We start from the raw sequence: 288,358 nt of genomic DNA on the forward strand, positions 1-288,358 counted from the left end.
TACACAGAAACATAACAAAAAAGAGGATTAATAAGAAATATAGTACAAAGGACTACTATGTATAATATCTACTATGTTCAAAGAATGAAAAAAATATAAATAAAAAGCCTTTTATTTTTTGCATAAAAAATACAAATTTATATTACAAATTGTCATTATAATTTATATTTATAAACGGATTATTGTTTGAATAAATATATATATATATATATATATATATATAATGCAAAATAAAAAATGGTTAATAAAATAAATGGATCATAAGTTATGAGTCGTAGCGCGGCTACGGCGTAGCAGCGCTACGGGGTCCGGGCATCATTTGGTACCATAATATGACTCGGAGACTGCGCGGGTCTCAGTGCTACGCGGGTTACGTTTGTGAGCGGACGTGTGACGTGTGTTAGAGCAGAATACGCGCTTAAATAGTTCCTAACCGTACGCCCGATCGCTAGAAGCGGCGAAGCGAAGCAAATGTGATTTTAAAATAAACGGTGAGTGAAGTGCATTTTTTCTTTGTAATTTTTTAAGTGTGTGAAAAGTGATCATGCTTCGTCTGAAATATTTTTTGTTGTATAAGAATGGTGTTATCTCCGGCGGAAGGCGGCGAGGGTGAAATTTATATGTTTGTTTGGTAGTTCGGCCGTGATAATAGGATTTTATGATACCGAATTTCTTCATACATTACCTACTATATTAATCGAATCGTTTGGCCTTTTACGACAGTGGTTTAGTTAACTGTTATGGAACGGTTATACTCGTATTCCCGACGGAATTGTTCCGATACGAAATTTTGTAATGCGGTTAATAATTATGCTTTAGCTTTGTTATTTGGGAGCTGAAAAGCAATATATACATAATCTCCCCTTCAATAGATTGTTATTTTGTACGAACTTTATGTAATTTCTTTGTTTAAACTTAGGATACTTGGACCATGTATAAAGTATATTTTAATGCAGTTTTCGTGTTTCACAAAACTACAATACAATGCAATAAAGAAATAATAAAACATATTACAATACTAAATATGAACTTATATTTTAATCATTTAAATATACGAATAGTTTAAATTATTTTTTATGAAAAACCATTTGAAGATAAATATTCTTATAACAAGAGAAACTGAGCCATAATGGCTTCTAATCAACCTAGATATGGAATTCCATAAGTACAACAAATAGTTGTTATGTTAGCAGCAGCCCTTCTGGCTTGAAATAAGTAACAAGCAATTTTTTATATAAAAGGAACATCTTACATTATGTATAATGACACTGTACGCTACAAAAATTTAACTTAAAATTTTCGTATCTATGAATAAAATATTTATGATTTGTGATATGATAAATATTTATGATATGATTATGATAAAAGAATTTATTCAAACTATAATTTATTTTTGAACGTCTTAAGTTTTTTTTAGATTAAAATTCTTGTCTACTAGTATTTTATGTCTACCGCCTACAGGCAGTATGGATGAGGATCCTTGAGTACTTATTAGACGCAACTAATGTATTGACACCTGAACATAACTGCAACAATTATGTAAGGTGATCTAGTCAAGCGTCAGTAAAAAACCCTTAATATACAAAATATTATTTGAATATACCAGTTCCATAATCCCAAATGTTAGTTTATTTTCTGACTAGGTGGTGGCGTTAATGCGTAATACTGAATACTCGGATCAGTATTATATCAAAGGTTATCTACAACTAATCTTCTCTTTGATGTTATAAGCAAACGTAGTGTAAGCGTGATATAGCATACATATTTATTAATTAATCGTCGGAAAAAACATATAGAATAAAAATAATTCCTGAAAATCTTATCCGTTTATATTCTACTTGTGTTTTATTGTAAACGTTTTTACGAAATTTAGTTGATAGTAGTCTTATCTCCAGCAACACTGACTACAACCTTTTTATTTGAGCTTTTTTGCCCTATTTCTGGACGCAAGCCTCTTTCCACAAAAGTTAGAGATTTATAGTGTAGTCCACCACGATTCTCCAATACGGGTTAGTGGATGAAAATTGGTTAAATAGAAGAAGAAAAAGAGGACAATGTCCTTATTTATGTTATGAAAATATAATATTTTACGATTTATATATATATTTTTTATATATGTTTACTAATGTAGAAAAACATTATGCGCCGGATTATTATATGTACCATTGTACGATATCATGTGTTTATTTTTATGGAAATATCGGGTTATTCAAATACTCTATCTATTTCTATGTTATAATCATATGAGATATACTACTTTCTACGTGTATAATTTATTGTAGTCTTCCTTAAAATAACATACATTTTATAAACGTGGTAAAGAAAGTTAGTATAATTATAATAAAAAGCATAATTTATTTAATGTGCAACTAACATTTCAGTAGAGTCGGTCTTTCTAAAGGCTTTGATATTCCAAGTTACATTACATATACGCATTGAGACATCGTTAAATCCTTCCTATTTAGTTCACCACTCAGTTTCTAGAACTCTCCGTCGTATAGAATTAATTAAAAAACCCGTAGAGCTGAGAGCGTGTCATTATGTAGAGTCGGCATTTGGCCAACTTTAATTACAAGTTGCTAACAGTCTGTCACGCTGGAAGCTGACGTATTAAATATTTGATGAAGGTTCTACGTCGATCAAAGTATGAAAATAGGTGTAATTTACAAAATGATATATTATTATTTATTTTAATAGACATAAAATAATATTAATACTTAATTAACGATGAAAAGGTATTGTTAAAGAAATTGACGTTGCTAATTGGCTTGCAATATATCTGATGGTAAATAAACACTGATCCTTATTGGTAATTCAAATCAGATCCAAAACAGAATTCTTGTCAATAACAAAATAAATACATGATCACTTAGAACACTCTTCGCACTAGAACACAGCAGCATTACTTCTGTTTTAAAAGCCTTTAGTCTTTTAGAACCCTTTATGGTTCCAGTCTGGAGGCATTATTGTCACTCCTGTTTTGACTCAAAACAGCAGTGCTAAACGCTGTTGTGTTTTGGTATGAAGGGTGTGGCGAGGAAGACATTTTTTTGCATGGTATTCCGGCTTAGTCTACAGGGCGGCACATTAGTGACCGAACACAGGTATATAATCTTATCTGGGGTTGACTACAGATGTCCCTAAGCGGCAGTAGCTACTTACCATCAGGTGGACTGCATGCTTGTTTGTTCCTTCTATACATAGATTAGTAAATATTACTTACTTCTAACAAGAAAATGTAACCAGTTTTGACAATTTAAATTGTCACAGTTAGCTATTTTCGAGTTTGAAAAATATTAAAAAAAATTACGAATGAAACGACATTTCTTCACACTTTTTCTTCGATTTCGTGTTGTTTTTGTACCACTTTATTGCACATGTCGGCATTGTTCCGCGTAAATAACACCATGACAGTCGGAGACGTAATGGGCAAATGGCTGACTGCTGGTCAGCCATTTTGCCATTTGTGGCTTCCTTCAAATACAAGGCGGTGAGATATCTATACTAATCTATGCTTCAATATTACAAAAAAGTCGTACTTGATACCGATACCTGTCGTAATATTTGCCAAAAGCTCCGAACGCTACAAATTTCTATAAGCCCGTACTAACTTTATATAGCTTATGGAGCTTTAAGCTTTCAGCTTATTAACTATGTTCGCTTTCATAGTTAAACCAAGTGATAATTAATTTATAATGCATATGACAGATAACGGAGCCTGCCTCGTATTCGATACTGAATTTCCGGAATTTGTATCAGATATTATTATCACTATCTTTTTACTGCTAATATTGTGTATAAATATTTTTTGCAACTGAAGATGCGTCATTCCTCGGTTGTTTATATGAAAAATTGAGCGACGTCAAACGCAGTCGAGAGTTGGATGGGTGACCGCGAATGGAAGCTTTATGTGTACTGCCGTGGTTCTTAGGGTGCATTAAACCACCAATTCCTGTGGTATGCCCGTTAATAATGAAAAATCCATTCAATTTTTATGCACGCTAGATCGAAATTTGACAATGGCTGTATAAAAAAATTGTAAAATGTTGATCTTTACATTATCGTTAAACATTGGATCGATTGAATATTAATAACGCATCCCCGTCACCCCGTCGGCGATATTTCCGGTAGTTAAAAGACATCCGACAAGATTTGACATTGACTTTAAACATACTTGCTCTAAGCCTTTTCCAGTACTCCAGAAAACATCCGAACCTAACACTGGCCGTACCCTTTAGAAGCGTTACAGTAAATAAATAAATTACTTATTCGTCATGAACCCTTACTATATAGTTCTAACATACAAAAGTTTGTTATAAGCCTGCAATTTTGTGTTCTAGTCTTTTAGAATCCTAGTGTCAGTCTATTTCTACCAAATATCAGAAGTGTTAAGCGTTGCTGTGTTCTGGTTTGAAGAGTATGGTAAGGGGGAAACTTTCCCGATGCGTTCCAGCTTAGTCCTCAATGGTAGCGGCGCATCTGAAGTCGACCTCAGTTAGGAATCTAATCTTATCTGGGGTGGATTTGTGGACAGTAGGCATTTACTATCAGGCGGACTGCGTGCTCGTCTGGTCCTATATTATAAGAAAGGCATTAAGTGCAAAAAGCGTAATTTTTAATAAACTAAAGCGTAAAGTGTAATAAGGTCAGTACAACTGTGATACGATGAGTGCAAAACGGGACTACTCACTATAGAGCGCCGGCATTTCGCCAACTTCAATTACAAATTTCCACAATGTATTGGAACGGTGTCCAACGTTCCCTACAGTGACTTGACAATAACAATGTAATAGATGAGATTTGGTAATAACATTACAGTATTAAAATACAATGCAATATCAAACTATACAAAGTAGTGTTATTATTAGTAGGTATTAGATTGTAGCCTTTATACGCATTTGGTAAATAAAATTGAGCATACTGATAAATTTTATCAACAACAACGAAGACGACGACAACAATATAATACAACAACAACAACGACAACAACAATACAACACAATAACAAGACCCTGGTTGAACAAGTACAGTTGTACCAGGGCGATATCAACGCCATAACTAATTCTAGTACGAAGTAGTTCTGCGTTTCGGTGGAAGGGTTTGGATGTGGGTTATGAAGGTAGTGTGATCGACTCCGGCGGCACCACCGCCACACCTATTTCATCCTAATAGCAGCAGTGTTAAGCGCTGCTGTGTTCCGTTTAGAAGGGTGTGGTAAGAGAGACATACTTTTCCGAGGTGTTCCAGCTTAATTCTCAGGGGAGTGGCGCGTCTGTGGCCGACCTCAGACAGGAATATCTAATCCTGTCTGGGATTGATTACAGATGTCCATGGGCGGCAGTAGCCACTTACCATCAGGTGGACTGCATGCTCGTCTGCTACTCCTATACTATATAAAAATATGGACGTGACCAATTACCACCAGATGAACTGCAATGTCATATGTTACTTATACATCTAGATCTACTTATGCCCATCAGTATAAATTAACTTAACTAATTTGTGCCAACCAAAGTAAAGACTTATTTACTAAACGATACATTCATTAATATGTTCGTCTGTAATGTATATGCGATATAGACCTCTGTATTTAATTATAATTTTGTGTATTTGTTTATATTGTCTGAAATAAATGATTATAAATATAAATAAAATTTATAATTCGACATGTATCGCCTAAGAAAATTGATCTTCGGTAGTCAAAAATTAAGTAAAATTGAGCATTAGTCCTCAAGGTTCGTGTGCTGACCAGGCAGACATCAAAATTACAAATTTAGATTTACATTTTGGGTCTAGCTATTTAATTATTCGTCTTTATGTGTGTAGAATAATTTATTCGGGCTCTTGTACTGAGTTATTCGGTATAACGTAAGGGTAGTAGGATGCTTCGTGGCTGATATTGCGAAGGCACCATCATTACATCTATGTTACCTAATGTTACAATTACTTCATAGACTTACAGGTTACATACAGACTTACATGTCGGATACCTTACTACAAAGCACAGACCTGTTCCCGTAGTATGAAGTTTTACGTTTTTAAAAAAAATACTGTTTTTGTATTTTGTATTGGGTACTGTATCGAAGCAAAACAAATACAGATCTCTGCTACAAAGACATTTTATTTTAATATCATTATAGTAGCAAACGATCATAATCCAGATGGTAAGTGATCACTGCTGTTCGTGAACGTCTGTAACAAACTCCATGTAGAACTAGGGTTCTACTTAATGCCGATATCAGTTGCATTGACATTTCCGAGGAGTTAAATGCTTGCCCCATAAATGTAAATCAGCGCGCATCCATAATCTTCCGTCGAAATGCTATTAAACAACTGATTTATGCTAGAATAGGTTTAACATTGCAATCGGCCTGAATGAACCATATTGATTCTACCACCTTTGAAAAGCTCACATTGAATGTATGTGATGTGTGTCATGTGTCATTTATAGAAATTCAATCATTATCATATATCATTAAATGAATTACAAGTTAGCTTGTTGCTTCAATTTAATGAAAAAGTATTTCTGATATTTTTAATGACGTGCAAAAGTTATCAGAGCCTAACAAAACGAAACTTTTAGTTACTTATTTGTCGGCTTCTGTATAATAAATCATGTCTCTATCATTACTTAAAGACTTGTAATTAAAGTTACTTATAATGAGAGTGTCTCGACGCTCTTTGGGCTCTTAGAAGCATAAACGATTCACTCAGAGATTTTTTAATTAGATTTATACTTTTTCTACGAAGAAATGATGAATATGAGAATTTTACATATCTATTTTCTTATACTGGAGTAAATATAGTCCTGCGGTTTGTGGTAAATGTCCTGTCGGAACCGATCTACAAAGTTAAGCAATTGTGGTTGTTATAGTGGTTATTGACCAAATTTACGAGGGCACGTTAAAGTGCCAGGTTACGTTGTTATTATTTATTTATATAATTATGTACAATATGTATTTTACGCACTGAATTAAAATATTACACGTACTTAGGAATACTCTCAATATGCTATTTAGTAGACAATATTTGTCAATATCGATATCGGTATCTTATCGTTGTTTTGAAAACATTCAACACGAGTTGGGCACTAGCCTGTACTTTTCAGCAAATACGCATTGGAGCAGCATGCTTGACACTGAAGGCTCCGCTCTCTCTGTCATAGGGAGAGAAACATGTTTTGTCAGTGGAACATTAATAGAGTTGCAGATTATTATAGATTATTTTAAACACGTTATTTTATTAACTAATATGAATTCGTTCAGGACAATAGATAAGTTAACCACGCTTAACATTAAAGACTTTCGACATAATGAGAAACGACCTCATGGGTAAGAAACACAATATGTTATACATTATAACGGTTGACTATTACGCAAATTAGTGCTTAACGTACATGTTAAGAAGCCTTTTTTTATTTTCTTTTCATTTGAAAACATAGTGAAAACTTAGTGACAACACAAATTGAGTCGTTAAAAACCATTCAACGAATGATATTAAAATAATAGTATGTTTAATCCCATACCTTGTACAATGTTGTAATTCATTGTACACGATATAGTCATAACATTTAATACTTTAAATTTGTTTACAATTATTTGTTAAATTGGCTGTGCAATTAATAATTATTCCATTTCATTTCATAATTTATTTTAATTATTTATAAAGCTTATTACCAGATTTTTACCGAATTCACTTAACTAACTTTCTGATATACTGTTTGTGATATAGTGTCGATCTCTGATTCAATGGACAAATAAATAAAACGAGTCTGTAAACACAAGAGCGACTGAATAGTCGTATATCGACGACCGTCGCGAAGGGTCTGTTATAGAAGAATGTTTTGGGGATATCTTTCCTACTATTTTTTAAAATAAAACTTGATTGGCACAAGAAGGCTATTTCAGTGCACTACAGGTACACTGTAGATTTTTATAGAATAACATGTACACACGAGTATGGCTCATACTGGCTCCAAGTTAAGATAATTGAAACCAAAAAATTGTGCAAATATGCAAAATCTATTGAATAGGGTTTGTAAGACATCACTGGCGCCTTGCGGCCAAAGTTGATCGTGGTAGCAATGGGCTATACCCGTCAGCCGCGTAACCTGTAGCGCATATGTTAGCTCCCTTATTGATAATAATCAATCTTTTGATATACCGAAATAATAAAAAAAAATATAGTGAGAATGACGTCAATCATTCTTCATTGATGGCTCGTTTGTTCAATCATTGATGGCCAAAACGTTATACGGGATAGATTGATTATTAATAATTATCGTTAGTCCCAATCTGTCAATTTGTTGAACATGAGGTTAGTTGGACCTCAGGTGGCTTTATAAGAGGCTCCTTCGCCTAACAAAGTGACATAGGCCGGAATATAATTATCGGGGACACTTAATGCAATTAGCTTCCCGGCTTGTGTACGTTTCTCCTAATCGGAAAAATAACCAAAGCCTCTTACTGAGAAGTTACGTTTACTGACATTAATTAATTAATACTTATGTATGACAGATTGCAAATTAACTTACGATGTATACTTTAGATGTAGTATAAATTGATTATTTGTGTGTATTTAGTGATTTTCCCTATAAATTTTCTATGCAAATTTGCTCGTTAACATAAATAATATTACGGGTATAAAGTACTAAGGCGGTCCTCCACGGTTCGGTTTGCACGAACGTTCTTGCCGCGGACGTGTAAGATGTGGAATGAACTTCCTCCTGAGGTATTCCCGGAGCGCTATGATACGGGGCTCTTCAAAAAAGGTGCAAAAAGAGCTCTCATACAAAGCCGGCGATGCATTGGCGACTCCTCTGGTGTTGGAAATGTCAATAGGCGGCGTTGACTACTTTCCATCAGGTTCCGTCTGCCTAATCGTTAGGTTATAGGATAAAAAAAAAAAAACTAAAATAGTAATGAAAATGCCAAAGTTTTTATTTATTTTTAAATGTAATACAAGACAATTATATATATTATGATTAATAATTATTATAGTATGAGAATAATAACCTAAATCCTTAACAGGATGCGATTCCTACACGAGGTCGATAGGAGTGTGCTACGCGCAATTAATATATTGTTACGTAATTAGAGCCAGTCGCTCGCAACCTACTTGTACCCTTAGTATGAGTTTTTACAAGAATTACTGTTTTGGTATTTGTTTACTTATTTGCCCATACACTTCCAATCAGCGCCCCTAGCGGATTGTATCAGAACTGATTGGATATATGTGGGAAATACGTAAACAAAAACAAAGTTCGCACTATTAGCTGTATTCATTAAAAGTCTTCAGTAGCATTACCATGAGTTGGCATAGAAACGCCACTATAGAAATGGTAAATAGAAAACTATTGTAATTTTGCTAGTGAATAACATAACTACTATCGTTACGGTATTTCTTGACAACGTCTGTCAAATTAATGACTCATGGGACCGAATTTGTATGGCAATAGATCATAATGACATTCGCTAGCGATTTGATTTCGATAGGTTTTTTACGTATCGAGTTACGTCACTACGGATTTTAGTTCTACGAGTAACCACCAGAGGCGCTGTAAAATTTTTCATACATTTATTTTACGCAGTCGCTAGCAAGTACTTTTGTAAACTTATGGTAGTGCTACTGATCATCTACATACCAAAAAGCAGCTATACACACGATTTCTATTAAAAATATAATCAGTTTATCGGAAATAGGCTTATCTGAGGTCGATGGGATTTCTATCGACAAATCAGATCTGGGATAACTGAGTATCTCATTATATTGATGTTCAAGTGTGTTTGCGAGATAAAAGGTCTTGAGATTATAGATTGTAAGGACGTAAAACATAACTTTGTATACCCAGTATTTTTGTGCATAGTATATACATACATTGCTATAAATGTTCCTACATATATACACGATGACCAGCTTGTCGGAACGGTTAATGTGGTCACCTAATTCACAGAGGGTTCCGGGTATATCGGATACCCGACCAGACAGATATCTAAATTTTAGATTTATTTTTTGTGTCTGCGTGTTTGTGTATTTGTCTTTCTGTCTCACTCACCACACTTTCAAAGCGAAACAGCAGCGTTATAAGACAGAAATAGGTGTAGCGATGGTGTCCACAATCTTCCACTTTCAAATTTCATTTACATTTATTTTGAAACTACAAACAAAAATATAACTTGTTTAAAGCAATTCATAATACTACAAAAGTCAGTTAACCCGCTAAATAAGTAGGACTTAACCAACGTTGGATTTATTGAAACGAAACCATGTCAAGTGTAAAGTTTTCATATTTTCCGTATATTTAATACTTTGTAGTTTCCATCTGTCTGTTTGTTCCATTGTGAGTATTATGCGGGAATTGAACGTGAATAGTTTTACAAGAACCAAGCCACATAATTTTGCTGAGTAAATGTCTTTTGAGGTCAGTGAGTGAAAGTGAAAAATTTTCTTAACATTTTATGACCCGCAGCCATAGATTAGTAAAGATTACTCGCTCCTAACAAGTAAATGTAACCTTTTGACAATTGTCACTGTCATCTATTTTCGTGTTTGAAAAATATTAAAAAAATATAGTTTTTAGATCATTTACGAATAAAACGATATTTCTTCGCAATTTTTCTTCGATTTCGTGTCTTAACTGCGCATGTCGGCATTATTCCGCGTAAATTACACCATGACAGCTATTAAACGGCTGACAGAAATGTCAACCCTTTAAGTCATTTAATACCTTCCTTCAATTACAAGGCGGTGAGATGGGATTATAACGATCATTATCTATGTCTATGAATATAATTGCACTTTATCTAATTCAACTGCAGACTTAAGATATCTATTCCTACTTCTATTTACTGTATAGAAAGGCGGCAGAACGACCGAGGGCTCATCGAGGTGGTTGATACCACTGTGACGGTGACCAGATTTCTAACATAAAGCAATTTTTGCGCTTGTGTAAAAGGGTGTAAATGCCGACTGACTTTTTATAATATAGGTGTAGTAGACGAGCATACAGTCCACCTGATGGTAAGTGGCTACTGCCGCCCATGGACATCTGCAATCAACCCCAGATAGGATTAGATAATCCTACCTGAGGTCGGCCACAGATGCGCCACTACCCCTGAGGACTAAGCTGGAACGCCTCGGAAAAGTCTGTCTCCCTTACCACACCCCTCAAACCGGAACACAGCCGCGCCTAACACTGCTGTTATAAGGTAGAAATAGGTGTAGCGGTGGTGCCGCCGGTGTCGAACCACAAAGGGTTCTACCACCTTCAAAAACATATAAAGTATAATATTTTAGTTCTCAGGAGTGGCAACGTATCTCTGATTGGTACTCATTGGTACTCTCCTTTTGTACGAACTAGTCACTGATGTTTATAGGCGACAGTGACCACTTATCATCTGATTGACTGCATGCTCGTTTGAGACCTACATCCTGTGGAAACTCCAACCTAAATATTTTAATATATTTATAATATTTTTATTTTGGTGTACAATGTACAGGAGGGAAATTGTAACATATTTGTCACGTCATCTATGATACGTTTCACGTAAAAGTCATTTCGATCTAAATCGAATCCCGGATTCATCGTGCAAGACAACAGGCGTCGGGATAGATCGTGTCTTGTTTGAATTTAAAAGCGGTGAAATCTTTCGTGGTTCGACTGCAGAGGTACTATTGACCTATTTTTTTATTTATTTTTAATATAGGAGTAGCAGACGAGCATGCAGTCCACCTGATGGTAAGTGGCTACTGCCGCCCATGGACATCTGTAATCAACCCCTGATAAGAAACGGAACACAGCAGCGCCTAACACTGCTGCTGTTAGGCGGAAATAGGTGTGGCGGCGGAGCCCTCGGAGTCGAACCACAAAGGGTTCTACCACTTTCAGAAGATTTTTTAAAAGAAGTGTTTTTTTATAATATAGAAGTAGCAAACAAGTATGCAATCTATCTGATGGTAAATTATCTCTGTCGCTTATGAACATTTGCAATATATCTTATCATAATAATCAACCCTGATAGTCAGTACTGAGTTGAAACCCCTCGGATAAATATATCTCCCTTTGAACAAAAACAAAGCGTTTAACACTGCTGTTCTAAGCAGTAATAGGTACCTATTATATTCTCTTTTATAGGGAACTAGGGCCTAGAGGAACTCGGTCTCTCAATTCGGGTTTTGAACCCTAGGCACGCACCTAATTTTTCAAAGTTAAGGTGAACGGAAGCATCGAAGACGTCTGTGAGTCATTTAATGAATAAAATTGTGTGAAGTCTACTGATACTCACTTGGCCAGCGCGGTAGACTATGGCCTATACCGCTTTTACTCTAAGAGTAGTCCGGTGCCCAGCAGTGGGAGAATAATGGATCGACGACGACGAAAGAGACATGATAAAGTCCAAGAATGACCTACAAGCATATAGCTTCACAAGCCATAATTCCTCAACTTTATACCTTCAACCCTTATCCATTTTTATTAAGGCGGATATTCGATTTTCTCTATACCCAAAATATATCACCACAGAGAAGAATCAATTACTAGAAGTGTTTTTATCCGTTGAATAAACTAGTTTGTTTACGAAGGGATTTCTAGGCTCGCGTTGGTTTACTCATATTATCATTTCATATTATTCTTGGTTATGCCACTTTGTAGAATGCTGTTTTAGGTCGGTTCGGTAGAAATTATATATTCGCATCGGTTTTGAGGGAAATATATTCGTAGGGGGAAATCGGCTAGATACAAATTTTGGGTGGGTGGTTAATAAATATTGGTGCTGTATTTTTATTTAACTTGTAAGTAAGGGTAGATGACATTTTATTGTATTCTCAACGAAGTAGGTAATTATATAACTCAGTACCCGGCTAAAGTTCCTGTTGAATACTTGTTGTCTTTGAGTAACTTGAGCTTCGAAATACAAAAAATACTGGTATTTACGGGTTTCGTCATGTTACGTCCTTTTCACAGTGACTAAGAAATAGTAGTAAATTCATTCTTTCTAGATTATTTGCTTGTAAACTTCATTTGCTGTTTAATAACCAACACAAATTGCCTTCATTATAAAATTATATTGTTTGGGAATTTCAATGAAACATTAAACGTGAAAACAAATACTTTGTATAATGTAAGAGGTCATAACGTTCGAAGTCCATTTTTTAATTAATAAAAGAGCGGAAACATTCCAAACTATAATGAGTTTTTCCCACACAATGTAAACAAGACGACCTCCCATTAAAGAGGGTATTATATTTGTTCGGTCCTTTTGGGTCATGTTCAAACTATGTTGAAACTTAGAACAATACACATGAGGACGAATGTTCCGAAACGGAAATCAACCGGATGCTTTAGTGAAAACACCGGTGCATAATGTGAATAAGAATTGTAAGTGTACTTGAAAAGCAATTTGAAATTTAGTGTGAAAAGGAAATGTGTTTGCTATACTCTAATATTAAGATTAGTACTTGGATGGCCGAGCTTTGCTCAGTGTTTTTTAACCGACTTCAAAGAAGGAGGAGGTTTCTCAATTCGAACGTATATGTTTTTTTAAACGACATGTTCTAATAATAAAACCTAGCTAGATCGATTTATCGCTCCCGAAACCCCTGTAAATACAAAATTTCGAGAAAATTGTTGGAGCCATTTCCGAGATCGTTGATATAAATATATATACAAGAATTAGATTTTTTGTGACGTGAATCCTTGTTTCTATAATCCAGCTACGAGTACCACTAGGTAGGAGATCTGAAGTTATTCTATAGGTATAAAGCTTTTAAGTCTACTACTAAGTAGTCTTTACTATATATAGACATTTGTAATGTCCGATTAAATAAGTTTTCCTTATAAGCACGATCACAGATTTACTATAAACTTAGAAGCCAAGATAAAATACCTTAAATGAATATGTCCATCGTCCACCGTAGCACACCCTTCAAAATAGAAGAAAAAAAATTAACACCGCTGATATGAGGAAAAATAGTCGTGACAGTTCCCTTATTTGATTTAAAGAGATATAACATTTTTAAGTATAAATTTGTATTTTTATTAATAGTAGTCATGAGATAATAAGAAAAGAAAAGAAACAATTTACGCGAAAGAGTAAGTACAGTATGAATAAGCATTTTATTCAAGCAATAATTCGCTATATTGCCAGAACGTTAATTACTGCGCAAAATACATAAACTAGTAGCGAAAACCCAATAAATAAGATCCAACAACAGGAACAACATCGGTAAATAATTACTCACATCCGTAACACACGCACGCAACAATTTACTAATGGTCGGTTCGGTCGCGAATCAAAACAGAGGTGATAAAACATCGGTCGCGGAATACTCCGTGGACCAAACAGCAACTCGGAATCAACGGACCTCATAAATGAGGTCACGAATTACGTATCAAATTGTTTTAACGGTTACTCGTTATGATCTTTCAGTACTCTTCGAGGTAATTGTGATGCGATGATTAAAACTTGCAGAAAAAGACCTCATTAATGAGGTCATGAATAATGCTTCTCAATTTTTTTTTGTCAATCTATACGTGTTTTTATAATGTTTAGTCGCAAACCAAATCTGTATTTATAAATCCCAGTCATAAGGTGACTAGTCAATAGTTCACCTATTTCTAAAAATAACAACACAATCATTTTATTTCTTAGTTTTCATGGAATTTCAATAATAAAAATCCGTTTGCGAAACTAAATTGACGTAGTAAAATATCAGTTACGAAATATCAAATTAAATTAAATGTAAAAGCTTCTCTATTTTAATGTCAATACCCTATTTTTTATTCGCAAAACAAGCCTGGTGAATAAATTTTAAGAAATTATAGACCTATTTTTTAACAAAGACGCTTTCTATACTCAGTCCCACACTAGGATTCGTGTAGTGAGTGCCATGGACATACACATAGACAAATATAAGAACTCCCAGACCCAGAAATATAAATCTATGTAAATTCATCATTTAGATTTCTGTCTGGCCGGGGATGGAACCCGGGACCCTTTTGGCGTTAGACCATTAGGGTGACCGCTCCGCCTTGCGGATCGTCATTAGTGACGTCACATATAGTAAGCACAAAAATATTTTATTCGCTACTCTTCATAGTATTTCAATGAGAACAATTCGCTTGCGACAAAAATTGATGTTTTAAGATATCAGTTGCGGAGTATCAAATTAAATCAAATTTAAATATTATTCTCTTTAAACACCAATCCTGTACCAATATTTATAACGATACGATGTAAATTTATAGATTTTGAAAATAAAATACAGGGTGAATCTCCATAATGTGCACATATTGAAACAGGTAAAATTAAACCGCATTTTGTCGACAAAAAAATGTAAAAAAAATAAAAAAAATTTTTTTGGGTTTTACGACCTTTTGAAATTATTTTTGGGAATTGTGCACCTGAAGTAAATAAATCGCTATAACTTTTACACTAAGAGGGTTATCAGGTTCAAACAAAAATAACAATGATTGCCAATGATAGGCCGTACTGATCCATAAAAAAAAAAACAAAAAGAAAATCGTCTTCCCAGGAAAAAAATGTCAGATTAGTGCAAAAAAGCACTTTTTTTAGGTAAAATTTTCAGTAATCATCAATTTCCTCAAAATAATCTAGGCATTTTATTTTTTATTATTATTTAATGCAATTCTACGTCGTATTAGCTTTCAAACACTAAAAAAATCACGCCTCTAACTCAAGTATAAAGTTTCCTACGAGCGCTTAAAGCGCTCTTTTAGTTCAAAAGTTATAGCGATTTATTTACTTTAGGTGCACAATTCCCAAAAAAAAACTTCAAAAGGTCGTAAAACCCAAAAAAAAAAATATTATTTTTTTTAATTTTTTTGTCGACAAAATGCGGTTTAATTTTACCTGTTTCAATATGTGCACATTATGGAGATTCACCCTGTATAATCCATTGCGAGTTATTTTTGGTTACTAGTAACAGTATTGTACTTATAGTCCAGTTGCTTGCTAACAAAACAGAGGTGATAAAACATTGGTCGCAGAATACCCCGAGGAACAGACAGCAACTCGGAAACAACGGACCTCATAAATTAGGTCAGGAATTACGTATTGAATTGTTTCATTCGTTATTGTTTACAGTCTTTCAATAGTCATCGAGGCGTTCGCCTATTTGTGATTTAATTTTTTACAAAGACCTCATTAACAACGTCATATATATGAGGTTATTGGATTTTTTTATTTTATCGAGTAGAACAACCCAGTGACTAAACATTTATGAAATTATAAACCCTATTGTTACCCTATTTATTCCATTTCATTGTATTTTAATAATAACATACAGCTTGCGTAACAAAATTGATGTTGTAAAGTATCAGTTGCGGAGTATCAAATTAAGTCAATGCAAATAATTTTCTATTTCAAAGTCAGTAGTCTACCGATACCTACTCTAATTTTGCAAGGTTGTGAAATGTATTGACTCAAAATATGATACACTAAAGTGACTTATGTTTGGTTAAATATTCTTATAATATATATAGAAAAATCGTTAAAAAGCCATTATTATAATACAAATACTCCATTTTTAACAGAGTTCATAATCTTACAGTAACTTGCTTAGGATATAGAAAATATTTCAAGGCACACAATCTTGCCTTTAATACGAAACATAGTAGCGTAAATTTTATATAATAAATCACACATGTGTAACATAAAATATTTAATTCGTATAATATCACAAAAGCTGACCATATTTAAATTCTATTACTGTAAAGCAGGCTAAATTCGGCAGACTTTTTGAGCAAAACAAAACGTGGCATACCTCCAAATATACGGAGCCAAGGCTATGCAACGAAATATGCTGTAACGAGGTCTACGGATTTTTACCATTCATTAGTTTCAATTATATCTTCAGTAAAATCGAGTATAGAATGGATGTCAATGGCATGTTCCAAAAAGATTATAAAATCAATTAAGATTATTGCAATAGACAATTGAGGTAATAAGAAGAGAATAATTATCACACAAAAACACCCCTGCGTCGTTTTAAATTTTACCAAATTAATTGCTAGCTTTTAAATTAATTGATTTCATGAGCGTAATCAGATTTATGGTCTTATTATTTACTCGTACATTGAATATACAAATTAATATCTTAAAAGCAGAATAGGTAAATCTCCAAAATTACTTAGCAAGATCAACTTTGGATGAACTTGGATGAATGAACGTGGCTAAGTAGGAACGTCTTGTGTAAGTATATGTGCTTTCACACAAGAACTAGAACATAACAGCGCTTACCATTACTGTTAGAAGGCAGAAATAGGTACCTATAGTGATAATACTTCGAACCGTGAAAGCTCCACCACCGTCCTACTACACCATTGACACCGAATATCAAATACAAGCAACTATATAAGGAGTCCTACCATATTTCATTACTAATTCCACGCTTAATTTTAAAAATATTATACCTACGCATTAATTAACAACTTCGTTAAAATTTTGTAACAGCATGTCGCGTCCCAATTCTGAACAGTTGACAGGATTCACCCCATAAAGGAGGTCACGCCGAGAAATGCATGGCATGACGCCAAAACGTGCGTGCCGCGCAAATTGCCATCCGTTAAGACTGACCACCGAAATGTGTCGTTAAAACTTAGGCTACTTACATAGTATCATTTTATTAATTAATGAAGTACTTAATATTGTATGTTGTACGGAGATTACCATGCTAATGACACTTTCTTTGGATAGCCTTGTAATTACTAAAACCTTATCGGAAGACTCATGGGGGTTTTGTACACCTGAATGAACAATCTGATTTAGATAACACACTAACTTGTTCCGTTCACAGCCAATTTATATTAAAAAGCATGGTATATTATGCTACATTCCTATGTTAGTTTCCCGGAGATCCGTGCCCAGCGGTGGGATATAAAAGGATTACAACTATCTAATAAATACTTATTTTATCAAATAATTATGACTATTCACGTATTAATTTTCAACAGCGGGCAGAGAATCCTATCTAACTCACGAAGTAGGTCGCGATGCATGGCATGACGCCAAACGTGCGTGCGGCGCAAATTGACGTCCGTCAAGGCTGACCGATGAAATATGCCGTACGTCTTTTGATTTTTAGGGTTCCGTACCCAAAATGTCTCCATACAATAAACCAGTATTTTTCGACATTTTTCGAACTAACTGTTAAACCGTACTAGGAAGACAGTTGAAATTTTTGTAATCTGTTAACATAGATAAGTAAAGATACTTCGCTGGCTTGAAATTGAATGAAGCCACAAACGGCTTATTAGTCAGTTCTTTTTTTTAATTCTTGACAAATAAAGACATTTTTAGAGAAAATTTACGAATAAATAACTAAGACTGCGTAATTTACATAATACATAAATAATTATTTCAAATATTTTAGGGACATTTTAGCACGGAGTCGTGGTAAAACTTTTTTTACGTTTCTTGTTAGGAGTAAGTAATCTTTACTAACCTATGTCTGTTAACTACGATACTTGTTATTATAATAAATAAAAATAAGAACAAAAAATATATTTTAATGTAGTAATTTTAATTTTATTTGTTGTTTTTTCGTTGTTTCATACTACGTATTGTGACGACTATTTCTTTTAATACCAAGTAATATTATTGTAACAATAATAAATTTAGGATTCTAACTACATTATCGCCATAAATATAAAAAATAATGAACATTTCATGGTACGGAAGCCTCCATGTGAGAGTTCCACTCGTACTTGGCCGATTATTTATTTCCTTACATTTTTGGGCTTGACCGTGGTTCATAGCCACAATATAAGTTGGTTCAATTGATATAAAACTGATATATCGTGATATCCGCTACGTAATAATAATAAAATGTATCCAATCCGCGATTAACTCCTCAGATAGATTTTTTTCCAGAAAATAACTGCTATTTTCTGTATTTCTACTAAAACTGAAAACTTAGATTTAATTTTAAATGTAAGTAACCGGAACTAAGCCACAACATTTCATACTACTAATTTTAATATTTTGAAACTTATTTTTATATTTTTCTCTTTCTTTTTAACATTGGGAGTATTAGGGTTACTTGTAAGTTGGAGATATTTTTAAAAATTATAAGAGGATGGAAACGAGTGCTCGAGCACATTAGTACATAAGCGCATTAGAGCTTTAGCGTTAGTATTAAAGCTATTTTTAAATTACGAAGTTTGTGAGAAATACGAGAACTGAATTATTTTAAAGAGAATCATGTTGAGATTTAATTCGACAAATTTCGATTATAAGAGAGATATTTTTTTCTACGAGTTGAAGAACATCATACACTATAATAGAAAATAATAATGACATAGAAATATACATGAAGTAATTAAAATTACAGAATAATGAGAACGCAATTGTACACTATAACAACAAAAATGTTATAACATAATATGTATGCACAAAAATACTGCTATCGACTACTGTTTACTTATTCGAAACTCATTAAAAAAATTGTAAACTCGCTTGTAAAATAAGCGACTAATTTGAAACAAATTTATTTAAATAATGGAGGGATGAATTGTCGTAAAATTGAATACCTCTAACAGAATGATGACCTATTTTGGTATAATCCAAATTTATCGTATAGAAATATTACATAAAAGCTACCATGCGAACGAATTGGCAAAGCGTCGATGAAAGAACCCACAACAATGGTTGTAAAAGCTCTCTAATGGACTTTTTCCATTCGTGGTCATGTACGAGTACTTTTAACTGTGCATGAAGTACATTTTGATCCATAAAAGTACCCAAATAAAATTGAAATGTCTCTTCGTATTTCCAAAACTGCAATCTTATATTAAATATGTAATATTACTTTAACCCTAAATACTATTAGTTTTACGCTGCTATTTAGTAACAAATTAGTAGAAATAAAATCCTATAGGACTGAAAATATTTTTAGTATGATTCGAGGAATGTTAGCTCAATGGCTTAAAATCTACCGCAACTCTGTAAGTGTAAGGTTCTTAATAGGGATTTATTTTCATTTATAAGTTAAAGAAAAAATTCGAGATGAAATCTACGCTACTAAAAATTTTATAATATTTTTAAAGTTTTCTGATGACTATCAATCCCACTAACCAGTGTGATGGAATATGGTAATCACGCTTTACAGTCTCAAAGGAGATGCATACACAAATGTTGTGCAATAATAGTTATATTGTGGCATGTATCAACCCCGACTTGGTCGTCATAGTGGACTATCAACTCAACCTATTATCATTAAAATAAGTAGGTAAGTCGCTTTGAATTTGGTCTACCACTACTTTTTGTGGTTTGACTCCAGTGGCACCACCGCCACACCTACATATTTCTGCCTATTAGCAGCAGTGTTGAGCGCTGCTGTGTTCCATTTTGAAGGGTGTGGTAAGGGAGACAGACGTTTCTGAGGCGTTCCAGCTTAGTCCAGGTAGTGGCGCATCTGTAGACGACCTCAAGTAGGAATATGTAATCCTATATGGGGTTGATTACAATGTCCATGGGCGGCAGTAGCCACTTAGCATCAGGTGGACTACATGCTCGTCAGGTACTCCTACATTTGTTAATTTATTTATTTATAACTTTATATACATTGCTTAGGCAAACATAACAGAATTTATCTAATTCGTTTGTCAAGCTTCGCGAGAAATTCCCCTGACGTCCTGCGAAATACGGCAACTGGTGTAAAAAAAAAACCCCGACTTGATCTTCACAGTAGACTATGAACTCATTCTACACCAACCATATAATACGTCAGTGCCCAACAATGGGACAGTACATTTAGTTACATACAATACTATCCAAGCTTTTCAGTGGTTGGTATAACTTAAATACGACACAGCGCTCCGGTTCAGATTTATTCGGTAATCCCCAGGGTCCGTTGTACGATATGTCACTGCCTTGTTCGGGGTGAACTCTACTTGGAATTAAACCCATCTGTCGAACGCTACATGCTAACTCTACGGTTCACCAATCCAACCTGTTTCAAGCTCTACCAAGCAAGTTCTAAAGCTTATCTATTGATAGTAAATATATGCAAATAACAATGTGGCTGACGCTATTAACAATTCACAAATAGATGTCTACACCGATTTATGAATTCTACCAACATTGTTTTATGTTTTGTTCTATTGTCAAAGGTAGTATGACCACAAGGTATTCCAAATTAGTCTTTAGGCATTCTACCGAGGCTAACCTCAGTTAGGACTTGAATCCTATTAATGCATTTACGTAAGTAAAACCAACCATTCTTTTTTTTGCTGTTAACTTGAAATATTAGTAAAATTCAATTAATATTGTAGAAATTTATATTCTACCTAAACGAATATAGATAACTAGAATTATATCGATTATAAATAATCGATTCCATATTCAGTATGTTGCAATTTGAGTACGACCAAAGCAATCTGTCAGACGTAAACTAATATATTGGACGGCACTCAATTCACTCTGTCGGTAATTCAGTAAGGCTGTCGCTTAGCTTGAATACGGAAAAGCGAAACAATAATAACTAGGTTATGTCTCCGAGTTCATCTGAATGGACTATATAATAATTTTGAATTGAAAACTTCTTTAGCGGTGTAGTGCACTTTTTGTGATAGGTAAAAAATGTTAAACTCGCATCAGGTAGACGTGTCCTGATCGAAAATTCGTAAGATGGCAAAGGAAACTGAAAAAGTCAAGATGTCATCCGGTGTCGGCATAGAAAAAATATGTCAAGTTGTGTGTTTTATATTTCATATTTCAGATTAGGTTTCGAAAGTTTTCACTTCTGCTGGCCCTCCCAGAGTGCAATCCGTTGATTTTTTTATTTAAGATTGAAGTATCAAATGTAAATACAGTCCTGGTGGTAGGTGGTTAATGCCGCAAATAGACATTGGTAACGAACTCCATATATATAGAATGAGGTTTTTGCCTTAAGCTGATAACAGATAAGTTGCTACTGCTAACAGTAGGCTTGACTTATTACACAAAACGTATTCTGACAAAACTTGATAAAAAATTTATTGAAAATGAGAAATATGTAAAATTCTTCAAAATCTCAGATACGAGCGAATAGTTTGTAGCTTATTATGAACTTTATGAAAGCTCGACTTCCGAGTACACTAAGCGAAAGAAGATTAAGTGAGAATATTGTATAAATTTAATTGTTTGCTGAAAGTTTATGAAAGATTATAACCGCTAAAGTTGCAAGCACGGCATACAATAATAAAACTAAATCGATATAAAGCAAAATAATCGATTTAATACAATTTTACAACGAGAAGTATTGTTGGATTCGTCTAAATTGCGGAAGTAACAGGGGTTACATTACTTCTGTTTACAATTACTTATTTTTAAGCAGCCTGATTTTATGCTTTTATAAGATTACAGGTTAATTGTAGCATCTTAATTATAGAATATATCATTTTATAACCCATTTCTGGTAAATATTGTCACATTCGGTATTCTCATTTAAAAGTTATAACGAGAGAAAGAAATTTATAGGATACGTTTCTCTTTAGTCATCAATAGCAATACATTGTTCTATTGAAAATATGAATTTGTCTGCGACGTCCCGTATCTGACACGTTCTTTGACTGAAGTATCATAATCTTGTACAAACTGTGAGTTTAACCCCAACTGAAACACAAAGTTTACCGTCAGATCAAAGATCAAAACTCACAAGAAATATTGATTTACAATAAATTGCTTATCTCACTCGGGAAAGTTGAGTTACATGATAAATAATGCATGTTGCATGACGTCATATTGCTTAAGTTACACACGAAATATACAAGATAATATATACATAAGTTGTATGTAAGCTGCTTGCATAATGGAACAAGTTCTGAGAGCTTGTACGGATAATCAGATTAGCAAACGGATTCTTGTGTTTTCGACGTTGACATCCGATAGTATTTGTGGCAATGTTTCGGGAATGATAACCTAGTGGAACGGATTTCGGTAAGTTTATAGTTATGATCTATTGAAAGACTTTTATTGTTGGTAAAATCTTCGTGCTTATACCGTGTTGTGTGCAGGCATGATCACGATTACTGTTATCTAAATCAGATAAATTACATGGTAATTTTCTATTGGTGTATAGGTTTGAGTATTTATGTAGGTTTTTTTTTATAATTATACCTAACGATAAGGCAGACGGGCTACCTGGTGGAAAGCAGTTACCTTCGCCTATGGACATTTGCAACACCAGAGGAGTCGCCAATTCATCGCCGGCTTTGAAGAACTCTTTTTATTTATTATGTTATACATTTTTTTTGTGTCGCACTGCGAAACAAGGATCTCTCCTTATAATTTCTGGTTGCTACGATGTGGGTTGATTTGAAGGTACACGTTATTGGATGTTATCTAAACCCGTATACCCTCAAATATGGGTAACCAACTGCTATGCAATATATTAGACAGACAGCTCAATTTGTTCTCCAAAGTATGGAAGAACATTTGAAATTTAGCCACAAGCGATTATCCAGATATATTGTCTGGATAATCGCTGGATAATCTTTTATGTTATTTCAATGCTCCTGACTTAATTAATTTTAAAATTAATTTTAAAATATATAAGATCTACATCTACATTGCAAATACGCGTAAGTAATGTATCTAATCGAGCGACCACTTAAAATGGACTGTGACCATCAACTAATTCTACTGCACACGGTGTCATTCATAAGTGGCCACATCACTAATGAATTTATGCTATAAGAAGCAGCAAGTTACAAAAACTCACTTGACCCGGCGCACTGAGCGTGCCAGCTTCGTAATGAGCACCAATTGGGTCATTGCAACAGGCCATGAGCGAACAGAAATGAGCCATGGTTAAGTACAAATGAGTATCAGTGTGCAGCTGAACAATGATATTAATTAATTTGACTTACTGGATTATGTTAAAAAGTTTTTTTTATTTACTCAAGCATTAAATATTTTTCAGTGAGGAATATTTTCGTCGTAATACAAACATTCATTGAAGTTGAGTGGTGTTACTATAGATTTAAATACGTATTTAATAATTTTATATAAAAATACAATTTTATTTTCGACGGCTCGCATCTGCAACTTACTTAACCTTTACATATTTTTCAGTGAGAGGTATTCCTCATTTCTGTTATTCTATATATATATATATATATATATATATATATATATATATATATATGTATATAATTGAGGTATTCTGTATTTATGTCATAATATAAACATTCATTGAAGTTGATTATTGGTGTTACAATTATTAAATAGATATTTAATAATTTTATATGAAAATATTATTTTATTTTCGACGACCCGTATTTGAAACGTAGTTTGTACATATACGGAGTCTGCGAAGGTTGTACAACCCTTTGTGGTTCGACTCCGGCGGCACCATCGCCACACCTATTTCTACCTAATAACATCAGTGTTCCGTTTTGAAGGGTGTTGTAGTAAGTGTGACTTTTCAAAGGCGTTCCGAGGCTTAGTCCTCAGGGGTAGCGGCGCATCTGTGGCCGACCTCAAGTAGTAATATCTAATCCTATCTGGGGTTGATTACGGATGTCCATGGGCGGCAGTAGCCACATACCATCAGATGGACTGCATGCTCGTCTGCTACTCCTAAATAATAAACAGAAAGTCTAGTGGACAATCCGTATTAATTGTTTTCAAACTTCCCAAAAGATCTATTGCATATTGACCCACCAAGCATGGCAGTCATAATGCGCCAAGCACTATTTTTATAGAATAAACATATTACAATAAGTCTTATTGTTTTTATTTGTATTTTTTATTTTAATAGTAGTTATAGTTGTAAACGGATTCTAAAAATTTCAACCGTCTTTCTAGTACGATTTAACATTTAGATCGAAAATTACCGGTTTGTTGTATGGAGACCCGCATTAATTATTTATTTTATTTTATTTTTACTTGTTATAGCGGCCACCGTTATGCATTATCTGTAAAAATTTCATGCGTCTATCTATTACGGTTCCAGAGATAGAGCCCTGTGACAGACAGTCGACGGACAGCGAAGTCTTAGTAATAGGGTTCCGTTTTTACCGTGTGGGTACGGAGCCCTAATAATGTATGAAATTGAAACTAGAACACAGTAGTACAATTGTAGATACTACCACCACAATTCACTGCATTCCTCTTATAAGGTCTTGAACCACAAAAGATGCTCCCTATCCTTGACTCCGATTAACGAGCATGCCTTTGAAAAGGCAATACTCAATAGTAGACTCTATGTGAGGATATAGTCCGCGTAAAACGGCTAGTCCGCTCTGAACATAGAATTGAATCGCGTCACCATAGTAAATTGTATGACTACACCTGCTCGCAACAACTTCAGAGCGGACTTGCAGTTTAGGGCAGACTATATCTATGTATAGTCAATGGGAAAAGCCTTAAACGTGCAGAATATAAATAAATGACCGTTGATTAAGAAACGGGTACACAGCGGATGAAAGACGAAAGTAATTGGAGCGTATAATTCGCAATCTATGCACATCGGAATAATTCCCGGATCCCCTTTAATGAGAAATGATGGAAATTGTATGGAAGAACATATTATTAGTGGTCTTTCTTACGTTTCTTTTCCGTGACGCTTAATCTAATTTCATGAGAATATGTACGGAAAGACTCGAATTACACGTGGGTGTAATTATCGTGGAATTGCGTTCGTGTAGTAGGAAAGTATATTTATGTATGAATGTTATTAATGAAGCTCTTGTTACATTTGTAAATAATATTGTTAGTAAAATAAAAACGCGCTAAGATTTTAATATGGTAAAATGACAAAGAGTTCGACTCCAGAAGCACACCGCCACACCCATTCCTATGTTAGGTGGTGATGTATTCCGGTTTAGAGGGTGTGATAACATTCTAGTGGTGACATACTTATTTGAGGCATTCGAACGTAGTCATCTGTGACCAAAGCTAGGATATCCATTTCATCTGAGGATGGTTACAGTACCCTTACCATGAGTTTTTACGTTTCGACAAATATGACTGTTTTGGTATTTGTTTAAGTATTTGCCCATACAAGTTCCAATCAGCGCCCCTAGCGGATTGTATCAGAACTATAGTGTCAGTAACGTAACATTAAATGTCTACTGATAAAATGGCGCTATATGTTTTGTCTCTCTTTTTTTTTGCGAACATGTAAAGCAGAAAAAAAGACTTGAGAACTTACTTATTGTTACGTTTACTCAGTCTACTATAGCAAACCGAACAGAATAATGGATTGAGTAAACGAAACGTAAAATTGTGGGATGTTTTTGAAAACTCATGGTAAGAAATTACACATATACCTATAATCACGTTTGCTACTTCTATCCTATAAAAAGAGTTGATTAACCAATAACTTACCTTTAGCCTTCTACAAAAAAATATTCGGGTTTAAATTATTCCTAGGTTAGAATTGTGGAGCTGTGCTAACTTGTGGAGGAGAGTGTGTGTAAGCAGCGTTAAGCAGGACTATGTTCTGGCTTGAAGAATAAGGTAAAGTAGTAACATATAGCAGGAGTTTTACCTCAATACTGAAGGGTAACAACGCCCTCGGAATCTTAGAGTCAGGCGTTACTTTGTGGAAACCCACGCTATAAGGTTTAATGTTTACCCGTCATAGAGTCAAGTTACTATAATGATGCCTCGTATGGCGAAAAGTAGTTGGTGTAATTTTAATGTTTGCATATGCGTATATCGTGTTGGGGAAGAGTATAATATATGCAACTCAATACATCTTTATAGCATGTAGTAATGTACTTAGTATGTAGTAATAGTCAATATATTTGTCGCCTTATTATGAATATAAGCTTAATCACTTAATGATCAATAGGGTACTTGTTTTAAAGTAAAATTAATTAATGGCAATAATTAAACGCTTAAATAGAATGTTACCATAAGTATTGCATGATAAGTAAACTATGTTTATATTTTTAGCAAGTTTTAAAAATGAAAATAATCGTATATTGTATCGATTATATTCATAAAAATATTCTACTGCGTATTTTACTTAATAATATTTTTTGAATGAAAATATTATAATTTTGGAACGATTTTAAAATGCAAAGATAACGTACTTGTTCTGTGTATCTTGAATCAAATTTTAAAAGAATTTAAATTTTCCGACAGTAAGGTTTTGTTTTTGGTCCATTAATAAATCTTTAAAATTCAGAATAAAATTAAAATTTGTATATTTAATTTCGAAGTCTTAGTTTTATCAATTATCTGTCTATTTTAAGACATCAAGTAAATTGTAAATTAAAATATTAAATAATATTCCTCTGTCACCAAGTCTTAAAATTTAATTCACCCTTCAGACCTCACAAAGATGAAACATCTCAAAGGAATTTCTTATGCATTCTTAAAAGAATACAAATTCAAACACAGAAGCCTTTAGTAAAACAGTTTAGAGTAAAGAGATTCATCCTTTGATATCTGTTTCAAAGAAATGTCGCGTTTATATAGGTTTCTGTGCAACTTCGCCTCTTTAAGTCCAACTAGTTTGTGATTGTAGATATTTCAATTTCCTTTGGTGCCTAGAGATGCAAATTTGAAATTATTTTCCACTCAATATCAGTTTTATTTACGAAGTGGTTAAGTAACTATGATTATCATAACCAACAGATTTTCTATAATACTTAACGAAAGTAGCTGAAAGTAAGTTGGGACACTTACCAGACCTTTGAGTACACTATAAAAATCTCCAGCATAAAGACTTCAAATATTTTTCTTGACTTCAAATCATATAAAAAGTATCAACAAACTCTCCCCGTCAAGAAACTTCAAGATAATGTACTGTGAATAATAATGTTATTTTACGTGAAGTTTTTTTTTTTTTTTTTTTTTTTATAATATAAGAGAAGCAGATGAGCATGCAGTCCACCTGATGGTAAGTGGCTACTGCCGCCCATGGACATCTGTAATCAACCCCAGATAGGATTAGATATTCCTACCTGAGGTCGGCCACAGATGCGCCGCTACCCCTGAGGACTAAGCTGGAACGCCTCGGAAAAGCCTGTCTCCCTTATCACACCCTTCAAACCGGAACACAGCAGCGCTTAACACTGCTGTTATTAGGTAGAAATAGGTGTGGCGGTGGTGCCGCCGGAGTCGAACCACAAAGGGTTCTACCACCTTCAAGTTATATGAAAACTTATGAAATTAAACAACGTAACTACGAGACTATCACGACTTATTCAGAATTTTAGTAGGGTCGAAAATATGAATCTCGATATTAGGTCGATTTTTAAGCAGCCCTTTGTTTTTGATAGTTTACTGTGTATTGATAAATCTTATATATACAATTCTCGTGTCACAATGTTAGTTACCGTACTCCTCCGAAACGGCTTGACCGATTTCCACCAAATTTTATATGCATATTTAGTAGGTCTGAGAATCAGCTACTATCTAATTTTCATACTCCTAAGTGATAAGAGTTTTCATCCTTAACATTTTTTTTATTTACATGGCAACACAACATTTGCCGGGTCAGCTAGTTATAATTATAAAAATAATAAATAAAAAAGCCCTCTTAACCTAAATTATAACACCAATGTACAGACTAACCTAGTGAAAGTATTTTCTAAATTTTCCTAAAGGTTGGTTAGCCTGACCGCAACATTTTACGTTGACCTAAATTTTTCTTACAATAAAAGAAAACCCAACGATAATGATGTCGACAGAAACACTATTCTAAAATAGATTTCACATTAGAATTTATCACTCAATCAGAAACAGAGCCCGGCGCCCCCACGTCAAGTTAAAGTTACATTATAATGATCGGTTTCAGGAAGTTCGGGCGCCCACATCGCGGTGATTGTGCACGCCCCAGTTGCGGTCCTTTATTTAATTTGAAATAAAAGGTCTGAATCAATACCGTTCCATTACTTACCGGTAATGTCACAGAAGTGCTTTGTCTACAAAGGAATAGATCATTTTGAGAATGACGACTTTTTATATATAATTTACGTATTCACATTTGTAAGAATTTAACTAAGGCTGATCTGAAATCAAAGTCAAAAATTTAAGTTTGTACTGATAATTTTATTTACCCTGCATTAATTTAAATTACATTGACATGAAACAATTAAAATGAATTGGCATGAGATTCATAAAATATTCATTAAAGTGGACCCATGTTTTAATTTTTTTATTGAATATAAGTCATATACGAATGAACCGTAAAAGTAATGAGATGAATTAGCACAGTCCATGAGTTTAATGAACATCCGCATGTTATTATAAACGGATTTTTTTCCCAAATAGAACTAAAACGGCAAAATAATCCTGTAGAATCACGTATAATCCTTCAATCATACATCATACTAAGCTTCAATACTTCTGGGCTTATTATTTCTTTTTCTTCTTTTGTACCTACCCATTTAACCTATCTATCTTTTATAATATTCTTTTGTTGAGTTTAGACTTATGTATACACATATATTATGTATATTTTTAACTGGTTTTCGACAATATAAATGTTACTTTGTTTCAGTAAACATTTATTATTAGAAATTAGAATGTAATTAGAAATAGAGCCCGGTTGTACATTACAAATTAAATCTCATGTACTCGTAGTTCCGTTTTCACGGCGTCTGGCGCCCACATCATCGTGAATGTAAACGCCCTAGTTGCGATTCCTTTATGTAGTTTGAAATAAAAGGCTTAATCAATACTAGCTGATAGATTCCGTTGTTACAGAATCAGATTAACTTGTGAGACCCCATTTGTATCTACAGAAAATTGACGTGTCAGATAAGGATCGTTTAAGCATATTTAAGTGTATAATTATATGTTAGGGTAAATGTGGATAGTGCGGTTATTATGTATAATTACCAGTGCTCGTGGTAAAGATTATAAAAACTTTCGAATTAATCACATTTACCGGCAATTATATAAAATTACCATACCCCTTTAGTAAATGTAGTAAATAATGATATCAAACATCGGAATCAAATGTTTATTAAAATAAAACTCAAAATAGCCTTACTACTTCCTTATTATTACTTCGTTACTTATATTATTCATTATATTAATGATGAATTATGTTGTACCTTGGTTGTTTGTATTACAGTAACTATGAATCATACAGTTTAGGTCCAAATTATCGTAAATTGCACTTAACCACTCGCAGGGCGCTACCGCGCCCTGCTCGCTTAGTTTTCCATTTTCTTATATGTTCCAACCTAACCTAACCAATACCAAACCGATATGAAATTCTTTAGGATTGGTTAGGTTAGGTTGGAACATAAAAGAAATAATAAAACTAAGCGAACAGGGCGCGGCAGCGCCCTGCGTGGCTGGGTCCAAATCATGTAAAGTCAATAATGTACTTAAAATATTTATAAGCGAACAGAGATAATAGTTATTGCCCCGCCCGCGCCGTTCGCTCTCCATTCCAAAGCTTATGTCAATATTTACCACGGTCGCGCGGAAGTTTTATATAATTACCGGTAAATGTGGATAATTCGCTACATTTACCATGTGCGTTGGTAATTATCTATAATTACCGGTAATTATAGATAACAAGTAATTAATTTAAAAAATCAAAAACCCGACTGCACCAAAAAGGCTGAAGTAGAATTTCCAAAAGCAGTGAAATAGGCATTTCATTATTTTTATCCAGAAAGCCAAATACAAAGTTTCATAGTAGGTGTCTGCTTCAAAAACAAAAGATGTTCAAACAATATTATCCTATTTTATCCTCGTAGTTGTTCATTTACGCTATATAAAGAACCTATGTGTAAAATTCCAGCACTCTTAAGTTCAGCGGTTTCCCTTTGCGTTGATTTCTGGCACAGCAACTCACTCATTTAGTCAGACAGTCATCTCGATGTGTATATACGAGTATATATGTACTAGCTGACCCGGCAAACGTTGTGTTACCATATAAATAAAAAAATGTTAAGGATGAACAACCCTTATCACTTAGGTGTAAAAAAAAATAGATAGTGGCCGATTCTCAGACCTACTGAATATGTATATAAAATTTGGTGAAAACCGGTGAAGCCGTTTCGGAGGAGTACGGTAACTAACACGAGAATTTTATATATAAGATATATTATATAACGTATGTGTAATCTCCTCTTAATTTCCTTTATTTTGACACCCTACTCGATAGGTTTGGTTAACTTTTTTATAACGTGTTACTATTTCGCGAAAAAATTCACCATTTACGGTCTATAAAATATATAACTTCAGTAAATCAACGTTTCGGTCATTATTTTACCTCGTTAGAGGTAGCATTTAATTATTTTTATCCAACAAGCCTGATACAAAATGTCATAGTGTTTGCTTCAAAATTGACGATTGTTCAAATGAACTTTTAACCCTTATTTTACCCTCTATGGGGTTGATTTTTCGGAGGGGGATAAATAAGTGCGTCCTTGTTCCTATCCAGAAAGCCAAATACAAAATTTTATAGTAGTTGCTTCAAAATTAAAGGATTTCAAAAAAACTGTTTTTCCCCTATTTTACCCTCTTAAGGGTAGAATTTCCAAAAGGCCTTTCTTAGTACTTATTCCAGCTATATAGAGAACCTGTGTGCAAAATTTCAGAACTGTAAGGTCCTTGGTTTAGGCTGTACACTGATTTCTGAAAAATGAAAAAGTCATTTAGTTAGTCAGTCAGTCAGTCACCTTACTGTTTTATATATATACAAATATGTTTTTATAATCTCCGTTTAATTTCCTTCCATTTGATACTTTACTCGATAGGTTCGGTTAACTTTTTTTTTAAATGTGTTACTATTTCGCGCCAAAAATCCGCCATTTTGATTTTTTTTTACTAACACCTATCTAAGGACACTCGGGTCATTGAGACAAATATAATGACACTTTAACTGTTGAAATTCATCCAGCCGTTTGTTAGATCGGATCAAATAAAGAAAGACAAACATACAAGATACGCGCGAAAAACATAACCCTTCCTTGGCAGTCGGGTAATTACCGATTGCTTACATTTGCCGTAATATGTATATGTACACGGCCGTGTTTGTTATATTACGAGTATTATCATTGTCGACCCATTACTGTCCCACAACTGGAAAGAGTCTCCTTTTAGAATGAGAATGAATAGAGAAGAAATAGAATAGATGAATAGTATACCGCGCTGGTCGAACGGGGATTTTGCTTCATCACGTGCAATGATTGTAGATATAGATTAACCTTAAATTAGTGATTAACGAGTGTCAAACTTGTATTAAATATTACGTAAAGAGTAAAAGTATATCTTACTAAAATGCACACGTAAATGTATTTTGGAATTCTCGTAAATTCACAATTATTGCTATAAAAAATTAAAAGTACCATTTGAAATAATAACTTTTAAAACTGCTTCCTTACATTTATATCTATCTTCATCCCTCCAAAAGTATTTTTTTAGTAGTTTAATTATATTTATTCCCAAATTTAATCTAAAAATTACTTCCCAATCATTATCATTAGTAAAGTTAATCAATTTGCAAGTTTCCTCCATTAAGTATTAACTTTAGTGTTCGTAAGATCAAGTTTTCGTCATTTAATTTTAATCAAGACAAGTAGCAATCCCTGAAATTTTGGATGACAAACTTCTATTTTCTTTCATCCTTATCTTATCTTAGTATATTTTTTAATTATTATGTATGCAATTATTTTTTCTTACTCTAACGCATTAGGTACCTGTAATCTTAGCTGAAAATATGATTTATAATAAATGAATAAATATTTAAATTATGTATCATTATATCCGTTCGCGCTCATTTTTAACACCACATAACCACCTTATTTAAATAAAACAGTTAATTGAAGGCGTACGGTTCCATTTTGAAAGTTAGTACACGTGTAGTTCCGATAGGTGGTGCTATGTAATATCGAAACCTTTTTTCTTTGTGGTAGAAAATTGGCTTGATACCACTTGTACTGATAAAGGTGTTGACTTTCTGAGTATCACGCAAAACTACTGAACTGATTTTTATTATTCTTATTACTTTTAAAATCTAAACTTAAAACGGGTATATATATATTTTTTATATTGTTACGAGAGCTGAATATAATAGCGATAACGAAGGTGGGTTGGCTGGCAAATCTATGATGCAGCAGATATTAAAATAATTTAAAAAATAGACTACTTAAAATAACACTGTTATTTAGAACCAGAAGTAAGACTATGAAAAAAATACTTGAGTTTCAAATTATTTTTTTCATCTCGTACGCTGCTATAATATTGTAGTGTCAGATATAAGCCGCTATTCAGACGATGTCGTGGGCATAGAGGCGTGGGTAGTTTACAGTTAAAATGCTTTTAATAAAATGGTAACAGCATTTGCTTCATTATTGAACAAATCACAAATTCCTGAAAGCATCTTTATTGTTAAAATTCTTAAAACCCATAAAGGGATCAAAGGATATCCCAAAAGGGGAGCCCGACCGTTGGACCCATTTTAGGTGCAGGAAATACATTGAATTTAAATTTCAACATTCGAATATTTTATTAAATTAATTTAATTATATTATCCCCACAAAATTTTAGATTTTAGGTACATTTTTCATGCTTAAATCTATATTATAGTAATGGTCATGATAATTTGTATAATGGTCATGGTAATATTGTATTCCATTTTCTAACATGAATTATTTGTTAATTTAGTGTAATGTGTTTAATATAATGTAGATTAATACTTAGCATCTAACCTTGAACTTAAAATTGCATACCTTACCCGGTAAAATATGTTTGAACTTTATAAATTGTACAACATCCTATGTAATAAATTAATCAACATTGTAACATACATATAAATAAACATGTAAATAATCATTTTATTTTCTGTTATCTAAATAGCTAACTTAATACTTAATCTTGCCTAAGGGGTACCCAAGTGCCTAACACCAACACAATATTAATTATAAGGGTATAATAATTCTAATTGTGTGTATATTTTCACTTTACTGTTATAAGGGTTTCCTAATGGTGTTTACTTCATATGAGGGTGTGAAACAAAATAAAACAAATGTCGGTACCTATATAAAGTTTCTTAGAAACTCATTAGTACGCGACCCATACAAATGTACGGGTAAGTGTAAATGGTGCTAACGTCATCAAGTTTTCTATATAGTGGATTATATCTTAATAAACTCTTCTGTAAAGATAGATATTTGCGAGACTAGGTAGTGACCATAATTTGTAAGTAAGATGTCTAGAAAACTTCGTTACCATGATTCAGGATCGTGTCATGGCATGTCTTGTTAGAATGTGGAATCGGTAATTCCGTGTCACTCTTACATCACGGCTCAAAAAGCATTTAATCTGTCATCTATTAACGCGCTTAATTTATAATAAAAATTGTGCACTAACACATTATGCTAAGCACGTTTATACGTACGTTCTAATCGATTATTCCATATTTTACTCCAAAAAATCTAATACTACATCTAATATCGGATTCATAATAACAGAGGGTTCCGGGTTTTATCTATAACTATGGATCTAGGTACGTTTGTCAAGATTGGAACGAAATTCTTTGTTTAATCTTCGTCTAGGTTCTCGTAGATATTTAGATGTTAAGTCTTGTGTTATCTGTACTGGATTTTAGTATATGTGTTATCTACTATTTTTCCCTGAATCCATATCAAAATCAATCCAAGAAATCTTAGTGGGTGTTGACATTATACATTCGGTCCTAAATTAATTTGCTTGTTTCCGATATTCTGATACGTCGCACAGAATAGAAGGGGCGTATAGCGAAATAGATTAATTCAAAAATTTAAAGCGAAACTGGAGAACTTGTCCCAGAATCTGCAACCTGGCGTCAACGACAGTTTACGCTTAAAAGAGTTTTTGATTTTCTTCGTATATATTTAAAAGTTTCGCTCAAATCGAATCTCGGAGACGGGGCGCTTGGAATATATTAAACATTAGTTTTTACTCGCCACGCTTCCAGTTTTGCGCTTTTTATAACATTTTCTTATAAGCCGATTTAAATTTCGCATTCGTTTCGTCGTCCCATTAGCGTCCCACTGCTGGGCACGGCGAGGGGATTGGGAGAAGGATTTAATTTCTATTTCACCGCGCTCACAAAGAGTGAATTGAAAAACGTTATAATAATGATAATAACACACGCCATTAACTGTTATACTAAGTGAAAATTTTGTCTGTAATACACATTAAAATATTTGCTTGGAAAGCTATTTTAAAGTCTAGATTTGATAGACATAATAATATAATACATGTTTTGGGCTTTCCGGATTTAACTGCATACATATGTGTGACGGTATAACAGTCAGTGTGCGCGCTCCAGTCCAAACTTTTAATGAGGCCACTCCACCTGGAGTCAATACACAATATGTCATTGACAACAGCTCAGTAGGTAAAATTATTCTCTAATGACACACTCTTTCACTCATTCGGCTCACTCGAATGCAGTCTTTAGAAAATCTAATGAGTGAGTTTGGAGCGACTATGGAGCGACACTTGCGTGGAAACAATTGTGTGAAAAGCTGAATACTGCGATTGTCTCCATAGAGGTATCATTTTTAAACAAAGGCGTTGGTATCTGCGAGCTAGTCGGTTTATTTGGCTGTAACCTATTTAGGAACGCCCAGCATATACGGAGAAGATACCTTACGTTACCTGTATTTAACTCTAAATTTTAATAGCCCAAATAATGTATCAAAAATCACATCATTAAAACATAGTCTTTCCTTATGAAGACTATATTACTGCTTATAGTAGGTACTTATGGAGACTACAAAGTATTTTTGATTACTTCAGAATTTATTTCTATGTAACTTTTATATACATGTTCAGATCGCTTCCTACAAAACATGAGGACATTTTATTTTTATTTCATTGTCGTATTTATAAGCAATTCTATCAATGCATTGATACAGACACTTTTAAAATAACCAATACTTATAATTGAATTTTATTAGAGAAAAGATTGAGAAATGAATTGATACAACATAATATATATTATTATATGTTATCTATTTAGCGTTCCAGTAGTAATAAAATATGCACCTATTATTTCAGGAGCTGTTTAAAAAAAGTTTTGCACCTACCGATTTCATAGCAGCATTTTAGCTCTCTTTGAGTCTTACTTACACCAAAACATCTCGTGCTCGTAACAAAAAAAACATAAAAACAATTGGGGTTGCGTTATTTCAAGCTAATTTAATTCAGCTTTTGATTCGAAAAAACATAAATTAAAGCGTTCCAGGCACAAAACTTAACTTCCTTATTTAATTTCCAGCACAAAAGCGTCTAAAAGTTAAGCTAGATGAATTACAGTTAAGCCCCAACAGTAACTTAACAAAGGAAATGGTTTAATTCGTTCCATCTGTACGTTTTGCTTTCAGTTTGTTAACCCTACCAATCTTGATAGAAATCTCTGTTGTCCCAAGTTAATCTGCGTCAACCCGAAGGATTAAACCGGTAAGCCTTTTCTAACCTATGTAACTATGAGCATTCTCATTACATCTAGATTTATATCGAAAATTGTATGAACTTTCTATTAATTTAATCATGAAGTTTATAAGTTTGCTGCCCACATGAAAGGCAATAGTAGCAGTAGAGTTTGGCCGCGGAGGTACCATTGCTACACTTATCATTAGGTTTATTTTTACTGGAAAGGTCTGGATGCCGACTTACTTACATATAGGACGATCTTAGCCCTCATATGTGAGTAAGTCAAGTAGTGAAGTGAAAGTTAGTTTATTATATCAATGTATTAAAAATATTTCTCATCTGTAACTAAAATAAGGTAATACTTCAATTCAAAGTTAATTCTATATATACTTAGATAGCAGTGACCACATATCATAAGGCGGGCTGCTTGTATGCTGCTTCATTGTCGTAAAACAAAAATATACGTTAGAGATTGCGTTTGTTGCATTACCGCATAGAACTACAACGATTTAACTTTAATTAGGGTGCTTCCTTGACAACAAATTAGTATTTATAGGTGTAGCTTGTTTTAATAACGGCTGGAATTAAAAATGGCAGAATTTCACCAACCACTTTTACCTCTCACTTTTTTTTTTAATGAGTGAACTAGAGGCCAGCCGACAAAAGCCGTTATCTTGAAATTACTTATATCTGTGCTCTCTATGTAATATGCCTTTTCTTACCTCCTGTTAGTAACGCACTCTTAACTAGATTAAATTCTAAATTTACATCAGGCTTAGATGCCAGGAAGAGTCCATTATCGCAGTACCTGCCACTTACAGGAAATGCGTCCTCATTTTCTGCTCCATATACTAGAAACGAATTTAACAAATTACCTATTTTGAACTTTTTTGGGTCCCAGTGACATATCTAAATCGTGGAAAATATTCCATCATGCTGCTCAAATGCAGATTAGTAAATACGTATAGGTTTGTGGATTATATGTGATATTTTCATTGTGTACTCAGTACCCTTACCATAAGTTTTCAAAACATCCCACAATTTTACGTTACGTTTACTCAATCCATTATTCTGTTCCGTTTGCTTCAGTAGACTGAGTAAACATAGCAATAAGTAAGTGCTCAAGTCGTTTTGTCTGCCTCACATGTTCGCAAAAAAGAGAAACAAAACATAACGCGCCATCTTGTCAATTTAGACATTTAATGTTACGTTACTGATACTATATTTCTGATACAATCCGCTAGGGGCGCTGATTGGAATTTGTATGGGCAAATACGTAAACAAATACCAAAACATATTTGTCAAAACGTAAAAACTCATGGTAAGGGTACAGGTCTTTATATGAGCTTAATACTTAAAACCTCATTTATACATTCGACAGACATTGAACGAAGTAATTAGGAGTATTAGGTATGGGAAGGCAGATAAAACAATAATTTCCTATAAAATGTGTATTAACGTAGTGAAACACAATCGTGCAGACACCGGCCGTGCCTCTTAGAATATTGTATTTGAAAATATTATTGGCTGTTTATTTGGCTGTAACCTATTTAGGAACGCCCAGCATATACGGAGAAGATACCTTACGTTACCTGTATTTAACTCTAAATTTTAATAGCCCAAATAATGTATCAAAAATCACATCATTAAAACATAGTCTTTCCTTATGAAGACTATATTACTGCTTATAGTAGGTACTTATGGAGACTACAAAGTATTTTTGATTACTTCAGAATTTATTTCTATGTAACTTTTATATACATGTTCAGATCGCTTCCTACAAAACATGAGGACATTTTATTTTTATTTCATTGTCGTATTTATAAGCAATTCTATCAATGCATTGATACAGACACTTTTAAAATAACCAATACTTATAATTGAATTTTATTAGAGAAAAGATTGAGAAATGAATTGATACAACATAATATATATTATTATATGTTATCTATTTAGCGTTCCAGTAGTAATAAAATATGCACCTATTATTTCAGGAGCTGTTTAAAAAAAGTTTTGCACCTACCGATTTCATAGCAGCATTTTAGCTCTCTTTGAGTCTTACTTACACCAAAACATCTCGTGCTCGTAACAAAAAAAACATAAAAACAATTGGGGTTGCGTTATTTCAAGCTAATTTAATTCAGCTTTTGATTCGAAAAAACATAAATTAAAGCGTTCCAGGCACAAAACTTAACTTCCTTATTTAATTTCCAGCACAAAAGCGTCTAAAAGTTAAGCTAGATGAATTACAGTTAAGCCCCAACAGTAACTTAACAAAGGAAATGGTTTAATTCGTTCCATCTGTACGTTTTGCTTTCAGTTTGTTAACCCTACCAATCTTGATAGAAATCTCTGTTGTCCCAAGTTAATCTGCGTCAACCCGAAGGATTAAACCGGTAAGCCTTTTCTAACCTATGTAACTATGAGCATTCTCATTACATCTAGATTTATATCGAAAATTGTATGAACTTTCTATTAATTTAATCATGAAGTTTATAAGTTTGCTGCCCACATGAAAGGCAATAGTAGCAGTAGAGTTTGGCCGCGGAGGTACCATTGCTACACTTATCATTAGGTTTATTTTTACTGGAAAGGTCTGGATGCCGACTTACTTACATATAGGACGATCTTAGCCCTCATATGTGAGTAAGTCAAGTAGTGAAGTGAAAGTTAGTTTATTATATCAATGTATTAAAAATATTTCTCATCTGTAACTAAAATAAGGTAATACTTCAATTCAAAGTTAATTCTATATATACTTAGATAGCAGTGACCACATATCATAAGGCGGGCTGCTTGTATGCTGCTTCATTGTCGTAAAACAAAAATATACGTTAGAGATTGCGTTTGTTGCATTACCGCATAGAACTACAACGATTTAACTTTAATTAGGGTGCTTCCTTGACAACAAATTAGTATTTATAGGTGTAGCTTGTTTTAATAACGGCTGGAATTAAAAATGGCAGAATTTCACCAACCACTTTTACCTCTCACTTTTTTTTTAATGAGTGAACTAGAGGCCAGCCGACAAAAGCCGTTATCTTGAAATTACTTATATCTGTGCTCTCTATGTAATATGCCTTTTCTTACCTCCTGTTAGTAACGCACTCTTAACTAGATTAAATTCTAAATTTACATCAGGCTTAGATGCCAGGAAGAGTCCATTATCGCAGTACCTGCCACTTACAGGAAATGCGTCCTCATTTTCTGCTCCATATACTAGAAACGAATTTAACAAATTACCTATTTTGAACTTTTTTGGGTCCCAGTGACATATCTAAATCGTGGAAAATATTCCATCATGCTGCTCAAATGCAGATTAGTAAATACGTATAGGTTTGTGGATTATATGTGATATTTTCATTGTGTACTCAGTACCCTTACCATAAGTTTTCAAAACATCCCACAATTTTACGTTACGTTTACTCAATCCATTATTCTGTTCCGTTTGCTTCAGTAGACTGAGTAAACATAGCAATAAGTAAGTGCTCAAGTCGTTTTGTCTGCCTCACATGTTCGCAAAAAAGAGAAACAAAACATAACGCGCCATCTTGTCAATTTAGACATTTAATGTTACGTTACTGATACTATATTTCTGATACAATCCGCTAGGGGCGCTGATTGGAATTTGTATGGGCAAATACGTAAACAAATACCAAAACATATTTGTCAAAACGTAAAAACTCATGGTAAGGGTACAGGTCTTTATATGAGCTTAATACTTAAAACCTCATTTATACATTCGACAGACATTGAACGAAGTAATTAGGAGTATTAGGTATGGGAAGGCAGATAAAACAATAATTTCCTATAAAATGTGTATTAACGTAGTGAAACACAATCGTGCAGACACCGGCCGTGCCTCTTAGAATATTGTATTTGAAAATATTATGTTTTAGTTTGCTACGGCCTATCTGGCTTTCTGTAAATCTGTTGATATCTATATAAATAAATCTAATTGATTCAATAATAGTAACTGAGACCTTATGCTTTACATACACTTCTAAGCATGAAAAGCTCATGAAAAGCCACTAGTGGTGACCACTTATCATCTAACTCCCGATTATGCTCGATGTTGCCTGAAGGTGATAGAACCCTTTGTGGTTCGACTCCGGCGGCACCACCACCACACCTATTTCTACCTAATAACAGCAATGTTAGGCGCTGCTGTGTTCCGGTTTGAAGGGTGTAGTAAGGGAGACAGACTTATCCGAGGCGTTCCAGCTTAGTCCTCAGGGGTAGCGGCGCATCTGTGGCCGACCTCAGGTAGGAATATCTAATCCTATCTGGGATTGATTACAGATATCCATGGGCGGAAGTAGCCACTTACCATCAGGTGGACTGCATGCTCGTCTGTTACTCTTATATTATAAAAAAAAAATTGTAAATGAGTTACCATCTACGCAACTAGCTGGTTTATATTTAAATCATGTGGGTTAAGTTTAAATTAATAATAATAGTTGAAGATTTCTACTCTACTCATACACACACACACAGCGTCACTTAACGATTAACCGTCGTAGAGTCAACTTACCCTGATGATGCTCCGTTTTAGAGCGAAACACGCGTTGGTGGTGGTATGTATGGTGGGATAAATTTTTATTTTTTTGCATCTGCACGTATCCTTTGAGGGAGGGAAGGTGGTATATACTTCATGGTTTTAAATATATACCATCTTACATATTTGTAGCTGATTGTTGCGAAGTAGTTTTAATCTTAACTTAACAGCATGGATGTCCGCTTAGTAGTATATAAACATTAGTCTATAAACATTACCTTCCACAGTCAGCTAACAAAATATGATAATCTAAACAAGGTAAACACAATTTCAAACGACAAACAAACCTATCTCCATCATAAACAGAAACAAGATATTAAAAGGAAATTAGCAAAATGAAATGCAACGAGAATATAACGACTCGCTAGTTCCACTGATGAAGGAATCATATACGAAGACCAACTACACTTCACGCAAGTATAAGCTGTATTACATGAGCCATAAATATTAGAACAGCGTGCATACGGTCAGCTACACGGCGTATAAATAAAATTCCTTTGTAGTTAGTTACTTTGTGTACTAGAGGACCGGACTATGAAGGTAATGTTATTTTTAGCTAAATATGCTGAATCTAGGTCAATTGCTGGTGTTCTGTAAATATATACCAAAAATAATTATACATGGTAATAAGAAACACTTGAAAAGTATTAGGACTTTTCATGGTTTGACTTTATAGACATCATTCATACACTTTCATATCATAATATCACATAAATAAGATTCGCCGTTACCACGATCCGTATAATTTGATTGAAATGGTATGCAGACTCGGGAATAGAATATGGCTACGGTATCCTCTGCCTGTCGTAAGAGGCGACTAAAAGGGGGCTTCCGGGGTTGCGGGCGGCAAGAGTGGGAGCTCGAACCGTCCAGCAAGCAACCCCGGGAAGGACGACGGTATATGTGGTCGCATACCGTCGTAAACACCAGATGGTGTGGGAGGAGCCAAAAGTGCTCCCCCAGGGCAGAGCCCGATAGGGGCATCGCGCTCGGAGGACTCCGTTTGTGTTCGGAGATTCCGGAGTTCTCCAACAAGCGTTTTAGTGCGGTAAAAACCTTAAGATTTTTTAGGTATCATAAAAGCTTATTCATTAAATCTTACAAATCAATTTTTATTATTTAAAATCAAAGTATCTTTCAAATGTATTCTATTGTTTTATCCAGACATTCTCTAGCATCGCTTTTGTTATTATATTTCTGTTACTATGAAATTCTAGTTTGAGTAGTTTTACCAATTTTTAATTGGGTCACCCATTTTCTAGTAACGATTTTATAAGATACTTTTTCGCTTTTGAAATGTTCTGATTTATGTTCTTGTAAAATTGGTGATGATACTGTAAAAATGCAAACTTTACAAGTAGGTAAATGTGAGGATATGTAGGTATAGAGCAAAAACTGATTTGACTGTCACCATTTAACATTCAAAATAAGTAAAACACTAACAAAATAACTAGAGAAGATTATGCAATATCTTGCTATATTGAGAAGAATCATGCCGGGAGGTTGCACAGCCGCACTCATTTCTAGCACAAAACGGATCTTGCATTTAGATGGAATAGTTTGAATGCAGGCGGCTTACATATGAAGCAGTCATCTTAGTCATCAGGAATAATAACACATGTGTGGTTAGATTCATGTAGCATCCCTTTCTATATGGACAGAACTTTATGAGCGAAAGCGACTCCGTACAATCAGGTGGACTGCATGCTTCTTTGCACGTACCTAATACAATACCAGTACCCTTAGTATAAGTTTTTACGTTTGCTCGAAAACCTTCAACGTTTACGAATTCGCTCATACAGCGTCCCAGTGCATCGTCAGAACTAAAATTTTGCATTAAGAGTTTTAAAAAACTGAATAGTCAATTGTAACATTTAATTTTACAAATTTAGATAGAATGCATTTATTTTTACATTTTTAATTAAATTATGATAGCGTTAGAGTTCCATTTTTAAAACTTATGCTGTGGAATTTTAGTTCAGATACGGTCCACAGAGGCGTTGTATGCGCGAATTCATAAACGTTGGACGTTTCCGCGCAAACGTCAAAACTCGTACTAAGGGCACTGAAATCTATTAAAATGTTCGTTGCGAATGAATTCAAATTTAAATTAACGTAATTTAGTTTCACATTCATCGGTTAGGTAATAAATGAGATTAATGTATGTATGGAATCATATTAAACTTTAATTTGAAAGTTGACCGGAATAGAACGGCTATAATCAGACCGGCTGAATTAATCCTCATTATCCGGATTTAATGAAATAGTGGGAAGAATTTATGAATTTTAATACAAATTGCAATTTATCATGATGAATTCATCAGCAACACATTACTGTCCCATTGCTGGGCACAGGTCTCCCAGAACGAGAAGGATTAGGCCATAGTCCATAGCGCTGGCCATTGTCTGGGATTTGAACATCGGACCCCTCAATCAAGAGGCCGAGTTTCTTAAATATATTATTGTGTACTTTATCAAAAGAAGGATTAAAGTTGTAACCGAGGACGGCTACAAAAAAAATGTCTCGTGCTTCTTGTGGTGTCTATATTCATATTCCCACACTAGATTTCCTAAGTCTTGGGTGCCTTAGATCGATTTCGGTTGAAAGATAGAGCCCTGTAACTGACAGATAGGCGGATATTGGAGAACTAGCGACAGAGTTCCGTTTTTACTTTGTGGATACGGAACCCTGGAAATGAATACAAAAACATCGAAACCCAAACAGAAATAGAAATATTTCAATTACAATTCTGCCAAACCGGAGAGAGAATCCTAGATTCTGCGTCAATTGATATGTCTGTCACCTTCATAAACCATTTTTGTTTTATTATTAGAACCGATCTGGACTGATAGATTTTCTTTATTATTTTTCTCAATCACCTGACCGTTAATCAACTAGTATTAATATCAAAGATATCAAATATCTTACAGAAGCGTTACCACAATCAAATACGTCATTGACTTTCCTTTTATTCTATTCACGGAATATTTTCGTACGTAACAGTTTTTATAAGAGCCGTTTTGATGCCTACAATAACTTCTATTTCAAAGGTCATGTAAATTTTCTTAGACATATTAATGAACGGAGAACTTTCGTTTATTCCTCCAAATTCGATAAGAAATGATTTCATAAGAATCATTTTTTGATCTTTAAGAGGAAATGGATCAATTTAATCGTATAGCAGATACACGGAGATACACATTATATACGAAGTAAATATATGCTAAAACTTCTTTAGGTTCTATCTATGTGTCTCTCACATGTCTCATACTTGATCAACTCTCAAGTGCATCTCGAAATAGCTTATTAGCATTATTTTGTAATGATCATCATATAATTACGATATTCTTACCTAAATGAAAAGTAAAGAAATAAAATTAGGTAATATACCTAAAAGTATATCGGAAAGTTGGCAACCCTATTTCCACCCGATGAGCACCGCATCCACGGTCCAGTCCAGTTTAGCAAAGTTGCACAAGTTCAATCGGATTTGGTGTCTGCTATGACGTTGTAGAGTTTAACGCTAATCTTGTGGCGAATATGATTTCCGTTATGTTTTGACGATAATAGTATCATATGAGACAGACGATGATAGTCTATATGACTTACATTTGTAAAGTAATTTTTTAATTTGACCATAATATAATTATAATTATCACGTGAGTCGCAAAAAATCGAGGTCTTTAGGAGCTGCCTTGGCGTACGCGAAATTGTTGTTGGAATTGTTTGTAGATATATTTAATTTGGAAGCTATTAAAGACAAAATAATCAGGCATAAACTACTACTAACTTGAACACTTTCTTATAATGTATATTAACATCAAATGAAGTCCGTTTATGACTTTTAGTATTTAAAGTAGATTAACTTTGGAGTTTAGGCTATATACCACCGCGCTGGCCACGTGTGGTTGGGGGTTCACATTTTTGTGATTTTTTTCAAGAATTCTTCGAAGATATAAACCTAACACACAGTTTAAATATTGTATGGTACTATAGATCTAATATGAAATACCAATACTTAAAAAACTTTCAGCTGACAACCCTAGCGAGGCTCGGGCTGCCACTGTGACAGTTACTGGGCTCTGTCGACTCAAGTTTCCGTTCGCGCTATCTTGCAGTTAAATAACTTTAGTCGGATTGGCCGACCACTATCGGCGTACGGGATTTAGGTTTGGATTTCGTGTAAAGTATATTCTTTAGAGAGGTTTGCTTCTTTTTTGTATGACGTAAGAAAATAAATGTATTGTGAAAACTCTTATTATAAAAATCGTGTTCGATTTTTTCTCTTTTTTAGTATGTTGGTCATATAAATTCTTAGGTCTAGGTTCAAGTCTCCCCTAAGCAATTTATAAACCCGCTTCTGAGTCCGGTCGTTATTTGTATTTTTCATATTTATTTCAGAAATGTTATTTTAATAATATAATTGAGATTTGAATTTTAATATTTTACACAAAACTATGTTTTTGACAACCCTATAAAACAACTATTAATTCCCCGTCACAGGCACTAAGCGTTAAGTTTTACAAAGTTACACTTCAGTTCAGTCGTATTTGTTGACCGCGCTCTACTCTACTCTACTTACGTAGAGCCAACGAAGAGTGGAACTCTCCTAATCCCATTCGAGTAATCTCTACATTTGCGGCACTAACCTTATAAGAACGGTGCTTGATTTGTAAATGTAGATAAAATGGGAAGCACGATATATGTAGGTTTCTTTGAAAATTCTAACTTTAAATTCAGTTCTTGAATAAAAAGACGCATAAAAGACGAACTTCTATTTCTGCTCCGGGTCTAGCTAGTCTTTTTGTGTGGCGCTATGAGTGTAGAACGCGGTAATTTGATTAAAATTATATTTGTATCTAGTTTCTAGAATTGTGATGTACTAAAAATGTTTGCAGAAAAACATTAACAAGTGAACCAGATATTTAACCAGAGTAAAGTTTGATGTTCTGATTGACTTGTTTAGTAATAAAGAAACCGCGGAATCCAAAATCCAAGCACAACTTTACCTAAAAACCAACAAGGTGACTTCATAAGTACAGAAAAAACTTTGATCAAAATCAATCAAGTGGTGAAATAAGAGAATTACAATAATAAATAAAAATTTACGTGAGTTAAATCTAAAAGGTATATTAATAAATAAAAAAACATCAATACATACATAATCACCAAGAATAATGGAGCAATCATTATATTTCTTTACGATGATTATATACTACTTTAGGAGGATAGCTTGGTTTGATTTCCGGGCAAGTGGCAATCATAATGACTACAACTGATCCCCGACGTACAGAGCGTAGAGCTGCCCTAATCCTGTGCAAGTAATCCCCACATTTGAGTTACCCGTATAAGAACAATTCTTGTGCTGAACAGATAAAAACTAACATCACGTACTTTTAAAATACTTTTCTTTTGTTAAAGTATATTTTAAGGTAATGAAGAATTATAAAAGCGATGTAAGAAAGTTTATCTGGTTACATATCAACAAAGGACTTTTAATAACAACGTTTTATTAAAGAAACACAAAATAAAATAATAATAATATTTTGCTTAATGAGATTTGCCGTGGGTAAAGGAATTTGCTTCGAACGGTTATGCCGTATTCACCGTCTTGGTATGATAAATTAGATGAACAGAATTATTTAGTCGCCTTAAATGGGATGCAAGAAAAAAATAAAATTGTAGTAGGTATTTGGAACTTAATCACACCATAAATACGCTAATAAAAACATTATTCTTTTTTTTTGTTGTATTTTGGTAAAAAATTATGACACATATAGGAACCACTATTATTTTAATATTTAGTTGTAAAAGATAATATTCTATTTTCGTATTTTACAAATTACGAAGCGACGAAATACACTTGCAATACTATAACATACAGAAACAGAGCACGTTTACTAATCTCCAAGATTTTGTGTCATGTAAGCTTAAGCAGACTGGACTCTGGAGACAGTGGTTATTTGCTACTCGAGATAGGATTTAAATGGAATATTCCAACAAATTATACTATTATGTTTCAGACTTAACATGTCGTATCTTATTTTGATAAATTAACAAATAATTTAAAACATACTTAAATCTTATCAAACATCAGGACGCATCACGTATCCTGATACGTCACGGTCTTCAAGCCAATACGGTCCCATAGTTTTGAAGGTGGTAGAACCCTTTGTGGTTCAACTCCGGCGGCACCACCGCCACACCTATTTGTACCTAATAACAGCAGTGTTAGGCGCTGCTGTGTTCCGTTTTGAAGGGTATGGTAAGGCAAACAAACTTTTCCGAGGCGTTCCAGCTTAGTCCTCAGGGGTAGCGGCGCATCTGTGGCCTACCTCAGTACGTAGTTGGACACGGATCTCGTGAGTGAGTCGGAGTGCGAGAGGTTTATGCCTCAGTCCACCACACTGGACAATAGGAAGGACTTTTGAGAACTTTTAATACGATTCTACCTCAGTAAAACAATAATGGAGAAAAAAGTGGTGGTAGTGAACTTTGTGGTTTGATTTCGGAGGCACCATCGCTACACCTAATATTGCCTAATAACGTCAGTGTTTAGCGATACTGTGTTCAGAGGCGAATTAGTTTTTGGATAACAATATATTTTTGGCCAACCTTAGATAGGAACTTGATCTGCGGTTGAATATAGATGAGCTGCATGCTCATTTGCTACTTCAATATTATAAATAATTGGCCAAGCACGAGTCGAACTCGTACATGGAGGGTTCCATACCACCAACATTTTTTTGTCTTAGTACTTGTTATTATAGCAGCCACTGAAGTAAATACATTGTGAAAATTTTAATTGTCTACCTATTACGATTCCATCGATAAAGCGAAAAACTTCGAGGAATAACGGTTTCAGGTATGGCGACCCCCATTTATTTTCAACTTTTTTTTATTTGTTGGTACCGGCCGTCATTAAAAATTTAAAAAAAATCCTATCTAAAAATTTCAAGTGTCTACCGATTACGGTTCCAGAAATAGAGCCCTGTGACAGACGGACAGACAGCGAAGTCTTACTAATAGGGTTCCGTTTTTACCCTTTGGGTACGGAACCCTAAAAAAGTATCTACACATTCGTTAGAAAAAGCTGAATAAGAAAAGTTTGCCTTTTACATTCTTAACGAAATTATTTGTTGTTTTCTATAAAAGTGTACAAGACTTTAAGAGCTATTGTGAAAATGGAGCAAAGAAATAGCACAGCCTGTTATGGAGACGCATCGTTTTACGTTAGTTGTTTATACACGGAGTAACAAATGAATATTATTACCATTATCTCCCCAAGATATACGAAACGGAATAACATCGTACGTAATGCCAAGATATGTTTTAGTGCTATTTTTATGCCGTTTTTGTGGGTCAGCTACGAGTATAACATTGTTTGTAGTGTTAGCTTTAAAAATACCTGATTAATTGTGACTTGATTTTAGTAGTAGGTTTTTAATCAATTTTTGCTATTTTGCTACACAGGGAATCTTAGGCTGTGAGTGTTGAAAGCATAATTTAAGATTCAGAAAGACTACTACGTAATCTTATAATTGTCTGCAATATTTCAAATCAGTTCAAAAGTAAAGACATAGTTACCATATAAATCACTAATAAATTTCATTTTTCGGAGGAGTTTAAAGTCATACAGAATAAGTTTCAGTTGTCAAGTGGCTCATTCATTCTTGGTAAGGTTCGTCCGAAACAGACATCCGTAAGTTATTAGGAGTGGGAAATGACTGAAACTTCGCTGGAAACTATGAATCTCGCATGTATACTAGACATTCAAGTTTGTCCAAGAAACCAAATATAGGCACTTTACTGAATTATAACGGTGACTTATTTAGTGTAGGTTTTCGTCTCCCTTTATTAGAAGTCTAGTCCTAGTTGAATGTACAGATGTCATAAATGGAGATTTTTTCGGAATGGACCTATTTCTTACAAAACAAAAAAGGTTCAAGGGTCATAGAACCAGTGTGCCTCTAGCGGTGAAGAACCACTGTCACGCCTATTTCTAGTGTAAAGTAATACGGTATTTCGATGAAATTATCTGGGTACCTCTAATTCCACGTGGGACTGGTTATAGATGTCCAACCATACGATCCATTTCATAAAAAAGAGCCATTTGATACAGAGACAAATTTTCAATATAAAATCTCTCATAGATCTATCAAAAACGTCATATTTCACATGTCTACCAAGAAAAATGTCTATTCACAAATAATTTAAGTAGCCAACATTAATAAATGAAATATTCATTAGGAAATCGTTTATATATCATCTTGTCAATGGCAAGATGGTATGTGGGATCAGCTAACAATATATTAGGGTGATATTGCTTCGATACTGAAAATAAAACAGTCACGTTTGTTCCTCATGAATAAGAAAATTGAATCCATAATCGGTTTCGTATTTATGTGAGTGTTCGCAGTTGTTTTAAGGGTGACTTTTGGTGGCAATGGAATGGATATATTACGTTTATAATTTGTAGCGTTGAAACGAAGGCAAGATGGGCAAGCAGGGTAATAAAATGTCACTTTGTACACCATCGCGATCGTATAAACAAAAATGCTGTATTATAGATACCATAGATACCTACAAAATAATATAGAGACGAATAATTGGGTGTGGGTAATTTTGGGTGTGAATCTTAATATAACAAAAAATGATGTTCTAAATTATTTGTAAAATATTGACTTGCTAGGGTTGGAACCTAAGACCATCTGCGTACTAAACCATTATGGTGACAACTGTAGCACATGAGTCGACTGCGACACTCTACAAAACACTCTACGCTTAAGATGTAACTAATGTTTTAGATCTTTTTGGGTGCTGCTGCATCACAGAGACTCCAATTTCTGCAAAAATCTTAAAAGCTGCGTTCTGGTTTAAGTAGTCCGAAGGCAGAAAGAACCACACACGATTGATTGGGTGCATGCTCATTTGCTGTTTCGCCAAAAGATCACTTTACGCAGATGAACTGCCAGTTTCCTACTAACATCGCATAAAAGTAGAACGTATGTCATAATTACAACATTTTGACATTAAAGTGAATTTTTAAAAATCTTACCTCAAAAACTCTGGAATAAATTAAACTCTACATTAAACGTACGCTAAAAACGTGCTGCTTGCGAATTAACTTTTTCAAATTATACTAGAATTTTCAAAATTTGCAAGATTTCTAAGAGATGGTTGGCAAACCACCAACCCTGACTGAATACAGCTCTACAGCACTGACGTAGCTGTCCGGAGGCCGCGACCCGTGGTTGACGACTGTCATGCATACGTGACATGCATGCTATTAAACTGTCTAGTTGGAACATCTTGGATAGGCAGAATTTATTAGGGCAGTTCACATAGACTAAAGGTAACCTGCCGACAATGATGTGTAACTTTTGTTTTACCGTCTTTGTAATGTTACTATTTTTTGCCCGCGGCTTCGCCCGCGTTTAAAAGAAAATAAAAATTAACATAAAACTAAAAATTCGTACCTTAACTTTGCTAAAGATTATCACTTGATCAAATGCATAGTTTACGATTCAATCCTTACTAATATCGATTAAAATAATCGATGTTTTGGGTACAAAAGATCGATTCTCCGATTAATCGATCTTAGATCGCCATCCCTAGTTCCCGTGGGATTAAACTATCCTATACGGACGGGATAAAAACTATCCTATGTCCTTTCTCGGGTCTCAGACTATCTTTGTACAAAATTTCATTAAAATCGGTTCAGTGGTTTGGCCGTGAAAAAGAGACAACTAGACAGACAGACAGACAGAGTTACTTTCGGATTTATAATATTAGTAAGGATTTTCTTGAGATAGAATAAGAGATAAATAATAGATAGTAAGCATGGCCATTGCCACCTATTTACCTATAATCAATCTTAGATATGAGTATGATTCTACGTAAGATAGATCATCGGTGCATTGCTATCTACGAATAATAAATGGGAATGCATTTCTTTATCAAACTTTTAAAGGAAAGCACAACGCTGAACCCTTTATTCATTATTTAAATATCCGAATCGGGATTCGGAACCGAACCTAATTCTACTCTATAGAAAATCCGTAATTCCATTCCAATTGTTGGACTCCGACACCGGAATACTTTCGGATATCTTTCAGATTTGATTAGTAAAGTAGTAACTTGATAGCTAAACCCAATAGGATAGGTACTAGGTCATGCGAAGTGCACTTGAATGTAAAACTCTGCAAAAAAATAACTGTCTCACAAAATAGCTATGTCGAAATTACTTTTGAGGGGAACCAAAATTACTTTAACAGATCCAAAATATATCTTCAGAAATCTTTTGTATCGTAAATTTCTTAATCTACATTGCAATTATATACATGTGACATTTTAACCTTAGTTCATAGATAAGTAAAGATTACTCGCTCCTAATAAGAAAATGTAACCTTTTGACAATGCCAATTATTTTCATATTTGAAAAATATTAAAAAATGTAGTTTTAATGGCTGACAGAATTGTCAGCTGTTTAAGCCATTCAATGGTTTCCTTCAATTACAAGGCGGTGAGATATCTACTGAGATATCTATGTGACATTTTAACCTTAGTTAATATTTAGTCGTAGGAGTTAAATACTTCTCAAAGAGCCGCCCGAGGTGTTAAATATAATTATTGTATTGCCTTAATACCACATTTTATAGACACGTAAAGGCACAAAATTGCCGCAATTAGCTCATAACTTCTTCAACGTGAACGTAGTCGTAAACTTTAAAAGCAGACAGTTAATTCGAGACACTCCTAACAAATCTTCATAATTTCTGTCATATAATTTCTATATCTTTATGAAAGCTTTTAATAATACGGCGCGAGATATTTTGATTGCATAGAATGCGATATTACCTTTGTAATAAATTGTAAATGAATGGAATACGAACTCTTTTCTTTGTGCCTGTAATTTAAACTGCAAAAAAGAATTGTCGCTTTTATGTTTCTATTATTTATAAGACATAAGATACATAAAAACAAAACCGTATTAAATAGCTGAATTTCATTTAAATTACAAAATTGAAAGCAAATAGATTTAAGAGCAATCGCGTTAGGTGTATTATTTTAGGACAGAATTCATTAAGGGCAATTAGCTGGACATATAGCGTTTTAACGTGGGTTTGTGTTCATTATTAATATTACGGAAGCGAGATTTTATTAACAAATATGCTTGTAATAAGTGGTAACTGCTGCCCATAGCCATCTACGGCCAACTTCAAAACAAACAGATTTACCTGAAGCCGAACACAAATGCTTTGACATTCCTGATAACTTAGTTCACCTCAAATGTAAGTCAGCGGGAACCACGCCCATCCATCGAAATGCAGGACAAAGTTTTTTTATTATTAAATTGTAACTAGAACTGCTTTATGCCAGAAACCATATGGCACCTTCTCGGTCGAACCATACTAGCTACCACCTTTATCGACTTACATACATTTACCATATACATCTTAATATTTACAAAGTTAAGCAATGTCTAGCGCAATCGTTAGATGGATGACCGATAATGACTAGACAAGCACGTCTCTCTGCTCCCGCTGTAACTCCCCTATGCTATCGGAAGATTAGTTTCAAAATCCTTTACGCGTCGAAGTGTATGGTAATTTGTCGTATATCTATGCCACTCAAAGACCCTGTAGCCTAACTTTAACTATTAATATAAATAATTTATAAGCATAATTCAATGATATTAATAAAATACAATGTGGACACTGCTGTTTAATCAAAAATGTGGTCCTACAATTTCTTGTACATCCAAAGATTTATTAAATTGACAGAATTAGTTCTAACGTTACACCGAAATTATAATTCTTATTATCATCTCAATTGAACATAAATTTATTACCATCATGAATAACTTGAGGGCATAATGAAAAAACGTATTTCGAGGGTACATGTACATAGCGCTGTGAATAAAAATGATTTCTTTAGAAACGGCACGATATGCCTCCGTCCCTAATTTATGGAAATTAAAAAGAGATTTGTATGCGAAAATTCTGCCCGTGACAGTTGTCGACATGATGTGCGGAGCGGTCAAGTGCGCTCTATATGTTTGTTGGTCTATGGCTACATATCTATGTGTGTATAGCATAATATGTGTCATGTCTGTGTGGGAAAGGACGAAAAGAATTTACATGAAAAGGACGTTTTTGGGTTATGTCTGGATTTATTAAATGAAATGGAACGGTTACAAAAAATGTAAATGAATCTCAATTATTGAGTAGCTTTTGGGCCTTGAAAGCTTAGTATCGTGGTGCCGATGAAAGCGAATGTCATATGTACCACCTATTGAACCTGTCTCAGTGTAAAAAGGCTTGAAAATTATGAAAGTGGTAGAACCCCGCGTGGTTAGACTCCAGCGGCACCACCGCCACACCTATTTCAGCCTAACTGTTTTCTACTGTTTTCTGGTTTGAAGGGTGTGGTAAGGGAGACATACTTTTCTGAGCCATATGATGTAAACATCTTAAACATTAAGAATGGCAATGTATCTGTAATCGGCTTGAGGTAGTACCACTCTTTTAATTGGAGTTGGTTACAGTTGTCAATGGGCGTCGGAGACCCTTACACTCAGATGGACTGCACGTTTGTTTGCTACTCCAATATTATAAAAACATAGAAACAATATACTTAGGATTATAAACTTTGGTTTTAATAATCGTTTAACCCGTATTTCGCTGAGTGAAATCTCTAGTATTATAATATTTAACATAAATGACCTACTGATGCAAAATGAAACCGTTGAAATTACGCTTCTATATTTTTTAAACAACAATTTTCCCAAAACAATTAGGCTTAAGTACACAACGGCTTCTAGAGAACCTTATGATATTCCAGGGATAATTACATTCTATCCCGAATAACGTCCCTACACACAATTACGGTGAAACGGGAATGTTTTCATTTAAATTACACTATTTGCATAGTAATATTCGAACTAACCAACGTTATGTGGAATAAATTTGTTTGCGTTCATCCAAAAACTAATGAAAATTAAATTTGATGCGTGATTTGTTAATATTTGTTAATCCCGTAATCAAATATCGATGTGCGGTCGATTAGTATGAAACAACTTCACTCGATTTACATGACAATAAATTAAAGTCCAATCAAAAAGTTAATCAATCAAACACACATTTGCATGAAGCGGTTTCAGCGCTGTATTTGCGAAATAAATTGTTTCGCCGTGAAAGAGCAGTAAAAATAACTTTAAATTTAAATCATTTCGAGTCAGTAGCGACCTTTCCGCTTTATATTTAAATTTGGAGGCGTAGGAACAGCGAACGTAAGTAAACTACGCACACGGTACGAGAAATTCGGAATTTTAAAATGGAAGAATAAAGTCGTTTCACGGGAAAGTTAAATTTAAATTTCGATTGTTCTAGAACATGGAGCGTTTATCAAAAGGACTTTTGCATTCGTTCGTACTCCGCAATGCGTCAGACCCGTAAGAGTTAAGTCACACGATGAGTTAATTCATTCATAGTTAATTATGACTAGTGGCTGAAAGAGCTTTGCTTGGAATTATATTTTTTTAGTTAATAGGTGATGATGCGTAGGTTGTACTGAGGCAATTGGGACAAAAAATGTATGTATCTTATTAATTTATCTCCCAAAGACGACTGTGCCCTTAAAACGTCCAAACTAAAAGAACTGCAAATTCATGCAAAAAAAATCCCTGCTAAATTAAAAATATATATATTGATTTGCTCATATTCTTTACCGCTACAAATTGAGTATACAATAACAAGTTCCAAATAGACCTTTAATACTATATTTTGAAAAATTAAAACTTTCTTGAGAATATACTCGTACCTTAGAACTCTCATAAATCATACCTCAAAAATCACAACTTGAAATATTCTAAGCATAATAGTTGCCGAGTTATTCATTAAATTTCCAAATTCAAATTAGCAGCAACATTTCCAAATTCAAATCCTAAATTCATCAAACACGACAAATAAGGCAACAGATGGCGTTACGAGTAATAATAAATGTCGTATTCAAATTCCCTTACAATTATTTCGGCAATCGCGATTAATTGCGTGCGTTTCTCGCTCATTTGAATCATTTGCATTTTGACTACAGTTTCGACGTAACAGCTTGTTGGTTCACAACTGGTTGATAAGGAACAAGGAGCCTCGAAAATAAGTTTGTATTTTAGCGTATGTTCCCTAACTAGATATTTGTATGTCGAATGTAGATACGTATAATTTGTTTGGAATTCCCTACAAATTTAAATAACAGATATACTATATGGAACTCTATGTAATTCTTATATACGTAACAGATAATATGATCATTTTTATACTGTACAGAAGTAGATAGCAAACGAGCATGCAGTTCACCTGATGGCAAGTGGTGCCGCCCATCGACATTTGTAACCAACTCCACATACAACAAGGGTTCTAGCTGAGTCTGGAACTACTATTACAGATGTTTCGATACTCTCACAGCACTGCTCGGTTATACCTATACGTGGTCTACCTTATTGTTAGAAGGTCTAAAAGCATGAAATTTGAAAGGCTAGAACGACGAATTCTTAAAATCCACTTCTCTAATTACTCTACTGCGAGCCTCTATACTAGTTAGTATATTGCATTTACAAATTTAAGATAAATTTTCAGTATATTACACTACTGAATGTATTCACTGTATTTTTCTATCCTCACTTTTTGGTATATTAATCGTGTCAATTAATCAGTAATATAACACAGCAATATTTACGTAAACCCGCCATTCTTCTTAAAAAAAATTAAATCATAATATTTTTATTTGTATGTTGCGTGAACTCAAATGTAGGGCGGTAATGGGGTGATGTTAATTTAGTGGAATTACCAACATTCGACTCCTGAGGGAATGCGAACGGTATATTACAAAGGTGTGCCAACCTGAGTGAATGGGTTCAAAATATTAGTGATGTGAAGCTTTTGAAAAGGGAAATGTGAAAAATACTTTCTTGAAGTTTTATTTGAGTTTCATATCCGGGGAAGAAAGAGTAATGTTGAAAATTTTGTGAATTAGTTTAAAATATTATACGAATGATTCTTAACTTTAAAAATAATATAATAAAATGCAATTTGTACTTAAGTTGGTCATTACATAAATAAATTGTAAACAAAACTACAAATTACTGTCCTTAGGATGAGTTCCAATATTGGCAACATTACATTTGGTAGCTAGGCTAATTAGCTGGCTGAGGTATGTGCCAGCTTTCTGGTCAGTCCTTGACTATGTACAACGTTTGGACAGATGCTTTAAGAATGAAGCATATAGTTTCTATGCCAAAAACATAAATGTATAATATAGACAAAATTGTTACAATTAGAAGTATTCATAACTTTCATATGTTCTAAAGGTAGAGCCTTCTGTGGTTGGACACCGGAGGCGCCACGATATACCATTTTTTCTTATAAGAGCAGCATAGTGATAAGAGAGAGACACGAGTACCTATCAGAGGCATTTCAAGTTAGTTTTCAGGGGTACCAATTTATCTGTGACCGACCTCCGATAGGACTACGCTTAGTTGGGCATTATTACAACCAGGCTGCATCCTTATTATCTACTTCTTTATTATAAAAATATATATATACACCTTAATTAAATTACTTAGTTTAGTTTATAATACAATACGAGTAATACAGGTCCAACTTCACTAAGTGGGGGTCGCATGCGGAATTCCAGTTTATAACCCTTTACCGGCCGACAGGTTGCCACATTGGTCTTTCTGAATGAGAAGGGTTAAAACCGTAGTTCACTTCCCTAGAAATGCATGTTAGTATATTCACACACCTTTGAGAATATTATGGTAGTGGTTAGATACGAGTATTAACGAGTACGAATGAAATTCCGAATATTGAAACAAATTAAAGGAAATTCATATCAATTATAATTCAAAACGACTTTTCCATTTCTTTTTGCTTATTATTATTATGTGCGCGAGAAGTGTACAAAAAACTATTTTGGATATCACTCTTTACTGAAATTAATTACACAGGTTTACAGGTCCACTCCTACTCTGATATAAACTAGTCATAATACAACTCGTTATGTACTTCCTTTCATAAACATTCGTCATTACGGCCAACATTTACACCGAGTAGTCACCGGGCTCATAAATACTTAAAAATGCATTCCCTCTCTTTTATGTCCCGCAAAGGAGAACATTAACAATTCTATTTGAACCCAAAAGCAGCAAAGTTCCGCACAAAAATGGCGCAGCGATTTCAACTTCATTGCGCCAACTTTTTTACTGAACTCCAACTTTAAACCAACAAGAGCCGTGCGGAGGCGCTCGACTGTGAAAAGTTAGCAAATTGTTTACGAGAATTGAAGCACAACGCGCGATGCACCGGCAGTGTGTTGCCGCTGTGAAATGGCCGGGAATAAAGTGGGTACAAAATAGCGTGAAATAATAAAATGGCGAAAATATCCGAACATATCCATGAACCCCGTTGGTTAAAATTGCCTTCAAATTCCAAATGATATAAAACAAAATGGAATTCTTAAAGAAAATGTAATTAAAAATTAAATTAAATAACAATTGTGTATTTTTGCATAGTGACATACATAATTCATTTTCAATTATTTAATCAGAATGAAATGTGTTTTTATTACAAATTTCATTACTTATGTGACCTTCCAGCAAAAGTATATGCCTACGTATTATAGTGATAAATATCTACATACTCGTAAATATATGAATATATCGAAAAGTTCAATGTTCAACACCTATTATTATAAAACGCAGAAGCAGTCAACAATAATGTTTAGAAGCTCTAGATCACAGAAAATGATCGACGAAAGGACGAAGCGATTTTAACTCCACTGAAGCAAGTTTTTTATTTAACGCCTAAAGTTTGAGCCGACAAGAGGCACCTTCGCGCTCCACTGTGAAAAGTTACCAAACTTTCTGAAAAAATAATGCACAGCACTTTTGTGGGTTGCACCGAAAACTATGGGACTCTTTACACCTACAAGTACGGGATCGTCTTATACTGGTTCGAAGGGTGATATGTCTCAGACGTTACTTATACTTTAATGTTGTAAATAAATATAGCAGTCCTGAATAGTGTGGTTTTCTGATTGTGACAGAATTTTCATGATCGGTTCACAAAAACAAACAAACATTGAAAGTTACAAACTTTACCTCTTTGTAATATTATTAAATTTATTAACAATAGATTGATTTAAGAAACTCCACTGTCTCACCGAGCCAAACTTATACTTTTTTTTTTTTTTTTTTTTTTTTTTTTTTTTTTTTTTTTTTTTTTTTTTTTTTTTTTTTTTTTTTTGTTGACGAGGGGGAAACCTTCAAAAGGTACCCTATGCCGTGGGAGCGACACGGGGTTATGTGGGATTCTTACCGCACTAAAACCCCCCCGGTGGCCGTCCTCGGCGCTGCGTAGAGGACTCCGGGATCTCCAACGGAACGCAACCGGAGTCCACTTGGCGCGTTGCCCCGTCGGGCTCCGCCCAGGTGAGCTTGAAACTCACCACACCATCTGGTGTTCACGACGGTATGCGACCACACATACCGCCGTCCATCCCGGGGTTGCTGGCCGGGCGGTTCGAGCTCCCACTCTTGCCGTCCGCAACCCCGGAAGCCCCCTTTTAGTCGCCTCTTACGACAGGCAGGGGATACCGTAGCCCTATTCTGGTCCCGGAACTACAGGGACACCGCGCCGGTGGGCGTTACCTACGCCTGCGGCGACTCCTTCTTCGAGCGGGTTCAGCGCGCTCCCTTGCTCGCTCGGCGTCTTCCTTCGCGGACATGACTATGTCGCAGAAGGTGATCATGCCATCCCAGGCTTCGCTGCGCTGAACCATCGCCCCAACGATGGCCGATGGAGAGAGATCCGGTCCCACTTTTTCGACGAGGGTCCGCCGCTGTGAGTCCCACGCGGGACAGTACTGCAGCGTATGCTGTGCGGAATCCTCGTCATGCCCACAATGATGACATTGGGCCGTCTCTTCCCTCCCTATTCTATTCAGATACTCACCGAAACAGCCATGTCCGGTGAGTATCTGAGTTAGGCGGTAGGTTACTCGACCCCTACTTCTGAGCCAGGCTCGAAAGTTCGGCAAGATAGCGTCAACCACCCTTTGGCGTATGTTTCGAGGCTCCTGAAGTCGATCGCGCCAGCACCTCAGAGCGCGCCATCTGGCTCTCCTTCGAAGCGCTACGACCGTCTCTTCGCTGAAGGGTTCAGCCCTCTGACGGAGGACGCGAATCTTATGGAAGATCCATGCGTCCATATCCGCCAGAATGTCCAGGGGCGGAAGCCTTCCCAGGACTGTCGCCGCCTCATACGATATGGTACGATAACCACGGGCGACTCTGATTCCGATCATACGTTGCGCGGAATTCAGTTTCCGCGCACGACGCCGGCTGGCAGACAATCTGTCCGACCATACCGGCGCGCCGTAGAGCGCAACCGAGCGTATCACACCCGCGTAGAGGCGGCGGACTTCTTCCCTTGGTCCCCCGAGATTCGGCAGCAGTCTGTGCATAGCACCCGCTATCTTATGAATCCGGGGGATGAGACGGTCGAAGTGCTCGTCGAAGCACCAACGGCCATCCAGTGTTAGGCCAAGGTACTTCATATACCTGCCTATCCGGATGTCCGTTTCACCGACGCGCACTGAGGTTTCAGCTGACTCGATTATCGGCCTGCGGCCGTGGAGCCAAATCGCCTCCGTCTTCTGGGACGCTATCTGTAGGCCCAACCTGCGGATCTTCGCTATGACGCGTGCCAACCCGATCTCTGCTAGCCGAACCGCTCTCGTATAAGACACCCCTTCGGTTAGAACAAGGGTGTCATCGGCGTAGCAGACGATGCTCACTCCATCCGGGAGCACCGTTCTCAAGACCGCGTCATATGCGATATTCCACAGTAGTGGGCCCAGTACCGAACCTTGCGGCACCCCGCGCACGACGTTCCTCCCGCGAACGCTCCCATAGCGACCTGGGAAGCGGATACGCCTGTCCGACAAGTAGGCCTTCAAAACCGCAATTAAATAAGACGGCACTTGATGAACGGACAGACCCTCCAAGATCGCTCTCCAGGGTAGAGAGTTAAAAGCATTGACAATGTCAAGGCTTACTGCCAAGACTACTCTACCCTGGGATATGGCCTGCTCTGAGAGCGTTCGGACTCGGAGGATGGCGTCCACCGTCGAACGCTGCTGCCGAAAGCCGAACTGGTTTTCGGAGAGGTCCGGGCCATGACACGCTAAGTGTTGGCTAATTCGAGAAGATATGATCCTCTCGAATAGCTTGCCCGCCTCATCCAACAGGCAGATGGGTCTGTACGCTGATGGGGAGTCCCGAGGCTTGCCCCACTTGTGCAACAGCACCAACCTCGCCTGCCTCCACACCGAAGGAAATCGTCCATAGCGGAAGCAGGCGGTGAATAGGTTTTGTAGCCTCCCCCCCAGCACTGTCAGCGCCAAGGAGCCAAACTTATACTAGTAACCACTTAACTCTCACACAATAAAATGATTTATGTTAAAATAAGAACTTACATTATTTTGTCGTCTTAGTTTGTCGAAGAACCCTCGAAATAATTAATAATAATAATAATAAATAATAATCAACCAATTTACATACATTACATTTTTCTAAAAGCTAGTATTGTATGCAATTATATAAATGCATTGAAATCCAAATCCAAAACAAAATGCAACTGTACAGAATAACTCGGTAGTCGTTAAAACCATCGAATTTTGTTCAAGTTCCAATGGATTTGTTATTTCAAATCCTAAAAGCGAAACAGTAAATACGCAGATTGATGTTCCGAGTAGTTTGAAGAGCCACTGGTTATATATAACTAAACTCTTTCGAAAAAATCAAATTTAGTTTGCATATTTCTTTGTAGTACTTTCTATTGTTTAAAGGTGCGTTCAAGTTTGAAGTGAGAATCGTTCACAGTAAATCATTTCCATAACATGTTCGGCTTGTAGTGTTGTAAAATAATTCGCTTATAAGCTATTGAATTACTTATATATTTTAAATAGTCAATTATAGTAATAAATTAATAATGTATGTCCAACAATTTATCTTCACGAATAGTGAAATAGGAATACCTACTTATCAGTAGCAACCCATCGTAAGGACCATCATCGTAAGCAACGTATTTATGAAGGGGTTATCTTAGAGTACTTCCTCTTCAGAGTTTATTACAGATATAGTACGATTATATCGATTGCAATAACCGTTTCACATCAGGATTTTAAAACAAACGCTAAAAATAGCATACTATAAATATTATATCAGTTGTATATCCTAAATAGGAAATATGTATACACAGATATTTCTTATTGAGCATTAACATTGTGTCTGAAAATAGTTACACACTTTTTACATCTTTCATTCATTATTTTTACAATATTTTATCAGGTTAAGTATACGAGATCAAAATTGACAGTAAATTAAATTCGAGAAATGGTTGAAGACTATAATTGGTTGAAGATGTCATAACCCTGAAATGAATTTCAAAAACTCATGAGCGGCAGCAGCCACTTACCATCAGATGGACTGCATGCTCGTCGGCTACTGCTATATTACAAAAAAGTCTCCGACATGGCTTAGCCAATCACATATTTTCCAATCAACCAACCCACATTGGAACAGCTAGTAGCGCAAACCTTGCCCAGTGTTCGGAACAGACCGAACAATAAAACTTAAACGTAGAAATAATTTATTACCTACCCATTATCCAAAATCCTTCTAAGCTTAAAGTAGGCATGAATTACATCGAATTTAAAGGAACTGGAAACATTTAAAATTGTTTCAAAACAGTCGCGAGTTTAGGGCTTTGTTGAAACAGAGAATGAAGGGTTTTATAGCACGTAAAACAATTTAAGTTCCTGTTAACTTCGCAAAAGTGGTTAACAACCGAATAATAGCAAGTTTAGCGCTAAGCTTTGAATGATTTAGCTGAATATATACATAGAATGAATGTTTAGAATGATATCTTTGATAAATAACTTTTAAAATGATTAAATGATGAATTAAAAATTATTAATGAAACCTGAAATTTTCTAGTGAAATATAAAGAGATTTCCACTATCACTTTTATTTCTGTGTATTATATTTTTGGAGTCTAGGGGCGTAGAACTTTGCACATATATATGAAATGAACCTAAAGTACAATAGCTGCGTAATATCTACGAGGATAATATGTGTGTATGTCTTAGTATTTGGCACGCCCTGTGGCCTAAACGTCTTGGTGGATTTTAACATACGAGATAACGTTGGTGGGATGGCGGGTTTTAATGCCTATTTCTTGTGCACAATGGAACTAGGTGTGCGAAATAGAGAGAGCGTGAACAAAGAAGAATTGAGTAGCTGTCCCTATGGAATAACGCACGTACCTGTGGTCTTGTAGATGACCTGTGCACTAATTTTAGGCGGGTATGCGGTTTGCGGTGCGCAATAAGAGAAGCGGAAAATGCAGAAATTTAGAGCCACGTGGTCGCGAAAAAGAGTACGCATTTGCGGCGCGGTGCTTAAGGTTACGTAGCTCAAGGCCCACTAGTCCGTCCTTGGGACTAGTGGCCAATGTGCATACGGGATTGGATGATTGAGGATGGGACTGTATGCACAAGCGAATAAGCGTTGCGGCGTAACCAGTTAGATTCAACTAAATTGTAGAAGCAACATATATTTTTATAAAGATAAATAAGAGGTTCATTGTTACAAATACATAAACTCAATTAAAACAACATAACTCATTCGAACAGAATCCATTTCAGCTCCACGACTAAAGAAAACAGATCCATGTAAATAACTTATCCAATCCTGTCTAACGTCGACAAGACTTGTTCAAGTAAAGCCGCTGGTAAAGTTTGGAATCCGAACATGTTATAATTAGTAGTTATGACCCTCTGGAGGATAAGATCACTCTCTTGAATTACACAACTATTATACTGTTGCTATTTTCGATAAGATTTAAAAAGTTTATAATTAACTGTTTGAAGTTCGACTGGTTTATCGATAAGTACCAATTTCCTTAATTCATTGTTACAATCAAAAATTTTTAACAAAAAAATACAACCGACTTCTATGTCACTACAAAGTAAAAAATAATTGAAATAAATGTTGGTTTAGTACATATTTCTGAAGTCGGCGCTCAGTATATTTCGTTGGATAACGATGTACACAGCGTGTCTAATATGAACGCCGACTTCAGAAATATGTACTAAACCAACATTTATTTCAATTATTTTTTACTTTGTAGTGACATAGAAGTCGGTTGAATTTTTTTGTTAAAAATTTTTTTTCACCCTTTTTAGTGATGACATACTAACATTTATATTAATACACTATAAAATTGTATAAACGTAATCATGAATGAAGGTAAGGTCTGAGTTTACATTGATTGGAACCGCCCGCTCGCAGGGCGCTGCCGCGCCCTGCTCGCTTAGTTTTATATTGTCTTATATGTTCCAACCTAACCTAACTAAGTAGTCAATGATGAACTGACTTCGCAATTTCATTAGAACCTACACCAAATATCTTCAAACACAACTCAATTATTCCCATCGGTTGAGGAGTTACATATTTTGTCTCCGAGCCACATTATTAGACCCCTAAATAGTCAATGATGAACTGGTTTTGTAATTTTATTAGAACCTACACCACATATCTTCAAACACAACTCAATTATTCCCATCGGTTGAGGAGTTACATATTTTGTCTCCAGAACCCACTCTGATCCTCATCATATTTAAATGGGATCAACTTCCAGCTAGTCTCTACACAATAAAAAAAGAATTATTAAAATCGGTCCACTAACGGCGGAGTAATTCGTGTACATACATAAAAAAAAAAGATACCGACCGATTTGATAACCACCTCCTTTTTGAAATCGGTTAAAAATAGGTGTTGCATGGTTACGTTTAGGTTAGCCATATAAATAAGCATTTCCGAAACTGAATTTCCCATAAAATAATTTGAAGTTTTAGGTCTTCACATCACGCTTACAGTCACATTTGTGTTTGCGATTATTGATTGTTACTGTAAATTTTTTAAAATATTTATTAACTAATTTATTCTATAGTATAGAAATTTTTGCGCTAGGAGAGTGTAGATGCTGGCTGACTTACCTATCTATTATTGCTGCGACGTTAACCCTCAGAAGTGGCACCACAACTGTGATCGGCTTTCAGGTAGAACCTGAAGCGGCGTGGCGGAGACCGCTCACAATTTGGACTGTAAAATAGTTTGCCTCTCCAAACTTCTGGAAAAAAAAAAACGTCATAAAACCTACCAGGGCAGCAGAATATCACAAGCAATTACCTTCTAGTTCCATGACCCGAAACCGTTTAAAACGCGGTTGACTGGGCGCCACTTTGTTAGATACATTCAATGTGATTTTTGAAGCAGAAATATCAATTTTTAAAAGTCCGTGTAGTGTTTTAACAAAAAGTCAAACGTGATAAGGTCCATGATTACAACGAATTTCAGGAAATAATCTGGTAAAAGATCTAAATAAATTCAAAAGGTACCAGGCGAGCAGAATGTCACAAGCGATTATTTACTAGTTGAGTGATCTAACCCGTTGAAGCTCTGGCACTTGCCTGATTGAGTTGGGCTCATTTGCGTGTGGTTGCGCGTTGTTAGGAAGTTGCGAGGAAACGCCAATTTTTCAACAACCACCAGCTGCTCGGTAGCGCAACGGAAATGACTGCTTAGTTACCGGTGATTTGTTTGAAATGCCTTCAAACTTGGCTTTCACGCTACATTTTAAGTAAATGTAGGCACTTAACACATCCCCTGTAATTCCCTGTAGTATCTCCTGCCTGTCGTAAGAGGCGACTAAAAGGGGCTTCCGGGGTTGCGGGTCGTAAGAGTGGGAGCTCGAACCGCCCGGACAGCGACCCCGGGAAGGACGGCGGTATGTGTGGTCGCATACCGTTGTGCACACCAGACGGTGTGGCGAGCGTCACGCTCACCTGGGAGGAGCCCGATGGGGCAACGCGCTAAGAGGACTCCGGTTGCGTTCCTCTGGAGATCCCGGAGTCCTCTACGCAGCGCAGAGGACGGCCACCGGGGGGGTTTTAGTGCGGTAAGAATCCCACATAACCCCGTGCCGCTCCCACGGCACAGGGTACCTTTTGAAGGTTTCCCCCTCGTAACAAAAAAAAAAAAAAAAAAAAAGGCACTTAACATGAAAAGCGCTACGAATTCTTATAAAATTGATGTAGGTAATAAGCGTATATAAGCATATATATAGAAGCAGTGATAGCCTAGTGGTTAAGAAACTCGGCCTCTTGATCGATGGGTCCGAAGTTCAAATCCCAGGCACGCACCTCTGATTTTTCAAAGTTATGTGCGTATTAGAAATTAATTATCACTTGCTTAAACGGTGAAGGAAAACTTTGCGAGGAAACCTGTATACCTGAGAAATCTTAAAAAAAAGTTTTCAAAGGTATGTGAAGTCTGCCAATTCGCACTTGGCCAGCGCGGTGTTCTATGGCCTAATTCTTCTCATTCTGATAGGAAACCCCTGCCCAGCAGTGGGACATTAATGGGTTGATGATGAATAAGCATATTAAATGTTTACTTCCATGAATATTGTGTAAATAGGCTTAAAGCCATGAGTCGCTACCCCATAACTTAGTTAAGATTTAACATCCCGTCTCGTGAAAATAACTACAACCATACCCGCTAAACTGGATTATGACATAGTTTGATAATGATCTTATAGCACAGAAACAAGTGTATGATTGGCGTAGAAGTTCAATCACAAAAGTTTTACTGTTCTAGTAGTAAGTGGCAAAACCCCCATTCTACAATAGAAATAATATTGTAAATAATAACACTTATGAAGTATGAAATCAAATATTGAACGTACAATATTACGAAATTTATAACAATATTACGAGATCGCTGGATACGTAAGAACAAACAAAACTTCCGCGTCGGAATGTACAATAAGTAACGAAATAGCAATAATGTTTGAAATTCGGTAAACAAACGGCTGTCGTTGTTCTAATTAATTTGTAATATGCGAACTACAGTTTAATAAGGAATATCAAGGTTCCCTACCCGACATATTTACTTACTCTTATCAAATTGTGCTCATAAGATACGGAGGCTGTTTTCACAAAGTTTGAAGGTGGGTATGTAATGTTATTTATTACTTAGGCAAGTTCGTGCGTATATCTTGATGAAGGCATTCTTGTCTGAACAATATTTGCGGTGTTTTTCTTTGGTGTGACTTTTTTGACGTGACGGGAAATAAAGGGATGAATTATCGTGTATTGACTGACACCACGTCTTGTTTATTTTGCGTTAGGCGTATTAAGGCGTTTTTGTAGTAAAAGAGCATGTAATATATTTTAGTAAAAGGTTTATAATAAAGTCTTTGTCATGAACATCGTTAAACTATACCACTATTTTTCGCCTTTCAAATATCGGCCATACATTGCTTAATTTTATTCTGGAATTTGATATACAATGACAAAATAATGTGTAGAGTTAATTAGGGCTGGATTCTGTTCAATTACGTACGAAAGTATAAATTGTATCATTACTGATTGTTTTATTTACGAAAATGTAAATAATGAAGATTTCCAACTTACACCTTTGATCTTAACCAATTTTTACCCACTACTTTTAAAGTTTTCCTAATTTACGTAAGCAAAAATCATCAAAATTCTAATTTTAGTGGACAAAAACTTGAAACAGTTTATTAATATCGGACTTTGCAAAGTATTTCAGTTACATTTCATCCAAAACATCGAAATACGTAGTCTAGTATAAGTATAAAAGACGTATTTATTTATAGTTGCAAACAAACTTCTGTTTGCGCATATAAATCTTGCTTGCAAAGGAACCCAGAAATCGTTACGACCACCTGCAGAGCTAAATGCGACATTTCTACTAAATAGTAGCAATTTATTACGACCGCATCTAGCATCGATTACGTTTAAGTTTAGATAGAACATATATATATTCTACGAACAGCTAGGTTTAAAGGCGGATCAAATCGCATCTTCGTATTTTCTTTTAAGTAAAATTATATTGGGCAATAAAGTTAGTCACAATTTCAACACGAACATTAAGACGATTTGAGTAATTAATGCTTTTATTAAAAACTCATACGTCAAAAGGTTAAAGTTATCATTTGTAATACAAATTTGAAATTAGCAAGGAAAAAAACTTATATTACTTTTTTATAATATAGGAATAGCAGACGAGCATGCAGTCCACCGTATATTTCTTATGTGCGTGTGTATGTCATTGTCTAAATTGTCTAAACGACTGGACTGATTTTGATGAAATTTGTTGTATGTGTTCAAGGGCACTCGAGAATGGTTTAGATTCACAATTTAGTCCGTGTGAAAAGTTTTTTTGAATTATTTTTTTATTCGTAAGTAGTTGGTTATTTTGGAATGTTTCACATTGGATTCGACAGACTTCGCGACCATCGCAGTTTCGCATGATCTTTAGCAAAGTTATTGTCCAAGAGCTTACGAAGGTTTGGGAACAGGTAAGACCAATTTTCGACAGATGGCGCCACTGAATGTCTGATGTCATTCCAATGAAGTTTATAAATTTTCTGTTTTATGTATGTCATATTATTTCTTCAAAATGCGGGCGTAGCCGCGGGGCACCACTAGTCTTATTATAATTTACAACTAACTTATAAATCATGTCCGACTGCGGATCGCAAGACATTTACTGGCCGTAACGAGCACCTGCAGTGAATGCTACATCGCCACTAAATACCGGCGATTTACTGCAACCGCATGTAGCATCGATTACGGTACGGCGTGGATAGAAAATGTTTTCTGTTTTTGCTTGACTTGGAAATGGTGACACGTCTTCATGTTAGTTTCGTTTATTTCTGACATTGCAGTGGTATGGGACTGTAATGGGCTGTCTTCGTGATGTTATAAAAAAGAAAATATACGTTTTTTTTTTATTTTGCTTCATATTATAATATTTTTAAAGATTTTTACACATAATAGATGAATCTTTCCAGTGTGAACACTGGAACTCCTTCTTAAGTGTTATAGAAACACAAAAAAATGAGAACAAAACATTGAGAGCCAGAAATGAATTAAGATGTTAGAACCTTTAGTTTCCTCTCGGTATGCACCACCGTCACACCTTTTTCTGCTTAATAACAACAAATAACAGCTGTTTTAAGCCCTGGTGTATTCTGTTCCAACTTAGTACTCAGAGATAGTAACATAGTATATTAATATCCAGACCTAAAACGAAAATCAAAATACATGGTTTCAATTTCAGTTACGCTTTGATTTACATTTCAGTTACATTTTGACACATGTTTATTTATGCGGTGAAAATATTAATTCAGAAGGCATTTTATGAAAAGTTCTAAAACGGTTATTTAGAAAGCTGAAGCGAAATCCTTTTGTATAAAAAAATTAAAGTATTAAAGCTACAAATTGCAAATAAGATTTATACCTAGACTCTAAGAAAAGATTAGATAAACATATTTTTGGAAAAATAAGCCCAGACTTTATTGAATGCCTAAAGTTTGGTCTGTATCTAGAAGGGATCTCTTGTAAGTATATTCTTGAAAAGCTTTTAGGTTTACTTCTATTTTATTATATTTGTGTTTTTGTGCCGAAAATAAAAAGAGATCAAGTTTTAGCCTCTACAAGTGTAATCTAGGGTTATAAAACAATAAAGGGGACGACAAATACGACATAAGCAAAACAAGAATTCTTAAAGGACTTGTCTTACAGATAACGAGAGAGAGTTGTGCAAGAAAATCATAAACAAGGACGATAATACTAATACGTTAGAACCGTGTAAAGCCATGCGATTATGCAGATAACAAATATATAATGTCCAATACAAAGGAAAATGATGTAATTGTTTGGGAACATGAGTGTGTAAAACGTCAGTTTAATTTCGAAGCTACGTCGAGTCGCGTATAATTTTCAATTGACTTTTACAGAAATGACTAAATGTTATCGCCTATCGTTAACCTGCAGTTGGTCTAACAAATGGTTATAGTTGGTAAAATAAAGTAATAATAAAGTTTATTATAGATGTACTGTAAAAGTGTGAATATAATAGTATTGTGATAAATAAAGAAGCCATTGCATTGAAACTTTATTTTTATTAATTTTCCGATATATTTTATTACCAGTGTATGCTTAAAACATTTTTAATATCAATAGGTAGCCATTGTGAGGTATTTAAATAAAAACTTTATTTCAAAACATTTTCAAAGCCAGGAATTATAATATTTTCATAGAGTCACAAGTATTATTTTCTCATGTGATGTCAGTGCCGCAGTTACATTGACCTTATGGACTAAATTGGAACACATTATGTAAGTAAATATCTTTATCACAAACTATAAATCAGAACGTAACACAGCTAAAACAGTGATTTTAACTATATGCATGGTGCTGCTACTACGCATTACATGGTTCTACTATGAAAGTATTTTTTTATTTTATTTTCTGTCTATAAACATAAAATTGTTTTTCAAATCTAATCAAAAGTATCTACTATAGTAGTAAAAGTATCTAGTATAGTAAAGTTATCTAGGTCACATTTAGATGAAATATAGTGTGTAGAAAAAACTATTCGACAGACATTATTTCCATATGACCTTATTGATATTTGACTTACAAAGTACTAAACATTATTATCCGAGTATGAGTCATACTTATCCCTGACAAAAGACATACGCATTGCAACCTTTTTCAAAGATAAAAACGAGCTTGAATCTTATGTAGTCACTGGCACCCATGGACATTTGGAACCAACTCCATATTATTATTGATAAAATTAGGCAATGGAAATTGGTTTACTATTTTATTCCATAAGAAAAACAACAATACAATATGCATGGCGGTGTTCACGGAGTAGAGCATAAAACTATAAACACATTATAGAAGGCCATTTTTTATTTTTACAGATAAAATAATAATTATATATCAGTTCTATCTGAAATCGATCACTGACGCGTTGGTACTTAAATATCCCACCCCCAACTTCAAACTATTAGTTTAAAAATGCTGCACTCTCTGCAGTCCGCAGACCAGAGTAGTTCTTGGGTATCCCCCGCGTGTTCTAAGAGGCGACTTAAAGAGACTTGGTTCGTGGGCGTCAAGAATAGGAGTTCGAACCGCCCAGCCAGCGACCCCTCGAACGACGGCGATACGTGTGGCCGCATATGGTAAGCTGCTTTAAGAGGCGCTTAAAATGCTGTTGAGTTGAGCCCACCAGGGATATTCTCATTGTAGTCCGGTTTTATTTTTTTTGGAGATTCAGGAGTCCTGTATACAACGCTGAGGAACGCCACACCCGGTTTTAGTGTGGTAAAAATCTCACCTAACCAAGTCATTTTCACGGCTCAAGGTACCCTCAAAGATTCCCCCTCGTCTCAAAAAATGATCTATATACTATTTCGACAAAGTCATAAGTACATCTAGTATTATACTACCATATAATTAACTCCCAAATAAACCCTTACTTTATTACGCGGGATAGCAATATCGAGAGACATCACGTACAGAACCATTGTCCCACGTTTTGAGTTATGGGTGCTAGGGTCCTTTATAGTAAGCGGCAATTAAAAAATAACAAATTTATTGCAGTCCTTGCTTTTAATATCTTGTAAATTAGTTAATTAGGTACCAGGCATTTTTTACAGGTTATCTGCTAAATATAATTAATTGAAAAAACTTTTGTGGCGCAACTCCAGCGGCACCACCGCCACACCTATTTCGGCCTCATAACAGCACTGTTAAACACTGCTGTGTTCTGGTTTGAAGGGCGTGGTAAGGGATACATACTTTTCCGAGGCGTTCCAGCTTAGTCCTTAGGGGTAGCGGCATATCTGTGGCCGACCTCAGGTAGGAATATCTAATCCTAACTGGGGTTGATTACAGGTGTCCATGGGTGGCAGTAGCCACGTACCATCAGGTGGACTGCATGCTCGTCTGCTACTCCTATATTATTTAAAAAAATGTATCCTACGCTCCCATAATTTAGATGAATCCAACGACATCTAATTTGTTAAAATCCGTCAAGTCGTTCAGACTGTAGTGCGCGCCAAACAATGAGACACACATAAGCTCGAAATCATTACCGATATACAATAAGAATTACCGCTATACATTAAGAAATAAGTTGAAACAATTTCTCGTAATCAGAACAATAACCAAATTATATAAGAAGCTTTCATACTTTTCCTCTAAATATATTTAATAACGTTACTATAATACCGTTGTCCCGTCCGTTTGTCACGTGCCGGGCCATTGTCGCACGCCCTGAGTTATTGCCATTAGGGAACGCTATTTTTATACACTTTCAGCCTTTTTAGTCAGAAAAACAATAGCAATTGAGTTTATTGCGTTAGTTACTTTGTCAAGGAAATGAAATTGTTTTCCTAATGCCGTAACGTGAGAAAATTTCGTGACATTGAAAGGAAATTTTGAAATGAGCGTAATAGGTTAATGTTATTATAGGATTTTGTTTGTTGTCCCTGTAGTTCCGGGACCAGAATAGGGCGACTAAAAGGGGGGCTTCCTGTTGCGGACGGCAAGAGTGGGAGCTCGAAACACCCGGTCAGCAACCCCGAGATGGACGGCGGTATGTGTGGTCGCATACCGTCGTGAACACCAGGTGGTGTGGTGAGTTACAAGCTCACCTGAACGGAGCCCGACGAGGCAACGCGCCAAGTGCACTCCGGTTGCGTTCCGTTAGAGATCCTGGAGTTCTCTACGCAACGCCGGGGACGGCCACCTGCCACCGGCCACCGGGGGTGTTTTAGTGCAGTAAAAATCCCACATAACCCTGTGTCGCTCCCACGGCACTGGGTACCTTTTGAAGGTTTCCCCCTCGTTAAAAAAAAGGATTTTATTTGTATGCTAGTGTTATTTTGTAAAGAGTTGAACCGTACCTTTAGTATGAGTTTTTACATTTTTACAAAAATTATTATTTTTGTATTTGTTTACGTATTTACCCATATATTTCCAAACAGCACCCCTAACGATCTGTATCAAAACTGATGGGAAATATATGGGAAATACGTAAACAAATACAAAAACAGTCATTTTTGTAAAAACGTAAAAACTCACTAAGGGTACTGATTGTAAAAGTATTTTTAAAGTTAAGTTAAAGGTAGAATCTCGATAGGGAGGCCTAATTTCAACCAGAACGCTATATAATATTGCATAACTAAAGACGAAGATTGATTATTTCGCAAAATACGCAAGAAATTATAATAATAATAATAATACAAAATCCCGAGGCACACTAGTGTTAATAAATAACAAATTTTATGAAAGGTACTTAATATGTCATTCATGTGCCATTTGTACGGATGATCAATTATTCGGATGATTGATCACGAATTAAATTTGTACAATACGTTTAAATTTTCTGGTACTATAAAAGGAACAGTAATGCATCTACATATCATACAATATCCATATAAAAAAAATGTTATCTTGCAATAAATTAGTTTATTTTGCATTATAGAGTGCTAACTGAATTTTATACTTGAGTAGTGAGTTGGTGCAACGAAACTAGTCGAATCCAACTTTAATAAAAACCTTAAAATCCTCCAATTCCTTCCATTTTAAGGTTTTTATAACTCAATTCAAAAACAAAATTTAGACCAATTAAAACGTACAAAAAATAAATGCTAAAAATAAAAAACAAATGAAAATTTGGTGGTACGGAACCCTCCGTATGCGAGTTCAACTCACACTTGGCCAATTATTTGTTAGTTAAAAATTATAGGAGGATTAGTTGTAGCTCGTTAACGCCGACATCATAATTACATTTTAGCAGGCAGTATGCGATATAATGTACCTATAACGTCACTCATAATTAATTAACTGACTGTTAATGATGTCATTGTGTTAATGTTATAACCGGAAACAATGACGCCGGTGCGATTAATTGAGCTTGAAGAACTTATTTAATAAAGGAAAAATATTTTCGGTAAATAGTACTTTAAGTGAAAAAACTGCATACATTTACGGGATTGTAATCAAATTGACATTTTAAATACATGTAATGCATTACAATTACATAGACGACCTGCGCGTCTGAGCGGTCATCACGCCGGTCTGACGCGCAAAGGGTCCCGGGTTCGAACCCCGGCCAGACAGATTTCTAAATGATTAATTTAGATTTCTGATTCTGGGTCTGGGTGTTTGTGTATTCGTCTTTGTGTGTGTCCATGGCACCCACACCACAACGAATCCTAGTGTGGGGCTGTGAGTGTAGAAAGCGTTTAAAGCGTTTAAATGTAATTGAGCGAATTCAATAAATAAGTCTTGGAGCATTATGGACGTTTGGTACGAGTTGGAGTTGGTTGGAGCATTATGACTTCTAGGCTTTATTGGAGTATACTCCTCCAATAAAGCCTAGAAGGCTAATCTTATTGTGAGAGTATCGCCTATGAAACACCTATGAAATTAAATTAAATTAAATATAGTTATCTTGTTTAGGCACTTACCAATTGTCCGTCACAATATTTTTTTCTTATGCTACTACCAGATTTGAACATGCTTCGGAAATATGCATTAATGGGACGGTAAAATGACTTAAATGACCATTACAAAATTAGACAAACGTCTAAATATGCAGAGTTTATAACTACCTTTTATATTATCTCTCTCTTCAGCTGCTCTCTCAGTGCTCGGGCTGGTTTCTCCTTTGCCTGAATAGTTCAATTAAGATTGGGCATGGTCTGAACAGATTTTTTACCCGACTGCCAAGGAAGGGTTATGTTTTTCGCGCGTATCTTGTATGTTTGTCTTTCTTTATTTGATCCGATCTAACAAACGGCTGGATGAATTTCAACAGTTAAGGTGTCATTATATTTGTCTCAATGACCCGAGTGTCCTTAGATAGGTGTTAGTAATAAAAAAACAAAATGGCGGATTTTTGGCGCGAAATAGTAACACATTTAAAAAAAAAAGTTACCGAACCTATCGAGTAGGGTATCAAATGAAAGGAAATTAAACGGAGATTATAAAAGCATATTTGTATATATATAAAACAGTAAGGTGACTGACTGACTGACTAACTAAATGACTTTTTCATTTTTCAGAAATCAACGTACAGCCTAAACCAAGGACCTTACACTTCTGAAATTTTGCACATAGGTTCTCTATATAGCGTGAATAAGTACTAAGAATGGCCTTTTGGAAATTCTACCCTAAAGAGGGTAAAATAGGGTAAAACAGTTTTTTTGAGATCCTTTAATTTTGAAGCAACTACTATAAAATTTTGTATTTGGCTTTCTGGATAGGAACAAGGACGCACTTATTATTCGCCCTCCGAAAAATCAACCCCGTATAGGGTAAAATAAGGGTTTAAAGTTCATTTGAACAATCGTCAATTTTGAAGCAAACACTATGAAATTTTGCATCAGGCTTGTTAGATAAAAATAATGAAATTCTACCTCTAACGAGGTAAAATAATGAACGAAGCTTTAATTTACTGAAGTTATATATTTTATAGCCATAAATGGTTATACCGTAAATGGTGGATTTTTTCGCGAAATACGAGTAGTAACACGTTTTAAAAAAAGTTAACCAAACCTATCGAGTAGGGTGTCAAAATACAGGAAATTAAGAGGAGATTACACATACGTTATATAATATATCTTATATAAAATTCTCGTGTTAGTTACCGTACTCCTCCGTAACGGCTTCACCGATTTTCACCTAATTTTATATACATATTCAGTAGGTCTGAGAATCGGCCACTATCTATATTTTTTTACCCCTAAGTGATAAGGGTAAGTAATGTTCACCCTTAATTTTTTTTTATTTATTTGGCAACACAACGTTTGCAGGGTCAGCTAATACATATATACTCGTATATACACATCAAGTTGCTGTACCAGAGATCGACGCAAAGGGAAACCGATGAACTTAAGCGTGCTGGAATTTTACACATTTTTTAGGTTCTTTATATAGCGTAAATGAGCACTACGAGGATAAAAGAGGATAATATTGTTTGAACATCTTTTGTTTTTGAAGCAGACATCTACAATGAAACTTTGTATGTGGCTTTCTGGATAAAAATAACGAAATGCCTATTTCACTGCTTTTGGAAATTCTACTTCAGCCTTTTTGATGCAGTCGGGTTTTTGATTTTTTTAATTAATTACTTGTTTAATTAACAATTACGTTTTTGTAATTCGTTTATGTAGGTTAAAGCCATGATAGAATTTGCTTCAATCATAAAAAAAAAAACCTATAACCAGCCACTGCTGGTAAATACAGTGATTTATTGTAGAACTGCACTCAAAACTTAAACTAACTAACACATACAACAAAACAGACAACATTTTTATCTTGTTTCGTATAATACTGATATTCCTAGTATAACTAGTGAGTTACCGGCTACGGAGAGACCCTAGTTAACACATGTTATACACTAATTCTTGTCTCTACATCTTAGCGTATATTACGTATGCAATTAAGGCCAGGTAGACCCGACACGATTAACGTTGTCTACCCGCAATAAATTTAATCAGTGAGGCATGGGTTGTGATAAAACATTCCCGGGACAACGGGAACGTAGGATGGAGTAGGAATTGTTATATTAGTAACGAGACCGACGTGTGTGACGCTATACTTGAAGCAGGGTTCAGGGTTCGGTCCCCGGTTGAGTTATAAGTGTTTTTATGCATGTGCTCATGTGATTCAGGATATAGGGAATACTAGTGTGCGGCTATTAACTTAAAAAGAGTATGACAATATAAAAAGAGATAAGCAGGTGTCGGACCACACAGTAATGATATGTGTAGAGATATGTAATTAACCGCGGTGATCCATTGCCAAAATGAATATATTTTAATGCGATGGAAAAATAAGTTTGAATTTAATAATTTTAACAGCGACAGTATAGATATGGTTCTATTATAAGAGCCGTACCTGTTATTTTATCATTTAAAGGTCCTGTTTTTGATATTTGGCTTTGAAGCTGTAAATGTAAGAACGTAACGTATTTAAGAGAAATTAATATTAAATTTTATCTTAAAGTTGTAACGTAAGTATTTTAAATATCCAGTTCCTATATGCTACTATGAGTACTTCCTTTAAATACTAAAAAAAGCCTTTACAAGCAATCCAGTGCAGGTAGAATTCCTGTTTTATTGAGCTAGTTTCAGATTTCCAAAAGCCATAGTGATCACTTACCATCTGCCCGTTTGCTACTTTGAACCTTATGTAAAGCGAAAACGGTAACAATTATCATAACTTTTTCTATAACAGTTACAACCCAAAATTGCGGAATTTGTCTTTCGTTTCTTGTTTATAATTTGAATTTATTGAAAGAACTCAAACGTTATGAGAACCAAGCAGGAAACGGAAAATGAATTTGGGAAATCTCATAACAAACACATAACTCTAAGATGGGAAAAGTTAAATGAAGATGACGTCGAAGTGAATAACTTGGAACGCGCAAAAGCTTAACGTTTCATATAGGGAAATAACAGGGTCATGTTTTGAAAATAATAAGGAAATGGTACTATAACATATTATAGGATACACAATGCGCTAATTATTATTGCAAGTATTGGTGAAGATCACCATCAATCCATTATTGTCATGCTTCTGGGCGGAGGACTCCTGTCAAAGTAAGAGGAGCTTCAGGCCAATACAAGAAGCTAAATAGATTTTTTCAGGAGAGCGCATAGATTAGTAAAGATTACTCACTCCTAACTAGAAAATGTGCCCACTTTTGAGAATTGAAATACTTGCGTAAAAAAGTTTTGCCACGTCTCCGTGCTAAAATATCCCTAAAATATTTGAAATAATTATTTATTTATTATGTAAATTCATGTAAATTACGCAGTATTAGTTATTTATTCGTAAATTTTCTCTAATAATGTTTTTATTTGTCAAGAATTCAAAAAAAGAACTTACGATAATAAGCCATTTGTGGCTTCATTCAATTTCAAGGCGGAGAAGTATCTTTACTAATCTATGGGAGAGCGAGGTTTATTTTGAAAATCATTCCCCGCGAGGCTACAAGCTGAGATAAAAAGTTTACGCTTATATTGCTTTGATAAGGAATAGAAAAATACTTCACCTCCTTGAAATTGAATGAAGCCATAAAGTCAATAACTAATACTACATAAGTTACGTAATAAATAAATATATATTTCAAACATTTTAGGGATATTTTTGAAACAGAGACGTGGCAACACTTTATTTACAACATTTTCTGAAAACTGTTTACACTTTCTTGTTTGGAGTGATCAATCTATGTATTTTACTCATCTAAGTTGTAGTCCAACAGTATGTATTATTGTAAGATAGACTCCGTCTGACCGATTATCATCTAACTTGCCATATGTAAATGCTTTTTCGAGAAGAAAGGTATACAATCAATTTTATTTTAAATGAACTTATACGACTTACTTAACTACAAATCTAACTCACAAGAACGAAGTCGCGGGCAGAAACTCGTAAATACAACGTATGTATCCTTGAACCCTTTTTCTAAATTTATTGTTCTTTTTCAGGTGAGTTGCTGTTACGACGACAGTTATTGGTCAGTTATAAAAGAATGTGAGTAAAAAGATAGTGTAAGAATTTCTGAATCTGAAGGTCCTAAAGTAACTTTTACTTCTTGTTCATTCGTAATATAGATAATTATGTCCTCACGTATAATGTGTGCGTGAAAAGATAAATAAATGTCATTAAGATCGAAAGTGCTATATCTTCGGTGACCGGGCAGCTACGGTGCATTATCCTTAGGGATTTGATCAGCAATATCTTATATATGAACCGTCTGCGTTGATTAAGTGTTCGAATGAATGACTTTTGTGTGTAGTGACCGAAAAATTAACCGTCGTTTTTTTATACCTTTTTAAATAATTACTTAGAAGTAGTAAGCAAGTATTATGTTTTTTTTATAATATAGAAGAAGCAGACGAGCATGCAGTCCACCCAATGGTAAGTGGCTACTGCCGCCCATGGACATCTGTAATCAACCCCAGACAGGATTAGATATTCCTACGTGAGGTCGGCCACAGATGCGCCGCTACCCCTGAGGACTAAGCTGGAACGCCTCGGAAAAGTCTGTCTCCCTTACCATACCCTTCAAAACGGAACACAGCAGCGCTTAACACTGTTGTTGTTAGGTAGAAATAGGTGTGGCGGTGGTGCTGCTGGAGTCGAACCACAAAGGGTTCTACCATCTTCATGCGGCAATTATCCACAGCTTCCCACGGATCAACTCCAGATGTAACCTACCTGAAGTCGGTTTCAGATTCTTTGCTACCTCTAAAAATAAATGGAAACATCTCAAGTAAGTCTCATTCTTATCACGCCCTTTAAATAGCAGGACATAGCAACGCTTAACACTGCTTTCAAAAGACAAAAGTATAAGATCGAAATCAACCCACAAAGGGTCCGACCACCTTTTTATTTCTAAGTATTTCGGTCACTCGAAATAAACAGGTAAGTACTTCCAAGACCTTTTATGTTTGTTACCAAGGACAAACAATATCATTTGAAGTAACTACGGCCATCTTGTCAAACATTTTGGCAAGCCCTAATTGGTAACAACTTTGTTCGTAACCCAGAAAACAAGATACACGCTACATAACTTGACCTCTGTGTATCTTGTTTCTTGTACAAACCCTTTACTATATAATTAGGATGATAGTTTGTACGCATATTGAATTTAGTCGATAGGTAACTGAATTTACGTAATTAAGTAGCAGAAACAGTAACACGGTTGTATTGTGTACTGTATTTGAAGGGTACTTATACAATGAATTATGAAAAATACATAGCGATATTACAATAAAAAATGTACGTATAAATACGTATGTTATAATAATATATAAGACGATAGAAGACGTACAATTGACAATGGCGCCGCCTATAAAATTTAAAGAAATCGGTTGGTCCGCTAAGGGTTGTCCAGACTAAATACAATCGCGGACTAATTAAAATCGCTGTTGGCATTAACACGTTTTTAATGTCGTCCTTATAGGACGGTATATAAGTCGGTAACAAAAATGATAAAATTTCAAATAGTCTCTCATATTATTTATTGGCGAACGTCGTCCAAGAAAAAAAATCCTCCCTAAACTCCAGCCGACTCAGCTTATTGATCAATCCGTAATAAATATACTTTTTATTTACAACTTCTTTAACCGTCATCCACGTGGACTGTTACGAAGTAATTTAATCAAAACTTCCAGAAAAGATGTGTGTCATGGAGTTTTCACCGCTCCTTTACGAACGAAACAACTTGCGAAGCGTAAGTAATATTGACGTTAAAAATAATTCCGGAAAGATTTTACTTTTGGACTTTTTGAAATTTTGAAAATGAGGACAAGATGCTAGAGGTAATTAGGTCAATGTGACTACTGGTACAATCACTAGTGTGGTAGTTATTTTGTTGAATTCCGGCCGGTGGGTAGTAATTAGGGGAAATATACCGGCTGGGGATTTCATTACTTGCTCCATAATTATGTCGAAGTTAAACAAGTTCACGAATTTAATTAAAGGTTTTTATTGCTGTGCCAGGGTTAGGGCAGTGGTATTAATTTTGATATCCTACACTGGAAGCCTGAAATTTGGATTACATGCACCATATTTTTATTTTTTTAGTTATTAATTTGGTCACTTTCTCTGATAGTGAAGAAATTAATTACCATGGAGAAAGTTTCCTGCACTTTCTCCAAATAGGTGAAATCTCCATTCCCTATTTGACCAATACGGTAGCCTAGGCTTAGAAGCCATCTCAATTTAAAAGGAGGCCCGTGTCCAGCTGTAGGTTATGGTCATTTAAATGATTAAAATAATTAACATAATAACTAACGCATATCTAAATATATATAACTTAAAGGTGACTGACATAGTGATCTATCAACGCACAGCCCAAACCACTGAATGGATCGGGCTGAAATTTGGCATGCAGATAGATGTTATGACATCCGCTAAGAAAGGATTTTGATCAATTCTACCCTCAAGGGGATAAAATAGGGGATGAAAATATTACTTCGTAACGCGAGCGAAGCCGCGGACAAAAGCTTGTTATTAATAAAATCGAACTATCCTATGTTTTGTCTACTAAAGACTAATATTTGATAACATCTCCATGTAAGACATTGTGAAATTACGATCTTTAGTAGGTATAAATTGGATAGATTTTTTGGAGATAAAGAAAATTAATTAATAAAATATTTATTAAATACCAACCCCTTCCAGTGATTCCTAGAATTATTTGCGCGTGTAAACAATATATTGAATTGAAATTACAGTTTGATTTCAATTGATCATAATTACTTTCACAGTATTTTCCAAAATTCATTAAGTATGTTGTTGTTATAAAATATTTATTTATAGAATAAATGTCAACAACAACTTTAGAGCTTTAGAAATGAAAGTTAATTAGACATAATTCAAGGTATAATTATTCTGTCTAGTATTACATCAGAAATAATTTTTATGTACTCATCTGTAAAGGCACGTGTACGATTATTAATAGATCAAACTCGAGCTCCCTTTCCATGGATATCATTAGCAGTCGACGCTTCCATTTTCGGATTCTCTTTTATTATAAAATTATACTTAATGTTATGACATAGTAATAACCATAATACAATTAACTTTAGTATGATATCTTAACTAAGCTAGGATAGTTCTATTTAGATAGCACACAACGTTCGTTGCGTTCTTAACTGTAACAGCTGTTAAGGATAAAAAATATTCTCGTTTTAGCAGTTGCTAAAAGGGCTCTTCTACGAAGCCGGCGATGCTGGCAACTGTTATGATTTTGCCAGTATCTATAGCATGGTGGTTACGTTCTAGTATATTTATCTACTTTATCTTTAGGTTTATTTAGTTACAGAATAGTCAATTAGCGTTGCCATCGCCCTCGCATGTCGCAACGAAATTACAGTCTTGTCCTACGTTGCTTGCCCAGATAATAAACATGTGTTACAATAGCCAACGGTTTATTATGCTCTCCGAGGCATGAAAGTTGATATTCATTTTAACTCCTAGTTTGCCATGCGACTCTAAGCCGTACTTATTTTTATAGATCATTACGATTTACTAACCTAAGTTACACTCTTGGTAAAAATGGTCAGGATGACCATTCAGATACTGGTATTTACTATTCACAATATCGTATTAATTGTAAGCCGTATTCTCAGTATTATTATTTAACAACTATTAACTTCTTATACAATTAAAACGCGAGTAAGCTGCGCCGCTATGCATATAGAAATCTTTTAAATCCAGCATGAAAGGTTTTTGTAAATTGCTTAGATTTATCTAATTTATTCGCCGTCCATACGTGAGTCACGTAGGAACTATTGGACGGATCCCGATTGAATTCCAGAAGAGACAGTTGACACTAGATAAATGATCTAACAGCCTTGATGTGCGGGAAACGTTTACTTTTTACTATACGGATGAAAAGAAAATGATTGTAAGAACTTAGAAATATAAAATGTTTTATATATTGACAGAGAGGTAAGGTCCATCATACTAGTCAAGAGGGGTAAGAGTTAATTTTGATAACATCAAGGAGATGTCTTAAACATGTAGAATATTTGCGATGCCTTATATAATGGAGGAGTGTGTTTTTTATTTGCGATACTTATGGTAGTCGGTCCACTTTATTAGACGATGCCCTGTTCTCATTTAATCCACACAAACATTTTTAATAAAAGATATGTTGTTATTTATATTATCCCACGCAACCTTATTTTTAATACGCTTACAAAGTCACTTGAAATTTTATACAAATTTATGATCGACGCAGAATTAAAAATTAAGATTAACGCTAACGAATGATCAAAGACATTATCAAATTCCCGAAAATTATATCCTCGGCGTAATGCCGAAGAAGGAAAATGTTTTTTCCCATTTTATGAGGGAACGCTGTTTCGGAATGTTAAACTTGCTTTTAACAATTCTGACGCATCGTTTTATGGAATAATTTATTTCTACAGAAACGTTTTATGGCATACTTTTAAGTATAAGGAAATAATATGTTGAAATGATTGGTGATTTTTTATTCAGTAACAGCGTGCGTTCCATTAGTATTTGGCAAAGTTAAATGTCTAGAGATTTTCCGATAAACCTTCGAATTCTTAGTGGTCGGGCCGTGGCAGCGCCGTTTCCAGTTTAATAGGCGTATTTTTAACAAAAAATCTTTTACAAATTCTTGCATATGAACAAAACACCTTCACAGTGCAGGTAAATACATAATAATTTACCAATTACGAGTCGAACTCGCACATAGAGGGTTCCGTGCCACCAACATTTCCATATTTATTTTTTTATTTTTAGTATTTGTTATTATAACAGCCATTGGAAAAAATTTGAACTGTCTACCTATTACGGTTCAATAGATAAAGCGAAAAACTTCGAGAAGTAGCGGTTTCTCGTATGGAGATCCCATTTATTTTCAACATTTTTTATTTTTTATTATTTAAAAATGAAAAATACCTATTTAATGAGAATATACGATTTTGATTTTGATAGGTTGTAAATGAAAAGTTATTTTTAACAATTTTGTTATTTAATTTTCCGAGAAAACAAATATTGTTTATTGAACTCGCATGTTATAGTTCCACGTAAAAATATCTTCCATAAAATTAAACAGACATACAATATAGACATACAACGTAAGTGATTCGGAAACAACATAGCGAACATTTCACGTTCCTCGCTCTAATATTTGGCTCGGCTCGCAAAACATTTGTGTTCCAGCGAAATTATAATATTGTCTTTGAGTCACTTACGAAACGCTTTGTACATAGCGAATCTAGGTATGTTGCCCATTTACTTGTTTAGGAACATATGAATTTCGGGCTCAGTTCAAAGTTCAAATAGTAAGAATATTTCATTCATACGAAATGAGATACCTTTAGTGTTAGCGTCCTGAACTAAGGTTCATACAGAAAGTGTATTAAGAAACCAAACTGAGAGTAAGAAAATTAACTCGATATTAAGAAGTAGTCAACACTCTCTTTAAATTACTCTTAAAGCCCCCTCAAAATAAGTATAACGTTGCAAAGATTAGCAAAGAAAACAAACATAATGACTATATTTTTAAAAGTGCTTAAGTATTGGAGCAGTCAAAATATATTACCATATGCCCATCTGGATCGGTAAAGTGATATAGTTTTCCTCAGTTGTCAAAAAAAATGTCTTTAGGAGTGAGATATAAAAAGTTAAGCAGCCAAAACACTATGGAATTATAAGACGCCTTCGATTCTTTCATTGTATTTAAATGCCGCAATGTATGTTATGTTATTTTGTCATCAAAATTATGACCCACTGAATAACCCATACAGGTTTTATGAGATCCCATACGTGGCTCTTTACGATCCACGCATACGTACAAACAAAGGGTAGAACCCTTTAGAGAAACCTTCAGAGAAATCGGCGTTGGAAGTCAAAGACGCCTATTACTTTCTTTTGTACAGGAGTTTTTATCCCAATTATTCCATCTTCAATTTTGCTTTGAGCAAAACTAAACAAGTGCCTGGTAAAATTCCGTGGAAATTACTTTGAAATCCTCCTCAAAATCATCTTAATTAATTTGACATCTTTGAATGATCGTACGTTCCATTTATTAAGTTGTAAGAATGAATCATTATGTTTTATCGATACTTCATAATCTGAAGTAATAACTGGTATCTAGTATAAATTCTTTGAAAATCTGATTTGGGTAAAAATTAAAAATAAAAATCGATATATTTATAATTTATGAGCTATGAATAATATGGGTATGTTAATGGAACCATCTAAATAAGATAGAAGTCCGTATAACAAAATAGTATAACAGCAGTGTCTCTAATAATAGGTTGGCAACTATACCTACCATGCCTACCATTTCATTTTCATCTGAAAATAAATCTTAATTAACTTGAACGAGAAAAGATCCATAAATTACTGGATTAGAAACAAAAATTAGATAATACCTACGCCAAATGTTTAAATAAAAAAGCGGCAACTTAGCTGTCAACCTATTTTAAGAATGTTACAGGGATATGCTCACCGTAATTCATACATTACAGTTTGAATATTGAGTGATGTAGAGACATTATGTATTATGTGACCTTAATATCATCTTGCGAACTCCATGTAGCGCGTTTGGGATCCTTAATCAATGACCTAGGACGAGACTGATGTTCGGTTACGAACATTAGTCTCGAACAACCTTTTGTTGCGAAAACTCTTTTACTGATACAATGTTAATGGTGTGTAGTCTTCCTTAGCTTGCTTATGATAACTTTTTAATGACATAAAGAAATGTGGTTGCCGCAAAATGTTTTTATATATGCTTTTGTGCAGAAAAAGAATTAAGTAGTCTCTTCTTAAAAGAGCCAGTACCAACATTTCATCTTTAAAATTGGCCTCGTACCTATGTCTGCCTAATAACAGCAGTTTTAAACGCTGCTGTGTTCCACTTTGAGGAATGTGGAAAAGAAGACATATTCACTTAATTAATTGTAAAAAAATCCAGAATTCTTGGCATGATACTCAAACGTCTAAATCCACAGTGTGCTTACATGGTGACTTAAGACCATAATTAATATTTCTTGAGCAGTAAAAAATAACTTTTATCGTTACAATCAAATTCATGATTATAATCAATATCATTTTAATCAAAGTCATGATACAAAAATCGTAAAATTCACTTTGAACTTTAATACAACTCTATCTCTATAAAAACCGTTGGCTGTCTTAAAAAGTAGCCTTACATACATACATAAATACATATATTAGAATAAATGCCTTAGTAGTGGGATTTAGAGGGTCGAGGTTTACTCTCCCATAAAAGACGGGTGAAACGGGATTGGGGTGATTAAGTGTAAGAATAAGGGTAACAAAATACACGTAGAAACGTGCAAAATATGTAATTATGCGTATGTATTATGTACTTTAAATTTATAAGTGTATTCTTTGTCAAATAAAGAAAAACTATTATTATATCATTAATCATTACTGAGAATGGGTTTTGACCAAAGGTGATGGACCTTTGACAACTTGTTTTAGATATCTCTGCATTTACATGCCTGCATATAGATTACGACGTGATATTTTAATGTAATTAATTTCTTAAATTAAAAAAATTAAAAGTACGCATTGTGTAGAAATCATATCTGCGATACAAAGTTTGGTGCCTGTCGCCAGCGACCGTCCGCGACAGGCACCAAAATGAACTGAAGCTCATATTATTCACAGTAATCTGTGTATTCATCATCACCCATTAGTATCCCACTTCTGGGCACGAGTCTCCTCTCAGAATGAGAAGGATAAGGCCATAGTCTAACGCGCAGGCCAAATGCTAATTGGTAGAACCTTTGAAAACGTCTTTAAGATATCTCAGGTACGCAGGTTTCCTCGCGATATTTTCCTTCACCGTTTAAGTGATAATTTCTAATACATAACTTTGAAAAGTCAGAGTTGCATGCCTTGGATTTGAACCTCGGACCCCTCGATCAAGATGCAGGGTTTCTTAAGCACTAAGCTATCACTGATATTGCCCTTGTGTTAAATCAGCCCTAAAGTGAGGTTAGGGCTAAACTTCAATCCGCTAGACTTTGACTATTTCTAATAGATATCACAGAATATTATTGTGTAAGTTTATCCCTCCCACAACCCATATCACGATCATTACAGCTCACTCCCCGTAGAGAATATTAGTGTAGTAGCACAATCTATATTTTTCAGTCTGCTGAACACGGGGTGTACCGGTGGGGGTACGATAAATTATTACAGATAAAGTACATGTTATAGAGAAAGGGTTGATAGAGCTCAAGGGAATTGAGAAGACAATCGAAAAATATATGTATAAAGGGTTTGAAGGGTGTGGTAAGTAAGAGGGTGGTAAGTGTCTCTTATATGAGTTATTTTAAATTAGTGGTCAGGTGTAATAAGTCATTTGGACTAAACTCTGGCAGTGTTGCCTGGAATAGATCACTGATGTCTATGGGCAGCAGCGGCTATTTATCAGATGGATAAAATGCTGCTTCCGTTTTCCTACATTAAAAATATTACATATTTTTAAGCAACTCGAACTTTATAGGATTTTACACCCTTGGTTGAGGGATCGAAATTAAGCAGATCTTTTCTGACGATAATAATAAATATGTTATAAATTCACATAGTACATAGGTAGTAGTTTATAGGTAAGTATATAAATCACTTTATCGCAAAAATAGAAACTTTACCCGTATTTTTGACGTAAAACTGATCACTGAACGTAAACTGAGCAGCGAGTAAAAATGTGGGTTAAAATCAAATCAGATATTAAGTCCGCATATGCACTCGTAGCATGCTAGATACGTATCTCGGTCATACGATATTTGTAGGTCAAATCGAATAGGCCACTGCGAACAACCGTGTAATGCGAGTAATACACGAACAATTTTAGGTTCCTATGGAATTCATATCATATTTCACAAAATTACCTACGTACTGTTTTCATTTTTTTAGCTTAATGAGTTTACTATTAAATAATGTGAAAAACATTGTTATATATACACGCATGAATAATTAAATCTATGTATTGAGTAGAGAGACAGTTTTAACTATATACTAATTTAACTACTAGGTGAAACGCGTAGAGATGGGCAGAGGGTTTAAACCCAATGGGTGGATACGGGTTTAAACCGGGTATTTTGGGTGAAATAGGGTTTAAACCCAAATAAACACCCAAACAGCGGGTGTAAACTATTGTCATTCATATTTTTATTTTGTTCGTGTAATATCATTTTTAAAATAATATTGTAAACAATTCACTAAATATGCGCTCTAAAAGCACATATTTCATTTAACTACGCTGTTATAGTCATGTTATAGTCCATTCGGATGTGTTACATTTGGGTTGCAATTTTCGAAGACCCAATTTTATTTTATAGATGTCAATGATTAGTGTAAAGGGCTTAGTGTACAGTTAAATCCTAATTTGTGGAGTCCCAACTGTTGTCCCTCGACCGCCATCTTGAAAAAAGGGGCACAAAGCGTTTTTACGCTCTACCAGGCAAACTATTTGTCGCACAGAAATTTAGTAAAAACAATTATGGTTTCAAATTGATTTATCTATAATTTTAGTTCTATAACTTTTTGTCGTTAAACCAAAAATAACAAAGATAATAACAATAATAGATTAAACTTTGGGAAGACTTTTTTAACTTTTTTCTACTTAATTTACAGAAAATGACATCGAAACATTTTGATAGAGGAGTTTTTATAGTCCGGTCAATTTAGACATAAAAATAGTAATCAAATAACATAAAGCTAAATTTCCGTAGAGACCTTGGGTTTACCATCACAAGTAAAGTTCCAAAAGTCCTCATCGATGTGTGTGTCGGCACTTATTCGGGGTCAAACGTCAAAATTTTCGGGTTTCTGGATTTTTCTCGAAAACGGTAAATTTTATCGAAAAGTACCTTGGACCAAAGTTGTAGCACTTAAAATGTTCTATAAAATAATGTTTATATATTTTTTTCTTAAAGCTATAATTATTAAGATATTACGTAAGAATTACATTTTACATTATATGCCCATATTCCCACACCACCTGTGCAATAGTATACGAGAGGTATATTTATTTGTTTTAGTTGTGCGCTATTTGTTTCGTCAAACAAATAATAATTAAAAATGTAATAAAAATAGATGAACCCCTAAAAATGTAATATTTAAAAATGTAAAAACACTAGAAATACAGTAAAAACCTATAGTATATCTATTAAATAAACATTTGAACTATTTTAAAAGCTTTGTGTAGATTTTATTAACTCATTTTATAAACACCCAGATAAATACCCAGTGGGAGGAAATAAACGGGTATTTATTGGGTTTAAACCCTGCACAGGGTTTAAACCGGGTTCTTTGCCCATCTCTAGAAACGCGTGGCTTGTATAGATAGTAACTGTGTTTCAAAATTAAGCAATCACAGATACCGTCACGAGTTGGATGGGTGGCCGTTGGTAGCTACATTCCATGCGCCCTTTCTTGCCTGAGGGCATACTATTATGACTTTTATTTAATAGTCATAATAGTCACACTGTTATGACTATTTATTAAAAGTCATATATTCACCCAACGATAAATATTTGTCACCATCAATTTTGTAATTCACTTCTAATCACTGCTATTTTAATATTTTTATTGCATACACAAAAGTGCTAAAATATATTTTTACGCATTTTTGTTCCACCTCAATCGCCTGTCTCTTAGACCGGTTCAAAAGCAAAATGTGATTGCCGCTGAGAGGGGACTCATGTTTCAGCATTGTAGGGCCGTGAGGGATAGCTGGGGTTTGAATTAATAGCCTTTCAAGGGCTTTGAAAGGAATCCTTTGTACAAACGTGTCCGATTAATGTGGGTCACACCTTCGCAATCGCTTAGCACGTGGACGGCAATTGTGATTGTTTTGGGATTCATTGTCTTCTACGCATATGGTGGGAATTATTGTTCTTGGGATATGAATAAGCATATTTATTCTTTGACTGTATATAAAGTGGAAGGAATATACTTTTATGGTTCGACTCCGGAGGTATCACCGCCACACCTTTTCAATCCAATAACCGCAGGGTTAAGAGCGGCAGTGTTCTTCTAGTCTAATTCTATTCTTTTTGGGTTTAAGTTGGGTCTTTGGACCCCAATGATATGCTGCATAAAATTAATCAGTGACAAACCGGATTTTGATTTGTCATTACCGCTCATGAGCTTTTCTAAATTGCCCTAAATAGAAAAAAAACATGTGAGCTGTCACGGGACGCCTGGCAGATGTGAAACATCGACATTATTTTGTAAAAGTAATATGCAGAAAAGAACATATTGTGATAGGAACTAAATATGTCATAATGATAAAATAAAATATTACGATTTTTGCGCACGGCATGCGTCGCCACGCCAGAAATCGGTTTTACGTGCGGGTATAGATGTTTCACATCAAAAACTTTCGTGCGCTGCACGCCATCAGCTGATTTTGAAATACAATTCTGTCAGTCTTAATAAATTTATTCTCTGAGAAGAATGAAATTAAAATTAATTAATAATTTAAAAACATTGTATGCAATGAAATTTATGTGAATTTTAATCTACCAAGATAGTAGATTTTACATTTGCTGGCGCTCAAAACACACCAAATATACGCGTGCTTAATGCACAGATAAATGCATACTTTAATTATAAAAAAATAATTAACTTACTGATGACTTGATGGTGTGTCATAGTGTGATTTTGATTTCTTTGCAGGAGGCTGATCACTTTCACTCTCTAAATTATCACGGTCAGACATTGTATTATTAGAAAAATAATTTGTTTTCAAGCATTGATCTATAACCTGAAGTTACGCCGCAAGCGGGCAAAACTTGAAACATACAAAATACGTCAAGTGGTGTAAAACGAGTTAAAACGACTCCAGTCGCTCTCGCGCGGCGAAGTAATACACACTAATGTCACTGAACACGTTAAACGTCATTATTTTGAATTTTAAGCCTCAAAATGCCTTCTTGTGCAATGCGTAAATGCAAAAATTATGCTCGAAAAAGAAACAAGCTTCATGGAATCACCTATCACACGTAAATAAAGAGAAATTATTAAATTTTGTTTATTTTTCGTGTTCGATCCGCCATGATTACGTGAGTAACCAGAAAGAGACAAAGTATGTTTTTGTCAATGAAAGTGATAAAGATGCAAAATGCATGGTCATAGATCAACAGAACAGAAGTGACATTTTATTGAAGCTCACGATGTTCATATGTCGTATGTTATAGTTTAAGATCCCACTGCTTAATTTTTATATTAGTGTGTTTTTAGTCAAAATATAACTTTTTATAGTTTATTTTAATAAAATAAAAGCGATATATGGGAAATTCTGTATCCTAATCTCTAAATTTTCTTCGATACCTGTGGTAAATAATAAAAAATATTACCATAAAATTTATATAGGATAGTATACGGCAGGGGTGGCCAACCGGTCGATCGCGATCGACCGGTCGATCGCGACCATTAGTCCAGTCGATCGTGGCAAGGCAAAAAATATAAATAAATAGACCAGACTGCGCAAACGTGATTAAACATCATCAAGACTTCCATTCCAAAGTATTAAGTAAATATATGGAAACAATCTCATATCATATGTGATACGAAAAGGAATTCCTAAGACTGTTCAATAAAAAATATTTTATGATTGTGTACTAAGCACTATGCTGTTTCATTTAAGATTTCAAAAAGTATGTAAGTGGTAGATCGCACAGGGTTTCGCTAGTAAACAGTAGATCTTATGTCTAATCAAGTTGGCCACCCCTGGTATACGGTATTTTAAAATTTCTTTAATTGAATAAATTAACCTAAACATAATTTAATAAACAATCTTTGTATAGCCAGAAATTAATCCTCAAAAAGACCACGGTAAGATTCGAATCTTATATATAAAATTCGCATGTCACGATGTTAGTTACTTTACTCCTGCGAAACGGCTTTACTAATTTTCATCAAAATTTATATGCATATTCAGTAAGTCTGAGAATTGGCTACTATCTATTTTTCATATCTCTTAAGTGATAAGGGTTGTTCACCCTTAACATTTTTTTTATTTATATGGCAACACAATGTTTGCTGGGTCAGCTAGTACATAACATTTATAAAATGTACACAACTTTGCAATTAATGGTCGTGTGTAAAATAAAACTGAAAATAATAAACATAAATTAGTAAAGATACTTCGCCGCCTTGAAATTGAATGAAGCCACAAACGGCTTATTAGTAAGTTCTTTTTTTGAATTCTTGACAAATAAAAACATTTTTAGAGAAAATTTACAAATAAATAACTAATACTGCGTAATTTACATAATAAATAAATAATTATTTCAAATATTTTAGGGACATTTTAGCACGGAGACGTGGCAAAACTTTTTTACGCAACTATTTCAATTCTCAAAACTGGGTACATTTTCTTGTTAGGAGTGAGTAATCTTTACTAATCTATGATAATAAATATAAACAATTTTTAAATCGTATATTTTAAACCAGTCGATATATCTGTATAGATACATTCTTTCAAATTATATATTTATATAATAATAATTTATTTAGTTAAACTGTACTATAACATTTCTACGTAAACGATGTACTAAAACTATTATCGACAGTTTTGGACATTTTTTACCTTCTGTTCCATTATTTCATTGTCTTTGACAAGCATGCGTATCAATGGGAAAACCACCATACGTCCCGTTTTTAACGGGACAGTCCCTTTTTTCGATGCTTCGTGCCGTTGTCTCCGAAATGAACCGTTGCCATTGTCAATTAAGTAACAGTAAATATTATAATTATGAAAAAAACATGGGGTGCTCCATTTATCAGTTTTCATAAAGCGCCCCACATTTTTTGCACAATTATACTATTTACTTTTCCTTAAATGATTCCTAGATTGAAAATTATTTTCTACTTTTTGGTTAATTTGATCATAAAATCGTGTTTTTTATTATTTTTAACTATATTTTTTCAAGTAAAAAGTATTTGACATAAAAAAATCGATGTCCCGTTTTGACTGAAGTAATCATTGGTCACTATATTCCATTGTCAATATTTACGTTTGCGTACACTTGAAACGCAAGGTCAAACACTAGTTGTCTTTTTTTATCACATTGTTCTAATAGCTCTGTCCCTTATAGAACATTTTTCTATGTAGTTAAAGGTAAGCGTCGCCACGCCAGAAATCTTTTTTACGTGCGGCTATAGATGTTTCACATCAAAAAAAATGTTTACGTGTGCATTGCTACTCTTTTCGATAATGTTGAAATGCCTGTAATACATGTCTACGTTACTAATTATAATAATCAATACGGAACCCTAAAACACATATGCGTCGGTGCCATTTGGCAGAAAAAGCTATTGTGACAGATTCGCTTCATGCAAACAACAAGAAACATTATACTGATAGTATAAAGATTACTTAGCAACAGTTCGCTAAATAACACTTAATAGTCTTAACTTAATAAATTTTACGTATTCAGTTAAAATTCTTTAAAAAAAGCTCTCATTTATGTTACACCGACGCAAACGCGTACTTTATGATCAAAAACTAAGACCGCAGTATCTTCACTTGGAGATTTCTTAACGATGTCGACTGGAAGAAAGAAGTAATATGTTTCAAAGCGTTGCTGAAACGCACTCAAGTTTCTCAGTTTCTCTCAATACTCCCTTGCGAGGGCGTAAAGGCCTTTTGCGAGGTCGAGAGTCCCTAACAGCCGTTCTTAGCGTTAATGTACCCTGCGTTTCAGCTAAAAAGGGAAACACACGGAAGTTTAATTGCTACGAGACTACCGCAGTTTTTGAAGTACTGTGCACAATAATTTCCTTTTACGAAGTTCAAAATTTGTTAGATACTTTCTACGAAAATATCGTGATAATATTAGTGATAGTGGTTTTGTGAATTCTGGTTCCCAATTCTAAAACTGCATTTTGTAAGAATTAATCAATTTTATTATATATGTAGTTGTATGTGTATTTATTTAAATACACACAGTAGACTCATATGAGTATCTATCACAATAAATGACAATTTCATAGTTCAATGTTCGTTGAGGTTGAGGATTATCAACTACATAATTTATATTTCAGAGGCACAACGAATATGAATCACGTACATTATAATAAACAATATTACATTGATTACAATGCGGTGATTAGCAGAAATTGAATTTAAACATATTCGCATTCAAATTTATGCTTGATTACCTAAAGGATTGCATATGTGATGGAAGTGTGTTTTAGATGTCTTATTAGGTCACTTATAAATAAATAATATTGAAGTGTATGTTTTGTAATATAAAAATACTAATAATTTTCCCTAAAGGTATATAATAATATATACGAAACTTGCACCAAAAAATAAAATTATGAAAAAGTTTGTCTGTTTGTTTCGGCTATTTTCCTAATCAACTTTTCTGGCCTGACGAAACGGATTTTGTCAGGACTTTAGTGGCAGTTATCTGATGTCATAAGAAGAATTAGGGTTCAACGGAATAAAATAAAAAAAAATCTGTATTTACACTATTAAACGTGAATGCAACCGCGGGACACAGCTTGTACAAAATGAATTTATATTGCTTGTATGTACAATAAAATTGATCTATTGTAGTAAAAAAAGCTATAAGCTATACGTATCGATAACGGGAACGCATCGTTTTTATACCCGTGTATTTCAAATATATCGCAACGTGCCAATATGAAAAATTCCTAGCTGAGCTCGAGAATGGGCCAAACTCATATTTCTTTGGAGATGGATTTTTTGGTTCTATTCTTATCGTTGGGAGCAGATTTATAGACAGCTGCTTATTATATTTCAGTTCATCTCGAATATTATATTGTAATGAGAGGCTATGAATAGACGTTATTTCATAAAGTAGAAAATTTCTCAGCGCCTTCTTACACAAAAGTTTCCAAGCTTTTTATTTTTTGTTCTGTTTAGACTTTCCTTATCTTTATGCGTGTTAGCACTTAAGCTACTTATGACTAAAACACAATTAAGAAATAGACCATCTTTTTATAATATAGAATAAGCAAAGGAGCCACTTACCAGCAATACTGCATAGTCCACCTGTTGCCGCCACTCACGAAGATCTGCAATCAATATTCGATAAGATTAGAATTCTACCTGAGTTTGGCAACAAATGCGTTGATACACCAATATATTGAGTTGGAAAGCCTAGGATAAGTATGAATGTGGTAGAACTCACTGTGGTTCGACTCCGGCGGCACCACCGCCATATCTTTTTCTGCCTCATAAAAGCAGTGTTGAGCGCTGCTGTGTTCTGGTTTAAAGGGAGACATACTTTTTCGAGGCGTTCCAGCTTAGTCCTCAGGGGTGGCGCCGCATTTGTGCCCGACTCCAGGTAGGAATATTTAATCCTACCTGGGGTAGTTTACAGATGGCCATGGGCGGCAGTAGCCACATACAATCAGGTGGACTGCATGCTCGACTGCTACTCCCATATTATATAAAAAAAAAAAAAAGTATTTCTCCCTTACTTCTTCAAACTAAACCAAAATCCAGCAGCGCTTAATATTGCTATTATTCAGCAAAAATAATGTCGGTGGTGCTTCTAGAATCGAAGTATTTATTATTTTTGTGAAATCTTACTGTCAGACTGCTTAACATAGATCTTATCTAACATAGACTCGGAACAAATTTTTATATGCTTTGCCAAGTATTGAATCTAGAAAATTGTATGGACGTAGGTCACCGAACAATCCACTATCCGTGGTATGTACCACCAGGTAGACTAAACATTGTCAAATGAATTCAGGTTTGTAGCAAATGGCCGTTGAAATAGAGGCTTTGTTAAAACATTTATGGCGAAATAAAAATGGCGAGCGTTTGCGTAACTCCATATTGTACTCGTTAATCCTGTTTAAGCCAGAATTACAGCCACATTGTAATTTACGCTTAATGCAATACCGTTTGGAGTTTTGTTTTTACAACGGCGTTTATTACTGCGGGCTTATTTTAACTTTATATTACCGATACAAAGTTGTGGTAATTTGCAGAATGAGAAATTTGAGATTTGTAGGTATTTTCGACTGTGAGTTTTATTGCTCGTTACACTTATAGAGACAGCAAACGGGATGTTTGAAATTCCAAAGGAGTCGCTATCATCGTCGTCTTGAACAATTTTACGCATCGTTCTTAAAGAGTGTTCAACGTTCCAGGAATACCTTAAAAGAAAATTTGTTCCAGTCTTACAAGTACACGATAAAAAAAAACGCGTCAAAACGCGGGCGTGGGTACAAGCGCGAAATCAAGCGTGGAAGCGAGCGCGGAGGCCAGCATGAAAACCAGCGTGGAGGCGAGCGTCGAAGCAAGCATGGAAGCTAGCGCGAAATTAAATGTGGAAGCGAGCGTGGAAGAAAGGACGTAAGCTAGCAAGGAAGCGAGTATGAAAGCGAGTGCGGAAACTCACATGGAAGCGATCGAGTAAGCGAGCGTGGAAGCGAGCGTGGACGTGGGCGACAGCGCGGGCGCGATTCCTCATTCATTAGATCTTCGTTTGCTCATGGAAAATATGTTCACAGTTTACACAAAGAAAATTACTCCAGTTCAATCCAAAATCACAATTAATCAGTAATTTATGTTTAACGCAATAACGTTCCGACCTTTGTTTTCACAATATTATTCATAAATAAGCTCATCGTTATAATTAAATCAATTTAACTAAAATTAACTATTGACTAAAATGAAATACTGCATGTTTAATGTTCATACTAGATAATTAAAAATTAAAATTAATAATAGGGGATTCTCTTTGAAAACAACATCTAAATAGAAATAATGGCATGATTCTTTATGCGCAACTTTATTCCAATCTCCTCACTAGAAATAAAAAGTAAAATCTGCCTTACCACACCCTACTTTAAAGAAGAACACAACAAACGTTAACTCTAATATTATTAGGTAATTTTTTTATCAAGTGCAAGTCGAACTCGCACCCGGAGGGTTCAGTACAACCACATTACATTTTATTTTTATTTTATTTCTAGTATTTATTATTATAGCATCCATTGAAGTACACACATTGTGAAAATTTGAACTGTCCACCTATAACGGTTTAAAAGTTAATTGGATAAATATCGAATAGCAGTTTGTTGTATTGGGACCCCTTTTTGTATTAAACTTTTTTATTTTTAGTATTTGTTGTTATAGCGGCTATCGTTATGTATCCTCTGTAAAAAAATCAAGTGTCTATCTATTACGGTTCCAGAGATAGAGCCCTGTGTCAGACGGACATACGGACAGACAGCGAAGTCTTAGTAATAGGGTTCCGTTTTTAACCTTTGGGTACGGAACCCTAAAAATAGACGTATTGTTGGTGCCTCTGGAGTCGAACCACAAATAGTTCCACCAACTTTCTACTCATCTTAATAAATCTTAAATAATACATGTAATTTATGGAAATGGTAGTGAATATAATTATGGAAATAATTCGTCATTCCCAATTTAATCACCTGAATAACAAACCAATGTGTAATAAACAGGAATCGGTAACAAAATGAAACAGTACAACTCTGGTGAAAGCTTTTGGCAAATACTTCGTTGTCGAATATGAAATCGGATAACTGGGACTGGTATTGTTTGAGTTCATAATAATTATTAAATTCTGTGTACATTGGCAATACATCGCAAATATTGTGTGCGTTTAATATATAAACGTTATACTCGTATATAAATAAGTGAGTGAAATAATGGACTGTTTACCTAAGTTTCTAACCGTTTTGTTACTCATATTATATTACAAGCTTATATTTATTATTTTCACGGTATCAAAATACAGAAACCGGCCAAGTACAAGTAAAAATAGCCAACCTCTATACTATACTTGAACTTTATTCATATTACGAGCACAAACAAGTATTCCGCGATACGCAAACGTAACACTAGACGGGCCATTTTTTATTTTTTTGGTTAACTTGTCCTTTGTTTATTTACTAGTAATTTAGAAGTAAATCTATATATTTTTTATCGATTTTTTTTCCATAATTTTCACATAGGTTTCAGCTTATTGCCTACGATTTGGATTATGATGTTTCGATGATAATACACGTATCTGTGCATTTATATACTGACATCTTTCGTATCGTGTCTGATACATAAAATGTCTGTAGCAAAATAATGACATAGTTTTTTTTTAAATGTGTACGAACGTAGCGCGACCGCACATACTTGGGGCGTGTCTGTCCGAACATTGTATAGAAAAAATATATTGTCTGATACGGCACGTTGAATGTCTGAACACTTAAATGGGGCCTAAAACGTGCCAAACGCAAATTTAATATCTACTTATAAAATATCCTTAACGTACTACATTGCTAACAAAAAGAAATTGGAAAACGTGATATGCATATTCTACGAGTCAATTTCAATCTTTGCAAAGTTTTATGCTCTATACCTAAGAGCGTTATTTCATTGGAAAGACGACGATGTTACGACACGATTTAGGTCGTCAACACGTCGTTACGAGCCAATATCGAAGAATGTTTAAAACAATTGTGGTTAATACATTAACCGATAAACCACAATGGGAAGTCTCGGAAAAATGTATCTCCCGTATCACATCCTTCAAACCAGAACACAACAGCGCTTATTACTGTTGTTATTAGGCAGAAATACTCGTAGGTGTCTCGATGGTGCCGTTGGAGTCGAACCACGAAGGGTTGTACAACCTTCAGATGTTATTGAATTTTATTTATAGATATTTTAAGATATTTATTTAATTTTTGTAGGAGACATGTTTCTATCGTAATATTAATTTCATGAATACAAGTAAATGTTGAAATCTTTAGTAGTTTTAGACATTATAAAATCGTATTAACCTACATACAATATTATTATCCAATGATTTCTAGAGAGAATAGATTTTATATTTTCATAACAATTTCATTTCGCAATTCCTTTCTTATTAAATAGCTCGTTATCAAGTCATTGAGCGCTTTGTAAAGATACTGTTGACAGTGTTCATTACTGAGTCTTGCTTTGACCAGCTATAAGGAAGCTCAAGGGTCAGTTTTTATATTTAGTTTTCCTCCTTTACAACCGCTGCATACACTAACTTCGTTAACCCATTATGTTTCTTTATGTAATGGAAACTCCACCAGTGTACATCGGAAAAGCGTACTAAAGTATGGGAACATTCAGTTTTGGGAAGAGATCCGTGACTAACAGTGAAAATTAATAATGAAGGATTTTCAACTAAGCATTTCTGCTGAGTTGTTACAGTTAGTGGCGATGGTCCACCAGGCTGGCCAAGTGCGAATTGGTAGTATTCACGCACCTCAGAGATTTTTTGGCAGGACCTCTCAGGATTCCTCAGGTTATAGCAAGTGATAATGATTTTTAATACGTACATAAATTTAAAAATAAAAGGTGTGTACCTGTGGCCTCGGACCTCCGATTAAAAGATACAATTTCAAGCAATAAAGAGATTTGCATCTATGTAATAGAAGTACCAAATGAGCATAAGTGGCCAATGTCTTCCATGAATATCTATGTTCAATACGATACGAAACAGAAGAGAAGTTATACCTTAGCTCAAACATGCATTGTTGCCTCAGATTACTAACTTGGAACGACTCGTCGAAAAAGAAAAATACTAAACCCAAACTTTGAAATTTACAAGCCAAATACTTACCAAAAACAAAGCTAACAATCCATAAAATAGTTTTAACCCTAAAAAGCTAAACTTTATCGCTTGCTCAGTTCACCCCTAAGACATTGAGGGCACAAACAAACGACTATCGCGGGTACAAAAACTAAACAGTAGGCACTTACAAAGAATTTTCCGCTACAAAAACCAGTTTGAGGGTAGTTGTGTAGGAACAATGTTATTTATCGCTGCGCCTCCTATTATAATAATTTATTTGCCTCAGCTCACAAACAATGCTAGTTGTCGACCTTGCGTGGGAACCACAACAATTGTATTACTTTCCTCCCAAATTTTTGTGTACTGAACAAGAATATAAAGATACAGGTAATAGAGAAGATATATTATTATAAAAGAGAAGTAATAAGTAATGAATATATAACCTGAAAGCCCTTAGTTTTACAAGCAAAAGTCCCATATTTCTCGATCTCAGGAGGCATATAAGATTTTTAACGTCATAGAATGCTTTGTGGTTCGATTTCAGCATCACCACCATATCTTTCTACCTTAAAACAGTAGTGCTGTATCCTGATTTAAAGGGTGTGCTATTGTGTATGTATACATATTAAAAAAACAATGGTTTCGGAGATTTGAACCTAAGTTTCATCAAATCAAATCAAATTTAAATGTGAAATGCTTAATATACATGTTTTATCAATACAATACTATCCATTTTGTCATCACTGACGCACAAAAATATTATAATGTATTAATTATTATTATTTAAATACAAAATATTACACACAAATATCATAATTCATAAAGTTCAATAGATCATATTATAATTTCAGGATTTTACGCCATTTATACCATAAGATTTCAAAGTGATAAACCTTAATATTACTGAATAAATATTAATCATTTCATATTAAAAAATTCTTGCACATTGTAATAACATTTGTCAACTAACCATACACTTATTTTTTTAACTTTGTTAATGGCAAGTCTTTTATATCCGTAGGAACAGCATTCATCAGTCTTCCACACACATAACGACACATTTTCGGTGATAGAAAGCTGTTCTAGGTTTCCTAGGAATCTACTAGTCTTACACTGTTCTTCCTCTCATTTGTTCTTATTAAGTACAAAATTTCAGTATGACATGTGTTCCAGCTCACATTATAATAAAAAATGTACGCTTCATTTTAGAATATAAGCCTGAAACATGGTTTATGTGTTAATAACAGCGCGTTCTATTCTCGTAAACAGCGCGTGAAGCATGGAGGGTTAAATTTTGGCGAACATGTTAATTTTAACCCTTAGAATATTCTACAGTGATAGCCTAGTGGTTTGATGTTCGACCTCAAAATCTGGGAGTCTAAAGTTCAAATTTCCAATAGGGATGATGATAGATTAACGCTAGCGACGACCGCTAAAAATGTAATAAAAATATTAATTCGTAATAGAATAATTATAAAAAATATTGAACGTCATTAACCTACTGTTTTGCAGTATTTCATTTATGATGAAAAAGTGGATAAATAAAAAACCCTATAAAATCCATAACATGCACCTTTTCCATGAGAATATAATTTACAATGTAATAACTCCCGCTAATGGATCTTATGGGCTGCGTCTTGGAGGAGCTATTTCAGAGCACACCGTTTTATTGTTTAACAAAGATAATTTTGAGGAATTTTGTAATTTTCAAAGGATCTTCTTAGTAAAGTTGTCATTGTGCCTAGTGGCTAGACACTCGACATTTCAATTGGAAGGTCCAAGGTTCGTGTCCCTCTGATTTTTCAAATTTATGTACGTATGAAAGTAATTGTCACTTGCTTTAACGGTAAAGGAAAACAAGGTGAATAAACGTACACGCCTGCGAGTTTTTTTTAAAAGTTCTCAAAGGTAAGTGCAGTCTACCAATTCGCACTTGACCAACGCGGTGGACTGTGGCCTGAGGTCCTCTTGCTCGGAGAGGAGACCCGTGCCCATCAGTTACACAATAATGGGTTGACAACGACGATGTTGTTCAAGAGTTAATATTAATAGTTAGTACCTAATCGAGATTTCATTTGCCGTATTTTTACATTGCCGAAATTTTCGTTATTAGAGAGGATATTTAGACTTTACAGGTAACCTTCAACCTTTGAAAGAGAAATTTTATTGCTTGTTAGATACAGATGTTGGTTCATTAAAAAGAGACTTAATAATATTTTGGGGAAACCCTTAAAAGTAGTGAAACAGTGAGAAGTTTACACCCGCACACCCTTTTCTTGCGCGAACAATTAAGGCCCTTCTCTCACAGAAATATTTATAAGCTACGCGACTGAGACTGCTTAGCAAAGGCTGAATGAATATATGGGCTAGGCAACCTATGATTCGCGTCTCAGTCACGTAGTTTATAAATATCTTTGTGGGAGTCAGGCCTAACTTGCTGCAATCTCTTCTCGATCCTTCTACGTATGAAACGATAGAATAAATATCTCACTAGTGCTTTGGGACACGCGTATCGGCGTAAAAACGCGCGTCAGGAATTGTCCTTCGTTTCGTGTTCTAGCATAGTTTTTTGTTAGCAACAAAGAATTTGTTGCCATTTTGGCACCGTACGGCATAATATTTCATTATCATGCAAATAAAGATTGATTAACCGAGCACGAATACAATGCCAATCAGTTGTCACAACAGATTTATACAAACGAGCAATAATGCTTCATTTAAATATCAACTGATACGCCCTGCCAATAATGATTTAATAACCGAGCAATTATCTGATATTCGTGTTCTTACACATGATAGCTTAAACGCTTATCTCTGGAGAGCTCTTCGTGATATTGTCTTATTTGTTACATTAAATTATTATAACGGGCTATTGCCCGTTTAATATAATAATTTTGTTTGTTTGTATGAATATTTGTTTCTCCTGAACATAATTATGGTCCGTTGGTACTGATAATTGCTTATAAGTAAATCTTGTAAATAGATGAAATGTATTAATGAAAGTAAAGTCTGCCTTTAGGGCCCATTCACACTGAAGTAGTACAATTCTTAGTCCAAAATTCTTAAAGGAAAAGTCGGAGGTCGCAATTTTATGTCAAGTCTTTTTGATGTCAAGGGTGGGGGGATTATTGTGTGGGTTACGGTAAACGGGGTTAGTGTATTGGTAGTCAAATCCAAGTTTATGGCGATGCAATTGTTGTCCCTTGACAGCCATCTTGAAATGGGGGAGCAAACATTTTTCACGCTCTATAAGGCAAACTTTAACGTCGCTCAGATTTTTTTAAGCTTATTTTAATTTGAAATCAAAATATATACAACTTTGCTTCAATAGTTTCTGTTGTATAGCCAAAGTTAACAGCGAAAATAGTTCTGAATTTGGAGACAATTTTTTTATAAGAAATGAAATCAAAGTATTTTGATAGAGACGTTTCAAGTAATTTTCGTGGTGTCATAACAATTTAAAAACCTTTTTAATGAGCAATGTTATTTAAGTAAATAATTTGGTATATTTATTTCAGATTAAATAATATCGATGATTTAAAAGAAATCCTTAAAACGAGATAATTAATCGACGATTAATGATTCGTACATTAGTATGTTTACAGCTTTCGGTTATTTTCTGGTCCATTTCATGTCCATATATCAATCCAAACTAGTTTTATTGTGAGGTGGGAAAGCGTAGGCGTTTACATCATTAGCGGTAATAAATGATAGAACCTCTGATCGTTTAACCTACATTCTTGTGGAGTCTATATTCTTATTACTAGAGTAGATGAGCTTTTTATCGAATGGAGTGAGAAAAGGTCACGGTACGTTTGCTACTTAGTAGTTGGAAGAGAAATGAAGAAAGGTATGGAATGCGGTAAAGTAAAAATCAATGAAAAAATAAAAGAAAATCGTAACAGAATAATTGTAGAATTATTTATGGGACAACTACGTAAGACCTCAAGAGATATATCCTATCTGTGTAAATCCCAGAAACGCTACACCTCAGATTTTTCAAAGTTATGTGCTATTAGAAATTAATAATCACTTGCAATAAACTGCGAAGAAAACCTCATGTGGAAACCTGAGAGTTCTTTAAATAATTCTCAAAGGAGTGCGAAATGTCAAGACTTAGCCAGGGCGGTATACTATTTCCTAAACTCCTTTCACTTTGAGAGAAGACCCGTGTCCGGTAGTAGACAATAATAGCTTTACAACTATGTATAACTTTGTAAAAAAAATCAACGGGTTGCACTCCGGGAGTGCCGGCAGAAGTGAAAACTTTCGAAACCTAACCTGAAAATAAAATATAATAAATTAAAAATGAAACTGACACCCATTTTTTTGAGACCACATTTTTGAGACAGACTTTTCCGAGGCGTTCCAGCTTAGTCCTCAGGGGTAGCGGCGCATCTGTGGCCGACCTCAGGTAGGAATATCTAATCCTATCTGGGGTTGATTACAGATGTCCATGGGCGGCAGTAGCCACTTACCATCAGGTGGACTGCATGCTCGTCTGCTACTCTTATATTATAAAAAAAAAAAAAAAAAAAAAAAAAAAAAAAAATTTATATATTATTTCTTTGCTGACACCTGATGACACCTTGACTTTTGCAGTTTGCTTTACCGTCTTACGAATTTTCGATCAGTACACGTGATCTAAACGCAAGTTTAACATTTTTTACCCATCACCAAAAGTGCACAACGCTGCCAAAGAAGTTTTCACTTCAAAAAGGCCTAAATATTTGAACATCGGATCCCTAGCTATCACTTTTACAGTGATACTTTAACAAGCCATTACTCTATACAATGTAGTTTTTCACTCTACAAAACAGTTTTCAACACTTTGTTGTGCGAAGAATTTGTGTAATAGGATCTGGGGCTTAGCTCGCTTGTAGCGAGATGGGATGCAAGTTTTTATGTCGCTCTTTAACTTTGCTAAGCGTATCTGTGATGTAAAATTAATGTACGTTCTATTTTTCTCGGTTGAGACACGATAGACTTTTGTTTAACTAATATTTACAATTTACATACTTTTTTACACATTTACGGTAGCAACATTCAAATGAATACGGTTATGGATATTCGATTTTTGTGTAATAATAGCTAAATAGCTATGCTCTGTTTGAAGGGTGCGGCTATGACTTGAACTAGAAATTTCAATTCTCAGGAATAGTATCACATTTGTGACTTCATTTATCAGTAATTTGCATAAATAATTCCGACTGCATTTGCTACAATTTTCTTCTACCAAAAATGTTTTGAAATTACTTGGCACTAACAAATCTTGAACTTGAGGACATCGCGCTGACCTTCTTGATGGATCTTGATGGATGGATTGATCTTGATAGTCTGTAGTCTATCAGCCTATCAGAGATTCGTCACTACCCCTGAGGACTGAGTTAAAAGGCATGTTGAAAGATAGAAATAGGCATGGCGGCGCCTCACAGTCGAACCACGAAGTATTCTACATATAAAGACAGCCAGAAATATACGTGACCTTCTAATAATATGAGCCTCGCAGTAAAGGGTGAGTGCTAATGGGTTTTACGAGTCCTAATGTCGACTTTATGTCCGAACAAGGTGCTTTAGGGTAATTTGAGAAATTCCTCACGTTATATACTATAACTTGTATAAATACATAAAATGTTTTAACACGCTTTTATTAGCTTGGGTTGTATGTATGTAGGTATGTATGTAAGGAACAAGTAACGGAATCTTTGAACCCGATTTCTATCCACTTTGGGCGTTCAGTTTAATTCAAAATTTTGAAGAATTATCAAAACCGATGACAATACACGATTTTAATAATTTTGTACCATTGTCCTTATCAACATCCTCAGGATTAATGATTTTCGAGGCCAGATTGTTCGAGCGCCTTAGAGAAAGTTCATCGCAAGTTACTAGATTGCAAATAATTTTATTAGTTGATAGGCACGCGTTAGCCTCGAGCTCGCCTGATGGTAAGCTTTGATCAGGCCTAAAATGTGCCACGCTTGCCTTAAAGTAGTGCCTAGAAGTGTCTTGAAGACTCCTAGTTTATATTTGTCGGGAAACACAGAAGCCGGCAGGGCATTCTACTCCTTGGCGGTTCGTTATTTCTAATAAAATAACGAAGCAATACGTTTCGTCCAAACCAGAGGAAGGTCGACTTGATAGGGTTGGTAGCCCGCCGTGCGTCTAGACGTCAGAAGGTGGAATGGGGCTGGGGGAACTAGATCGTGAACCTGTTGGGCATACTTCCCAAAATGAACTCGGTAGAAAACCGCAAGGCGAGCCACCCACCGGCGATGTTGTAGGTTTTGGAGCCTGGCTTTAACTAGCGACTCATCCCCAATAAGTCTCTAGGCCCGTTCCTTAACCGAGTCAAGTGCGTCTAAGTGATGCTTAGCTGTACCATCCCGTAGGTGACAGCAGTACTTCATACACGAACGGACATGCGCCTGGTACATCGTAAGCATTTGCATAGGTGTAAGAAAATGAAAATGTAATATATCTTGCTCAAGGTTTTTCAACAACACAATTATAATGCAAGTCAAATTATCATAATAGCTACAATAGGCAATATTTTCATCATCAATAAATTAAACTTGCTTTATTTTAACGATACGCTTATGTATAAAAATATTTTCGTATATATGTATATAATTGCTTCCGAAATAAACATAGGTACCTATTTCAGAGTAAAAACAAATGCTCGTGAACAAAACCTTTCAGCATACCGATTTCTGCTAAATTGGTTACTATAAATACATGAATACATTAAAAGTACAATTTAAAATAATACAACTAGTAGTCTAAGAAGTGAACAAGTACCTAATGATGTTTCATTTAAAAGAACAAGCAAAAGTTTGATGTTTAGTGAACATTACTGTCTTTGGAAATCTCTAAAAACATAAATGCACCTCGCTACGCTACATCAAGCACAATTTTAAGTGGACAAAGAAATTGAAAAAAAGTGGAAAAAATTAGAACTCAAAATAAAGTTCACTTTCACAATGTTCACCAAATCTAAAGTTGTAGGTACTTCCAGATAGTATTTCGCGCAACGTTGTTTTTAGTCGATATCATTGTCATTATCATTGCTCTCATACTGATGCGCTCTGAATAAGAAGGATTATTCCATAGTCCACCGCGTCGCGCACCGCCAATTGCGAATCGGTAGACTTTACACATTCTTGTCGAGGGTTTTTAAAAACTCTTAGGTGTGCAGGTTTTCTTACGATTTATTCACCGTTAGAGCAAGTTATAATTTAATGTATAATACGCGCATAAGTTTTTGAAAAATCAGACGTACCTGGAATTTGAACCTCGGACATTTTGAGAGACAGTGTTCCAACCACTAGGCTATCGCTGCTTAGACTGGTATAGTCCGCGTAAAACTGCTAGTCCGCTTTGAATATAGAAATGAATCGCGACGCCATAGCAAATCGCATGATTACACCTGATCTGAACAACTTCAGAGCGGACTCGCAGTTTGGCGCGACTACAATAAATATAAACATGGGATTATGACAAATAACGTAAAAGGGTGACCTTCTGATGTACACACGCCACGCCATGTAGGCATGTGCATAAACCCATTAGCGTTTTATGAGTCCCCGTTATGTCGACTTTACGTCCTCACAGGGTGCTAAAAGGAACAGTTAGTGCAAATTTGTTCGTGACATTATCAAAAAGTTTTGGCCTAATTATGTTTAGGAGAATATTGAGATTTTAATAAGCAACGAATTATTTATACTGTTTGTTATTTTCAAAGTAATACTTCTTTAAATATGTTTGAGATTTTCTTTTCTCGTAGAACGCGCACTGTTAGACAAACTAACAGTATGGAGTAAGTCGAAAAAGAATTATAATTGTTATCTTTGATTTATATATACAACCAACAAATACAGCCGAAAATGGTACCTCCACCTTTTTTGAGGTGATTTTAATATTTTTACCTTTACGTGCATTCATTATGTATTCAATGTTTTTTTAACACGCTTTTATTAGCTTGGGTACAACCCAAGCTTGGGGTGCTTTTCGAAAATTGATAAGTGAGGCCCTACACGCTTTTTTCACAATTATACAATTTACTGTTCCTTAATTGATTCCTAGATTGAGAATTATTTTCTACTTTTTAGTAGATTTTATCATAAAAGCGTGTTTGTTAGTTTTTTGAACTATATTTATTTTGTTTATTTTAGCGAAGTTTGACTTGCGTAAAGATAAGTGCTGGCACCGTATTAAAATTAGAGAAATAAAAAGGTAGGTTTTTATCCATGTTTGACCTTCATGTTATTAGATGATTCGCGCTTCAGCGGCCAAGACAAAGTATCAAAATAGATAAAGTGTCAAATGTCAATTATTAGTAGCTTGTTTCATAGATAGATAATTATTTTTAAATGAGCATAGATTATTAGGGACATAAAATAATTGAGAAACATACAAAAAAAATTAAAGCTCACAACTTTTTAAAAGAAAACTGAAATACATATAAAACAACTCTTCATTAACTAGTTAAATTAATTAACCTAGTGTCTTAATTGGTATGTATTGTGCGCTGAAACTGTTTTAATTGACTACTTGGGTGTGTGACGTTATTTCGTTTATATACTTTAATTGTAATGTCATGTTTTATGTTCTCACAAAATTAAAAATAAACGTAAAAAAATAAAGTCATACCTGTGAACATCTTCAATCCATTTTATATAAATAAGTTATTTTTTCTCTAATCAATGACGTACCGCTACTCCTAAGAACAAAATTTCTACAGTAAAAAATCGGTAATCGTGAACAACCTCTTTGTGAAACTTGTTACTAAGACCGACACTTCGTATAAACATTGTCCTACTTAGACGCCATCTTTAAATGAGATGAACATAAAGTTATATTATTATGGGGACCGGACTGAATAATTTATGCAGGATTGTCCCTCATGGACCCTTATGCGAGCCCTTGGGCCAAATTGGAGGCCTTGTCTTATATAAGTGACTTTGCTATCGACTTAGTGGGCTGAGGAACTAAGTAATTAGGGTAGTTTTATAATGCTATGTTTTATAGCGAGTAGATGATTACCATCATTGATGTCGTCCTCTCTTCATTTTGTTTAGTGGGTCATGTGAAACAGTAGTAATTATTACTCACATTTTATCGACGTCGCCAGTTATGTCTTATATATAAAATTCTCGTGTCACAATGTTAGTTACCGTACACCTCCGAAACGGCTTTACCGATTTTCACCAAACTTTATATGCATATTCAGTAGGTCTGAGAATCGACTACTATCTATTTTTCATAGAACTAAGTGATAAGGGTTGTTCACCCTTAACATTTTTTTATTTATATTGCAACACAATGTTTCCCGGGTCAGCTAGTATCTTATAATTTGATCACAGGGGTTACAACTCAAGGAAAATATCTATTTATAATTCCTGCACTTGTGACACATTTACATTTTCACATGCTCTCACCACTACCGAAATAAGACTCGAGTCGACTGGCGAGTAGCAATCTGACATTTATTATGCAAACGGCGGGTAGTACAATTAATACAACTTAGTACACAAACGGTGGGTAGTGCACCATATTATGGTTCAATTAATTCTCGCGTGATGAGTTAAGTCCGGATTAGTGAATAATTACTGTATACCCGATATTGGAATGGAAGCAATTACTAACTGCACTTCTGAGATTAATTAATCATTTTTACTCCGTTACAAATAATATGTATTTATTGCTATTATTGACAAATAATTTACTTTGTACAGTAGCAACAGTTGCAACTGGTCGTTTATAGAAATGATAAAACATAAATTAACATAAAATCTGTGTCATAGCAAATATCTTTGTGACCTGTCCATATTTACTTGTATTTCATTTAAATAATCATCGTCCTTGTCGTCATCGCTTTTCTGTCCCCCTGTCCCATACGGGTCCCTTTGCAAAGTGAGTAAGGCATAGTTCACCGCGCTAGCCTAATGCGGATTGATAGACATTACATATTCCTGAGAGCTTTTTCCCTCAGACGTTGAACTTACAATGTTTTCTTTCTCTGATTACCCCAGAAAATTTAATTTCTAATACGCAAATAAATTTTAAAACTCTCAAGTCGGGACTCGAACATCACCCGTTCCGTTGATTAAGGCCGAGATTCTATCTATTCTTAATTAATTAGGTCTCAATACACCAAAATCTTAGGCATTTTTAATTTCATATAACCGTATGAGTACATATTGAATATCCCTGTATAAAATTGTTGTAGGTATACACGACGGGTATTAACGGCATTCATTAATCAGGCAATTTTGCCGGCTGAAGCGCGTACTTAATATGCTTCATTACGTTTATTATATCTCGTTTACCGATGAGTTTTCGTTTTTCCGACTTCAGATGTCGCAATATATTTAAATGGCCTGAGAGATATGTGATTTGACAAATTTTAAGTACAACGTCACTACTTGTCATCACCATCATCAACTCATTATTGTCCCACTGCTGGGCACGGGTCTCCTCTCATAATTAGAAGGATTAAGCCATAGTTCATAGCGCTGGCCAAGTGCGTATTGGACCTTTAAGAATTTTTTTATAAATCTCTCAGATATGCAGGTTTCCTCTAGATGTTTTCCTTCACCGTTTAGCAACTGATAATTAATTTCTAATACGCACATATTTTTGAAAAATCAGAGCCTGGGATTTAAACCTCGGACCGCTCGATCGAGAGGCCGAGTTCCTTAACCACTACCATTGCCTTACTACTTGTAAGCCTTATGGTATTCGACACTATTTGTAGCCTTTTGGCATTCAGCATTTTAACACACGACTCCTAAAATGTACCTAGGACTTTAGCTGTGTTTTTATTAGATTACTTAGGGACACACGAGAAACGTTTAAAATGTACTAAGAGTTTCTTAATTACATTTTCTTTAACATCAAAGAGTTTACGGATACTGATGATCGCAAGCGATAGGCGTCGACAGTTGTGTCACTAGTATTTTATCTTCTTTACTTGAACCCTAAAGAATATTAGAAACCTTTAATATATTTTAAAATATAATAATCACCAACGATTATTATCCATGATAATAAAATTCATTCTAAAAATTATTTTGTTTTAAGTGCTATAAAATAATATTGCCGAAGTAGGCAGGCAGCAACAATTACATAAAACATTTTTAGATAAAAACTTTCTCTACAGAAAACTCTTGGATCCACAAGCGAGCTCAATCAAAAACTTCTTCTGAAATTCCTCCTTTGAACGCTCTAAACTATTCAAATTACAGGTCTATTCAACTAAGGAATCTATTCAAATTGGCAATCTTTTAAGTTCTGGAACGCGAACATCTTTTCTGAACTATGAACTAAATCTAAACAGAAATCGTGTCGGGTATAAACAGGAGGGATATTAACGGCGCTCATTAATCAGACCATTTTGTTGGCTGAAGCGAGCACTTAATACAGATCATTACATTGATTATATCTTGTTTACAAACGAGATTTCGTTTTTCGAAGCTTCAAGTTCATCGAGATAATAGACGGCTGTTTATTTGGCAATATATCTTCATTATTTCGGCGATTGTGCTCTTTGTTGGTAACGCCTTAGGGCTGTTTCTAATGTCAAAACGTTGCAAATGATACGTTGATATAATTGAAAAAGGCACCAGTTTTATAATGTTGATTGTAGTTTTGTGTCTTGACTAAATGAAAGCTTCGTTGTCGGTTCTCGGGCAGAAAACTTAATTAATAATTCCAAAATCTGTTGTACATCTAAACATTAACTTAAGGTTAAATGAAAAATAATCTAAATGAGATAAATTATTGAAACAATGGAGTATTTATGCTATTTAAAAAAAAATGGCGAATGTCATAAAAATAATATAAGTACCGAAATGAGTATTCAGAAGATCAAAAGAATTACAAATGAAGCTCACAATTTCAAAGAGACTTGGCCAAATAATGCCGAAGCTACTCAAGTGCACTTTTTTCGTAGATTGGTGATGCAGACAGATTTTTTTACGGACACCTCGAATTTGGACGTCATAAGAGCGATGGTTCTGTGAGAAAGTATCGATTATACGTCGTATTGTTGGAATAGACGACTGGACTAAAATTTTCTAGGAGTCGGATTTGAGTTTTATTCCAAGCACGTACAAACTGTTGAGAGAGACATTAGTTAAATCGCGAGTGAAATTACCGAGTTGCGAAAATATTCGTACTGATCCATGTGGCATTGTTTCGGTATTGTTAGAATGCACGTGCGGGCAAAAGTGATGAGTGAATTGGAAAACAATTGCAACTACGGTGAACTGAATTATTGGTCTATTTGAAAGTGCGCGTACGTGGTTTGAACATTCCAACATACAATTTAATTTTCGTTACCTACGTTCAGCTTTGTTGAAATTTCGAAGTTAGTCCACATCTAATGAAGCTGTAAAATTTTATATATCGAATATTTAGTCCCTTCCAAAAAATACGACCTTCAATATTTTATCCGACGCTGGAAACGAGTTCACAAAAAATATAATCATAAAACAGATTGTAATTATCGCACCTCAATCAAACACGAGGATCAATAATCTATTATTTTTATGCTTAACGTTGCTATTAGGACAGAAAAATGTAACAATGGTGCATGCATAGTCAAACTATAAAGGCATATACCGCCTCTCAAGTGTCGAGTAGCAAGATATTACGGTATCCTTTTAATTATATGTCACCTTCCCTTTAATATCGGTTTTAATCAAAACGTGTAATGTAATTATTATTAAGGACTTCAACTCTTTTTAGGTCTTCGTTGTGCATTTACATGCAACAAAACAACAAACTTTGATGAACTTTTTGTTTCTACTTCCCAAAGAAAAAAGATCAGCAAAACACTAAAACAACAATAAAATTCCCGAAAGAACATAGCTCACACTCAAATAAATTGTTCTCCGCATAATGGCGGAAGTTTCTCCCGTAAGCAAATACCGAGCCTCCGGAGTTCTCCACCTTATTAACTGTTATTAATCTGCTTCCACGACGCCCTCGTTCAATCATAACTGTCCAATAATAAATATTCTCTTAAACGATGTTCTTTTAATGTTGGTACAAAGTGAAATATTTTGACTTAAGAAAAATAAGATACCTTTTTACTTTATATTGAAAATATGATAATCATAATTTTGAAGTTAGTGATGCTATTGAAAATAATAATATTGGTAATGCTAATGATAAATATTGTGGTAATGATGACATGGGTAATAAAAGAATAACAATCTAGTATGGGTCCGCGATAGACACTTAACAAGAGCTTTTTGTCCTATAAACAACATTATTAAGGTATTACTTCATATAAATTTCTTATTGAAAACAAAAAACATCGATGCTTAATTTAATGATACAGAAAATGTTTTGTGTTTTAAGTGTTTTAAAAAAATTCATTGATGAAAAAGAAACAAAAGCACCAACGGATAATGATGGAGAAATGAGTAGAGTTTTTCCAGCAGTGCATTATATTTTTCGTTGAATCTTTTACCCTGAGTAAATTAATTAAATATTAACCAGACGACCAATTGGCATAACTATTGATGTAAATACCACCATTACGCCAAATACCAATTAAGTTACTTGATTGGGGAAGTTGTGTCGAGGATGTTAATCAACAAGTATACAGAAGTTGCCGTGGTCCCTCATGTGATTGTATTTTGCAGTTACATTTCTCCTGGCCATTTACGTAAAATGTGTTTGAAAGTCATAGTGACGTTCCAAATCAAATAGTCCCCAATCGAGCAAGAAATCAGAAAGTCACTCAAGCGATACTAACTTGAATCTTGTTTACAGAAAGTTATACAGATTACGATGTACTCTGAAACGTGTATGCCTTTTACGAGCTTCTTAAAAGTTAAATATATATTAAATATAAATTTAAACGTATGGGAAACATTTAAAAACTAGTTAATACTCCACGTGTAAGTGTACGCCGGAGATTGTCAGGAGATTAGCTCGCATGAAAATAGGAAGGCTCATCTTTCATATTTATTTATTTATTGTAGTTGTTTATAATGGTTGTATAACAGAGATCTCCATTCAAAACGAGTCTAAGGTTTACCGTATCGTGGATAACATGAGTACTAACAAGGAGACTCCCACTCAATCCATTTATATTTCGGTCTTACCGAGAATCAATTGTGAAATCCTCTGCGTGTTACGTTGTAGGTGTTACTTAATAAATGTCACGGTGGGCGCACGCGGGTTATTATTAGGTACAAAACAAATACAGGTATGTGAGTGGAACAGTAATATTAATAATTAAATTTCGGCTAAAATTAATAATAGGTTCTAATCTTAAAATTGATGCTATATGTAGGCTATTGGTCTTACGAATTTGGCTCTGACAACTTATGCTCAGACGACACTAAGTTTGCCTGAACAGTTATTTGTACACCCTTGAAACTAGGACACAGCAGCACTACGTATGACTGATATGAAATACTATGTGTTCAAGTTATTTATTATTAAAACGCATTTTATAAGCCCGTATTAACTAGAATTAAAAATAAGCTTTACGAGTTTCCCAAGCTACCAACGCTCTTTAGAAATTTAAAACATATTTCATATTCGAATATTTGAATTAGACGTGTAAGATTATGCTCCCGGAGATTATGGGAGATGAGCTAAAGCATAAAGCAGGTTCGGTCTTATTCAGTTTACATTAGCTGCAAAATTTATTATTTTATGCAGGCTAAAAAAGTTCCCTACTTTTTATGAAGAACATATGGCAAATAGTTTATTATTACGTACAAAATACAAATCTTTGTATTAATTTATAAAATCACATCACACAAATTAACGTTAGATAATTATTTGTGACATTTTAACTTAGTTAACAGTCGATACTTTAACTTCTTAGAAGGTTAGTGGTCATTCTGTTCATTGAAATTTATTAGCGACCCTAAAAAGGACGAAAGTCTCGCCTTAGGTCAATTACAGATGCGAGGATTATATTGAAAAAGTTCAAAGTATATAGTAGTAACTACTTTTATCCTCAAGGTAACCTTTGCGTCACCTGACGTGTCTACGTTATCACGTATTTTGAAGTAGTACACAGTTGAACACGCGTGAAGACCTCACATCATGATATAATCTTATTTTATTTCGGTATCACCACCGCCTTATCCATTTCTGTCTAATTACAGTAGTGTTCAGTTTGATTGCATTTTGCTTTGAGGGCATGGTAAAGAAGACATATTAATCGGCAGAATTCCAACTTAGTCCTCAGGAGTAGCAACTGATCTGTTGCCAACCTCAGATAGGAATCTAATCTTATCGGAATTACATCCTTGGTCGGCACTAGCTTACCATCAGATGGACTGCTTCGGTAATATTTTATGCAAAGGTGGTAGAATCCTTTGTAATTTGACTCCGGCGGCACCACCGCCACATCTATTTCTACCTATAAACAGTAGTGTTAAGCGTTGGTGTGTTCTAGTTTATAAGGTATGGTAAGGGAGACATACTTTTCCGAGGCGTTCTAGCTTAGTCCTCAGGGGTAGCGGCGGATCTGTGGTTGACTTTAGGTATATCTAATCCTATCTTGGGTTCATTACAGATGTCCATGGGCGGCAGTTGCCATTTACCATCAGGTGGACTGCATGCTCGTCTGCTACTCCTATATTATAAAAAAAGAATATAAAAACAATAATAATAAGAACGACCTTCAGATACTTATGTAACGTAAAGGCCTTAAAATATAGGTCCAAGTCCATCAACACACTGTTTAAGTTGGAAGCGGCTGTTAATTAACAGCCGAACGCCGCAGTTTGCGAACAATCGGCGCACAAAGAAATGGTCGGCAATTTGTAGCGAGTTTGTGATTTTTAGTTAAAATTACAACGGTATGCAGGAACTAACAAATATTTATTCAACCTTGTTATTGTAGTATTTCTTTATACACTTGTTTCTTATTTTATTAAATTGAAATCATCGTCAATCCATTACTATCTCATCGTTGGGCTTAGGTGTCTTATAAAAATTTGAATTGTATAAGTCATTGTCCACCATATTAGCCAAGTGTGGACCGAAGAACTTTCATTCCAGAGCTTTCATTCAAATAAGGTTGCTCACGAATTTTGCTCTTATTATTGAAATTACTGATATTTAATTTCTAATTTATTTACCAAAGTTCGACATCAAAAAAAAATAGACATGCATGGATTCAAACCTGGATCCCTAACATGAGAGGCAAAATTTAAGAGAAAGTAAAATAATGCAATATTTTGAAAAAGAGAGAGTATATATTTTTTATTATGATGATATTACAAAAAGAACGGTTGACCTATTATTATTTTGGGATTAAACTATATTATATAAAAATATAATAACAAAATCAAAACAACGAAAACAAATTGATAGTATCGCTAACTGAATAAAAAATGGCTTTAAGTTTTAAGCCCAAAGCCATTTAACCGCAATCCGTCCCTATACCTCCAGTTAACTATTTGAGTTGGAAGCTGGTAATTACAGCGAAAGGCCGCAGTTAGCAAACAATCAGCGCACATAGGAAACGGATGGCCATTTGTAGCGAATTCCTGATTTAACACAAATATAAGGTTATGCATATTTATAATTAGTATTGAAGTAAACAAACGAGCATGCATTCCACCTGTACGCTTTGTACGTTTTATAAAAATGACTGTTTTGATATTTGTTTACGTATTTGCCCATACATTTCCAATCAGCGCCCCTACCGGATTGTATAAGAACTGATTGGACATGTATGGGAAATACAAAAACAAAAACAGTCATTTTTGTAAAAAAGTAAAAACTCATACGAAGGATACTGATCGTAAGAGGCTACTGCCTCCGATGGACATCTGTGTTCTTGGCAGACGGTGTGTAGTGCTTGATATTGCTCCGTAATTATAATGTATTTTATATATAATTGGATATTATCTTAAACTTCCAGAAAATCGTTACTAAATTGTATAACCTCTAAGAATATACCACTTTAGTGCACTTATTTTTCCTCAAAACTTCTTTTGCATGTTGCACACATACACAGCATACCCAATATAAACCTAACAATAGACTAACCGTAATTATCGTTGGTGGATAATTATGTTCACTCAATTATCGGAGTTCAAAGAGCAATACGGGATATGATAATGGGACGCGAAATGATACGAAGACGAAAGTCTTGCCATAGGTGAATTACAGATGCGAGGATTAATTTTTTTTTTATAATATAGAAGTAGCAGACGAGTATGCAGTCCACCTGATGGTAAGTGGCTACTGCCGCCAATGGACAATTGTAATCAACCCCAGGTAGGATTAGATATTCCTACCTGAGGTCGGCCACAGATGCGCCGCTACCCCTGAGGACTAAGCTGGAACCCCTCGAAAAAGTACGTCTCCCTTACCACACCCTTCAAACCGGAACACAGCAGCGCCTAAAACTGCTGTTATTAGGCAGAAATAGGTGTGGCGGTGGTGCCGCCGGAGTCGAACCGCAAAGAGTTCTACCACCTTCAAAATTAAATTATTCAAGATTAAATTGAAAAGTTCAAAGTAGTATGTAGTAGTAACTACTTTTATCCCCAAAGTAAACTTTGCGTCACCTGGCGTGTCTGCGTTACCATGTATTTTGAAGTAGTACACAGTTGAACACACGTGAAGACCTCACATCATGCATCCACCACCATCATCCATCATAGCACCACCGCCTCATCCATTTCTGCCTAATTACAGTAGTGTTCAGTTTTGTTGCGTTTTGGTGTGGTAAAGAAGTCATACTAATCAGAAGCATTTAGACTTAGTCTCTAGTGTATTTTGTCTATATTTGTATATTATCTTAAATTTCCAGATAAATCGTTACTAAATTGTATGACATCTAAAGAATTGTACAACTTTAGTACATTTATTTTTCCTCAAAACATCTTTTGCACGCACAGCATACCTAAGATAATAATAGGCTAACCATAATTATAGTCAGTGGATAATTATGTTCACTCAATTATCGGAGTTCAAAGAGCAATACGGGATATGATAATGGGCGGCGAAATGATACAATATTAACTATTACTCCATTTGTACTAATTGGAATGCTATTAATATCGAATTCCAGCTTTGGAATTTCTCAAACTTGACTGAGAATGGATATTGATACTGTAATAGATATTACATCAAGAGACTTAGTGATCTTATATCCTTATTATATCCGATTTTACCGGAGGAGTACGGTAACTAACATCTATAAACAGTTTTTAATTTTTTTGTTTAAATTTCAGTAGATACCTAATATGAATGTATCAACCTCTGACTGTGTGTATTAATCATGGTATTTTAAATAAGGAATCATTATTACCTGATATTAATACCAAAAACTGTCTATAAAATCTCTCTATTCTTATTCCTGCTCTTAGCGACCGAACTACAAAGCCATTCGATTTAATGTACAAATGATGTTATGAAAATTCGCTAATGGAATCGTAATTATCGGTTCGAAAAAGGTCTCTATTTGTATTCTAGACATTTCTGGGGCAAATATTGTGTTAAGAATTCTTCTCAGAACCGTTAATGACATTTGAAAGTTCAATACCCTATTTAATTTTGGAACCAGACCATTGTCACTAAGAATAAATATTTTTTATTTTATATTTAAGAGCTAAAGTTTATAGTTTTGGGCACGATACGGCGACTTATTTTTACTCAGTTACATTTACTCTGTTCCTCAACTGGAAAAGGTCTACTCTATTATTAGAACAGAATATATATCTATTTTAACTAATATACACTAACATAGTATTTTTCTGTTCCAGGTAGAAGGTATGCGGGCTCAAAAGATACCCGCTGCCTTGCTGCTACTCTTCGCAATAGACTCCTTACATGCGAACCGGAGGAAACAGAAGGAGAAGATCATTCAGCCACTGACCAACATATGCGACATCAGCGATAGAGATTCCAAAGTACACTGCTACTGCGAATACAGCCAAGAGATAAACGAAGCCGTCAAAACAGAATGCTGGGTCTTCAACGGAGGCATCGAAACCACAGATCCACTATGGGCAAGCTTCAGCTCCCAATCCAATATAGAAACGCTAGCGTTCAACGTCCGAGCTGATGGAGGACTCAGCTTCGTACCAACTAGAGTACTGAGATATGTGAGGAAACTAAAACACTTCAGCATAAAATTTAGCTCAATACCAACGATCGAAAGCAACACCTTTGTAAATATCACTTCAATCCACGAGATGACTATGACGAAGAATCAGATTGCAGCGCTAAGTAAATACGCGTTTTACAACTTACCCAATCTAACTATTCTCACTTTAGACGAGAACAAAATAAAGAAACTCGAGACGGATACGTTTTATGAGCTACCATCTTTGCAGAAACTTTTCTTAACTAGCAATAACATAAGTACCATAGAAGATGGCGCGTTCAGACATCTCGTCAACTTATTAGAGCTAGAGCTGGATAGGAATAACATAAGCGAACTTAAGAAGGAATGTTTTGATGGGCTCGCTAATCTAAAACGTCTAGACCTAAGGAGAAATAAGTTAGCTATACTGAATTCGTTCACATTTACAGAGTTGTGGAATCTTCAAGAGTTGTTGTTAGATTATAATGAAATTTATATACTGGCCCAGAGGACTTTCGATGGGTTATCACAGTTAAAGCGGTTAAGCATGAGCCACAATAAGCTGGTGACACTAATAGGCGGACTGTTCGAAGGTGTCCGTGGACTGTCCGCCTTAGACTTAAGGTATAATAAGCTAAAGAGATTTACTTACGATAATCTCAAACCAATATATGACAATTTGAAGCTGCAGAAAAGCTACATTTACTTGGAAGGTACGTTTTTGTACATTATATCCCTTTATATACGATTTATTTTAAATTTTATTAATATCGGCTTTTTCAAATACATTACCTAATCATATTTTCACTCTACCTTTATTACATTGATCTGTATATATAATTTATTATAAAGAAATATAACCACCTATTGGACACTTTAATATTTCAAAAATATATTATTTAAATACTAAACTAATTCTAACGAATGATGCGGTAACATTTGCATCTTAAATTAGCTCTTCAATAAAGCGGTTTCTTGACACTTTGGGGTTAAACATTTCAGCAATTAGTGTTTAATGTTTATACAAGGGCAATAGATCACAAACCACAAACTATAAATCCTATATAAAGCTTAGATGCATCTATAAAAGCCGTAATTATTTTAATAAGACTAATGAATAATTGACAGGATATTATTGTTCATGCAATGCAAATTGAACTCACTAATCAAATGCCCTGTTTGCACATAATTAATCCATTCGTGCATGATTAATAATCTGCATAAACGATTACGACTTGATAAATGGATTCTAGTTCGTTTAACATTAAAAGGTTTAAAGTTGTGAGTGTAGTAGTGCTAGTAATTGAAGTTGCAAATCAATTAACAATCTATATTATTATAATATGTATTATAATAATAGCGGAAATGATTATAAGGTTTCCTGATATGGACTTAGAATCCAAAATAAATTATACTGTTTTTTTTTTATTAAAATAACGTAAGAGAAATATATGGCCCCTGTGGTTACGTGTCAGGTTTGACTGCCACAGACATTACTAGCTTTAATTATACGATTCTATTAAAGTAAGAGCTCAGTACAACATTTTGAAACAAAACATTTATTAGTTCAATATCACTAAGTAAAAGTTTGTTAGGTACATAGTTCCGAAGTTTTTTGGGAAGTCTTTTAAAAAGTCCAAATGATTATAATGATATAATATTTTTCATAATTATTTTAGTTGAAAGCGTAATATACTCTAATAAATAACATAGTAATTGCGACAGCTCATTGATTAAAGGTTTAGTTTCAACATATAACGTGTAATCACATACTAATTAGGTCAACCAAAATAGCAGTATTTCTATTATGAAAATTGTATCACCGAATTCGCGTAACTCGAGGTATTTTAGCATTCACGTATACATAAATAAATAGAAACTGTATGCAATAACCACAAAACTGACAAATTGAGAAGCACGATACAATTTGTATAACGAAAGCTTTTACGAGTACCTATTGGAATTCATTGAAAGGCGTGCCAAATAACAAACACCCACACATTTATAGGATCTATTATCTAAATACTTACTATTTGTTCATTATTCTCATAAATAATACCGACTAATTTACTTAAGGGTATACTCAAACTAGGGATGCTCAAAAAATAACGACGATTTAAATAACTGAACCATTCTGTAATTATTTATCCTTTTTATATAGTATATAGAAGTAGCAAATAATTATGCACTCCACCTGACGGTAAGTGGCTACTGCCGTCCATGAGCATCTCTAGTTAACCCCAGATATGATTAGAGTTCTACTTGAGATGGGCCGCAGATGCGTCGCTACTCTTGAGAGCTAAGTTGGAAAACTTTGGATAATTAAATTAAAGGTGGTAATTCATTTTAAAGGTGGTAGAATCCTTTGTGGTTCGACTCCGGCGGCACCACCGTCACACCTATTTCTGCCTCATAACAGCAGTGTTAAGCGCTGCTGTATTCTGTTTTGAAGGATGTGGTAAGGGAGACATACTTTTCCGAGGCATTCCAGCTTAGTTCTCAGGCTCATGCTCGTCTGCTACTCCTATATTATAAACAAATATGTCTCCCCAACCACAACCTTCAAACTGGGACACAACGGCGATGAAAACTGCTGTTATTAAGCAATAATGTGATGTGGTGATGGTGCCTTCTGAGACCAACCACTGAGGGTTCTACCTCCGTGTAAATTACTGCTAAAATTTTAAAATCATCTTCATTGTTATTTCTTCGTTTTAGTTTTAACGTGGTGGTATACTTATAATACGAGCTATATGACGTTCATTCTTAAATCCATAACACATTTTGTAAGCAAATTATAGCGGATAAATCAATTCTAATGTACTTCGGTTAATTTGCTTATATATATTATAATGTTTATGGACCCTTCATAGAAGATATTTAATTAAATAAATGGACCGCGCGCCCATTTCACATTATTTAAATTATAATTATAAAATGTTAAGAACAGATGATGAATATTCTGTTATGAGTTTGAGAAGCAAAGTCTAAGAGAGCGTGCATAATAGAAGCCTCTTTTCAGGTCACAAGCTGAACTAATTATCTTGACTTAATTAAATACCTCCTACAACTACTTGAATATATCTAGCGACGAATGGAGTTTATCAAAAGGTTCAGATTTAATACGAAAATCAATTAGTCTAGACAGTCTTAGTCATGAATCTAATTAAGGATTAATTGAGGCTTCGATTGTTGCAGGTAATGAATTCGATTGTGACTGTCACCTGGCGTGGATGCATCGACTGAGGCACGAAGCGAAGAGCATCAAAGTGAGGACGTCGTTAGAAAACTTTGTATGCAAATTCAACGCCGATCCGGCTTTGAACGCACACTTTACTTACTACGAACGAATGGGGACTAACAATCTGGAGGAAGTCGACAGACAGCAAGATGATGACGCCGACGACGTATTCCACGAGGACGTAGACGACACTTACATTGATGAACCGAAGAGAGTGAGAGCGGAAAACGAAAGAGCATTACTCCAAATCCCTGTTGAGTTACTCCCGTGCCCTGCAGACGTTAAAAGTGTCACGGATAGAACGTACACGTATCCGTCACAAAACGAGGCAAAGGATTACAGAAATCTCATACAAACATCGGCGACGTACATGATTAGCATAAATATCTCCGTTTTCGTCTTACCCCTGCTTTTATTGTTAGGGTACGAATAACCAGCGAATATTTGTTTTTATTGCTCTCATCCCGTTTGATAGATGGATAAAAACCGACGTTGAGGTAAATTGGGACTTTATTTGAATATTCATCTTTTTACGTATATCGGATATTTGTGACACATTTCGCTCAAATTCCGTATCCTTTTTGCGGGAAATGCTTACGAATTTCATTATTTGTTTCAGAAGTTGTATTGGGTTCCTCCAATATAAGCACTGTAAAACAGTTTCGTACTGTATTATTCATTAAGCAAACCGCAAAGATTGGTGTTAAATGTTTCCTCTAAGAAATTCTGTTTCAAATTAATGTGTGTATATATTAATCAGGTTTAACTAATACTGTAAGTTTCAGATATTTGGAAATCTGATAAATTATTTAATATTATGTAAATATAATGAGTTGTAAAGAAATGTGATATAAATATAAGCAATTACTCATAATTACATAGATGATAATCTTAGAAGATAAGTGTGATGTAAGTATCTTTTCTAAAAAGAACAAATTCGTATTTCATGTTTTTGATCTTAATTATGATTATTACTGTTGGAATTCTATTGAGAAAATCTATGTAAATATTCGACATAGTTATTGAATATGATGGAAATGTAAATAAATTTAAAATTTAATAAGTGGTAATAAATTCTCGATTTTAATGTATGTTGTTTTATTGAAAATTCCTTTATGGATATAATATCAACACTTGAATGTTTAATGAGAATTCTATACATAAAATTATGATTATAAAAGTACGTGACATATTTTACTCGCATTAGATATGTATAAATTTAATCATTTTTGGTAACAAAATTATTAGATACTTAGAGGATGTTAAAATCACATATACTAACTTGAACACATACTAATTTTAGAAAATGTTCTACGAACAGCATAAGAATAATACATATATAGACAATATAAATAGTATTTTGAACTTTAAGCTCTTATTTGTTTTTGTGATGACGTCTATTAAAAATCACAGCAACATTTTGTCCCCTAACGCGCCTAAAGTAATATAACTTCAAAAGTGATTTACATGATTTCTTAAAAGTTTTCGCTATTATTTATTTTCTATCTATTTTATTAAAGAAAAACAAAGAGAGGACAACATTTAAACTTTCACAATTTCATTCAAAGAACTACATCTGTACTGTTTTCAGTGAAAAGGCATTTAAATGGTAAGTTAAAGACAATAGCAAATAGTTGCGAAGACACAATAAGCAAGGCTGCATCACTTAACACTTAGCAAATGAACTGAGGAAAAAGTGTTTAAAAACTAGTCGAGGTAAGATTTACCCTATACTTTTTACTCGTACATTGAACATTTACATCTCTAAATATAGCACAATGACAAACGCTCAATATTACTATATTTCAAATATGCATATGAAAGTAAATTATTAAGTATTAAAAAAACTAACTATTACTAAATATTAAAGAAAGTTTCAGAAAAACACTGAACATTCAACTATGATTTTATATATCACCTATACACTGATTGTGTGATCAGATCTTAATTACAAGTGTGTTATTTTTTATTACAAATACACACATTTTAAATAATTGACAAAGGGTTTATTCCATTGCTTGTTTTACATAGACAGGTATTACTTAAAGGTTATTTAAGTTTCAAGTTACTGTATTTTTTTATAAAAAAGGCAACTGAAAAAAAAAACTTCTTATCAAACATTCAAGATAGTCGGTTCAGGTAGCCTATTTTGTTTTAGTATACTAGTATTTAAATATATATAACTCAAAGACTGACATAGTGATCTATCAACGCACAGCCCAAACCACCCGACGGACCGGGCTGAAATTTGGCATGCAGGTAGATGTTATGACGTAGGCATCCGCCAAGGAAGGATTTTGATCAATTCTACCCACAAGGGGATAAAATAGGGGATAATGAAAATATTACTTCGTAACGCGAGCGAAGCCGCGGGCAAAAGCTCGTTACAGTATATTATACTATACTATATAACAGTATTTTAGACATACGCGCAACAAACTTCGCTAAAATTACAGCTCAAAAAACCACGAAGCAAGCGCAACCTATTTAAAATTAAGTAGGGTTAAATATAACCCGACGCTCGCGAGTGGTTAACGGAAATTAAGCTTAAACGCTTAAGTTGAGTTAATTACAAACTTCAGGTAGCATAATGCGATATCCTGTTTATGTAATAAATGGATTAAAACTCAGGCATACTTACTAAAATCCTTTTAGGGTTTGTTGGAGGTCACCGCCACAAATATTTTGCCTAATAACATCAATGTTAAGCGCTAATGTTCTCGAAGGTGGCCAACCCCAGGTAGGAACATAACCTTAACTAGGGCTGATTACAGATGTCAAGTAGTAGAGTGGCAGTAGCCACTAACTATCAGATAAACTACATACTCTTTTGAAAATATTAAAAAAATAACATATATTTAACTAAGACCATTCCTACACATAACGACACACACTCTGGCCCCAAACAAAAAGCTATATTCACTATTTAAACTTCTGCCTAACTGAGAATCAAATCCGGAACCCTTTTTATTGAACCAGTATAACAACCGCTCCATCACAAGGGTTGTTAATTTGGTTACATGCATACTGTTATATGATAGGTATATTGAGTTTGTATCTAAACATAATATGCAAATTGATGTTACCGGGCTCTACACCAGGGTACACTCTGGAGGAAAATAATTATTATGATACACATATGTATTATGAAATATGAACGTATGTGTGTACGTGCGTGTGTGTATGTTTAAAGTAGTGATTTTTCAAAAACACTCAAGTTGCAAGCAGTATGCACCTTTTATTCATTTTCTTACTGGTCATTGCGTGATTCATGCTTATTACGTATCAATATGATTAGTAAAAGTAATTAAGTACATTTGAAATGAAAATCTGCAGAGTTGAAAAATTATAATATGAAGTCAGCAGCAGATGCATTGCTACCCTTGCGGACTAAAGCATTTTGTAAGCATATTTACAAACTTCCCCTTAATCAGGTAACAGAAAGCCTATATTCAACTGTAGGGCTATGAAAAGTGGTTAGATTTTATAAATTTAGAAGGTGCATGCAGACCACCTGTTACTAGTAATTTTACAGCTATGTAGACACACATGAGATCTCCCACAGATTCTTTGCTACTCCTGAGGACTAAGTTGGAACGTCTCAGGATAGTCCCCCTTAGCACAGCCTTCAAACCAGATACTCCGTTAAAACAACAGTGCTTATCATTGCTGTTATGAGGCAGAAATAGATGTAGCGGCGGTGCCGCCGAAGTCCAACCACATAGGGTTCTAACACCTACAAGATTCGAACCTGTTTCCTGTGAGATATCAAATTCGTACTACCGTACCGTTACAGGATTTCTATATTATTCAGTCTAATGTGTTCTTAGCTCAACGCTCACGGCTACATAACCTCCAAGGAATTCAAGTGAAACGCGAAATTCAAGGCACATACAATGTGCTTTGACCTATCACATGAAGCCCAAATACGACAAACCACCTACAAAATAAGAGCCAAATTTCGGTGCACCGATGTTCGCTTTAATAAGGTCATGTTACATTATCATTACGAACTACCGGAGCCACGTGACTTCGAAGTTATAAGTGGATTTAGTAGTCCGATAACACTTGACCGTCTATGTGAACCTGGCTAATAGGTTCTTAAATCTATAGGTTGTAGTTAATATTCATTTTCCTATGTAAATTGTAATCAATGTTTTTTTTTAATTTTATTTTAAATGGAAACTGTATTTGCATTTACTGAGCTATAAAGTGCAACTTTACAAAAAATATCATAAATTAATATACAATTTATATACACAAGCACACTGCAAAATAACAAGAACATCACACAGCAAACCTTGTACCAAGAACCTATTATGAACGATATAACATGATTAAGTTGCAAATACCTAGAAGTTTCAGTTTGCCGATTGGAAATTATGGGTAGATGATATTCATATCACAAATCAATAGTTTTAAACTATAAACCCACTCATTCAAATAAGCAAAATAATTTACGATAATTTTGTTCCCGTTGTAACCTTAGGAAGATAGCACACGAGCGACACACGACTGCCAGTATGTGTCGGCATCGTGACACGCTGTCATCGGCGACGATTGCCAGCGTCTGTCGTCGTTTCTGATGACACGCGGCGACAGTCGGCAGCAGTCGTCGATATTGCCTTTCGGTCGTGTATAAGTTATCTAACGGTCAATGTTATAATCCAAAAAGCCATTTCGAAACATATCAAATCAAATATGGTAATTATCGGATACGTTATTAATAATGTGGTTTAACAACTGGAGTTTCAGTGAAATAGGTTGTTAATTTCAATGCACTTTAGCTCAAAATGGATAGTGCGGCTTGAATTTTAATTACGGGTATGACAGCCGTAAAATTAGAAATTTCGTTAATACCTATATATACGACCGAACCAATAAATAGTGATGTTCGATGCAGATAACTCGGATATTTTATGCGAGATTGTTGTCATGAATAAAATTAAATAGGAATTTATAACCTCGGAAGGGTAAAAATGTATTCAAAATCAATTAAAAATGGATAAGTATTTACCAATTAAAATAGTACCTACATAGATGAATCTTCTTAGCCTGAAACCGTTATATCTAATTATAATATAGTCGATATCAACATTATCGGTTCAAATACTAAAATGAATTTACTAAATAAGGAAATATCATCTTTCAATAACACCATAAAACAGAAATTAGGTAAACGCACTTAAAGTTAAACATAATTGTGAAGATACAGCCTCATCAAATTCTGAATGTTTGTGATACAAGACCTTGACTTACAAAAAAAATCAGTTTTACAGCTGCATCTCCATAAAATTCTTTAAGTGCATTTCGCTAATAAAAAATAAATCTCTCAACCAAACTTACATCTAGAAACATAAAACGTACGCACAGTGTTTATTTATAACGTGGATGACGACGAAGAAATTACTTTCGAAAATCTTTCCCCTAAAAGGGCTTATAAAGTAGGAAAGCTTAAAAAAATATGCTTTACTAACAAATTAGGTTATACAATTTTTGAGTGAGATTAGTGACATCACTAGTGTAAACCAAATAATACATTCATTTGCTATTATTTTATATAACAACAATGTGATGAATAACGTACGTTAATATTTCGATGCAATGTTCGAAATTATTTTGTAAATTATAACAGCAATTTGGTTTCCGAACGTAATTACATTTCAGAAGAATGGTTAGAGTATCTTTGTTATTTCTGATGTTTCATTACTATTATGTAATTATATCCATCCATGTTTTTGGCGCAAACATTTTTAATGTTCACATAGATAATAGGTGTGACATATCACCTATTTCTGCTTCATAATGATGACGAAAACTTTCCGACATAGCTTTTGCAATTGAAGGTAATGGTAATGTCATATCTCTCGCTGGAACTCTACATTGGGGAAGATCATATTGTTACATCTAAGCAAAAGATGAATAGGGTATCTATGGTCGGATGAACTCCCGCCATGAATACTTCGAGTAACCCTTGGTATAGAACCCTTTGTGGTTCAAATCCGGCGGCATCATCGACACACCTATTTCTGCTTCATAACAGCAGTTTTAATCGTTGCCGTGTTCTGGTTTGAAAGGGGGGATAAGGAGACATACTAATGAAAGACGTTCCAACTTAAGTATAGCATGGCATCTATGACCGGCCTTAGGTAGGATTCTAGTCTTATTGGGTTGATTACAGATGTTTATGGTCGGCAGTAGTACTTACTGACTGTTGTTCCAGGCGTTTGCTACTCGTGTATTATAAAAACATAGAGAAAACAAAATCAAGTTTGTCCTGAGAGTTCACCATAGTGCTCACAAATATATCTTAAGTCTACTAACAGTTACTTGACCAGCGTCGTAGGTAACAAACCTAAGGTGTTTGTCGTATGAGACGGATTGCGTCTAGCAGTCTAATGGTCTCTAATGGTATCTTTATAAATGTACCCTTTGCCACAATATTCAATTTTGCATCATCCTAACCCAAAACAAAAATAAGGTTCCTGTATCCCGCATTACATATGCGCATAATTCAAAACTATGTAAATTTTTGTGACATAAGTTCTAGGAAGGAAGGCGTGTACAAAGATTACTAGCACGCTTTCCATATTATTAAGATAAGTTTGTCGTCTTACTGAAATGCTGCTAAATGAAATAATTATATATGTTTTTTTATATATTTACGATGTTATTTCTACAACTATAACATAATTATATTTTGTGCATCAGAATTTTCTTTAATAATAATTATTATTATTATGTTTTTACACAAATACGGAGGGTAATGTTTTTTGAACGTATACGAGTATTTAATTTTGTAAGTCTTGTTTTTAGCACGCCTTATAGCATAACAATAATTGCAAGAAATGTAGCAAAAAGCCGTAGTATTTCCTTCAATTATACAATTGACTGGTTGCTGTGTTAACTGTTTGCTTGCAACTTTGAAAAAAAATTGAATGGTAAATTAGGGGCTTTCTTTGCAGCAATTTTGTTAGATATTTCACCTTTTGTTAACTAATTCACCTCCCGCTCTTTCCTTATAGTGTGTGAGCAAGATATAAACTAGCTGCTAACATTTGTTTCATTCTTTCAGTAGAAAACAAGCATATAATCTTCTTATTGTTTTGTGGTTACTGCAACACAAGGACATAAATAACTCACTGCCAATACGAAAACTTTATGTAAGAATTTTCAACGTACCACACCTATCAAACTAGAGCATAATAGTATTTTAGAATTCGAAAACAGGAAAATACATCCACTAATTGCAAGGAACAGAACTCATTACCTCTAATTCAACAAAATTACCTCAGAAATGACATACAATTTCATAAATGCTCTTCGTGCACTAATTAGGCAAAGCTACCATCAATTAGTGCCGAATAGTTTAAAGCTGTAAATTAATGAAAATTCCTATCTTAAAAATGTGTCTGCTTAAAAATATAGCTTACGTCACACTTTCGACGAATCCAATGCTAGGTATTTATTTATTTATTTAAAATTTATTGCATCACCTCTAAAAGAAATGTGCAAAAGGGCAAACATAATGCCTGATGGCATTCTCTACCAGTCAACCCTGGGTGGATGTAGAGTATTTGCAGCAGGTGTTTTACAAGTAATAAAAAGCGACAAACAACAAAAAACAGCAGGTATATAATAAAATAAATATATATTTTAATGTATATATACATATATAAATACCAGTTAATCTCATAAATAAAATAAAATAAATAAACAACACAACTAGTAATAACAGTCGATTAAGAATTTGATGAGGAGTTCGGATAATGTTATCGGACAAGCTTTTTTAGCACAGCTTTACTGGGGGCTTTCTGGATATGCACAGGCAAGGCGTTCCAAAGCAGTACCGCCTGAACAGAAAATGAGAAATGATAAAAACCGCTAGAATGCAGTCGAATATCAGCTCTAAAATTTTTAGACGCCCGAAACGTTTTGTCATGCGTTAAGAACATATATTGGAAGTGATACTTCAGGTAAGGAGGAGAATTTGTATCATTTAAGACAGAGTAAAGCATAAAGAGAATCTAGAATTACGCCTCTGACGAGCCCCTTGAGTTGGTTGCGAAACTGTGGTCATATTTACGAAGGCCAAATATGAACCTGATAGAATTGTTGAGAAGGCGTTCTATTTTATTGAGAAGGTATCTTATATGTTACATCTTATATGTTAAAATTCGTCAAGCCATTTGTATTGCAGGGCATGCTAAGGAAATACAAAAGGAGATACAAAATGACATAAATACAACGCTCGAAAAATATTATTATCTGCTTCTTTAGCTGTAAGAGTAAGAAAAATATATATATTGAGGGCTTCCATCCTACGGCTACTACTTAACCGCGGCGTGCGACGGGTATTTAACCGTTTAAAAATGCGGCTTCGTGATGTTTTTAAATAAAATAGCTATTCCACGTCCGCTTGCGGAGGTGAAAGAAAAATATTCCGTGGGTTCTTATTTACATATAGTTTGGTTTTCTTAAACAATTTTTAAGAATTTCGGTTTTGCGGTTCTCTGTCATCATTAAAACAAATAATAATTACTCAATTAGAGTGAGTTTGAAGTTGGTCTGAATCAAACCGCGGGGTCCTAGTGCGAAAAACTAAATTTAAACCACTTTTGTAGCAGAAGTTTCAGTAAATCAAAACTTACAAACGAAATTCCTTCCCAGAAGTACAATTCCTCAAAACTAACCCATCACTTGCAACTTCATAAAACATAGCCGTGCAGCCAACTAGGGGAAGTTTTTACGGCGCCCCAGGGCCGGAGTTTAACACCGTTTTAATTAGTTGAGTTTATTTTCTCCCTAGAAATTAACCCTGCCCGCGCATATCATAATGGGGAAACCTTCAGATAGTTACCGAGTTGGGGCAAGTTGGAGCTTGCTACGTATTTTATTTGTATTCCGTGACAGCTGTATTTGAGTGCTTTAAAGTTTTGATGAGTACCGAAACTAAGTAAAGAAGTGTATTTAGTTTAACTTATGGTCTTGTTTGTAAATTAGGTTAGGTACCCTAATGATCTACGTACCTGTATAATTATGTATGCTGGTATCAATATTAAAACTTCAATACCTACTATTTGATTGAATGCCGTGAAACACTTTACCTACATATTTTGCGAAATATGTACCTACAACATAAGTGTTATTTTAGAAGGTCCTTATGCACTTTACTTTAAATCGTCATATGTCATTATGTTCATTAGTTTTCTTCATCACTTAAAGTCCATGCAATGCTTTGTATATTTCTAAAACGTAACTAAATTTGGTAAAGATTGTATTCCAAAATGACTGCATTTCTATCTGGTTCTCACTCATTCCCTATAACGTGTGAATAAATAATAAATAACATATATAAAAGCCGCCATTTTGGATAACAATCATAATATACATTACATAATTATATAACTAGTTGATGAAATTATACGGTTATAAGCACTAAGATCCAACAACTCATAAGCTTTTGACTACCACATATGAAAGTAAAAGGAATAAAATTAAATGAAATTTATATAGTTCACGATGTAAGTAAGACTCGTGGTGAGAACGTAATATACGGACGGACTGCGCTGAAACTTTAAACATAGTTATTTCGTTTCATATTTGATAGCTTAATTAACTGAGTTTCCGTACGGAAAATTTAGATAAATCTGTTATGCTTCTTTTATTTAGGGACAGATTTTTGTTCTCTTCAGGCCGATCTTATTGCACGACTCATGATGCGAAGCATCAGAGAGTGCTTTACGATCGAAAAATTTTTTTCGCTTCATTTTGGCGGCTATTTTTATTATTATAGCCTTGATAGTTCACGGAATCAAGATATTTTGCGTACTATTGTCGAGATAATTTAATGGAGATTAATTCCATACTTTTTAAAAATTGATTTACTGCAATAGAATTGGAAAAAAACACCAAAATAGGTCAAAAAATTTTCCTGTCCGTCATGTGTGAAACCTGAAAACACTGTAACTTGTGAAAAAATCCATCATTTGAGTTAATTTTTTTTTTTTAAATTCTAATCGACGATTGTAGGTCACTGAATGCGAATGATTAATTAATTCAGTGTCGTTTAATTGTAATTAATAAAAAACGAAAACTACAAGACTGTATATCTATAGATATTATGTACATTTATTCCACCAGGGGCGCTTGTGCAGTACCTTCTTCCTACTACAGCTGTTTTTTCGGCAATTAATTTTGAACGACTTAAGTTTTTTTTTTTTTTTTATATATTTCATAATTAAATGAGCATTATGAGTCGTGCACTTTTGGATTTTCCAAACTTTTCATTAATATGATGGTTGTGACACTGTCAGTGTGGTTGTAATGGTCTTTTCATTACAACCACGCTAACAGTGCCATTTTTATTTTTTTAGATTTCGTAACTATGTTTACTTTACAGATATAAGTAAAGGTAAAGTAAATAACTAGAAATTTGAGCAATTAGTAAAATTTTAGTTGTGATACAAATATTGTTACTAAAAATTACAGTACAACTTTACTTAGCTTCGAAACAATGCTCGTTATATCAACTTTCATGCAACAGGAACGAAAACTGAGAGGTATGGAACATACGACATAATACCTCAATACTTTTCAGATTTTTTTTTAATTATACTGGAACCTCTGACTTCAAACATTATGAAACAAACATATTAGAAATTATTTATCACTGGTTTAAACGATGAAGGAAAACATCTTGAGAAAACCTGCATATCTGACAGATTTATAAAAACAAAAAAAACATAACTCAAAGGTATGTGAAGTCTACCAACATGCACTTGGATAGCGCGGTGGAGTATGGCCTAATCCTTCTCATTCTGAGAGGAGACCCGTAGGACCCGACCCGACCAGCAGTGGGAAAATAATGGGTTGATGATGATAATAGTACTGTAACTGTAATTGTAACGCCTCGGCTAAGTATATTCAATATATATACTAGTCGACTGTTTTATAATAGTATATATTAGTGGTATTATATACAATGTGGAGTACTTTCCGATGCAAATTGGTAGATAATGTATTGTTTAGTAGCAAACCCGTGTCGGATGTTTTTGAACCCGCCATAATGCCTCCGGCAAAGGTTAAGACTTACGTCCAATGATAACAACCGGGATCGACCGTATCGTAATGGAAGTGCGAAATTGCACATGAATTTCAATTAGGCACTAGAGGAGAAGTTCTAAGAGCAGTGACAGTCTATATCTGAAATTTATGCACCTCTGTTTTTAGAGTCTTACGTATTAGTAATTACTATAACCGGTAAAGGAAAATATTGGGACCAAACGTAACCTAAGATAACTTTACAAAAAAAACCTCATATTTTTTTTATAATATAGGAGTAGCAGACGAGCAAACAGTTCACCTGATTGTAAGTGGTTACTGTCGCCTATTGACATCTGTAATCAACCCCAGATACGATTAGATATTCCTACCTGAGGTCGGTCACAGATGCGCCGCTGCCCCTGAGGACTAAGCTGGAACGCCTCGGAAAAGTCTGTCTCCCTTACCATAAACTTCAAACCGGAACACAGCAGTGCCCAACACTGCTGTTATTAGGTAGAAATAGGTGTGGCGGTGGTGCCGCCGGAGTCGAACCACATTGGATTGGGTTAGTTAAAAAGACGAGAAGTCACCGAACGCATTCAATGTTACTGACCATTATATCGGGTACGTAATCTACACTGTATTTAATCTACCCTGAGGCCTATTTCAGCACGAGTACTTCTTAATTCTTCTGTAATTTTGTGTATCCGCAATTTTACTTCGGAAAAGCGTGAAAAAAGCGTTGTGGCTACCGTCACACGTATTGCTCTGAAGCGGCATTATTCATTGAACGACGTCCGAACTTCCGCTAGGAAAATCTTTTCGTGAAATTTTCGCTAGATTTATTTCACCCTACGTAAAAAAACAACGGAGCCTTGAAAAAACAAACTTGCTACAAGTTCATTTGAATGAGTGTTTTATGACTGCGAAAAGCCAAAAAAATCTGAATGAGGAGACGATAGCCGAGATTTATTCCCAAGATATGAATCTTTAAAATTTATGCGCGGGTTCCACGAATCAAGGATTTAAAAGAATACAATTCCTATTCCGAAATCTGAAGCGAGATTTAGCCAATTTATTTTATTCTAAAGTACTAGTACGCGACTCCGGCTAAGGCTTTTGATATTCGTTATATGGACTTGCGTGACCTCTAGCGATTGAACTATTAAATAAAACAGAATATTTTTTTTATATTTTACGTTTAATTTTATTCCTTTACTGTATTTTAATTTTTGAATATTATTATTAGTTTAATGTGCAATTTGTTTTAATTATTTTTATTAACTTACATAAAAGCTTTTAAAATTATATCTTCCTATTTTAATTTTAGTACGTTTATTTAATTTTTATTTTAGTGGTATTTTACCCTGCATATTACTTTGCCTGAAACGGTCTTTAATGGAACGATAAATACGTCTTTTTTAATCAACTAACAAACGTCTTTTTTAATCAACTAACTGGTAAAAAAATCAGATGAAAATTTATCTTGCAGCATTTATGAAATGCCAGCGTCATTAAGCTAGAAGGTTACTTAAAAAATAATGGCGACAACGAAGAGTTACAACTGATTTAATCAAGTATTGTTTCTAACTTAGCGGTAACAGATGTGTTTGTTTTGGGTAGGAGGACTAAGTTTGAAGTACTGGACTAAAATAGAACAGGTTTCTTCGCGATAGATAATAAAATAGTCACTTAATTATCACATTTGAGTTATAACTTATATGTTTTTTCATTAAATTATGTTTTAGCGTTATTCATATACAAGGTTACTTAATCCGGCGTGGATGGCTTAATTCGGACGAAGCTGTAACTATATTACCGAAAACATAACAATTGAAAAAAAAATGAAATTCGATTTTTGAAGTACTATTTTCTTGTATCATAGCGCTTATATATTTATTTGTAATTCTAGAAAGTAATAATAAATGCCAAATGAAACGAAAAGATGTCGTTTTAGAAACTTTGTGATGTAGGTAGGTGCGTGATTTGTTTACTTTAATTTAACCAATAATCTTAATCTTATCTTACCTTATCAGTTAAATGTATCTACATATCTCACCAATATTATGTAAACGGGTTTTAATAAGTAGATCGATTTAATATAATGAAGCTAATCGATTATAGTCAAGCAAGACCCTAAAGTTCTTTTTATTCGTTTTATTTTGTAAGTAGTGGGAAATGATTTAAATGTATTAGTTTGAAATGAACAGTAGAATTGCTTTTTATTTGTCATATATTAAGCAATTAGGGAGAATTAGATGGATAACAAAGGTCTTTGTAAAAGGTTTTATAGAATCCTCGTATACGCAAACAGAATAGAGTCGTTCTTCCCTTGAGTGTCGTAGGATTTGCCTTAGGGAACTTAGGAATTGGATTTTTGTATCTTACGAAATATATTTATTCTTATTTGATATTAGATACCTTGGGTCAGACGGAGTGTCTAGTCGAGATTATATTATTATTTTATATTCTTTTTTACAATATACTAGCTAACGATCATGTATCCGAGCTCACCGCGGCTCATATGTAATCAACTCTAAATAAGAAATCCTACCTGAAGTAGATCAAGCTGTTAGCACCGAATCTTAGGGTTCCTGCATCACCAATTTCTGCTCCATCAGGTTTGAACTTTGGAGTAAAGGTGTGAAAAGTGTGGTACAGCAGTAAATATGAGCTGCATACATTTTTAAGCAGTTTTCATTTTAAATTCAACCGAATTTCAACCGAACTTTTACATATATAAAATGTTTGTACCTGACTAGCAACCATATTTTTATATAAAAGTTGTAGTGGCTAACGAGCATGTCTGTAGGTAAGCAGCTACTACCGTCCGTAGACATCTGCAACCATCCCCAGATAAAATCAGATTCTTAGGTTGACTACGAATGCGTTGTTACCTCTGAGGACTAACTCGGGTGCCTCTATTAAGTGTGTCTCCCTTACCACACCCTTCAAAGCGGAACACAGTTAACACTACTTTTATTAGACACAAGAAAAGCGATGGTGTCTGTGGGTTGATCCAAGGGCTCTACCGCCTCCAAATGAAATAAGACTTCAAAAACACAGATATCCTGCTCAAACATAATCGTATATACAGCAGCAATTTCAAGTTTTCCCCAACCCTAATATTGGATTTGAAAAGGGTATTTAAAAGTAATGTGGGAAAACTAGATATGATCGTCCCAACTCAACTTTGAGATACATAAACCTCCCTTATCGTAGTAACAGAGGGCACGCCATTAGAGACCGGGAATTGTAATCCGTTCCCCGGCATAAAGATCTAATTTACCGTTATGAGAGCCTGCCGAATTGTGACTTTTGAACGTGGGCGGGAGTTAATGAAGTGCTGTACTGGGAAATAGTAACGATAAACGAATAGTCTGAAGGTTTCTTAGTCTCATAAGATCTTTATTATGTGACATTATTCGTATTCACAGACCTCGCTAATTAACAAAGTTCTTAATACCTTAATAATAGTGAATTGTTAATGATAGAGGGTGCATGGTAAAGATGAGGTCGGTACTTGATATTTTATTCACATATTATGGAAGTGGCAAATTAACGTGCTTATTTTAGTTATAAGATACTTAGTTACTGTTAAGCGTATTCGCTTCGATTCCATAAATTCTCATTGTTTGTAGGATCATCGTTTGTCGGTCTCTCTCTGTGTCTGTATAATTTTTATGTAATATTTTTTATTATTTTTTTTTATTTCTATTATTATATATCTGATGTAAGTAAGCATTTTTGCTCCTATACTACCATTTTTCTGACCATTAAATGAGTCATCCACATTAGCATATAGTTTGTTATCAGGCAAGTGTTTTAGGCATTTTCGATAAGTATAAGAAATTGTTACCTAGGTCGGATAACTTGATTATTTTCTGACAGAAATATCTGGTGACTTGACAGAAACGTGACTTATCTCGTGAAGATATTTATTTATATGTAAATTACATTCAGAGACCTAATTTAACTTAACCTTTCTGTTTGGTAGCTCGATCAAATATTTATAAGAGTGAAATGGATATATTTGGCTCCTAGATTGGCCTACTACTAATTAATCTAGGCTTATATATTTATTACTATGAAATGAGGCTAACGTTATTAGTGGCTGAAATATTTTTATATTTTAACATTTTTATTGTGTACAATTGATTCAATTAAATGTAATGAATACGAGTATACCTGAAATTGAAAAGTCGTACCGCCTGAGGCTCGAATTACAGTCATTTGATGTATTATGTTTATGTGCGTATTGGGAATGCTTATATTTCTTCATTAAAAGTACATAAATGAAAAAGTAAGGGTTTTTCGTAAACTCTAAATGTAATGAGTATGTAATTAAAAGGTTTTGAAGGGCAGACATATACATTTTATTTGCCTACGTATAAGGGCAAGACCCGCAGGATACTTAAATTGTAATCCGCTTCCGGGAATAAAGATTTAATTTAAACTTAAAAGACTGCCAAATTGTAACTTTTCAATTACGTTAGCGAAGCAGCGCGGAATAAGGCGGTTTTACCTCAGATTCGCTATATAAGCAATTTTTACCCAAGGCTTGGAAGAGACAACGTAAAGTGACAATTTCTTAGAAGAATTTAGTATCAAATTTCTGTGAGTATATTAAATGTATACTTTACAACATAAGTACGTAAATGTTAATGTAAAGTCTAAAGTTACAAAGTAAGCCATAAGTTTAATAAGTTTAATATAGGGACGATACAAAATGGAACAAACCGTTAAATTACGTAACTTTTAAAATATTTTACATTTTCTTTTATATATGTTATTGTCTTATGCAATGTAGTATTTATAGTGGGTAATATAGCTAAAATAATAGACAAAAATGTTTTATTTTGAAATTTTCATACGTTTTTCATTTACAAGGCATCATAATATATGTATAGTATGAATTATCTCTTAATCGCGTCCTACATTTTGTGAACTGATGAAGCTACATACAATTACAACAATATTGGAATTATACTGGAAAACGGAAATTATTCACCCTGCACTGACATTTATAACCGTTATTGCCGTCCGCGTGTTTGTCCCATAAATCTGCACAACATATCAACCCATCAACATTTAACATCAAAATTGAAATCATACGACCCACAGAGGACATTGTGAAATAAAATTAAATGGAAACTGAAATGAAATTCGTCTCATATTAATTGCATACATTTTATTAAAACTAGTCATTATAAAAATAAATAACCTTACTGCTTATAAAATAATTGACTCTTTTCAGTCAATTATTTTATATGCCTATGTCTAGCACTATATTGTGTTGAGATCCGTCAAGCAGCTTTTCCCTCCGTAGTCGGGTAAAAAAAGCTGTCATACAGTAATAACACTGTCAATTTACATTTGCCAGTTGGGTTATTATTCTATAAAACGTTGTAGTTACTTGATGGAAATTATATTAAAAAATATCACATAAATCAGTATTGACTACAAACGAATCCAAAATTCAGATTATGATTATGTTCGTCTTTATATTTGGGACCGGTTACACATGTAATAATTTGCCCGAATATACAAAGAAAATATTTGCTTCCGTGAATATTTTCGTGCAAAACTTACCGTATTTTTATTGACGTTTCCGTGTTGTTAATATTATTACAGCCCATGACAATAATTCTCGGGGTGATTTCAGTCGTGGCTTTATCCACGCTCTTGAGCACCATAATTTTATTATTGATGGATTTATTTTATGTATTTATGTTGTTTGACCTGAATCTAGTTCATAAATAGTTTACAGTTCAATTAGTTCTTAGTATTTCAATAATTCTAGTATAAAATTATAAGTGCTTTATTCTTATTTATTGGTGAAGGTAGAAAACTAGATGTCTTTGTATTTCGTCTACTGCACCGTCACACCTTTTTCTGCCTAATACCAACAATGTTCAATACTGCTATATTCCAGTTTGAAGGTAAACATGCTTATCTGAGGCGTTCCAATTTAGTCCTCAGAGGTAACGATGCATATATGGCCTCCTTAAGTACTATTAAGTAGCCGCTTAGCTTAAGGAGGACTGCTTGCTTGTTTGCTACTTCTATGAAATAAAAATATAATATCATAGTTAGTTACCTACTACCCACAATATATAGAAGTCGGACTTATAATAACATGTATTCGTATATTTATACTAGCTGACCCGGCAAACTTTGTGTTGCCATATAAATAAAAAAATGTTAAGGGTGAACAACCCTTATCACTTAGAGGTATGAAAAATAGATATTAACCGATTCCCAGACCTACTGAATATGAATATAAAATTTGGTGAAAATCGGTAAAGCCGTTACGGAGAAGTACGGTACGGTACATTGTGACACGAGAATTTTATGTATAAAATTTATGAGCAGAATTGCATGTTGTTTTTATCTAACAATTATCTTTGACTTTACTAAAATGTCAAACCCACGCCCGATTAATTGAAAGTAATTTTTGTAACAAAATTGTCTGGCTTTTCCGAGTTGGGTAAGAATTTCTTATTTCGCAATCTGCAGTAAAAACGGTTTTATTCCACTTCGTTGGTGACTTGCTAATTTTTAAAGTAAAAACCTTCCCTTCCTGATTTCTTTATAACAAGATATTTGGCAAGGTGCGCTTACAAATTAACGACCCGACTAGCGCAAACGCCGGAATACCTTTCGACGTAGAGCTCCACGTTCGATCCCGGGTCGACACCTTCCACTTGATAACTTTTAACAAAGGGATTACATGATACTCAAATTACAATGTACAGTTTACTTAACTGATCATCTTGTCAGTTATTAATTTTTGCATTATGTAATTTCCATCATGGAACTTCAGGATCTGTGGCAATATGACCTAATTTTTCTGTACAAAAGCCTTACTATTAGAATTTAACTTAAATTTCTCATAATGATTTTAGCTTAGGTCGATTTACAGAACTAAATACAACAACAAACACTCATACGAATCATAAAACTATTTCAATATAATCCTTTTTAGTAAATTTGATCATATCATAGAATATTTTATTTACGAAGATAGTGACCACTTTTGCTTCATTCGTATTCTATCCTTCGGCGCGGTAATCGAAATAAATGTCATACCTTCATCGCCCAGTCAATTGAAAGTAATTTCTGTTACAAAATAATCTCGCCTTACCGGCCAGGGTAAAAATTGCTTATTTCGCGATCTGCGCCAAACGGCCTAATTCCGCTCCAAGGCACTCACGTAACTGTACCCTTACCATGAGTTTTCAAAACATCCCACAATTTAACGTTACGTTTACTCAATCCATTATTCTGTTCCGTTTTCTTAGTAGACTGAGTAAACGTAACAATAAGTAAGTGCTTAAGTCTTTTTGTCTATCTAGCATTTTCGCAAAAAAGAGAGACAAAACATAAAGCGCCATTTTGTCAATATAGACATTTAATGTTACTTTACTGACACTATAGTTCCGATACAATCCGCTAGGGGATCTGCTAGGGCGCTGATTGGAAATTGTATGGACAAATGCGTAAACAAATACCAAAACAGTCATATTTGTCAAAAGGTAAAAACTCATGGTAAGGGTACTGAACTCACAATTCGACAGCCTCTCGTAATGTTGAATTAAACCTTTATGTCTGAGAACGGATTACGATTCTTGTGGCTTAATGGGTCACCGTTACCCTGATAACGTAAGCCTGAAGTTGAATTGAGTGCTATAAAATGAGATTTCATTTTAAATTAACAGAGTGAATAAATAAAGGATACTCTGTTGTGATGTTGACAAAGATAAGTTGTGCACAATCCCAGCAAAATGTCGTTGGTTTCAAAAAAGTTTTTTTGGAATAGCGCCTACGGTGTATAATAAAATTCCAAAAAATATTCGCATTATTCAGGAATTTATCAGTTTTGAAATAAATTTAAAAAGGTATTTAATTGACAAATGTTTTTATAGTGTAGTCGACTTTCTCAACAACAGTGATGACTAGTGCCATATGATTATAAATTATATGCTAAGTGCTCTGTCATGTTTTGGTCTTAACATTAATTATAAATATAATATTAATCTACTATTGTCTACTTTTTATTTTCATTTTTATCTTTATTTGAAATTTTATTGTTATTGACATTTTATCTTATTACAGTTTTAATAATATTGGAAATTAGTATCTACAATTTAATAATTTGAATTTCTAAAATGCGACATAAAATAATATTTGTACGCCATTTATGGCAGAATGAGCGAAAATTCTTAACTATAACACCAATGTGTGTAATTTGTAGAATAAGGTAACCTTATTCTACAAATAAAGATTTTTGTATTTGTATTTGGTCTTTCGAGTAAATTACTTAACTTGAAATGTATTTATGGGTTGTATATTTACATACTTACACACCTTTGAAACTGTAATTGGTTTCTTAGAAGGAGTTTGAAGTATTGGAATGAAAAATAATTATTTATGAATTGTTTTGCTTTGAAATTTGAAGAGTCATTAAATATTTAATGCATTCATATTATTAGCTATGCATTTATTAAACAGTGTGCGTACGATTTTTCATAATAATGAACCTTATTTTTTTTTGTTTACGAGGCGGAAATCTTCAAAAAGTATCCGGTGTCGTAGAAGCGACGCAGGGTTATGTGGGATTCTTACCGCACGAAAACCCCCCGGTGGCCGTTCTCGGCGCTGCGTAGAGGGTTCCGGGATCTCCAAAGGAACGCAACCGGAGCCCTCTTAGCGCGTTGCCCCGTCGGGCTCCGCCCAGGTGAGCCCAGGCGCTCGCCACACCGTCTGGTGCGTACGACGGTATGCGACCACACATACCGCCGTCCTTCCCGGGACCGCTGGCTGGGCGGTTCGAGCTCCCACTCTTGCCACCCGCAACCCCGGAAGCCCGCTTTTAGTCGCTTCTTATGACAGGCAGGAGATACCGTAGGCCTGTTCTGGTCCCGAAACTACAGGTAGGTACTCATAATCCTACCATATAGCGTAAGTCTAAGTGAACCACGTTCTTATACTTTTAACACTATCTTCATTTTTCTTGTGACCAAATGTAACATTTTCAAACAGTTATCATTTTAAAACCAGAAAGATCGCATGAACCTTTATAGCGTGAATAATTTTTGCGCGCTCGTGTAAAATAACACCAGTGCGGTGGTAAATTTGCATGCCATTATGCTCTTTATTGACATCAGAAACATATTTTCTCAGTTGGAGTGTAGTTTACATTATACTTTTAAAATAGTCTCGTGTGTATTTTATTATTTATTCAGGCATGTGATATTCATCAACTTTTAATAAGACTGGAATAATATTATCCCGAGAAAAGGGATGAAAGGTTGGCGCTTGGCTTTAAAATGCTGATGTCTTCCTCTTTAATAAAATCCCTTCTAAGTCGCCTTCTGTGGAAACCACAAGAAAACTAGAAATACTGCTCTTCTAAACCAACACCAAAACAGCTTCATAGATATTGAAATGTTCTAAGTTTTCTCAACGACGGTAGCCCCATCTCTTCCGTATATTGTAACTATTATACACAGTTTTGGGTGCCGTTAAGAATTGAAGGAATAACCTTAGTGGCAAAATATTATTTACAATTATTTCCTTCAGAAGACAAATTAACTCTGTCACAGTTGTTATTATAATAACAACAGTTGTTATAACCGACGTCGAAATTTGACGAAGACATTTAAAAACATCAGATATATAATAAGAAAAACTAACCTGCACATTCCCCCGTAAATCCTGATTGGAGTGTTCCATCCACCGAATATCCGCCCTTGCAGGATTACATGTGTACCTATGTTTAAGTAACTGTGTACTTGTATACCCTTTAATACAGATACAGCTATAAACCGATAACGCAAAATAAGTCAAAGATGTCCCGCTGGCACTATCTTTGTTAGTTATTTCACCTTCATTATTCAATAAATAATAAACATAACCATTATGTCGATGCTGCATAACACGAAATCAACATTTCCATGAAGATAACAGCGGCATCGTCTTGAAGGCTCTGTTTAAGTCCTGTAGCTTCATTAAGTGTCTCCAATTTGCGTTCATTAAGCCCTCTGCCGTAAAATAATATCAAAAGGAACCTCCTCAGCGGTCCGTTGATTGGAATGAACCTACCCTCAGATTGAGCACGTCGAACGTTATAAAGCCAAATTAACAATAAAATTACCCGACTAAAGAGACCGGATTTCGGTTGTAAACTTTAACAATTCCAATAAGCCTAGTTAACTAAGCCTTGTCTTCAACTCCGTTGGTCCTAGTAATTTCCTGTCCCTTAGTAAATTTACAGCGACCAGCATATCTTGAGCTCTATTTCGTTTTCATGTTCTCGAAATTCTATTTAATACTCCGCCTGAATGGGGAAGGGCGGTGCTAGATAAACTGGTATCAGGGCCCGTATATCGGTTCCACCTGTTTCCCCATTTTCTTTACGATACCAAATTATTATTAGAACAGTGCGAGCCCGTACGTTAATATATGTAGTTAATTTGAAATAGCTGTTCGACTTTGATTAATAAAGGGTTTTTTAATAAATTGTTTGTTTTTACAGTTTTGTAGCAGCGCGATCAATATGATTAGGCTTTAGGATCAACCTTAAACGTAATAAACTTTAGAAGCACTGATATGGACATCAATGACTTATAACCTTGACTTACCAGGTTTGGTCATTCACTACTTCAATTTCATTAAAAACATGCTGATAGAAATGTCATACCATAAAGACATATATTATGATTTATTAGCAAAATGTTTTATCACTAAAGTTTCATGAGGATCTTTAGTACCTAGTGCTAAAGCGAGAACAAGACATGGTTAAAGTTGAACGGTTTAACTGACGTCTATTTACGGGCACACTTTTGGGTGTATACAAGCATCGTCATGAGTCCCCGGGACATATTCCAGATTCTTTTTAATGATTTCCTATCGTTAGCATTAAAGGTGTAACAAAGACCGTCCTCTAACTCAAAAGAAAAGAAAAGAGTTATAACAACACAAATAGAAAAAAATGATTCTCACAATAGTACATTATCAATGACGATAAAGTTACTAACAACAAAACGCAAATAAATATAACATGAATAAAACTGAAATAGCTTCAAACAACCAATTTTCTGACTTTGATACAAGATTAAAGTTTGACACAAAGTTCCCCGGACCGCGAGTATCCGTTGCATTAAAAGTCCTCCATCTGCGTCGATATGAGCTCCAAGTTTCTCTTTGCTGTTTTGTTATTTAGAATATTGGGTCACAGCTTCTAACGGGAACATTCTCCCATATGAAGTTCTGACTGAATGGCCAAGGAGGAAATAAGTTACTATGATCGTCATCATCATCATTACAAATATTTCCATCAAATTTTAAGAGGGCGTTGAAAATATAATAATATGAAAAAAATGACTAGAAAATAATAAGATGAATTTATAAATAACACAAGTAATATAACAAAATTAGGTGCGTATTACAAATATATACATTTCTTGCTTTTACTGTGAAGAGAAACATCTTGAGAATACCAAACAATTAACAAGAAGTTCTAAACGCCGTGTGTAAAGGTCGCCAACACACACTTGGCCAGCGTGTTCGATTATTGCCTAAACCTCTCACTCTTAGAGGAGATCAGTGCCCAGCAGTGTGACAGTGATGAGTAAACGAAGATTTAATAACATTTAAACATTAACATTTTAATGTATGGCAACCTTACACCCATTCTCACTTAGTCCTCGGTGTATTAACCTCAGACAAGAAGGTGTATTAATCTCCATCTTGAGTGTCAGCATATTAACCATCAGATGAACTGTTTATGTCGTGTAACACACATATGATCGCAGAGTATGTTATAAAAGTATTTTTAAAAGATAAATAATTAAACTCTTTGTTTTAAAATTGGGAAGATCCGGGATGATTTATGTAAATAGGCCTATCCATTTTGTGTCACGTAAATCTATCTTCCAAATTTTAACGTAAAATCAGTATAAAACTAAAATGCCGCTTTTTATAGTTTCATTCAAAAGTTCGAAAGCAAAAACAAAATTGAATAGGCTTTATCAAAATATATGTATTTTATGACACGCTCGGGTATCAACTGAACTATCCAAATTAAAAAGGTCATACGTTTTAGCGTTTCATGCGATGTTTCACATTTTTGGAAAGTGTGTCACTTAGGAAAAATATTTTTCGTAAATTTTGTAACTGCGCTGCATATTATTTTCAAGAATTAGTTAATTTGTAAATATTTCATTAATTCGCTTACTTTCTATTACTTACTTACTTACTTAATCCATGTTATTTTTATCCATAGGTGTTTATGTATCGTTATAATGTTTCATGACCCCCATTATACGAATGCTAAAATATCTTACATAAATGTTGTCTTATTGAAATCTTTTGAAGTACACCTTTCGATCCAAAATACCACAGAATTTAATACTATCGATTTAATAAGACATAAGTGTGGCTGTAATGCTGGAGTGAAACATTTAATGGTTCTTCAAGTAAGCTATTAGTTTAGAAAACGTCATTGATAAGACCTTGCCTTTGACATAACTTTAAATCAACTTTACCAAGAATGATCAAGAAAACAAATATTAAAGGTCACAAACCAGTGATCAAAAACATTCGCAGATAAGTAGAAAACATTTGCGACTTCTATCCAAAAGAATCAAGGGCATGGCTTTGCAACCAAAGAAAAACGGGTATCGTAAGTTTTTTAATATGTTCCAATTGTAACTCTTGAAAGTTCGCCACAACTAACAGAGTATAGGGGCGAAATTGAACGATTTAACTGCCGGTCACGTCAAGGTTGGGTCTTTGCGTCCAGACATGTTCAGCTTTATCGGGTGATCTTGACGTCTATACATGAGTGCGGCTTTTAGAAGCTTTACGGTTTCTTATGCAACAAGATTTATACGGACCGTTGATAGATGATTTTTAATTATATGCATGTTGGTAGAGTTTGTTTTTTAACTAGTCACTACTGTACTGAAATAATATTAGCGTTAATTAATAATAATGTTAATAACGTTAATTTTACGATAGCAATATGCAATCTTTATATTAAAAGACACATTTTCTATTATGTGTAAGTTATACTCAAGTATGTAAGTGTGGATCAGAAATTGAACGATTTAACTGCCGGTCACATCAAGGTTGGGTCTTTGCGTCCAGTCATGTTCAGCTTTATCGGGTGATCTTGACGTCTATACATAAGTAGGGCTTTTAGAAGCTTAATGGTTTCTTATGCAACAATATTTGTATAGAACACTAAGTGTTCTATACAAATATTGTTACACTAGTGATTCATAATTATATTCATGTTGGTTGAATTTGTTTTTTAAATAGTCACAAGTCTAGTTAAATAAAAATAGCTATATTAATGAATAATGTTAATAACGTTAATTTTACCATAGTATTCTTCAATATTTTTATTAAAATACATATACATATAATGTGTAAATAACGTTGTATACAATTTAACTGCCAGTATATACGTCCAGACATGTTCAGCTTTTTCGCGTGACCTTGACGTCTATACATGAGTTCTTTTAAAAGTTTTACGGTTTCTTAAGTTACAAGATTTTTATGGACCACGAATAGAAGACGGTTTTTGATAAATTATATACAGAACATGTTTAAAAAAGCTTAATAAATACTTATAGTGTAAATTGATACAAAGTGTCTAGTAAATATTTAAATTCATTTAACTATACTGATGTAAAGTAAATTAAAAAAAACCTTCAATATTACGTTAAACACTAAATTATATAGTGCAGCTCCGAAATTGAGCGATTTACGAGTAAGTGTCGGTCACGTCAAGGTTGGGTCTTTACGTACAGACATGTTCAGCTTTATCGGGTGATCTTGACGTTTGTACAAGAGTAAGACTTTTAGATACTTCTAGGCTTTAGTAGGTATTCTGTTGCTAGAATATTGTTATAGTTTATTTCTGAATAATTTGTTAAATGTCTTAAATATAGCAGCGTATTCAAAAGTAGACAAGTTATATTAGTGTTACAGGTTACAGGTAAATCTCAATTAGGTTGTCTCTACTCTAATGCAAAGCTATATGACAATATGAAGATGTTTCTTAAAAGAAGAATTACGATAAGAAAAGACTCAATATAAAGTTGCAAAATCAGCAACTAATCTACAGTCATTACGTCACCCATTTTACCGATCATAAATTGAAGTATCAGCCCATAAATGACAATCAAAGCTGAATTATGTATTATCTAACAATACATTTACATCTATATGTCAACGTAATAGGCACGTGTAGTTCACACAAATCAGTGTAATAAGGACGTTGGCAGGAAATTGGGCAAATCGAATCGAGGTGACGCGATTACGGGCAATGTGCCGAACGCTACTCGGTCTTGAATCATTCTATCGAATGAGTTATGGGCCGAGTGTGTGAATGAGTCTGTCATAGAACGAATGGCGTACGTTATTTCTTTTAATTTGACTTTCCATTGAGCTAAAGGATGCAATTCTAGTTCATTCTTATTGTTGATTATGCTGATGATATTATTCTATTAAAAACAATATAAAAGGATTTATTGTTCATCAAATTATAATTTTACACATTACTATTTTGGAAGTAATGCGTTCATTCACAGTACATGAACACATACAACAATGGAATACAAACAATGCCAAAGAAGAACAAAACGCGTTTAATACATTATACAAGGTATGTAATTATTTGTAAATGATGATTTGATGGATAATATTTGAAAAAAAAATCAAATAAAATAAGGTACACACAACATCAAACTGACTATGTAATTAAAAAAGGGGACAGTATCACATGAAAAGTGACATATCTTAAAACTCGACGTTGGATAGGAAGCCAGATACCAATCTACCTTGAAGTTAAAGTGTAGTAAGCACAAATCAGTATAATAAAAACGTATTGTAGGAAATTGGGCAAATCGGATTTCGCCCCGGACGCCCGGCGCCCGTATTCTAAATTGTATCGTGAGTAATTCCAAATCGAATGAGATACTGAGCCGGAGTGAGTGAATGATTTTGTTATAAGGCGTTGAAACTCTCATCCATCTCCGTTTCGGAGTTTATTTTTATTTAGATATTCATAATATAAGCTCGTTCTCTGTATGTAGTTTCGGTAAAAATAGTAAAAGAGACTCTTGCATCATATTCGTAGTAGAGGAAGCCAAGGCAATATGATGCATATTTTTTATACTTCCGACGAAATTTACGTGTAACTAAGATTTTTTCTCAAAATGAACCAATTTTTTACTTGTTAAAATTTATCTAAATCACAAACATTATATTATTTTCATTACTTCGTTTTAGTATGTTTAGTTCAATAACTACAGGCGAATAAGTACCATAATCATAAAATAATCGAAGGAATAGTTTATAAAATAATAATTTTCAGACTTCAGTATTATTTTAAGTTCTGTAGAAACTTTCTAAAGACTCAGATGTAAGTTTCGAAACACTTAAAGGTGAGAAACAGAAAATATTTTCTCTTATATTACTTTTATGCGGATAATAGATCCATTACATTACTGTAGCACACAGTGCAAATGGAAAACAAATGCATTGTGTCCCGGAGCTCGTCTCGCGGGTCGCAACAAATTGTTCTATGCTAGCCCCGCACTCTTGTGTGCTTAGCACGCTATGAGTATACTTAAACGCTATGATACTTATTTATACTTATTTTTCATTCCTTTCGTCTATATCATTATGTTATGTTAATTTAAAATATTTATCTGTTTTAGAGATCAAATAATTTCATTTTTCTTACGCCATTTGATATTTAAAAAAACTCTGTGATTAGCACGCTATAAGTGCCTACAGATCCTATTTGGATATATTTTTTCTATTAGTGTTTGTGTAAGTATCGTATGTGACCAAATAACCTTATATATTTTATACATTTTAAGTTTAAACTGCTTTTGTAAATTTTATTTCTGAGTCTGCTTTGAATTTTAATTCTGGGAATTGCTCTACAAAGAGATTTTTACATAATATTTTTATATTAATTTAACTTTGATATAGAAAATATATTGCAATGCAAACATTACAAACATTACATTACGATACGTTTGATAAAAAAAAATAACAAAAAATACAACCGACTTCTATGTCACTACAAAGTAAAAAATAATTGAAATAAATGTTGATTTAGTACATATTTCTGAAGTCGGCGCTCAATATATTTCATTTGATAACCATGTAAACAGCGTTTCTAATATGATATGTTGGACTTAGTTTTATATTGTCTTATATGTTCCAACCTAACCTAACTAAATAGTCAATGATGAACAGGCTTTGCAATTTCATTAGAACCTACACCAAATATCTTCAAACACAACTCAATTATTCCCATCGGTTGAGGAGTTACATATTTTGTCTCCGAGCCACATTATCAGACCCTTAAATAGTCAATGATGAACTGACTTTGCAATATCATTAGAACCTACACCAAATATCTTCAAACACAACTCAATTATTCCCATCGGTTGAGGATATACATATTTGGTCTCCGAGCCACATTATCAGACTCTTAAATAGTCAATGATGAACTGGCTTTGCAATTTCATTAGAACCTACACTAAATATCTTCAAATACAACTCAATTATATCCATCGGTTGAGGAGTTACATATTTTGTCTTCGAGCCAAATTTTTCAGACCCTTAAATAGTTAATGATGAACTGGCTTTGTAATTTCATTAGAACCTACACCAAATATCTTCAAACACAACTCAATTATTCCCATCGGTTGAAGAGTTACATATTTTGTCTCCAGAACCCACTCTGATCCTCATCATATTTAAATGGGACCAACTTCCAGCTCGTCTCTACACGATAAAAAAAGAATTATTAAAATCGGTCTACTAACGGTGGAGTAATTCGTGTACATACATAAAAAAAAAGATACCGGCCGAATTGATAACCACCTCCTTTTTGAAGTCGGTTAAAAATATTTTCTCTTATATTAATTTGATGCGGATAATAGATTCATTACATTAAGGTAACACACAATGCAAATGGAAAACAAACGCACTGTTCCCCGGAGCGAGTTTCGCGGGTTGCGACAAACAGTTCTGTGCTACCCGTGTACTATCTGTGAGCTTAGCTTGTAGCCTGTAGCTGTGACTACCTACAGTACGAAACTTTAAGCGACATCCTATACTTATTTGTACATTTTTTCACGCTAAATATTTTTAATACAACATGATTGGAGGTGAACCCTTTATGGTTCGCCTCCGACGGCATCACCGTCCGACCTATTTCTGCCTCATAACAGCAGTGTTAAACGCGCATCTGTGGACGACTACAGTTAACAATATCTAAGCCTACATATCTAGGGTTAACCCAGATTGTACCACATTTAAAAGCAAATAAATGAATATGAATGAAAAAAATTAATAAGTTATTGCGCCACACATAAGTTGCTACCATTTAAGTGTCTTACAAAAAGAGTACGTGCTTTACCTATAAAGGAGGTAATAGTGAAGACATGCATTATATCCCGGAGCGTCTCAGCGGGCCGGGACAAATTGTCCCGCGCTATGCGCGCTCTCTGTGTACTTAGTACTCTATGAGTTCACAAGCACTCCGGTTTATGTATGGCACTTGAAGACATAGGCATAAGCATTTTTCATAGGCACTAGAATCTAGTAGAATAAAAGCTTAGAGTATGACGCAGTGTAAACATTGTAAGGGACCTTACGTAAAGTATATTCATAACCATATTTTTATGATAAAGAAATAAAAGTAATTAATAAAAATAAACAAAGAAATGAAAAGCAATGACCGTGGAGTCGCTTCTTATTTTATTTCTTTATGGCATCTTTTAATAAGTGGTACTACCGCCTAACTCTCAAGGCGGTAGAACCCTTTGTGGTTCGAGTCCGGAGGCACCATCGCCACACCTATTTCTGCCTAATAACAGCAGTGTTAGGTGCTGTTGTGTTCCGTTTTGAAGGGTGTGGTAAGGGAGATGTACTTTTCCGAGGCATTCCAGCTTAGTCCTCATGAGTAGCGGCGCATCTGTGGCCGACCTCAGGTAGGAATATCTAATCCTATCTGGGGTTGTTTACAAATGTCCCCGGGTGGCAATAGCCACTTACTATCAGGCAGACTATATGCTCGACTGCTACTGATTTATTATAAAAGAAAAAAAAACTGTATTATATTTGTAGCCTCATCCTGGGATGAAGAGGACTGATGTATTAGAGATACTGGCTAAAAATTAAAATTTAGGAGTTCAGGATTAATCCTGAGATCACCCACAGATGTGTTGTCATCCTAGGACAAAGGAGGAATGATCGTGTATTTTTGTCACATCGTTTAAATAAAATAATATTCGAATTAGATTTTTTCGTCCTTCAGAATTGTACGAGTATATTCCCTTAAATTTTGTCGTAATCCATACGCTCTGTGCGTGTGTGACCGCAGTAGATAAATAACTCCGCAGGAAGACGCTTTAATCCCTAAGTCGCCTCCCACGACATCCCCGAGAGAATAATACTATTCTAGACTAACCAAACAGCTACTAGACAGGACAAAATACTCAAACGAAACTACCGTCTTTTAAGGCCGGCTTCGTCTGTTGTAGTCAAACGTAAAACCTTTTGAAGTTATAGGAATTTCTAGCTAATCCGGCAAACGTTGTGTTGCCATATAAATAAAAAAATGTTAAGGGTGAACAACCCTTATCACTTAGGTGTATGAAAAATAGATAGTAGCCGATTCTCAGACCTACTGAATATGCATATAAAATTTGGTGAAAATTGGTTAAGCCGTTTCGCAGGAGTGCGGTAACTAACATTGTGACACGAGAATTTTATATATAAGATTAAGACCAGACTATGTAGTATTTGCAGATTGATAATACCATCTTCTTATTAACAATTTTTTCTATTGCGAGAATTGCGACCAATCAACCAAGACGGGATCTACAGCACCATCTTTTAGGCGAGGCCTATGTCTAGCATATACCTATAAAAGTGATAAATTTGAAAGCGAAACAATTTCGTCTAAACATCCCTGCTACAGCTGTAAATGGAAAAATGGAAAACAAAGGGCACTTGTTCCAAAGGACACCATACTAGTCTCGGCATCATACGTGTCTTGAGTGCATACACTTCTTCGTGCAGGTAAGAGTCCTTGGCGGTATGACATTAAGCATTTTTGTTAGCAGACAGAAATAGATATACATGCATAGATTCTAGTATGTAAGGATACTCACGGTACGAGTACTTAATTTTCTTTACTGCCGAAATTTCGACCTTTTTGCATGATCGTGTTCACGGCAAAACTCATCAAATTTCGCCACACAAGTGGCAAAAAAAGCAGTGATAGCCTGATGCTTAAGACACTCATCCTTTCGATCGAGGGGTCCGAGGTTCAAATCCCAGGCACGCATCTCTGAATTTTCAAAATTATGTGCGTATTAGAAATAAATGATCACTTGCTTAAACGGCAAAGGAAAACATCGCGAAGAAACCTGCATACCTGAGAGATTCATAAAAAAGAATCTTAAAGGTATGTGGTATCCACTAATACGCACTTGGCCAGTGCGGTGGACTATGGCCTAATCCTTCTCACTCTGAGAGGAGACCCAGCCCAGCAGTGGGACAATAATGGGTTGATGATGATGATAATGAAGTGGCCAAAGCAAAGTTTTGTGAGTACGCGTTACATATTAAACGTTACATTAGGTTTTTTCCTGCTTTGTAGTTACTATGAAAATACCACACAGAGACGAATACACAAACACCCAGACCCAGAACAGAAATTTAAATTCATAATTTAGATATCTGTCTGACCGGGGATCGAATCCGGAACCCTTGCCTGTTAAATCGATATGGCAACTGTCGTTATGCGGGTCGCCTGATCTATTTTTCATATCTACCATAAAAATACGTATAATTGCATTATGTAATTCGTACTATTATTCAAAGTAACGTAACTATTATTTACTGCATAATTAACCATCCACAGAAATTATTACTATACTGCTATACTTGCCGTCGCTAATTAGATCTGCTCTGATAATCAAATCAACATACTTTACTCAAAAAAATATTTTGTAACGTCTATGCAACTAGTACAAGTGAAGGGAACTTTATAACACTACACGAAGCAAACATGGTTCAAACTTTTCCTTCGAAAACATCATGGAACTCTCAGACAAGTTTCTTTGCCGTTACAAGGTTACAAAGAGGGAGAAGTAAACATTTATAAAGTAATTACCGGGCTGCTGGAGGGCAATGTTTTTCGAGGGTATATTTTCTTTGGCGTGCCCCTCAGTGCAAATTGCATGACGGATTTTAACGTATGAAGTGTCGTTGGATTCGTCTAATAAGAATATCTTATATATAAAATTATCGTGTCACAATGTTAGTTACCGTACCAATCCAAAACGGCTTTACTGATTTTCATCAAATTTTATATGCATATTCAATAGGTCTGAGAATCGGCTACTATCTATTTTTCATACCCATAAGTGATAAGGGTTGTTCACCCTTAACATTTTTTTTATTTATATGGCAACACAACGTTTGCTGGGTCAGCTAGTAATTGTATATTTATTGTGTTGTATTTTTTTTCATGAACATCAGTTAAAGTTTTAGATATGACCATTTTTGAAAGCTTTCTTTGTACATTATTTCGCCGCGAGGTCTGAACTGTACGCGACATATCGTGGACATCGCTCTACATAGGATTCGGAGAGTAGATATGTTGATAAGGAAAATGTTTACATTCAACTGGAAAATTGGAAAATTTGGTGTAGTACATGGCTACACACTGTGGCATTATTTTATTATCATGTTAACATGTCATGTTGGTACTAAAATTATGTTCAAATTATGATAAAATATCTGAAGTAGAAGTTTTAATTTGCCCTATACCTATGTATTTCCTTCGAAAGGCCTACATATTCGTTCATCGATTCTCCTCAATTTGAAATAATTTTTAACTGCCCTTATCTATTCATTTTAATTCAATTAAAAAAATCCAATAAAATAATATTTAATCTGCAGTATATTAAAAGTTAAAGTCAACATTTTATATAGAGCCACATAAGATTTAAATTTGTGATGAGATTTTATTCCAGAATTTTACTACGAGTAGCCCTTAAGCGAAATACCGAACACGGTTCCGAAAATTCGTTTCAGTTTGAGAGCATGCTCATTTAACAATAGCACAAATGAAGAGAGAAGATAGAAACAATATAATTGAACCGCACAACAGTTCAAACAATAAATATTCAAAGATGGTAGAACCTTTTGTGGTTCGACTAAACGCTGCAGTGTTCTGGTTTGAATGGTGTGGTAAGGGAGTCATACTTTTCCGAGGCGTTCGAACCAGCTTCAGTTATATGCACGGTACATACCTTAATATTTTGTGACAGAAATTTGTTTAGTAATTCTGTGGTAACCTTGTGCAAGTTGTGGTGATCTGTTATATTAAACTGTAATGGATATAGCGCGTTATTAATATTCAATCTATCCTATGGTTTGGTTACTAAGAACTAGATTTGACAAAGTCTAGTATATAGAAATTGTGAAATGTCGATCGTTTGGTAAGAATAGATTGGATTGATTTTTAATAAAGAGCATTAAGTTTGGTATCGGTATGGCAGGTAGGAACATTCACTTGTATTATTTTTAATTTGACACAAAAAAATGGAAAGGAACACAACAATACGGGAACGAAACCGCTAGGTTAAAATCATATATGGAATATAAATTTCATTTATACCTAGATAAAAAAAAACACAAAAAAGCAACGTACACAGAAGTTTTCGTCAAAAAGAATCGAAAATAGTACAATGCTAACATTTCATTCGTTTGCTCTGAAAACAATCCGTGAACTCCGGTAAAATATAAAACCATTTCCGTCAGCCATTGGTATTCAGTAATACTGCGAATAGATAAATATTGTTAGCGATCGATCCGTCGATAAATTTGGCAATAAATCCGAGTGGCTGTAAGAGGATTTGGCCCGCACGGTGCTGGGGCGAACCGTGTATAAATTCAAAACACTTCTGAACGGAAATAGCAGTAAATATTGGTTGTGGTTGAATATATGCAAAAACAAAGTCAACTTCCTTCAAAATTCCCTAACGGATGCTCCCCTTCAAAGACAATAGATTGAATAAACGCAACTTCTGTTGTTTTTCGGTAAAAAAGGGTTCTTTGCGCCTTTTTCCTTGTGATAACGAGAATTATGAATTCCTTACTTTGGTGACCTTGATATTTTGTTTTGCTTTCGTTTTTAAACCTTTGTTTAAAGTCAAACCTACAGTCCCTTGTGGTTTCGCAGTTTTTTACCCTATGGACTAAATATATCCAACCATCCCTAAATAGGATTAACGTGTTACTTAAGATTAGGCGTAGGTACATTATTGTCCATAAAGATTAAGATATAAGGCGTCAGGGTTACATCTTAGATTTTAGGAGATTATCATTATTATTATTATTACCGTAATCTAGAATTCTTAGACAAACATATAGATATCGTTACTTCTGCACCCTTTAAACAAAACTACATCACATACACTACAAAGTAACTAATGAGATTTTAGAAATAATAAACAGAATCCAAATCAAGGCAAAAACATAGGAGATACGGTAAAAAATGTAAAGCAAGATCACAAACGCTACTGAAAAATTTAAAAATTGGATGACATCAAAAATATTAAAGATAGACACACCCCCCCCCCCCCTTTTGAAGTTTATTTTCCATAATTTTTCATGAATATTCAGAATATTTCGGGCGGTCACTTGTCGATAGCCCACATTGTATATTATATCTAAGCAATTTCAGTTGTAAATAAGTATAATGATGCAATCTCAGTTTTATTACCGCCAAACCATCTCGTAGGTCCAAAAAAGATTATCCAAAATAATTTCACCTATATTTTCCGTCCAAATCCCCAAATTTAGCATTTGCTATATAAAGCTTGACATCTACAAATCTGTTATTAATCGACCCAGTTGAATACATAAACAATGACCCGAAAACTCATGGGCCCAAAAAATACAAAACCCAGATGACTGAACGCGGGTGTCACCAGCGAAAACTGTCATTCATATTGGAGTCGCCGCAGATTACTGGCGCGTGAAGAGTGATGAAGGGATAGAAATGATATAGAAATTTAATTATCATTTGAATAATTAAAAGTAGCAATGTCAGTGAAACCAATATCAACATGCGCTTTAAATCAATTTCGGGTTTATAATGTATAACCCAAAATTTAATGTCGATATTACTCTAATACTGCAACGGACAGGTATTAAATGTCATTAACTTTCCTATTTTATGTCATAAAAGGGGAGACTATGTATTAAATTTTGAAGATAGCGGGTTGGTAGAATTTACACATGTTATAGAAAATTAAGAATTTTCATACATCTCTGAAAGGTTTTATTGCAATGTTTATTTTCATAATTAAAGCAGCACGTATCATTAGAGTCCTAGAATGAGTCCTAGTAAAGTCAACCAAGCGAAGTTCTCTTTTGATCATTTTTCTAAGCAAAGCCTAAGGCCAAGTTTGTAATTGTAAATCGTAGAGCAGTACTTGGCCGGCATAGTGGATTATGACTTTAAATTTCATATGGTAGTACATTTTAAGATACTTACCACATCTTACCACACAAACAGGTATAGTCTGAAATTACTATTTTACATAAAGAGTTGGTTAGGTAAGGTTGCATTCACACCTCTTCCGTACCACAAACCTCAACGCAAGTAACTGAGCAAGACCTACTAACAATGCAAAATTATTGCCTGTCTTTCTATACATTGCAACTCTACATAGGACGTTTTAATAAAACTGCAACAAACGAGGGGCCGGCAAGGGTTAAGCACGGAATGATGACAGCGTACAATATACTGTCGTACGAGACCCTGATTCTCATCGTGTTTGTTATTTGACGTACACTTTCGGGCTTCGTGCCTTAATAATGTCGGTTGGCGATAAATTTCCAGCGGTTTCAGAGTTTCAGTGGAAAATTTCGGCTAATTGACTCTAGAAGGAAATTAGTTTTTGCGAGAATCCGTATTTTCTGTGAGCTCACTGTTGGTACACTATCTCTTCATTATTTTACGCTACAGAATAAAGTTTTTGATTTTAATTAATTTTGTAAGATAGACACAAGATTGAAGATTTTTAAAATGCGTTTAGTAAAAAATGTAAGGAAACAAAATCCTTGACGCAATGAGATTATTAAGAGAAGAAATGGTATCAGTAATAAAAGTAATATGGTAGATATGTCTTAATACGGGGTAGTATCTTCAGAATCAACATACTTACAACGGGTCCTGAAATTCTTCGGTTACGTGGCACGACAAGACCCAGACAACTAAGAGAAGTTTGATTCCTATCTTCGGGGTCGCTCGCAACGTGTTCGCATTGACGACGTGGTGTCCGATGCATGTGATTTAGTTGCGGGTGTTCCTCAGGGTGGCGTTCTCTCTCCCTTGCTTTTTTCTATTTTTATTAATTCCTTGACTTCCTTAATTTCTTCCAATTTTCATCTCTACGCCGACGATCTGCAGATTTACTCACATTTTTTAGCAGAAGACACCAACTCAGCTATAGTTACCATAAACAACGACATAAACAATATCGTTAAATGGGCCGCATCTTTCGGAGTTTCTATCAACGCTAACAAGACACAAGCTATTATTGTAGGCAGTAGATATACTCGGAGTTCTCGTGTCCGTATTCGGTGTCCGTATTCCTTACGCTGACAAGGTAAGAAATCTCGGGGTTTTGATTGATGCAAATCTCTCTTGGACTGCCCAAGTCAGCGAAGTCAGTCGAAAAGTACATCACGCTTTCCATTCGCTGAGGTGCCTGCAATGTTTCTTACCCTTAAAAACTAAGATCACTCTCGCTCAAACATTAATTGTACCCATTATCGACTATGCTGACGCCTGTTACTTGGATGCCACAGAGGAGCTTTTGTTAATAAACTTGAGCGCTTACAAAATTTGTGCATTCGTTTTATCTTCGGTGTTCGCAAATACGATCACGTCTCCCAGCTTCGTAAGGATCTCAAGTGGCTCCCAATCCGCCTTCGCAGAAACACAAGGATGCTATGTTTATTATTTAATATACTACGTAACCCCAACTATCCCACTTACCTGCGAGAACGTTTCTTTTTCGCTCGACCTCCTTGCAGAACACACGTTAAGACCCTACTTAAATTTCCTTCCCATAAAACTTCTTCCTATTCCCATTCCTTCTCAGTGCATGCTGTCAGATTGTGGAATGCGCTTCCACCAAAGATTCGCGAATCTGACACTATCTCTATATTTAAAAAGCGAGTTAAAGAGCACTATATTTCCTTATCTAAGTAGTTCATATATATATATAGTAAATATGTATGTATAAGTATTTATATATTTATGTATATTTATATATCTATAGTATAACATATATGTTATTTTTACATCTTTTTAAGTACACACTAATACTACCATTCTGCACCCTCTATCCACTCACAGGTCTGCTGGAAGAAATTTCTGACAGAAATAAGCAGTGCCTTTGTACATATTATTTCTTTATGTGTTTGTCTTTTTTTCTTATATTGTGTGTGCATAAATAATAAATAAATAAATAAAAATAAATAAGTTGATAGTCGTTGGTCAAGGGGCTAGAAAGCGTTATGGTGGGAGATCATCAACCCGTTGGACAGATGTTGTTAAGAAAACCAGCAACACCACAGTCTACCACTCCATAAAAATAGTACAGAATCGCACTACATGGAAGACCATCATCGACAAGGCTGTTCTTGATGGTCACGACCCTCAGTCATGAGGAATCGACTAAGAAGAAGACCTTCAGAATCGCACAATTTATGCATCCAGATTTTGACAGATATTTCAGTCTATAAAATTTCATTGAATAAAAATTTCCAATTGAGAAAGCAATCTTAATGGTGGATATGACGCACATCCATAGTTTAGCTACCTCGCGTATCTCTTGTGGATAGGCACCTTTAGGGTACAATTACAGCAAACAGATATAAATACTTGTGGTATATCATGCTAGTTATTTTGCCTATTAGTAATCCTTCTGCTACAACATTTATTTAAGCCTCTGGTTCTGTTTGCAGTAAAATAGTTTTAAAAACGCATGTCATTTTCAAGATGAAAGTGTATAATATCCATAAACTCCTCTAAAAAAACGGGTCTATCAATACAAGAAGCCTCTACAAGAGTAATTTGTCCAATAATTTAATTAAAATCAGTAAATTACTTACAATAGATTTAACGGGATTCAACGCTTAAGTACCTGTAAATGCTTAAGCTTTCGCTGAAACTGAGCGCAAAAGAAATAGCTAACGAAAAGCAATTAAGACTAATTAAGTAGTTAGCTCAAGTATTTACCTTGGTTGCGATATTCAAAGCGAACTTTCTTTATAGAGAAATTTGTTACTTATTGAAAATTCTTGCATTTTAAAATGATATTTTATTATTAAATTATTAGAGAAGAGACTGACATATTATAATCGACGAATCCCTATATACTATGCATATACGAGTTCTATGCATTCCCAAACTCGGCCTCTCAAGGGGTCCGAAAGCCCAATATTGTATGTACGTACATACGTATGTGTGTATGTTTTATGTGTGTGTATTAACAATTAATTATCACTTGGTTCAGTGGTTAAGAAAGTCATCGAGAAACTTTCACGTCTGAAAGTTCTAAAAAAAATCTCAAAAGTATGTAAAGTCTATCATTCTATACTTTGGCAGCGCGGTGGAATATGGCCTAAAAGTCTGCGATATGATTCCTGATGTTCTAATACAAAATTATCATGAGCTATTGCGTGCTTTAGTGTAAAATCCTGTACTTTATTGTTAGTACAAATTTTGTACCTCTGATGATTACTCTTCTTCAACCTACGAGTATAGTCTGCTTTATAATAACTTCATAAGCTATTTATCGCAATTTCAAAAGAATAAATATTTTTAGAAATAGCGTTTAATTAAACATCTCTGATTCATTGAATCTTAATGAACTACACTTTATAAGGTAAAAAAGCAATTCAGTAGAAATGATTTTCGAATCTCTAATTAAAACTTCTTAGACGATATGCTGTTAAAAGCACTGAATAAAGTTTGACACTTCTCTTTTAAAATAGACATTATTAACAGCTCTCTTCATTTAAAACTCTCAAACTTTAAGGATGAATATTTTAATTTAGATATCATTGGAAATAAATGCCAATAATATTATATTAAGACTACAGAATCTATTAAATAAAGCCTACGACGTAGAATACAAGTAGACTCATTTTACTTTTATACCTACTCGATAGGTTTGGTTAACTTTTTTTAAAACGTTTTACTATTTCGCGAAAAATATCCACCATTTACACTCTATAAAATATATAACTTCAGTGATTCAAAGTTCCAGCCATTATTTTACCTCTTTAGGGGTAGAATTTCATTATTTTTATCCACCAAGCCGGCAAGCCAGATACAGAATTTCATATTGTTTTCTTCAAAATTGACGGTTGTTCAAATGAACTTACAACCACTATTTTACCCTCTACGGGGTTTATTTTTCGGAAAGGGATAAATAGGTGAGTCCATGTTCCTATCCAGGAAGCCAAATACAAAATTTTATAGTACTTACTTCAAAATTAAAGGATTCAAAAAAACTGTCACCCCCTATTTTACCCTCTTAGGGGTAGAAATTCCGAAAGGCCTCTCTTCTGTGTGCTTCTGTGTTCTTCAAAAATTCATGTGCAAAATTTAGAACTCTAAGGTCAGTGGTGTCGGCTGTACGTTGATTTCTGAAAAGTGAATTAGTCATTTAGTTAGTCAGTCAGTCAGTCACCTTGCTGTTATATATATATAAATATTTGTATAAATATATATATATGTATAAATATTTTTTTATATACACCTTAACTGTCGAAATTCATCCAGCCGTTTATTAGATTCGACGGAATAAAGAAAGACAAATATACAAGATACGCGCGGAAAACATAACCCTTATTTGGCAGTCGGGTAAAAATCCATTAGCAGCAGTAGCAACTTTACATCCCATACAAAGCCGCATACTCATATCATACTTCTAAATTTTAAAAATAATTTTAAATACTTGACCTGTAGCCAATGCATTCCAAACCATAACTTTCCTCAGAAAATCCTTAAAAGGGTAAATTATTCTACACCTTGAACGCCGACAGTAAAAATGGACTCGTAAACCGGACTGTGAAGGGCCAGAACTTAAGATGTGAGTGGACTTTTCTTTTCAGTGAGTGAATATATGAACGACTGAGGCACTTGATCAAATAACAGACTTTGCTCGTAGATATATAGTTAGAGGGACAATGCCGCTAGTTGGATTTTACACATAAAATACAGAATGAAATCATGAAAATATCCTTCATAGATGACAGTAAAATAGGGCAGACAAAATTGATATCCGATATTCCTAGTTCCGATTTTGAGATAGACCTCCCTTCAAATCTATAGTTGCATTGTACAGTAAACTTTATGTTGGATGGTCCCTGCAATATATTTCATAAATTATTTATTATTTTTACCATATTTATTTTACAATAAGTATATAATGCCTGATACCTGAGAGATGTATAAAAAAAAATTCAAAGTTATGTGAAGTCTACCAATACGCACTTGGCCAGCGCGGTGGACTATAGCCTAATCCTTCTCATTATGAGAGGAGACCCGTGCCCAGCAGTGGGACGTTAATGGGTTGATGATGCTAATATATTGCAATAATTATTCTTATAAGTATTACTCTTTCGATCTTCCTATACTAAATTCAGTAGTCACGCTATCTGTGGCTTTAATAAATGTATGGAAAGAATTAGATACTTGCCAATCTGTCAATTTTACATGTGTCTATAAATGGTTAAACGCATGCAATATTTCTTGTATTTTGTCGTCTGTTTCAATTTTGTAAAAAAGAACACAACTGTATTCTATATTTACTTATATTTACGTTATTTATTATTTTTTGCATCAGTGAACAATCAATCAACGCGTGTCACCAAAAACATGACACAAGATACACCAAAAATGAATAGATCAAAAGAAATATGAACGACACATCCGTCGCCTTATAATAAAATCATTCACTCCCCGGCTCAATATTTCATTCGGTAAAATGAGACCGAATGTAGGAGCGGTATATCGCGGGTAATCGCGTCACCTCGATCCGATTTGCCCAATTTTCTAACAAAATCCTTGTTGTTCTGATTTGGATAAACTACACGCGTTTATCAATTTTATACGGATAAATATAATAACACCCGTTCCCCAATCCCCAATCCCCAATCCCCAATACCCTTCCCAATAGCCAATCTATTTGAATTTTGTCAACGTGATATCGAATTTTGACAATTTCTAGTATGCAGAAGTTATCAAATATCGATCTTGCGTAGACAAATTATTGTTCATCATATTTTCATTCAAAATATGTCGCTATCCAATGAAAAGCAGCGATAGCCTAGTGGTTAAGAAACTCGACCTCTTGATCCAGGGGTCCGAGGATCAAATTCCAGGCACGCACCTCTGATTGTTCAAAGCTATGTGCGTATTAGAAATTAATTATAACTTGCTTAAACAGTGAAGGAAAACGTCGTGAGAAAACCTGCATACCTGAGAAATCTTTTGAAAAAAAAAATTTCAAAGGTATGCGAAGTCTACACAACGCGGCCAACACGGTAGATCCTGTGAGTGAGGAGACCCGTGTCCAGCAATGGGACAATACTGGGTTGATGATGATGATGTCGCGATCAAAATTCCAAACACGCTATGTGCCAAAGCATCTAGTTTACAAAACAGCAGGGCTATTATAACAGCTTGAAATTCCGCATTATGCCTAATAACTTATACCCAATTATTTACAGCAAACTTCCAAAAGTACGCAGATGAGCCGAGTTAGAAAGTAAAGTATTAAATAACAAACTTAGTTAATACAAAAGGAGTTTGCTGTTGTTTTAAATATCGGGAGAATGGAAATAAAATATTCAGACCTCCCTAAAAGCCTTCGCTAAAATTCTTAAAGATGATTGAGGTTAAAGATGAAAACAAGCCTCATTTTATGTTTTAAATTCGGATCACTTTGCCGCTAATTTTTAAAGGCATCATGATGCCGAGAATATTTTATGTACATAACATTTTCAATACAATGGAATATGAGTAAATGGTTATTGTAATAATATATGGTTATCGTAATCATAATAATATCGTAAATGGTTATGGTAATGATATCGTGTAAATAAATTAAAGCTTGAACAGACATAAGAACCCAGTTACGGTAATTATCAAAGTGTAACAACAACAAACAACATTTCGACGGGCACACTCTGACTTTTGAATGTTAGCTTTAAAGAAAATATCATGGGAAAATCCATGTGCTCTCTAACTAAATCTATGAAGCTTCACGTAGCCAGCATTTGACTTTCTTCTGAAACCTTCTCCATTCTCACAACAAACTTGTGCTATCAATTAGTAATGGATAAAAGACAAAACAAAGTTTTACTGAAGTAATGGTCTTAAAAGCACCTTACCATCACAGTGAATATAGGTCAAACGTAATACAATCAAACTTAGTTTTGTCTTATAACAGCGACGTGTAACGCCCCTCTATTCTGGTTTGAAAGGTGCGGTTAAGCAGAGATTTACGCGAAGTGTTCGATTTAGTCCAAAGTGAGAGTGACCTACCTATGTCCGACTACAGGTATCCAAACTTATTTAGAATACATTTCAAATGTCGAAAGAGTGCAATAGAGTGCAGTTTTGTGTAAAGTGTGTTAAAGCAGAGACTTAACCGGGGCGTTTCGATTTAGTCCTCTCTGAAAATGACGCATTTGTATCAGATCACAGATATGTGTCGAAACTTAATAATTATTATGAATTTTAAACGTCTAAAAATGCAATAGAGTGCAATGTCGTGAAGAAATGTGGTAAAACAGAGAATTAACCGGGGCGTTTCGATTTAGTCCAAAGTGAAAGTGACACATCTGTATCTACCTGCAGGTATGTATCGCAACTTATTAGCGGTTAATTTCAAATGTCTATAGAGTGCAAAGACTACTTACCATTATAAAGCCTCCACGCTTCATTGATTCTAATTTCAAACTAACAACCTATCCCGAAAGCCTAATTGATAATGAAATGACGTTTTGCTGACCCAAATACGGGCCTTAAAACTTACCATCAAAGTGGATACAGTAAACGGAAAGGTAAACCTCTGTGAGTTACACTAAAAGGCTTCAACTGTTCACCCGAGCATCTGTTGAGAGGAAAGGAAAAATTGCGCACCTATTGGGAATTTAGTTTTATAAGAAACATTTTTCTTAAATTCCCTTGTGGTTTGCTGGTATGGGGAGAGATCATGTTCAAACAGAGGGTTCTAGATTCGATTCCCGGCGCAGTCATTTAATTAATGACTGTAAGTCGATTTTTATTATGGGTCTAATTTTTATTCTGTTGTTTTGTGTCCATGACACAAATATTTGAGTCTTTTGTTTTTTATAATATGGAGAAGCAGACGAGCATTCAGTCCACCTGATGGTAAGTGGCTACTGCCGCCCATGGACATCTGTAATCAACTCCAGATAGGATTAGATATTCATACCGGAGGTCGGTCACAGATGCGCCGCTACCCCTGAAGACTAAGCTAGAACACCTCGGAAAAGTATGTCTCTCTTACCACACCCTTCAAATCTTCAGAACACAGCAGCGCTTAACACTGCTGTTATAAGGCAGAAGTAGGTGTGGCGGTGGTGCCGCCGGAGTCGAACCACAAAGCGTTCTACTACCTTCTTAACCTTTTGTGAGATGTCAATGTATTCTAGGAATTCAAAGCTCTACTTATTCGGTCCTCATGTGGAACATGTCATCATAGTTAGCCACGCAGAAGATACAAGAGATATTTATCAGTAAGACAATCATAGAATTGATTAATTTTAGAACTTTTATTCTGGGCACGATACAAGAAATTTTAATACGAGGTTGTAACATAAAATACATTATTTTTTTATGTTTTCTGCAATCACAATATGAAGGTACTAAAATAAATATTAATCGTTAGATATTAGTAACAATTTATTGAAGTTATTTATTTTTCTTCACCACTCTATTGCTCTTAAGTTAATGCGTTTTTAATGGCACTGCTACTAGGATAGTAATTTATTTTATTCTGGAGAGTTCAACCCATCTGTACTTCATTTCAAGTCCGTTAAGTGCTAAATTATTAAGTTTCAAAATTAATTTCACGATAGTATGTGAGGCTCTGCATACATAAAGGTCATGGTTTATTTTAGTAGTATATTAGTAGTAGTTTTGTTCTGAAGGTGGCAGAACCCTTTGTGGTTCGACTCCGGCGGCCTATTTCTACCTATTAACAGCAGTGTTAGGCACTGCTGTGTTCCAGCTTTAATGGTGTGGTAAGGGAGACAAACTTTTTCGAGTCGTTCCAGCTTAGTCCTCAGGGGTAGCGGCGCATCTGTGGCCGATCTCAGGTAGGAATATCTAATCCTATCTGGGGTTGATTACAGATATAAAAAAAAAAGTTAAGTAGTATTTAGTCCATTGACAGCTAAACTGTGTGTGGTATAAAGCCTGTCCAAGATTTAAAATAATTTATGTTAAGAATTTAAAACAAAGTACGAGTACATGGTTTCTAGCGTAAAATAGTTTTACTGCTTTGGGTGTAAATGCTGACTTACTTATATGTAGCGACCATTTTTGTGTTCGGGAGTGGAGATACATCTTCGTCTTTGAGAAACCTCGTTCTGATATGATTTTTTCTGAACCCAGAATTCCTTCCGCTTCTCTTACTACGGGTATATACGGTCGTGCCCTAATATCACTTATCGTTTATATCATCTATCTATCTATCTATCTATCTACCTATATCTATCTATATCATTTATCGTTTACTGCTGGACATGGTTCCCTTATTTGAGACAGTAGGGTTTAGGCCACAACACTAGCGAAGTGCAGACTACTAAATACATACTTTTCGGTACTCTCAGGCATGTAGGTTTCATGATGACGTCAAAACATCATAGCAATGCTGTATAATTAAATAAGACCTCCAGCGTGAGAGGCCAAATTTTAAACCACTAGCCTATTAGTACTTACCCACCCTACAAGGCTATCAGTGCTCACCCTATAATACAGATTCCTTAAATATAGCCTAGATCATAATTAAGCTCTTTGGAAGACTGTATAATTTCAAGCTGAATCTTAAAACGCGGGCAGACTTGCGGTTAGAAGCCAGTTAGTAATTAATTACCAATAATTTTAGATTACAGTTGGCTTGAAAATAATTAGATTTACCACTCATCTATACCACGACCTTTTACTACCACAACTATGTGTATAAAACTCAATATTTTCCATGATACGAATGTATCATTGCGTTTGAATAACAGCCTGAATTATCAATTTATATTTCTTTTACATGTCTATTTGACACTATTTGAGGGTTTTCTCATTAATCATCACTTTTATTACATTTTTATTACATTGTTGACCGCAAAAATGCGGATGCCTATTTCTTTATTCTTATAAATGGAATTAACAAACAAATATGCAGTTTATATCCCATCAACTGTTTCCAGGCATATTGAATCTTGTTAACAATAAAAATAATTCAATTTAAACGTACACCTTTAAATTCAAGCAATTATAAAACCATAAAACAAAAGCTTGTAATGAGAAAGAGTTACACAACAATTGTAATCAATCACTCAGTCTTTAATTAATTTTAATTACATTCAAAAATAGTTTCTAGAGCACTTTAAAATGTTTAGATACAAAATAGAGAAAAGGGTTCGAAGTGCGTTAGGGTAAAATTAAAAACTCCAATTAATATCTGTCTTACTCTTTTAATGCGTAATATCTTATATATAAATTCTCGTGTCACAATGTTAGTTACCGTACTCCTCCGAAACAGCTTTACCGATTTTCACCAAATTTTGTATGCATATTCAGTAGGTCTGAGAATCGGGTATTATCTATTTTTCTTACCCCTAAGTAATAAGGGTTATTGGTAAGGGTTGTTGTCAGCTAGTAGTAATATACATCTTAATATAGTTATGCAGAAGATAAAAACACACACACGCGCGCGGACGAGCACACACAAACATACATATAAATGTCTATCCAATCATGCACGCACGTAAGCACACATGTCAATATTCATACAGACACATTTATATCCTTCATGCAGATTCTCATTTATTAACCGACTTCAAAAAGGAGGTGGTTATCAATTCGGCCGGTATCTTTTTTTTTCATGTATGTACTCGAATTACTCCGCCGTTAGTAGACCGATTTTAGTAGACACGCTGTTTACATCGTTATCCAACGAAATATATTGAGCGCCGACTTCAGAAATATGTACAAAACTAACATTTATTTCAATTATTTTTTACTTTGTAGTGACATAGAAGTCGGTTGTATTTTTTTGTTAAAGTTAGCCAGACATGGATGATGCTTTATTATTTTTGACAGGTGATGCCTAGTAGTACCAGTAGTTGGCTTACCATATCAATCCTAAGCAAAAATCACAATTACATACTATTACATATAAGGTAAGATGCCTATCAACTATTTCTTTAAGAAATAGATAGAATTTATCTATAAAAACTTTGAGCTTATAACGAATTCCCTAACCTTAAAATCTAATCAGAAAATTCGCTAGTCTAAAGATAATTCCCTATTGTCATTTCAGCAACGAAATCTCAAAACAAACAAATATCTAGAGACGATGGCAATCCATAATTTTAGATGAACCCCAGACAAAAAAAACTAAGACTCGCTCTCGGAAAAAATCACTTTGATTCATTTGGATGCCTTCGTAAATAACGTGAATATTAGGAATGTGAACTTTTAAATGGTGTCTAATATTTTTTCAGACAACGACACAAATTTCCTAGGCACTCAATATCTAACACTAATGAACTTCTCAGAGATTCTGTTGTGTGATATCAGACCATTGTTTTACAACGGTCTGATAACGCAGACGATTCTAGGTTCAACCCTGAGTTTGGATGCTAGTTTTTAATAATACAGAAGTAGCAAAAGAGTACGTTATCCTCATGATAAGTGGCTAATTTTGCTCATAAACATCTGTTATTAACCCACGATTAAATTAGAGTTCTATCTGAAGGCGACCACAGATACGTTGAACCCCTAAAATTTAAATAGAAATGCGTTGTTTGAATATGATTCCCTTACACCACTCCTCACACCAGAATACAGGTGCACCTAATTCACATATCCTACGCGTATTGTCAGAAATGTGTGTTAATATTTACCGAGAGGTTGCATCTATACTTTTTGGTCCGAGGATGAAACCATTAAGCTCGAGATAAGTTTTCCCAACTACAGCTTAAAACAAAGGATTCAGGTAAAGAAAAATCTATTAGAGACGAAACGGAGCTTAACGACCGCTCTCGAGTAAATAATGGAGAAACAGAATAGACGCGGCTGATACTACGTTTGTTTATTACGAGCATTACCTTGTATTGAGCTGGGATTATTGCAGTATTAATGTTAGATCTAGATGTATTTTTGGCGGCACAACAAAATTTTCATATTTTCTTAATATACGCGCGACAGTCTGCGTCGATGGTTGTCGTTGAGGGTTGTCCACAGTCGCTAACGAGAGGTGGCAACAGTTAACGGCTGTCGCCAGCGACAGACTGGCTGGAACGTCACCATAGACCACCGCCGACTGCCCGACTACCGTCAGTGACCATAAGCTATGTGATTCACTTACTTATGAGAACTATATTTTGGGTTCGGTTTGTTTTAATTACGGTTTTCCGCTATGAATTGAGCTTTAATTATTTAGCTACACGATTAAATTTGTATCAGTGTACTGAACGTATATGATTTTTTTTATTAAAATTGAAGGAATAAGCGTGTGGTCTGTCACTTAAAGACATCAATTAATAGTCAACCTAAGTAGCTATAATTATTTATTTAGATGCCTAACAGGAGATCGAAGCCGGAACTCTTTGTGTGTCCGAACGGTACAGTAACCGCTGCACCAATTGTCAAATGTCATCTAGTTCACAGTTGCGGTAAACTAGCCTGATATAAGTCCAACGTGTGACATGTAACTTACTTCAGGAGGTCTACCCTGTACGCACGGACTCCGTAGTTTCGTCCGAAATTTCGAGTACTATTCACTGTAGTGCATTTGGTCTGTTAGATGACCGCCAAGAATGGATCGTGACAGGTAAACAATTTCTTGTCCGAATAGAGAATGTAGATTTCGGCTCTGGGTTGAGTTTTTATATATCTATCCCAAAAGTCAAAAGCAAAATTCTACTTGTGGGCTATAACTGTTATAAGTATACGAAGCATAATCATTATCTATGTTCAGCTAAATGATTCGATATATAACAGTTTGTTCAACGAAAACTTATGTCAAAATTTATTTCGGATGGATCCAAAATTTCGTTGACGGATGTACAGAATAGACCTCCAAATTCGGGCCACAAACGCGGTTGGCAACCCGCCATCACGAAGCACGACACTTACCACGAACTGTACATTATTATCGTTAAATTTATTGGAAGTCTGAAAACATTAAAACGGTAAGGTTTAGCGACAGTGTTTAGATTGGCATCGTTTTACGTTTACTAAGGAAATAAAACAGTGATAAAGAAAAAACTTATGAAGTAAGCAAAGGGCTTACAGCCCGATTATTGTAAAGTAACTTAAAAAGCCTAGCTTAGATCAATTATAATGCGTCGCTACCCTTAAGAACTAAGACAGCAGCTTCCTACTTGTGTAAGATGAACACAGGACGTTAATTCAAAACAGTGAAAGGAACAGTTTCGCAATTTACAAATACTTTAAATAGATTTTAATACGTAAAAGAAGGTAGAGATATTTACGATTTGAATAAGAAACAAAAGACCTAGTGTAATAAAAAAATACTAAAATATTTTCATGGTGGATTTTAGGAGTAGATTTTCGGCTATTGTGTAGTGCTTTAGAGATGTAGCAAGGCTGAAATACACATATCCTTACTTATATAAGATATTTCACTTTATTAGAAATCGACCAATTTTCGCAATTGTATAAAATAAAAATAAAACAAATTCCCATCAACATTTTATTTCCAACACCCAATTAAAGTCTAGGCAGAAACAACCTTGAAATAACATTACGCATTAAACAGCGATCAAACCACTCGGAATAGTAAAGTAATTGTAAGGAAAAAAGAAATTTCAGTCTTATCTGCACTTTGGGACCGACTGAATTAACGGTGGCTACGTGACCAAAAGATCGGAGGGCCGTTATGAGTATCTACCGTGGATGATAAAACATAGACTGCTAAGTAATGACAATTTTTATGTTTTATTTCTTTCTTTCTGGTATTAATGGCTACCCCATTAATAAAATAAATGTGACATTAAAGTTCAGGATTAGCAGCATCAACGGATCAACTGTCATCGTTTGTCTGTATTTTTGTATTTTTTTTTATATTTGCACTTGATGACAAAGCAGATGTGCTACCTGATGGAAAGTAATTAACGTCGCTTATGGACATTTGCAACACCAGAGGAGTCGCCAATGCATCGCCGGCTTTGAAGGAGAGCCCGTTTTGCACCTTTTTTGAAGAGCCCCTTATCCTATCAGTACTTAAAAATCTGTCACTAGAATGATATTTTATTTAATTCGGTTTGATTCTTTGATAATGTACACCTCCTCAATCTGGGTAGGCCTCTCCTAAGTAATTTTAGGCTTGTAAATGACTGCAGATGTTAAATAACTTCACAACTACCTTCTTCCAGAGATCCAGAAGAGGAGTTATCCTCCTGTGCGGTAAGGCTAAGAAACGCACAAAAATTAGACTCGACCCATTCACTAACTAAGGAAGTAACACATTTCCTTTATTATGTTCATTTACTACTTCTAAAACATAACACTTGATTATGCTTATGTAAAAAAAAAATAGGAGTCTATTCATTTACTACGTCTACGGTACCTATTATATTTTGTACACTTTCTAAAAACGAAATTGTGATTCTTTTAGATTCCATCAATTCATTAAATTGTATGAATAATTCATGGAATATTGATGGAGTTATCAGCCTGTATAACTGGATGAAGATTAAGTTGACCTCTTACATCACATCTTTAAGAAATTTTTGTGTACAACATTGCATGAGTATATTTTGTTATATTATTTTAGCAGTGTTAAGCGCTGCAGTGTTCCAGTTTAAAGGGTGTGTTAAGGTAGACGTGCTTATCCAAAGCGTTCAAACGAAGACCTCAGATGTAGAAACTCATCGGCATCGATTTTAGATGTTCCTAGGTTTACGCAACCCGAAAAGATGGCCATCGCAGCCGCCATCAAAAGTTAGTATATTCGTAATTTTTAAACGATTTCCACAAAAATACGTTTTTAATACGTTTTGAAACTCCGTTGTTTGTTTAAGGAAGGACAATCTAGCGTCTAAATGTTATATGCGGTGCGTATTCAGGTGGGCTATCGATTTTGGTTATCATTGAAAAGTATTATGACGTTAGCTATTTGTAAACACACAATAGAATTTTGTAATTTATATGTATTTTCTTCCTTTTTGTGCCTTGGAACAGGGTGAAGGATATTACCATCCCATCTTTTATACGTGAAGCTTTTGCTCAACAGTGGGAGAAAGGAAGCGTAGCAGACAAACAGTGCCGTACGTCTAATCGTCTGATTAAGAAAAACGGCTTTTACCATAAATGTCGATATATTGAAATGCAGTTCTAAACCCTAGAATAAACTGTTATCCTAGTGGTTCGGCCATTAAAAATACATTAACTTGAGCAATAGAGTCTGAGAAAATAAATATAGATAGCAAAAGTTGTTGCTTGTGAGTTAGTATTTTTCTAGAATACTACAGAAACGTGTAGAATGTATGCATTTTATATTTGGTACCTAAAATGAATAATGTTAAGATCCCTGAAAAAATATATTTTATAAGATTATGGAATCAGATGAATAGGCCTAATATTTAGTGTTCGTAGTTATATCCATGAATACTTGTGCTAAATCTATTTTTGGCCAACATCAAAATCTATAAAACAGTATTTAAGAAAATAAAGTAATAGTTTTTAAGAAAATAAATATCTAACTTACATGTATCGACTCCAAAATTATTGAAGTTCTAACTGAAGTCATCCAAAAGGTTGCTTATTCGTTATACTTAGTTATTTGCCATGTACAAAATCTCTCCCTGAACCTTAAAACCAGAACTAGACATTAGTATGATAGTATTAAAATGAAATAAAATAAAATAAAATAAATGTGATAAGTTTTTATTATCTTTAAAATACGTTTTTAACACACAGCAAAGAACTGTAAGGCAATGTTAAGATGGAGTCTTTACGTAATAAACATTGGTTAGAAGGATCTTAGATAATCTAAAGTTACGGAGACTCTACATCACAAACTGGAGGAATAATGTACACAGGTGCAGATGGTACTAAGAGTTTTTTATAGGAAAAAGAAGTAGGATTTTAGTTAACTGACATGAGAAGTTAATTGTTACTAAATTAAAGAGATCTATAGCCGATTCAAATAAGCAATGGTTAAGACAACTCGGCCTCTCGATCGAGAGGTCCTAGGTGCAAATCCCAAATACGCACCTCTGAATTTTCAAAGTTATATGCGTATTAAAAATCAATCATCACTTGCTTAACATCGAATCGATGAAAGAAAACATCATGAAGAAACCTGCATACCTGAGAAATCTCAAAAAAAAGGTTTTCAAAGTCTATCAAATCGCACTTGGCCAGCGCGGTGGACTATGGCCTAATCCTTCTCATTCTGAGCGGAGAGCTACCCCCAGCAGAGGTACAGTAATAGGTTAATGATGATGATGATAGCCAATCTTACGTAGGGCTCAAATCTTTTCTAAAATTGTTTATGGATTCATGGGCAAGAGTTGCCAATTACCATCAAGTGAACTGCAGACTCGTTTACCACTTTTATAATGTAAAACAGTAAATTGTTAAGTAATCTTTTCAAAAGCATGAAAAAAACGAATGAAAAGGGTTAATTTGAAATTCATTCGCAATAAAACTGCGTTGAGCGATTTATCAAAGATTTTTGAGTGGATATTTATCTCTATAATTGTTAAGCTGAAGGTAAATTTGTAGAACATCAATTCAAGATGAGTGATGGATTTTTAATATGAACGGCCTTTCACTCCGGTGTAAAAGAATATTATTTTTTCGAACGAAATTCATTTTTACTGCTTTATTTAAACGGCGTAGGGTAATACAGCAATTTATCTTACGAGTATTTAAAAAATATTTTTCTTCATTTAGTTCTGAATCACCGGTGTAGTTATTAGTTTTTAAAGGATTGTGGCGGTACCGCCGCCACACCTTTTTTATAATATAGGAGTAGCAGACGAGCATGCAGTTCACCTGATGGTAAGTGGCTACTACCGCCCATGGACACCTGTAATCAACCCCAGATAGGATTAGATATCTACCTACCTGAGGTCGGCCACAGATGCGCCGCTACTCCTGAGGACTAAGCTGGAACGCCTCGGAAAAGTATGTCTACTGTGGTTGGGATGAACTACTTATCCGAGGCGATATAAAGGTACTGTGTGTCGGTAATGCCTTCACAATCGAACCATAGATGGTTCTACCACTTTTTTTATTTTTTTTCTTCTCGAGGGGAAACCTTCAAAAGGTAACCGACGATGTGGGAGCGACGCCGGGTTATGTGGGATTTTTACCGCACTAAAACCCCCCCGGTGGCCGTCCTCGACGCTTGTTGGAAATCTCCGGGATCTCCGACGGAACACAACCGGAGCCCTGCAAACGCTATGCCCCGATCGATCTCTACCCTGGGGGAGCAGTTTTCGCTCCTCCCACACCATGTAGTGTTTACGACGGTATGCGACCACACATACCGCCGTCCTTCCCGGGGTCGCTTGCTGGACGGTTCGAGCTCCCACTCTTGCCGCCCGCAACCCCGGAAGCCCCATTTTAGTCGCCTCCTACGACAGGCAGGGGATACCGTAGCCCTATTCTAGAGATGGTTCTACCACCTGCATTAAATTAAATTATTAATAAAGATATTTTAATACGCATGTTAGTAATACCACAGTCAAATCACGAAGACCTATAAATCATATAAACTTTACTGACACGTACTAGTATGTACCAAAGTGGATTAAATACAGTTCAGACAAACTATTCAATATGTCTGAGATTCTGAAAGCTGGCTCAGATATTTACATCTGACTTTCATTCTGACAATTTATTGTTTGAATGATACTCATGTATTATTGATATAGTAATATGAAATGCTGAATTGTTACCACAGTTGAATCGGTCATTTCAAAAACCTCTTAAGTCACATTTTTTCCAACGTGCTTTTTTTGCTGAAAATGGTTCCTTAATGGGAGATGCGTGTTCTGGGTAAAAACCACGTAAGTAGATATATCACCGTGATCAAAAAGTTCCCGGAATGTATTAAAAAAATAATCAATACAAATTTATTGTTAAAAATCGATATTGTCCCGTTACCGTTTGACCTGCAGGGCGAGCCAAAGAATAAGACAGATACATATATATTTCACTCAAAAAATATTATCCTCCATAGTCAGTACCCTTACCATGAGTTTTTACGTTTTGACAAATATGACTGTTTTGGTATTTGTTTACGTATTTGCCCATACATTTTCAATCAGCGCCCCTAACGGATTGTATCAGAACTATAGTTTCAGTAACATAACATTAAATGTCTAAATTAACAAAATGGCGCTTTATGTATTGTCTCACTTTCACACAAACAAAAAGTTCATCGTCACTTGAGCACTTACTTATTATTACGTTTACTCAGTGGTGCGCTTTTGACAACTAATTCTACTGCAGCAAACGGAACAGAATAATGGATTGAGTAAACGTAACATAAAAACGTGGGATGTTTTGAAAACTCGTGGTATAGTATACTCAGATAAGAAATTACTCAAATATTAAATTAAACAACATGCTAAATAATTTATTTTAAGGTATTTGAACTGCAATATTACAGTCTCACAAAGAGTTTTTAAGCCACACTTTTAATTAGTGACTAATTATAAAAGTTTTTAAGGTTTCTTATATAAAATACATACAAAGCGACCCATTTTATAAATAGTTAATTTATTAGTTATTCATCAAAATTTTAAGACATAATTTAATAAAAAATGTATATATACCCCTATAAGGACTATTACGCCTACGCGAGTAAGTAATTATCAATTTAAACCAATGTTCACCTACTAAAGCTCGATGTGTTTAATTTATTCAAGTAATTATCAATTCGAACACGAAATAGCTAATAATAAATACCAGATAGTTTAAATAGGCTAGAACAACTTTGATCAAATCTAGTAAGAAGATATTTTGAACAAAAAACCCATATACCGGGTGTAGATAAACCCTGTAAATATTTTTAGAACTCAAGGCATCACAGTGCCTTTTTTAACAAGAAATTAAAAACTTTAAAACACTTCCTACAGTTACGTCTAAAACATACCTTATTTTCTAATGCACAGAAGAATAGAATTCACAATTGCATGTGCTTTGCCACTAGGGCGAGCAGAAAGAAAATTCCTCCGCCAGTCTGCAATTGACATGTGATGGGCTGAATATGCAAAACGCATCCTGTTGGAAGGATTGCGCCAAATGTACCAAAGGCTAGCTAAAAGTGTCACGTGCTTGGAATAAAAGTGGAATGAATGTAAAAAGTCTGAAAAGGCAAAGTTGGTACGGTAGCTAACACAAGTATTTTTGTCTTATGCTAGTGTAGCGCTGCTAATTAAAAGGTGGTATGCGATTGACTTCTTGAGATGATTTTCTTAGTTTAACTCTGCCTGACGTACGTCTGTGAGACGTCAATTAAATTTTAAAGCTAAATATTTTTTTGAACTGGACTCGTACGAACTTGTGATTTCTGGTACTCTAGGTTTTATGGATATACGAGTAGCAGTAACAGTTGAATGTGTGGGGCAGCTCGAACAGGTACATATTACCTCCTCGACGTCTGTGAGACGTAACGTCATATTTAATGTAAGTTTTTCGTGTGATCCATTTTTTTGTTTTATCTTTATTATGAACGCAAATTAGGACCGTTGGACTTTTGGAGGCTCAAAATCATATCACAAATCCAGGAAATAGTATAAGAAGTGGAAATTATTCGGTCACACATACTTCTGTGTTCATGCTGTAAAACAACAGTTATAATTGCTGCTACGTCCAGAACGTATATGAAGAATATAGTAATGAATACACAGGGCGTTCTAACTTAGTTCTTATGGGAATCAACCTTTGCTTACACAAATATCGACCTCATGTATTTGGAGCTAACAACAAGAGTCCACATAGTCTTGATTACTTCACATTACACAAAATAAATATACTCATATGCCAGTTTAGTATTATAAAATCTTTGTGTTGGACGAAAATATCGAAAATCTTAATAGTATGTGCCGAAAATCGTAACACATTTGATGAAATTCCTTATATACATACGTACGATATATAAACATATGAATGATGTTAAAAAGTTTTAAAACCTATTCTTATTTTTTTTATTTATATTTATAGTGTAGGTTAATTTATAATCTTTTTACGAGTTTTATTATTTGTAACTCAAAAGATCTATAACTTTTCTTTTTCCATCTAGTAAGATACCCTATTTTTGTGATTGTTGATTTTTCTTAAGAAACTTAATTTTAAATTTATGAAGAAGTACTTTAATGATTTATGTCATGTTTTTATTTTTATATCATAAAAAGACTTGTACTATACCTAAATGCAGTACAGTACTTGTACTACACCTAAATGCAGTACAACAGTACGTCTCTGAGACGTACGTCATATTTAGTGCAAGTAAATTAACGTCAGCAGTTAAGGGTTAAAGAGTAATCTATATATGCTTACTTACTTACTACTACTTAGTTAACTAGTGCTTATTTTTAAGATTGTTGTAAGCGTGGTTTTATTAATGGAAGCAAATAATTCAGCATCAGTAGTTATCATTAAATAAATTAATGGAAACAATATAAGGTAAAGTCACCTATTTCCGCGGTATTTTCACCAAAACTAGAACGAGCGTCAAATATTAAGCATTTACTACGGCTTAATAAGGAATTAGATAATTTTATCAGAATCTTTAGTATGTGTTCTTTTGATATAGACTCGACATTTTACGGTTAAATATTGATTTAAATGTGTATTTAAAATAAATATGAAACAAGTCTGAAAACCCTAATTCCGATGTAAAAATCCTTATTCCGATGTATTTGGTTCCTAATTCCGAGTATACAAAATAAGGGAGTGAAAGAGATAGATCGACTGCTACATGGTGTATAAAAAAATATTATTTATTGACTTAAGTTTCCATTTTTATTTAGTTTTTTTTTTATTATTTAAATAGTAGCTTTATGAAAAGTGTTCTTAGCTAGGAATAAAATGCCAAAATAAAACTTTTTACAATATTGTTTCTTGAATGGTTAATTTAACTTATGGATTTTATTTTTTTTAAAACCACATTCAATTCGTGATCTGCAATACAATTTTGGACATTCTCTATCGTGTACTTTATACTAGGGTTTATTATCATACACCAGAAATAATAATAATAATGAATATCATCATGCGGTTTGTAGAATAATTTAATCGAATCAAATCATCATAAAATGTTCTAGTTCTTATTTAAATAACTATTAAAGTCGTATAACAATGTTAAATATTCATTATTTAGGATTAAGCGAATTACTTATACAAACAATAGAAACGTTCTTAAAAACCGCTTAAAACTTTAAACACCCTGTATAGTATTTTGTCGTTATGCCGCGGATTTATGTGCTCATATAACCTAATTCCGAAATATATACATCGGAATAGCGTTTCATAACTAAAAATCACGTGATTAAATAATAAAAGTCTTTTACACAATTTAGAGGCAGAAAGATGCTTTATTGAAATATGTACATAATAATATACAATACTTGGTCAATATAACATCGATATCTGGATGAACTTCATTTTCTCTCCTTAATTGTCCCATAGAAGAAATTAAGAAAGTACATAAATAGGTCATCTTTGGTATTATATAATTAGATAATGTAGTATAATTCAGTGCCTCGGAAAATGATTTCAACCAAAAACAACTACAAAAATTGAAATTAAAAACAATTCTATGAAATTGCTATTCCGTGGTATACCTCGGTTTAAGGGACAGCCCAAAATATTTGGCACCTAATGCCGCTGTATTTTTAAACTTATTTTTACCCTTATCTGTTAAGAAATAGGCACAATATTTAATTGTTATCGATTCCATATTTAATCCATATAATGTTTTCATCGAAATACTATCACACATATGTAAATTTATAGAAATAATCACTATTTGAGAAATCGTGACATTCACGTGCAAAAGGCCCAAAATTTATGAAGCATACGTTTGAGGTAGTCACTAGTGCAAAACTACGCGATTATTTAAAAAACAATACGCATAATGCTATTATGATGGGTATATAACAATAGAGTGATAAATTATTTACTAAATGAGTTACATTTCAGTAAAAACGATATCGTAAATAATTAGTAAAAGCTGTTTTTCTAAATACCGCGGAATTTGGTGCCAATTTCAGAACCCCTCGGACTTAAGTGACTTTACCTTAAAATATTATATTTATATACTTCGGTATATCCATGTTGCCTGCCTCCTATGGCCATCTATATCATCTAAAAAAGGTGCCACCAAAATCAATCCCAGGTGTGTTACAATTTTTAAGGACTAAGATTGTCGCTCATCTGTAAGTCAGTCGGCATCCATATTCTTCAACTGGAGCGCAAAATACGCTTCAGGCTACTAATAGGTGTGGCGGTGATACCTCCCAGACGAATCGTACTGTTTCAACTATCTATCTAAAATTATAATCTGAGTGTTTATTTCTTACCCGTGTTACAAATATTGTTGATAAATGTCAAATTAGATCTTCAAGACTTGATATTCGTAACTTCTGGAACGGAATACAATATGTTTGTTATGTTTAGTTTACATATTTCAAAGGATAACAATGAAGATTGTTAGTGTATTCTTCAACTTTAACGTTTGTCAATTATCAATGAAGTTGTATATACAGGATGCTTTATTATTAGAGAATAACTTGATATTTTCATGTTGCCTACGGATAACTTAAGGAACATAATACTACTATTATTTTGAGAGTTCTATGCTGCTAATAATAACCCTCTTGAAGTTAGATGGTCACTACCGCATACGGAAATATGTAGGCGACCATAGATGGCATAACTTAGGTTATTTTAAGAATTATATTGTGGGGAACAAAGTCTTTGCAGTATTTTAAAATATACTTCAAGACAGAGCTCTACTTCTGCAGTAATGCCGGTAATCTTTACATCATGATAAGTGGGTCTTCAGATATAATTTGGGATTATTTTCAATACCCTACAATACTATTCAATTTAAAAGTTGTGTGATATCACAAGAAATATTTACGAACTAACGGACACATTTCCTCAGAGTCGCAAGACGTTTTATGTAAAGCGACACCCTCGTCGAAAGAACCGGCCATCTGCTCATTTTCCCTTCAATTATTCAGAGAATCTTTCTCCTGCATTTTGGGTAATGAAAATTTAATCATTCGCCTACCTTAGGGTCCGTTTAAAGTCACCAGAAGAATACATTTGCTAATAAGTTTTTTTTTTTTATGAAATAGAAATATAAAAGTCACTGCCGTTGAATGTCCGTATATCATGATTAAATGATTGGACTCGTTTAAAGATGTGATGCTCCCTCTGATATATTTATTCTAAATAAACTAAAATACTCGTAGAATGCCATAGTGCTCAACGAAGTAAGTACGATAAGAGCTCTTGCGTCTGATGTTACAAATGGCCATACGTGATGGCTACTACTTTCTATCAGTAGCACTACCATGAGTTTACAAAAGTATTACTCGCTAGCGACTGCGTAAAATAAATGTATGAAAAATTGTACAGCGCCTCTGGTGGTTACTCGTAGAACTAAATTCCGTAGTGTGAGCCACTCGTAACGTAAAAAACCTATCGAAATCAAATCGCTAGCGAATGTCATTATGATCTATTGCCATACAAATTCGGTCCCATGAGTCATTAATTTGACAGACGTTGTCAAGAAATACCGTAACGATAGTAGTTATGTTATTCACTAGCAAAATGACAATAGTTTTCTATCTACAATTTCTATAGTGGCGTTTCTATGCCAACTCATGGTAGTGCTACAGGTTACCCATCTGCCATTTCGTTAAGTTTAATTATACAAAAAGGTGGTGCCCTTGCAAAAATAAAAATTGGTGGCTGATTACGTGTCTTTAATAAATATTGAGGAAATTTGACATAAGAGACGTGTCCAACTATACAGTCCAAATTCTAAAAATATTCAATTTACAAACAGCATGTCTATAACCTCACCCTTAGGCTACACTTATTTTCTTATAAGGTTCAGTAATTTTTGTGTCGGCGTCTTCGAATGAATATATTCATGAGTTACTATTTTTGAGGACAAAAAGAGTATTTCTAAAATATTTTTTCTGCTGAAATTCAGTATGACTGACCTATTGCTCTTATTATATTGAAACATCCTCTTGGCTAGCATTGCGGACAATGACCTAAATGTTTATTGTGAGAAAAGTCTGGATGCTAGTAACGGGTAGGTATTAAAGTCCTTGTGGTAATTTTGTCTCGTAAAATATAAGCGTACCTCTCAGTTCAAAACGACAATAATATAACATGAGGTAAACAAGAAAATAATTAAATTCTAACAAAGTTAGCTGACTAAATTCTGATTAATAATTTAGATGGATTGTACCCTTAGCATCACGAAAATGAATTCTAAGAAACTGTAGAAGTTACAATCGAATTTGCTATCACGTTATTTACTTGCCGAAATAACGTGTAACTTGTCGCTAAATTACTTATAAAGGGTACTGTGGAATTTGTTTATCTAATTTTACGTTATATTATTATGGATCTGAAAAACAAAGCCATTGATCTTGTTTATCCCTCCCTTTAGTCTCCCTCCCTCCCTTTAATTAGATCCCTAATAATAAACAATTGACGTTTGATTAAGTAAACGACGAAAGTGGATGCTATAAATACTTAAAAGATTATTTAAAATTTCTAATGAGCATTGAACCGACCCATGTGTTTTTCAAGAGAGTGAGAGAGACATATACTTAGAGAAATACATGGGATTTTGTAGACATTTTAATTAACAGACAAAAAAATCAAACCTAAGCTTTCGAAGCTTAAAAATAGTATTTTTAATAATTAATATATCTACAGTTAAGTAACATTTGGAAAGTCTAGTTAATCTCAAAACAAACAAAACGATTGTAAGCAAAGTGACGACTTGATCCTTGTTAAAAGCGACAACAGGAAATACACATTAAGATTAAGATACGCAGGATGAGAAGAGGGTTTCTGAATAAAATATGTCTACCCTCAAAAGATTTGCCCGCGATTTCAACTAAGTACATAGTTTATGTGTGAAAGTGCTTACGAATTCAGGGAAGGACGAATTTGGAAAGATTGAATCCGATCCGTTTTCTTTTTTATAGCGTGAATGTTATAGTAGCATTATTAATATTTAAAATAGTTTTATGCGGCTACTTTATGACTTGAATTATATACAGCATTTGAAATAAATTGTATCTACGTTATATTTTACTATCAAATCTTAAGTTCAGACAATTTAAAATGCTTTTATTATCAATAGTGCCTTCTGTTGAAAAGGAATCAATATAACTTTCAAAAGGTCAAAACAATTTATAACTTACTGAGTACCTTTTATTATATAATAGGTTTAATTTATTCACAGATATCTGTGTAGGTACAAAAAAGTTTCAAAACGAACTTAAAAATATTTGCCGCTAAATTTTGTCCGAAAAACATCACCGCAAAAATCTTTATTTTTAAACGTTTACGGGATCTTTCAAAATTAATCTTTTGAAAGCGTTCCTAATCCTTATCGGTTCCTATCTACCGGATTTTCTCTGGAAAATATTTTTTTGAAAAATCCCTGATATCTCGTCGTATCACATGGATTTTATCGCAGATCCATTAATGTGGGGAATTAAGTGTGGGAGAAATCTTTTTTTGTTATTTAGCCGAGTAACATCTCGTAATGTCCACGTCCAATTACTATTGGATTTGCGCAATAACTAGTAACGGTAGAAATTGAGAAAATCTATCGCAAAAATATGCCGGTATAAAAAATGGTGTACATTTTCTTAAGCTACTAACTGACCTGGCTAACGTTGTGTTGCCATATAAATAAAAAAATGTTAAGGGTGAACAACCCTTATCACTTAGGGGTATGAAAAATAGATAGTAGCCGATTCTCAGACCTACTGAATATGCATATAAAATTTGGTAAAAATCGGTAAAGTCGTTTCGGAGGAGTACGGTAACTAACATTGTGACACGAGAATTTTATATATAAGATTAAAAATATAAAAGTAAAGCTAAGTCAATACAATAAATTAGAATGTATCATTTGGTCATTAGCCCCTAATTATTGATTGCAAAATTTGATAAACAGTTCTATTATACAAGTACTTTTGAAAGCGTGAGCGTTCAACCGCTACATCCCGCACACATTTTAGCACCGGTCGCAGCGCCGCTTATACTTTCTACAGAACAACTAATCCCGAAAAACACGATGCAGCACTCAATCGCACAACACGCGTTTTACTACCCTACGCAGCAAGACGCTAAAACGTGATGCAGCATAGATGCAATCACCAAAAAAAAATATCACCAACACCAAACAAAGTAGCACGTCCGTTAGGACTGTTATCGCTTAAAAGAAATTTCTTCCACACAATGTAATAAAAAAGCTGTCATTAGACTTTTTTACCTCTGAATAATATACCTTTGGGAATATTTCACAAAATAAAAATCCATTTTATAATTGGAATACAATGGAACATAATACGAATTTAATGGACGGCTACTTATGAGTATATGGATTACTTGGATTTTCCTAAAAATATAATGTCATTTCGTTTTAGATTTCTTTATCTGAGTTAAGCCCAGTGGGATTGAATTAAACGTTACTTGGAAAAATGATACATACAACATTTACCGAGGATTTTTATCCAAATACTTAGAAAAATATCCTAGAATAGATAAGAAACACATCGAAAACACGATCAAATTTAATGAATATATTTTCTTATGAAGAGAATTTAGAAGAGAATGGATGTTTCTAAGAATAAACGAAACTAAACATAGAGACAAAAGAGCACCTTCTCACTTATTGGTAAGTATTTACCGCCCATGAACAGCGGCAATCAATTACTAATAACCAAATATAAATTTAGAAAGTCTGATATGTGCAGTTATAAAGTATAAGTTATAAAGTAAAGCTCATACTTAATATTACGTAGCAACAATTAATCATGTCTTTCGTTCCTAAAATAAATCTGTTTTCTTTTCAGAGTTCAGTGTACTCTCAAGTTCTACGTAAATAATCCATAAAACTTATCCTATACATACCTCATCTTATCCAATTACTTTGATTTAATAGAAGGTCGAAGAACTTTGTCAACATATATTTATTTCGAAAATAGTACTTCGAACTTGAATACCAGACAGATATTACAATTAAATTATAGATTATACTTATAGGATCCTTAATACGAGATTATCTCTATAAGGCTATGGAAATTGAACATCTACCGAGCCGTTCCATTCTGACGTTCTTGAGAAGATTATGGGGAATCCGATCGTCTTTCCTTAATTTGTAGCGATCTGAGGAAGGTTCGTTTTATGCCAATTAAAGTTATTAGATTGATATGAAACCTTCCCGCCAGCGCTGTTTTTTACGATATATTTTTATTTGTTCTTTTCGGCGATACAGGTTACTATCGATCCACCAAACACATTGGAGCAGGTATGTTCCAACCCAATTTGAAGAATGTATATATCCTTTGTGGTGTGACTCCGGCCCCATTAGTTTTAAGCACTGCTGTGTACTGGTTGAAGGGTGTGGTAAGGGAGACATACTTTACCGCGGTATTCCATCTTATTCCTCCTTAGGACTAGCGGCGCATCTGTGGTCGACCTCAGGTAGGAATATCTAACCCATGTTGATTACATATGTCCTTGGGCGGCAGTAGCCACTTACTATCAGATGTACTGCATGCTCGTCTGCTAATATAGGGGATATTATATAAAAAAACATCAAGTGGATTACCTGCTCGTTTGGTACATCTCTATTTTAAAAGTCTGAATTATCTGTTAAAATTCAGATTTGCATAGTTTCAAATACATTTTTGCTACTTGGAACATTCATTTTAGTTATAATTGTAAGTGAGTACTTCATAATCTTCACAACTACAAACTATACACATCCAAGATATTGTATCAAAGTGCTCATACTTAGCTATCTGCCTCCGCTACGTGCTCGGGAAATATCATTAATCTTGTCGTAATCTACTTTCAGCGTTATACAAGTTACACAGAAATGGACAAGTTTTGTGGAGTGTCTTTAGTATACACTAATACACTATACACTAATACATAACTTCAGTGGTTAGGGCTCAATCACCATATTGCGAAAGTTATGAATTTTTAAAGTGATATTTTAAGTGCTTACTCCCACTAAGATATATTTACTGAGCTATAGAGTTAAGTAACGTAGAACGCGGACAGGAGTCAGATGGGTAATTTCATGCTAATTTCATGATATCGGTTGTAGTTTTCGCAAAAGTTAAGTTTAAATTTCGTTATGGTTGACCGAAGAAAATTTTTAAAATATGATTTTGTAACTTCAGACGCGATTTTCTCATTTTTTTACATATTTTCTCAATATTGTTTTACTTTCTAAATGTACGACTATAAATTTTAATACGTGTCACGAAAATATGGGCACATACCTTAAAACTAAGTAATCTTATTTTTGGTAAGCGAAAGAACAATTTCCATACTCCAGTGTAAATAAAACTTTATGAACTAACCAAAAGTGCTAAGAGTAGGTCAAGGAACCCTAAACGAAAGTACCAAACCTAGAAATAAAATGCTTTGAGAACTATTTATCCGCGTATCTTTATTTAAAGTAGTGTTTTATCTGCAGTAGTATCTAAAGACTGCATTTCACGAGGTGAGAGGTTCTGAATGTTTAAATATACGCCATTCAGTTTAGTGAAAGAGGGAAAACTACGCCATCTTGGTGTATACAGCTGAGAACAGAACTAATGTTCAACTACTGCATTGGTTCTCAAAAGAATTTGTGTAAAGATGCGCTTTTAGGAGTCTCAGTTAAAGGAATTTGAAAACAAGTTACTGAAGAAACGTATCGTAGTCTAGATGGGAGGTCTCTGAAAAAAGTACTAGAATTTTTCGTATGTTTTAGAAAGTAGGCATAAAACTTTAAGTGCTCATAGTCTTTTACTTACTGCAACTGATTTAATAGATTATTGTTTTAATAGATAAAATTAAGGATACTGTGACCGGGGAAGTACCATTGCTGCTGTTATTTTAAGTGTGAAGTAGCTTTTGCATTACGGTGTAAAAGTAAGTATATCGGCTGACTTACATATGAAGTAACCATCTCAGTCTTTAAGAATGGAAACAGTTCTATTTTACGTCAGGTAGGAATCCGATTCTATGTGGAGTAGGTTCCAGATGTTCACGGGCGGTAGTGGCTACTTACCGTCTGGTAGACTACCTGTTCGTTTGCTACTTCAATCATAAAAACTTTTTTGGAAGTGAGAGCAGAGTATGAATTTCACTTGTTTTTAAACGCGTTATAAATTTGAAGTCTAACAAGCAAGCCTATTTTAAGCAATATTTTCCTTGCCACAAAAGAATGGTTTTGGTGTTTCAGATTTAAAATACGAAAGGCTTTACCACGTATAATTCGAGCACACTTCAAACGAGAGCCCAAAATCGCTACACTACAAGGAAAAAATATTCATCGGGTCCATTTACATAAAAATCATTGGCGTTCCGAATGTTCATTTCAATTTTATGTTTCATACGCGGAGTGAGAGATAACGTTTAAAATAACTGTATTTAATACATATCCATTAATATAACGTTAGTTTCATTGATAATTTTGGCACACTATCGCAGTAACATGAATGTCATGGCGAGTTATGTTATTATTCTGCCAAAACGGAACGGAATACATATACCGGAATATTCCGGTAAATTTTATCAGATTAAACAATAGTGTAAAGCCTATTACACTTGTCGGATAGGATTTCTCGCTGGAGGGATTGTTGTGTAATGTATAGTGGTCTGTCGAGTCATTGGTTTTGTATTTGATATAAATGTATTAACATTTATATGTCCGTTTTTTGGTTTTAAAAATAGCTGTTATATAGAATGTGATAATAAAATGACCGAATATTATACTTTATAGTATGCATGTCTGTTTTTTTTCTTTTACTAGGTGGCGCTGTACATAATTCCTATACCATATGTATATGGTGTAAGGGTTCACCATGAAAATTGGTATTTGAGCACGGTGAACGGTTTCGAGTAACTTTTAACATCAGTATGTAAATGAGAGCGTAATTTCTCGACACATACGTTAGATATTACTTTCATCTTTCATCGTAACTTATTATCAATACCACTTAACAGTAAAATTAGCTTTACGTTCAAAGGATTTTATTAAAACTTTAATATTTATTTGATGAAAATAATTTTACTTAAATTCATATACTAGTTGTTATAATGATTTTGCTTTTAAAACAATCAACTGCAAATGGAACATACCAACCTAAATTTATAACCTCACTATAATAATATTTTACCGCTAAGCCGATTTTCAATAAGCCATAGTAAGGTAGAACTAACATCAACCGTGAAAGGAACTTGAAAAAAGGTCAGAGATACGTATAGGTGAAATCCCGTAAAGATTCCCACCTCTGTTTTATGGGGCCCGCTAAGACCCAAGTCAATTTATCGCCACTCAATAAAGATTACAAGGAGCTCTTAAAACTTAAGTGTTGTGTGATGATATCCCTGTCTCGCTTCCTCTTGTGAAACGTCAGATGGTTGGCGATTTAACAGATATAGTGAGAAAGGATGAGACTTAGTAGTAGCAAGCATAGCAGTAGCTAGTTCTTGTAATTTTTAATATACCAAATCTTAATTCAATAGAAAGCTATAATTGATAGTTAATTATGTGCGATCCAGCTCGAAGGCCAGACCGCACGGGTTGTGTAGGATTCTACTTCCGGCTCGAAGGCCAAAAAGTATTGTGCGGTCCAGCTCGAAGGCCAGACCGCGAGGGTGTAGGTATGCGGGCACGGCCACGCAATCCCACGGGAGGATATAAGTGGACTGTATAGTGTGAGAGGTATGACCCAATCCTCGTCCCAGCAGATGAGTAGAAAAACCACCAAACCAACCTTGCCTTCCAAGTCTATCTGCGGACTCGAATCGTGTCAGGAGGGACGCGCACGGCGCTGTCTCGGGGCTCGAGGAAGCAAGCACGGCCTGATCTTCCCGGGGAGTAGTCTCTGCACTTCACAATGCACACGCGGCACAAGGATAATCCACGTGGAAAGGAGCAGCGAGAGGGCACGTACAGAACGTCTGTAGGCTCCCGCCGAGCGCAAGACGACGACTGGTCGCACGAAGCGACATTGGCGAGACAACTCTGGTGGATATTTGCATCTACCCACCTTGCCTTTGACAAAGATTGAACAAATTATATGCAAGTTACCAAAATATTCATCGTAAAAATGTATAGATATTGCGTATAAATACTCAAAATAATTCATTAAAAATTGAATTTATTCTTTTGACTCAAATATTTAAAAGGCGGTCTATACTAAATAAATTACATGAAATTTTACAAAATTTTAACCTTGCAGTTATTATCCTTATTTACATCAAAATAATTGTAATCTTTCACAAAAAATATATACTTTTATACTTCTTAGCATTTCTAGTCACGCTAAATCCACTTCTTTCTGAAGTTACCAGTAATCGACATTCTGTGTTCCTCACGCATAAATATTGTATGAACCCGAGCAGATGAGATGTGGCCAGCTCGAGAATATCTTATTTATTCCCAAGATCGTCCAATGGACCCTACATATAGGGCTCGGTTACAGGGCAGTGCATTGTATTACGCAGAGCAGTGCTAGATTACATTTTTGAATTTTCATTTATAACGTAATATTTTATATGAAATTAGGATAAAAACTTCGCAACAATCCGGTACCAATGATGGTATATATTTTAAACCGTGCAGTATGTAACACCCTACCTCCCACAAAAGAAATGAAAATATACACTACCACACATACACACGCTTTACACGCTTTCTACACTCACAGCCCCACACTAGGATTCCCTGTGTCCTGGGTGCCATGGACACATACATAGACAAATACACAAACACCCATACCCAGAAACAGAAATCTAAATTCATCATTTAGATATCAGTCTGGCCGGGGATCGAACCCGGGACCCTTTGCGCGTCAGACCGGTATGGTGGCCGCTCCGCCACGCGGGTCGTACCTCCACTAACACGTGCATCATTCCAAAACGTAGCATCATTAGGATAAGTTGACTCCACGACGGTTAATCGTCAGTGACCCTGTCATCCTAATGCATACCATAATGCATATAATAATTTTACTATGTGACGGGAAACCACGATATGCAGTTTTTTAAATTTCTTTATAGCCGATATGCGAAATGCATATAGTGTAGTAAGTATACATTTTTGCATTAAAATCAGAACTACTGTTTGTATGTCATACTCGGACAAACAGTCAAAAAACAGCAACAAAATAATACACATTAATAAATAAGCACTATAAACGCACCTTTACACCATGTGAATATCTTCTCAGTACTAAAAGTTAAAACTTACTTGTAATGCAAATACATTTTAGCTAAAATGTTCTAACTTAAAGTACATTAATGCTTTCTGTTACATTTTTGAAGTTAATAGACCTTGCTTCGTCATTAATTTATTAGTTACGACACTTTTGGGCACACGTATTTTAAAAATTAACTCTTAAATGGGTACTTACCTACATTTTGAAGTAGCCAACCTTAATGCAACATTCTTTACTCGCCGTGTACAGACGAATAAGCGTGAATACGGGTATGATAAATATCAAGTACTTCAACAATGTCAGATTTTTGCCACGAATCAGAAGACTGATCTGTTTGTTTTTTTTAATTTGTGAGGGGTGTTTATAAGTTCCTCAATATAATAGTCGTCACAATCTAATAGGCCCATTTTGACACATGCCATCCTAATGTTATAAATTTTTTTAACTAACTTTGTATGAACGCATAACACGTAATTGGAAAGTCAAATACTTCTAGACATACAATTACGAAATAATTTATTAACAAGAATAATTAGCAAAAATTATAAATTGTATTACACATTTTATTTCAATTAAAATGTGTCCAGAAACCCATTTATCTTACATCAAAAAGTATCATAGGGCGTCGTTGCAATGTTATATCAGTCGGGTAATTTAGCAGTTTGCGACAATTTACGGCTACAGCTTGCAGCTTCAAACCATTCGGAAGAAAGCATATTTGATTAACTTTCAAATAATCGAAACTTAGAATTACCAATAATTATTTTTTATCGCTTTTTCATCATAACAAACTTTGTACCATAGTGATTGTTAAAATGAAAAAAATAAATACAGGTTACGATAGCAAGGACATGCTTTATTGAATCTTCTGAAAATGATTAATTTTTTTAATTACAAAATAGTTTATTTTCTTTTCTTTTTTTTATTAAATCTTAAGATGATTTAGAAAAATACTACACAAATATTCTGTTTACAATATGTTAAGTAATATATACAGAACGATATGGAGTTGTATTCGATTTGTAGTAAAAATCGGTTTCTTTGGTTATAGATTTGTGTGGCACATGCTTAGTGCCGTAGCGATGGCATGTGTCAAAATGGGCCTATTAAATTGTGACGACTATAGGCATGTTATTCGGATTGTTCGTGGTAATCTTTTAATGCACATAGATTGTCTAAGGGGGTGAAACCATCAAATTTCACTTGTGTAATATCATCAATATAATCAATATAATAACAGGCAATAAGCAAAAAATAATCAAGGATACGTTATAATACGATGTCAACGACTTATTCATTGCTATTTCTGAAGATTCAAAAAAGATAATCTAAATATATCTAGATTCATTTATAAAATAATAATAAGCAATAAAGCAATCAGGACTACATTTACAAAACTCGACATTTTATATTACATCGATTGTATTAGAATCCTGCCAAGTTATCTTAAGAAAAACTCAACAAAAACTTTGATTAATGAGGACAGACATTAATTTGATTAGTATTTTTATTTAGCAATTACAGAACTTCAACCGTCCGTGAAAATGACGTTTCTTCGGCCCCGAATTTAATCATAAGTCCCACAAAAGAAAGTTTTTGTCGTGTAAAAACAAATTGGTAATTTCTTGAAGGAGATTTCTGGAAAATGTAAGTTTTTTTTTATGAGCGAACGAACATGCCCACCTGATATTAAGAGGTCACTGATGCCTATAGACATCCGTAACTAATGTTAAACGGGATTGGGGTAAGGTTATGATCATCATCATAATCATCAACCTATTTTATTGACTTCACAGAAACATTTTTAGAAAACATTTTTTTAAAGAAACCTCAGGTATGCAGGTTTCCTCACGATCTCCGGTTCCTCACGGTAGCGGCGCATCTGTGTACGACTTCAAGAATCCTATCTGGGGTTGATTACAGATGTCCATGGCCGGCAATAACCACTTACCATCACTGCATGCTCGTCTGCTACTCCTATATTATAAAAAAAAACTATGATGAGAGCCGTTCTAAACAGTGGGACATAGAAAAGGTTCGACGTAAACATTTTGGGGCAGTAAAGTGGGTCTAACTATTATTGACTGCTAGTTCATATAACAAAGAGGCCCAGTAATAAATATCATATGACCTGAACCGTGCTAACTGGAGTCTGATGACATTTTCACACAGAGATTACGCTGGGTTCTAAATGGGGACACGAACCGAATGTGACTTTGTTAGGGAACAGGTTGGAAAAATATTTGTCTAGTACCTACTCGTATTATTATTTTTGCTAGGTATATAAAGGAAAATGTGTATATAAAAATTGGAATATTTATCATCTGCGGAAAAAATAAAATAGGACTGAAATCCTATCTGGATTTTTTTTTATAATATAGGAGTAGCAGACGAGCATGCAGTCCACCTGATGGTAAGTGGCTACTGCCGCCCATTGACGTTTGTAATCAACCCCAGATAGGATTTGATATTTCTACCAAAGAACGCCTCGGAAAAGTATGTCTCCCTTACCACAGCCTTCAAAACGGAACACAGCAGCGCCTAACACTGCTGTTATGAGGCAGAAATAGGTGTGGCGATGGTGCCGCCCCGGAGTCGAACCACAAAGGGCCAGTGACCACTTACCATCAGGTGGACTGCATGCTCGTCTGCTACTCCTATATTATAAAAAAAGAAATACAAAAACCCGTGACATTTTTCACTAGTATTACTCAACAAATAAAACCAAAATATACACATTAACTATGAAACAATTACTTATAGGGAACTTCGCTTCGAACGATAAAACACTCAAAATACACGTTCCTTGCAACTCATCCAATGAATTTTCATTCGTTCTGAATAAAGAATACATATTCAGTACAGACATAATACAAGGTTCGTACAAGAAATGTTTGAACAAGACAAATATGGATTGTATATCTTTTCATAATACATACATACTGGTTTATTTATATAAACAAAAACTGGAGAAATTGTTAGTACGGACAAATGATATTCTCAGAATGGTTGTTTTGTCGTCTCTTTTCAGGAAGCGAAATTGTATTTGTTATTGTCAGGCAGTTGTTTTACTCCTATTCGAGTAGCTACTGTTAATTCTATTATCTGTAGTATATTAGGTTCTTTGAAAAAACCTGTCCTGTTTTGGGTAGACTTCATGTTTATCTCGATGTTACATTATACCAATGGTCACCTTAATGGTTTAAAGGCTTAAAGGAAATAGGTATTTTTCAGCAAACGAGCGTACAGTCTAACTGATGGTAAGCAGGTACTCCTACCCATGGGCATCCGTAATCAACTCCAGAAAATATATAATTCTTACCTGAGGTTGGCTACAGATTTGTTGCTACTAATGATGACTTACTGAAAACCTCTCATATCAATATATCTCCTTTACTATACCTTTCGAATCAGAACACAACAGCGCTTAATACTGCTGTTATTAAGCAGAAATAATCACGGCGGTGGTGCTTTCAGAGTTCTATAAAGTTGCCACTTTCAAAATCTGTTATATTTTTTTTGAATGTACGTACACTGTTAGCAGATATCTAGTTCTGAATATCGGTAAAGGTACTACTTTGAGTTTTGGTATCATAATACAAGTATCCACAAGTATGTCCCTAGCACAGAACCATTCCGCTAATTGTTTCGACATGCTCATTCAATATAGATTCGCGCACGATTGACTACAGCCATTTTTCGATAAAACATACGTTTCAATAGTTCAAACGCGAACAAACGTAATAACAGTAATGCAATTGTTATAGGGTCGTATTAGTCACTTGATCGGTTAATTTGACAATGTTTTGAAGTTCCCAAAAAAAAGTTCACCATTGGTTATGTTAGTTATCATTCGAAATTTTAATTTGCTTGGTAAATGCAATGTGAACATTTAAAGTGTGTACTGCTATTCAATAGCTACTATGAGAAATGCCCAGAATTAACAGATTTTAGTATTTTTTTATAACATAAGAGTAGGAGACGAGCATGCGGTCCACCTGATGGTAAGTGGCTACTGCCGCCCATGGACATCTGTAATCAACCCCAGATAGGATTAGATTATGAGATGGAACAAAGGAAGACCCAAGATCGGCCCCAGATGCGCCGCTACCCCTGAGGACTAAACTGGAATGCCTCGGAAAAGTCTGTCTCCCTTACTACACCCTTCAATCCGGAACACAGCAGCGCCTGTTACTGGGTAGAAATAGGTGTGGCGATGGTGCCGCCGGAGATGAAGCACAAAGGCTTCTACCACCTTCAGTATGGGTACCCCTTTATTTCTAAATTTTATTTTTTTTTGGTATTTCTTGTTATAGTGTACATAGCAATACAAAGTAGTATTCTATAGAAAATACATTTCTTTTTTATATCTATCAAAGCCTCAAGAGACATCCCTGTGACAGACGGACAGTCAGCGCAGACTTTGTAGTAGAGCTACGTTTTAATCGATTGGGTACGGAACCCTACAAATAGTTGATGATGATATATATACATTTGTTTATTATCTTATAATTAGGCAAATATAATTTGAGGATCCAATCCCAGGGCACGCACCTCTGATTTTCAAATTAATGTGCGTAGTAGAAATTAATTATCACTTGCTTAAACGGTGAAGGAAAACATCGTGAGGAAACCTGCATACCTGAGAGATTTATAAAAAAAAAAAAATCTTAAGGGTATGTGAAGTCTACCAATACGCACTTGGCCAGCGCGGTGGACTATGGCCTAATCCTTCTCATTCTGAGAGGAGACCCGTGCCCAACAGTGGGACAGTAATGGGTTGATGATGATGATGATGATGAATTTGATGAAACGTTGTCACCGTCACCTATAGATATTTCAACACAAAGTAAATAAGCTTTGTCTTCACTTCCCAAAGGTATTTTATATTCACTATATAGTTATTCAGATCCCTTTTCGCTTTTAGGGATATAAAGTAGGCTAAGCTTTATTAGGGCTCCTAAGGATAATTCTTGTAAAGGTTCACAACATCATCATCACTGGCTTTTGAAATTGGCAAGAAAGAATATATTACATTGATAATCTTATTTGAAATTAATTACCATATTAGTCTGCTACGTGAAAGGTCCCTGGGTTTGATTCCCAATCAAACTTAGAATAATCTGAATGAAAATAATAATTTAAATTTCTATTTTTAAAATGAGTGTCTGTGTATCCATGGCATTGAGGACATATTTTTATTATTTTTCTTTATTATAAATCCTTGCTCTTGCATAAAGCTGAAATAGCTAACCGTGAAATAGACATATTTTATTAACACATTTTAAGAAACTTTTGAAATTCCTTAATTAATTAAAATAAATAAATTAAAATAAGTACCCATGTATCCTAAATGAAAATTTATTTACACTGAAAACTAAAACTTTTCGTTTAACGACCAAACATTTAGCGGAGCGACCTCAAAGGCATAGCTTATAAATAGGAGTACTAACGCAAGCTTTAATGAAATAACAAAACCCTAAACCTAATAGGTTTAGTTATAAATTCTAATTATTCCAAGCGGCCCTACATAGCCGAAGAGCCATAAACATAGCGGTATTAAGTTGATTACCTGTTTGTAAATTTAATAGCGCTATCAACTCTCAAATACAAATTAAGCTAAACGATCTTCGTAACTATGAATAGCTACTAAGAGTATTATGATTTCAATATGAAATGTGGTACCTACTTTAGTTGTTTGTAAGATTGTAGAACCATTATACTTCAATCAGGGCGGTAGCACAGATATCCCTATTTCTAGCGGTAAGTAATTCTTACGTTTTATGCGGAAAGTAGCAGTGATAGTCTAGTGGTTAAGAAACGCGACCTTTCGATCGAGGGTTCCGAGGTTCGACTCCCAGGCACGCACCTCTGATTTTCAAATTTATGTGCGTATTAGAAATTAATTATCACTTGCTTAAACGGTGAAGGAAAACATCGTGAGGAAACCTGCATACCTGTGAGATTTATAAAAAAAAAAAAACTTAAAGGTATGTAAAGTCTACCAATACGCACTTGGCCAGCGCGGTGGACTATGGCGTAATCCTTCTCGTTCTGAGAGGAGACCCGTGCCCAGCAGTGGTACAGTAATGGGTTGATGATGATGATGATGATGATGTGGAAAGTTGTGGACTGTGGATGTTGGTTGTCTTACATATGAGGTGACCATAGTCTTCAAGAGCGGCAACTTATAATAATCTGAATGAACCATAATTTAAATTTCTATTCTAAGTATGAGTGTCTGTGTATCAGGCATTCAGGTGATATTTTTTAAATATTTTTCTTTAATCCTTTGCTTTTACGTAAGAATTTGCAAAAATAGGCAACAGGGGCAACTGTAAACGGCTCCAGGTTCTATAATGGATTTGATATTAGATGTGGCAGCAGTGACTAGTGATTATTACAAAAAAATCTAAATAATTACTTAAAAATGAAGTAACAGTGCATTTCACTCGTACAATTTAGACGAATCCGACGACATCCTATATGTTAAAATTCGTCAAGTCGTTTAGTCTGCAGAGCGTACAAGCCTGCCTCAGTAGATTTTTAAACCCATATTACTTCCGATAGTAACGACTGCTAACCAACGATAACAACTTACTGCTGCGATTGCCTGAACGTGTTCTTCAAAGTACGGAAACAATATTTAGTTCAATAATACGTCCATATTTAGCCACTCGCAGTAAACCATCCAACTGTGACCGACGTGGCTCATATTTTGTACATAAGTAACCATTTACTCAAAACTTGGCGCGTAACGTAGGTACTCCACTTTTGTGTTCTGAAGCAGTACACACCATCATTTTAAAACATGGTAAGTATTGCTATATATATATATATATATATATAACTTTTTATCACTTTTACGCCTAAACTTGAAAATTTTATGATGTTACACAATTAATGAATATTGTTAACAATATTTTTATTTCTAAATTACATACTTATAAAAATAAATGAAAAGACGCTATCTTGAATTCGTTAGTTCCGAAATTAAATAATATTACAAGGTAGAAAAGCAATTTGCTTTGATAAGGCCACATTCCTTTGTTCCATTTCATAATCCAAGACTTTATTAATTTTAGCGATCTTATAAAATATTGTTTCATAAGATTATAAATTTAAATTTATGTAGTTTATTGTAAAATCTTCGTTCAGCTTTCGAGTATCGAAACGCTGGTTATTTCGAATGATGCGGAAAATGTTTTCCACAACATTTAGTCCGGAGATAGTTTATCTAGAATCTGCAAGCTCAAATTTAGATTTATATTTTTACGTTCATAAAGGTCAAGGAAATGTTACCTGACGTTGAGTATACACACAGCCAACCATGGATAACTGCTACCAACCCTGGGTCCAACACAAATACGTTTCCACCCTTAAGATTTAAGGATAATCTGCCGGTACATTATTAGAGCCTCATGCCACTCCCTTTTATTCAGAGCATAGTGGCTCTACATAATTATTTTAAGGCAAAAATAGTCCGCCGTACTTTCTAACACCTTTAAATAAAAATATTTTTTGATTGTCTTCGTTATTTCCTTGTCGGACGAGCGTCCACCATTAATAATTATTTCCTGTACATGTTCCTTCATCGTTTTAATTTCAAAACAAACGTTTTTAATGTTTTTTTTTTCAAAAATCTTCGAGTAATCGTAAAGAACTATTTTTGAATTTTTGTATATTGAATACAGCTTACCAGGGTTTATCGAGCCACCATACTATTCTCACAATTAGGCGTTACTTCTCCAAATATCGTCGAGTTCTTACGTAAAACTGCAAAAACCGAACAACAGAGATTTACAAGCGTTCTAAAATACTTAAGTTAGAAATAAGTACGAGCCACTGAATAGGAGCGAAAAGATTCGAATTGCAAATTTAACCAAATAAAATGAAGGCGAAATAAAATTTCAGTTTCATATAAAAAGGTACCTAACTTACTCCTCGACATAGTTTTAAAATCCCGAGTGCCACTTCGCTTCCAAAACGCAATAACTTTAAATTTACTGAGTTTACTGATTCTGAGTATAAATGAAAATGTTACAAGGCTCTAGTGGGGTAATTTGCTTTGATGATTTCATCAAAGGTAAACTGTCATAATTTTCTTTTTTATAGGGAATGTTTACGCAGTGAAGTGGGGTCCCAACGAGGGCAGTCTAATAAAGATTAACTTATTAGTACTTGTAACCGTAGTTAATACGCAGGGTATTTTTTTAGGATTACCTATACAAAGGGCCGTGTTACTTAGTTATTAATTCATTCGTCCATCTATCCGTTGCCTATTTCGAATTCCCAACTGAATCCAGCGTTACTTTATAGATTAGTTATAAACACTAGCGCATTAATCATTTACTTTTTTGTTCTGGAAAGTACCATCATAACACCTATTTCTAACGTAAAGCCGTTCTTAATATCACCGCGAAAAATATGCGATCATCTTAATCTTCGGGAGTATTTATCATCCACTTCAGGTCGAATTTTTATTCTACATGGAGTTGATTATAGATGTCCACGTGACCACATACCGTCAGATAGACGGTAGCAAGCTCATTTGCTTCTTTTTAATATAAAAGAGTAGCAGATGAGTATACATCTGATGATAAGTGGCTACAACCGCCCATGGACATTTGTTATCGACCCCAGGTAGGATTAGATTACTGACTGAGGTCGGCCACAGGTGCGCCGCTACCCCTGAGGACTAAGCTGGAACGCCTCGGGAAAGTATGTCTGCCTTACAACACCCTTCGAACCGGAACACAGCAGCGCTTAGCACTGCTGTATAACGCAGAAATAAGTGTGGCGGCGGTGCTGGAATCGAACCACAGAGGGTTGAATAGAATAGAACCACTTTCAATTGCAATTTATTTATAAAAAAAACATAGGAAAATTTAACCAGGAACCACTCTCATTAAAGGGTGTAAATAAGCGTCGTGTTACGTTCAAATATGTACTAACAAGTAATGTTTGCGTGGCGTTGTGACATTATTAAACTCGGTAAGTGTGCGATCACGACGTAATTCTAAAGTGTGGCTGTGGATTTATGATTATTCGTGACGCTTGGCAATTTTGATATAACAGTGATTTGTAGATATAATTTAAAAATGATGATATCTTTGGCGCCTCGTGGTAGTACCTGCCGGGTTTAATTTCTGGACAAATAAACGTTTCGTTACGGTATGTTTGAAAAAATCGGTATAATTCCTGTACAAATACCGTAATGAAATTTATTGAGGAGAACTTTACACACTTACTTACTTTTTTGGAAGGTGGTAGAACCCTTTCTGGTTTGACTCCGGCGGCACCACCGCCACACCTATTTCAGCCTTGCAGTTTTAAGCGCTCCTGTGTTCTGGTTTGAAGAGTGTGGTAAGGGAGACTTACTTTTCCGACGCGTTCCAGTTTAGTCCTCAGGGGTATCGGCGCATCTGTGGCCGACTTTTGGTACGAATATCGAATCCTATCTGGAGTCGATTACAGATGTTCATGGGCAGCAGTAGCCACTTACCATCAGGTGGACTGCATGCTCGTCTGCTACTCCATATTATATATATAAAAAAGAAACCGTTTCTACCGATAAACAGTTCTTCGTTTCGGCGGTTCAGGGTGGAAGCCAGCTAACATTAAGAACGATCAACGCAGTCCTCATTAGGCGCCAATCAAACATGATCGGGTTCGGACTAATGTAACATGGAATATTGCAGTAGGCTATTGGGTACAGTCAACCTTGACCTAAAACATGAATTTTCATTTTTACTTTCATCATTTTATTTTAAACCCTTAGGGGAAAAGAAATGGGAATGCCAAAACCCTATACGCCCTTCGCTCATTTGCGCTAAGTACATAGTTAACGAACCCACGATTTTACTTGGATGTGTAAAACAACTCGCGCCATCTATTATAAAATCTTTGTACTAATTCCAAAAACAATATAAATTAACCTCCACTTGTAATCAAATTTATAGTTTGAGAACGCATACGCGGCAAATGGGTAAATAATTATTTTTATATTAATGGAGGGACTATTAAATCAGTTAAACCGTTATTTTGACACAAAAAATGCTCGAAAACAATGCCATATATCGAGACCAAATATATCCTTTCTTTCCAGCTTCTTTTTCGTTACAATGTTGACAGCGCGGTCGTGGTCTTCTTGTTACATTTGTTTTTCAAGATGTAGTTCGCCTGACGATATATCTACATTTCTCATCTCATTTCAAGCTTTAACTAACTATACACGTTTACAAAATATCATTGAAATCAGACAATTGTAGTGATTAGAATGCATGAACACAAACACACACAATTTATATTTATATACACGCGCGACAAGTAAATATTTAGTATGGTCGTATTGTTAAACATGTTATAATATGTGTTAAACAGCTGATCACGTAATAGTAACGAGGGGATGCAGCGGAGGCGTGACTGCGTAACGTTAGGGAAATGTTTACAGAATATACGAATAAAGTATTCTACTCTTGTATTACATAAAAACGTAAATATTTTTTCTTTGATTTAATCACTCAATACTATCTTTAACAGACAGTACTGTCGGGAATCATGTAATTTTAATGGATCAAAAAGATACCCATGCTGTTTTATGTAATTACCAACTGGTCTTTATGGGATCCAAACCATCTGTGTAAATGAAGTACTGCATTATAATTAACGTCTATAAGATCTTAGTAGACTGTAAAATTAGACTGAGGATTGGACTATAATATATTACTGAGGGCGCTAGTCTATTCAAACTTATAGAGCAAATCAAAGCAACGCAACTACTGCTAGCGCAAGTAGCAAACGAACTGATGGTAAGTAGTTACTGCCACCCATAAGAAAATTTCATATTGAATTCAAGTCTAGCTCACCCGATCCTCCACACCTTCCACAGAAACGCAAGAGTTGATTCGTACACATTCTCATCGTCATCATCATCAACCCATTATTGTCCCACGGGCACGGGTCTACTCTCAGCATGAGAAGGTTCAGGCCATAGTCCACCGCGCTGGCCAAGTGCGTATTGGTAGAGTTCACATAATTTTAAGATTTTTTTTTCATAAATGTCTCAGGTATGCAGGTTTCCTCACGATGTTTTTCTTCACCGTTCAAGCAAGTCTTAATTTCTAATACGCATATAATCTTTGAAAAATCAGACGTGTATGCCTGGGTATTGAACCTCGGACCCCTCGATGGAGAGGCCGAGTTTCTTAACCACTAGGCTATCACTGCTTTTTTATTATCTATCTGATTCGTATTACCTATAAAGTAACTCTTACCTATCATGTATTATCAAAGATAAGTATGATGCTCCGAAACAAAGAAGTTTATGAAAGAGATGAGCCAAGTAGAGAAGATTATATATGAATGTAATCCACAATATTTTTTCTTCAAAGCCGGAGCGATTAAAGCCTTAGACTTATTGAGCTGTTCCAAAGCCTTAAAAAGGTTTAACAACGTCTTGGCAGAGGGCGCGAGTGTTGCCCGTTTCAACTTTAATGTCCGATGTTACACGTATCGTGCCAAGAATGGCTCACTTGAGCTAAAGGATCGCAATACAACTGATATTACTTTATCTAATGGTTTATAAGACTTTATTAATACCGCACTCTCGGTTGCTTCAACTTATGCGGAAAAAATTGTATGTGTATGAAAGGTTTACTGACCTACAATCGTATTCTAGTATCGTATCGTAATCGTATTCTGGTCATTTCTCTCTCTCACTGAGTTAGCAACGAATTTATATCTGATTTTATGCATCACTCCAAAACTCAGGGTAAATTTTAGATATCCGTGGGCTCCTGTGATCATTTATCGTTAGATTTTAAGAGTGGCAGAATCTATATGGTACGACAGGAAAGATATCACTACCACAATTATTTGTAGCATGAAGCTTTCTTGCTTTTCGATGTCGGGTTTGAATGGCGGCTGAAATACATATGGGACCACCTGCATCCTCAGGATTGGCAAAGCATCTATAATCCGCTTCAAGCAAAACCCGAATTTTATGCACAATTGTTACTTCAATTTCTTAGAAAAACAAGTGAATTCCATACTAACCATTCCATCATGTTTAAAATATTGCGAAACTTTTAATAGCGTAACTAGTACAGATGTTTCGCGGGACTCATTATTTTTTTTAACTGTGTTGACCCCTTACTGGAAATATTACTCATGTCTCTTGTTGTAGTTATTTTCGGATTAAAGTACGTTAACATCACATAAATGCTTATAACAATTCTATGATATTATTATTATAGCTCCTGACAAAACACACCTATCGCTTTAGATACCACGTAGCTACTGAACAATGAAGAATGCTTCAGTTAAATGAGGGGTAATTAACGAATTATCCCTCATTAAATCCGCGAAAACAAAACGTTTATCAAACGAAAAGAGCTTAAAAATTCACGAGTCACCTGCAAAACGAAAAGAAAGGTTCCAAAACAAAGTGCTTAGCTCTTTTCAGCGGAAATGTTCGTGAATTGTAAAAAAGTGTGGCAAGTGTGAACTTGACTTTATTTAAAGTTCCGTAGTAGTAAAACTTTTATGTGCAGTATTTTATTTTTTTAGTATCAGTTCTAGTAATATCAACATTAATTAAATAAAACACCGCCTATCGTAAGTACTCGATACATAATAAAGAAGAATTTATCTACTTAGTGCTCATTCTTCAGCTTTATGTCTCAGTGTTGGATGTCCTCAGAAAGTATTTCTATAATATTAATATGAAAAAGATATTAAATAGGATGCAATCCATCTGATAGTAAATAGCTATTGCCTTCAACACGTATTACCCCAGATAGGATCTAAGTCTTTCATGACATCTGCAACGATACATTGCTACCCTTGAATTTCTCATATTTGATTACATCCTTCGAATAACTTTACATTTCTATTTCAAGATGGAAATAAATTTGGCGGTGGTTTCGTCGCAGTCGAAAAACAAAGGTTTTTAGCGAGATTAAAATAAGTTATTAAAACAAGAAAATAACAAACAGAGATTTTCGACAGGAACCTTTCAGCACTGAACCCTGAAAGTCAAGTACAAGGGCGATCGACGCTAAATGGTGATAAGTGGTGTCCCCAACGATTTACGCTCACCCTACTGCTATTTGTCTCGTTCCAATCGTATATTGATGAAGAGAGACGGAGATGTCGCATCTAGTATGAAAAATTGGTAGACTTTGTTATTATCCAATTTTTTTTTCTTGGTATTATATTTATTACATATACAACTATTATTTACTACATCTAAAGGTGGGTAAAGTCGGTAGTTTTACTATCGCAGCACTGGTGTCGTATCATTTTCCTGTCAATAAAATACATATTAATTATTTTGGCTTGAAAGAAAAAAAATATAAGATGATATTATTAGTTTCCAGTGGCAGAAACACTTCCATGATAAACTGTCCATATTTATAGGCAGTATCTTTTCTGATTGCATTGTAACGTTACTTTCACTTAGAGGGTGGTAGAACCCTTTGTGGTCCGACTCCGGCGGCGCCACCGCCACACCTATTTCTACCTCATAACAGCGACGTTGGGCGCTGCTGTGTTCCGGTTTGATGGGTGTGTTAAGGGAGACACACTTATCCAAGGCATTCCAGCTTAGTCCTCAGGGGTAGCGAGGCAGCTGTGGCCGACCTCTGGTAGGAATACCTTATCCCTTCTGGGGTTGATTACGTGGGCAGCAGTAGCCACTTAACATCAGGTGGACTGCATGCTCGTCTGCTACTCCTTTTTTATTAAAAAAAAACTTTAACAAAAAAATAAATTACGCAAACATGTGAATGGATTTGAAAGTATTAAAAATTAAACAGTTTATCATTACGTATTTTAGATATAACTCGACTGGTTTCGGACCTATCTGATGTCATGATTTATGACAAATGATTCCTTAGAATTTATCTATTTGTGCCCTATTTTGTGGCTTCAAGTACCACAAACTATAGTAAACTGTAGCTTATCGATTCGCCAATGTCCCAAAAAGTACACACATTCTAGGATTTTTTAGGTTATCTTAGAATCAGTCAATGTCACAAAGACATTTTTAACACCTGTCAATACCACAAAGAGACAGGAACCGAGATATGACTATGAAACTATTATGACCTACTTACCTGCTCCAAATGTATCATGCCCTATTTAGCGGCTAAGCCGCTACATTCATATTAGCTGATGACACGTGCATGGGATCTTCGCGAGTCAGTTGGCGCGGGAGTGGTGGTGTAACTCAGTTCACTCGGCTAAGGTACTTTTTCATACTATTTTATGATGCGTAAAACTTCATGAATGAATGTGTTGTTGAATGGAAACGTGTATTGAATGAGTTTGCATGCTGTGTGGTTTATTATTTTTGTATTCTTTGATATTTGATTTAATTTTTAAAATTTTAAATATCGCAGATTAAGACAGCTCATTGATTATTTCTGAAACAAATATTTTGGAGTAAAATTAATATAATATTTGAAGTCAGTCAATTATAATATTTTTTACAAAAGTCTATTAAAATAAATATAGAAAAAATACGGAACTTACCTAATTACAAATTTTTAGTAATTTATATTTGAATGATATGTACGGTCATATTAAAAAAGGGTCCTAAGATGGACGTTCTTTTTAATCAACGCGTAATAAAACTGAGATTATCAGTTAAGGTGTATATTTCTTTTTGCTCGAGTGCAGAGGATAATGATTTTCGAACGTTTGTATGTACCTATGTCTCATTATTTGGCACGCTCAACAGCCCAAATATAGTGGATTTAAAATACGTGAGCGTGAGTGTGAGCTGTCTTTGGATCTAAACTGTGGGAGTAACTGATTATAATTATTTAGGCGGTATTTTATTGGAAAGCTCTTTAATTATTTTAATTTTTATACAAACTGTGTCCTTTTTCTGCTAAATTTAGGATATTTTTCTTTGAGAGGACGTGTTTTAATACCAAAGGCATAAGGGAGGTAAGGCATAAGGGAGGCAAGCGACCAACATTAATTACTGTTTTTAATAATCAATCAATTACAATTGTTTCATACCAAACTTTGTTAAATTTCGTTCCTTTGCATTAACTCGGCCCTTGTCATTAATTGCAACCGACTTTAAGAGGCTATACCTGGCGTCGGTGGCCTGTCGTTATCGACTTCCGCCTATTTTGGCGACTGTCGCCTGCGCAGCCTGTCGCTCGTGTAGTAAAGACCTAAAGAATAGTGATGTGACATTTACTGAAAGTCCATTATACCTCCCAGTATTATTTTCTCAGTTATACAAACAACGTATATCATTTTGTTTGATAATTGGAGAAGTTATCTATCGTTAGCACCAAACAACAATGTTAGAAACTACGTTGTAACGACTTTGACATTATTAGCGAGTTCCTCATTACTGAGAATTGTAATTGTCTGACGTTGTTTGCTGTTCAATTCAATAACCCAAACACACGGTTGCTACCCGTTTAGGTTACTCGTTGAATGGGAGTGATGTGTATATTACGTAATCAGTTGAGGCAAACGGGTCGCCTGATGAAGAGTATTTGTAGTCGCGATCAGTGAAGTCTCCAATTAATACTCCACTTACAAGGGAAGGTATTTTTGCATGTTTATAATCCGCGAATGCCTCTGGGAGATCGTTCTAATTGTTGAGTGTACGCAGTAAAAAGGAACGCAAACTTTAGAAGACCAACGTGTCCAATTCATCATGGAACCTGATCTTGCAGCAAATAAAAGCGAGACCAAATGCCCTGGCACACTTTGTATTAGGTCGGAATAATTTTATAATGTATCCTATGTGTCAATCAAACAAAAATCGTTTACTCTAACGATGAAGGGAAATATCACGGAAAACCCTCAAAAGTATTATCCGAATCTTAACGACATCAATCGGGCCACAGCTTTAACGTGATTTGAGATATAGGAAAGATAACTCACCACTGGCGATTTAAAGACAGATTTTTTCCTAATATTCATGTTTAATATTCTTTAAATAAACCCGTAACTCTAATAAATATTTTTCATTTTATACTAGTTGTCGAAAAAATATTTTTATTTCATTCATAAACTGATTTTACCAATCAACGTATACCTACGTTTTCAATAATCAATTTCAAAGCAATATTCAAACCAATTTTCGCATAAACTATGAAAATATAACATTCATTCGTGGCCTTTTCAAATATTTACGGAGAATTATTGAAAGGGCCGAAGGCTGTAAATCTAAAATGTTCATGCTTTCGTGCAGTCAATTGCATAATGATGGTCCGATGTGAGTGAATTAACTCACCATGAATGGATAAACGATTATCATTGAAGAAATATATCGCTTTATATGAAAATGGTATCAAGAAAATAATTATAATATGTACCAACGAAAAAACATTTCATCGAACGAACGAATCTCTTCATATTTTCTTTCCATCATTCTTTTAATCATATTTGGAGTAACCTATTTTTTTATCACACATCAGAATTTATTTTATTGTGGGTAAAACACAGACCAAACTAAGATGCACTCAGGTTCAACGAAGTTGAAGCACATTTGGATCCTTTCAAAAGTTCTTTACGACAATGTGACCTGATGTCACAAATGGATTTCGAAAGTGTACAGAAATACAAAATACTCCAAATTTCGGACGAGAACATAGATTTTATTTTAGAAAACCTTAACCAGTATCCGAAAACCAGAATCTAACAGATTACTATTTTCATTACAAGTCATGGATTTTCTGACTAATCCAAAGAAAAAAATATTCATCCGATCTGTTCAAAGGATTTAAAAAATATTTTTTTAGATTATAAATAATATTTTGAATACAATAAAAGTGAATATTTTACGATTAGTGCAAATAAAAGTATTTTTATGCTTTATTTTATCTCGTTTCAAGCTGTTAGTGAAACAAGTCCCTGAAATTGTCGGAATCGAAATTAAATTCACGATGGCGACTCGGCCGGTGAACAATTTTGCCGATGGCGCAAAAAAGTTGTGTCGACAAAAAGACTCGTTAAATTGATCATTTTGGGAATTACGTTTTGGCTTTTACCTTAGCTTTTTGCGATGTAACAAGCGGGCTTAATTGATGTGGACAGTGATAGTGTATTTAATAAATTATTTTTGGTTGAAACAGTGTAGGTAGAAATGTTGTGTTGACAAAGAGATGTTAATTTGTGAGTTTATCAGTTTTGGGACTATTTTCTCTTTTATGTAAGCATTTTCTAGGAAAATGATGAATGGAGCTTAATTGGTGTGGACAGTAATGGTGGTTGTTAAATGATTTTTAGAGTAACGAATATTTATATCAAATGTGTTGACAAAGAATTAAAATCGGTTTGGGATGTCTTTTTCATTTTGCATTATTATATCAGTTTTATATGGGAATAGTGTTACCAACCAGGAACTCTCAGGCATGCAGGTTTTGTTACGATATATGTGACCCCTTAATGGGGGTGGCCAAGATTCTACTACTAGCTATCATTGCCTTCGTCATCTTTATAACACCTACTAATCAAGTTAAATTCTTTCTTACTTAATAACTTTAACACAATTAGTTTTAAATATGCCCACAACTATCTTCAGATGGAACCAAACAGACGCTTCTAAATGTCTTCGGAAGTTACCCATTCCCTTTCCGATATTTTACACTAAACTCACAAGAAAAAACCTTACTGACCCATTTAGTCAACCGGCGTCTAGTTTTGGCGTGTTGCCACCAACTTCACTAAACTGGGCCTTCTTTGGCCAAGACTATACGACCCATTGATTCACATTCGACTACCGACCTTGTTATTAAAAGATATAGTTTAAATTGCTCCGACGGGATCCTTACTATCAGATAAACGGAATTCTTGTTTACGATCACACTGTATGAGGAATAAGGTTTAAATTGGTTCAGCGTCTAACTTGGTAAAGTTATTCGCAAGATATTGTTAAATAATAGGACACTCGTGGTCCAGTCTCGAAAAATGACTTATTGTGTTTAAAGAATGCTTTTTGTTTCCGTTCCTTTGTCTCAAAGGAAGTCACAATAAGTAACGATATCGCGATCTTTATGATAGGCCGGCTTTTATTAATATTTTCATTTTTGTGCCGAGTTTTCTCGTCAATATTATTAAAGTTATTATTCTTTATGCGCGTCGTAAAGGGAACAAAAGTATCAGTGAAACCATTTTTGTAACGGAAACGGTTAGCTTTATATTGTGCTTATAATATTTTTAATTTATGAAGTTGATATTTTGATATCATAATATGATACGATACGATTCGGTAGGTTATGAAAATAATGATTCAGTTCTCATTTACATACAGTATACCTCATGAAAATGGTTTCCCCAATTCATCGTTTCAAAATTTACGTTTTTTACTTTATTCTGTTAGCGTAGTTCAAAGTTAGCTTGGTTCAAAATAAACAAAATTTTGTGAACGGCAGTTTGTTTAAACCATAAAAATGTAACAATTAATCAAACAAAGTTACATTTTACAATATTATAATACATTATTGCGATCAGATTAAAATAAAATGCGTCGGCGTAATGTTCGTTATATACAAAAATATTTGACTACTAAACCTGACTTATTACTGACTTTATCTTTAAAAAACATATATTTGCCTTTTTATTTAATCTATTATAATGTTGACATAAGTACTATTTAATTATATTTTATTATCTGGCGCCAAATGCGTTTCGAGATAAATCTTTATCAAATATTTGCCTTAATATTTATAGCTTAATTGTATTTTGCTTTTTAATCTGTATATTTAGTAACTTTAAACATACGTAAATTATGGAAATAAATTTAATTTAAAATCATGTCAAATTTAAAAGAGGGATATTTTCTAAGCTTATAACACCCTGAGTGTCATGTATGTTTATTTGTGCGCTACCAAAATATCAAAGTTCGATTCCATAAAATCTCATAGTGTTTATAGACACTAATTAGACGGTTGTTCATCGAAAACTTTTCACGTTAATTTGTTATTAATGTTTTGCAGTTGTCAAGCCTTGTCGCAAGTATTTTGACCGCTAAACCTTCATCTATTCGGCTCTTAACGGCTCTTAAAGGAATATGCTACAAGAGCGTTAAGTTTTTTATAAGGTTGGTATATAAAAGGAGCTTGCAGTCCACTTTACCGTAAAGCAATAACCACACTGTCGCCCATGAACATCTGTGACCTATCCAGATAGAACATAGACCTGAAGCCGATAAAGGATGGGTTGCAACTTTTTAGGAATAAGATGATCGCGACGTATGTTAGTCATTCGGCATCAAAAGTCCACATCTTTCTACCGAAATGCATAATTACTTCACGCTAAAAATGGGTGTGGTAATGCTACCTCCCCTAATAAGCCATACTGAGTTACCAACTTAAAATTGTAGAGTTTCAGTCATTGAGAGAGTCCCGTCTACCAATTCTATACTGTATCCAGCAGTAGGACATAAATCTTGTAGCCAATGATAAAGCAACACAAATCGTTTCAAAACTTAATTTTCTTCTTTACTTAGTACTCTCATATTAAACCAGAACAAAGTAACCCGACACGACAGAACAAAACATCGAGTTTAATATAAGCATATTACTTTCTTCATAACATGTAAACAAGGGTCATTATAGCGACAAAGTGGCCAGAGGTGCACCGTACCACGTATATTGGCGTTCAATAAAAACTTCAAGCGATAATCTTCCTTAAGTGCTTTAGCAGCTATATTTTTCTTTTACAGCTAGTAGCCTTAATTTATTTGACTGCTTGACATTAACTTGTATTCAAAGTTCAATATAAATTGCAATGAAAAATATATTGATGGTGGATTTAAAATTAAATATTTGTTTTGAAAATAGGTATTCTATAGCTAAAAATCACAAGGGTGGTTGCATTTTCTTGCGAAATCGTGAGATGTGGCAATCACAAATTCGTAGTGCTGTCATTTGGCGCATATTTCATTCCGAGGTTCAATTCACCTCTGATGTTTTTTTCAAAGTTATGTGCGTATTAGAAGTTAATTATCAATTGCTAAAAGGGTAAAGGAAAACATCCTGAGGAAACCTGCATACCTGCGAATTCTTAAAAAAATAGTTTTCAAAGGTATGTGAAGTCTATCAATACGCACTTGGCCAGCGCGGTGGATTATGGCCTAATCCTTCTCATTCTGAGAGGATACCCATGCCCAGCAGTAGAACAATAATAGGTTGATGATGATGATGATATTAATTTAAATATTTTTTTCCTGAGCCAACGATCAATGAGTGTGCCACTTTGCCGACTCTGAAATCACTCTCTGACCTGTTTCCCCAACCCCACAAAAAATATAACTTCAATAAAAAAACTACAATATTATTATTACATTCCGATTCCAATTCCTTTCACAGTCGAAAGATATTTAACGAATTGGAAATAATATGAAGCTCAAACAAAAAGGAACTACCCATGTCGCAGTCACTTGAACGTAGCGCGCAATTAAAAGTCTCGCCGCGTACTTAACACGACTTCGTATACTTAAAGTGTACATAAATATAGATATTCGCATTTTGTTAATACACTCGCAAAAAATTTTTATGATATTAACGTAGAAAAAGTGTAAAGCTTGTAAATATTGGCCAATTTATAACCTACTTATCCGAATGCAAATAGTTTATCCATAAACATTCCAAAAATTTAAAGGAATTTCTGGCATTTTGAAGTAAAATTATATTAAAGCATAATATTTATTAATTTTGCACGTAACAAAACTCTACTGATAAATAACTCGAACAGAACAGAATTTCATAATTCCCAAAACTTTGTAATCCCTTAAACTGCAAAATCCTAGTAGGTTTAATTCCATTTAGGTGCGATGGAACTATTAGTTATCACGACTTCATATATTTTGTTAGTGTTTCTTTCCCTATTACTAAGCATACGTAAACTGCTCGTCGGCGTTCGTATAATTTGTACTTTTTAACTGTTATCCATAGTTAGATTAACATAGTAATGGATTTGTCATAATAGCATGAGTAACAAACGATACCTTCAATACAGACAAAATCGAATGGGGTCTAATTTTTTTGTGGCGGTCAGTTTTATACATACTCGTAGTTCTTAAAAGTATGCGTTTATCTTTTAAAAAATCACCCGACTTTTTGAAAAACAAAGCTCTGACGACTGCGTTCCTCAAACTTTCTACTTATTCGTGCTAAGTGTAAGTTGCACATTCACACTTATGAAACACTCGCACAGTTTATACTGCGTTCTGAATTTAACAACTTCCCATCTGAAGGTGCTCGTTACTCGTGTCGTTTCTACGAATTCTCAGTAACAACTTGCGAACACACTTTTGGTAGGTTTCCTCATTAACTGTTCCAATATACCTTTAATGTATTAGACTTTGTGGATTATTTGACTGGGGTTTGGTTTGTAGATTTGACGTAGTAATCGAGGATGTTCAGCAGATACTAAGTGGGCATTGTCATCCAAAAACATTCCATTCATTTAACAAGAAGTCATTTAACATCGATGAAAGATGTGTTGCTCCTTCTGAGAATAAAGTTGGAACTCTTCAATAAACGTCTCCTTAAAATCTTTAAAAATTCAATACAAGAGCGCTAGTGCCCCTATTTTTAAGCAAGAATGGGTGTGACGGCGGTGCGCAATTTCAAATCAAATCTTGAACGCACTAATGGATCACATACACATACATACTGTTTTCATTCCAAATAATGTAGAAACAGTTAATAAGTAAATAAATGTCAAGTGCTAAAACCATATAAGTAAACATTATAATATTTACTTTCTTACATTTAAGATCATCCCGTCCAAAAGATAAGCCTGTAATTGTACGTGGATTTTATAACATCGAGATTTTTTTCTCCGGAACTTATACTGAAAGCGGCTAACGATACATTCTCAGATCAAATAAATTAGTCAATAAAATATGAATAGACGTTTTATTAGGAACTCATAATAGCTGAACAACGGCTTTTAAATCGTAAATTGAAAATGTTTACAATACTACATATTTCGGGTCAACAGAATTAATTCTGGCGCGAAAAATAAGCGATCAATTTAAAAACATGCCTATTTCATGTAGTTAAAATCATTTGTAATTTTGAACAGATTGAGTATTATAAAGATTAACATTAGATACTACTGATTTCAAAATCTTTATATGTAAATTTAAGTTAAGACTATATCATGGATTTGTTAGATAATCGCCTATCGTTAACTCTCTCAATCAGACACATCACTTTCTTTTTGAAACGCAAATATTAATTGTTATTATGTTTAACGTGATTACAACATTATCTTGAATATGTTTGGTTTTTTGATAAAAATGTCTTACTGGGATCTTCTAAATAAAGATAGTCATTGTAAGATTTGGTCAGTATGAGTGCGCCCGTTTCTTATAAGTGTAGTTACGAAGTTATTGTTCTCGAGAAGGATTTGGAAGGAGAGGTCAGGAACAGGGAGGTTCTTATTTTCGTTCTTTTTTTACCCTAGCGTATGTACTATGTATGTATCATTCTTTGGCGTTACATATAAATGGCTTGACGGTTTTAATATATTTGGTGTCGTTGGATTCGTCCGAATTGTGGGAGGGATAGAGGCTATATTGTAAGCAAATGATTTTTTGTTTGAATAATAATTATCTTTTCAACCGACTTCAAAAAAGGAGGAGGTTTCTCAATTCGATCGTATATATGTTTTTGTTTGTCAATTGATATCTTTTTTTTTTATTTTCGATACATTTTTAAAGAGTAAAAATGAACAAGACCCATATATAATGAGTTCATTTTTAAAATGTGCTAAAGCGAAGAGACTTATACAAGGCAGACTTATGTTGATGCGTTGTTACCCTTAAGGACTTAGGCCGAAGTCGTTAATACCATTGAGGAGCAACGAATGAATGGCGGCCTTTAAGTAGGACTCATTCACGTAATTTCATCTATTTGTGTCTTCAGGTTGCAGACAGAATACTTATTTCGAGTTAGACAGCGGTAGTAACCACTTAACAATAATTAGCCAGCCATAATTATGCTGTCTAGCTTGAATAGCACCTCTCTTCCTCATTCCATTTCCTAGAATGGATTGCGACCTTGAAGCAAGCACTCTTTCTGCTAAATTATTGATCTACTGCAAGTATCACCATGCATGGTCTATATCAAACCAGCTTTCTTGTGAAAGGACAATAAGCACTTTTATATATTATATAAATTTAGATAAACATGAGGAAAGACCGAGATCATTGCTTTGCATGGACATAGAATGCTTTCACAGCGTTTTACTGTGCAATATGTTATCCCAACGAAAATAGTTTTCAGCGAAACCCGTAAAAATTACATAAAAGAGTTGTAAATGCTTGAAAATGGCCTCTTATAAAAATGTAGACACAAAACAATGTTTCGCAGCTATTTTTGCCACGTACAAACAGATAATAGCTCAAAGGCAAACAAGTCCCGCGGGCTGACGTCCCGATAACCGCCCCGGCTTATTTGGCGTATCACAGTAATTTATACGACACTGATATTTTGAAAATTTGCGTAAATAAATAAAGTGTTAATAAGTAACAGTAAAGTTTGTATGTAACTAGTGACTTTTATGACAGAAAAAAGGCGATTTTAATCTACTATAGCCAATGTCACTCCATCATATGTTAAAATCCATCTAGCCGTTTGGGCTGTAGAGCGTACCAAACAATGAGGCTTGTAAACATACGCTTGAAAACATTATACTACGCAGTCTATAAAAAGAAGTTTAGTTTTTTTGGCGTAATTATATGATTATGATATCATATAATTATGTGATTGCATGATTATATGATTATGATACAAGACAAGTCACTTATACTTGAAAAATACACGGACAATTAGAAAAAACAAAAATTAAAAATATTTAAAGGCGTGGCCGGGGAATCGAATTTGGAACAGTGACCATTACGCCGCACAAGTTTTTCCAATAAATGAAATACAGTTTGATCTTCACCGGCACATATTTAAAATGGTGACCAACCTCTTTGTAAATGTGAAATTGATTGGTACGTTATAACGAAATTGATGTGTATAATGTAGTGGTCATATTCTGTTTGGGTACATTTAAAACATACGTATATGTCACCATAATCAAATCAGTAAGGTTACACTGCTGGGCATAGGTCTCTTCTCAAAATAAGAATTCATCTCTACCATACTGGATATACGTGTTCATATTGGTAGACTCGACACATCTTTAAAAACTTTTTTCAAAACACGTATGTCGATTTGCTAACGATGAATTCCGTCGCTGTTGAAACATGTTATTTTTAATAATAAGTCTTTACTAAACAAATTTGTTAAAATAATGCTTGTTACATCTATTCGAAAGATAGAATTTTGTACAAACCACAAGCCTATAATTAAAACCACATGACACTATGAGCAATATAGTGTCCAATTTGTTTGAAATTCACCGCAGAATCGATAACGTATTGGTTCCATAATTGAAATCTAATTAAATTGAATTAATTATATTTGGAAACCATCTGCGAATGTTTTTGCTTTAGGATTCAGTGAATATCTAATTTTATATATTAGACTATTGTAGTTTTTATTTTAAATCTGCACTGGTTTTAAGTTTTAAGGTTTTAAGTTATTTTCACTTTGAAATTGTTCTCTTTATCCAAGATTATCTACCATCATCATCACACAAAATTATAATTAAATAAAAAATGTACTTTTCACTTTAACTTATATATAAACACAATTTACTAAAATAGAAAAATCTGAACTAATCGACCATTCATAAAATTTTATTTTTAGTTATAGAACCTCTGTTGGAAAGACATAATTATGTCAAATAGGTGGTCACAAAACCTTTATATAATAACATAGACTGGTAATATTATGTAATGATTAAATGTCACCAAATTATTTGTCAAAACAAAAATATGAAATATATTTAGTAATAGAAATAAAAACATAAAAGGAGAATCATCTTGCATTTACTAAAAAAGTAAGTACCTAATAGTATGTATAAAAATAGTAGGTACCAAACTAATGGTATATTCAATTCTTATTTTTTAAAAACAAACTGAGAAGTTAATAGAAAATAAGGGAAAAAAACTTGAAAATTACTTATATCAGAACAAGGTTGCCATACATTTCTGAATATTTTAGGATAACCTTTTATGCAATTATTATTTAGTAGTTACTCGAAGCACTTTGATCTTTTGTTTCAACAAAACCACAATCAAGATTTTTGACCCTTAAACTTAATCCTCTTTCGATTTTCCATTAGCTGGTCAACATATTCGCTAATCCAAAATTTTCTTTGCAGATCCCAATATCCAAGATGGTGCAAAAGTTCTCCAACCTGAAGTATATGCCTTTGATGGTGTTCCAAGTGATTCTCGTCGTTCTTTACTTCATATTCGTCAAATATAGCGATGAAACAGGATATGATGTTAAAGGTAAGTGTTTTGAAATAAGAAACCGGGTTATTAGTACTTTTGAGAAAAAGTAAAGAAACTCTTTCCATAAAATGAGACCCTTTCGGACGTTTGAACCATTTCAGTTGGTTGAGGCATCGAGGAGTAATCGGTAAGCATTTATTAAAAATACAGTTAAAGCAACTTTTTCGAAATAGGTAACTAATTAGCAAATGAGCACGTTTAATTCATTTGATGGTAGGTGATCATAGCATACAACTGGACTACATCCACAAACGTTCATTACCGTTTATGCATGTACATTTTACAACTCCATTCATCACTCCATAATTCCAAAAACATATCGAATACTACCTAAGCTGATCTAAAATGCGTTTCCGTTCTTAAGTTCTACGTAGCACCTTAAAACTGAGCCTGCATTACCTTTAAAATCAGAGCAATGCTACACCACTGCCATAACATGGATTTAATGGCAGTCCCGCTGAACGTTAATTAATGAGTTCTACTTATTGTAATAGAAAACTAAAATATATTATACTATTAGACATACTACATCTAGTACATGTATCTATTATGCCATGTTGTTGTTACCGATTGAAACGACAATTAACCGCAATGAAGATATCATTGCAATTAAAATACTACTTAGTCCATACATCATATCAGAAATACCGCAAGAGATGATGTCAAGATAAATGAGTTGCGTTAATTAAAATGTTCACACAGTAGTCGAGGACGAGACGAATTGAGTCTCAAATTACTAATCCGAAGTAACCTGATATGTTGTTAAGAATAATTGGCTAGTTTCGACCCCTAAAATGTTTGTATGAATATAAATGATACTGTCATTCAAACAAATTGGCGTCTGTTAATCACGATAACTTCGTATGTCTTTATATGTGACGAATTCTGAAAGTAGGTAAAATGTTCAAAGTAAGTAAAGTTGAATGTTTTATGGTTCTCTGTTTGGTTTATATCGCTCTATTTTACTATTTTCTCATTTATATTCATACAATTAAGACTACCTAGTGAGAACACTGAAGAACAATAAAGGTATATTTCTGAATTTTATGTACCTAGAACAAGTACATAAAATGTGATAATTTCTATTTTATTAATTTACAATTTCTTTATTGGTATCTAACAGTACGTAACGTTTGTAGAACTCTTCGTGGTTTCACTGCGGAGGCACCTCCTCACCTAATCCTGCTTTATAACAGACGATTTAAACATAGTGCTGTGGTTTGAATAAGGGAGAGACACTTATACGAGATATACTATCTTAGTCTCTTTGTTTGAGATGAATCAACTTAGTCTTCAGCGGGAGAATAGTACTTGCAACCAACCACAGAGAATGTTATAATCGAAATATACGAAATACAATGTTTATAATGGGCTATAGAGTTACAACTCCACTCAGTTGCTACGCAGTTGCTACTTACCATGAAGTGGGCTTCAAGCTAGCCTATTATACAAAAAACACTATAATTAGATCTAGTTTAGCCACCATTTTTTTTTTTGTTTTTTGGTCCATTCTGATTTCAAGTCTACTATTTGACAACGTCGAACTCTAAGGGATTTTCCTTTGTAACACTAATAGTATTATAAACGAACAAACATCAATTTGAGATGCCAGTGAGATTACATTCAATTGGAAACAGTCTGAAGAATTGTCTGTTCTATTTATCTTATAGAATATTCTGAGCTGCGCTAAGCTGATTACGGTACACTGCAAATAGAAAAGTTTTGTGATTATCAGTAAAATGTAAAAAATATAAAATTGAAACAGATAATTAAATTGCTTGGACTCTAAAAAAAAAGTATTCTTCTTATAGTTTTATAGTTATTTTTATGCTATTGGAGTAGCAAACATTTGCGCCTGATGGTAAGTGGTCACTACTGCCCATGGGCATATAATCCATTCCAGATAGATTTGGAGTCCCACTCCAGGTCGGCCACAGTTTGAGTTGTAAAGCCTGTAATAGGAATGTAACCGTTACCAGTTACCCTTACCGTTACCCTTGAAACCAGAACACACTGCTGCTATGAGGCATTAGCTGTAGTGCCACCAGACTCGATTTGCGAAGTGTTCTACCACCTTACATGGTAGAACCCTTTGTGGTTCGACTCCGGCGGCACTACCGCCACACCTATTTGTACCTAATAACAGCAGTGTTAGGCGCTGCTGTGTTCCGTTTTGAAGGGTGTGGTAAGGGAGACAGACTTTTCCGAGGCATTCCAGCTTAGTACTCACGGGTAGAGGCGCATCTGTGGCCGACTTCAGGTAGAAATATCTAATCCTATCTGAACTTGATAACAAATGTCCATAGGCGGCAGTAGCCACTTACTATCAGGTGGACTGCATGCTCGTCTGCTATTCCTCTATTATAAAAAAAAAACCTTACAATACTTAATATTAGGACTGCCTCGTTTGCTACTTCAGTTATATAAAGCGTATTTGTACGCCACAAAACAATAATCATTATTATCTCATCAACACAAGTATTTAATACATTATGTAACGGATACAGTAAGTGTCAACAAACGCCATTTCTACTTGTCGGAGCGTGATCTCATATCTCGATTAGCACAGTGAACGAGCGATTATGAGTTAGGATTCCGTAAAAAGTAGCAGAAAACCATTGATAACTTTTGCTATAAAATTATTTTTATACAATTTGGTTACCTTTATTAGGTGGTATAATTCTGAATATTTTTGCAATGCTTCCAAAAATATGTGGCCGTAATAAATAACCAAAACTTAATATGTACACGAAAATATAGATATAATTTGCTTCTTCAAATAATGTCCTCGAAAACGTTAACTATCGTGTATGTTTCTCGCTCACGCAATATAGAAACGAGCAAGAAGCAAATACAAATGAGAAATTTTTAACTACAATTTGATTCAATGCAGAATCTTATATACCTGTATATAACAGCTTTTTACTATTCCATTGTTACAAAAAAACAAATATCGATTTTTTCTCTGTCTGTTTGTTTGTCTGTCTGCCTATCTTTGTGTATGTCTCTTCGTCTGTATGTGTGGCTGCCTTTTTGTGCCGATTAATCTCCGATATGGCTGAACCGGTTTTGACGGGACTTTCTTTAGTAATTAGCCGATGTTGTAATGAACAATATAGGTTATTTATTTTAGAAAAATAATGAGGACATCGCACAAAAAAAACTAAACTCATACAATCTCCAGAGTATTCACAGTTCTTAACTTAAGTACGGGGCACAGCTAGTATATAAAAATTATCATAATAAGCACTTGTTTACGACAAGTTTTTCGTCTAATAATAAAATTCTGACAAATATTCTCGTGAGTCAGCACATAAGCGGATTAAGATTCTTAGAACTAGATCTTAATCTAGGAATCTAATTCACTAGGAGACTGTTTAAAAACTAAGCCTTCCGCTTCACATAAGTCTCTTATTTACCACATCCTTCAAACTGGAAAACAGCAGCACTTAATATTGATTCTTTGGTGCTTCTAGAGTCGAAGAACTAGAGGTTCTACCGCCTTTAGCCTTTGATTAATAATCAATAGATCCAACTTTGTGCCTACCAAAAAAATCGAAATTGGCAATTTCTAACTACCAGACATAGTTAAACCTGGATCTTTGATAGGCAAAAATTTAATAATTCGTATTTATACATAGGGTTAGTGGGTTTGTTCGTACGGTAGACTAAGCAAAAGATAAGCAAAGATAAAAGAGGAATGATAAGATCCTGTAACGGATCTTCATAGCGAGATTCTGCGAGCAAGGAGAAGTACTCGGAATGCTGCGGTTGCAATGTGAATGTACTTCACAGTAACATCTTTCTAAGCGCAGATGCTCTTCTCAGAATGCTGGAAATGTGATGGTTTGCCTCTAGCTTACGCTACACTGAAATGTGCTCTCTAGCGTTTAATCTAATCTGTAGCACTGAATTCAAACAGTACTGTATTCGTAAATTAGGTGCGTCTCATTGTTTGTCTTAAATTAGGCAAAAGTTTTCTAAGAACTGTTTTGTATAGATCATATGTACGCCTGTTGATAATTAATCTATCAGTGATAAGCCTACATAACTTTGTAAAACGTTGGATAGATCGTTTATTAATAACGGGCATAAGGCCACAACTTACCTACCATCCCACTCTACTATAATACATATAGTTGTTTCTACTTACCATTTACAACCTTGATTTCATTGTAAATAATAACAAATACATAAATAGGCTAAAAAACGAGTAAAAATGTTATCGAAAAAAAATACGGAACTCTTGTAATAATTTCCTGCTCTAAGTAATAAATTTCTGAAGCCAAACTGTTTAATGTGACTAGCATGTCGTAATTGCATCTGTTTAGTGTTGCTATTAGATTCTCGTGGGGTCGGCTTATCATCAGCCTGATAAGCCTTTGTAATTTGTCGAAGTGAGCTATAAGTTGATTTTGGTTAGACATATAATTAGTAAATATTATGTTTTCCATGCTAATAGCCTCATTCTCGTATTCATTGTTTTGTGGGAACACGTTAAAAATACGGAAATTTAATATTATAATAGATACGTAATAGATACTTAATATTTATACCAGATGTTTGCCTATCCGAGGATTGAATTCGGGGGAACTTATGCATATGGCTAACACTGGCTATCACTATTAGAATGTTGCCAGATATACACAAAAATATAAAAAATCGTACAAAGTTCAAAAGGTGATAGTAAGAAATAATTACATAAAGGTACCCATAATTTCATTAAATTCAATTTTAAATAGAATAACATTTCAAGCTAGTAGTAACATGCTAACACAGATGTACTGCTACCCCTAAGGAACAAGCTGGAACGCCTCGGAAAAGTATGTCTCTCTTACCACACCCTTCATACCAGAACACTGTAGCGCTTAACACTGCTGTTATAAGTCAGAGATATGTGTGGCGGTGATGCCGAATCTCAAAGGCTTCTAACCACCTTCAAACATGAAAATATATTTATTTATTAAGTTACACAATCAATTCATCCTATATATATTGTACGTCTGGAACCAAACCACCTCACTATCCCAGAGACGGAAATTAATCTCAAAACGTGCTTCCGGTTGATCCTAAGCGGTCTTAGCGACGCCAGCTAGGTGCGTTTATAGTGTTCTTTATTTAACACCTTCGATATCTTATAAAGTATAAGATTAAATAAAGTTATCGTTCATATTGAAAATTAATTTTATATTTGGCTCGTTTATGTCAAAATATCATAAATATACATTTATTTTTGATTGTGAGTGAAAATAGAAATACGTCACAATCATACTGTACGTATGCATACATACACACAAATACTTCACGCACACATGAATACAGGCTCGCTCTCTTTTTATATCACGTGACACACAGACGCAGTTGTGAACGCATGCAAGGATACACGCGCATTTTTACAAAGGTTCCTTTTCTATTTCACTGCCAGATTTACATATACAGATATACTCTGTTTCCCTCTATCATACACACATATACGCAAGCACTATCCATCCACGCATGCACTTACATACATTAGTGCACGCAAGTTTTCTCTTTTTCTTTTTCCATACATATATACATACACAAAACGAGTGTGTATACACTCATACCCGCTCGCAAAACATCATAGAAACGTTTTTCTAACTATGAACGCTAAAAATCTATCCCAACGAACAAATCGATTAGTGATCGTTCCCAAAAACGCGATTACATACCTCAACCTTCGAGCACACCTTATAATCCCTCGTTTACAAAGTATTAAATAATGGATTAAAAGATAAATTATTCTTCGCTGCGTGAGCGAGTTTGACTATGCATATTAATTTCATGTGGGGTGACGCTGACACGTCGAGAAGTCAATTTTAACGCCATTCTCACGGACAATCTAAACGCGCCGCTCGAGTGAGCCAATCATCGCTTGAGAGCGCACTGTGATAGGCGAAGCGGGTAATGCTGTATAGAAAACATTGATGCAAGCATAGACGTATAATAGGTAGTATAAAATGTCATTGGACGCAAGTAGTTGAAGCTGAAGATGTAGTTATGCATTAATAAAGCTAAATCGCATGTATAAGCTCTCATTCTCACATGTACACGTATATACATGTACAGTATATATATAATATACACTCATACAAACATTTATAATATATCTATACACCATGCTGTATATATCTAGGAACATATGTAACTAAGATTTATTACTTACTTACTTACTTTTAATACTCACCTATATATTTTATAATATAACATATGAACTATTTATCAATGGCATGCAGTCCACGTAATCGTAAGTGGCTCCTGCCGCCCCTCTGGGCATCTGTAATCGCATCGAAACACAAATGGGTTCTGCGAATGGATGGTTTCAGGTCGCTGGTTTATTCCGAAATAATAATGTTGTACTCTTGTATATAAATACGTTTGAGTGGTGCGTATATATCCCTTGGCGACCGCTCAACCGAGATGCAACACACACACACTCGTGACAAATTCTGAGTTTTGACTGTCTGTATACGGTATGCTGTGGCAGGAACGTCAAAATATAAATTTAACAAATACCTTCAAATCTATCTAATACTCAATTTATATCAATTTGTCAAATTACATAAAAATCATCGTTTGTTACGAGTACCTGAACATAAAGATTCATAAAATAAAAACGACTTAACCTAATATCATTGTTGTTAGTCTAGCAAAGTAATTATATGCAACAGTCTTTATATTTGGCAAATTGAGATATGTAGTAGTTACAACATTTTACTAGTAGCTAACGCTCCGCCCGACACAATAAACCCTCCTTACACTATACAGCAAATAATACACCAGCTTAATTGAAACGCAGCAAGGAGCGTATCAAGCACTTTTAGCTGTGAGACGTCACGAGCTAAAATCCAGGTCAATAGTTATCCAGCTCCTACGTTATATCATACAAACGGCATGTTAAATTAAGCTCGGGTGGCACTCGTGGCCTAGGTTATGCCCTTCTTGTTTCACGAAATCGATTTCAGTTATCCCGTCGAGTTACAAGCGTACGTACAAGTAAATTCAATTAATTCATTTTGCCAGTTATAAATTGTAACAGATGTTGAAACGACGTAAGGCGCTGTGGGGAATTGGATGGGTTACCCCTAGTAGCAACATTTCATGCAAGCTTTTGTAAAATTGTAAGTCGGTTATCATCATTAAATAGCGGTTGCTGAACTTTATTGAATGCCTTATAGAATGTATTTTCTATTTACAAAATCTAAAAATCTCGAAAGCAGGACGGAATAAAGACTTGAAGTATTGTATAGGTTTTATCTACGAGTGAATTTCCTAGAAGTTAAAAGTGATACGGAAACATATACCGCATATACGCTAGTTTTCAATATTGTTGTATCTAACTCAGTTGCATGATAAGCTTGTAGAAATAAAAGTTATTGAATAGGAGTCAATAATGTATTTTGTTCCGTTTTATAGAACACGTCTTGTAAAGTTGTAACGATGTGTACCGTTCCGTCGCGTCTCTTTTCACAACGTCATGTCCTATCCCGTTTCGTATCGTTATATTATGTCACATAATTAGGGCTTCTCTAGAAGCTCAAATTTCGTCTAGATGGAAATCTTGCTAAGAGAAATTCGGTATGATATTATGCAACACTGTGATGTATGCTACATGCTAGAGATCGTAGATATCAAACTGTAACTAGAATGTCAACAAGCTATACCTAGTCAGATTATGGCCGAACCACAAACGGAGAAGATATAAGTAATTTACCTTAAGAATGACAGTGACATTTCCTTTAATTCTTTTCTAACGTTTTCCACACTCGTTCCCCACACTAAGATTACGTAATGAATACCATGAACACACGAAAGAAAATTCATAAACCGTCACCTAAGGTCGTCATTGTCAGAGTCGCTGGCTGGGTGGATCGAACTCCCACTCTTGCCGCCCACAACCCCAGAGACACCGTTTTAATCACGTCTTACGGCAGACAAGAGACCATAGCTCCTACGGAGAAGATTAGAGGCGAAACACCCACACCTAAAACATAATTGTAAATTCGATGCTTGTCTAATCCAAGGCCAAATTCAAAAACCTTTGCCTGTTAGATCTTTTTGCTAACGATTTGACGGAGTCCAATTTCGATCATAATCTCCGGCCAACCTGTAATCCACTGACCATGATGCAAAATAAAATGTTAAATGGAAAATCGCGAACAGAATCGCACAATACCTGCTAATGGGCCCTGAGGGTATAATGGAGGCAAAAAATCCTTTCATACAGCAACGTGGCGCATTGCTACGATGATTCTCTTTATTACTCAAACCTTTGATGTATAATCATGACCGCTGATTTAAATTATAGATACTATATCAAATTTGAAGGTGGTGAAACCAGGTAATTCGACAGCACTATGTTGTTTTTTTTTTAAATATAGGAGTAGCAGATGAGCATGCAGTCCACCTGATGGTAAGTGGCTACTACTGCCCATGGACATCTGTAATCAACCCCAGATAGGATTAGATATTCCTACCTGAGGTAGGCAACAGATGCACCGCTACCTCTGAGGACTAAGCTGGAACGCGTCGGAAAAGTATGTCTCCCTTACCACATCCTTCAAAACGGAACACAGCAGCGCCTAACACTGCTGTTACTAGGCAGAAATAGGTGTGGCAGTGGTGCCGCCGGAGTCGAACCACAAGGGGTTCTTTCACCTTCAACAGCAACAGTTACATTAATGCAATCGCTAAAACGCTCTTTTTCGGTATTGCCACCAAACGCAGCCTAAATGTGATGCTGTAACCATTCAATCGCCAAAATCCGAATGCCGATGTTAAATGTAACTAGTCTGCTAGGGTCGATAGAAAGATACACGTGTTTTACCCATATAATCATAATACCTACATCGACTTTCTAAAAATAAACTTAAGAACAAAATACCTTGTCTTTAAGGTTGAGTCGGCGCGTACCTAACGTCGTAAATTTGATCTGATAAAACCGACGTAGGCTTTCCGGGCCTATAATGAAAGAGACTAGAAATGCTTTAAGAAGTGCCACGTAGCTTTATTACTTTGACGATCATTTACAAAAGCAACTTTTGAGTAACGTTTCAAAAACGAACTTGGAAAGGGAAGCCTTAAAATATTGGAACGTTATACGACCAAGGTATTTTTTTGTTATAGGTATTTATACTTTTTAAATCTTCTTCCATCAGAATTTATATTTTAGATGGTAGATTACTAAATGAAGTTAATGAAATGAACTGATAGATATTTTAATTCATTAAATTAATATTTTTCTTTTGGTTTTCTCTACTATCTAACGTCCTTGTAAAAGATTAAAGAGGTGTGACAATAAGTTTATTTCTATTTCTTTTTGTGGAGTATGCGTAATAAAATTGGTTATCCTTTATTTGTTTATTTATTATTATTTTATACATCGTATTGATTAGATCTACTAATCTAATTAAATTTAAATATCTTAGTTCTACTTTGGATGGATCGCCATTACATGTACTTCTCTCTTAAAACAGTAATGTTAACTGCGCCGGCTTTCTTTTGCTGCGATTAGTATTGTAAGTCAGAAATACGAGGCTTCAATCTTAGTGCTCAGTACCCTTACCATGAGTTTTTACGTTTTGACAAATATGACTGTATGTCAGCGCCCCTAGCGGAGTGTATCAGAACTATAGAGCTTTATGTTTTGTCTCTCTTTTTTGCGAACATGTGAGGCAGACAAGGCAGACTTGAGCACTTGACTTGACTTATTCTGTTACGTTTACTCAGTCTACTGAAGCAAACGGAACAGAATAATGGATTGAGTAAACATAACGTAAAATTGTGGGATGTTTTGAAAACTCATGGTAAGGGTACAATCATCGTATTTATAACTTTATGTAAGCTGATTACCGATGTCTCTACACAGCAGCGACCACTTACCAAACAGGTTAACACCACGCTCGTTTGCAACTTTTAATACTTGCACGGAACTCAACTCAATAACAAAACACCCCAGGCTGCGGCCTCCACGAAATTCCGATAAAATACGTAAGATAACGCGAAACGAACTTTCGTATGTACGAGTATGTACGTAAGTGTGTACGTGATTGCCCAACTTTCGACAATGTTAGCAAATATATCCGGAAAATAATCTTTACGTATATGTAAGGGAATCGTAATGTTATATGAATCGTTAAATTTAGCGCCATCTGTTGTTACACTGATAAATTGTGTAACAAATACAGGAATTTGGTTTTAATATAATTTGTATACTTATATATACGTGTGTAACAAAATTGTAGTATAATATTACATTTCCCGTGTACCTCCCGTGCCAACTATTGTGACTTGTTTTTTGTTTCGTGATTGTGAAACTGGTAGATAGTCACACCTACCGATTGTACATACCAATGGTAAAAGTTGTTTTCCGTTAAAACTGAACGAATTTCAAAACAATTAATTTATTGACATAATAGTAAAAAACAAACAAAAATAACTCAACACCACGCTTAATACGCACTGCACCAAAAAGAAAAAAACTAATTTTATTATCGAATCTGACTTTTTGAACGAGCCTATAGGTCTTGTAAAATGATGTAAGGGCTTTAAAATGGGCTCCATTTTACTAAATTTAATATATATTGTATTTTTCAGTTTATCTAGCTTACAAGTACTTCTAGTTTACTTCATATTTTTATTGGCTATTAACATTATAAGAGACGTAGACTCTCAAAATACAGCTAGTCTTGAATATAACTTCACATACATCGATCAGTCAATTAGGATAATATTACTCCAATTCCCTAAGGAGGTTTATCGTATAAGTTACGTTGCTTTCACCATTGAATTTAATGTGCTTCTATATTGAATAAATCTGATATTTTATCTTTACTATATTAGATAAGTTGTATTTTTACTCGTATCGTCTTGCAATACTGAGTTGTATCCACTAAGCAATACCGTTGAAATTAATGATTAAAATACGTATAAGTAGTGGATCCGTGTAGAGTATTTTCAAACCATTATTTATGCCTCCAACAAGGTTTAACAACTTCAATGTAATGAAAACGCACAAAAGTGCCTATGTTCAGCCACTAGCTAAACCTAACCTATTATATTTACACCTGGGATGCGTTTCATATATATGTACTGATAATGAATACATAGGACATTCGTGATTTGGTTTTTATATGTGTTAAAACCAATCGCAATATTTATTTCCGCCCTATTTTATTACAACGATGCTACTGTTTAATGACTATATTGTGGCAGACATGACTAATCTGTCAGTTGGTAGAAAATTATTATCCTATTTAAAATTTACTCCATAGGTCAAATTAATATTTTATTACATTATTAGCATACTGTTATCTCATAATTTTACATTAAATGATTGGCTCTTTCTACGCCCTACACTTCATAATCTTTGCCGTTAACTAATTGAAGTGAAGTCCCTCCGATCGTTCCAAGAATTATACCCCACGCTAATACAAAATCTCTTGAGATTAATGCGTATCTACGTGGCAGCACAGTATCAGCCATTTGATCGTTCATTTGTTCATTTCGTTCATTCATTCGTTCGTTCCCTTTAATAACGGCTGATGAAATTACGATGTATGGATCGAGATACCCGGTAATGGGATACGACTGTTCTGACTAAGCTGTTTCTAATAAGCAACAGTGTAATGGAAATTTATTAGTCGTGAAATTATTATGATTGTTATCTGTTTCAGTGTTGATTTTAATGGTAATTGACCATTTTAATGGTTGCTATAATTTTGCCGTGTAAAGAGTCCTTGATTAATTATTTATTTAAGGTAACCAAATCTATGCTACCGACAATAATGAGAAAGTTATGAAATAGAAGTATAAAAATATTAGAAGCAAGTTGACTGTTTTGATGTGAATAAAAACGAGCCGATTTGGAGATTACCTTCAACATAAAAAATATGGAGAGACAGATAATAATAACATTGATTACTAAAACGTTCTAGGGACAGTCCTAGGTGATGACAGAAGGCCTAAATGCTACATAGTCGTTACTACCTGTCCATCAAAGTAAAACCTTAGCCCAAAACTACTTAAACCCTCTTCGGAATTAAGACAAGGTATTAAGGAGACTGCGGTCAATCCGTGTAATAAATCATTGAGCGATTTGATTAAGTCCTTTATCCTCAAAATCTCAATCAGAAATGTCAAACATTTATGGTGATTAATTAAAATGAGTTCTAAACATTTTTTTGCCATTACATTTTGTTGCTTAAGTAAATGTGAAATTGTTTTGGCAAGTTGAAATTTATATTAAGTTTCCCTGAAAAAGGTAGTACTCGATATCTTGTTGAACTCACAAAGTGATATCCGATTTGCGGCCAACTTGGGCGTTAGCGATTCGTATCAAGGATTTGATGTGAAAAGTTTATGTAAAACTGACGCCTACGCTCTCCGCAGCGTTCTTTTATCTGTTTGGTAGTTATTTTTCAGGATCATCAAAATTCATTCCGTTTTTTTTTACTTTTTAATTTAATATCAATAGACCGTGTAGATGTTACCTCAATGTTTGATTAACAGGCTTTTTAAAGTTTGTAAACCTATTCGTGTTTTGACTTCGAATTAACTTTCTTTTTTAGGATTATAATTTCTTTAGTTTAAAACTGTTCAGGATCCGAACTTCTTACATTGTACTCAAGGGTATAAGGCAGACCTATTACATCTATGAATCCAAACCCAATTCAAAACGTGAAAATATTGTTCTTGAGATGCATATATTTATACTATAACATGTCTTCAACAAGGAAAAGCTTACAAAATAATCTTACGTAAGCAGAAACCTTAATATCCTAGTTGTACCATGTCGGGAGTGCGCTTAAATTCTCCCATTCTCATCTCTATAGCACTTTACATAAGACCACGTTGCAGGTGTTGGTAAATTGAAACAGCTATATTACAATTACGGGATCCCAAACCACTCACATCTGAATCTTTATTGGCTATAATATCGCTTTACGTTTACGGTTTAGGCACATTGTTCGTGCTATAACCTGGAATTGACCAGTAAAATAACCTTGCGTGAAACACAATGACCAATGTCTTGTTATGTTGTAATATCACATTTTGACGAGCGTAAGAAATGCGAAGAAAAAAACAGAATTATTTTTCTCATCGAAATATAAATTTATATTTATAATCCACTAAGGGTTTTTAAATATGTATTACATTCAGAATTTTTTAATACTCCCTGAATACTCACTGTTACTGTGTTGTGACAGAATACTCACTGTTATCTACTGACACCACTGCTACTTGAAATATGTAAGGAAAGAATTCTAATATGATACTCAAACTAGACAATTGGTGTGTGAATCGTTTCATTTTGAAAACTACTTAAATCAGGTATCAATTATACAATCAGCTACCTTAATAGTGAACAATCTATAATGACATAATATACGCTTTAAGCCTGAACCAATTTATAACTGGCCATTCCAATAGACTAAAACCTCTCAGCCCTGAATTTATCAGTAAGACAATACGGAATTCATAATGATGTTAAAGAGAAAAATAACTTCATGAAAACCTAAATAATGTTACAGGTTTCGAGGATACGCACGTGATGATCTTCGTGGGCTTCGGCTTCCTGATGACCTTCCTAAAGCGATACAGCTACAGCGCGCTTGGCTTCAATTGGTTCCTAGCTGCGTTGGTCGTGCAATGGGCCCTGCTCTGTCAGTCCTTCTTTAATATGAAGGATAACATCATTTACATCAACAAAATAAGCATACTTGGTAAGTAGCCTTAAATTTATCTTTGACACACTTCAGCATAATCCTTAAGTTGCACATAGTCCGAGGACAGTACAGTTCCCTGTTGTTCTGATGAGGTGGAACTATCGTTACATATAAAATATGATTTTTCTTTAACGGTGTAAAACTGATGTCTTATGGCTTAAAGAAAGTAATAAGCTGATTCTAATATGAGGAATTCCAAATCAATCCTCAAAAGCAGCGATGCATCTATAGTCAACATGGAGTAAGATTGGCACAATTATGTCTGTGATGATTTACCACAACATTGGATTGGTTGCAAACATTTTTTGCTGCTTCGTTATGTAAAAAGTGTTAGTTACGTAATGACCTTCACTTTTCTAGTCTGTACAGTATTCGTCGCTGTCACAAAGATTGATCTTACGAGTAAATCAAAAGTCTTTACATCTCAACTTTTCTCTCATACGACACAACTATGACTGTTAGCTTTATTGTTAAACTTCCTCGTGTAGTTTTGTTTTAGTTTCTGCTTTATTCAACGAACTTGTTCATGTTTGTTTGTTGTTAGTTATATTTAATAACGAACCTTTCGGATCTTTGCATTGTTGAATTTCATTGTTCAGTTTTTAATTATTTCGTACGAAATAAGTTCTCCGTTTTTTTTTGTTTTGTTTCACTACAAATTTAACCTGGATGTTACGTCAGATGTCATGCCCGGGAACGTACGGCCCAATTAAATTTCACAAGAAATATTAATATCGTACTGAGAAGAACTTTAGTGAAATTGCAGAAAGTATATTTATGTTCGAAGGAGGACATACTTTAATAATAAAACCGCTACATTATTATGTTTTTAAAATATGTACAGTTCAGGGAACAAGCGCATTTACATATAGTTTTCGTTTTTAGAATAATACAAGAATATTTATTTTTCTTAAAATATAAGCAAGCAAATAAGATAAAATAAATAAAAATATATAAAATAGAGGTTACACTAGTGCAATATAAAATGAAGAGGTATTTACGTGTTGATATTATCTCAAATAGAAAGATAATAGAAAACAAAATAAATACCTTAACCTAAGCACACTCCTGAAACGCCCCTTCTCTTTCATACACCTGGAGTGTCCTGCCACCCCCGATGTACTACAAAATATAAAAAAGTATAAGCGTCGTCGAAAGCGGAAGCTCTTTATGTCATAAAATTATACACATTATAGAATATAACTTGTCCAATAATGTCGGAAGAAAATTTCAAATTCAAATTCAATCTGGTCAAAATTCTATTAGTAGCATACATGAAACTTTCGATTCTGCCCCAGAAGTCCATGAGCACCAATCGAAGTATCAATTTGTTCCTCGCCACTCAATGCCGGTATATGGCCGATTCATAGCCCCTGGATGAAATTGTATAGCGCTCGATAGCGTTTTATGAGACCAGTGGACTTCTATGTCCTATCCGGTTTATTAATATTGAATATCTTTGAATAGTAATTGCTTTATTGATTCTATGATAAATGTAGTCTATGATAAATAGTAGATTTATTAAAGGTCTATAACTGACGATTAACATTTTCTGCATACAAATATACGAGAATTATGAAACTAGTGAATAACAAAACTCTTTAAGAATGAACATTGTTGATTCAGAGAAATAAGAAAAGAAACAAATTTACAAATATAAGATACGCGCGAAAAACGTAACGCTTCATTGGCAGTCGGGTAAAAACAGTGTACCGGCACTACCGTCACACCTATTTTCATTATTTTTCGATATACATAGGGCGATTTTAACATTAATGTTCAAATCCAGTTATGTTACAACAATAAACAAGCTCATTTAAATAGTATACAAATATTTATAATAGAACAAGTATTGCTGACCAACATTGATTGAAAACTGATATGTACGTATGAGCTGTAATTGATTCATTCAACACAGATGTATCTCATAACATTGGATGCAGTTTACTAATGAGCAAGTAGTTATAAACATAACGTATATGTTCTGATTTAGAACAATCATGCAAATGTTTAGTGCGTTCTTATTTTTTACGTTTTTTATTATTCTACTCCGGAGAGTGACGTTTTTCGAGCACATTATGTATTTTTTTTTCTTTGACACACCCTCCAGCCCTATGCTCCTGATAACTAAGTTGGAGAGCTTCGCATAAATGCGTCTACTTTGTACATAAACCTGTACTTTATATCGATTAGTTATTAGTTCAAATTTTTGCAGTAGAAGACGTTAAGAAGAAAAAGCAGAAACAAGACGTCATATTTTGATTACTTAAAAGTTATTTTTTTTAACTTCTGAAACGGCTCCCGCTGCACTTGTTTCGTTAGCATCAGCTAACCAATTATAAATTATATTTTTCAAGTAAATATGTTTGCTAAGGGGTTTCTTTCTAAGCTTCTTCCCTATAAACGAAACGGATATACATTTGAAAAGGGATTCTGTAAAGAATCTACATAAATAATATTTTGATTTCATGGCTAATCGGCCAATTCGAAGACTCGCGCAAAAGCTAGTAATATAGTAAAATGATAATAAAAATCGTATCACTACGATTAGTAATCTTACCACGTTCGTCTAGCGTAAACGTATAGCATCAAATAATCATTTGGAATCGATTCCGCTCACATTACTGACTGCTCAAGGAAATACGTTAGATTTATGTGAAGTGTCCTTTAGGGAAGTTTTGTCACTTATAAATATTCATATTTTATTATCCCATGCATTGTTTGCGTAGTATTGATTTATCGCTTACAAATAATGATGGCAGGCCATAATTGTAAATTTCCCTATACTCTTTCAAAATTCGTCATTCTGAGTCATATGGTCAATGTTCATCTTTGTTATTTATATCACCGTATGATTTCTTTATTTGTTTTCTATAAAAGCCAAAATGATTCATAATTATTATGTTAAGGATCTTATTTCAAACTTTTTAGATGAAAATTGGTTAAGTTTGATTTTATAAATAACATGCGTAAATACATAAGTTAAAGATCTTTATGTCGATAACAAATGCAATGGTGATATAGCAGCATATAGAAAATAAAATAAAATAAAAATAGCGATAGTACTACCAGTCTAATGATGTTCATATAAGAAAGGGCACAAATAATTAACTTCACGATAATGATATTGAAACAAAGCATCCAAGCGTTTAAGACAAATATGGTAGTCGGCTAAAGAATGCTCGGCGGGTATTCGCTTTTTGCCTCGAGGCGCACGTGGCGCCGCCAGCCATCGGGAACGGCGGAATTCCTCTCCGAAATTACTACGTGAATTTTAACAAAGCGACATATTTTACTCACGTAATAATATGTTTGAAAATATTAAATTGATGTCTATTTTTTTCTACGTCTCGGTATGACGTAATAATGACGAACAATTTATTTGAATATTTTGTGGAAATCATGATTTTATTTATTTTGCGTCTCATAAATATTCTGTTTCATTATTTTTTTCGAAAAAAAATGCGATTATATTATATTATTAGTTATACATATAATTGCTAGCTTTTATCTTTACAATTCTCTAATACATAAAAGTTTGAATACGTGAATCATTATTTCCTAAAATTACATACTTATAAATACACATAATCATATCGGCAATTATAAGTAATTACTTTTAAATGTACATTAACTTCACGTCGTTAATTTAATTTTAATGTTAATGAAATTTTAAGCTAACGAATTCCCGACTTCAGTTGTTCTCGGCATAATAAATCTCTTGTACCAAGACAAATAACTAACAACAAAACTACTTGACATTATTTATGAGAACTCTAAGTAAAATTAAACGGCCCCTCTCATTGAGACGAAAATAGTCCTTAAATATTATTTAAACGAGTTTAAGTGCGCGGGTCCGCCCGTACTTAGTGTCTACAGCGTTTTTTTTGTTATTTTCACGTAAGGACTGTAGATATCTTCATAAACCCATTACTGTCCTACCATTAGGCACACGTTCCTTCTAGGCTATAGCCTAAAATCGACCATAAGGACGTCAGCCGTTCAGGTATCTTCTAGTTGAGATAAAGGCAGTCTTTGTAACTCAATAATTTATTAAGTTATAAGTTTAAATATATGTAGAGGACGTCTAGTAAGGGGTCGCTACCACCCTATCATGTCCATATAGAATATAAAGGCGTTCTACCGAAGTCCAACATCAACACCTTTCCACCGTCACATTAGAAGTGCTTTACGCTAAAAATAAGTATGGCGATGGAACCTCCTCGGTCAAATATATTGTTCCTACCTTTCAATTTCCCTGGTGTTTTAAATATTTACAACATAGTGATATGATTATCAGAGGCGGACATAATGTCGGCGACGGTCCTGATCACGTTCGGCGCCGTGCTAGGTGTCGCTAGTGGACTGCAATTACTCTTCATCGGCATCGTGGAGACCGCTGTGGGTTGTTTCAACTTTTGGATAGTGGAGCATATTTTTAAGGTAATGATATTAAAGTGCTAATTGCATGAAGCTTGAATGAGTGTTGCGTGGTACTACGAGTAACTATAGCGTAATATATTTTGAACAAACATTAATAAAATAGTATTTATAATGACGATAAAGCAGTAATAATATTTATATTATTACTGCTTTATCGTCATTATAATATTATTCATAATTGTTTTATTTTCGCCTTAAACTTATATACCATAATGGAAGCTATAAAAATTGTAAAGAAAGAAACACTGTTCAGTCTTCATAAATATATAATTTTTCTATATTACGCTATATTTGAAATATATAATGTATATGAACATATTATAAGCATAACAAGTATGAGGTGTTTGACTATAAGAATTTTATATATCAGTGTCATGTATTTTCATGACATGTCTGAGAAGTTTCTCACAGATCTAAATTATGAAGTTAAAACAACCATTACGAGACTGGGTGTTTGAACACTTATATATGTACCTACATATGAATGTCAAAGTAATTTATTTAAAAAACATTATTCAGTATATATTACATCGGTATAAAAAGCAATCGAAGGGTCCGATGTTCAAATTTCAGATAGACAGACACTCAATTCTGATTTTCAAAGTTATGATATTAGAAATAAATTATCATTTAATTTAACGGTGAAGAAATACATCGGGAGGAATGTGAAGTTTACCATTTCTCATTTGGCCAGCACGGTGGACTATTGCTTGATCCTTCTCATTGTAACAGACCAGCGGTGTGATGGTTTGACGATGATAATGATGACAAAATCATAAGTATTATACATAAAAAGCGTTTACTTAATTCCATTAGTTTCTAAGAGCAAAACAAAACCTAAGCAGCGACTAAAAAGCCCCAAACACACTTCAGACACTTTAAATCCTTTCAGGCGGCGGACGTGGGCGGTTCAATAGCCATTCACGCGTACGGAGCGTATTTCGGCTTAGGTGTAAGCTGGGCATTGAAACGGAAGAAGGCGACTGCGAATGTACCAAATGTACCGTCAGTGGATCTAAATGGACCGAGCTATGTGTCTGATGTTACTGCTATGATTGGTAAGGATATCTATAAGAAGGAACCGATTAATGATAAAGACATTTATCATAAAAATAATAAACAGAGTGTTCAAACGATAATCACTGACATGAATCCAACACAACCTCATAGTTTATTAAAAATCCGTCCATCCTTTTGGGCTGTACGACGTGTCAAAATAAAACATACATACATACATACAAACAAATACACATACATGTGACATACATATTTCATCACTACACAAAGAGATAAATGATGGAAGGTTGACGAATTTTAGGAGAATTTCACAAAGTCGATTAAATAAGACTAAGATTTTAATGTACACTCTAGCTTCATTGTATACAAATTGTAGAATTGTAAAATTTCTATGACTTATCCTATTATTTTGTACTAAAATTGTATTATATTTTTGGGATGATTTTCCACTCTTGTAATGTGAAGACATATATGTGAAATGAAATATACGAGTATGTGAAATACAAGATTTTCAATGAATTTAAAAAATAAATCTGTGGTTAACGGTAGCTTTGCTACCTCGTAGCTCTAATAAAAATCCACCCTTATACTCTTCAAATTGTCTTACAAAGACAACATTTTCTGTAAACTGTGTCTTTTGTTTTCTTCAGGATCCCTGTTCCTATGGATTTATTGGCCATCCTTCAACTCAGCTCTAACTTCATCCAACGTTGAATATCAAAGAGCTGTCGTCAATACATATTTATCTCTTGCATCTGCTACTGTGAGTATTATGAAAATAAGTAGTGTTTTGCTAAATTAGAAAGTTATTCGAAAGCATGTCAAAAGGCTTAATTAAGAATTCTGTATTCATTTTTAATAAACATAACAATTTTTTAATATTGATATGCCCTCATAAGATGTTGTTAAGTAGGGACTGAATAAATTAACCGACGTGATATTACATGGATCTCACAACGTTTTACGATTGAAGAATTAAGTTGTGAGACTTGGTTTTCTTACAAGTTATGTTTCTAGGAAATAATTGTTAAATATCGAACTCTGACTTTCGATTGTTACTAACGGGCGTAGGTTATCATAAAAGCTATCTTCATTAGTATTGATCCAGTATTTGGCAAAAAAACTCGCTAATCAATCACCTAACAAAACAGAAGAAGTATATCAACAAAATAACGTGTCCCTAGGTCACAAGCTTCGTGCTCTCGTCTCTCCTGAGCCACCACGAAGGCAAGTTCGACATGGTGCACATACAGAACTCGACTCTTGCCGGTGGTGTGGCGGTGGGCTCTGTCTGCAATATGCACATCACGGCGGGTGGCGCCCTCACTATTGGCATCGGCGCTGGCATTATCAGTGTGCTTGGGTACCACTACCTTACGGTGAGTAATGACTTCAACCAATCCTATTCCACCATATAACTTTTGTCGCTATTTTCCAAGAAGGATGTTTACTTCTTGTAACACTTAGATTAATGCGTTTAAAAATATATCTATTACTGCAACTATGCTATTATCACTTGAGCAACTAGTATCTAAAGTAAATATGGCGACTGTTAAGTAATGTATGCATCTACACAAATGCATAGACAATAGAACGTAGACAGTTCTTTTTTGCATCACATGTTCGATTTTATTTGAGCACAAAAGCACTTTGAATTAAAATATCATACGCCCAATAAATAATACGCTAGTGGTTTGAGTGACTGCCCAGTAACCACGCAACGATCGCTCACGCGTAAGTAGCCAATGAAGGGTCAGCCTGAAGCTCGTAAAGAAAACTACAACAAAATATATTGTTTCCAGCCAAAACTCGCCAAAATAGGAATACCAGACACGTGCGGCGTGCACAACCTTCATGGGATGCCTGGGGTGTATTCCGGTCTCCTCACAGTTCTCTTCGCTTCGATGGCGACCAGCAAGGAGTACGGATCAGAACTGGGCCACATATTCGAGGGGATGCACGACGTATGTAACTTTTATTTTTATAATATTGAAGCAGCAACAAACCTTGTTAGCCCTGATAGTAAGTGGTCACTGCAGGAGTTGGTCATAAATGTCCATGAACGCAATAAACTCCATGCAGAAGCTACCTAGGTTGTATCTAAAGCCAATCACAGATACATTGCCGTTAGTGCGGACTAAGATGGTAGCCCCACATGTAAATCTGTCGGATGAAATTCTATGATCTCTTTAAATTTAATGATAAACAACCAGATATTACATAACAAAGGTCTCCAATAAGCTTCAGGAATAATCCCTTATGATACTTGGAATAAAACAATCCAATTGAAATTAAAGTAGAATTACTCATGATAATTTTAAAATGTAGTAGATTTTATTTTCTGTAGAAATTCAATTACTTTAAAAGGGGGCCTTGTATAATCACATTTATGCTTTTGAATCTGAAAGATTCAAGGAATCGCCAAACATTGTATATCGACACGTAGAAAGCCTCTTTCCTTTGGGAACTAAAACATGTTTTAAGTTTTCTTTGAATTACAGAAACATTACCCATTCACTACAAACAAATACTTTACACAGCTATTTTTTTGTTTTAGGAAAAGCTAACGGCTGGAGGTCAAGCATTGAACCAGTTCTTGGCTCTAATAGTGACACTGGGCATAGGGATCGTTGGTGGTGCAATTACTGGTAAGAAATAGATCACAGGGAAACATTGTTACGAAACCTTTGTACGTCTATGTTCTGCTTCAAGAAGGATTCCTCTTCAATTTTCAGCTAAAATACAACTCTGAGAGACTTTTATTTAACGAGGAGAAATCAAACACAACATGTCTGTAGGTATAGGTGAACCCTAAAACTCCGCTGAGTTTTTCTGGAACCTCAGTGCCGGGTCACGAAGTGTTAACATTACATTACGCGAGGTTGACGTTATGGCATTACGCTAACGTAATGCCATAACGTCAACCTCGTTCCGAAGCAGAAGTGCGAATCCCTGTGGTATCCCTCATGATATGAACGTGAATAACACACACTAACTTTTGAAAGTAGTAAAACGCTTTATGGTTCGACTCCAGCGACACAACTGCCACACCTATTTCTGCCTCATAACAGCAGTATTAAGCGCTGCTGAGTTCTGGTCTGAAGGGTGTGGTTAGGGAGACATAATTTTCCGAGGCGTTCCAGCTTAGTCCTCACGGGTAGCGGCGTATCTGTGGCTGACCTCAGATAGGAATGGGCGGCAGTAGCCACTTACCATCAGGTGAACTGCATGTTCGTCTGCTACTCGTATATTATAAAAAAACACATCTCGAGCCCTAAATGCAGCACATTAGTATATGACACGGATGTCCTGATGTTTCCAAATACATATTTATTTATGATTATGAAACATTTTGTGTATATATTTTATACAATTCATTTCGTGCCATTGTTTCATTGTTCTACCGTACATTTGAACTAAAAGTTACCAAATCGTTCACCTGTATCCAACTTTACCAATTCCATTAATAGAACGGACTCCCAATAACAATACACGATCCGAATATTTCAGATCAGCAGTCCCAAAATGTCTAAATAATAAAATACGGTACAAACGACATTCTGTTTAAAGGGTCCAGACTCCGAGCTCGACTTAACAAATTGCAAAGGTTAACGGCCTGGATTAGTTCTTAGGGCTCTATATAATTGTCCATTAGTACTCCTAAGTATGATTAAATGGATGCTTTGTTGAAACAAACACGCAATATTGTTTTTTGTTTGTGCATTTAGCTTGGGTTTATTAACATTGATAGCCGTGGCGTTTAACTACAGACTAAATTACTTCGTCTAAGTGCAAAGACGTCGAAGTGCTTTTAAATATAAATTGTGCTACAACCAAAGAGATCAAATACATAATAGAACGGAAAATGTTAATATTTTTATCCAAAAATTTTAAGCTGGTCATAGGCTACGCCATAAAAAAACTTTTATTTTATGAAGACCATATTTTGACTTAGAACTTTGCATACAATTTGCGATATACCAAGTCAATGCATAGTGATATTTCTAGAAGTTCGGTGTTCTGAATGTGTTTTCGTCTATTTCGACTTTTAATGTTGTTACGTATTACTCAAGAAACTTATAAATAAACTGAAGACTGCTCATAAAATGCCTCTCACTAACAAAAGTGAAGTAGATACGAACTCATAATACACTATTTCGATAACAGAGGCCCATACAATGTAGGGATGAGGTCTTTTGTTTCGGAACTTATAATAAAGTAAGGGACAAACGATATTCCATTTAAAGGACCCAGACCTTAGGGCCTTTGCTAATACAACAAATTGGACGAAGATCAACAAGAGCTAAATTATTGTAGGTTTTGGCACGAAATGTACACAAAACACTTTTTGTAGTAGGTGAATAACATTTTCTATACATAGCCCTTAATGACACTTTTTATAATAGCAGTGATAGGTTGTGGTTAGAAACTCGGCCTCTCAATCAAAGTTACGAGGTTTCAATACAAAACACGCTGTTTAGAAGGAGTTCTATATGTGTATAAGAAGATGTAGTCTTTGGTTTTGTCTTTGACTTTTAAAAATAATATATTGATTTTTTTTTTTGTTTTAAGAGTTCTAAATAAAAATGGATTCAGCGACAGATTGACATGTTTGTCTTCTTTTAATATTTTTTATAAATCCCCAACATTTGGTCACTTCGATACGGATTTAACAGTATGAAGATGAATATTAATTAAATAATAAAGATCGGGACCAGTAAATGGAGATTGGATTTGGAGTAAAGGCGGAAATTTGAAGATCTGCTCTGGGTCATCGTATGTTTAAACCATACTTATTGTGAAGAAAATAGGCCTCAAGAGTTGGTTCTTCATTTTCTTTTGATTTCCACCCAACACTCATGTAATACCTACCATTAGTAGTTTCATGTTTAATGTTTACGGTTACACACCATTATTGTAAAAGTCAGTTACATTTACAATTGTAAATTCTGTCAAAATAATTACACTTACAATTGTTTTGTAAATGACGTCAAATAAGCCGATATTACATTATTTGGTCGTATTATATTTGTTAGTCGGTAACGTTGACAACTGATCAGGTGTTGTAATTGTTCATTATTTTAGGTAAGATTATATTTATATTACAAATTGTAATCGAATTTTCAGGTTGTCTCCATACTGGTCTCCCAAGATGCCTCTCAAAGTGCTTGTCAAAAAGCGAGCTAGTTATAAAAGGCAGTTAACCTTATTTTCAGAATTTATTAAAACTTTAGATGCTTCTTCATTGGACTCTTCTGAGATAAACGAATTGCAGATTCGAGTCAATCGGATGGAAACTTTATTCGAAAGGTACGATGAGGTACAGTTGGCCATCGAATGTCATGAAGATGACTTGGATCAGCAAATTATTGAACGTAATGATTTTGAAAATTTATATTATAAACTAATTTCTCAGGCAAAACAAATTATTAATAATTGTACTAAGGCTGAATGTACAGCAATTGAAGTAGGTCATGTTAGTGTTCGCAATAATATTAAATTACCTATTATTCAATTACCAAAATTTAGTGGCTCTTATGACAATTGGATGGAGTTCCATGATACATTTTTAAGCCTTATTCACAAGAATGACGATATAGACAACATTAGTAAGTTTCATTATTTGAGAGCTTCGTTGGAGGGTTCTGCTGCTATAGTCATTCAATCTATTGAATTCTCATCTGTCAACTATTCAATAGCTTGGCAGTCACTATGTGAACGTTATGAGAACAAAAGGATTTTAATTCAGAATCATGTATCCGCGTTATTTAATTTAGAAGCTTTCGGTAAGGAATCGTCATTTAATTTAAAACGCCTCATAGATCAAACAAATAAACATTTGCGTTCATTAGAGTCCTTAGGAGAACCAACCGTGCACTGGGATACACTCCTCATTCACATTATTACCCGTAAGCTTGACAATAAGACTTACCGTGAATGGGAGGAATTCAAAAGTAATTTTAGTCGAGATACCAAAATAACATTAGATATCTTTCTTAACTTTATTAAAAACCGTTCTGATTTACTCGAAACAATTGAAATGTCATCTGCCTCTAACACAAAGGTTTCAAAGTTTACAGGCACCAATAAAACGAATACTAAAATGAAAACTTTCATTTCTGTTTCTGATAATTGTAATAAAAATAGTTCTCAACCTTTTAAATATTGTCCCAAGTGCAAGGGTGATCATAAGTTAATTCATTGCCCTGAATTCCTTGCTCTTTCTAATGAGTCTAGGCTTCAGTTACTACCTCAGTACAAAGTATGTTTTAATTGTTTTAATTTTGGTCATTATGCAAATAATTGTAATAAACCAGGTTGTAAAGTTTGCCGTCGTAAGCACAATGTACTGGTGCATGTATCAAATGTCGATAAAAGCTCTAGTAAACCAAGTTTGTCTGATAATTCACTGAGCTTAGCTAATAATATTAATGTGCCCAATACCCCTTTACAGCAGTTGTCTTCTCAGCCGCCTGCAATGCACGCTAACTTGTCCTTAGCTGCTAGTGTCGCGGAGGTTTCTCACTCTGATGTGCTGTTGTCAACCGCGTTAGTTAAAGTATTAGGACGAGATAATAAATACCATGTTGTTCGTGCCTTATTAGACAACGGTAGCACATCATGTCTAATGACTGAGAGTATCTGTGAGAAGTTAAGGCTGCCAGTCAAAAATGTGAACAATTCTGTATTAGGTGTTAATAATATTACTTCTAAAGTTAATAAGTTATGTCGGTTGAACATCACATCTTTAGATAATAGTTTTTCTTCTGATATTCAATGCTTTGTACTGGCATCGTTGACTAATTATATTCCTTGTAGACAAGTTAATTTGTCAAATATTAATGTTCCTTCGAATATTTGTCTTGCGGATCCTCATTTTTACGCGCCGGCTCCTGTTGATATTATTATCGGTGCTGATGTATTTTGGGAGATTTTAGGATCACGAAGACTTAAGTTAGGAGACGGTCAACCAATACTCTGTGATACAAGACTTGGATGGCTTGTATCAGGTCCCACCTAAGGTGGCCATGTATTGTCGTCTCAAATTAAATGTAATTTTGCAAATGTAACCTCTGATGAATGTGTAGATGAATTTAGTAAGCTTCAAAGTCAACATCATGTTCTCAATCATCGCACAGATTTTTGACCTACTTGGTCTATTAGCACCTTGTGTTATTGTAATGAAGATTCTTCTTAAGATTCTTTACTAATCTACCATTAATTAATAAAATTCGTATTCCACGTCGTGTCATTTATAATTCACCAAAAACTATTGAATTTCATATTTTTTCTGATGCGTCGGAACGTGCATACGGTGCATGTCTGTATGTACGTAGCATTAGTGATGAAGGTGAAGTCTTAGTGCGTCTATCGGTAGCTAAAAGTCGTGTAGCCTCTCTCAAGTCCATGACTATACCCAGACTTGAGCTCTGTGGTGCATTAATTGGCACTCGGCTTTATGAAAAGGCCATTGCATCATTACGACTTCAAGTCGCACGTACAGTCTTCTGGACAGATTCCACTATTGTTTTAGCATGGTTACAAACCGTACCAAATAAGTTGCAAGTTTTTGTCCGCAATAGGGTCGTGGATATTTTAGATAAAACCGGGAACTGTCAGTGGAGACATGTACCTACAGATCAAAACCCCGCGGATTACATATCTCGCGGAGTTGATATCGCATCGATTTCCACTCTAGACAAGTGGTGGTCAGGCCCATCATTTCTTTCGGAAGATATGTCATTGTGGCCGTCTAATCATTCTTACATGAATTGTGACACATTACCAGAATTGAAAGTAAATGTCGTTTTACATGGTACTGTTATTGTCAATCAAATAGATGTTGGTAGAGTTATTCAATTTGAGAGATTTTCAAATTTGAGACTTCAGCGCACTGTAGCATTTGTATTAAGGTTTATTAGTGGTTGCAGGAAACAATTAGTCTCAGGCACCCTCAGTTGTGAGGAGCTACAGTCAGCGTTACATTTAATCATTCAGATGTCTCAAAATGAATCTTTCCCTGAGTATAAAATGTTACTTCGTAATCAAGAATTGCCTAAGAAAAGTCCATTACTTAAGTTTAATGTTTTTCTTGACGACAATAAAATAATGCGAGTAGGTGGTCGTCTTAAAAATTCAAATTATTCCTACGATAAAAAATACCCTATTATTATACAGTCCGCTCATCAATTTACTAAAATATTATTTAATTTTGAACATAAACGATTAATGCATGCAGGGCCGCAGTTAATATTAGCTTCTATTAGAGAACAGTATTGGCCTATAGGTGGTCGTAATTTAGCCAGAAAATGTTGCCGTAATTGTGTACGTTGTTGTCGATTCAAAGGAAAACCTATGTCTCCTATAATGGGTAACTTACCGCAGCAGCGCCTTCTAGCAGGCTTTCCTTTTGAAAGCGTTGGCTTAGACTACGCAGGTCCAATTCAGTCTATTTCACGTTAAGGTCGTGGAAGTAGGCGTGTTAAAGTCTATATCGCCATTTTTGTATGTTTCACTACAAAGGCTATTCATCTAGAATTAGTAGGCGACTTGACTAGTAACACTTTTTTAATGGGATTGCGTAGATTTATTTCGCGGCGAGGTAAACCTAAACATATTTTTTCGGACAACGGTACTTCATTTGTCGGAGCTTATAACGATCTGTCTAAATTCTTAAAAGATAACTGCAATTCTTTATCTGAGGAAATGGCCAATGAAGGAATTAAATTTCATTTTATACCCGCGTATTCTCCTCATTTTGCTGGCCTTGCGGAGGCTGGTGTGAAGTCAACAAAGCATCATTTGGTCAGAGTGTTGGGAAATTGTCATTTAACATATGAAGAGCTTAACACTACTCTAACTCAAATTGAGGCAATACTAAACTCCCGGCCATTGACACCGCTCTCACCAGACCCCGAAGACATGATGCCTTTAACTCCAGGACATTTTTTAATTGGACGTCCGTTGACATCTCTGCCTTCACAGGACTATCAGGAACGTCCTACAACTTCGTTATCTCGCTTCCAACGAATTGAACAATTACGCCAGCACTTTTGGGCTCGTTGGAGTAAGGAGTACATCTCAGAGCTTCAACTTCGTTCTAAGTGGCGATCGAGTAAGGGTGCTACTCTCAAATTAAATTCCCTGGTTCTTCTGAAAGAAGAGAATTTATCACCCTTACATTGGAAGCTTGGTCGAGTGGCTGCAGTATACCCTGGAGCAGACGGCGTTTCCAGAGTTGCAGATATTAGAACTGCAAGCGGTCTGCATCGCAGATCATTCTGTAAGATTTGCCCTCTCCCAGAAGATAAGGAGGGTTGAAAGGCAACCTTTCAACGCCCGGGGGCATGTTTAGAAGGAGTTCTATATGTGTATAAGAAGATGTAGTCTTTGGTTTTGTCTTTGACTTTTAAAAATAATATATTGATTTTTTTTTGTTTTAAGAGTTCGAAATAAAAATGGATTCAGCGACAGTTTGACATGTTTGTCTTCTTTTAATATTTTTTATAAATCCCCAACACACGCCCTCTGGTTTTCAAAATTTTGGGCGTATTAGATATTAACTATCACTTGATTACCGGTGAAGGAAAACATCGTGAGAAAAGTTTTACGCCTGAGTTTTTGAAAAAGAGTTTTCAAGGATATATGAAGTCTACCGATTCGCACTTGACTATCATGGTGGACTGTGCCCTACGCTTCTCACTCTGAGAGGAGACCCATGCCCAGCAATGGGGCATAATGGTTGACTACGAATAACTTGTGAAGAAGATGATTTCATATGATATTCAAATGAAATTTAATGAAACTGAAGTAGCAAACGTGCAGTCTATCTTATGGTAAAGACCACTACTGCCCATCTGTCATCAATCAATCCCAGATAGTATTGAAGTGTATCTTGAAGTCTGCCACATATACTGCTACCTCCAAGCACTAAGTTATCTCATATACATAAGTATCTCTCCCTTTACGCCTTTTAAGCCAGAACACAGCGAAACACACATCAAAAAAAAATATTCTTCAACATCAAAATCCGGAAACTACCGGTCCGATTACATCAGAATTTAATATTCTGATGCGGAATTAAGTAAACGGCTCCGGAAAATGTAAGAAAAAAGGTGAAATCGTGACCTCATGTTAAATGGCGCGGATTCTCGCATTATTCCAGGAAAAAATCGGAAAATATTTGTCAAAATATCTTTTACCTTTCGTGTTTGAGAGATAATAAAATTTTCTGATTTATAAAACGTTTTGTCATACTCCATTAGCTGTCTTATTGTTTCCTGTGTAAATTGTTGTGCTTGATATTATGCAACGTTTTATAAAAATCGGACTTATTATACTCGATAATATTTGTTACACGTTTTTATTTAATTTCCCTCATTAAATAGTATGCGTGGGTCAAATTTTGCATCTGAATTTCAAAACAGTTAACCTCAACCAATTGAGCTGGAATTTTGACCAACTTGGCGGATGCCACCAAATAAGGGACCAATTATTTTTGTGCAACTCCAAGACCCCCATGATATGCGTAAAAAATAAATAGAAAAACACGGAAATACACTATTTTTATATTATACTAGCTGACCCGGCAAACGTTGTGTTGCCATATAAATTAAAACATGTTAAAGGTGAACAACTTATCACTTAGAGGTATGAAAAATAGATAGTAGCAGATTCTCAAACCTACTGAATATGCATATAAAATTTGGTAAAAATCGGTAAAGCCGTTTCGGAGGAGTACGGTAACTAACATTCTATCTATCTTCAGCCCACGTTAGTCCACTGCTGGACATAAGCCTCTCCCAAGGCACGCCACTGAGCCCGATCTTCGGCTCTCCTCATCCAGCTAGTTCCCGCCGCCCGGCGCAGATCGTCGCGCCACCTTGCAGGAGGGCGTCCCACACTACGTTTGCCTAGACGCGGTCTCCACTCCAAGAGCCGTCTACTCCAGCGATTATCGGCTCTTCGACAGATGTGGCCAGCCCATTGCCACTTCAACTTGCTAGCCTTTAGAGCTATGTCGGTGACTTTGGTCCTCATCCGAATTTCTTCGTTGCGGATCTTATCTCTCAGAGATACACCGAGCATAGCTCTCTCCATAGCACGTTGAGCGACTTTCAACTTATGGACTAGCCCTACTGTAAGTGTCCACGTCTCGGCTCCGTAGGTCATCACTGGTAGGACGCACTGATCAAAGACCTTGGTCTTCAGGCTTTGCGGTATGGGCGACGAGAAGATGTGACGAAGCTTCCCGAAAGCTGCCCAACCTAACTGGATCCTCCTATCGGCTTCCTTCTCAAAGTTGTGTTTACCCAGCTGGATGATCTGGCCTAGGTAAACGTATTCATGCACAACTTCGAGAGTCATACCCTCAACGGTAACTGGGCTAGGAATGACATGAGTGTTGAACATAACCTTCGTTTTGTCCAAGTTCATCCCAAGCCCTACCCGTCGGGAGGCTCCATTCAGGCTGTTCAGCATTTCCTGCAGCTCCTGCAGCGATTCTGCCATAATGACGATATCATCGGCAAAGCGCAGGTGCGAGATGTAATCTCAAACTAACATTGTGACACGAATTTTATATATGAGATTTAAATCTGACATTATACGATGTTTATGTATAAGTACGATCAATATTGAACGTATGTATGTATGAATAAGCTGAATTATTGCGTGCAGTATATTACAAGATATTTCTCTAAATGTATGTAGTATCGTTTGTAAATATAATATCGTTTGATGGCTCACTCGGTGGAGTCCTTTCAATAAGTACGTGGAAATCAAAGGCTTTGCTCCTTTATATCGCTCATAAAGGCTAGGTTAAAATAGAGACAAATTAATGAGCAACATTTCATTGAATTGAATTGAAAATGAAATCAATGAGAAATACTGGAACCTTTATTTTAAAAGAAGCAACTTTGCATAAATATTTTAACATATCACCCCCTCGCACCTATTTTTGCCTTATAACAGCAGCGTTAACTACTGCATTCAAGTTTCAAAGTTGTGGTACGTAAAAGACGTGGGGCGTTTTAACGAGACCGCTAAACCAGTCAATTATATTGTGCAATATTACGAATTGTGCAATATTATTGAACGTTTAGGGTTAATATTGAAAATTGACCGAAAGTTTGAGCTAGTTTAATTTTTATTGCACTATATTTTTCTATTACATCGTGTAGGGTAAAAATTCCGCAATATTATTCACTCACGGTGCACGTTGCACACGGGATCAATACTATTCTCCGACTGAATACATTGTGCAGTTCGTATTATTGTGCAATATCATTTATCTTATTTTCTTACTGTACAATAAAAAGTATTGTACAATGTTATTGTAGGTCCAGGGCTACCTGAGTTAATACATACATGAGCGATAGTCCATGTGGACAAACACCGACGACGATAATCATCGCCTACTATCGCGGACCGTCACCAGCGACTGACGCCGACTATCACCACCTATTGCCAACTACCTCTAGCGACTGTCGATACTATCCCTTGTTACGCTCATGTGTTACCTCCCTTAGCCCTCATGGATATCATTGGCCGATTTCAGACATCACTTATCAGACAAATCTAAAAATTTATAGTCATATATAGATTCATCATCTTAGAGCTTAAATTGAAACTAGAAACGTAAAATTTGGAGTAGGTTATTTATAATGAAAGTAATAATTAAGGATATTTAAATATTATGTACTTAAGGAGTAAAAATGAGGGATGAAAATTTATTTGGTGATGGGTTAAATAAAAGTTGGCAACTTGACACATATAAAAGTATATAATAAATAGTGTCAGTATAGTAGCTGTTAGATTATTGCATCATGTCAATCGATAATAAAATGAACGCCCAGAGTGAAGCACGGTCACACTTACTTATACCTCTATGTGGTTAAACGAATATTGACAGGTATAACATAACCGATTAAAGTCAGGTGCTTGTGTACGTACTGCAATTTTATTTTAAAAAATACTGTAAAAATGTGGAATGAACTTCCTCCTGAGGTATTTCCTCAGGACTATGACATGGGTCTCTTCAAGAGGGGTGTAAAAAGAGCTCTGCTTCTAAGCCGGCGATGCATTGGCGAGTCCTCTAGTGTTGCAAATGTTCATAGGCGACGGTGACTACTTTCCAACAGGTAGCCCGTCTGCCTTATCGTTAGGATAAATGTAAAAAAATACAAGTCAAGGGTTCAAATTGGCTACTGATATGCATATTGCATAGATAACTGTGCAAATGGAATATCGGGTAGTATAGCCATTTGCTACCTTCAGCAATCTAACGGCTCTACAAAGTTAAGTAAGATCAGACGCGGTTGGCAGCTGGATGCGTGACTACTAGTAGCTTAATTTCGTGCGCGCTTCTGTGCTCAAGAAGTCATGTTAAGTTATTCCGGACTTTACACGTTTCTTGTCAGATAGACTGCATACACTTAAGAACATTTTTAAGGATGTGTCAGGCATACAGGTTTCGCCTCGTTGTTTTTCTTGAATGTTATAGAAAAAAATAATATATTCTAATCTATTCGAATACCCATATAACTTAGACCCGCCGATTGAGTGACTAAGTTTTGACTATGCTCACATAAAGGATGTATCACATATTCACATGTTTTTTTCTGTTTTACAGGTCTCTTGGCAAGAATTCCAATATTCACGCCACTCAAAGATTCTGAAACATACGACGACGAAGTCAACTGGGAGCTGCCTTAATCATTAAATCAAATCGTTATTTAATCAATCAATTATAATTTGTTAAGATTTATAAAGGTTTACTTGTTACTTCGTTACGAAATGCGTAGATTTAAAGACTTTAACATTTTGATGTTATAGTATCGTGCAATTATCTATAACTCTATAATGACGAGCTCACTCAATCTAATATGTGTCTCTTGAGACTACGTATCGACCGCCTAATCGTGGCCAGACGGAATATAGGCTTTCTGAACTAACATGTATACTTGCCGTCTCGTATCACTCTTAGTTCTTAAAAATGTTAAGCTTACACCGGCTATGGCTTGGCGATCGTGTGTTCATCTCGTGAATTATATTTTATGTGAGCGCTTTCGAAAGTAGTACAGACTGCATAATTAGGTTACAAGCAGAAGTACCGATACATTTATTTATATGTTATGTATATATTATTATTTTAAGTATAGTCACTGTTGATATTATGTTTCTGTTGTTACTCTGTACCAGTTTTAGTGTCACTGTAGAATCTCTTAATATTGCTTTGTTTGTGCTTTTATATTGTTATATCGCTAAAATATATTGTTAGAGCGATCGTCATGACTATAATAAACGTTTTGTTGCTATGTCGCATTTTTCTCTTATTAGAAAACTTAATTTGTAAGCTAAGAATTCCTTTCGAGATATTCTCAGAACAACGAGATATTATAAATTAATTTTTAATAATAACATTATAAGATTCCTCCTATCAACATACTTCTTATTATTAAAATGTATTGTTATTTTTATCAAATAACCGAAAAGCGCAATAGAATACAGACATCAAACAATATACTTAAATTGTACACACACGTACATAATTTGGAAGGATTATCAAATACTTCATATAATATGTAATTATAATTAATGTGGAAACCTGTTAATGCAAATCACAAATAGTGCAAAGTTCGGTGCGTAAAGATGCAATATGTATTGTGTGTGATATGGTAACTAGTAAAGAAAAACGAACTAAACGTAGGGTACTTTGATTAATCTACCACTAAATTGTCAACGGTTTCTACCCGCCACCGCAGTTTCGTCGTGACCACGATCCGTGCTACTGGGTCGAAATATCGGCAATAAAGAAATTAAAAACCGCATATCATTAATACCCGTTACATATTAAAGTGTCTCAATTCCGCGATGATATTAGTTTAAATTCATATATTCATATAATTTGGAAACTTTTTCTTTTCTTTTCTTTTCTATTTTGCGCAAAGAGAAAGACCGCGAAAATCGAATGGGTGTAGTACCTTTCGTGGTTAGAATGCAGTTATAGCTGTTATGTAGTGTTATGTTATGTAGTGTGAATCGCTATTGCGTTCTGGTAACACATCACACATCCAAGCAAGCTGACTTAGGCGCGCGTGTGGACGTAAACACGCGCGGCAAGAATATCGCCCTCCTCAGGAGTAGCAACACATCTGCAGCCGACCACAGGTAAGTCTCCATCTTTAATTGAGATTGAGTAGTTAGTGAACGACATGCCCGTTTTTCATTTGAGTAAACATAATCTTAAGTTATATACACGAACACAACGAAAAATAGTAACAAAACCCTGAGTGTTTACTCAGCGAACTTTATTGGGCCACGTGCACTAAACTCAGAATATAGGCATTTTTCTTTACAAAGAGCACAAAAGAACTATTCCTGATGGAAATACGATACGGTCGGGATACGTACTCGTATATCCAAGTCTATCGAGGAGTTACTTACGTAGGGTTGCTACATATGCATAAAATGAAATTAAACGACTTTGCGACTAAATTCAAAATTAGTCGCAGGACCTGTGTGGGTCGTCGTAATTATTTCTAATGGTTTATACTTTTTTACCTGTAGTAAATATTTAAAGAAAATTTGAACATAGGTAATTGAAGTAACGATTTTTTGTTATTAATAAATCGAAAAACAGCAGCGCTGCACTGCTGCTACGAGAAAGAAATAGACCTAGACAATGGGTCGTAGCGTCTTCCGATGCTTTTCACTTGAGATCGGTAGGAGAAAGGTAGCTAGGTTATGCATGTATGTTAATTGACCAATAGATTTGAGTCATGTAAATTTGTTTAGCTGAGCTATATTTTTTGTATTGGATGTGAGCTAAGTATTGAAGTTACATATGCGAGCTAGAGTTTGCGACCGGTGTAGCTAAGTATTTACTTTCATAGGAGCATAGCATAGAGTTGGTTACATATTTCTTCGAACGGTAGTAATCACTTACCGTTAGGTGGAATGCATACATTGCTATTTCAATCTTATAAAAAATGGAAAATAATTTTTCATAATTATGAGCACGCAGTTAAAAGTAGTCAGTGTGGAAAAACCCTAAGCAGTCAGTAAAGTATCTGCTTTGCACGTTTTCACAAGCCGACGTAAGGCAGCGGATTTATCACTGTGAACATTGAGCGTGCATACTGAAACCGTTCATTATATTAGGTTTTTTATCTACATGTGATACTTGCGGTTACACTTGGTTGTAACCGGATAAAACTAGATATCACTAGGTGCAACTGATTACTTGATTGAATGTTAGTTGCAGACTATTTTGATATTTTTATTATGTAATATAAAAATAGTAAATCAATATGACGACCACCTTATAGTAAGTAGTTACTACTACGCAACATCTGTAATCCACCCAGGATAAGATTGGACTACGACCTGTGGTTGTCTAAAAATGCGTTACTACCGCTGAAAACTAAGTTGGAACGCCTTGGATATCGGAAGTAGGTATATCTTAGCACACCCTTCAAACCAGAATAATAGCGCTAAATTCTGCCGTTATTAGGACACAATAGCCTGTGGCGCCTCCGCAGTTCTACCACCTTCAAATATCTTAAAATAAATATATAACCGTAATATTTAATATATAACCGTAATATTTAAATAATAACCGTAATATTTAATTTATAACCGTTTTTAATTATAGGTTGAGGATAAATAGATTTACAAAGTAATAAATTAACTTATTATTTTTTAGACCATTTGTTAACGTAAACATTAAATGTTATCATTTTCAAACCCAGAACGAGCATATGAAGCATCTTTCTCTGTATTCAGAATTATAAAGTGTCAAGTTCATGTTTGAATTTCAAATGCAATAACTTGTTTAATACGAAAGTTAGTAGAAATAATTTAACTAATATGAGTATCTTTAGTTTAGTATCGCTTTAAAACGTTATTTCTTGTTTGTGTATTATTGTATGAGCCATTTTTTCCAGCGGCACTCCCGTCACCAGCCCCGTCCCGTCGCCATTTTTGCTTTATAGCGGCAATTTATTGTGATCTGGTTTGAAGGATGTGGTAACGTTGATTTACTTATATTTCTTCGTCAAGTCATTTTTGTCCCACCGCTGGGCATGGGTCTCCTCTCAGAATCAGGTTTAAGCCATACTGCCACTGTACTGACCAAGTGAGAATTGGTAGACTCTACAAACCCATGAGAACCTTTTTCGAACTCTCCGGTTGATTTTCATTCGACTAAAAAACTTTTATTGGATATACCGACATCATAGGCGTACATAAAAAAAAACAATAGTTCGACTATATTGGGGCATCCGCCATTTTGGTTTTAGAATAACATCACTTAAAAATTATGCAGTGTCATCCTAACCCAAAAACTCAAATTTCATCTCAATCGGTTAGGAATAACTATTTAAATTTACTTGCAATTTTTTCCCTTACATACGAACTAACAAAACAAGTTAAATAAAAGCTTGTTATAAAACTATTGGTTTATTTTGTATAAATAAATTTAAAAAAATCGGGTTCTGCACAAAACGTTTGTCAACAAAATTTAGTACGAATACAGTAGTTTCAGCAAATAAAATACACCTACGGCTATTTAACGACGGAAGTCATTAGTACGAATCTCATTTAATTTAAGCGAAATAATTAAAAGTAGTGTTAAGCGAATCTCTTTTACTGTCGAAATTAATTTGTTTATCAGCTAGCCTGTAAATGAAACCTTTATCCATACACACAGAGTTTATTTTTGTACGTTAAAGTGAAGATGACAAAAACATGCCAAACAAGATTGCTTTACTTATCCAAATATGTCATTAAAAGTTTCGATGGGCTTGATGTTATTGAATTTAAAGTGTATTGGTGTTTTGAGGCTGTTACAATCATTATTTGATGTTGTTTTTAGGATTCTGTGGCAAAAAGGTTAAAACCGGGACCCTTTTACTAAGCCTCCACCTGTCTGTCTGTCCATCTGTATCTATATAGGGCTTTATCTCTTAAACCGTTATAGATATTTTAGACTCGTATGTTGTTATGGCCTCTATAAAACAAATACTTAAAATAAAAATAACACAACATTATATCGGGTCCTCATAAAAACACATAATTCTTTGGCGTTTATTGATTACATAAATTAATAAACGCCGAAGAATTAAACCGGAATAACGAAATACATACATACAAGTTACGCGCGAAAAATAACACTTTCCTTGGCAGTCGGGTGAAAAGGAAAAACTTTAAATTTTACATAATAAATGTACTTTAACAGTTGTTATGATAATAAACTACAAATAAAACGAAATACACCTAAAGACTAAGTTTGAATGCCTCTTGCAAATCTCGTCCTTCCCACACCCTCCAAACCAAAATATCAACCAACTAGAGCCCTTTATAAGGCATATATACCTTCATACATATTTGTAGCGGATTGTTGCGAAGTAGTTTTCATCTTAACTCAAAAAAAAAGTGTAACGATGACACCGTTAAAGCAAGAAGGCTTTAATCACTCTGAATACAAATAAGATTAACCATAATAAACCGTTTATATTACCATTATCATATTCAGAGTTAATTAGTAATCGAAGACTACATATTGTGGGTTTCAAGAATGGGTAATTATCGAATTAATTAATTCGAGAGAACCGCGCGTGTAAGGGATACCTAATAATTACTATGTATAGGAAACGATATAGGTTCCTCTTAAATGTATCCATGTTGATATGCCTCGTCTGGCTGATTTGGAGTTCCTAGGTTCGATTCCTGCCATGCTATTTTTTTATTTAAACACATTGAGTCATAAGTTTTTTTACTTATATTATTTTCATTGTTATTTTTTGGGGTGATGATGACGACCAACATAGGGTTGAATAGTACATAGGATCGTGAATATAGTTTGTAGTTAGAAATTTAAGTATTTTTATACAAGTACTCATTGGTATCGAAACTAATGCCTTATGAAAAGAGACTCATGCCCATTAGTGAGGCGATGACCGGTTGTAAATGACATGTAAATGACATACCTAACCAACTTCTGCAAACTACTAACCTAAGCTTTTCAAGCAACTTTACTGCAATACGAGTAGCAAACTCTACCTACTTGGGAACTTACCTTAAGATTTTCGTAATTCTAGTCTATATACCCACATCATAAGGGCCAATACTACTCCACAATTTGTTTCGTGATGCCGATCTGAAACAGCGTTATTTCCTGCTCTCCGCAGATTTAGTAGGATTGTCGTAGGATAAGGGATTAAGTCCATGAAATGCCTTTTCTTGCGAAGATATTTATCTCTTATACTGAGCGGCACACATAGTATTTAGTTAGTATATTTCAGTTTAGGTAAGAATATCATGTATTTGGACAATTAAAATTAGGAAACAGCTCTATGAATTTTGACGCCAACGAGAGAGACTGCACAGTTAGCGGCATACTTTGTTACGTAACTTATTATGTACCTATTATCTGGAATGTATTAAATTATGTGGAATGAGTTTATTAAAAATAGTGAGTTATGCGAGTAATTTCGCACTAAAAACTCATGTTAAAACCATTGGGTGTATAATATTTACTTTATAAATATGTATAAACATGAAACATCTAAAATTAATTAGTAATTCTATATCGTGCTGTGATAGGAATTGAACCAAAATAATTATAAGCTAATACCAGGTATATTCTCTCTCGTTAGCTGAAAATTGTAAATTGATATTTAGCTCAGTGTGATATAATAAATTGTTCGAACATGTTTGTATATAGAAGCAAGGTATGTTTAATGCTCGTATACATGGTCGTACAACTAATATACTTTTGGTAGTCAAACTGCGTCAAATAAAATATATGGACATAATCTCTATTTAGTTTATATCGTTCTCTTGAGAATAATATAATTTAACGTAGGATAATGGGTAAAGTTATTACAATATTTTTCCAAACATTCTTTTTAAATATTTTTTTATAAAAATTCGTCTCGTATCCAATAATATTAGTCTACAAATTCGACAAATCCCTTATTATGGTTATCCACCCGCTTCACTGAGCCAACTGATACTATCTTGGTTGTAAAACTAACAGTGGCACGCCATCCGTGTCGCACAGACACAACAATTTAATAAAAAAATAAACAATGTCATATTGAAACCAGTACAAGTAGCCGGCTGAATGGAACGATCGCTGGTTTTAAAAAGAAAATAAAATGTGAACCTGAATTCGGTATTCGGAATATTACACTTCAATTTTTGCTTGGGGCAACACCTGGGGTCTTGTAACAAATTCGCTTAACATGAATTGAACCGTATCCTATTTACATCATGGCGGATTATCCAGTAAGAAGCTCCGATGTATTTCTCTCTAGCTGTCATGACGACTAAAAATAATGGCATTCAGAGGGAAATATATCGATAACGCTGTTTGCGTATGGAAATAAGATTATAGGTAAACATTAGGTGCTTTATGTAGTGCCGGAGTAACGTGTTGGAGTGTTATCATTGGGTTTACAGAACGACAATCCCTTTGTGGAAATAGTACTGAAAGGAAAAAAAGGGGAGCGTAGGTTTTACAAGTTACAAGAGGTTTATACAAAGAGATTAAATATATTTTGCTACTAGATACTTGAATGTCTTTCCGCTCTATACGTTACAAATTGCCCATATATTTTGAAACTAAATAAAAAAATACGCATGTCGGTATCACTGTTGTGTGGATACAGACGTTGATTTTTTCTCGAATCAGCTTCAAATAGAAGAGTTAGTTACAAAACAACTGTACACGGTTTTGTTGCTACACCTGAGGTTTTTTATATAATACAGAAGTATACAGACGAGCATGCAGTCCACCTGATGCTAATGACTACTGCCTTACATGAACATTTGCTATCAACCCCAGATAAGATTATTCCTACTCACGTAGGCCAACCTCAGCGTGGCCACAGATGCTTTCTCAAACTTGAGGACTAAGCTGGAACGCTTCAAATAATTAGGTTTACTTTAACACACTGTTCAACTTGGAACTAAGCTTAACTTTCTTTTTTTTTATAAATCCTCTATACTTTGTTGCAGTATAGGTATCTTAAAATTTTATTGCAACAAAGTTTTCTATATCTACTTTACAATATTCATAAAAAAATATATTTACAATACCTATATTATAACTATATTTATTTACATATATACAAAAAAGGGGAATAAAAAAAAATATTCACTATAAATAAAACAAACCATCTAAAATAGCCGTGTGAGGCATGGTTCCCAAAACGCTGGCGGCGTTCCCTTGCTGCACTGCTAGGCTCAATCTTTGGGCGAAGTAGCCGCCAGCTCTTTGGTCACCAGAAGCGAGGACAAGTCTGGTCGACGTATCTGACATGAATTTCTTCATATCAGATGACCATGGACCCATTGTCTCCACTGCAAGCGCCGCAAACAAATAATTATCCAATATATTACTATATTTATTTTTTTATATATATATATATATATATATTGAACCTGACGATAAAGCAGACGTACTACCTGATGGAAAGTAGTCAACGTCGCCTATGGACATTTGCAACACCGGTTTTGAAGGAGAGCTCTTTTTACACCTTTTTTGAAGAGTCCCATGTCACTCTGCTGCTATAACACAGAAATAGGTGTAGCGGTGATGCCTTTGAAGTCAAACCACAAATAATTACCACTATCATAAAGGTGTCAATTGGAATGCTTTTAAGTCTTTATTATACCAGTTTTTAATTATAATCCCACAGACGCTATGTTGCTACTAGGACTACGTTGAAACTCATAAATAAGTCCGTCATGAACATGATGAAAATTGGAACACAGCACAGCATATTACAGCTGCAATATGCATGAGGCTTACCCCTAGGACTAAAGGCTTGTTCTAGAGAAATCGTACCCCCAACTTCTTATGAGTGTTGCTGATACATAATTTACTCTGTAAATTCCTATCTTATTCATAATAAAAATAATTTTTAGGTGGTAGAACCTTTTTGTGTTTCGATATACCACACCTATTTCTGCTTAATAACAGCAGTATTAAGCTCTGCTGTGTTGTGGTTTGAAGGGTTTGGTAAGGGAGACACTTTTCAGGGGAAGCGGCGCGTTTTTGGCCGACCTCAGGTAGGAATCTAATCCTATCTAGGGTTGATTACAAATGTCCACTATATCAGATATCCACTTACCATCAGGTAGATAGCATGCTCGACTGCTATTCCTATATTATAAAAAATAGAAGTAGTATACAGACATGCAATCCTCCTGACAGTGTGGTTTAATAATTGAATATTGCCGCCCATGAATATCTGTAATCAATCCCAGATAAGCGTCCTATCAGCGCCGGATGCGTTACTACCCTTGGGGATAAACTTGGAACGCCTTAGATTCTTGTTTCCATACAACACCCTTTAAACGGAACACAGCAGCGCTAAACATTGCTGTTAAAAGACTGAAAGAGAAGTGCCAGTGGTATCGCCGGAGTAGAACCACATAGGGTGCTACAGTCTTCAAAGCTTTTTTTTACCCGACTGCCAAGGAAGGGTTATGTTTTTCGCGCGTATCTTGTATGTTTGTCTTTCTTTATTTGATCCGATCTAACAAACGGCTGGATGAATTTCAACATTTAAGGTGTCATTATATTTGTCTCAATGACCCGAGTGTCCTTAGATAGGTGTTAGAAAAAGAAAAACAAAATGGCGGATTTTTGGCGCGAAATAGTATCACATTTAAAAAAAAAAGTTAACCGAACCTATCGAGTAGGGTATCAAATGAAAGGAAATTAAACGGAGATTATAAAAACATATTTGTATATATATAAAACAGCAAGGTGACTGACTGACTGACTAACTAAATTACTTTTTTTTTTTCAGAAATCAACGTACAGCCTAAACCAAGGACCTTACAGTCCTGTAATTTTGCACATAGGTTCTCTATATAGCGTTAATAAGTACTAAGAAAGGCCTTTTGGAAATTCTACCCTTAAGAGGGTAAAATAGGGGAAAACAGTTTTTTTGAAATCCTTTAATTTTGAAGCAACTACTATAAAATTTTGTATTTGGCTTTCTGAATAGGAACAAGTACGCACTAATTTATCCCCCTCCGAAAAATCAACCCCGTAGGGTAAAATAAGGGTTAAAAGTTCATTTGAACAATCTTAAAATTTGAAGCAAACACTATGAATTTTTGTATCAGGCTTGTTGGATAAAAATAATTAAATTCATCCTCTAACGAGGTAAAATAATGACCGAAACTTTGATTTACTGAAGTTATATAATTTATAGACTGTAAATGGTGGATTTTTTCGCGAAATAGTAACACGTTTTAAAAAAAGTTAACCAAACCTATCGAGTAGGGTGTCAAAATAAAGAAATTTAAGAGGAGATTACACATACATTACATAATTTATCTTATACATAAATCCTCGTGTTAGTTACCGTACTCCTCCGAAACAGCTTCACCGATTTTCACCAAATTTTATATACATATTCAGTATGTCTGAGAATCGGCCACTATCTATTTTTTTTACCCCTAAGTGATAAGAGTTGTTCACCCTTAACATTTTTTTATTTATATGGCAACACAACGTTTGCCAGGTCAGCTAGTACATATACATTCGTATATACACATCGGGATGACTGAGTAAATGAGTGAGTTGCTGTGCCAGAGATCAACGCAAAGGGAAACCGCTGAACTTAAGCGTGCTGGAATTTTACACATAGGTTCTTTACATAGCTTAAATGAGCACTACGAGGATAAAATAGGATAATATTGTTTGAACATTTTTTTGTTTTTGAAGCAGACACCTACTTTGAAACTTTGTATTTGGTTTTCTGGATAAAAATAATGAAATGCCTATTTCACTGCTTTTGGAAATTCTATTTCAGCCTTTTTGGTGCAGTCGGGTTTTTGATTTTTTAAATTAATTACTTGTTACATGTATATACCATGTTCTACTTAACAAGCACACATTTTATGACTCATTGGGAAAAACCTTTGCTATAAAATGTTATCTGCCATCGAAACACCTGTAAGAATTTACGAAGAGAATAAAAAGGAACCAATGGAAGACAAATAAAACATAAAAACGACCGGAAGTTTTAAGCCAATCGTTTGAGGTCCTTTCCACTTGTCCACCCGATTGATCGACTGCGATCAATTTTTCTCATGGAAAATAGATATACGATGGAATATATTTGGGCTTCGTTTTTTAACTACACTTAAAAATAATCACATTATTTAAAAACGATTCCTTTTTTATATTTGAGCCTAACGATAAAGCAGTACTCCATGTGGCGTCCCACTTGCGCCTTATAAAACAGAAGAAGTTGGCCCGCAGTGAAGTACTGCTTTTTGTTGCTCCCAAAATTATTTACTATTTTTTTCACTTGTATATTTTTTGCATCCTTTTCACACTCTTTTACTAGATGGAAAGCAAGCAGGGAAGTCGCCAATGTATCGCTGGCTTAAATAAATGCTTATTTTGCACTTTTCTTGAAGAATCCCATATCACAGCAGTCCTGGAATGTCATTCAACATATTGCACATTCAAGACAAAAATAATCGCATAAACCTAACGGTGGGGGATCGCCAAGAATTGACGAGGATAGAACCTAATCCTTCGCCATATAGTGCGTTGGAGGAAGGGTGAGGACAACTTCTTCTCAAAGAATTTCTCCGAATGGTTATGATATACCGTTTATATAACAAACATACAACATAAATTTATCAAAGTTGAATTTTTGTCCGTTAACAAAGGAACCCTAATAAAAGCGACCCAGGAATTGTAAACCAACTCGCGCGAGTACGTTCCACTTGTGTCCACCCGACTGATTGTGTGCAAATGAATTTTACTCGTGTAAAATGAACAATTATTTCTGGTTATGAATTTTTCATATGAATAATTTTTTAATGTTATGTTCGTCTGTTATGTATTGATCATGTAACGTAGAATACACGCATGGCAGTTTTACTGAACACCATAGGCCTCGTATTCGATGATCGGTTATAGAATAACATATATATGAGTATATATATGAGATAAACAATGAGTTATATAGTGGATAAATTCATAAAAGCTAATGATTTAATGTTGACGAATCGATCATCAAGCTAAAATATAGTGTACTAGCTATACCACGTGGTTTCATCGTGTTTATTTATTCCTAATATTCTAGTATCTCAAACCAGTGCATACTATAAGCACCTATTCCTCAATAAGGTTTATCAAAAATAAAAAATATATTTTAAAACAGATTCAAAAGAGATTTAGCCTTTCCCCGAAGCTTTTATTGTATAAGCCTCGTATTGGGCTTATACAATAAAAGTGTAAATAAAAGGCTAAGTGTAAATAAAAGCTAAGTAAATAAAGGGCACCTCGACGTCCAACCGGTCGCCGTTTGATAGTCCACTTATGGGCTTTGACAATCGAAAAGATTTTTTAAAACCCAACCCGTACTTTCAGAGATAACAATGTTTATGGAAGAATTTATCTTATTTATAATTTTAAAACAAATAAGTTAAAAGACGATTTTTCAAAATTTACCCTTAAAATAGGGACAGATTTTACAATAAAACCCGTACGACCAAGTGTAAATAAAAGCTAAGTAAATAAAGGGCACCTCGGCGCCCGACCCGTCGCCAAACAACTGGAAAGCAAACTTGTATTTCAATCGCAACGGATGTCGGTTCGTTAAATCCCTTTCTTTGGAACATCTTCAACATTCACTGTCGCTTTGCTGCTGATTGGCTCATTCGTCTGCAACCTTTTATTTAACTTAGCTTCCTTTAGTTTGTGTTAGCGTGTTTAGGTCAAACCTTGGAATAATTGATTTTAGGTTCTGAATTCCTTAAAAAATTAAAAAGTAAAAAAGCGTGTTGTCTGACGAACGAATGTCGAATGAGTGTCGGGAAGTGGTTATCGATTATGAATATATACCTAAGTGCTAGTAGTATAACAAAGTTGTAGAATATTTTTGGTTGGACTTCAGTTACCACCGCCACTGATTTCTATTTTATAATGTTTGAAATAATTGGTGTTTCTTTGGGGTTTTGGTTTCCTTTTTAGGGTTAATTTTAAGTGTCCAGGGGCATTGACCACTCGCAATTAAACGGACTGTTTGAACTACTACTAATAAAGTAGAGAATTATTATAAAAGAAAACACCTGATTGTTTAAAAATATAGCATATATTACTACTGCAATTTAGACAAACCGACGACACTTCATATATAAAAATCCGTCAAGCCATACATACATATGTATCAAAATATGAGACATACATACGTACGCTCCAAAAACCTGTAAATTTCAATCGAATTATTCAAGGAATTTAATCATGTTGTCAACGCTGTCGAACCATACATAGTTATATTTACAATTTTTAAGTTGAAATTATAAATTAATATTGTTTATAGTTTATGAGATAAATATTCTGCTTTCGCGTCAAAGGAGGCCGCAGGGCTGCGTAAATACGATTTTAAGTGCTTCAATGTAAATTTCTGGTGGAAATATTATATTCAGATTTAGCTCAGAGATGAGAATGCTTGAAATGTCTTTTAAATTTTCTCTTTATTCAATATTTTCACTCAGCTTTTTCAGTTATGAATCTAGTTTCGTTTCTAATATGAGATTGTTTGTAAATAGTTCTTTAGATGGTTAAAATGTTTTTAAGTTTTTACAAATTAATATTATTACGATTTAGAGATAAAAAAACTATTAAGCACATTGTCAATTCCAAAGTTTGCTTTGCAATTTTTATTTTGTTTTATGACGTTGACGCAAATTAGAATCTAATGTCTACTAAACAATACTGAACAATTCATATAATATTCTATCACTACTTGCGGCACAATATATGAAAAATATTAATATTATTTTTACGGCAACTAAACCCGAAATAGGCCTCTACGGTAAAAATGTGCTATAACGGCTTTTATTCAAGATCGGCGATGCATTGCCAGCTCTGCTATTGCAAATATTTATAGGTGATGGTAACTACTTTCCAGTAGTCTCTCTGCGTTATCTTAAAGTTTAGTTATAAAATAATAACGAAAATACTGCTAGTATACATAGCAGACATGAACGCGGGAGTATCGTAGATAAAATACCTTATCTACTTAAATGTATATTTAAAAAAAATCTTCTATTGAATTTGTATCGCATCCTATTATGCTGTAACTTACTATCCCTTTGACACATGGACATGTATATTAAATCCTTTTACAAACAAAACAAATTCTCCAATTCCGATGCGTCCGTAAAAGAATGCTCGCATTACAAAACTTGTAGTAAATGCTAATAAAAACGATCTCTGGGCGCCGCGGGAGCTTTCAATGAATATTTCATGACGGTTCTATTGACTGCCAGCTAACATGACCCCTCGTATCTCACTCCGATCCTAACGCACCAACAACGCACCAACAGATCCCTGATCCAATGTTGTTGAAGAGCTCTGTTTACACTGGCTGTTATTCAACGCTTCGCTCAGATGGAAGTTTGTTTTCTCATTAATTTTTCATTTGTTTCCGTTTATTTTCTTAATGTTGATTGAGCGGCAATATTGCCGATATCGATCTGGACTTCTAACTTTGCTGTACGTTTTGTCGACTGAAAGTTGGATACGAAGAACAAATTAACGCGAAGTATTTTCGCGAGAAATATCTGATGTACAATAATTTATCAATACGATTTATACTAACGGCCACTAATAACTATCTTTACTACTCTCTTTTAAACAGAAGTATTTATGTTAGCCTGCAGCGTCAGTGCCAACGCAAATTGTAACGTCCTCTAAAATATCTATGCCTGTTATTTATACTCAATCCAATGTTATGCTTACCGAAGATTTAATAGTGTTTCATACTAGACATTATAAAATTTCGACCTTTGATAAACGGATACATTGTGTTTTAATAACGAGAGTTAGTCGTAGCTGTATTCAACATACGTCACATACCATAACAAATATTTAGTAATTATTACGTAATATTAATAATTTAATTAAGTTTTCCAACAATGTCGTAATTCCACATTAACTCTATTGAATTCGTAATATAAGCTTTTAATATTTCGAGTTTAATAACCGCGTATATTATGGATTATATTGAACTGTTTTAATGTTAAACCGGAATATGAAACTGATTCTGATAAACAAAAGACCATCTGTATCTGATGGTAAGTGGTCATTGCCGCCAATGTTCACTTGTTACTTGGTAACATCAAATATCACTAGAGATGTACCTGAAGTCGGCATCGATATGTTATTCACCACCAGAGAATTGAATTGGAACTCCTCATGAAATTGTATCTTTACCCCATTTTTCAATCTTAACCTCATCCTCAAACTATTAATGTCCCACTGCTGAGCACGGGTCTCCTGTTTAGAGAGAGAAAGATTCATCGCGCTGATCAATTTACGTATTGGTAAAATACCACTCTTATGTTATCGGGACGCCATAGGTGCGTCGCCAGCGATCGTATCCGAATTAAACCTATTGAAATGTAATATTATTATGATATATGACCTGACGATGGTTTGGCTACGTCGCCGATTCGGAGCCCTCGAATAAAAATATAGGTACTGCAAAAAGAACGTTCCATTGCTGAAGTAACCGACAAGTTAAATAGCGTCACCATAACCACATCTATCTTATAGTGGCAGTATTTGCACTTCTATGTTCAGAACTATACGTTCGGTCTTATCCCTCTGGGATACCAACGACTTCAACTAAATTTCTATTTTATTTAAAATTGTTTACTGATGTTTATGGCCGACAGAGGACATATAATATAAGGTGGCATACTCACTCATTCTTTTCCTGCATTATATGAAAATACAATATATTTGCTTCCGTTTAGCCAACACCTCTTCTCTAAGATAAGAAGACAAAAGGACCAGCTTCTTGTTCATTACGTCGTTGGTTTTATATACTTACTAATGCCTATAATTAATAATTAATCTATCCAGTTTGAGCTACCAAAGATTTAAATTAAAAAAAAAACGAGTATAAATTGTTTTTGGTTTAAAAAAGATCGGATGGATTAACTAAATGCTTACTCTGAATAAAAGGCAAAGAACATAATCTTGTTTACTGAGTCAACAAATCCGTTAATGTAATAAGCCAGCGAGCTTATAATTATTATTTTACGGCGTCTTTTAGGTAAAAGTTAAAACTCATTGCTCCCATACCAATAATCAACATTTGATAAAACTGATCAGTAAAATTTACCAGAGATATTGGTTCCCGTACGCCATGCGTTTGTGGTTCGTCAAGCATTGTTAATTATTACGATCGCTTTGGGCACGTCGCTGCCAAATGGAATAGTCGATGCGGTTGAAAGCAAACACGGTTGCCGTAAAGGGACCGTTGTCTTCCGCTGATATATTATGGCTCGTTCGACAGAGCAATTGCGTGGGCTCAAACCAAATAAGACCCAGTTTCACTTGTATGTCAGATCGCCAGCAATACATTATTATTCCATTGCTGGACATGTCTTCTCTCAGGGCAAGAAGGATAGGATATAGTCCACCAATTGCAAATGTAGGTAACTAAACTAGCACAAATATAGCGCGACCAGGGAGGAGTCGCTGCCCTACTACTGTTACTATTAGGTAGATACTAGGTAGATACCGATTTAGTAGGAGGGTATAGATGTCAACAGACTATGTAACATGGTGTACTTGACCATCTTAGTCTTCAGAAATGGCAACGCATCAATGATCGGCTGCAGGCAAAATCACTGTTCAATATAAATTAGTTAAAGATGTCAATAGATATGACCACTTACCATCAGATGGGCTATACGCTTCTATGCTACTTGATGTTTTTAAATATGTAGACGTTGCCCACTTTTTAAAACTATTATCAAATTTCACAGATAAATAGGTCTCACAAGCTTTTCTTTTCATTTTTAAGCATGTTTTAATTAATTTCTAATACATGACTCCAAAAATATATAGTCTGTGCATGCAAGTCGACTCCAACCTAGTTTGATCACTAGGCCACGACAGCTTACATAGTAGCCCCAAATTCCACCAACTCCGGATAGTGGCAGTAAATTCTAGATAGCATTTGTCAACAGCTAATACGGGACCTGTGTTGCTGATCCGCAGTTTCGATATTCCGGTCTCGTTTGTCCGATACGTTTGTAACAGGTCAATTCGTCTCGTCGTGAATGTTAAGGTATTTTAATGCCTTTCCAGGAAATATTCAAAGAAATAAAACGTGTGAGAGCTTTTGCCGCATACTGATATAAGGAAAGAAGGAAACAAGTTTGCAGTCTATTCTAATGAGTGGTTGCTACCTAAGACCTCTTACAGTATATATATTTATTATTGTAAGTGTGGTAGACCCAGTACGGTTACGCCGGGTACCTATTTTTTTTTTATTTTCTTAACTTAACACAGGGTTATGAGGAATTTTTACCGCACTGAAACCCCCCCGGTGGCCGTCCTCAGCGCTGCGTAGAGGACTCCGGGATCTCCAAAGGAACGCAACCGGAGTCCTCTCAGCGCACTGCCCCGTCGGGCTCCGCCCAAGTGAGATTGAATCACCACACCGTCCGATGTACACGACGGTATGCGACCACACATACCGCCGTCCTTCCCGGGGTCGTTGGCCGGGCGGTTTGAGCTCCCAGTCTTACGGCCCGCAACCCCGAAAGCCCCTTTTAGTCGCCTTTTACGACAAGCAGGAGAGACTGTAGCCCTATTCTGGTCCTGGAACTACAACCTACCACCGACGTAAGTATTCAATGTAAGGATGAGGATGAAGGCTGTCTTCCAAATAAGTATTCAGATATGTATTCTCAGTATTCAGAAGTGACTAATCCGTGTTTGGATCAAATGGACTGAAAATCTTGTTTGATGGTATACAAATGGTATTGTCTTGGTCGCTGTCTAGGTTATAATCTTAGAGCAGCACTTTGAGTTTTAAAATACCATGCGGTTGGTAAGAATTAATCATTTGCTTTAACAGTAACATAAAACTATGGTAAGAAAACTTACATACATGAAAAATTTTCTTTATTCTCATTGAAATATGAAGTTTACCAATCCGTACTTTGTCAGAACCGGAATGAAATCAGAAGCAAATACTATATCGTTAATCCATCAACGTTAATCGTCCTCCTCTTTCTGGAGCGATTAATTAGATATTTGCTGTAGTATACATCAATTTGTGGCAACAACAATACACAGCATACCTTACAGTATTACCTTAAAGCGAAATATGTACAAAGGATCTGACAACTATTGGCAGAATAACCTGCACATAATGCTGAAACACAAACGACAGTCGCACAATTGCAAAAACAATTTTCCCAATTCCACCCAATCTTGGAGCCGTCAGCTTTGTTTGTGTGTGAAGTTGTTTGTGCCTTTAGCCTATGACCATCCGTTTGGTGCTAAGTGCAATTCCACACGTCAATACAACAGGAATACACGCTCAGTATTGGATTTATGTATCATTTCAGTCATGCCGATTTCGCTTTATGTCGCTCATGTATCGGGTAAATACGCTTCGCGCAAATCGATGTTTATGACTAGAATTTCAGCTAAAATTCCTCGGTATTCCAAAGTCGAATTGAATTTTTGTCGATGATGACTGACGTACAGTGATCGTGATCTGCCATGTAAAAAGTACGGGATTAGGTGGCAGAGTGACAGACTACATATTTGAAATGTTTTATTTTTACAGAAAACAAACATATCTACAAGAACTTTGCACACGTAAAGTTCTTTCTTATGATCAAATCTGAGTTCAATGCAATAAATCAAATCAAATTCCAAATATGTATACTAGGTAATTTATTAGCATTGCAATCTACGTCTAGTTATATGAATATTCCTCTTTAATGATGTTCATTCTAAATCAAGTCATTATTAGTCAGATGAAATCGAATTTCAAATATCTATACTTGTGAATTTCAATATCTTCATCTAGTTACATGTCATACTTGTATAGATCATTGTTCTTGGTTTGCATATAACCAGAAATTAGCGTGTGGTCCAATGGTTTGACTAAGAACAATTATATGATTTGTGGCCAAGTAATACGAGACCATACGTCTCTTATGGTCCTACGCAATAGAATAAGATAATTGGTACAAGGTTATTCGAGAATAATCGATTAATTACTAGACCAAACCCTTCGTGGTTCTTCTCCGGTGGTCCTTACTTCGTCACCTATAAAAACATTTTTTTCGCCATTTCTTATTGGAAGTTGTCCATATGAATATTAAAACATTATTACAACATGTTAAGCGCTCTATCTTTTCGTTTGAACGATGCGCTGAAGGAGATAAACTTATACGGGGATTACCGACTTATTCCTCCGAGATAACAAAGTATCTACGGGCATATTCAGATAAGACTTCAATACTATTTTCTTTGACAGATTTATCAGATGGACATCATACTCTTTTGCTGCTCCCATTTTAATAAACAAGAAAGTGTGTCTGAGTGTACCTGTTTGAATTATTTTACTGGTCACAGTTTAGTAACATCATGTTAGCTGTATCAGTATGTAATAGTATGTATATATATTTAAATGTATCCATTTTACCAGAATTTTAAAACTCTGTGCTGGAATGTGCGCTACTAAATGCGCACAAATTGCTTTTAGTCTATAAAATATCTGAAATTTGCACAACATTCCGTTTATGCGTCCGATTTAATAGAATTTTATATGAATGCGAATGATATTTGGTAACATTGTATAATATATAGGTAAATGATCACTACCGAATGAAGGTCCGAAATGAGATTGTCCTAACAATCTGCTACAGATGCACTCATGAAAACTAATTCTGAATACCTCGTGTATGCTTCACCACAACCTCAAACTAAAACGAAACAATATCGCATAGTTGTTGAACTTTGCTTTTTAAAAACTAAAATAATTATGGCAGTGAAAAAGCCATTGATTTTGCCATGATTCTAGCACGATTAAAACATCAAGTGTTATATTTTTAATAAATGACAATCATTTAGAATACCAGAGTTCATATATAGCACATTGAACTGATGTTTACGAAATAAGTAGAAAAAAATAATTCAAGTAAGCGTCAACTCAACAAAACGTTTGAATTGAGCAATTTCCGTGTGTCCAGTCCCTTTATATTTTCCGATCCGTCAACACATCCGCAAAATGTTCTTTTCTTGGAGATTTTCCGCTTACTTAGTCTGAAGACTCTGAAGGGAACTTAATCCTAACTTTCTTCACTAGGTATCGCCCTTGCTCAATGCGTATGTTACCAGAATTAATATCACATTTATACGAATTGTTTAGAATAAAAAAAATACTTTATGAGAACCATCAGGCAATGCATTTCTATTGTGAAAGGTGATACAACTCTTATTTATTTTCTATTTAGAACTCCACCATTTAAAACACATATATGGTTTAGTATGATTGATTATGCACCGCGCTAGTATGCACTTATATTTATTACACTCACTAAAAAAGGAAGGAAAAGAATTCTTTTACAACCAGATCACAGGAATCACCTATAATTTGGTGACCAAAATATAATAATTACGATATCAGCATCAACGAAGTTGTTTCAATTAAACAATTTCCGTGTGTTTCTCCTATTATTTATGTTACCATTCGCAACCGAAGCTTTCTTGCGAGTTTTCCGCTTACTTAGTCGTAAGCCGAAATACCTTCACTACCTTTAGTCAGCGACTTCGCCCGTGTAACAAAATATATTTATTTGTATAAAAAATGGCTTATGGGTGTATGTGATGTAACTTTTTGTGATATTATGCTATATGAATTATCTTAAATATATTACAGTCAGATCGATGATATCATTTTTTTATGTTTACAAGGGGGAAACTTTGAAAAGGTACCCGATGCTGGGTTATATGGGAATTTTGCCGCACAAAAACCACCCCGGCGACCGCCCTTTTCTCTTACAACAGAGTAGGCAACAGGCAGAGTATACCGTAGCCCTATTCTAGTCCCAGGACTACAGAGACAGGCTCAATGATACTCGTACCTACTCAGTGATATACATTTCATGCAGTTATACTATTTTATCCCATTTTTCCTGACTATTCATTTTCCGTCACAATAAATAGCTTACTGGCTCTGACCGGACTTTATCGCGCGGTTTATTTATTGTTTCATCAAATTGGATATATTTGTACACCTTTGTTTACGTGGTTACTTCGTCAGCAGTTGCTGTCCACGATTTCTTGTTTGTAACTTTTGCTGATCTCAGCACTTTATTTATTCGGCAGAATGAACGATGTCTTAATGTTCACTTTTAGTAATCGGTGGGATAATGATGTAAATTAATGAATTGGTGAAATTTGCTTTCCTAATGCTTTCCGAAAATGAAAAATTGGATTATATTTAGTCTGAAATCTACAAAAAATATCATTCTCCGCTTAGTGTTTTACTGTCGGGCACAAATTTCTATCGAAATTTCAAGATATTTTTTGTGAAATTCTTGGCATTTAGATTCACACAATTATTTTATTCGCCATAAAAAATATGATAATTAATTCCTTAAACTTTTATAATTTTATTCGCCATAAAAATATGATAATTAATTCCTTTAATGCATGTAACTACAAAAAATTTTCACTTGACAATCATTGATCTAGACTAGGATCTAGGGACCTCGAAATCTTCAAACCTAATATTATTTGAAACGTTCATGTAAAACATTTATCGAAAAACACTTATTACGGTCAATACAATTCGGTTGGTCATTTGTCTAGCTCAGAGGGTAGTCGGTTCACATACATTTAGCAACTGCCTTTCCGGATTAGGCAGATTATGGCGGCATTTGCAAAGCCAGCTTTTCGGCTAACTACGATTTAGGACCAACTGAACACAGTTCTGATAAGGATATTTTATACAATACTTTGAAGGTTGTTCCAGTGTGAAGCTCACCGAAAATTTTACCTTATAGTTGGAGTGTAGCACTACTGTGAACCTCTTTGAGGAAAATGGTAACTAGATTCAGTCAGTTACAAAAGTAGATGAACGCATTAAGGTTTCAAAAATACCTATACACCCAAAGTAAATAAGTAGCTGAACAACCCTTTTTTATTATTTTATTGTTTTTACGAGGGGGAAACCTTCAAAAGGTACCCTATGCCGTGGGAGCGACACGAGGATATATGAGATTCTTACCGCACTAAAACCCCCCCGGTGGCCGTCCTCGGCGCTGCGGGACTCCGGGATCTCCAAAGGAACGCAACCGGATTCCTCTTAGCGTGTTGCCCTGTCGGGCTCCGCCCAGGTGAGCTTAGCGCTCGCCACACCATCTGGTGTGTACGACGGTATGCGACCACACATACAGCCGTCCATCCCGGGCTCGCTGACGGGCGGTTCGAGCTCCCACTCTTGCCACCCGTAACCCCGGAAGCCCTCTTTTAGTCGTCTCTTAAGACAGGCAGGTGATACCGGAGTCCTATTCTACTCCCGGAACTACAGGGACGAGCTGAACAACCCTAGCATCATAATTGGATGAACATCGTAAAGCGTTAGAATTAGATTAACATTAACGTCTCAAAAGTAGCTGAACACCGTATGTACAAAATGGCTATCGTCACTAATATGATATGTCATTATTCAGCTACTTTTGACTCTGACACTGTAGTGTTCATATACTTTTGAAAATTTACAACGCTCCTCTAATTATGGTGCTAGTTGTGTTTAACTCCTCATGAACGCTTAAGTGTGTAGGTATTTTTCAAAAATTAGTCTGTTCATCTACTATGGAAGCTGACTGTACATATTTTTATTTATACAAAGATATAAGATTTATATTTCAACTAAGACTGCAGTGGAACTTCCGATGAAATACCTATTCATTTTGAAGATGGTTTCAAATGTCCATGGACTGGACCTATCATATCATACCAGAAATCTATCAGCCGGCCCAAAATAGTACCAAGTTTCACATCCTGTGGATCTTGCAGCATATATCTATGTTATTTAATCTAACAGGTAAGACGAGTACACAAATACTCGGACTCAGGACAGAAATCTAAATGTACCTGTCAATAACATATATGGTTCCGTAGAATCGAACCTAGAATATTCTGTGTCAGGCCATTATCGGCCCGCCAGGTGGATTCCCAATCTAAATTCGACAAATCGAGGTATACTTGCTAAAATCGAATTACCGGACCCTCGGAGTAATAAATATATATACGCCTGTTACTTATTAGTAACGTGATTATTAGCAACCTATCCAATTTTTGCAAAGTTCGGAACTTAACAATCTAGTATCTTCGATCTGTCGATCTTTAGTAGGCAGAACTTTGGATTGAACAAAATAATTACGAGTGCTAGTAACCGTTGCCCTATATGGATCGTACTAACATTCACAAATCTTTCTGATCTAAATTTTCATATTATATTTTATATAAAAACTTTGTATGGACCGCAGAGTGGATCGTTCATCGTAGTGTGGATCGTAATGTGGATCGTAGTTTGATGCATTTAAAATTCATCGCTCGTTGCACGAGAGAACCGTGACTAAGCGCAATTTAAATGGCTTTCTGTTAGCAAAATGTTTTTCGGATTTTCGCTAAATCCGCTTACGCATGCATATAACCTAATAGAATTTTATATGAACGATACTGAATCAATGTTGTGGAATATGAAATGTATTGAGAGTAAATTTATCAAAATCCGAATGTGTTAGTTAACTTTTTTGAAGACAAAATGTATAAATTCGAAGTAATACTGCGATAACTTTTTAAAGACAAAATGTATAGAATCGAAGTAATACTTCGATTTTTATATTGGCTTTAGTGAGGGTGTCCAGAAGTATATTGTGTCGAATAGTGGTGCCTTTTAGGTGCCCTTGTCCAGCCGTGGACCTCAAAATGCTGATAGCAAAGTATTGCGAAGTAACTTTGTCCTAACACTAAAGTACTGATCGACAAAGTAACGCTGGATGCTATTAACTATATAGCCGGAAGCCGAAATCACCGCAATGGTGTACATAACCCCATTCTAGTGTGTGCCTTTCCCACCGAACTGACCTACTCTGCAGTTAACTGCAATTAACACACATGGACACACATCAGTTAAGTCGGAAAGTACAAACGGGTTTGTTGTCAACACAATAAATCGAGTATGCTAAATTTAGTGATAACTCAAGATTAACCACCAACTTTAAATAAATTTCACATTATTTAAAGGTTTCATTATAAGAAATTGATGTATCATATAAGTACGTATCCATCAAATGCGAAGTGGTTGCTGTCGATAACCAACCCTTAATGGAATTTGAAGTCCTAGCATGTATCGAGTACAGACGAATTCATTAATACCATGTTGAAATGGGTGGTATATTATTTCCTAATATGTACTAGTCAAAACAGAAAAATTAAAAAATATGTTTCCAGTGATGTTTTAGTAGCCTATTCCAGTGGAAATTGATTTAAAAACAAATATACAATTGCCTGAAAATCTAGCCTATGGTTACACCTACAACTTAAACGAATCCAAAGATACTCATATATTATGTTAAAATCTGTCAATCCATTTGCCAACATTTTTCGAGCGTATGTATGTCTAATATACGGTCGAAAGATTTTAACCTCTGCAGTCCAGTAAAGAACGTTCTATAACCTTTGAAATCTTCATTACTACGCATTTTAGCTAGGGCATTAATTCTACGAAAGCATAAAACTAGTTAGTTAACCCAATAAAAACACAAAACAAGGTAACTTCTGTTAGATACTGCGTCCGAACAGACTCGAATGGCCAAATTAGCGTGCAACTCCAACACAAACGCCGCATTAGCTGTCGACAAATACTATGCAGAATTCTACTGTCCGACATGTATACGAAAATAGCCTGTATACAAGCTATTTCCGACCAATAATATATTAGCGGAAGATAGCGGTCCCTTTACGGTATCCGTGTTTGCTTTCAACCACATCGACTATTCCATTTGGCAGCGACACGCCCAAATCGGTGGTTATAATTGACAATTTACCGTGAATTTAAGAATTGGGGAAGCAAGAGTTAAAATTAGGTGGTAAATTAATGAAATAAATATTTTTTATTTAATACAGCTGTCATGATGGTCTTGACAATGAAAGATCTCCCGGCAGGATAGGTTATGCTTAAAGAGTCGACGTGGTATTTAATTGCCTAATATGGATATCAATAATTTGAAGCCAATATGATGAGCTAATGATGCATTGACACTTCTGAGTACTAAAATTTTCGCTTCATATGTAAGTCTGCTGTCGTACACTTCCACCGTAGCGCTAGGGTGAAATAGACTCTAAAATAGATGCAGCGATTGTGTCTACCCGATTGAACAGTAGTGGTTCAAAGTGGTGGACTAGTACTGGGTTCTACTACCTTTCAAAGCTCTTATGCTGCTACTGCATACTATTTCAATTTCATAAAAAAGATCGCCCGGTAGATAAATCTACTGACCAATAGTAACACGATGCCTTTTATTGGTGCAGTAAAACACATTAAGAGGTCTTTTGATAGTTCCTAATATTCTTTGGAAAGAATCCAAAGTTGTAAAATGAAGTAACGGCCAGATATATGTGCTTTTAGATCAGGGGCTATAAAATTATACGAACTTTTGCCATTATAAACATTTGTCAGGTTCAAGACGATTTAAGTTTCATATTATGTTTCGGCTTACATTTGTCTGAAAATATTAAATATTTTGTTGTAAATTTAATGTTTGATTTATTTAATTAATTAACTTAATGTAACCATAAACATTTTTTCTTTGCAATAACGATTTTTAAAAGTATCGGTTAGACTTGGTTTTGCCGCGCTATGAAAATGTCGCCTTTACAGCATCTTACAAAGTACTTTTAGGTATTCCTGAGAACCAATAAATCAGGTTAAAATTGGTACTAAGAAGTACCACGAGAGTAACACACATGTCTGTGAGAGTAACGTGTCGGTCTGTTGATGTCAAAATAAGTGCTATTTCTTAAGAATCTTGTTGAATAACAAATACGAATAAATAATATTTTCACGAACGAATTAATGAGAATAGCCTTTCTTATCGAAGAATAATTACGTATGAACGAGATCTAGGTTTTTATATCGAAGAATAATATCGAAACAAATAGAACACGATTTTCACATCGAAGAATAATTATGTACGAACAAAGCATTTCTTCGACTGGTACTGACTGTAGGTATATCGTACGAGAAAATTATGATAAAACCACGAGAGGCCTGATACCGCTCAATCAACATTAAGAAAATCAAGGGGAACGAAATCGGAAAAGTAATGCGAAAATAAACTTCCATATGACCGAATTATGTAGAATAACGCCCAATATACAGAGACCTCTCCAACAACATGCATTAAGGATGCTATAGGTGTGTTGTGATTGGAGTGTGAGATACGAGGGGTCATGTTCGCTGGCAGTCAATAGAGCCGTCATGAAATATTCATTGGGAGGTCCCGTGGCGCCCAGAGATCGTTTTTATTAGCATTTACTACAAGTTTTGTAATGCGGGCATTCTTTTACATGGCTTCCGGCTTGTGCGGAACTGTTTATTTTATATCGAGACTTAAATAAGTAAATAAATAATCTGTGACGAAAAGGAAGTGAAGTTTCAAAGGTTTTTAATTGACTGCGACTATCTCAATCTTCTTTTTCACAGTTGCTCGACTTCCGTATCGTTCGATATGTTTTATATTTTACATTTTATGAACTACTATATTTTTTGTGATAACATCGACCTCTTTTTGTAACACGTAACCTAATGTTTGCCCTTATGCCCCAAGAAAATAAAAAACTAAAATAAACGTAATAAGTTGGTATAGACCCAATACCCAATCGACTTTAACCTATTCCTATATGAGTACCGATCATTATTTGGAATTGACTGTTTTGATCATTGTCTGCTAAGAAACTAAAGAACAGATCACTCGAGAATAACATGTGTTCACATGACCTACATATGTATCAATACATAAAAACAAACATGAATAAAGATAACTAGATAAATAAAAAGGCACGCATCCACCACATCCAACTAGAGCTAACTTGTATTTCAATCGCAATGGATGTCGGTTCGTTAAATCCCTTTCTTTGGAACAACAATATGGAATTCACTGTTACTACGTCTCTCATTTGTACCTAATAGGTTTCTGTTTTATGTTAGTTTTTCTTGTAAGCTTCTTTTCTTTTCTTTTCTTTTCTTTTTTGCTGTCTGAGTAAATAAAATCGTGTAATACCCTTCGTAATTCGGCACTACTGCTAGATCTATTATATCTTCCCGGGACAAGAATAGGGCGACTAAAGGGGGGCTTCCGGGGTTGCGGGCGGCAAGTGTGGAAGCTCGACTCCAGGTAGCGACTCCGGGAAGGACGATGGTATGTGTGGTCGCATATCGTCGTAAACACGTCGATAGGGCATCGTGCTTGAGGGACTCCGGTTATGTTCCGCTGGAGATCCCGAAGTTCTCCACCAAGCGCTGAGGACGGCCACAGGGAGGCTTTTAGTGCGATAGAAATGCCACATAACCCGGTGTCGCTGAGGTACCCCTCGTGAACAAAAAAAAAACTATTATATCTATTCCTTTATTATAACAGATGTATTCAGCGCTGCAGTGTTTAGAAATTCATAGTAATAGAGAGACTCTCATACAAAATATTCCAAATTCACTAAATGAAAGGCACCCCTTTACACGTAACCACAACCACACAACAACGGCACCACAATAGAGCCCAACTGCGTATACGGACGCATATTTGTATGAAAATTCATAGTTTTATTAACAGAACAATATTTTGAATAATGAATAATGAATCTTATTGCGGGGCTGTGAGTGTAGAAAGCGTAATAAAAAGCAACTATCATCATCATCATCAACCCTTTATTGTCCCACTGCTGGGCACGGGTCTCCTCTCAGAATGGGAGGGTTTAGGCCTTAGTCCACCGCGCTGGCGCAGTGCGAATTGGTAAACTTCACATACCTTTGAAAACTTTTCTTTTTTTAAGAATGCATACCTGATATGCAGGTTTCCTCACCATGTTTTCCTTTACCGTTTAAGCAAGTGATCATTTAATTCTAATGTGTGTATTATAACTTTCAAAAATCTGAGGTGCGTGCCTGGGATTTGAACCTCGGACGTCTCGATCGCGAGGCCGAGTTTCTTAACCACTAGCCTATCAGTGCTTTTTCATCAAAAAAGCAACAATGTGGTCGATATTTACTTCGCAACTATAAGAGACACATATTTTTGTAACAGCGAAGTAGTAACCACAACAAAGCGACAAGAAACTAGCGTTGCTATTTACACGCAACCACAGCTTGCCGACATTTTGCCGCTGCCGTGTAGTCTCGTTGCAGCCTGTATAAAAATACTTTAAGGAGTGGTATCGCCTCATAGGTTGACCTCATGTGGGGCAATTCTATCTGGAGTTGATTATAACCTATAAATACACCTTGATACATACAAATAATCGCATTGGCCACTTCTCATTAAATGAACTGAGTGCTACTTTTTCATTTAATTTGTAAATCTATTAAATTGTTTGTATTAAAATTGTTAACTTAAATCAAAAACTCGAAAATTTCAACAGTAAGACCTCCGACTATTTGCCTCCCATTAATGAAATTTGAACAGCAATAATTACGGCCGATTGCGTATTATTATTGGCTTTAATAGACTTTGCGATTGTTGTTCAGTTATTTGAGTGTTTCGATATCAACTGATATTGGGGAAGATTAAAATTTGTAGCGGACGCGTAATTTGTATTGTTTTTCTGCTTAATATTATTGAAAATGAATATATTTTGATGAGGATTTTTATTGTTGTTTGTTGAGTTGGAGAACAGATGAAATAAAATTCCTTTCCAAAAAAATTAAGAACACCTTTGTTTTCACTTAAACATTTTTTCTTGGTATTTTTTGATGTATGTTCTTTTATAGTTCACATAAATTATAGATTCACGGCGTTTACTTTTACATATCCTAATCAATATGACATGGAAGAATACTCCACAGTTAGGTACGTTGTCGATAATCATCAGTTATTTTAACTTTTATGATGGTTCAAAAGCAACATCATGTTGCTTGTATAATATACAAAAAAAATCACAATACGGTAATACCAGTTGAAACAAAAGGCAGAGCTAACAAAATTCCACAACATCATTTGTTATTGTATTTCCTGTAATATTTCGCGAATAAAAAGATGCAGTATTTTTTCAGTACAGCAAAGGGTGAAACAGTTTATTTGGTGATTAAAAATCCGCATTTATTTCAATTAGGCGGAGGAGCGTGGGGTGAATTGGGCTCGTTTCGTTTAATTAACGCGAAGCAAGGCCGTGGAAGTTTTTTAAACACACCCCCGAGCCCTGAGGTGTGTATTTCGTTTATAATTATTTCAGCCGCCTTCCAGGTGAGAATTTTGTTTATTGTTCCTCTTGCTTTTTTACGGGGTTTAATTAGCCTGGCTGGCTGTTTGGTAAATGTTTTATGCTTGTTCTGTGTACCTACTCACTGTAAAAATACGAATTTTAGTTGAATATTTTAAGGTCATTACGCCATATATAAATTATTACACGATTCGTCAATACCGATAAAAAACGGCTAATGTGTATTATTATTTAGTCTTTGATGAGCCTGTTAACGATCGAGTAACTTAAACGACTTGTGCAGGTCGAAACCGATCTACAAAGTTAGGGAACGCTGTGCGCGGTGAAGTGGTGGAAGTAAAGCCTCTAGAAACTAAATTTCAGGCGCGTATCCGTACCTTAGACAGACTAAGTCTCGATTCCAGATATTCTCGCTGGATAGCAATCGTTAAAACTTGTTAGAAGGTGTTATGGGCGCTTTGAATTTCAATACATCTGTAATAGGTTAACCACTAATGCAGAACTAGTTCAATATTCCTAGAGAATCGTCATCCACTTTGATGATAATTCAGGTCTTCCATATTTACGGACACAATCTCATCTGGATCTGACTTTGATTGTGTTTGGCTGTGTTCTTTGTTATGACTTCTGACTTATAGCAATAAAAGTTTTTAAGAACAGAATCATTACTCTATGTCGAATAACGTTGAATTATTCACAATGTGTGCATAATTTCCCTATCCAAAACACTCGAGTTAAAATAATATTATTACCCGAAATAACTGTAAAGCTAATATCATATTCAATTCAAATTTCGCATCGTAAAGTTACTCGAGAGTAACTTTATACTGTTTGAAAAGACGAACTGAATTTTAGTAGTTATAAGGTCTACCCTCACTATAGCTTAAGGATGAAAGTTAGGAAAATCTATGTTTCAAAACGATTTTTTTATACTGAGACTTATTAACATATGTATTTTATAGGCTTATAATTTTGTTTAGGATAATAAAAACAAACACTAAGAGATGGTTTTTGGAAATTGATCCTCTAAGGAGACAAAAATGAGTATTAAAGCCTGTACATTGTATTTTTAATGATTTTAACTAAGCTAACAGCTCAAAATTACTGCATTGAACTCAACCGACGAATAAGAGAAAAATCGCCTTATAGCATGTTATTTTAATATATATAGTAATCGTATTTTTAGCAAAGTTTAACAATAGGTAGAGTACTGAAAAAATACGTAAAAACTTTTATGTAAATTTTCCATTGAACAGCGTTTCACTCGTGTCCGCTCGATTGAGTCTTTTCCAATAAAATGTTTTCGGTTACGTCTAAATAAACAACTATTTGTGACCCATTTATTTTGGAACTTAATAATTCAGTAGCCCAGGGGTTTAAAATTCGACCTCCCACGCTGATTCTCCAGACTTCCAATCCAAGGCATCTGATCTTTCAAGGCAATGAGAGCATTAATTTTACTTACTTTAACAGTGAAAGAAAACAAAGGGAAATTTTGGCATCAACCCACTCCTGAAGGGTTAGACCATAGTCCACCGCGCTAGCCAAGTACGTATTGGTGGACGTCACATACATTTAATACCCTTTTCTAACTAACTTAGATTTTTAAATGTTTTCCTTTACAGTTAAAGCAATTAATAAGTAATTTCTAATACGCATATATATTTAAAAATCAGAAAAGTGCCTGGGATTTGAATCTCGGACCGCCCAATCGGAGGCTGAGGTTCAAATCCTAGGCAGGCCCGGAGGCCGAATTTTTACCAGTAGGCTATCACTGCTGTTCAATTTGCTTCTCACTAAATGACAATTGACCAATGAACATTTGACCACCGAGTGTAATGTGTAATGAGTGGTAAGTTCCATATTTGGTAGACATGGTCTCTTTATGAGGCTGGTAATGAAAGAGAGACGCGCAACGCCGGTCGGAGCGCACAACCGCCATAATTGAGCTCAGTCGTTTGTCGATATCGCCATTTGTATCAGCCGGCGCTAAACGTTGGCTTGTAGGCTCTTAAATCATTGTTGGATCTTATTAAACAAATTAAAACAACGGATATACTTTGACATACTATTAGAGTTATAATTTTATCAATAAATAAGTTATCAATAAATAATAGTTATAATTTTATCAATAAATAGTCTTATCAATAATTTATAACTAAAGATTTAATTCCTAAAAACGAACGTTATAACGAGCTTGTACTATTTAATATTTAAATAAATATTGTAAAAAAGAAAACAAAATATGAAATAGAAAAAGATATAAAACAAAAATTTTACTTGTTTGATTTAAGCATCAGCGCCGCGCTTGTTCCTACTTAATAACAGGAGTGTTCTGCTTTGAAGGGTGTGATAAGGGTACATACTTATCCCAGGCGTTTCAACTTAGGTGTTTTAACCTAGCCCTAAGATATAGCATCGCATCTGTGACCAGTCTCAGGTAGGAATCTTATCGGGGGTTGATAACAGATATCCATGAACGTCAGTACCATCAGGTTTACTACTTCCATATCACGAAAAAGTGCCGACCCTAACTTATATTATAAAGAAAGAACATCTTCCCCACAATTTTATAAAGAATCACATCTTTTCCTCATCGTAATACCAAATCGGTCCCAATCACGTCCCAATCAATATCTGGATCCGATTGAAACGGGTCGCATTTTGCGTAAACATCATAACGTGGAGTTATTTATGGCACTAAGGGTATAAAATATAGGCTGCGATGGGCATATCTGGACTATCACAGCCTATATGTTAACTCTAACGGAATAAACAAATAGATTAATGCTTTCAGCTAGTTGTTACTTGTCGTAAATGCTGTTTTATGGCTAGTGTGATTAGAATGTGTTATGATTGTTATAGGATTACTTGTTTGGTTTGCTTGCATTATATTGATTAGAAGTTGGAGATTTTTATGACCAAGATTTTGTTAATTGACTACTACGCTCCAAACATAAAAGTCTATCGTAATATTAAGTACTCTAAGGGTGTTAATTTAGCACATAAGAAGCATTATGATATTTATAGGGTCGTAGAAGACTTTGTGCTTCGCCGGCCTTACCCCGGATGCAATAACGCCACACTTCTGCCTGATCCATTTTGAAGAATGTGGTAAGAGACATACTAACCCGAGGCGTTCATACTTAGTCGTCAAGAACCGTGAGACACGCGTCTGTGTCCGACTTCAGGTAGAATTCTTATCTTATCTGGGGTTGTTTACAGTTGTAACAAATATTTCTTAAAAATATGTGTGTTATAGGGTTGCTTTCCCCGCTTCTTCTCCATAACAAAACATCTTGTGAAGTGGTGGTAGTTGTATTGACACTCAGAAAGCGTATTTTGAATTTTAAAAAATGATAATTTGATTTGATTTGATATACATGGACGGCAGTAGCCAAATAACACCAGGTGGACTGCATGATTACTTCTATATTATAAAAAAAAACACATTTCATGTCTATAATTATGTACGTCTACGTTTTTTCATTTGAACATATTCACTATTTGAACACAATATTTTCCGAAACCTACCTATTCGAAAAGTATCTCCGCCATTGGGTCTACTTTTATATTAGCCTCCGAAGCCACGTAGACTAATATCTTTAACCTAAGCCTCGCCTAAAAAGAATCGAGAACGTCTTAACCAAAATCCAATTTCGACACAATGAGACTCATTTTCTAGGATTCTAACAAAGAGAAATCGACCAAATAGGTACTATTCTTCACTTTTTTATTACATACGAGACCACGATTCGGATTAGAGAAGTAAGAAATATATATGTGAAAGTGTACTTCATATAACATGAATGTAACACTGTTTATTTCAAAGAAATTTAAGTTAATCCGTGGATATATTTTTTTATGTTTTCTAAAAAAAATCCCTTATATTAAAAAAAAAATCATATTTCAATAGAGTCGATTGACATAAACTTGGGCAGTTTGTGTTTATTAAATGAAATGACTATGAAAAAGAATTGTCATTAAAATCTAAAAAATAAAACAGACAAATTCAGCGATTTGGATGAAAAAGCGGCTATTGCAATGGCAGTGAAAAATACTTGCAATAACTCAATAACACATGGTAGAGTTTTTCAAAACCAATTTATTTAGTCACACAGGTGTCCTGAAAATTCGACAGTGAGTTATTGCAAGAAAGACGAAAAAGCATTGCGTTTATTCAAGCATTAAGAATAAAACAAAAACACGTCAAAGCTTATTATAGCCTTTATTTGCTTTATGTCTCGGCTGGTTCAAGTTTTTCTAAATTGATTTCACTTTAAAATATATCAAAATCGTATGTAATCGTTAAAATTCTTGATTTAGGTATTTCATATATGCTTGTGACTACGCCACCTGAATCATTAAAGCTGAGTGAAGACCTTTTCAGTTTACGAGTTAAATAATGATTATATTTAAATGTTGTTAATTTTAATTTTGGCGAATAAATTATTTTTCGTTCTCTCTTAAAAAATATGCCACAATTACAACTCGACGTCATATGTAACTGCTTAAACCTATGGCACGAAGTCCGCCGGTCGTTATCCGTTCCGACCGGCGTAATGCGCCGTCTTTGTCGCTAATGTCCCATAAAGGGACGCTGTCCCACGAACATGGACTTGACCGCTCATTGTCAATGAAGAAGCGATCCTCTTAAACGAACTGGAAGGACGCCTTAACTGATTTTTGTACAGATGATTGACTTTTCCGTGCACAAAATGGAATACAATTCGAGCGTTTTCCGCGTAACTGAGCTGTCTCTATCTGTGGTTGAAGTATCCTCTCAACATCAGTATTTAAACTGAGGCCATGGACTCACATAAAGACATAGACACAAATATCCAAATCCAAAAACAGAAATCTAAATTCATGCTTTGAATTTCCGCTGAGCAAGGAATTGCACTTAAACCATTTACGTGTAAAACCGGTATGATGAACCATAGCAACGCGCATTGTAGTTATATATATTTACGGTTTTTTTTTATAATATTCATGAAGCATCCTGTGTTGAAGGTGGTAGAACCCTTTGTGGTTCGACTCCGGCGGCACCACCGCCACACCTTTTTCTGCCTAATAACAGCAGTGTTAGGCACTGCTGTGTTCCGGTTTGAAGGGTGTGGTAAGGGAGACAGACTTTTCCGAGGCGTTCCAGCGTAGTCCTCAGGGGTAGCGGCGCATCTGTGGCCGACCTCAGGTAGGAATATCTAATCCTATCTGGGTTCATTACAGATGTCCATGGGCGGCAGTAGCCACTTACCATCAGGTGGACTGCATGTTCGTCTGCTACTCTTATATTATAAAAAAAAAGCACGAGCAACTAGTCCACCTGATAAGTGGCCACCGCTGCCCATGGACATGAGTAATCATAAAATTAGAGTCCTACGTGACGTCAGCCACATACATAAATATGGTTCTAATACTGCTGTTATTAAGCAGATATAAGTGTGACTTTAGAGACGATCCACAAAGGTTTCTACCATCAACCGTTATAGTATGAAATTAAATATAAATAAATAGAGTTTATGTATCCATTACAAGTAAGTATAGACTTCATAGCAAATGTGTTTATAGTGTACGCTTGTTATTAAAAGCAATTTAGAGAAATCAAGGACTCATAACACGAGCACGTAATTTAATATTCACTGCTCAAGCTCCATCAAATAATTTGATATGATTAGCAAAATATTTGTTTTGGCATCAATTTAAATCTTGCTTCAATATCAGTTGTTGCCGAACGCTTACAAATAACAGATTAACAATATCGGAAAGTCAATTTCTGCCAATAATTTTGCTTAATTACCATAACAATAATCGTTGTTTAAAATTCAGTGACAGAGTTTAAAGATGTTAGAAACCTTTGTCGTCCAACTCTGGGAAGACCACCACCTTTTTCTGCCTAATAACAGCAGTGTTAGGCGCTGCTGTGTTGCGCTTTATAGGGTGTAGCAAGACATAATTATCCAAGGCGTTACAAATTAGTCCTCATGGGTAGGAACGCATGTGGGCAACCCCAGATAGAAATTTAATTTTATCTGGGATTGATCATAGATGTTTATTAGTGGCAGTACTAACAGGTGGACCGCACGTTGGTACCTTTGTATTATAAAAAGCTTACCAACTCGATTTCGTTAAACGGAAATTACCATCTTTTTTACGTCACAAAAACTTTGTTTCGTGAAACTTGTGATTAGATTTGGCACAACGAGTAAAAAACGTCAGCCGAGCGGTACAATACTTTAAAGGTGGTAGAACCCTTTGTGGTTCGACTCCGGCGGCACCACCGCCACACCTATTTCTGCCTAATAACATCAGTGTTAAGCGCTGATGTGTTCCGTTTTGAAGGGTGTGGTAAGGGAGACATACTTTTCCGAGGCATTCCAGCTTGGTCCTCAGGGGTAGCAGCGCATCTGTGGCCGACCTCAGGTAGGTATATCTTATCCTATCTGGGGTTGATTACAGATGTCCATGGGCGGCAGCAGCCACTTACCATCAGGTGGACTGCATGCTCGTCTGCTAGTCCTATATTATATAAAAAAAAAAAAAAAACTTGCTAAATAAAAATATTTATCAAATTAACGTCTGACCTCATCGAGTAACTTTTTGTTGAGTTAATAAAGGTAATTTATAAAGGACTCTTGGAACGTAGATAACATTTAAACAGATAAAGTCAATTGAACTTTAGATAAGTGTAAGGTACGTTTTAAAAGTGGACACTTAAGTTTATCCTCAATATGGACACATATTATACATTGTTCCAAGTGTTGTTGTTGTTTTGTCGTTGTTGTTATTGTTGACTTTGCTGTTGTTTTATTTGCTTTTAATTATTAATAGCAGATATAATTTCTGTTCTGGTATATGAAGAAATTTATTTAAAGGAGGCGTTCAAACTTTTTTTCACAGCTAAAACCGATGATCGGTATTCGGTTAGTATTGTCCTATTCAAAGGTTTTTACTGATGTTTCACGGACCACGTTTATATCACCGATTCTACTGTTTACGACTTGTCTTGTATTTTTATTACTTTACTATTCTATTATTTATTCCTTAGAGCAGTAAAGTTTCTATGAAAATACTACAGCGGATATAAATAAAACAAGAGTTTATAGCTCTTTAGCCAAAACATTATATTCGTTCTTAGCGGCCAAAATAATTCTGAAAAAGCAAATATTACGTAACATTTACGCTTTAAGGATATTAAGGTTGTCTATTTACGACACGTCAGAAAAATCTTTTGATGTTGAAAAAAAATTCAGAAAGCCCAACACATTTGAACGACTGAACGTTCTGTCAAATAACCGTGATGGGGGTCGAGCAATTTGATCGTGACGTGAGCGCTTTGCGGCGCGTGACGTAACCGACACGTGATCACGTGACACGACGTTATACGCTTCAAGTTGAAGCTGAATGCTGTCTTCAAGTTTTCTCTCCTGTATAAAATGAAGTAAAAATAACTCGTTCTAAGTAAAATAAAAACAACCTGAACCTTTTGGGAACCCTTCCCAAAGACAGTGATAGTGACAATTTTTATGGTAGTGTTTTTTTAAATCAGCCTGTATGTGCTTTATATCCCACAGCTGGACGTGGGTCTCGTCTCTATAGGAACAATAAGACGTACTTTTACATTAAAAATTGTATGCTACTTGTTATTACTGCTTAAGTATTCATTCATTTATACTTACCTTCATTTATTCTGTTATTGTTAGAGAAAGTTATAAATTAATAATCTCCTTGTGTCAAAACTTTAAATTGCTTGATATTCAACACGACCGACTGTTGACCGATGATAACAACCGAATCTGACAGCTTCACGGGTCATCAAAAAGCACGGAAGCGTACATGAAAAGGCAATGGCAATTTTGGAAACGCGCAATTTTTACAATAATAACACTTACTACCTTTTCTGGTTTAATGTTTGTCATCAATCCATTATTGTCCCACAGCTGGGCACGGGCCTTCTCTCAGACTGAGAGAGCTTTAGTCCATAGGCCACCGCGCTGGCCTAATTCGAATTGGTAGACTTAACACACCGTTGAGAACTTTTGTTTTTATAACTCTCAGTTTTCTTAATTGGCAATTAATTTCTAATACGCCAATAGCTTCAAAAAGTCAGAAGTGCATGCCTGGGATTCGAACCTGCGACTCCCAATGAGAGGACGAACTTTTAACCACTAGCGTCTCAATTGCTTGATATTAATGTTTTTTACGTATTTACTACATACTTCTAAGGTTTGCAAAGCACATGACAAGTTTTGACATGCAATTTACTGTTAGTCCATTAGTTTCTTCTATTACACAAAACCCAAAAAAATTGGTGTACATATTTCAACACAGCGATAACGCAAAATTGATGCGACATCACTAACAAAGTTAAGTCGTGCATCAAATTGAAAATATTCATAAAAACCGTGCACATAACTAGTGATGAGCCAACTTGGCTTACTAACTTAATCATTATAGTAAGTAAGTAACGCGATAATCCAATTCGATTCAATACTCAAATTAGATTGTCACTAATTGAGTAATTAAATATTTGTGTTTCGAAGTACAAGATATGAAATGAACTAGCTTCTGATGTATTCCCGGAGTGCTTTAATATGGAACTCTTCAAAAACAGGACAAAAGTGCTCTTCTCTAAAGCCGGCAATTTATTGCAGATGCAAATGTCTATAGACGACTGTGACCATTTTCCATTAGATAACCAGTACCCTTACCATGAGATTTTACGTTTTGACAAATATGACTGTTTTGGTATTTGTTTACGTATTGGCCCATACGATTTCCTAGTTCTGACACAATCCGCTAGGGGCGCTGATTGGAATTTGTATGGACAAATACGTAAACGAATACCAAAACAGTCATATTTGTCGAAACGTAAAAACTCCTGGTAAGGGCTGTACCCTTACGCTTTACCGTTAGGATCAACTAAAAATATATGTAGTACGGACTGGGTGTTATATATTAAAAAATGCCAAAACCAAAATTTTAACTAACATACATTAGGATGAAAATATTATAAATCCAAAATATATCAATTGGTCCTTAAATTTTAAAATCTATATCCTGACTATCGCTCCACTTACCGGATGAAGCTATAGCTAAGAAACACCCAGACGTAAATCCAATCAACTGGAATAGCGTAATTCGAATAGAAATTGATTAACGTGAAATCGCTCGATTTTTTTCGAATCGATTATTTCCAAGCACATCCTTAGTCACGGCCGTTTTATCAAACTTCGCTCATTGGGCGCGGATAGTGTGGAACCTATAAACAAATTTGAGCATTATTGCTAACGTTACTAACGGCTATTTTCCCGCCAAAGTTTAGCAATATCGTTTCTTTTTGGATCGTTTTTTAGCTGCCGTATCCGAACTTGTTGCACGGTTCGCTTGGTATTTATGAAAATGTTTTGAGTTATTGCATTACTTTATTCAGAGGTTTTTGTCTCAACTATTTTGAGGTACGCAAAGTTGGGCTGTATAAAACTGTGCATGAAAAATCCTGCCTGAAATTGCTTGAAAATAAGTACTTTCCGCGTAGAAGTAGATTAGCAAAAACTTAATATCTGAATGTAAATCTAAAATCACGAAGAGACAGCCTGACTAGAAATAAAACCTGACACATATTAGATTCTGATCCAATGTAAGGTTGATTCCATAAGGTGGACGATATGCTTTTCTTCTATTATTACATTATAATATAAGAAATTAATAGTTAAATTACTTTTGCATAATAAATAAAAACGTAATTTACTTAAAAACTACAATCACATTTCATTATCCATCGGCTATTTTTTTATTTTTAACAATAAAACAACACTTTTTTACACACTTGACCGTTATTTACACTAAGAACTAAGATCACTTTTTTACACTAAGATCTGAAAAATATTTTCCAAAACCCAAAAGATATTTCTAAAATTTAATTATCAATGCAGACTAAAACTTTTCTATTAAATTACTTAAAAACTACAATCACATTTCATTATCCATCGGCTAATGTTTTATTTTTAACAATAAAACAACGCTTTTTTACACACTTGGCCGTTATTTACACTAAGAACTAAGATCACTTTTTTACACTAAGATCTGAAAAATATTTTCCAAAACCCAAAAGATATTTATAAAATTTAATTATCAATGCAGACTAAAACTTTTCTCAAAGCCTTGAAACTTAACAGAGCCAAACGTGACACGCGTTGGGAAAACTACTAACCACTAAATTATAATTACACCGCACTAACTCTAAGTTTTCCAGATTTTCCATTAGAGTAAGCCTAGAAGCACTTAGTTAATTTAATAACACTATGTTTAATTAACACATGGCAGTTACGTAAGAGAGAAACGTTGTTGAAATATTGACAAAGGGGTAAAGTTAGTTGAATGAGGCTTTTCGTCACTGTAGGTATTAATAGAGACGAGCGTACAAAAGTTTTATAACAATAATATTGATAACAAATGATTATGCCACCCATCTGACGAGGCGAGGCTACTACCGTCCATGGACATCTGTAAGAAAATATTGGAGTCCTACATGAAGTTAGCCACGAATGCGTTGCTCCAACACAGGACTAAGTTGGAACACCTTGGATAAGTTGTACTAAACACTATAGTTGTTAGGCCGTAAAGATCTGGAGTCTTCGGAGTCGAAACACGTAGGGTTACTATCTTGAAAGGAGTAATAATTTTTCAAGATATTTAATATTTTTCGAATCTGTATTCTAAAAACCAGATTATAAAATGCTACGAACGGGAAAGGAATGAGCACTAATCGTAGCAGAACTACGCAATAGGCGGTCTACGTGTCATTCATGTATACAACCGTAACATGCAGACATCGTACAATATTAGATAATGATTCTATATGATGCGTAGGTTTTCCGGAATTAACCCTCGCAACGTCGGGCACATTTCAAATCGGAACGGAATGTTGCAATTGGATTGCGCGAATCCGTTCCGAACAATCGATTTATGTGCGACCCGCGTCCAAAACGGTAAATTAGCATTGCTGATTAAATGTCATGGGGATTAGCGTGACATTCTATTAGATGGCTGTTTGTCATTTTAACCGACTGCGGAGAGTAATGTTTTCCGAGTGTTTGTCTCATTTCTTTGGCACGCCCTGAAGCGCAAAAACGTTGCGGATTTTTATATTATTGTATGAGGTTTCGTACTTAATTCGTATAACTTGTGGGAGTGTCGTAGGCTATATTTTTTGCAGCCGGGTTTTTTTTTTGTTTTATGTTTCTTGAACTCTAGAAAATTATTTCGATTTTATTGCAATTAAAGCATAATGTATGGATAATGAAATTTAATTATAATATATTATATCTTATTTTTAATATATGTAATGATCCTACAAAATGCAGCTTAAGTGTAATAAAATTAAATTATTTTTATTTTTATTTTAGGCTACAAACTACAAGTAAAGTAAAACAACTGATAAGTTAGAGCGAAAAATAATTCCAAAGCTCTTTTCTACTACTTGTCGCATGTGTATGGTATTAAAATTCAAAAAGGTAGAGTGATACTAAAAATATCGTAAAATACACAAAGCCCCCTACAATTTGAAAATATTGAGGCTATCTCTGCCATTCGATAATCCGTTCCGCGTACGCGTTCGCCATACGTGCCATTGTCCGAATTTATGTTTGTTTGGTTTAGAGATTATTATCTATTTGCTATTTGCATATCGAATAGATAGTGTGATATACGCTGTTCTTTCGTGCATTGATTGCATATGCATGCGTTGATTTCATGCAGTGATATGCAATGCTTTGAGGTTTGAAGGTGGAACCCCTTCGTGGTTTCGTTATCTTTTCTAATTGATTACAGATGTCCATGGGTGACGGTGGTCACTTACATTTAGGTAAATGGTATGATTGTTTGCTACTTCTATCCATATTATATAAAAACAATTTTTCATTGAAAAGTTCCACTTTCCATTTCTAGACTTCATAATTAGACTCAGTCAGGCTTCATAGTCAAATGCCGTGTAAAGGCACGAGGCAGCACTATGATATATTAATGAATAATTAAAAAAAATATAGGTATTAGATTTACAAAGTCCAAGCGTGGTTCTACCGCAAATATAAAATATGGAAGCAAAATACCAACGCTTACTATAATAAGAAAAATATCGAAAAGGGTTTTGCTGATTCTTTGAAGATTTATGATAAAGGCCCATTCGAACTGACTGACCGTGAAAGGGATAAAATTGGCTTGTTTATTGAGCCCCACTGAATCCGTAATAGGGATATTGACGAAATAATTCTTCATACCACCGTTAACATACCAAGTGTTTGAGTAGATTTTATTGTTTCCTTCACAGTATAATTATTTATTAAGCAAACTATGTTGTCCACCTGATAGAAAGCGGTCAATCCCGTTAAAAACTTAACACATAGGTAGGGAGGTCACATAGGAGGAGGACACATAGGAGGAGGTGCAGTGCGTATCCTGAAAACAATATATACATATCGTCGTATTAGTTTCTAGTACTAACTTCGCCCTAACTACAACCAAAACACAATAGCGCTAACTACTGTTTTTTAGCCAAAAGTAGATAATATGGCGGTGATGTATCCGATGTGCTGCCCGTAACACGAAATATGAAGGGTTCTACCCTTACTTTATAATCAACGATTACTGTATATGCAGGTAAAGTCGCAATCGATATCTAGTATTGCTACTTTTTATTTAAAAATACTGTGAGAGACTGAAAATTTCTTCTTCCCAGTCCAGTAGCAAAATCTTTTATGTAGGTAACGGTAACCTAAAACACATTTTTAGCGACAAATATAATGACTTCATTATTGTGAACGTTCGGAAATTGTTTCCATTTCAAAAATACACGAACAGAAAACTGCATAATATAAAGCAGTTATCTAATGCTCAAAATTCTTGCGTTTGAATCAAAAAGCGCTGTAAAGTTTCCAAAAATGTAATGCATCTCAAACATCGCAAAGAGTAAAATTGTGACGTGAATTTTGTAAAATTAAAGGGAAGTTTCCTCTTGGAGCTTTTATGCTGGGACAAAAATGTAAGCAATTTCGGCATGAATAGCACAACCAGTCTGTGTTTCAGTTAGAAGGATGCGATAGCTGTAATTACAAGCAGAAAAAGCGCTTACTCCTTGAATGATGCTGCCTGGATCATATAAATATAGTCGGGATTTTTCTTTTGTTGCAAGAAAAAGCGCTTTGGAAAATGACAAACGGCTTATTTCGGCTAAAGTTGCCATTTTTATCTATAAGATACTGTAGACATTCAACGTGTCGTGTCGGACAAAATTATTTTCTTTACAATCCTTTGACAGTCGCGTTACTGAAGATATAAATCTGTAATTAAAAATTCATACATAACACGTTTAGCCCTCAGGGATAGTATCTTTGACTTTGAGCAGAACGCCTGTTAATATAGTTACAGACGTTCATACGCAGCAATGACTCAGACGTGCTCTTCAAATCAAAAACCCTCTCTGCCTTAAAATATATCCCTTGCCACTCCTACAATTTAGACGAACCCAACGACAAACAATATGTTAAATCCTTCAAAACGTCCAAGTTACAGGGCGCGCCAAAAAATCAGTACACAAAAATTACACACAGCGCGACCCCTTTGGAAAGTTTCTTCATCGGAAATCATTTTGTATTTTTTTCTGCAAATAGAAGAAAGATTCACATATACGAAGATAACCAACTCCAGAACATAAAGTAACTCAACATACGTTGGTACGTGCGGCCGAGATCCAATCTGGATCCGCTTGCCAAAACCATCATAACTCATGTCTCTGAGGTATTCGCACATAATGTTTTGTGATAAGTAGCGCGATGTGGCTACCGTGAATACAAATACTGTTGGCGAGATTAAAGGAAAAAGCTAAGAGTAGCTACACATTATCCAATCGAGATGTCGGAAGTTACTCCGATAGCGCACATGTTAAATGTTAGTATATACGTAATAGAAGGAAGTGATAGCCTAGTGGTTAAGAAACTCGGCCTCTCGATCGAGAGGTCCGAGGTTCAAATCCCAGGCACGCTCTGATTTTTCAAAGTTATGTGCGTATTAGAAATTAATTATCACTTGCTAAACAGTGAAGGAAAACATCGTGAGG

The 288,358-nt window shown here is 34.8% G+C and overlaps 2 protein-coding genes across 2 annotated transcripts; both read left to right on the top strand.

The window, feature by feature from the left end:
• The first annotated feature begins 364 nt into the window (after positions 1 to 364).
• Positions 365 to 121,458, top strand: LOC140742959 (uncharacterized). The gene is made up of 3 exons (XM_073074072.1): positions 365 to 491; positions 116,808 to 117,843; positions 120,329 to 121,458. The coding sequence occupies exons 2-3, from the start codon at positions 116,817 to 116,819 to the stop codon at positions 120,802 to 120,804; spliced, it is 1,503 nt and encodes a 500-aa protein (XP_072930173.1). The 5' UTR covers positions 365 to 491; positions 116,808 to 116,816; the 3' UTR covers positions 120,805 to 121,458.
• Positions 121,459 to 201,495: 80,037 nt separating this feature from the next.
• Positions 201,496 to 246,241, top strand: Rh50 (Rhesus blood group-associated glycoprotein Rh50). The gene is made up of 10 exons (XM_073073930.1): positions 201,496 to 201,561; positions 212,580 to 212,712; positions 226,269 to 226,460; positions 230,764 to 230,906; positions 231,799 to 231,964; positions 232,574 to 232,686; positions 233,108 to 233,302; positions 233,726 to 233,887; positions 234,481 to 234,571; positions 245,557 to 246,241. The coding sequence occupies exons 2-10, from the start codon at positions 212,595 to 212,597 to the stop codon at positions 245,637 to 245,639; spliced, it is 1,263 nt and encodes a 420-aa protein (XP_072930031.1). The 5' UTR covers positions 201,496 to 201,561; positions 212,580 to 212,594; the 3' UTR covers positions 245,640 to 246,241.
• The last annotated feature ends 42,117 nt before the right edge of the window (positions 246,242 to 288,358 follow it).

This window comes from Epargyreus clarus, unplaced genomic scaffold, assembly GCF_041222505.1.
Source record: "Epargyreus clarus isolate Ecla_fem2 unplaced genomic scaffold, WU_Ecla_fem_2.2 ptg000001l, whole genome shotgun sequence".
NCBI classification, from domain to species: Eukaryota; Metazoa; Arthropoda; class Insecta; order Lepidoptera; family Hesperiidae; genus Epargyreus; species Epargyreus clarus.

Excerpts from the sequence above, each read along its gene's own strand:
- LOC140742959 (XM_073074072.1), top strand. The coding sequence starts at position 116,817 with ATGCGGGCTCAAAAGATACCCGCTGCCTTGCTGCTACTCTTCGCAATA. Across the intron at positions 117,844-120,328 it reads AAGCTACATTTACTTGGAAG|GTAATGAATTCGATTGTGAC; the intron begins GTACGTTTTTGT and ends CGATTGTTGCAG.
- Rh50 (XM_073073930.1), top strand. The coding sequence starts at position 212,595 with ATGGTGCAAAAGTTCTCCAACCTGAAGTATATGCCTTTGATGGTGTTC. Across the intron at positions 230,907-231,798 it reads TAGTGGAGCATATTTTTAAG|GCGGCGGACGTGGGCGGTTC; the intron begins GTAATGATATTA and ends AAATCCTTTCAG. Across the intron at positions 231,965-232,573 it reads TGATGTTACTGCTATGATTG|GATCCCTGTTCCTATGGATT; the intron begins GTAAGGATATCT and ends TGTTTTCTTCAG.